General features: G+C 38.6%; 7 protein-coding genes across 7 annotated transcripts; 3 read left to right on the top strand and 4 right to left on the bottom strand.

The window, feature by feature from the left end:
• Positions 1-44,797: 44,797 nt before the first annotated feature.
• Positions 44,798-48,974, bottom strand: LOC139734693 (uncharacterized). The gene has a single exon (XM_071645489.1). It carries the CDS (start codon positions 48,839-48,841, stop codon positions 46,136-46,138), a length of 2,706 nt encoding a protein of 901 aa, XP_071501590.1. The 5' UTR covers positions 48,842-48,974; the 3' UTR covers positions 44,798-46,135.
• A 27,108-nt stretch (positions 48,975-76,082) lies between these two features.
• On the bottom strand, positions 76,083-80,770 carry LOC139734684 (uncharacterized). The gene has a single exon (XM_071645479.1). The coding sequence runs from the start codon at positions 80,477-80,479 to the stop codon at positions 76,226-76,228; it is 4,254 nt and encodes a 1,417-aa protein (XP_071501580.1). The 5' UTR covers positions 80,480-80,770; the 3' UTR covers positions 76,083-76,225.
• An 8,696-nt stretch (positions 80,771-89,466) lies between these two features.
• Positions 89,467-122,095, bottom strand: LOC139734577 (NADH-cytochrome b5 reductase 3-like). The gene is made up of 9 exons (XM_071645357.1): positions 122,075-122,095; positions 101,435-101,584; positions 100,642-100,714; positions 99,875-99,981; positions 98,283-98,412; positions 95,913-95,996; positions 94,528-94,613; positions 92,987-93,086; positions 89,467-91,578 (listed from the first exon to the last, which is right to left on the bottom strand). The coding sequence occupies exons 1-9, from the start codon at positions 122,093-122,095 to the stop codon at positions 91,406-91,408; spliced, it is 924 nt and encodes a 307-aa protein (XP_071501458.1). The 3' UTR covers positions 89,467-91,405.
• A 1,218-nt stretch (positions 122,096-123,313) lies between these two features.
• On the top strand, positions 123,314-148,896 carry LOC139734567 (uncharacterized). The gene is made up of 8 exons (XM_071645345.1): positions 123,314-123,346; positions 138,818-138,995; positions 140,067-140,166; positions 141,449-141,594; positions 143,602-143,712; positions 146,179-146,289; positions 147,028-147,310; positions 148,431-148,896. The coding sequence occupies exons 1-8, from the start codon at positions 123,314-123,316 to the stop codon at positions 148,894-148,896; spliced, it is 1,428 nt and encodes a 475-aa protein (XP_071501446.1).
• Positions 148,897-158,099: 9,203 nt separating this feature from the next.
• On the top strand, positions 158,100-165,913 carry LOC139734556 (uncharacterized). The gene is made up of 6 exons (XM_071645334.1): positions 158,100-158,166; positions 159,745-160,181; positions 162,349-162,501; positions 163,945-164,175; positions 164,916-164,990; positions 165,735-165,913. Exons 1-6 carry the CDS (start codon positions 158,156-158,158, stop codon positions 165,911-165,913), a joined length of 1,086 nt encoding a protein of 361 aa, XP_071501435.1. The 5' UTR covers positions 158,100-158,155.
• A 7,770-nt stretch (positions 165,914-173,683) lies between these two features.
• On the bottom strand, positions 173,684-189,019 carry LOC139734393 (uncharacterized). The gene is made up of 6 exons (XM_071645183.1): positions 188,880-189,019; positions 181,019-181,142; positions 177,198-178,457; positions 176,406-176,577; positions 175,280-175,357; positions 173,684-174,659 (listed from the first exon to the last, which is right to left on the bottom strand). The coding sequence occupies exons 1-6, from the start codon at positions 188,937-188,939 to the stop codon at positions 174,569-174,571; spliced, it is 1,785 nt and encodes a 594-aa protein (XP_071501284.1). The 5' UTR covers positions 188,940-189,019; the 3' UTR covers positions 173,684-174,568.
• Positions 189,020-189,486: 467 nt separating this feature from the next.
• LOC139734381 (protein lin-9 homolog) lies at positions 189,487-221,093 on the top strand. The gene is given in 15 exon segments (XM_071645173.1): positions 189,487-189,508; positions 192,373-192,488; positions 193,386-193,502; positions 195,021-195,250; positions 195,794-195,919; positions 196,927-197,090; positions 199,016-199,149; positions 199,583-199,665; positions 200,564-200,661; positions 200,664-200,698; positions 201,786-201,866; positions 203,109-203,234; positions 216,888-217,067; positions 218,732-218,826; positions 220,154-221,093. Coding segments are annotated over 15 exon segments (1,710 nt in total). The 3' UTR covers positions 220,257-221,093.
• The last annotated feature ends 67,265 nt before the right edge of the window (positions 221,094-288,358 follow it).

Genomic DNA, 288,358 nt, shown 5'->3' with positions numbered 1-288,358 from the left:
GCAATGATGTAATGCAGTTCTCTTTTCTCAAAGTATCATATATTTTTTTAAAGAGATAAGTAAGTTGTTAAACCATGGTCATGCATGTTTAGCAATGATCGACCCTGGTGGAAAGAACAGTGTCCCACAGTGTGTTCACAATGTCTTCACATAGTCGACTATGTGAAAACGCTCGAATTTTACAATGTGAAGATGATTTCACACTGCATGGTGTAGTTTTTCACAAGGAGTTCACATAGTAATGTTTTGTTTCACAGTCTGAATTTATGATTCTCAACGTGTAACACTGTTAAACCGATTTCACACTCTGATCCCAATGTGTTCACACTGTGTCTCACACTCTGTGACACTGCGCTCTTTCAGCAGGGGAATGTTAAGCCGCATTATTTCAAAGGTGAAGAGTCTTATCACTTTAGGAATCAGAGATCAAAATACTATTATTATTATACTATCATTATTAACTGATGATGATCACTAATTGCTTAAAGAGTACACTTACCGACCACATAACCTTTTACATTTAAAATTCTCCTTGAAAATCCCGTAGGGGATTTTCAACAGACTTGGCAGGTATACTAGACCCGTGCAGTATAGGCCAATGCAGAAGCACCAATAACAGTTAATTAAAGTTCTTCTTTTTCTATAAAACGAGAAATGAAAGAGTTATGCTCTATGTTCGTTTGTGGGTGCGGATTCATGTTTTGTTCACGTCAATTTCAGTGGCGGATCCTGGTTGGGGGTGCACCGGGCGCGCACCCCCTTTATTTATTTATTCATTTATTTATTTATTCATTTCTATTTTACTTTATTTTTATTTTTGTTTTTCTTATTTCTTTTAATTTTTTTTATTTCATTTTATTTCATTCTATTTTGTATTATTATATCTATTTATTCATTATTTATTTATTTTTTTTTTTTTTTTGGGGGGGGGGTCAAAACAAAAGAAAGAAAAAAATATGGAGGGGTGTGCCCATCCCCCCTCCTTTAGAGAATTCCTGGATCCGCCCCTGAGTTTCAGGGGTTTCCCATTGTACGTGTAGCCCAACGAGGAGGGATGTGGACCAACTTGGGGCTAATTCTTATCTTTTCTCCTTGAAAACGCGTGACAGGTTTACGACAGGTATATGGCTTGGATGATAGACTGCATATTATAATATATGATAGGTTTTCCCATTCATTTTTCAAACTTTTTTCATTCAATTTCGCAAATTTTTACTTCAATTTCGTCGCGGGATGTCGGGAATAGGCCAATCTTTCTTTCAAATTCGTCTTTCGTCGTTCATTTTCTAATAAAGTCCATTCAGTTTAGTCATTTGGGATACATTTTCGTCATTTACAGTTCAAATTCGTCAGTCTCACTCGCAGCACTCTAAACAGCAGGATCGATTTCGTCTTTTGTCAATCATTTTCGTTAAATTTTCATTCATATTCGTCTCATATCTCTACCCGATGTGATTTCCCAGTCATTCATGTATTTTTTTTTCTGTAACCGTTCACATTTTACATTCAGGAGTTAACATACACACAAGTGCCCCCCCCCCCCCCCACACACACACACACAGAACCACGCATACAGACACACACACAAGCACACACATACGAAAACACTGACACTATAATTTGAATGAAAAATTCATGAAATTGTGTGAACAAAAACGAATTTAATCTTCACATTCCGTCAGCGGGAGGGATGAATTTGAATAATTGACGATTTGAATGCTATGTCTTCGAAAATGTTTGACGAAAAACGAATTACAATGACAATTGACGAAATTGAAGTTAGGATTTGCGTTCCACGTGCTTCTCGGGACGAAAGTGAATAATAAATCTTTGAAATTGAATGACAAAAGTGCGAAAATGGAGGGAAAACCTATATTACATACTAATATCTATGTGGTCAGATATACACTGTACATTGTACCATGTGCTCTCTGAAAAGGAGTACCATGACTGTCTATAGAGTGTACGTGTATCTTCAAGGTCTGCATCATACTAAATCTTAAGGACGATGCGTGCTTTCATTTCTGAGAGAATTGTGACCCGGCTCTCAGGATCCGAGGAAAGGACCTGAAGAATATATTAGTTTGATAATCAATGCTATAAGAGAAAGAAAAACACCACGCATAAAAATCGCTTCAGATTTCGAATTGACGAATTTGCCATTCCAGATTTCTTGCCTCTTTGGTTTTGGTTGGCTCTTTGGCTACTTGGCTGCCTTCGTACGTCTTTCTCAGCTGTGGTACGTCTTCATCTTGCTAAACTCCATGCAGGGAGTTCTCTTCTTTTTCGCCTTCGGCATGAACGAGCGAGCCCGCAACCTGTGGAAGGGGGCATGGGGAAAACGACTGGACTCGATACACGCGCGCTTTCGCAGTAAATCGAATGACGTTCCTGGTAGTGTACCCGCGTTGCCCCATCATCAACCAGCCAAATAGCGGTGACACGAAAACTACTTCTACCTAAACCCTCACATCACTCAAAAAACTCATTCCAAAGTATTAAATACCACCCCTGTACGTTAATATGCACTTGTCTGAATGTTTGAACACTATTCATATATAGAGTAATGTGTTTTGGGTTTGGGAGTAGATAACAATGCTTACGGAAAGAAAAGGAAAGGCTGCACTTGTTACTGAATCGTAAGTTATTGTATATTTATACCCGTACACCTTGGTAAAATATGTACATAGGATAGTGAAAAACTTCTTTTATTGATCAAATAAATATTGGTTAATAATTCGTTGTCACCTTCTAATAGAAAAAAAAAATCTAACTAGCATAGAGTGAGCAGCCACCACGAATGTCTGAAAGGTCGCATGCTCCGAAACTGACTTTAGAATACATGTATATGCTAATACGAAATGAATAGTCCAGATTTTCAGTGTCTCTTCAAACGTTTAGATATTTTGCACTGCAAAATCCGATGACATTTCTACTCATGAATACACTTTTGATGAATTTAGCATAAAAATGTTAGATTGGTAATTTGGTGTCCTACAAGCTTTAGATTTTTAGTGGAACATTGTTTTCCATCCATGATTAGGCCTACTTCTTTTTTTTTCTTCTTTTACTTCTGCTTCTTCTTTGTTTTCTTGTGATGTTTTGTATTAAGTATATCTTTACAATATAATTTGACAGGTCAGATATTCATATAAATAAATAAATATATATATATATATTTATATATATATATATATATATATTATATTAAGTAGAATGATGAAGAATGGTATGTAATATTTATATTTGTGCATTTTCTTCCGTAAAATATGTGGTAATCCTTTGTGCAAGACATTCATATTTCATTATGATGTCTGATGTACATGTAGATGTTATGTATGACAATTTGTCACGAGTGGAGTGACAGACGCTCTCCTCCACTGAGGTCAATTTGCATGGAATTTGTAAATAAGCGCTTGAGCATGTAAATTGAGGCAAACTGTTTAACATGTTAATAGAAGACATTCCAGACTGCTCGCGGTAAAGCCATGGTATTGCTATGTGTGGCAAGGAGCGGCAGTATGACATCAGGCCTTGAAAGGGACATCACGCTGTGGTGCTGTCTCCGTGACACATGAGAATGGCCACTCGGTAACGGTGACAGGGGCCGCCACCCCAGTCAGTATTAATTAGAGATACCCACAGATAGTGGGTTCCCGGGTTTCCCCAAGGGTCAAGGACCCGCTGGTACTGCAAGAGGCAGGTATATAAAGGCGTCGTTGACTGTCGACCAGCTCCGAGGCAGTAAGGGAGCATTGACTGTCGACTGAGCTTCATTCCTGGATGCTGAGGAGACATCGCGAAGACGTCCGTCGGGAGAGCGACCACGCGAACGGCAGTCGCGACGAGTTGCTACGACAGACCACGCGACAGTCCATACCAGCACCAGCGTAACGGGGCCCCGTCATCGACTTTAATACACCGTCATCGTCATATGCGTCACCGACCCATCTTGTCATACATCATCGTCATAAGCTATTCATTGAAATAATTCCACTTTAAGTTAAACATCATAAAATTCTAAGAGCCAGAAAGCCACTGAGCAGGAAGAATTTATGTTCGTTTTCTTTATATATATTCTTTTAAATAAGTTGCTGTAAAACCAGAAGTCACAGTTATAGACAATTAAAATATTTGAGTTAACTGAATGCACATGGTTTCCTCTGTTTCGTCTTGTATGAGTTACAACCTGCCAACAATTCTCAGAGCCAGAGGTTATGAAAATTTCTTTGTTGCGTTTATTTCCATATAAAAGGATGGAAATCGGGCAAATTCTGTGACACAGTTCATTGTGTTTTATCTGATTTTAAGGCATCTGTATGTCATTGCAATTTATTTTAGCCTTCGGGCTACGAGTTTTCAAATTTTTATAAAAATGAACTATTCTAATATAGTACTACTAATAATAACAATGGCGAAATGTGCATGCCCCCCCCCCCCCTTTCCGCTATAATACAATTCGTGCATATATCTTATATTGTTGAGGTTATTCAATGATCTGTCCTTCCCGATTGGATGACAGTCGAATTGTCACATGTACCGCTCTGTATCATCTATTTCTTCTTCCTTTTTTAATGGATTTAATGAACTACTGAATTGAATTGAATTAAATTGAACTGAATAATTTTTGTATGGAAAGCTTCTATAGTGTGGAGAACTTTATTAAAATAGAATACTCCGAAGCGTTTAAAGACAACAAATCTCAGCAAAGACATACGATACATGACTAATTGTATTAGGATAATCTGAAGTCATATCTTTTCTTTTTCGGTTGGACATTTAAAGGTTTGGGAACGAGCCAAAACAACATAATTATTCGAAGGTGATGGTGGTAGGTCTACTGCATTTACTGTTCAGAACAATCCTACATCTGTCTTGCCTGAAGCGTTTTAAAATCAGTAAAACAGACGCACAAATACTATACTTGATTAGATATTCCTCAATATCAAACTTCACATGATGATGTAAGGAAATCTTTGGATTAGATAAAGGGAGGCATGCTTGCGTCATTTTTATATGCAAACATGTTTTGTGTACAACATTTCTGAGTAGGTTGGACTACTGCAAATCTGATCTGATAAGTATTCATATACAATGTACTGGTGATATATAATATAGTCACCCTCGCCTAAGTCGAATCAAAATGCCCAGAGAAATCATTTCGACTTACGTTTAGTTCACCTTACACAATATAATCAATTCATGTCAATATCCACCCAGGGTAGAACTTTATTCGACTTTTTTCGACTTGTGCGGTTCGACTCACTGTATTAGGTTGACTGTACGAGTAGACGCCAACGTATTCAAAATCTAGCAGTTCGTGTCATGCTCAAGCAAGCAGGTGCATATGTGTATATCTCCACTGCTCGGAACAGATACAATAATTGGTTTCTGCTGACAGATTCCTTGTATGATACCAGTGTATTCAGTGTATCCTGATCCAGCAATCATGCACGAACGCGAAACGTGGTTAAAGAGCAAATCCTTTACATGTTGGTGTTGGTTATAACGGAATATTGATTGAAATCGAATAAAAAAAAAGAATTTCACAAGCTTTTACAAAAAAAAGTATGAAAATAAGTCTGTATCAATATGATCTATGCAGATTGTATAGGATGTAATATTTACATAAAATTCACATGTTCCCAATTGTCCGGTGCATCTTCAACAATGTCTAATTTTGGTAAATCACCCTATCTTTATTCTTTCATCAAATCTTCATCTTCTTTCTTAAAAAGTCAGCAGTGCTTAAATTCTGATCAGATCTGACAAGAAGTAATTATTAGCAGTTTGTACAAATTGGAGATGATTCCGCTCCCCCTTCACTGTGATTTTGGACACTTTTATTTCCTTCTTGAAACAGTGTGCTGGACTATGACTAAACTAGGCCATATGTTGACAGGAATTATCAATTTATGGAGGGAGGGAATCGTATCGTTTAAAAATGATGTTGGTGCATCGCGGGGGAGGGGGGGGGGGGGGGCAAATCGATTACCTGTTTTGAATGTTGACATTTTCATCTTCTCCTGTAAAACTGTTGGCTGCTCTTGACCAGATATGCGGATGTATGAACTGTACACATTGTTGGGCCGGATGCATAAACACTAGCAATTGCTTGTGCTAGCCTTTTACTCGAATCCGTATGTATAAAAACAAGCAATTGCTTGCGAGCAGAAGCTTTTGCTAGCAAGCACAAGCAATTGCTTGCTGCCCGCAAGCAATTGCTCCGAGACGAAGCGTTTGCTTAAAAACGTATGCATAAAACATACCTTTTGCTTGTTCTTGCTAGCAATTGCTTACGATTTTCCAAGCTCTGTAAAATGAACTTGAGCTTTTGCTTAACTTGGACGTTCCCTTTTAAGTATCATTTTCACATTCATACAAGAAAGACCACACTTGTTCAGGGTGGTATAAATCTACAAGAAATTACTCCTTAGCAGTGTTAGAAACTTTTTCATTTCAACAACGGGAATGTCAAGTGGTCAGCACGCAAAATGTGATGAAAAACAGGTAGATGTCTGACTTCGGTGGAGAGCAAGGAGACCTCTCTCCACATGAGATCTGGCAGATCCGGGCTATCTCTATAAACAGTGATGGGAATCAGCCAGTACAACTGTGTGTGTGCGTCTGTGTGCGCATTTTTGCTATGTCAGGAAATGTTTCGCGCACACACATCCTTTCAAATGCATGCTGTCACACTCGCCTTTGTTCTTGTGTTCGCACAGGCGTGACGTTCCTTTTGCTGAAAACGAAAGCAATTGCTTGTGCGGGACAAGCAAAAGGTATGGGCACAAGCAGAAGGTTATGCATATGAATTTAAGCAATTGCTTGAGCTAGACCTTTTGCTAGACGAGCTTGTGCTTTTGCTTGAAGCAATTGCTTACAAGCAATTGCTTGTTTTATGCATTCGGTCCATTGTCTTAATCCTTAATTTTTTTTTTAATTCTTTATTCGAATTTCGTTCACAGAAACAAAAACAAAAATATGCAAAGACAAACTGCCTTATACACAAACAGAAGTTGACTGCATCTTACACATTACATGTGTGTATATGCCTTATATTGGTTATTATTGTCTTGCAATATGTATTTACCACACAAATCACTTTGGATTGTTTCGTATTCTATGTATTGGATTTTACAGAATTCTATAGTGTGAAATTTTATTATGTATTGAAGGATATAATCCGGCACTTGACCTTCTTGCATTTTTGCATTGATTGCCTTGCATTATATTCGATCTTATTTTCAAAAGTGAATAATTATGTACGGTTTGATCATTCTAAGTGAATTGTTTAGATGTATAGTTCTTATTCCGTAGTTGCAGCGCTGTCGGTATTACAGGATAGCCGAGTGATAGATGACTTTATGCTGTTAATATTTTATTACTGAATAAGATCGTATTGACTCTCTGGAATATGTATAGAATAATATAACTTCTCTTGACCATATCATTCACTGTAGTAAATCGTAAGGTATATGATGTAATTTGAAATACATAATCAAAACACACCTATACCAAAGTTACGCAGGATCTCGAAAGCATGAATTCATAATGCGTGAATTAACAGTATTTATAAAATGGGTTCAAGAATATAGCCAATTGGAAGCGCTGAAATGAGTCACGTGTGCTTGTATTAATTTCTCACTAACATCCACGGCCGACGTCACAATGTTTGCACTAGCAGTGCGCACTCAATCAGTTGTTACAAGTGCGTTTCGCGCTACTATACGCGCTGTCAATCCTGTAAACAACTTCTAGTTCGGGCTGCCGGCCGGCCTTGTGTGCATAACATGTGTGGCGTGCGTATACTCTTATACGTACAGTACTTATATGTGCGGGATTTCCGAGTGCGACGTGCGTTGTAAAATGTTTGCGACGAACATCTTCGGACATCTTGATCCACAAAGGTACGTGAAAAATGTTGTTAGTTTTCGATCCATTTTATAAAACAAATGATGCACAGGATTATTTCGTGGCGTTAGTGGAGATGTAGCGTACTCGAGGGTATTTACAATTGTGAAACATGCACGAGGCGAAGCCGAGTGCATGTTTCACAATTGTAAATAACCTCGAGTACGCTACATCTCCACTAACGCACTCTATCCTGTGCATCATTTGTATAACAGTATACGATGCACAGGAGCAGAGTTGATCGGTGAGAATTGGATGCGCGAATGTAACTTTACAAATGTTTAAACCCACGAGAGCAGCGAGTGGATTTTAGACTGTTCCAAAGTTAAACGAGAGAACCCAATTCTCACTGATCCACGAAATTGGCCTGTGCATCATTAATTGTGTTATGAAATAGGCCCGTAAATTCATGAAATACATCCATTTACCCCATCATGCGTCCGGTACACATACAACACTAATATACAAGACTTAAGGGGATGGTATAATCGGTGGAGATGAGAATTGGGCTTTTAACTTTTTGCGAGATACCAAGAAAGCACTTATGATAGAGTACAGAGCATACCATTTTAAGAGGAATTCAAAGTTTATTTGATGAAAATCGGGTTTGGAATGACTGAAACATCCAAAAACAAAGTAAAACAAAGCGATCGTAATAAAGTGTGGGTCCCACACTTTATTAGAATCGCTCTTTTTTATTTGACATCTCGGCCATTTCAAAATCAATTTTCATCAAATAAACGTTGAATTCATCAGAATTACATGCTCTTTCATATTTCATGAGAAGTTTCTCATTATCTCACCAAAAAAATATTAGAAACCTGAAATTAGGTCTCAACCAAAACTATACGATCCTTTTAAGCCATGCGTTCGGATTTTACCGGACGCATGGCTCCGTGCAGTGTGGATCAGTAAAAATCAATGCATGACAATCGACCAACTGAATGACACTGCAGAGACTCTAAAGCCTATTTTATAATTGCCAATAGCAGTGTACTCTCCGAAACATTATATCATATACATATATATTAAGAAAGGTCTAATCATTATGATAAGTCGCTTAAAGGGACTACTGTAATGCAAACGTACGTTGACTTGTGTTGATTTATGATATTTTACCTTCAACATCACTTATTATAAAAATGTGGCAAAATAAATATCTACTAGGTGTTTAAAAAAACATTTCCCACTTTTGATCATAAATATTTCAAAAACTATTCATTCGATAAAACTGTCATTAATATGAGTAATAGCTGGATAGTGTACAATTTGGTTGCAGGTAATTTGCACGTGAAAGCATAAATCAGTTTCATTAAATCTAAGATTGATTTTGAAGTAAGGTTTCAGATTTTGGTCAAATTCTAACCCTCTGTACAAAAATTGAACTTCACACAGGAACCAATGATGTGTATGTGAGTGTGTGCTAACAATGGCCCTGAACAATGGACATGCCTGAACCACCTGTTGACTAGGCGTCAGTCTGGCGCTCCCTGGCACATGAATGCTTAATCAATAATTCATGTGGATTGCCCTGGGCACTGCTAGTCTGAATTCATGCACGGTAAAGTGCTTGCAAACACCACATTTCATTCCAGCTGACAATCATTTTCAAATTTTGCTTCTGACATATCACTAAATTTGGGATATAAATAAGCATGAATGATCTAAAGTTCCTCATTTTAATACAACTGTCTATACTAATTAAATAGTCTGACAAATTTTTAGCTTTTTCGATAAAAAGAGATCATTTTTGGTAAAGGGTTCAGCAGCATTTATCATTGGGGCGATTTTTTTCAGAGTAGATTTATTTAAGGCTCCATATACACAAGTGTATTATATTCTAATTGATTTTCTTTACTTCCTGTTACCACGTTTAAGATAGAACAGAAGGTATTCATCGTAATTTTGTTTTTCAGAAGTAGGGAGAGCACTGACGCGACTCAACGACAGTATCGACAGGCGTTTGACTTTACACAGATACTGCCAGAGGCTGAATAAAGACTAGCTAAGATAGTGGGATTTCTCATGAATGAATAATGAAGCATTCAAACCCTGGCCATTGTTCAGGACCATTGTCAGAGTGTTAACCAAACACTCCCATACACACCCATTGACCCCTGTGCAAAGTGAAATTTTGTACAAAGGGTTGAAAATAGAGCAAAGTCTGGAACCTAACTTTGAAATTAATCATGGACTTCATGAAACTTATCTATGCTTTCATATTTAAACTACCTTCAACCAAATTGTACACTATTCAGCTATCACTCATATCAATGACAGTGTTATCTGATATATAGTTTTTGAATTATTAAGAATCAAAAGTGGGAAATGTTTTTTGAAACACCTAGTATATACATGTCATATATTTCATTATAATGTTCTATTATGTCTTACTTGGATACGCCAACAAATATGAAAAAAACCCAACAACAACAAACAAACACACACACCCAAACCAACAATTCCAAACCAAACTGAGCATAACACACATGTTTCAGTGCTACTGTTATTAACAAAATACATTGCAGGGAAACATGCAAATAATGCTCGATCTAATCTAGGGGAAATTCATTCAAATGCATTTTGTTAATACTATTAACACTTTCTAATCGACTGTGGACATCATCAACAAAATCTTTGTTTGGAAGGTATCTTGTTTTGTTTTTGTGTTGGCGTATTCAATCATGAACGTGAAAAGAGAATAGACGAAAATGATCATCAGGCTAATATGTCATAATATATATTTGTTATTCTTTACTTTATTATTTATTTTTTGGCCACGAAAGTGATGATAGGGGTGTCATGACACATCGACACATCAAGTCAACACTTGCTCAATTATGCAGTTAATTCCTTTAAGAAGGGTAATCGTAATTGTATACGATGTGGCAAATGAACGCGGTTTGCTGACTACTGCACGTCATTCGTGGGGATGGGAAAAGCAGCGAACAGCTTTGCATCCCAAGCAACTGCTTCATAGAGATTAGAAGGAGTCCATTTGATTGCTATACGAGGTAGACAAGCTCCATTAAGATGATTACCTGACAATTTCTTACATACATGAATCATCAGGCAGCCTCTCTGTGACATTGATTAATGTCTCTGGGAATGTTCGTTATTCCAAAGGTTCGTTAATCCGAAAATTATGATATAGGCTCATTAATACACGCAAATGTCAGAGAAGATGCGAGCTAATGCGATCCTTTCTGAATTACGAATCTATTTTCGCATTTGAATTGAATAACCTTTAAAATAACGAACCTCTTTTCATTTTCGGATTAACCACGAACCTCCAAAACAACGAACATCTTTTCGCTTTTCAGATTGTACACGGACGTTCAACACGACGAAACTTTTACTCATTCACGACTGAACAAACCTTCGGAATAAACAATTCTTCGGAATAGCGTATACTGTAACACATTTATCACATATATGAAATTGCCTGGTAGCCTTTCTGTTACATCGCTGTGTCGGCGCAATTTCTGTTTTACAAAGAATATCGGCATTTGAAACAGAAAGATCCGTCTGTCCGGAGAAGTCTTTTATCTTTTTGACGTTATCGCTCTCCTCCACGTGAAGCCAGACGCAGTCTCCGCGGAACATATCCCCGACGACCAGCTGATACAGACCGATCTTTCGGTCAAGTGGTATTTATACTCCCACGTAGATTTATATTATGCAACCCACTACTCACGAGGAGAATATAAAGATAGAAATGCAATTTCTAAACGAAGAAATGAAATACAGCTGTCATCACTAGACATTTTCGCAAAAACGATATCTACATGTTATTACAATGAGTTGTAAGAATGAGGTTTTTTTTTCTGCCAATGACTGCTATACGTGTCAGTCCATAATCCGTCTTCAAAACTATATGATTACTAAAATGTGTTTGCCATGTCAAATCTCTCTGACACTTCATAATTCAAAGGATTATTGTGATTCATATATTATACTCGTGATGTCTCTCTTTCCCATACCTTGCATTGAACAAGAGGTGAGAATAATGAGTGTGCTAAGAGATCAGTTGGGATTGGGGAGGGGGTCCGATTTGTGGTTGGGAGCCTCTGTATTTGTGATTACCAAATCGTTCAGTTAGGTGCAATATTTTGGTATAACATGTATGTTTCATAATAGTTGACTTATTGGCGTATCTATATTGTAAAACCATGCTACCATTGAAAATCCATGCAAACTATCACAAGAACAATGACAACAACGGATGTAACATCCCCGTGTCGACGGGTTTTTCACGATTTTGTGAAAAAAGACACTCTTCTTTCACAGTGCGATCAAGGCGACAATAATGTTACTGCTTATAATTTGCAAACGCCCACGCTCACTCTACAATGTATTGGGCTTTCACGCACTATATAAGTCTCTATCGTTAGTTTTGTTGACAGCATCTATAGGGCTTAATAGGGTAGTCTCTCGGGGAAATTTACCTCCTGAACGATGCATATCAATCCATATTACTCAGTACTATAGCAAGCGACCAGTCCGCATCATAGAATGAGGCGTACCGTCCTTGTTAAAATGAATCATTAACTTACTAATAATGCACGATGTGCAAAGTTAACGGACATTTTCCTTACACTCACACCAAACACACTCACATTCGTATACACAGACACACAAGCACGCACACACACTGCTGACACACACACACACACACACACACACACATACACACACACACACACACACACACACCTATATATACAGGAAATCCAATGTGGGAAGCAGTGGATTATAAAAGTGTCATTCGTCATAATCTCGGGCATGTTATTGACTGCTGCCATATGAGATTCATAATGGTTTGAATCCCCGGGTGCTGTTCGTTATTTCGAAGGTTCGTTATTCCGAAGATTCGTTATTCCGAAGGTTCGTTAATCCGAAACACACAAATTCCCTATACCTAGAGGTTCGGTAATCCGAAAATGAGAAAGGGTTCGTTAATCCGAACATTTATGGCGTTATTCCGAAGGTTCGTTAATCCGAAAATGAAGTAGAGTTCGCTATTTCGAAGGCTCGTATATCCGAAAATGAAAAAGGGTCCGTACGAACCTTCGGAATAACGAGCTTTGTGTCACTTTCGTATTAACGAACCTTCGGAATAACGAATCTTCGGAATAATGAACTGCAACCGAATCCCCCTCCAACATTCTGTCAGTGACATTAGGAGTTAAAGGGGAACACGCAGTCCAAATACAAGTCAGTCTGGTAAGAGAGAGTAAAATATTACGAGTTCAACGGTATAAATTTGATTGAAATCGGATGAAGAATAAGGAAGTAATGACATTTTGAAGGTTCACTATTTTTGGGGAAACAGTTATTGAACAGTCAATATGAATATGCAAATGGCAGAGTGGGCATGTCTTATTATACCCTCACATATAATATCTTATAGTTTGTACATAACATTTTGAAATATCAAATTTTTTATTCAAATGCAATTATGCCCGAGGCTCAAATCCTCATATATCCAACTGATCACTTTTCTGAGGTTATTCAAGCAGGAATAACGTCATGTTCCAGACTTCAATGACAGAAGCATTGAATTTTTCTTCATATTTTTTTTTTTACACGATCAATGAAAAATTGTGAGGATATGACATGGTTAGCTCACTCATTTGCATATCCCTACCCATTCAGTGTACAAGAACTATTTTGGAAAAATTATCAAAGCTTTCAACTGTCATAACTTCCTTTTTTTCATCCGATTTCAGTCAAATATCTACCGTTGAACTTGTAAAATTTTACTCTCTTTTTTTTTTTTTTAAATCAGACTAACTTATATTTGGACTGGATTTCCTCTTAACCCTAACTAGGCTTGGCTATTTAGGTAGATTACAGAGCCGGGGGGCTCCCAGCCCCCCCCCCCCCCCCCCCCCCTCAGATCTCGGCCGTCGACCTCGCGATCGCGACAAAAATTGGCACACACATTGCCTATGACGTAATCTACAGTACCACGTTGTTAATTTTTTCAAAAATTATCATTTATGCTAAATTATGCTAATTTATGCATAATGATGCATGCAATCAGACAATTTGGTATAAATCACTAAATAAAGCTCAAAATGGGCACAGTTTTTGTGTAAATACTCTTTTTAGTGTCCTGAGCAAATATAAGAGAAAACAATTGCGGCATCAGAAAAAAATTTCTCAAGTATTTTATTGTTTTTGGAATTTCTTATGTATTTCTTTGTTTTTTTCGACTTCATGTTTTTCATTGTTTTTCGACTTCATGTTTTTCATTGTTTTTTCGATGAAACTTGTCCGTGACATTGTTCCGAACAAGAAAATGTACTACTAATTGATTTTAAGCAATAAAACCCCCAAATAATCATGCTTTTATGAAATTTGGCTGAGAGCACAGTTGCATTGAAATTGTACACAAATTCACGATTTTGAGCAGTTTTTGGTCTGACATGCACGGACATATTTATGCGCAACTTCGAAACCGCGCGCCTGGGCATCGCAAATTTGGTGTCAAAAGATGCGGGAGACTCAAAAGAAAAAAGTCATGAAAAGCGATAGCTTTTCACGTTACGTCGAGGGGGGGGGGGGGGGGCTCGGAGCCCCCCCCCCCCCCCCCCCCCCCCGGCCTAGTTAGGGTTAAAGGGAGTTCTCTTGAATTTATTTTTAGACTTCTGCATTTCAATACGGTAATAGAGGAAGACAGAGTGACAGTGAGATAGAAAAATATAGTGGTTATTGTCAATTCGTAGAGTAGTGTAGGCTTTCATGTATGATATCATTTTGATATGTGTCCCGAGTTCCTGCTGACTATCTATGTACATTAATGATCGAAGTTTGGTTGGGAACATACAACGTCATTCATTCATCCTTCGCAAGCTACTCGTTTGTTTTACGTATATACATGTACTTCTCTGTGAAATAAAAACAGTAACAGCATCATACTTGGCGTTTACTTTGTTGCTTTGGTGGTGTTTAAAGCGTTTTTCGAGCTCCATATGAAAAAACTTTACATCATGATGGATATGCAACATGAGAAAAGTTCATTGCCGGGCAACAGACTAACTGTAACATTTTGTATTTGTACCCCTCTTTCCTTCTTGACAAAAGAACCATCAGATTCAGAAAGTATACCAACTTCTCTGACATTACACCTTATTCCTTTCCGAGTCAGCGACTTGGGAGAGTGTGTACTCAAAGCACACAAACGGTTGAAAAGAAATAATTGACAAGGAAACATTTACGATCAAACCCAGCGAATGTCCTCTGGAAATGAAGAGTTTGTTCGCAAAACTCTTTGACCGCAACTTTTCAAGCGGCAAGTTCATCATGAAATAAAGCAAAATAAAAACCTCTCCACAGATGCTTTACTTCAAGAAATATTCCTGAAGTTCTGATCAATAAAACGACGTGAAATTGGTGTTAAACTTTTGATCTCGATACAAGATATTTACCTCCTGAATGTTCATCTGTTTTCACTAAAGCCTTCATCAGCGGAATGATCTGTCTTCGTCTTGAACACATGACGGCCTATAAGGGGGTCACAGACTTTCGAAGGTTTGCAACTCCCCACCCCCACCCCGGCTTTATTGAGAGAAGATTGGTAGACGCTGTAGCAGTGACAGTTAGTGAAATTACCGCAGGAATAGGCCTCAACATTTTGCATTGAGATTAAAAGTGTAACACCAATTGCAGTTGAGTTCCGATGAAGATGAGCTGCTGTACATGTACTCTAATAATACATGTTTGTGATCATTTCCTTCGTTTTTCCCCCACTGGTTGGAACACGGTCGCCAACAGCGTGTTCACAGAGTCAACTACAGTGTATGTGAAAATGTTCGAATTTGTGTGAAGATGATTTCACTCCATGGTGTGGTTTTTCAGTGTCCACATTTTGATATTCTGTTATACACTCTAAATGATTGAAAATGTGTTCACAATACTAAAAAAAAAAAAAAAAAAAAACCGCTAACAATGTGATGAGGTTTCACAGTGTGTTCAAAATCTGTTCACACTGTGTTTCACATTATGTTTCAGATTGAGGGCCACTGGGTGTTCTCCAGCAGAGTTAGCAGCTAATATTGATTGCAAATACTGCTCAAATTAAAACGAATGGATTTTAAGCGTTTTACGTTAAAACCATATGCATTATGCATTCTTTTCTCTCAAACTTATGAAAGAAACAGTATAAAGTGAAAGAAGAATCGACAGCTTTCTATCTTTTCTCACTTTATACCATCAAGAAAAAAGCCGACGGCGAAAGGAAATTGACGACGTATTGAACAAAACAGCCTCCGTTACTTTGAATTTCGTGATCCATTTATACGGGTAAATGATTGATTTCCTGAGACACAAAATGTTAGCCATTTACTCAAAGAAAAAAAATAATTTCACTAAAACGTTTTGCGAATTACTGATGGATCTAAATTAATGGCTGTGTCATTTTTCAGCGTTTGAGCCATTATCCAAGGTCCAAAATTACCTACACAATACTTGACACGTATACTAGTTAAATATTTTCAGAGTTTAGGATAGAATGAATAGATATTAAACATGCAGCTTGAATAAAAAACAAAAGCAAAAACAAAACCTGGAAAACTTTGTTATGGAGGGTATTTTTCTTTTAAGTTAACGTCCATAAGCTTCAAGCATTACAACAAACTACCTAACAAAACGCCATTGCTGTTCACAGTGTGTCTTTTGAGTACGATACCATTTGCTGATGGAGACGGTTCTTTTAGCTATCGCGTCTGAAAGTTATAAGCTCACTACTCAAATTGACAATACAATGTCGTAAAAACTGTTATAAAATGGGTTCAAGAATGTAGCCAATTGGAAGCACTGAAATGAGTCACGTGTGCGTGTATAAATTTCTCACTAACATGCACGGCCTGACGTCACAATGTTTACACTAGCAGTGCGCACTCAATCAGTTGTTACAAGTGCGTCGCGCGTTACTATACGCGCTGTCAATCCTGTAAACAACTTCTAGTTCGGGCTGCCGGCCGGCCGGCCGGCCTTTCTTGTTTACATAACATGTGTGGCGTACGTATACTCTTATACGTACAGTACTTATATGTGCGGGATTTCCGAGTGCGAAGTGCGTAAATGTTTGGGACGAACATCTTTGGACATCTTAACTCTTGAGCGAGTGCTTCATGTAGCTGACTGGTATTGACCCACAAAGGTACGTGAAAAATGCTGTTAGTTTTCGACCCATTTTATAAAACAAATGATGCACTGGATTATTTCGTGGCGTTAGTGGAGATGCAGCTCACTCTCGGGTATCTACAATGTAGTGCAACGTGCACTCGGCTTCGCCTCGTGCATGTTTAACAATTGTAAATACCCTCGAGTGCGCTACATCTCCACTAACGCACTCATATCCTGTGCATCATTTAAGTATATGAATATAAGAACGACCCAAGTCCAATTTTTGGCCAAATTTAGTTTGACATGGGAAATTGTAGCTTATGCATGGACTCATCTTGTGTGTAAATGATAAATCCTAATTAGCCCCGGAAGTGCCTGAAATGAATGAGTTAAATCTTATATTAATGTAAGAATGAAGGACTTGGGTCATTCTTACATTCATATAATAGCGCCCTCTCTCATCCTTCTCCCATCTCTATAGCAGAATATCATGTATATGAATCAAAGAACGACCCAAGTCCATATGAATCAAAGAACGACCCAAGTCCACCACACAAAATGGCCTCTCCACAATTAATGTAAATGTTAATTGTCATAATAATATATGTTCTAATTTGTATATACAATGTTGCCTTCCCATCACAGTTAAATAGAATATCATTGGACAAATAAAAAAGATATGAAGTTTTTTTTAGTTTACTCGAAATGATCTTCCATGGACTTGGGTCGTTCTTATATTCATATACTCATTTGTATAATGATTTGAGTGTGTGTGTGCGTGTGTGTGTGCGCGCGTGTGTGTGCGCGTGTGCGTGAGATGCGACACACTAGTACTAATCGCCACATCAGGAGATGAATTAGAGGTGCAAAATCTGTGCTCTTTTTTTTCTAGTCTGCTTCTATAAAAGCTTTATAACGTTACCTTTGTCGTTTTCTGTCGAATCTTGATCACACCAGCGAGAGCTTTTGAAAGTGCCTAGATCTTTGTTAATCATGTCATGAGAACTCTTCCACTTCCGATCAGGAATATGGTGAACATTGTAGACAGTTTACATGCATCTATCAAGAGCGCTGCTGTTGTTTTTATTCCTTTTTGTTACCTGAAAGTTTGTGTTTTACTTGGTTAGATCGTATGGTTGCACATGCGTGCACCAGGGAATGTAGTCATGTGATTACGGATGCTTAGGGCCTAATACAAATTATAGTGGGCGCCATTGCAATGACAAGATAATTCCTCGTCTTTTCTGGAGTCACTTTGGAATTGCCTCGTTTTCGTAGTGGCACTTACCGTTACTTATAAGCTTCCGTATGCCATATTATACATCGTTATACAGTGTGTACTTGCTGACAATCATGACTATTGGAGAGATTGACAATCCCCCGCCATGCACCATTTATTATACGACTGGCATTTAATCTGTCGGGGTCGTTAAAACTCAAAATTTATCTTAAATAACAAAGGTTACTTGTTTGTTTGATTATCCGTTTGATTGTTTCTTTTATTTTTTCTAATCAAATGCTCGAAAGTGCTTTCATGGAAGTTGGAGAATACTAATAGTAAACAAATCCAAGTGTTTTCAGGTTTTCAACCGGTATCGAGTTTGACACAACTGAGTGCACGTCCGCATCGGATGCAGGACCACAATCATGGCAACATTTGAACCCTCCGTCTAATTAGTTTTGCAATCCTATTTCCATTACACGTTTTGTTTATTAAAGTGAAAACTAAGTTTCGGTAAGTGCTTGAGAACCCGTCTAGCACCATTTCATTTTTTCTTGCAATATATCCAAAGAGTCCACTAAGAAACTTACCTGGTTGACGCGGTTTGCCGGAATGATGAGTCGGTTTGGAGTATTTTGAGAAAAATAATGATAGTAGGAAAACCGACTTTTATTCCAGAAGGCTCCAGACTAACTCGGTCTCGGGAAAAATTCGACCCTACTTCAGACAATTCACACGCAGTTCGTGATCGCCACATTCTACTGGCCACTGCATAATACCAAATGAGGCCTAACTGAATGGACAGGAAAGTGCGTGCTAACGTAATCCTGTACAAAACCAAAATGACAGCGCGCGGTCCTCAGTTACTGAGACGCGCGGTCTTTGGAGTTTTTGTTGTTGTTTATCAAGCGCCTTTGATTGTTTTAGAGGTGCTTGATAGGCGCACACTAATTTTGCATGCGCGCAAAAGAGGTCTTTGATGGGCGCGTTGTAACAACTCGGACCATTACTGCAAGTAGCCAGAACACGAAGCGCTAGTTTATACAGGCCGCTCCCATAGGACAACACTGTGCAATCAGAGGGACAACCACTACAACTCATCCCGCCGTCAAAGCGAAGCCGAGTTATCCCCGAGTCCGAGTTTAGCCTGACCCCGTTCGGGTAAGTCCTGAGATTGAACCTTTTTGGTTAGTATTTCGCATTTTCGTCGTTACCCATCGAATATCTTGTTATAACATCGTTATCCTGCACATTTCCTAAGGCCAAAAAAAAAAAATTGTTGCATTGGCGTAACCCGCCCGACCCTAAAAATTCCGCCGACCCCATGTTTTTTTATTATTATTTTTTTTTGCTATCGATATCAAATATCTTGTTGATTGCGATCGCGATCGCACAAACCCGGAAGTGGAAACGGCTCTGGGGATATCGGATGTACGAGGGAGAGATCTAGCGCCTCGCATAAGCCTTCCTTGATCAGTACGTCATCTGTTTCCAACACGGACACGTACTCTAACAAGATTTATTCAGTGTATACGTAGCATTCAGACTGCGATGTATTGTGCACAAGTCAAAATAGTAAAATATGAAGTGAAAACATTCAGGATAGGGATTTCAACATCTTTAAATTCTGTGAAGGGGTATAATTCCAGTAATATCGGCCTCATATATGATTTGTAGAATAGATGAACACAGCACATTCGGTGCAGCAGTTGTAACTGTTTACTGAGCTGAGCACGAGTTTTACACGTAAAATGCAGGTAGCAAAAAAATAAAAAATAAAAAAAAATAAAAAAATCCGCCCGACCGACCCTATTTGAAAATCTCATGTTACGCCAATGCAACAATTTTTTTTTTTTTTTGGCCTAAGCATACGTTCACATTTGCGAGCGAAATTTGACAACTTTTGCAGGCGTACCAGAACTTTGTTTGGGCTTTAACCCTGTCTGTGCTAATGAGTCTAATATGCACAAATGTACACACACACACACACACACACACACACCTATATATACAGGAAATCCAATGTGGCTTGCAGTGGATTATAAAAGTGCCATTCGTCATAATCTCGGGCATGTTATTGACTGCTGCCATATGAGATTCATAATGGTTTGAATACCCGGGGGCTGTTCGTTATTCCGAAGGTTCGTTATTCCGATTCTTAATCGAAACACACAAATTCCCAATACCTAGAGGTTCGGTAATCCGAAAATGAAAAAGGGTTCGTTAATCCGAACATTTATGGCGTTATTCCGATATTCCGAAGGTTCGTTGATCCGAAAATGAAGTAGAGTTCGCTATTCCGAAGACTCGTTTATCCGAAGATGAAATAGGGTCCCTAACTAAACTTCGGAATAACGAGCTTTGTGTTACTTTCGGATCAACGAACTTTCGGAATAACAAACCTTATTTCATTTTCGGATTAATGAACCTTCGGAATAACAAATCTTATCACATTTTCGGGTTAACGAACCTTCGGAATAACGAATCTTCGGAGTAATGAACCTTCGGAAAAACGAACCTTCGGAATAACGAATCTTCGGAATAATGAACTGCAACCGAACCCCCCTAAAACATTCTGTCAGTGACATTAGGAGCTAAAGGGGAAATTCAGTCCAATTTATAGTCTGGTAAGAGAGAGTAAAATATTAGGAGTTCAACGGTATAAATTTGATTGAAATCGGATGAAGAATAAGGAAGTAATGACATTTTGAGGGTTCACTATTTTGGGGGAAACAGTTATTGAACAGTCAATATAAATATGCAAATGGCAGAGTGGGCATGTATTATAATACCCTAACAACTTACATTACAGTTTGTACATAAGATTTTGAAATATCAAATTTTTCATTCAAATGCAATTATGCCCGAGGCTCAAATCCTCATATATCTAACTGATCACTTTTCTGAGGTTATTCAATCAGAAATAACGTCATGTTCCAGACTACAATGACAGAAGCATTGAATTTTCTTCATATTTTTTTTTTTTTTTTTTGTACACGATGAATGAAAAATTGTGAGGATATGACATGTTTGGCTCACTCATTTGCATATTCCTACCCATTCAATGTACAAGAACTATTTTGGAAAAATTATCAAAACTCAACTTTCATAACCTCACTTTTTTCATCCGATTTCAGTCAAATTTCTACCGTTGAACTCGTGAATTTTACTCTTTTTTATCAGACTAACTTATATTTGGACTGAATTTATTTAAAGACTTCTGCATTTTAATACGGTAATAGAGGAAGACAGAGTGAGATTGAGGTAGAAAAATATAGTGGTTATTGTCAATTCGTAGTAATGTATATAGGCTTTCATGTATGATATCATTTTGATATGTGTCCCGAGTTCCTGCTGAATATCTATGTACATTAATGATCGAAGTTTGATTGGAAACATACAACGTCATTCATTCATCCTTCGCAAGCTACTCGTTTGTTTTACCTATATACATGCACTTCTCTGTGAACAGCAGCATCATACTTGGCGTTTACTTTGTTGCTTTGGTGGTGTTTAAAGCGTTTTTCGAGCTCCATATGAAAAACTTTACATCATGATGAATATGCAACATGAGAAAAATTCATTGCCGGGCAACAGACTAATGGTAACATTTTGGATTTTTACCCCTCTTTCCTTCTTGACAAAAGAACCATCAGATTCAGAAAGTACAGGTGTATACCAACTTCTCTGACATTACACCTTATTCCTTTCCGAGTCAGCGACTTGGGAGAGTGTGTACTCAAAGCACTCAAACGTTTGAAAAGAAATAATTGACAAAGAAACATTTACAATCAAACCAGCGAATGTCCTTTATTGAGAGAAGATAGACGCTGTAGCAGTGACAGTTAGTGAAATTACCGCAGGAATAGGCCTCGACATTTTGCATTGAGATCAAAAGTGTAACACCAATTTCAGTTGAGTTCCGATGAAGATGAGCTGCTGTACATGTACTCTATTAATACATGTTTGTAAACATTTCCTTCGTTTTTCCTCTATTGGTTCGAACACGGTCGCCAACAGCGTGTTCACAAAGTCAACTACAGTGTATGTGAAAACGTTCGAATTTGTGTGAAGATGATTTCACTCCATGGTGTGGTTTTTCAGTGTCCACATGTTGATATTCTGTTTGACACTCTAAATGATTCAAAATCTGTTCACAATACTAAAAATGCTAAAAGTGTGATGAGATTTCACAGTGTGTTCAAAATCTGTTCACACTGTGTTTCACATTATGTTTCAGACTGGGGGCCACTGTGTGCTCTCCAGCAGAGTTAGCAGCTAATATTGATTGCAAATACTACTCAAATTAAAACGAATGGATTTTAAACGTTTTACGTTAAAACTATATGCATTATGCGTTATTTTCTCTCAAACTTATTAAAGAAACCGTTTAAAGTGAAACAAGAATTGACAGTTCTCTATCTTTACTCACTTACCATCAAGAAAAAAGCCGACGGCGAAAGGAAATTGACGACATGTTGAACAAAACAGCCTCCGTTACTTTGAATTTCTTGATCCATTTATACGGGTAAATGATTGATTTCCTTAGACACAATTAGTAAAATAAAATGTTAGCCATTTACTCAAAGAAAAAAAATTATTTCACTAAAACGTTTTGCGAATTACTGTTGGATCTAAATTAATGGGCTGTGTCATTTCTCAGCGTTTGAGCCATTATCCCAGGTCCAAAATTATACCTACACAATACTCGACACGTATTGACCGATTCGGGTTCGTTGAGGGCAGCAGACATTTCATGGCACTGGGCGCAGCCATAGTGGGTGTCTGAGCCGACCCCCCCCCCCCCCCCCCCTGCTCTCCCCCACCCCGGGCAACATGTTTATCACGCACTTGTAACAAAGGTTCGCGCACTAAGCAAGCATTCGCGCACTCAGTACGAGACGCCCATTGGCTAAAGCAGTTTTTCATTCTGCGCGCGTGCTAATGTAGGGAGAGGGGTGGGGAGTGGGAAGGAGGGGGGGGGGGGGGGGGGGTCGGCTGAGACACCGAGTAATGGCGCTGCCCATGCCAAAAATACACATAGCGCGTCACAGAATCGGTCAATAGTTTAGGATAGAATGAATAGAAATTCAACATGCAGCTTGGATAAAAAACAAAAGCAAAAACAAAGCCTGGAAAACTTTGTTATGGAGGGTGTCTTTCTTTTAAGTTAATGTCCATAAGCTTCAAGCATTACAACAAACTACCAAACAAAACGCCATTGCTGTTCACAGTGTGTCTTTGGAGTACGATACAATTTGCTGGAGGAGACTGTTCTTTTACCTATCCCGTCTGAAAGTTAAAAGCTCACTACTCAAATTGACAATACAATGTAGTAAAAACTGATGATTGTGTGTGTGTGTGTGTGTGTGTGCGTGCGTGTGTGTGTGAGATGCGGCATACTAGTACATGTACTACTCGCCACATCAGGGCCCTGTTGCATAAAACCCTTACCGCTGGACTTACCGCTCCTTTCTAGCGGTAAGTCTTCAAATTAGCGGTAAATTTTATAATCCTTGATGCTGATTGGCTGTAACGCCTAATTTTGACGGTAGTTACCATTGAAATTCAACGGTAAGTTTTATGCAACAGGCCCCAGGAGATGAATTAGAGGTGCAAAATCTGTGTTTTTTTTCTAGTCTGCTTCTACAAGCTTTATAACATTACTTTTGTCGTTTTCTGTCGAATCTTGATCACACCAGCGAGAGCTTTTGAAAGTGCCTAGATCTTTGTTAATGTATGTCATGAGAACTCTTCCACTTCCGATCAGGAATATGGTGAACGTATAGACAGTTTACATGCATCTACCAAAATCGATTGTAATACATATTGTTCATATTTTGTAGATTTATCGATACTTTAATAAAATATACGGATTAACATTTTTACGTTGGTTGTTTCTATCCCTAACTTACATTTTACATGTTTTAGAGCTATTTTGAAGTCCTTGAAATTTTTTTTTCTCATTGGCAATTAGTATATATTGCAATCAAAGTATGCGTTATATAGCTCCAACTTTCTCACTTGAATTCTCCGTCAGGGAGCTGTCCGTACATACAATGTACCAATCAAGCGCATTCCGTTCACTTCTACGAATGCAATTTCCTAAAGAGGATTCCAGGCATGTGCAGGTTCAAGCACAAAAAAAAAGAAAACAAATAATAAATAAAAAGACGAAATTTTGTAAAACAATATCAGCGTCCAGCAACTTAGTGACACAGAGCCACGAGAATCTATACTATCATACGGATAATATTGATTTATCCCGATGTCCGGAATCCTGAAGACTCCTGAAGCGCAGAAAGTTTGTTACAACTATCGAGAGTTATCAGACACCCATGCTGGATTACAATAATAATTCTCTTATTTCAAAGGGATATCAGACGAATGAAAAATAAATCGACAACTTGTATACCGCTTTGAATCATGTTCTCTTTTTCTTTTTTTTGTGATGGAAATAATTAAACTATTGATTTGAATTGAATTGAATAGAAAGGGATGGTTAAGTATATTGGTGGAGATGAGGATTGGGCTTTCAAGTTTTTGCGAGATACCAAGAAACCACATTTGAAATATCATTTCAGACCATACCATTCCATGAGGAATTAAAGTTTATTTGGAGAAAATCGGTTTTGGAATAGCTGAGACATCCAAAAACAAAGTATATAGGGGGCCTAAAACAAAGCGATAGTAATAAAAGGTGGGTCCCACCTTTTATAACAGTTGCACTGTTTCGGATATGTCTGCCATTTCAAAACCAATTTTCATCAAATAAACGTTGAATTCCTCTTGGAGTTACATGCTTTATGTTTTATATATGACAAGAGGAATTTTCATTATCTCAGCCAAAAATGATAGAAACCTGAAGTTAGGTCTCAGCCAAAACTATACGATACAGTGTACCTTTATTTACATAAAATATGGATATTTTGTCTTGGTCGAAGACTAGCCGTCATAAGATAACATTAAAAAAAAATACAATGATAAGCTTCATGAAATGAAGCTACAGCACTTTTTATCTAGAAATGGTCGAATATCCCTTTAATGAAGGAGTTCACATTTCATTTCCGACACACACGAAGCAGAAATGATATGCTCTATAGCACTAATTGGCTTTTAGCATTAATGATGACACAGAGAAGACAATCGTGTTGCAAGCGAAAAGGAAAAGAACAAACTCGAAATTTCCGGAACAATTTGTGTAATAGACCAGAACGAAACTGGAACGTTAGATGACCCGAATCCATGCGGCCTTTATAGTAACATAGGCACGACTGCCCGAAAGATTATCTTTAATACGATTTCCCCGATAGACGGTCATCACAGCTAACAAGACGAGAACCAGAGAAAAGTGTATGTACTAGGTGTTTTAAAAAACATTTCCCACTTTTGATCATTAATAGTTCAAAAACTATTCATCCAATAAAACTGTCATTGATATGAGTAATAGCTGGATAGTGTACAATTTGGTTGAAGGTAATTTGGACGTGAAAGCATAAATCAGTTTCATTAAATCTAAGATTGATTTTGAAGTAAGTCAACTGGAGACTATCAGCGTCATCATTAACCCGGCTTACAACACTCTAATTGATTTTCTCTGCTTCCTGTCACCACGTTTATGATAGAACAGAAGGTATTCATTGTAATTTCGCGACTCAACGACAGTATCGACAGGCGTTTGACTTTACACAGATACGGCCAGAGGCTGAATAAAGACTAGTTGTGATAGTGGAATTTCTCATGAATAACTAATGAAGCATTCAAACCCTGGCCATTGTTCAGGACCATTGTCAGGGTGTAAGCACACACTCCCATACACACCCATTGACCCCTGTGCAAAGTGAAATTTTGTACAGAGGGTCGAAAATAGAGCAAAGTCTGGAACCTAACTGTGAAATTAATCACGGATTTCATGAAATTGATTTACGTTTTCATATTTAAACCACCTTTAACCAAATTGTACACTATTCAGCTATCACTCATATCAATGACCGTGTTATCTGATATATATTTTTTGAATTATCAAGAATCAAAAGTGGGAAATGTTTTTTGAAACACCTTGTACCTGTCAAATTGCTTTGATGAGGCATTTTCCCCAATCATCACAATTGATTCAGAGGGAAATTTGATAAGCCATTAAAATGTTATCAAATACAACAATTTTGACTGTATTATTAATAAATCATTATATCCGTAGTTGGAGAGTTTACTACTGTACATGTACAACCGTGTACGTATAGTAACCCCCAATGTCACGATGGTAAAGAAACTATAACAGTAAATTCCGTTTCCTTTTTTTTTTCTGAGAGAACTACATAGCCTCTCGAGTTGATGCAGACATTTTAATGATGGGCTTGTTGTAATTTCCGCTAGATTCTAAGGGATTGAATAAAAATTAAGCAATGTTTCATTTATCCTGGAAAAATAACTCTCTTTCATCTGTTTTTCACATTTTTCCAGGCATATATACCGTTCAACTGTAAACTGACGAACTACACACTGGACATCAAAAGCAGTCTTCCAGTCCAGCGATGGTGCGCTGAATACACTGTATTGACAAATTACAATTTGTAATAACTTTTGAACACATTGTCCAAGACAAATGTATTCTTCGAACTTTTTCTCACACACAATCTACTGATATTGCTGCAATCTCTCAATCCACATAGCTACAGTATTAGTATGGTAGGTGTTCAACACACCGACCGTGTCGATAAACCGACCGCGCTCTATAAATGGCATTGCGCAACGACCGTACAGAAAGAAAATGTACGCATGGGACAACGCGCAACGGTGTTCGATTCTTCACGGGGCTACGCTACCGAGTAAAATGAGGCGAAAACGAGTAATAGGGATAGGGTCCCCGATAGATTTTTAGTTTCCCCAATCTGTGCCGTCTAAAAAAAACACGCTTCCCGCGAGTATGTAAAGAGAAAGGTAGTCGTGTGAGGGCGCCAGAGTGCTAAGAGCAAGTCCGGACGTTAATTATACTCCGGCAGACTTATTGACGATTCGTCAGCCATGGAAATTTTACATGAGGATACTCAAAGTCGGAGCTTGCTGAAATAGCGATAGTTTCTTGGGAGGAATAGTCATATTTGGTTTTCGAGTGTAAGGCCGTGACGTATCGTCAAATAGTGAATCCGAATATCATGCCAAAGATCGAATTTTTGCTGCAGTAAAAGCTAAGTGAAAAATATTTGAAGAATAGGTTTCTCCCTTCTTTTTTTTTTTAACTTTTACCGTTCAATTTGATGGATTGTAGTTCAATTACGACCCGAGAAATCTGGAAATAGCAATTACAGTTTCCAATTCGTCTTTTGCCGATCATTTTCGAACAAAGTCTAATAAAGTTTCGTCAGTTTGTCTCTCTCTACAAATTAAAGTTTTTAAGATCGCAACTGCTGATCTGTAAATTAACAATCATGTCGGAAAAAGACAGGACCAGTTGGACTTAACACATTTAATTTGTAGAGGGAGACAAACTGAAGAAACTCACACCTGAACCTTCACCCCTCTAAATGATATCTTTCTTTCAAAGTCTATTCAATTTCGTCATTAAATAGTCACAATCATTGCACACATGCCAGCAAAAGTAATTTCGTCTTTTAGCGATCATTTTCGTCAAGTTTTCCTTCGAACATTACCGCTTTCAGTAACTCATGCATTTTTGGCCCCCTCCTGGTCCGAGCTAAATTAGCCCGCGCCAAGCATTACAAATTGCCTTCAGTAACTACAGCAGAGCCGCGCTGCTTTTACGATGACCCATTCAAAAACTCGGTCAAGTAAGGGACAACTGCCATGGTAACTGAAAACCACATGGACAGAGCGGAAGTGCATTTTCGTGCGATATTTGATCTGACTATTCGATCAGCGCCAGGCCCGCGCCTGGTCCGCGCCTGGTGCTAGCTGCAGCAGCGCCAAAATAGTCCGCACCTGGCGCGGGCCACTTTGGCCCCCACCCATTCATAAACTCAAAATTTTCGACTTGGTCCGCTCCTGGTCCGAGCCAAGAGGGTTACTGAAAGGGGTATATGTCTCATAATCTTTTCTGTTGTGATTTCTTGGTTATGATAGAAGTTATTTTTTTTCCTGCAACCATTTACTTAGTGCACATTTAGGTGTAACGCTTGTACCGTACTCCCCCACATATATCAACAGAGTTCAGAGGTCAGAGTTCACACGGAGACAGACATGGTAATTGTACTGTCACACAGACGAAAACAGTGATCCGCGATTTCCAGGCACATAGGCCTACATGTATGATTGAAGAAAAAAAAATAGTGTGAAGAGGGAAGAGTGCAGAAGAGTTCGAGTCCGTTTTAACGTAGTCTTTTTCATGCCATTTTAGACGAAAGACAAAAAGATCAACGAAGAAATTACTTTTGCTGTTGTGTGGCAGTTAGTGTAATGGACGGATTTTAATCGAAAACGACGATAATGTGTGAAAAATGACTATAATTGACTAGATGTTGTTCGAAAGTGATCGACAAAAGACGAATTTGACACTAAAATTTGCCTATTCAAGATTTCTCGAGACGAACTATAGATTAAAAAAAACACTATCAAATCTAAATAAAAAAGTTTCAAAATGAACAGGATCCCTAAAAAGACGTTGGAATCTTTGACTTGTCTTTGACATGTTGATTCAGCGTCTGCCGCTGTACAATCTACGGTCCCGTATTTCGATGATGTTTTACTGATGCCAATTCGAAATCCTGTACCTGGCACGCATCTCGCCCGTAGTTTGCCGGAGGTGCACCTGCAAGTCCGATTACCCGCAGTCAAGTTTTGAGCATGAGCAAAACTTTTTTTTTATCCTGTTGAGTCGCGGGAATTGCCCGCAGAGGTCCACGCAGCACAACCAGTAAAGGCGTGTAGTAACTGACCCTCAGCATGCACGCAAAACTGACCGGCTACACGGATATTGGCAGTTTCGTCATCATTTCTTGGCAGGAAAACACCCGTATTATGCTCGTAGAATGTCCGCAGACGACACGCGCTTCTGGCGCATAGGCATAAATCCACGGGCAACTAACGTACTTCAAACTGGACAACTGCCTGTGACTTGCGGCAGCTACAGGTCTCCTACTGGTGTTCTGCGTGGACCCCTGCGGGCAATTACCGCAACTCACCCTGAAAAAGTTTTGGTCCTACTCAAAACTTGGCTGCGGGTAAATTGGACTTGCGTGCGCACCTTCAAGCAACTACTGGCGAGATACGTGCTAGACATTGTCAGGTTCGGGCCAACAGAAGAGATTGACCGCACTTTGCTCTCGCAAGCACATGCAGGAATCTCTTTCTGTTGACGACAATGCCGTGCTCATCGTCGCCGATCCTCACGCTCGTGTTGCTGCCCTGCAATTCTTCTACGACGTTTCTCTGCATCGTTCGGGACTTTGCTATGACTACAGCGTGGAGTTCTTTGAGAAGTCGTTGCTGTGAGTCCACTTGTTGACGGAGTGCTTTGATTTCAGCAGCCAGGAAAGACACCGTCACTCGATGACCATCTTCTTCATCTTGACTTTGACCTCCGCTTCGATCTTCTGAAAAACTCCCAGCCTCACTTGAAAGGTCTTCTTCTGGACAGAATCCAGAGTCATGCCGTTCTCGACCTTTAAAGAGTCCCGCCTGCTCGTCATCCGAAGATGCTTCAGAATCGCTGAGATGCAGATGAAAACTATCGCTGTCGCTTGAAGTGTTGTTATCCATGATGATATGTTAAACTACAGAGGAGAAGGAGCTTAATTTTTTCGGGTATTTATTGAGCTTATTCTATATAGAGGTTGTGAACTAATTTGCATGTTGCTGGAAATGCAACACGGAGTTGGCCAATCACGCAGTTTCAGCCTCCGTTGCTATCACAACAAGGGTTTGTTTTGGGAAAGACAATGGATAATGATCGATTCACGGTGCCCATCGCGGAAGTGTCCATCTTCTCCGGACATAACAAAGGGATCGGAGATCTCACTATGGACAGGTCGGGGTGTCTGAAATCTATTGTACCTGTACCACCTACTTTGTATATGCCGAATTCTATAGGCATTTGGTTGGCATTACATTCTATTCCCCTTGGCGCTCTTCCCGCGGCCCTTTAGTGGGTTTGGTTGCGGCCTTTTCAGTCATAATCCCGCAGCCATTTTGATAATTTTGCAGCAGCCCTTTGCACTCTTGGATCGAGCTTTCCCAATCGTTTGGCTCTAGCCTTCTCAATTTACTATCTTTTGGCTGCAGTCTCTGACTGCCCAAACTTCATACATGAATTCGATGAAAACAGCTGCTAATATATTCTTTCTTCCTGGATATAAAGAAAATAGTGATTGAAATCATTTCCTCGACAATACACCTGTAGTTTGGAAACTTGCGAGTTTATCACATCGAAGCATGACGGTGAATAAAAAGTTAGTCAGTAGGGAAGATTTCGAGAGATACCGATTATAAAAAGTCGTAGCACGATCATGGAGGGGCAGTATAATCGTGGAATCTTAGATCATACAAAACTAACAGGACTACAGTGCATACCTAATGAAAGACAAACCGCCAGTAAAATACACATACACAGACATATATTGTATCAGGGAGGTGAGAGTTTTATATATATATATATATATATATATATATATATATATATATATATATATATATATACTGGGTGGTTCTGTCCTTCTATGAAGAGTGCTCGATATCCTCAAAGAAAGAGCTTTATAGACAGAAGTGTTGGAAGAAATTCACTTGGTTGACTGCAGGTTCATCCGTGTTTATTGCTACTCTGAGTTTCATGCAACCTCCATGAGGCGCAATCATCAGGCATATTTCACACATAAGAAGATACTGTCCATGTTATCCATATTATCTTTCATTTGTTTTGAACTGAACTGAAAACCAAGCACAATATATTGACACCCAGCTTTTTTTGTAATTTTTATTGTTTGGCGAAGTTGTGTAGTTCAAATACGGGCACGTCAATGATCCCAGAGAAACAGTCTCCTATACAGGCACTTTTTGTTTTCCTTGAAGCCTTTACTCCTATCTTTGCAAAAGGCGTAGCCTCAGTAATCTGCTACTGATTTCTAACTATGCTATTAAACTTTGCAAAGACGCGTGACGCGTACCTGATCATTCATCACTTCCTTTTGTCTCGATACGGAACAATACGGGATGGCAAGCGTGTCGATGTCTTGAAAGCACCAAGATTTAATACCACTCACGCATCTTTTGGTTGAACTCGCCATTACATCATTACAATGACTTGAGAGAGAGAGAGAGAGAGAGAGAGAGAGAGAGAGAGAGTTCAAATTTTGGTAGAACTGAATATATTACATGTTGTCATTTTAGATCCAAAGTGGTGGACAGCGTATCAAACAAGTTGATAAAATGCTACTTTCAATCTGTTTTCAATAGAAACAGAAGAGAAGGTGTACACGCGTTATGGTGTAAACAAGTACTTTAATAAAACAGCCTTAATACAGCATATCACACCGCACGACCTATTACACATACAATCTTTTCCTGCTGTAGCTACATTGTGCAAATCATGACTTCGTGAAAATAGATTAGGGCTATTACAAATGAAAACAGTGTACATTATCAGGAGACAATTCAGGAGAAATAACTATGCTGAAAGATTGTAATCTCTCTACATGCAATACATGATACAGTACCACTCGTAGGCCTTCTGCAATTTGTACCATGATTTACAAGTGCTACCTGTACATGCATGTTTTAGCATTTTTCGTCTTTCAATGTACAGAACAAGGCACATTTTCTCCTTTTTTTCATTGATTAAGGGCAGAATTTTATCGCTTTGTGTGTTCTCGTCAGTGTATATGTCTGTTTGTTTGTTGCTTGGACGAGGTTAGAGTGGATATCATTAGCTTATTCTACCCCTGTTGAGTCTTGCATATTAAAAAACTATAGTTAGCTATTCTTTCTCAATTAAAATTCATACGCATTGGTTGGAACTATAATTGTATGCATGTTCTTTCAAAGAAATGGAAAGGAACAGCGTAAAAGATATACCTCATAGCTGTGATTCACCTTTTTCTGTGTCATCTGCGCTTACAAATTTCAAACCATGTTCTCATCCCTTCTACACGACTACCTTGTAATATGTGTGTGTTTTTTCTTAGTTGCATGTTGCATTATAAAATATAAAACAAGGAAGCAAACCGCATGCACACACACACACACACACACACACATACACACACATACATATGTGACATAGATAACTTTTAGCATACCAACCAGTGGTCTTGATTATACTGCATGTCACACCGCACGTCGACTTTAAACACATACAATCTTTTCCTACTGTACATTGTAGCTACATTGTGCAAATCATGACTTCGTGAAAATGAATTAGGGCTATTACAAATGAAGACGGTATGTAATCATACGGCGCTTCAGCACTTCAGGAGAAATAACAATTAAGCTGAAAGATTGTTATACTTTTACATGCAATACATAATACAGTACAGATGTACCACTCGAAGGCCTACTTCAATTTGTACCATGATTTACAAGTGCTAACTCTACATGCATGTTTTATTATCGTTCGTCTTTCAATGTACAGAACAAGGCAGATTTTTCTTTTTTTTTTCAATTACAGGCAGGATTTTGTCTGTGTGTGTGTTCTCGTCAGTGTATATGGCTGTTTGTTTGTTTGTTTGGACGAGGTTAGAGTGGATATCATTAGCTTATTCGACCCCTGTTGAATCTCGCATAACTATAGTTAGCTTTTCTTTCTCAATTAAAATTCATTTCTTATTACTTGTATAATTGTATGTTCTTACTTTCAAAGAATTGTAAAAGATATTCCTCATAGCTGCAATTCACCTTTCTCTGTGTCATTTACACCTACACACACACACACACACACACACACACACATATATATATATATATATATATATATATATATATATATATATATGTATAGAAGTATTGGAACAAGTTCGCTCGGTTGACAGCAGGTATATCCATATAAGTATGTCTGAAGCTCTTCCTTTGAGGATATCGAGCACTCTTCATAGAAGGATAGAATCACCACGTGTATATATATATATATATATATATATATATATATATATATATTATATACACATGTGACAAAGATAACTTTTAGCATACTCAATTGGGAACGAACCAGTGGTCTTAATTACTGTATTCATTGAGAGATCACAACCATTCATTGCGTCATTCATTGACTTCACTGTATTATTACAGGTAATGTATTATCTCATCAAGCGTTAATTCTTTCAGTCGTTTGCAAAAACATGCTGTCTCAATACATACAGGCAAGTACAAACAAAGACCCGAAAAGAAATAAAGTACTTAAATTTATATGTCTCACTGTGAAGTGCGAAGGAAGTGATGGACAGTGACAAACGGTTCTTAAAGGGGACCTCCGGATGATTTTCAGACTTTTACATTTGAACAACTATAAATTAATCAAACTGAGTACAGAGTTTCAGAATTTATAGTGATTGGGATAAGGAATGAGAATGTTTTCAAAATTTGCAACAAATTGCAACGAACAAGGATGATGACATGACAGCCTCACCATAAGAATGCATGAGTTGGGGCTCAAGGGAGCAGAACAAAAGAAAAAGGCATGCATAGATTTTTTCACAGGTGTATTGTTGAGCAAGCGGTATTGTAATGGAATTACACTGCTACATTTCTGAAATATATGAGGCTCTGATGTCATCAACACTGTTCAGTGTAATTTGTTTAAGACTTTCAATTTATTGGTTTCTCTGCTCAAGGACCACAATAAATTCCACGAATCTATATATGGAGCTGTTGATTTATGTACTTCACAATGTCAAATTATGATAATCGTCCGGAATGCCCCTTTAATGTCTTTAAAATGTAAATATTATTAATATTTACATTTGTAAGACAAATTGAAACTTGCACTTTCAATCGTCTGACAATCAGTCCGTGGATTACATGTGGCTTGTACTGATAATGCGATTATCAATGGGAAACATGAATTAAGGTGCCATTCCTTTTAAACGTTTAATTCTTGCATTAAGCCTGAATGAGCACAGAAAAAGTAATAGAAAGGGTAAAATAGGGTAAGATATTCTAATATAGCACATGCACCTGGTTATCGCATATAAATTTATGCTTGAATATGTGTGCATGTGAATGATCTACATTTATGCATCGGTGCAGAGAGGTGGCCCCTCCCTGATTTGTGCGAGTTCTCTGCAGTGTCTGTGCAATGTGTAGTTTGTTTGTTTGTTTGGGTTTTTTTTTTTTGCATTCCACTGGAGCAGCTTCTTGTATGGCATGGTGTATGCAAGTCTCATCACGCCATGTCATCGCCAATATTAGGGTTACAGGCTGCTCAGCGACCACTTGGCACAGCCTATCTTTTTCGTGGACTTTCAAATCCATGCCGTTGTTAGATACAAAGCTAAAATCTCACGAGACTGGACGACTTGCTTCTAATTATTTCCAAAAGCGTGCGTAGGACCCTCGTCGGCACTGCACCACTCATTCACTCATAGGGAGATATGGATGCGTACAGTTCTTTTTTTTTTTTACGATCCCCGTACAATACAAAACACATAATCATGAGAAGTAAATCGAAGCGGAGAAATGCTCGCAATCACATGAAGACGAACTTATTCCAAGCAAATTCAGCGAATACGCACATTGTGCAACACTTGCATTTTCGCTTATTACAGCAAAACAGACAAAACTGGACCAATGAGACTCATGCATGTACATTGATTATTGATTATAGCCAATATAAAATCTACCATGAACACTTCTCAACTGTTGTTCTCCCCCCCCCCCCCCCCCCCACCCATGTTGTCTGCCGATGAGACCTATCAATTGATAGAGAGCAATTCGGCATTTGCTTATAAATGGACAAGGCTGTAGCTCGATATGGAAGTGGTATTGAATACATTGAATCATGCGGGGAAAAAAATAAACAAAATAGAGCAACCTTCGGCGCTCTGCTGTCAGAGTCTAGGAAGTCTTCATGGTATGATAAGGGTGGTTTTTCCCTGAACTGTTATGGTACTGTCAGACGATGGTCAGTTACCCCCGAGAATAGCCATTAAAATATCATTTTACCTGAGGTAAACAAAGTTCGACCGTATGTCTCCCCCAGAAAAAGAAATATAATCGGACCTTTCGCAATAATTGTGTAAAAGTAGTGAATCAATCCAAAATCAATTTTAAGGAACAAAACTATAACTATTACCCCCATCTTCATACACGATACAGGAAATATAATCCAATTTGACTTTGTGGTAATGAAGAGAAAGGGGATCTTTGTATGAGAGCATGTCAGGAATACCTTCCTTCCAAGTTGTATGCAATGACTGTGTCCATAATTCCAAGATCTGCCATCTTCTCCGGACATAACAATGGGATCGGAGATCTCACTATGGACAGGTCGGGGTGTTTGAAATCTATTCTACCTTTACCACCCACTTTGTATTTAAATATGCCGAATTCTATAGGCGTTTGGTTGGCATTACATTCTATACCCCATGGCGCTCTTCCCGTGGCCTTTTGGTGGGTTTGGTTTCGGCCTTTTCAGTCATAATCTCGCAGCCCTTTTGATCATTTTGCAGCAGCCCTTTCCACTCTTGGATCGAGCTTTCCCAATCGTTTGGCTCTAGCCTTCTCGATCACTATCTATTGGCTGCAGTCTCTGACTGCCCAAACTTCATACAGGACTTCAATGAAAACAGCTGCTAATATTCTTTCTTCCTGGATATAAAGAAAACACTGATTGAAATCATTTCCACGACATTACACCTGTCGTTTGCAAACTTGGGAGTTTATCACATCGAAGCATAACGGGGAATAAAAAAGTTAGACAGTGGGAAAGATTTCGAGGGATACTTATAGTTACATGTATTTTAAAAAGTCATAGAGCGATCATGGAGGAGAAAAAATAATCATGGAATCTTAGATCATACAAAACTATACACAGGGCTACAATGCATACCTAATGAGAGGCAAACCGCCAGTAAATACACACACACACACACACACACACATGGTACATATATATATATATATATATATATATATATATATATATATATATATATATATATTTAACAAAAACAGCTTGATCTCATTGAGATTGCAGTATGCATATCAATATCAATACATATGGACGTTCATCTAATTACTTTTTAATAGTATAAATGACAAACAAGTCAGCTCTTACACAAACAAACACACACAAACACACACACGCAACATATCCACAGACCTGTCCCTCAAGAAGAAAGATGTTTTGGAAAGTTTGTATTCTATTCCCATCATTCTTTCCGCGACCATTTTGGTGTATGTGTTCTTCACATGCAATGCATGCGTGTTTGTTTTTTTTTTTTTTGTTTTTTTTTTGTTTTTTTTTACATTTTAATACATCAGCGACGTAATATATTCCGGCCTTTCGCAGGCATGTGATTATCAAATATACCTGCAACGAATTCGATCTTCGGGACTATCTAGAGTTTACACCTGTCATTCGTCATTCCGAGGAGAAGAAACTTTTTTTCGGGTATTTATTGAGCTTACTTCTATTATAAATAGAGGTTGGGAACTAATATGCATGTTGCTGGAAATGCACCACGGAGCTGACCAATCACGCAGTTTCAGCCTCCGTTGCTATCGCAACAAAGGTTTGTTTCGGGAAAGACAATGGGTGATGATCGATTCACGGTGCCCATCGCGGAAGTGTCCATCTTCTCCGGACATAAACAATGGGATCGGAGATCTCACTATGGACAGGTCGGGGTGTCTGAAATCTATTCCCTGTACCACCAACTTTGTATACGCCGAATTCTATAGGCGTTTGGTTGGCATTACATTCTATTCCCCTTGGCGCTCTTCCCGCGGCCCTTTGGTGGGTTTGGCTGCGGCCTTTTCAGTCATAATCTCGCAGCCCTTTTGATCAATTTGCAGCAGCCCTTTCCACTCTTGGATCTAGCTTTCCCAATCGTTTGGCGGCAGACTTCTCTATCACTATCTTTTGGCTGTAGTCTCTGACTGCCCAAAATATGTTCATATAGGACTTCAATGAAAACAGCTGCTAATATATTCTTTCTTCCTAGATAAACGTTTGAATGACTAACTAAATGAATCTATTAATGAATAATTTAATAAACAAATACATAAATGAATGAATAAATTAATAAATATATAAGTACATTGAATAAGTGAATGAATAAATAAAGAGATTAATAAATTATTCAATACTTGACATGTCCAATTTAACAGTCTTTAATAGTCACACAATATACATCAGTTCGCTAGCTGACCGAAAGAGTCGGATTCAAATTTTAGGAGATACCATGCATGCAGCAGCAGCAAAAACAAACAAACAAACAAACAAAGAAAACAATATATATATATATATATATATATATATATATATATATATATATATATATATATATGTATATATACTATATACCGGTAGTATAACCTGGTTTCCATGTGTAAATGTTTACAAGGTGAAATTAGTGCCTTCATCCATCACGTCCCATGCATGTATGTTGTTGTTGTTGTTCATTTTCTACACCAGTATTATATCTTTATACTTTTGTAATGATTTCGTACATAATTTTACACAAAGTACAGCCGCTTTGCCATATAACAATAAAAGAGCGATAAAAAGAAAACGACAGGTAACCGCGTTCTATGGTGTGTATCAATACATGCGTGCGTGATGTGGCTGTGGATGTTTAAACTGCCGTGTTGATATTCAAAGTCGAATGATAGTTCGACAGCTGGTATGGACTTGAAATTGCTTTTTGACATTGGGTGTCTTAAAACGCGTAGGATTGACTTTGGTGTTGTTCAAAGGAAATACTGATTGAAATAATTTCAGCGTCATGATACTGTAGCTTGGAGTCTTGAGAATTATTGATGTAGAAGCATGACGGTGGGAAAAAATACGATGTGGATCAAGACGACATTTATTTCACTATTCATAGTCTACATAGATTCACTGCAAGGCTGCAGGAGAAGAGGAGAAATTTTTGTTTTTGGAATGACTCACTCCAATAATGTAAGATAAAAGGAGAGAAAAAGGCAAACACACACACTCACACACACACACATAAAACACACACACACACACACACAAACTTGCAACTCCATAGATCAAGATGATGGGGAAGAATGTACAAACCTGTGTATGACACAACACAGTAACTAAAAGTCACGAAAATGTTGGATAGAATGTTTTGTGTATATTTTGCTTTTATAAAGTTGTTGAGTTTCCCGGTTGTCAGAGTCGACTGAGGTCGTAGAATAGGTGGACACCATGAGATTAAACAGGTTTTCTGTTCCGAGGTGTTGTTCATATTCTAACGGAGAGGGCGCTATATTGCTAAAAGGAAACGTACGCACTCTGACGCCCAGATTTTGTGAATGGTCGGCTCTTTGAAAAAAGCGCCGCTCGGGCCAAATGCTAAAAGCGCCGCGCAGCGGGCTTTTGAATGGGAGGATTTAAAAGAACTCGGCGAAACAATAGAAGACCGCTGAGCGGGAGCGCCGCTGTTTTCCTGGAGCTTGTAATCTGCCAAGGCGCCTAAGTATTCCCTCTAAATTATCGAAATTTAGCAAAATCGAATAAGATCTATCGTGTATAACTACCTTTGCTGACTCGTTGTTAGATGTAGAGTATCCTTCCGTAATAAATTTGACGATTTTGACCGCAAAATTGTCATTGTGACGCTCTCTCAAACTCCGCCGCTTCGTGCACACACGTCCGTACACATTACGCTGCGACCGTATGCGTACGAGATGAAGCAGAAACGAGAAATGAATGTGAAAAAAAAACAAAAGACAGTTCAATTACCGACTCATCTAATTTAGCGTGTATTTCAATTACGATGAAAAAAAAAAAGTTTCCTAATGAAAATCAATTCAATTTCATCAAACAGTCCTTCAAAAGTAATAACGAAGAATTCAAAATATATTCAAATATTATTGGGGAAAAATGACGGCTAGAAAAAAACAGCAGCTTGTCGAAAACGCATTTAAGTGCGCTTTATACGAATTGTCAATAGAGGGCAGGGTGGTCGGTTTAAATGTAGGCCTACAGGGCAACTGAGTGCAGAAAAAATGACAACCCACGCGTTCGAAGCCGCCATCTCGAGCGCGTACCTCAGATCGCATTTTCAGTGCGCGCTTGTGAATCCGGAGTATTTTCTCCACACGTGAGTAAAATTTCAGGCAAATTGTGAGATTTTTCACGTTTCTATTGATAGAAAAACGTTAGGTGGTCGGTGTGATGAACACCAAACCATACTAAACTTGTCCTTCAAATTTAAATCTCAGAACTCTCAGGGAAGACACACTCAAGTATTTGTAGCTGAGATTTGCAAAGGAGGGTGTTGATTAATGCCCATCGCATTGTACAAGGTGGCGCTGTTGATACATTGTTAAAGATAATAAAATTATAAACTTTTGGTACCTCAAAAGTTTCCCTGAATTTCCTTGTCTTAGTTTGTGCTTCAGGTTACAGTACATATCATATAACTAACACTGTGAGACTTACTCACCCCAAAGTGCTCTCATGTCTTAGTAATCATGCAATTTAATTAACTGCGACCAGCAGCCCCATATACGCATATATATAACCAATAGCGTGAGCCAGGAGCCCCAATACGCATAGCGTAATGGGGCTGCGCATTGTAGCATTCAGGATCAAATATCGCGGGTAAATATCAACTTAACCCTAAAAACACTGGGCTATTTTGGAGGCTTGAAAGACGGGGGGGGGGGGGGGGGCCTAAAGCCCCCCCCCCCCCCCCCCCTCCTTAAGATCTCGGCCGTGGATCGCGCGATCGCCGCGGAAATTTGCACAATGCATTGATAGAGAAGGGCGTTGAGTGACCCAGTTTGCAGGCTTTGCTGTTATCTCGATCGGCAATTAGCAGGATAATTCTGTACGTGTGGACAAAAAACTCGAGATTCCGAGCGCGATCGCTATATCCCGCTAATATGGTACGTGTGAACGGTTGCCAAAAATCTCGAGATATGGAGCGCGATCGCCATCCCACTATTTTGTACGTGTGAACCCGGCTAATGTCACGGAAAGGAAACACAGTGGCGGATCCAGAGAGTGGGGGTGGGGGGCGGGGGGTGGGCACACTGGGCATGCGCCCCATTTTCATTAAAAAAGAATAATAATAATAAAATGAAAAAAAAAGGGGGAGCGTGCGCACCCCTTCAAATTTGACGGAACTCCTGGATCCGCCCCTGAAACACCAACATCAATCTTGGTTGAGCGCACTTGGGAACTGCCCCCAAGGCCCTGCCCAAGCCCTCTTTTCATCCCGTAGGATCAGGCGAGGAGTTAGTTCCTGAATAACACTCTTATTTCTGTGGGTGAAATTTTGACATGTGGAAGTAATGATATGATCTGGGATTCTAGTAACTTGTTTTCCTCGTTAATTTGACTGATTTGAGTTAAATGTTTTTCCTTTTTTTTCTTGTTTTTCTTTCACTCCACTTCACTTCAAATAAACAAGGTGAAAGCAAACGAAAGATCTGAATGCCAAGTGCAGCTGATGCCATTTCTAGAGAAAATTGTGACTCTGCCAAATTTGGATGGGCTGAAATAAGAGTGACGGAAACAACAATGTGATGCAAATACTGGATACAATTTACATACTAATTTGTAGTTGTTAACAAATATTTTTTTTTCCATTTTTCAATTTTTTTTTTACAATGTAATAATAATGCATAATGTACATCCATTCAATTTAAAGCACTACTACCATTTACAACATGAGTACTGCAGTACTTGGTAGACAATATCACAGGCCTACTGAAGTCATACAAGGTTAAGATTGATCCTGATATGATTGCCATTAGAGGATAAAGGACTTCAAAACCAAAATGTGAAATTGAAGTTGAACTACATTGTGGGTCTATATTCACATGTGTACATAACAATACATAACAAAAGACAAATGCATGAAAACAGAATAAAAGGTATCAGAAACAGGCATGAATATAGTAATCAAGTTCGATACAAAGGTTCTAAAAAAAGGTTAAATGAGTAAAGTATACATTACAGTGAATGGCTAGCTACAAACTATAGTTTGAAAATACAGTGTACATAAAACATGATCATATCATTTTACAACATAAAAGATTATAGTTGAAAATTTGACATGATAATACATCTCCTACTACATACATTGATGTATATGGGTCTAAAATAATATAAAAAATAAGCAAGGAAAATAAAATCCATAAATTTGTATTTTGTACGTGTACATTAACAATGTATGATATTCAGCCGACGTGAAATTGGCAATAGCACACATATTAGCATGAGTCAACAACTTTTGATTTTTGAGATTTACAGAAAAAGTATGTTGAACTGCACTCCCATAATTATCAGCAGATCATTGCATATTAAAGTAAACACACTGGACACCACAAATGACAAAGAAAACTTTCTTAATTAGTCTTAATTTTCAAGGCAAATTCAAATTGTTTTTGGTAACACTTCGTGTCTTATTTATAAATGGGGTCCAAATGAACAATTATCTATATAGAAGATGAATGAGGCACATTTCTGTTCATAAGATTATCACAATAGGGAACAGACACACAGCTTACGTAATTGAAAAATATTGATATTTACGGACTCATAATAAACTTTTGACATATGTGGCAGTGATGATGTGATCTGGGATTCAAATATGCACATCTCTTGTTTTCCTCGTTATTTTGACTGAATACTTTTTTCTTTTTTTATCCCATCTCAATTCAAGTTATCATCGTGTAAACAAATTTTGGATTTGAATCGCCCCAACTTGAAATGCAGTTGACGCCATTTTTACAGAAAAATTATGACTCTGCCAAATTTGGATTGGGTGACATAAGTGTGATGGAAAGAACAAGGTGATCAATGCAAATGTACAATGTACATTTGTAGATGTACAATCGTGTATGCGAACATATTTTTTTCCATTTTTTTTTTCAATATTGAATAATCATGCATACATCCATTCAAATGTTTATGGCTTTTGAAGCAGTATACTGTACTTCAAAAAGATGAGTAATGCAACACTTGTTCACACAATATCACAGGCCTACTGAAGCTATGAGGTTAAGGATAATTGCCATTATATTAAGATTGAAGGATAAAAAACTTATATTGTAATAACATCATGTGAAGTTGTACAATGTTCATTGTTGAAGTTTATTGTTGAAGATTATCTATCATGTACGTACAGTGTACATCCCGTCATGATATAATTCACAACATAATACAAATGCATGAATACAGAATAATACTTTTAGAGGTGAAATGTATCAGGCATGAATGGTACTTAAGTTTATTATATAGTTCACGTGTGTATATGTTAAAACATAACGTAAGACAAAGGTATGAATAGAGAATAAAAGGTGTCAGAAAATAGCATGAATGGTAATGAAGTCGGATACCAGCTGTCTGATACTAAGGTTCTATACAAACAAAAGTAAAATTGTACAGTGAATAGCTCTACAAATTGTCATTCAAAAATAACGAAACATTAACATATTTACACCTATTTACAACATTTGAGTTGAAAACTTGACATGAAAATACATGCACATCTCCTATTTGTATTTATACCGTGTCTGACATAATGCAAAGTAATACGCAAGGACACGCACATTGTATGTACAATGCATTGTATTGATACATTGATATACTGTGTGAATTTAGCTGTGAAATTGGCGATAGCCTATAGGACACATTAAAACGTATTTTGGGGACTGGTATTACACAGCCCCAAAATGCGATTTTAGAGATCCACAGAAAAAGTATGTTTGGGTCCATACACATATAAATAGCTGAGGAACCCCACAAGTACACTGTAATAAGTCATCCAGAAGACATTACTATAGTATCCCATCATGACTATATACTCAAACAATGTCGGAGCCACAACAGAGTGTTGCTTCTGACACCATGGAAGATGAAAGTTAGAGTAAATCTCTCATCAAAATCTCAATGCCTGAAGAGAACTATGAAATCAACATTGATCGGCCTTACATCATGTGCAGAGCTTTCAGCATGGCAAAAATACATGCAGTGTCAGAATGATGACGCAGACAATACAATAGGCATCGGGTACACCGTATCTGAATCATCAACCTACAATGCTTCTTTATAGTTAATCTTTCAATTAACATTTCTTGTGGTTGTCAGAAAAGTTTAGATCGACCATCTCTAAGTTTCATGGAATTTCAATGAAAATTATGGAAGAAAAGTATACGATTAAACTTCATCGACAAAATTAGCTCATCATGGGTTTGTTTTCCCTCCAGAAGCTATATACTAAATTCCCGGACCTCTGACCATGAAAAAAAACTTCTTTACTTTGTTCTTAGTATAGGGGCCCAGTACAGCGTGTCCCAGAAAAAACGAAACCGAGTTTCATTGCAATTCTTTACGATCATAATCACATACAGTATTTGCTTTATGAGTTGTACATGGATTGAAAGATACACTTCTCTTCTTTCATTCTATGCACAACACGTTGTTCATAAAGAAACTCATGCATGACTGAGTTAAAACTACAGACAGTGGTGCTACTAAAATTTCATTTGCATGAGCAAATGGCAACTTTGAAGGAATTTTTCAGACTTTTTCAGCAATCTTTTGCAAAAGATAGAATCATAGCTTTAATATCCATTCTTTTTCCTTTCATATGATATCCCATGCGTAAAAAATGATCAACGCCTACTCGAGAAAACTTAATTTGAAAATATCCTTACATTTTACCCAGATAGGTAGTAAAAAAGGAGCAGTTAGCTTTCCCGACTCCTGCCCGACTTGACAGATAACAATGGCCTTCATGCTTCAATGAATTTCCACAAACATGAAGGGTGTAAAAAAGGGAATGATACCGACGATTCGGTTGTGAATAGGGTCCTACATTGGCACGTGATTATGAGCTTGCCTGACCATGGCTACAGAGCAAAGGGTGTTCATCAGCGGAATGTTTGGGAAGGTAGGGTGGGAGTAACGGACCGAAAAAAACCTTCCGAGCCCCCCCCCCCCCCCCCCCAAAAAAAAGACAACTTTCCGCCATGCAGTTGCACCTTTGAAAGGTTAGAAGCGCAAGTTCAGTGATAAATAAAGTGATGTATACCTCTCTTTCTGCTTCTCCACCCCCTTCAAAAACTTTAAAACCCAGTCGGTGATGAAGGACTAAACACGCATGAGGGAAATGTAAGGAGGAATGAAAACAGTTAATACAAGTTTGAGGTATAAAATCATCAAAATGTGTATCACTGTTGTAATGTTGATTTCCCGTAGCCATTGGACTGCATGCAGCCTGAGAATACTCGCGATATTAGTCTTCAATTATTATAAATTTTATTCATATTTGACGCGTACGGTCTCATATGAAAGAAGAAAATATGAATATTTGGGTTATGATTGTAACTTTGTGTTTCGAAAACGTGACGTTATAAGTCTGAAAACGTGACGTTATAAGTCTGAAAAATTCACTTAAAGTCACCATTTGCGCGAGCATATGAAAATTTGATAGCACCACTTTTCATTGTTCTCAGTCATGCATGAACAATGAACTTAAGTAGTACATGTACATTAAATGAAAGAAGAAGAGTTTATCTTTCCATTGGTGTGGATCTCATAGAGAAAATGTATGATTTCGATAGTAAAAAGTTGCATGGAAACCCGGTTTCGTTTTTTCTGGGACATGGTGTATAGCTCTGTTTACCAAATGCTGCCACTGTTCTGCCTTCAAGTACGATATAGTATGCCCCCCCCCCCCATAAGAAAATACAAAAAAAAAAATCGCATCAAATGGTATCATCCAATATAAAATTTGTCTTACTGTTTTCTTGAGGGATGAAAATTAAACCATCTAACCTACAGTTGTATATTTTACAGAAAACCTCATATTGGTTAAGTATAGTCAAAGAGAAATGTGGATCCTTGTACAGCATGTCATGGGTCTGATTCTTCCAAGTTCAGCACTTGGATGCTCTTGGAACTGTATAATGTGTGAACACAATGGACAGAACTTGGAGGGAAGGGATTCCTGACATGCTCTACAAATATCTGCATTAACTCTTTGACCACTGAAACAAATCGAATGGGGATTTCTCCAAGATGTGGGTAATTTAGTAGTTTTATATCCTGAATGTATTTGGATTGATTTACTATTTTACAATGAGGAGGGTGCCATTGATGTTAAATAAATGTGTATATATATATATATATATATATTTTTTTTTTTTTTTTTTGGGGGGGGGGGGGGGCACATACATGGGACAATTCTGAAGGAGGTGACAGATATTTGTAATTTCTGGTTATACAGTCAATCTTTACTTAATCAAATCTATTTGAACTGAATAAATACCATAGACTTTGAGAAAAATTGACTTTATGCAATTATTATGAGGGATTAAAATCAATATTATAATTATAAAGAGAATTTGAGGACTTGAAAAGATCTTTGAATAGCCGATTATTCAACTTACCCGTTTGTATGCGAGGTCGACTGTATAGAAACATGGGATTGTTTCAGTAAACTCAATAAGAATCAGCTGAGCTATAAGGTGGTACAACGTAGATGCTACAAAACGTGAATACCAAAAAAAAAAAGCAAAAAAAAAAAAAGACGGCTGGAAGAAAAGGCAACACCCCATCTGAAATTGAGAAGACATTGCGCAATGATCATTCATAACACAATTTGAATTTGTCACCTTATTATTTGTTTTATTAAACAAGAATGGCAAAACTGTTACACAACTCTGTGTGCATAGTGCAGAAGGCAGCACCTAAACCAGATACGAGAAATCTTACCACTAAGCTACAGGTTACTCGGGTTGTAAGAATCTGACATCATTGTTTGCATACTCCTCTAACAGAGGCCCCTCCCATGAACTTTCGAGTTCGTTTTCATCATCGTCAACCTCCTCATATGTTACAAGACACTCCTGTCCTTCTGTTGCTGACGAAATGACTCCCTTACACCAAACTACATCATTGTCTACCTCAAATCTATGCATTATGTGCCTACCGAGGATGTCTCCAATCCTAAGCTGAGTTAACTTTAAGTCCCCATTGCGCAGATCCTCTTCAATTTCTCCCCTCGTGTAATCGTACGTAGCCTCTGGTTCCCTGTCGTAGATGAATCTTAGACCTTTCCTACACCTGCTGATTACTGTTGCTCTGTACAATCCCTCATCTCCATTATCTAAAGTAGTTAAATGGTCAACAATTTTCCCAACCAAGTTCTCATACTTGATCTCGTTTGTGACATTACCCTTCGGTTGCTTCTTCTTTCCTGGACTCTGAGTTGTCTTCTGAGGCGTCTTCTTTCTCTTCTCCTCCACCATACTCTTGTACTCTTCAATCTTATCATCCGAGGCACAAGCATGCGCATAGACATCCTCCTGTTCATCCTCAACTCTCTTCCCCCTCTTGTTAGCCTCCTGTATGATTTGAAGTACACTCTCTTTCAGTTCTTTCACACCCTTCTTTCGGCCTTTTTCACTCAAGTTTAACCTGCCATTCACATTCTTCTCTTGGAACAAATGTCTCCTAGCTTCCAGTTGAGCTTGAAGCATTTCCACACACTCCTCCTCACACGCATCACGCATCTTTTCATGTACCTCGTGCTCCGACAACCAGATCCCTCCACACTTCGCCACGGCAACAGCGTACACCTTCTCACTTTTCACGCACTTTGTCACCACATGTTCTTTGGCCTTCTGCATACTTCTTCGCTTCTCGATTCTTTCTTCCCAGAGATTCTTCGCTCGCTTCGCGTACTCCTCTTTCTGCGCCCTCACACTTCTTCGTGCATACTTCATCAACTCTTCCCTGTCAGTCACAGAGAGCCCTTTCCTCCATTCGCTTGTCTTATTTTTCACACCCATGATGATGCTCTCGTACACCAACATACTTGCAGAAGGCTTCAAATGAATCAACCTGTCCAACATGCCGAAATCGCGCTCGACACCAACATTTGTTCTCGGCACACTCTGAGTCGCCCTTACTTGCTCTTCTCCCATCTTGGCGTGCTTACCAGAACCCAGATGATCCTGCAACATGTTTTCGGTGACCTGGCAGAAAGTAAGGAAGACAAGTTCAAGGACCTGCTTCGTCAATTGATCGAGTTCTGCATTTGGGGTCACCAAAGACTTAAAGACTGGATCATCTGGGTTGTGTTTCCCTTCGAAGAGCACATCATCACCGCGCATAAACTGACTGGCATCATCAGCCCACCTAATGAAGCATGTGTGCAGGTCGGCATATTGTTGATTCATTTCGGCAATGTGGCTCGACTCGTTGATGACACGCCAAAGAGGAGCTGTCACAAGCTTGTCAATGAGACCAAGCGCTCGCGCAGCCGCCAGGTATTGGCTCACGCGCAGGTCAGCACCGACAGCTTTGAGATGATCTTCCACCTGCTCTTCACAGAACTCCTTCAATTCCGATCGAAGGAAGAAGACGCCACCACTATTGAGGAACAGGATATTAAACCTGTTCCCCTTGAATGGTGCAAGAGGAACATGTTCGATACCCTTTGACTTCAGGAAAGTCCTGAATTCCACAGGCTTTCCGGACCTCGCACATCCTCGATCCTGCACTGACTTGCAAACGGTCCGCACCAACCGAACAGTCCCACACTCACCTCTCTCAACATGCATCCCACCCAGTGACTCGGCTCCAACTCTGTCATTACCAAAGATCATTTCCTCCCACGCCTTAATGGTCTTGCTTGCATAATCTGCCAATCCAACTAAATAATGCAACCCACAGAAGAAATTGTTCATAGATGTGAACTGTTCCTTTTCAGCATCGTTCATTTCCCCCCATCCATCTACTATTTCAGGTAGAAGGTCTTGTCTGTAGTCTTTGAGGAGTTTGTTGAACTTTTTTTCTGCTACATGACGATCACTCATTGTGTTCTTGATATTTGCAATTATCTTGTTTACGGTTTGAGTTGATCCTGGCATGTCAGTTATTTCATGCAAGAGTCCGAGAAGTGTGTCCAGCGTTGTTTGGGCAGTCCCACCTACACTCTCTCTCATCCCAATCATCATACTTGAGCTGCCCCCATCTGACTCCTTGTAAATATCAAATGCTGCATAATGTTGCCCAAATTTAGTTGTGCCATCGCTTGATAGTGTTGTATTGCCTTCCTCTTGTAAAGCCCTTGCTACTTGTATTTGGGTCATTTTTCGTCCTTCATAGAACATTGAGCTTGCAGTAGTCTTCTTTGGGAGTTGAAGTTTCTTCATGTTTATGTCTGTCAGACCCCCTAACACAGTCCTAACGACTCCCTCGCAGTTTGTCGCACTCACTCCATGATTAGTCAACAAATCTTGGTAGACACCCCTCACATTACTGTTATATATTCCCTTCTGTTTGAATGAAACATGTACCTTTTCAGGATCAGGTCCAATGAAACTTTGTGCCTCTTTTAATTCCTCTCTCAATTTCTTGACTTCCGTCCGCAAAGAGACTACTTTAGCAGAATGTTCCTTCCTCTCTTGAGCCATCTTTTCTTTCATTTTTTCCTTGTTTTGTATCTTATATCTCTCACGCCTTTGACCTAGTTTTATTTTTTTCCGCAGTGTACTGATGATAGACGTAAGCTTTGCTCTTCCTTGCTCAAATTGCTTTGCTTCCTGTAACTTTTGCTCACATTTCTTTGCTTCCACAAACTTTGTTTTGATTTCATTCTTTAGCTCTTTCTTCGTACTTATTAATGTAATCCTAGCATCTTGCAACTCCCCTTTACACTTTTCTAATGCCTCCTTGTACTCGCACACACTCTCGGCATCACTGTCACTGGTATCGCCCGATGTTTCTCCCGTGGTGGTACTTGCCGGAATTGTCTTTTCATTTTTTTCAATTGTATTGTCACATTTTCTTAGCTTTTTCGTAAGTTCCTTAAGGTTTTGCTTGAGTACATCGACTTCCTTTTGTCTTATCGTGCTCCTCTGACGATATTTACGCACGTCCCTGTCAGATTTCTTACAATCAGCGATCAATTTGGCAGATAAATTCATTTGGAACTCCAACTTCCTCTCGACACTCTCTAGCAGTGTTTGCAAATTTCGGCACCTGCTAACTTTTGACTTATACTTTGATCTAACATTATCAAGTTCCCGTCTCAACTTTTGAATTGCCTGAGGAGCGCCCTCTAAGTCGTCTGGCAACCTTGGATTTTCAAACCGCACACCCTCTGGCTCCGATATGCTTGCCCCTCCCTCCTCCCTCCCTTCTAGTTCTTTTTTTCTATCTTCCTCTCTTCTCCCATCTTGCGATTGCCCCTCTCCTGTCCCCCTTTTTCTCTTTCCTCTCATTTTTGTTCTTCCTTCATCTCTGGTGTCCCTCCTCTCCTCCTCTCTCCTTCATTCTCTCCTTCTTCCTCTTCTCTTTCCATCCCTTCCAACTCTTCAGTTTCCCTTCCTTCCTGCTCCCCCTCTCCCTCTTCTCTTTCTTCATCTCTCACTCCCCTTTCACTTCTTCGATGTACTTTCCACTGAAAGGGGGTTTCCAAGAACACCCTCAACATCTCTACACCACTTGCTCTCTTGGTTTTACTCAACCTTCGATCCTCTACAACCAGCCTCGTGACTTTCATCCTAAGTCCTGGCATGTCTGTCTTATCAATCTCCACATCAAACAGCGTTGGAATGAGATCGCACGTCATGGTCACACGATATTTACGCGTTTTCACCCACCTGTACAACTCCAAAACAACACCATTTGTAAGATACACACCACTCAACTTGGTCCATTCCATCGGTGTGTTGTCTAGGATTGCCGTCACTGCACGGTGCAGAACATCTATTCGTATTCCCAGCTTATCACACGTAGCCATAGAACACCCCGCCCGCGTTTTGTACATGTGGTGGCGCCTCGTAACAGGACCTTGCTCTGTACGGACCACAGGCTCAGCTTGCGCCGCGGCCACAGGCGCAGGCAAAGCCTCAGATGGTTCTCTCACCGTCACACTCGAAATCACACCCTCCACCGATATGCTTGCCCCTCCTCCTCCCTCCCTTCTAGTTCTTCTTTTTCTATCTTCCTCTCTTCTCCCATCTTGCGATTGCCCCTCTCTTGTCCCCCTTTTTCTCTTTCCTCTCATTTCTGTTCTTCCTTCATCTCTGGTGTCCCTTCTCTCCTCCTCCTGTCCTTCATTCTCTCCTTCTTCCTCTTCTCTTTCCATCACTTCCAACTCTTCAGTTTCCCTTCCTTCCTGCTCCCCCTCTCCCTCTTCTCTTTCTTCATCTCTAACTTCCCTTTCACTTCTTCTACCTTTCCACTGAAAAGGGGTTTCCAAGAACACCCTCAACATCTCCACACCACTTGCTCTCTTATTTTTCTTCAACCTTCGATCCTCTTCAACCAGTCTCTCAACCTTCCATCGAAGTCCTGGCATATCTGTCTCATGAATCTCCACATCAAACAGTGCTAGAATGAGATCAGACGTCATGGTCGCATGATAATAATACCACCGTTTCACCCACGTGCGCAACTCCAAAACAACACCATTTGTAAGATACACACCACTCAACTTGGTCCATACGATCGGTGTCTTGTCTAGGATTGCCGTCACTGCACGCTGCAGAACCTTTCTTCGTATTCCCAGCTTATCACACGTAGCCATAGAACACCCCGCCCGCGTTTTGTACATGTGGTGGTGCCTCGTAATAGGACCATGCTCACAGGTACGGACCACAGGCTCAGCTTGCGCCGCGGCCACAGGCGCAGGCAAAGCCTCAGATGGTTCTTTCACCGTCACACTCGAAATCACACCCTCCACCATTACCACACTTACCTCAACTTCCGACCTAGATGTGCTGTTCATATCTCCGCTTTTACCTTCTTGCGCCATCCTTCCAGCTTTCTCTATGCATTACCTGGCTTCAAAGTGTCTTTAAAAGGAGAACAGTCAGTGTCCTTGAGTGAGTCATTAATAACGACGAGAAAGAAATAGTGAAAAAACAAAAAACAAATGTCTCCATGCAATCAGTTGGCTGCTAACCCGGGCCGAACGCTGAGCGGAGAGCGGACGCCCGACACACGCCACTTAGAGTGCCTGTGGTTTGAATCATAAAACTTCAATGTGGAGTACAGTACGTTTATCGGTGATTCAAATGATGCGCGGTCCCTCAATCCGGCCGTATGCAAACCACAGCTGCAGCTTGTTGATGTACACACTAAAGAGCGGAAACTCTTTGGTACACACACACACACACACACACACACGCACACACAGCAGAGATTTTTACACCGGTCGGGTGGGTCAAAAGTTAGTTTACAAAACATAACAAAAGCACCTGACCTATACACTGTATAAGCTGCACGAGTGTACGTGCGTGCATAGCAAAGAGTATAGAAGCGCACGCAGGGCAGTCTGATTTCCAGACCATGTGCATAGTCTGATTTCCAGACCATGTGCATAGTCTGATTTCCAGACCATGTGCATAGTCTGATTTCCAGACTATTTGCATAGTCTGGTCCCAAGGCCTGCATGGTTCCAGACCATCACCTAAATACATACAATTAGCCAGTTGTAGTGACTTGTACTCCTTTCCGCCGCTCCGCGACCAATGCGACGAAGAAGTTGAAACCTTCGCAGAAGGCAGTATGCCAGGACCAACGAACTCGACTGAGCAGGTCACTGAACTCTAATTGTATGCAAAAAAGGGTCTAAAAAGTATCATTTGAATATGAGCTAAAATAGTCCATAGATGGTACCGCGCACTATTTTTGCATAATGACTTTAAAAAAAAAGTGTGTGTGAGTGTGTGTTAGATACGGGTATTCAAGTAAACTGCACGAAGGTAACAAATTATTGAAACCCTTCCTTCCTACGGGAACAATTTCTAATTTAGCACATTCAGCTAATTACTGCAACGCAAACTGACCTTCCGAGCGTTTTATGTAGACCAGGGTTCCTGCCGAGTCATCATTTATTGTGGAAATCTTTGAAAGACTTTCCGTCCGTACGAGAGACTTTAAAGGACAAGTTCACCTTCATAAACATAAGGATTGAGCGATTGTAGCAATATTAGTAGAACACATCATTGAAAGTTTGAGGAAAATCGGACGATCCGTTCAAAAGTTATGAATTTTTGAAGTTTTTGCGCAGTAACCGCTGGATAAGAAGACTACTGCAGTGTATGAATAACTCAGATGTCACATGCGTACAACAATATAAGGAAAATATAAAGAGAATTTCACAAAATTTCATCTTTTGAAAAAAAGTACACATTCCCTTGACTCGTTACCGACATATGCTATGGGTAATATTATTCCCCCTGCCTTTAGAAAGAGACAAGTCAAGTGGTCTTTTATTATGCGAAAAAAAGTGAAAATATGTTGAATTTTCTTTACATTTTCTTTATACTGTTGTACGCATATGACTCACAAGCTGCAGTAGTCTCCTCATCCAGCGGTTCCAACACAAAAATTTTAAAAATGCATAACTTTTGCATCGATTGTCCAATTTTCCTCAAACTTTCACTGATGTGTTCTACTTATATTGCTGCATTTTCTCAATCCTTATGTTTATGAAGGTGAACCTGTCCTTTAAGAAATGGAGTTGAAAGAGTGAAAGTAAGTCCTATGTCGATCAGATCCCAAACTAAATAAATTATGAGCGACTCTGTATATCAATTCTGAGATTTATGTAAAGACTCATAGGCGACTAAGTGTATCATAAACTATAATTCAAGAAATGGAGACAACAGCTGAATCAATTTTTACAAATATCGATTACCGGTTCGTAAAACATCCTATAGGCATGATGGTGATTAGCATAATGTAGATCGAGAAAAGTCCAGAAGATGGTAAATACAATTTTGTACTAGCATTCAGTAAGCCTATAGGTTGTGTTGCATGGAGGTTTGAATTTGGCATATACTAGTAGTTTGCATGTACAAACCTTTATCTTCAAAATAATCCCCTTAATCGATAAAAAGCTACGACTATAATTTTTAAATGTTATTAAGGTTATAAAAATACCACGACCTTTGGAAATGAATGTTTCTATAGGTGTACTGAGTTTGTACTTAGCTCTCTAAATTGTATCGTAATGTAGGGTAGCCATTTTGTGTCCATTTTTTTTTTTAGTTTGCGAGAGGAGTACACTGTGTAATTAGAAGTCGCATCAGTGGTCGCATCAGTGGACGCACCCATGCTGTGGAAACCTATATCCAGCCTACTGTAGTCTCCTCATCCAGTAGTTCCAACACGAAAACTTTAAAAATTCAAAACTTTTGCATCGATTGTTCAATTTTCCTGAAACTTTCACTGATATGTTCTAATGATGTTGCTGCTTTCAATCAATCAAAATTGGATTCAGTGACAACATGGTAAGCTGTGGATGTGGGTATTTTGTGTGCCATTCTCATGGTACGATGAAGATGCGATTGAATGATTAGCGTAAAAAGATACCACATGCTTGGTAACTGAATCATCTAGATCATAATATTCTTGATGTTTTGCTGTTAGACTATCTAAAATGGAAAGGGGTGCCTTAAAGGAGACCTCTGGATGATTCTCAGATTTTTACAAATGAACAACTATAAATTACTTAAATACTAAAGACAGAGTTTTAGAATGGAATACGATAATTGGGATGAAGATAAGAATATTTTCAAAATTTAGAACAGACTGGAATGAACCATGATGACATGGCAGCCTCACCATAAGAATGAATGAGTTGGGAGCTCAAGGAAGCAGAACAAAAGGAATGCATAATATCACGGGTATATTCTACACAGGTGAACTCGCAGGCATTGTAATGGAATTACGCTGCTCTATTTCTGAAATATGTGTACCTCCTATACGTCATCAATCTTGTTCAGTGTAATTTAATTTTTAGACCAAATTCGCGGCGCCCGGGTACGCGGTTCTGCGCATTATTTTGTAAGTGCATGTCGGACCCGAAATTGCTCAAAAACGTGATTTCATGTACAAATCCAATGCAAATTCATTAGGAAAGGTTGTGTATAATAATAGGCACAGAACACGCGCGCGCGCACCCTGTGTTATAGCCTATGGAGACACACGAGCAAAACCCTACATACTCTCATTAATGGAGAAATATCATAAAGTAAGTAATGTCCGTGAACTTGGGGCTAGCGGTTTTCTAGTCTTAGGACATTTTTCTATAGAATACTAAAATTAGAAAAGAAATTGAATTCTAATAACGTCGGACTGGCTGCTCAAATACAGCTTTGTGATTTCACTTTACAGAATAACTGCCCCATAGGATTGTACACACTTCCTGAAGTATTCGCCGTGTGATGCAGTGTGCCTTCCTATTTGAAAGGCTGTATCTCCGCAACCGAATGGCATATGAAGCTGGGGCTTCTACCATATTACGCGCCGAAAAATTTTCTATCATATGATGTCAAACTCATTGTTATTGGATGGTATGTCTTGTCGGAATTGGCAAAAAACTGAGAAGGTCCCATCCTCAATCCAATCACAATCACCGACACAGAGGAGATCATTATCATATGAAACATAACGTCACTATTTATTCGTGGCTGCATTTGATGGACGAGTTATGATTTCATATACCGTGAGTTATAACGTAAATTGGATATGTATTTCTCATTTCCAGAAGTAAGCGGTGAACCCTTGTATTAACTGACCACCTACTGTACCAGTTATGACTTTATATGTTGCTGAGAAGATGTAGAAAACAGGAATTTTCTTCTTCGATGATGTTCGATAATCACATCTTTCTCCGCAAGCACATTATACGCAGAGTGCACCATTGTGTAATGGGGGTGAACGTGCCCCGGTAACCGCGAGTGGAGCATGAAGCACAGTGCAGCGCAGTGCCGCTAATGGAACTTGCAGTGGTCATCAACATTCCAACATGGTTGTGAATCTACATGCACTACATCAGCTTTCAGTTTCTATTTGTGCATCTTTTAGAGTATACTTAGGTTTTACTATTGATTTACTGTTCAAGTTGCCCCACAGATGAGAAAGCGACTGTTAGCAATATATTATTATGATACGATTGATACCTCGTGTTTGCTTTAATGTGCGTGTGTGTGTGTGTGTTTGAGTATGTGGCCAGTTAGAAAGCAGATGACGTAAACATTGTTTAACAATTTCATGAAAAAGCATGTAATTCATGCTGTCAATATAGGTTTGACCCATATAGCGCTATGTTTATGACTGCCCCTATGTTTCTGCAGCATTTTACCCATATTCGACAATGGACCAGTCCGTATCATTGCTGTGGGCACTACGTGCGCGGCAGACCTTGTAGGCTCATGAATAATGCAATGCGTGCGCCTTCGCGTTCTGTGTGTGCAGGCAGCGTGCTCTCTCAGCTGAGAATGACTATAGCAAACTTTTGCCCCAAAACCTTTCCTAATGTGTCTCTGACCAAAATTCATAAATGTATCGATCATTGTTTTTACTTTTACTTATCAAAATCAATTAATTTCATGTTCTTTATGATCCAAATAATGTCATCGATGATTTCCATCGGGAAAAAACAATAAAAAGTCAAAAACATCGAAATACATGAGATATTTGAGAAAAACAATAAAATACATAAGAAAAACATTTTGTTACCTCCATTTTTTCATTGTTCATTCAATAAGAATCCTGCATAGAGTACCTAAACCAAACGTTAGCAGTTTTGGACCTTTGATTACAGATTTACAGCCATTTTTTAAATTCATGCATAAATTAGCATAATTAATTGTTCAAGAAATAAATTTTAATATTTGTGAAATAATTACCTATTCAGTTTTGTAGATTACCTTGCGGGTGACGCGCGTGCCAATTTTCCTTGCGATCGCGCGGTCAACGGCCAAGATCTTGGGGCGGGGGGGGGGGGGGGGGGGGCAATGAGGCCCCCCATCCAGTCCTACGAGGCATCAAAATAGCCCAGTCTTTTTAGGGTTTTTCAAAGTATTGTTTTTCTGCTCAAGAACCACGATAAATTCCATAAATCATTTTTATGGAGTTGTTGATTTTTGTACTTCATTATGTGGAATTATGAAAATCGTCTGGAATGCCCCCTAAAATGGTGTCATTTTACTAGCATTTTACTGACAAGCATTTGTAGACTGCTCTTCCAAAATGACAGGTATCAATTATTGTCACTACAGAGATAAGTTAGATTATAATGCACCTTCTCATCCGCCAACAACCTCAAAAACTAAGATTTTGCACTGAAATATCATACAATCACAATTCTGTAAATGGTAGCAGCATGACTCATGAGCAACATAACAATTGGACTGCATGACTTTTGGGCTGTATGACCTGAAGGTGTTGGGCTTGTGGCATGCCAACACCCGAATGTAACTCCTACTTTTGACTTCACTTCAAGCAGGTGAATTTACTGAAAGTGTGTATACATGCTGAAAAATAAATAAATAAATAAATAAATAAATAAATAAAGAAATAAATAAATAAATGATAATAAAAAAAAAAGTCTTTGACGCCACAAGACAAAGCTAGGCAGAAAAAAAACAAAGAAACAACAACAACAACAACAACAAAACAACTTCCCATGTACCCTACTTTTTTTACATGATCCAGTCATCTGAACTGAATATCAACCTTGAAATTTACTACATCTACGTAAACTTACAGCTTACATTAAATTTCATTCAACAAAATCATGGTTTAGAGATGTTTGATGCATCAAAATTTTGAGGCCTGCACATCATAAATATGTGAACATCATCCTGTTATACTGGATTTTTATTCATTGATTGTAAATCATAAAATGTTGCAATGTCACAAAATTTGCGAGCCAATATTCACCAAAAATTAAAATGCAAATGAAAGGTCTTTTCTACACTCTATGCATTGAATGTCAGTAACAATTCGCAAAAATTTCATTCCGTGAATTTATCATGATTTGCATAATCCACATTCACTTTATATACGGTACCTAAAACAATTACAGACATATCTATGTCGAAATTTGATTTCCAGAACAAGTTCGTAATGTGAGGGCGATGTTTGTAACACTCCCTCATGGATCATTTCTGGAAACTTGAAACCATATAAAAACTCAGTATATCAGGTGCCGGTGTCGTGATACATTATTATTCTAATTGGCTGATAAAAGACACAAATACTAAATAATTTGACTCAATATCTTGAAATCAGAGTGGTTTTGTAAAGCCTGATTGTACAAAGTAACTTCTTAGCTGTTTCAAATAAAGTAATAATGATCAGATAACTATTTTATGCAGTTTTTCATCTCTCCAAAGAGTTGAAATTCATTGACGACATACACCACTTTAAACACTATGAATTCTTTCAGAAAGTCACATCATTTGCACATCATAAACATATTTTGCATTTCTTCAGAATGACCGAATATTCATACCTGAATCCAAGACGATAAAGGGCTTTTTACACTTGTAAATTTTTGCTTAGCCCCGGACCAACGCCACTTTCTGTTCACACTCGTTTTTGCCAAAGTGGGCTAGCCCCACCGATAGTACGGTACTATCTGGCCCTGCAAAATAGCAGGGGTTAGCACCGCAATTGCGGTGCCAAGCAAGTGAGTGTAAACAACGAAAAAAAATAATCCTGGGCTAAGCGACGGAGACGAAGTCCGACCCTCACTGACCAATCAGAAACGAGGTAATCAACCGCTGCCGGTGCGTGCGTGTACGTGTACAGTACACAGCATAATTATGAATATTCATATGGTTTGGAAAGTCCGGGGCTAAGAAATACGAGTGTAAAAAGGTCAGTTTTCTCCTTAGCCCCGGACAAGAGATAGTACGGGACTAATTGGCGAGTGTAAAAAGCTGAAAAAATTGGTACGGGACTAACGATAGTCCTGGGTCAGAGAAAGTCCGGGGTTAAGAAACACAAGTGTAAAAAGCCCTTAAGATCTTTTGCACTCTCTATGCACCTTTTACAAAACAATACTCATACAAGGTGTTTCAAAAAACATTTCCCACTTTTGATTCTTAATAATTCAGAAACTATATATCAGATAACACTGTCCTTGATATGAGTGATAGCTGAATAGTGTACAATTTGGTTGAAGGTGGTTTAAATATGAAAGCATAAATAAGTTTCATGAAATCCATGATTGATTTCACAGTTAGGTTCCAGACTTTGCTCTATTTTCAACCCTCTGTACAAAATTTTACTTTGCACAGGGGTCAATGGGCGTGTATGGGAGTGTGTGGTTAACACCCTGACAATGATCCTGAACAATGGCCAGGGTTTGAATGCTTCATTATTCATTCATGAGAAATTCCACAGCTAGTCTGAGCCTCTGGTAGTATCTGTGTAAAGTCAAACGCCTGTCGATACTGTCGTTGAGTCGCATCAGTGCTCTCCCTACTTCTGAAAAACAAAATTACAATGAATACCTTCTGTTCTATCGTAAACGTGGTGACAGGAAGTAAAGAGTATATATACACTTGTGTATATATATGGAGCCTTAAATAAATCTGCTCTGAAACAAATCGCCCGAATGATAAATGCTGCTGAACTCTTTACCAAAAATGATCTCTTTTTATCGAAAAAGCGAAATATTTGTCAGACTATTTAATTAGTAGACAGTTGTATTAAAATGAGGAACTTTAGATCATTTATGCTTATTTATATCCCAAATTTAGTGATATGTGAAGCAAAATTTGTAAATGATTGCCAGCTGGAATGAAATGTGATGTTTGCAAGCACTTTACCGTGCATGAATTCAGACTTGCAGTGCCCAGGGCAATCCACATGAATTATTGATTAAGCATTCATGTGACAGGGAGCGCCAGACTGACGCCTAGTCAACAGGTGGTTCAGGCATGTCCATTGTTCAGGGCCATTGTCAGCACACACTCACATACACATCATTGGTCCCTGTGCGAAGTTCAATTTTTGTACAGAGGGTTAAAGTTTGACCAAAATCTGAAACCTTACTTCAAAATCAATCTTAGATTTAATGAAACTGATTTATGCTTTCACGTGCAAATTACCTTCAACCAAATTGTACATTATCCAGCTATTACTCATATCAATGACAGTTTTATCGAATGAACAGTTTTTGAAATATTTATGATCAAAAGTGGGAAATGTTTTTTGAAACACCTAGTACAAGGTATACACAATATCTGTTGTATCATTCAATGAAAACACAAAACCAAAGTTCAATACAAAACTTTAAATTATTGCTTGACACATGAAATTTCACAACCGAATACAGTATAGGACCTTAATTATTCGGACAATAGATGATTTTGCAGATGCTCGCCGTGGGGGCAGGTCCTACTACAACATCCTGGTATGCCCCATGAAAATGCTGCAACAGTCAACAGGAAATAACATACATGTATTTAAATCAATCTTCTGAAATACAACCAAGAATGGCACACTTTTTGCACATCATGTTCAGTATCGGAGTGGTGGTGGGAGGGGGGGGTAGGGGTAGCTAGGTAGCTAGGTAGACCCATTTCACTTACTTTCAGTCCTCACGCAAAATCAGTGTGTGCGACTTTATGTTCGTTTTGAGGTGCACGGTCACATATACAAAAACAATGACTGCAATGACAGACATTTTTTAACAAAGGCTTTTGTCAAAAATAAGAAAGATAGTATAAGGGGACAAAACGCACCTCTCAATGTGCACTCACCTGAAAGCACTATGTGTACAATTACCCCCAGTTTGAAATCATGCCCCACCATTTCATCATTCAAAAGACAGTTTAAGTTACAGTTGATTAATGCATACCGGTATTGTTCATAGAACTGTACTGTGTCTATACAGTGCACTGGCTGATTCTCGGCATGTGTTGTTCTGTGTTCTCTGTTCGGGCGCCTGCTCGGTGGCCTTCACCCCGGCGCGCTGGCGGGGTGCGCGCGCCGGGGTGGGGGTCGCCGGGCGGCCGCCTCGGGTGGAGGATGTAGGGTGGTACAGGTTGGGAATCGCGCGCGTGCCTGTGGTGATTATGATCGGAGCCTTCTACATTCATTGTACAATGTATTACAATTATTCTTTTACACTGTACTCAGTACATGTATCGTAATGGAGAGCTCTGATCATGTTGGAAGTGGTGCGCCCTCAGTGGCGGGGCGCGGCTCACGATATTGCTTGGCATAAATGTACACACTGAAGAATCACGATTATACAGCTGCACACCATATTCAATGATACTCGGTATTATGATGATATGTATTTTTTTTTTTTTTGTCTTTGTCGATTCTTATAGAATATTATATGCTCAAACCATATATATATTTCTTAAATTGCATTCAATGATAATTCTTGCCCATTTTTGTCCCACCCTTTTTATGGTTGTTTTTGGTATGTCGTGGTTCCTTCCTTTTGGATGTGCTTTTTTTTTTTTCTTCTTCTTCTTCTTCTTCTTCTTGCCCCTATTTATTGCAAATCCAGTTCTTTTTTATGCGACTCATGATTTATGTAACAGTGTATAACGACATACAGTTTTAATATTGTATATTTGCTCAGGGGATCAGCCTCGAAAGGCCAATGGCCTACTGCTGATCTCCTCCACCATTTATTTTAATTGTTATGTCAATCTGGAACACACACTTTTTAACTTTTAACTGTGATTATGTATTTATCCAAAATAATTTTTGGTTTGTATGTATGTGTTAGAACTGATTGATTGTGTATTTATATGTTTTTACCTGAACTGTGGAAATAAACTGAATTGAATTGAATTGAAATCGCTCCGGAATCAGACTGCGCGTGCCTCGCACCAATCGTCTACGTTTTCGCCAGTCATTCGTGCCAAATTCCATACACACGCAGAGCTACCAAGTCTCACGCATTCTGCGTGAGACTCAAGCATTTAGGGTCTGTTTCACGATCTCACGCATGGCACCCATTTTTCTCACGCATCTGGTGAAGTCTGCAATTTGGGCCAAAAATAAGGAGCAAAGCTCAAAGGATTAAACCGATAGTTGCAGAGCTACCAAGTCTCACGCATTCTGCGTGAGACTCAAGCATTTAGGGTCTGTCTCACGATCTCACGCTTGGCACCCATTTTTCTCACGCATCTGGTGAAGTCTGCAATTTGGGCCAAAAATAAGGAGCATAGCTCAAAGGATTAGAGTAATAGTTGCAATTGAAGGTATATTTCCCTTTTGCCTTTCAAAATTAGTAACAAATAGTCACTTAAGTATGCACCAGATCGCATCATTAAGAGCTAATAATTTAAAAAGGCTCCCTACCATGGGAGGGGGACACCCTCCTCGTTCACGTGCGCATGCGCGCGAGCGCCGAGTCATAAAAATCTCACTCATAAAAGTTTTTTGAACTTGACATCTCTGCACGCGCCATGCCATCAGGGAATTCTGTTCATGAATGAATATCCCAGGTTTGTTCGTTCGTTGTTCGTTCGTGGATTTAATAACTTTCATAGTATTTAAGCAATTAATTTCAAAATTGGTAGTTATGATGATCTACAGGTGTAGTTATGTAAGACACTCTTTGTATTCGTATTTGCCAAAGCGTTGCCATGGTAACTGCATGTTTGTTTGTTTGGGTTTTTATGTGAAATCTTGTGGAGTGAACAATTTCCACAGTTTTGAAGCAATTGAAATTAAATTTGGTAGGCATTGTGGCCTTGAGGTATAGATGTGGAACACATTATTTGCCGGGTGTTTGTCGGACAAAGCATTGCCATGGTAATCATAATTTTATTATAATTTTGTGGATTGAATGATTCCCATATGGTATTTAAGTAATCATTGAAATTGGTATCTATGATTTATAGGTGTATATGCAAGACATTTTTGCTTTTTAAATCTAGTGGAGTGAATAACTTCCACAGTTTTGAAGCAACTGAAATTAAAATTGGTAGGTATTATGACCTTGAGGCATAATATATGTGAAAAACAATTGATTAGAAGTAAAAGATTTGTTGAAAGTTGAATTTTTGATAAAAAGTATAATGATTATAAAATTTATTTAAATGAATGAATTGAATGAGATATATATGTAATATGTATTAAGAATATAATGGTTATTATTTTATTTTTCTGCAACAAGTAATGCAAAACATTTGTGTTTCATCTTATTTGTAATCTGTGACGTATATGTTCAATGAACAATTGTTATCTGTTTGTATATCTCATGTGTGTAACGCTGGTGGAAGGCGCATTTCCACTTTCGCATTGTGGACAATAAAGCAATCAATTCAATTCAATTCAATTCAATTCAACAATTAAAAGAAATCAGTAACATCTCCAGTAATATTCATGCGGGTTAGCCTTTAATCAATGTTCCATGCTGATACATTGTGTGGATTAATCCCAAGCCAGACTTCTAGATGAATGTAGAGTTCTTCAGGATAATGAAATGTATGACCACCTTTCCACAGGCTGAATATACACATACAAAAAAAAACAACAACAAACAAACAAAAACCAAAAGGAAACGAAAAATAATTTTTTAAATATTGTTCATAATAATTATCATGTACAATATGAAATATTGTTTCATTGGCTTTGAGTATAACCCTTTTCTCGTGTACGCTCTATATTGACTTATATAATCTTGTGTTTTATGTTCCCTCTTTGTTACCGTGTTTGACATTTTGTGTTTTTTACTCAAAATGTATTTTGTATGTGATGCAGGGCCCCTTGGTAGAGCAGTTCCGAGTGAGCTGAAATGGCCACCCTATACTAAAAGAAAACTGAATAAAAATTTGATAAATAGATAAATAAATAAATAGATAAATAAATGAATGAATAAATAAATACATAAATACATACATTGAGGAACCGGCAGTCCAAAATAGTACACAAAAAGGTGTAACCGCATGATCACATTCGGAGCACTCACTTGGCAGAGGTTTGCGTCTTTTACACTTACATTATTGATTTATTTTTAATGCAAAAAATAGATCGGTGGTACCGAACTGCCGTGCGGGCTATCACAGGAAAGGTGATTCCCGGGGGAATACACAGGCAAAGGGAATGTATGGAAGTGATTGCATCCACTAAGGGTCGCGTGGAAATAAATCATTTTGTTGTTGTTATTATTAGTTTCCAGTCTCTTGTTTAGGGCCTCAAAACTCAACAAGTTCTGAACAGCTTCATGTCAGAGAACAATCTGTATCCCTATCTTTATTGCTGGCTTACCACCGCAATAATCCAATAACAGCTTACATGATCGTCTTATGTATTCTTCCAAACTTGGTGAATAAATGAAGTGATATTTAATGCCCCACGTGGGTTCTTTTCATTCCTCCCCTTTTTCTTAGTTCACCGAGTCCCCCTGCATGTCAAAAAAAGAGACTTTATTGTTGTCCGTTGTTATTTTTGTTGCATTTGAGGCGCGTCATTGAGATATGAATATTTGCGCCTTCACACATTTCGGTAATATAACTATTTTACATAATCAATTTCTCAAAAAAAAAAACACACACACAACTTAATAATTACTTCACAATTATCTTTTTTATGTTTTTATTGAGCAATAGATAACGTTATGTACAAAAATGGGTATGAACACACTTGAAGCAACAGAACAAAGCACTGAAAAATAAGACATACAAAAGTAATACAAGAGAGAAAAAAGATAGAATAAGAAAAAAATGCAGTCACAGTTAATAAAAATATTATGCTGACCCGCGGGTATCCACTATGATGTAAACTACCAGTATTCGGGCCTCCATCTTTATGCGCGCAATGTGTCTGCTGTCAGTATGCATGGTTAGGGCAGACAAGTATATAGTTGTTCATGTTGTTATTCTATTTTAAAGCGTGTAACATTTGAAGGCGTGTTTAAGTTCTGGTTGTTATCTAGTCTCGCTTCCAGACTCTCTGCTCGACTCTGACAGACTCTCTGCTCGGGTGACTATTTTGCTACTCAGAATATTGACGCCCTCACTGCCTCACCTTCAGAAACTGGAACAGGTTTAGGTGTATATAGGGCTCACACGGGTAAATACTTCCCCATAGAGACGTGTGTTAAAATTCAAATTTCAAAAAATTCTGCGAAATAAGCTTGGAGAAATGAGGTGTTTCATCTTCACTAACCTGGATAAGTGAGATATACCCTTTCATCCATTAAATTTTTAAGGCAGGTTCTTTGGCTCAAACGTTCTTTGGCTCAAACTCTGTCCAAGCCAGACTTGAGTTCTTTTCACTCAAAAAATCATCTATTTTCCGTACACGCACCCAATGAATAGTCCCTTCAAATTCCATGAGAAAAGCTTTCATCTTCAAACCTAAATGCAGTTTTTTGAGGAAGTCATACTCCAATATCTGCAGTTATTCAGTTTAATGCCAAATTGCATAAATTATTTTTGATTAATTATTTTCTTCATTTATTTTGGTATGTTTGGTACGAATTTGTGAAGGGGTCTGGGACATTCCATTTTATTTACAGGTGTGTGCCCTTTAGCAAAGACGGCGATTTCGACGCCGCGGAGGGCGCGTTATCTTGTAAAAGGAATCCAGTTGGCAAAGGGTCTATAAGAAACCAGACTATTATGTTATCAAGCCTTCGCACCTTTATCAAAAGCTTCCACAATACATTCCGCAATTGAGCTACCATGACCTCGAGGTCAAGTCTCAGCAGGGCAGCTTGACCTCACCTCCCAGCCTAGCCTTTTGCAAAGGCAGCTCGCTATTTTCATCACACGCACACACATACCACGCGTGACCGGTGAGCTGAGAGGGAGCTTGCGCCTCCCGGCGTCCGATCACTGTGTGCGCGCGAGTCCAGAAATTGTCAGTAAAAATTTGTTTTCAGTTAGCTTAGAAGGACCCTTTTTTTCACTTGTCAGCTGATTGGGCACCATCATTAATATAAATGTCTTTTTCTTTTGCTTGTGAGCTTATCGGGCACCACAAAATTGTAGCAAGAAATGGGAGGACAAGATTATAGTGGGCACCACGATACGAACGGGCACACCGATTCTGAGGGCGAGGGCCTAATTGGCTAAAAGGCTAATCCCAGACTCTATCTGCTATTTTCTGAACAACTCGAAAGACAATTTAAGACCCTGCAACAACGTTCATTCCCATTAAAGTTTAATCCCCACTTTGTACAGAGCTAATTATATTCGGGGTGTGCATGGGTATTCAATTCAGAACACTGCGGAGCCTGTGCACTTAAAATTTTGCACTCAGGTGATAGTCTGAGAGCTGGCTGCTGGTCAATTTACCCCATCAAGCCCAAAAGGTTTGACCCCTCAGAGTTGCTGGGGCCACCCTCCTCATTAAAAAAATGCCCGTCAGCCTGGTCCCTGAGGGCGGGTTCGGTCCCCAGGGACCCCCCGAGAAGGCCCTCCGGCGGGTGTAATTTACCCCATGGAGCCCATGGACCAAACTTGGCCTATATGAATGTCCTATGGGTGTACATAATCAAAATATAAAAACTGACAAAATATCTGGTCGGGAAAGGGGTTGCCAGACCGCTTGTTTGCAGGCATAAAACCTTGATTTTGGTCAAGGAGTCTGCGCTAAGACTACACTGTCCCATAGGTCCTGTACTGTAGCGTCTCCCAACAGGCTGACAGACAGTGCCAGTTAGTGCATGTAGTAGTCTTGGCGCAGACTCCTTTACGCGCAACAAGGGTTATTGCCTGCAAACTATCCGTTATACACTGGGACCCAGGGTAGTTTGCATGCATAAATTGACCACACACACACCCACCCCCCCCCACACACACATACACACACACACACACACACACACACACATGCACACACACACATACACACACATATGTTTACACATGACTCTATGTACAACTGTATATACCATAACACTAAACATGTTACAATTAATAGGTTTCTCATTAATGCAGCCATAATACCTTGCACATAATAAATGTCAAACCTATAAGATGTTCATACCTTTTGAATGTTTTACATGGATACTATCAATACACCTTTAAGGAACACTGAAGAAATTTGGAATTTGTGTGAAGTTGTATTAGGTTTTATTGGCCACACAGCCTACTCTTTCTGTATGATGTATTCACCTTATGAGACTCAAATAGAGCTTTTCAGAAAATGCTGAAAAACCTTTGTTGTGAGTAAACTTCAGTTTAAGACCAACCACAACAGCACTAAAGGCCAGTTGTATAACACATTTAAGTAAACATTTTCATCAACCGTGCATTAAACATAACTTTAATAAAGTTTATGTCAACAAGTGGGATGTAGCTTGGATTACTTCTTTTTCTCCTGCTTGATATCCTCTTTAGATACAAATAACAAGTCTCAATCCTAATATAAGATTCCTTTGAAAACCTCAAACTAATAACTTTTTGTGTTTTTGGCTGATAAAAACCACCCTTTGATGTATAAAATAGGCAAGGATTACAGCATCCATGCCTACATTTCCTTTATTTGACTCTAATAAATTCCAAATCAGAATAAACTGCATAACATAAGGAAGGAGCTTAATGGTTTTGGAAATGATATTGATCAATTTTCATACTCAGTAGTGCATGTCACCTCATAGTTTTGGGCAATTATCTGCATATCTATAATACTAATGAACATGTAATTACGGTGTTCTATATATATGTATTTCTTCCTTGGAACCTCAAATAACAAGCTTCACAATAGAATGCTAACTTTCTGTAATGGAAATAAGCAGGCCAAGAGCATTTACTTTGATCTTGTGTTCTCTTCATCTCCTCAGCGCTTTTTTTTTTTTGGTCATCTTCTTATTTCTGGAGATATATTTTATTTATAATAGCTCCCAGCCCCACACAAATGGTGTCACATACTGCAAACACTGCCAATGACCGTGACCAGTACACACCAAGTTGAAACATAATAGCTCTCTTTTTATATAGCATATAGGCTGAAAGTATTAACTTGGTCTTGTGGTCTCTTTATATTGATAGCAGTTTTGTCAACTCCTTATTTCTGGAGATACACTGTACTTCATCTTCAGTTCCCCAGCCCCTCACAAACAAAACTCAACCTACGGTGTCACACACTGCAAAGAGCGCATCATAGTATATGTTTGCCGTTAACCCGGGACATATACACACAACGTGAAACATAAAATTACCAGCTAAATGAAATGTTAGCTTAATTTCTTTTCTTTAACAATAACATGCACGTTGAGAGCATTTACATGTTGTGTTCTCTTTTATATTAGAATTTTTGTCAACTCCTCATTGAGATACTTTGTCTACCCCCCTCCCCCCCCCCCCCCCAAAAAAAGAAGATAATACTTCCAGGGTGTATACTTCCAGGGTGTCACATACCATATACAGTTACAATGCAGGTCCTAGTTCATATTTATGATTTAGTTGCCATTCAAAACCATGGCAATTACACATCAAACCATGCATCACACTCTATGGAAGACTAAAGCTTACATAAATTACGTATAATGTAGGCCTATGATAAGCATTGCACATGTTTCAGTTGCAGTCTTATGATTCCTGAACTGACCAGTATTTGGCATGAATTTATTTCATATAATATAAAACATAATTTCACATTTTAGTCTATCATACAGTATAATGCATGATTTGAGAAACTGAAGTCTACTCACAACAAAGGGTTTATTTCAGCATTTTCCAAATATATATATATGTATGTATATATATATTTGTCTTATATGGTGGATACATAATAAAGGGTAAGCAGGTTGTGTGGCCAGTAAAACAGAATACAATTTCACACAAATTTCAAAATCTCTTCAGTGTTCCTGCTTGAAGGTTCACTGATAGTATCGATGTAAAACATTCAAAACTTATGAACATAATAATTATAGGTATGTGCAAGGTATCATGGCTGTATGGAGAAACCACTGGTCATGTTTTGTGTTACGGTATTCTTAGTATACATAGAGTCATGTGTGAATGTGTGTGTGTGTGTGTGTGTGTGTGTGTGTGTGTGTGCGTGTGTGTGTGGGTGTGTGTGTGGGTGTGGGTGTGTGTGTGGTCAATTTGTGCATGCAAACTACCCTGGGTCCCAGGGTATAACGGGTAGTTTGCAGGCACAAACCCTTGTTGGGCGTAAAGGAGTCTGCGCCAAGACTACTACACGCACTAACTGGCGATGTCCGTCAGCCTGTTGGGAGACGCTACAGTACAGGGCCTATGGGACAGTGTAGTCTTGGCGCAGACTCCTTGACCAAAAACAAGGTTTTTATGCCTGCAAACAAGCGGTCTGGCAACCCCTTTCCCGACCAGATATTTTGTCAGTTTTTATATTTTGATTATGTACACCCATAGGACATTCATATAGGCCAAGTTTGGTCCATGGGCTCTATGGGGTAAATTACACCCGCCGGAGGGCCTTTTCGGGGGGTCCCTGGGGGCCGAACCCGCCCTCAGGGACCAGGCTGACGGGCATTTTTTTAATGAGGAGGGTGGCCCCAGCAACTCTCAGGGGTCAAACCTTATGGGCTTGATGGGGTAAATTGACCAGCAGCCAGCTCTCAGACTATGAACTTTATCGTTCGCCCCCATTCACTCACCGCCATGCAGCAAGAGGTCTTGGCAAAAGGCTAATCCCAGACTCCCCGTCTGCCAAGAAAGCTATAACTCTTTCCACTCAACAGCTCGAAACAAAAGACCCTTCACAGTCAACGTTCATTCCCATTAAAAGTTAATCCCCACTTTGTCCAGAACTAATTACATTCGAGGTGGCTATTTAGTTCAAAATAACCCCCAACCTGTGTACAGCATACAAACTTTCTTGGCCATATACACAAAAGAGCTGCTGTACTGTGTAAATCCCCCATGTTATTACAGGACCTATAAAAGAACTGTTTAATTCCTCTGGGAACACAACTTTATTGCCTACCCTGACAAATGCAAGAAAGGGTATAAAACTAGTAAACTACACATGCACTAAAGCTACTACACTTGCCATATCTTATTCCTGTATACAAAGTTTACCCACTCAGAAACCCAGATAGACAACTTCAAAAAACCTATACTGAGCACTGCCTTCCACAATTTTGTGTTTTAGCACCACCATATCAAAAAGGAAAAAAAAGTGCATTCATTAGAATGTTGTCCTATATGGAAGGGAAGGCATACAGTAGGCCTATTTAAAGGCACAGCTTTTCCATCTCTCCACTCTCTCTTACACTAAAGGGGATGGCTATACGTACCTGATCAGTGGGAATTCTGGGGGATGATTGTTCCAAATCCAATCCTTCTGTGATTCATTTAAGAGTACATTATATATCTATTGTTGTGTGAAAATCATTTGCTTCAGAATGGTCTCATATATTCATGTAATGTGCAGTTAATTGTTCCCACGTTAGCATGCCCGTACAGTGACGGGGCGATCGTTAACGCAATTATCTAAAAATTAATGCACAGTAACGATCTGCAACATTCATTCACGCACAGTGATCGTTAAAGGGATCGTATAGTTTTGGTTGAGACCTAATTTCAGGTTTCTAACATTTTTGGTGAGATAATGAGAAACCTCTTATGAAATATGAAAGAGCATGTAATTCTATGAGGAATTCAATGTTTATTTGATGAAAATTGGTTTTGAAATAGCTGAGATTTCAAAAAAAAAGAGAGATTTGATAAAGTGTGGGACCCACACTTTATTACGATCGCTTTGTTTTACTTTGTTTTTGGATGTTTCAGTCATTCCAAACGCGATTTTCATCAAATAAACTTTGAATTGCTCTTAAAATTGTATGCTTTGTACTATGTCATAAGTGTTTTCTTGGTATCTCGCAAAAAGTTAAAAGCCCAATTCTCATCTCCGCCGATACTGTACTATCCCTTTAATTTTGTAACGCGGAAAGATTCCGCAGTCCCGTTCGGCGCTTGACTTACACGTAACTTTAAAGGACAAGTTCACCTTCATAAACATAAGGATTGAGAGAATGCAACAATAGTAGTAGAACACATCAGTGAAAGTTTGAGGAAAATTGGACAATCGATGCACAAGTTATGAATTTTTAAAATTTTTGTGTAGGAACCGCTGGATGAGGAGACTACTACAGCTTGTGAGTCGTATGCGTACAACAGTATAAAGAAAATGTAAAGAAAATTCAACATATTTTCACTTTTTTCGCATAATAAAAGGGCACTTGACTTGCCTCTTTTTAAAGGCAGGGGGAATAATATTACCCATAACATTTGTCGGTAACGAGTCGGGGGAATGTGTACTTTTTTCAAAACATGACATTTTGTGAAATTCTCTTTATATTTTCCTTATATTGTTGTACGCATGTGACATCTAAAGTTATTCACAGACTGCAGTAGTCTTCTCATCCAGCGGTTACTGCACAAAAACTTCAAAAATCCATAACTTTTGAACGGATTGTCCGATTTTCCTTAAACTTTCAATGATGTGGTCTACTAATATTGCTACATTCTCTCAATCCTTATGTTTATGAAGGTGAACTTGTCCTTTAAGGCAAAGTTTCTTAAAAAAGGGGAAAACAATGCATTCACCAGAAATGTTATAGGAAGGGAAGGCAAGGTATACTGTAAAGTGAGCTTTTTCATAATTCTCCACACACACTCTCTCTTACACTAATAGAGGCACAAACTGACATCACAGTGACCGGGATGAGCAAGGTCATTGATGAAGTATGGTATAGTTTATAGGCAGAAATATCCGTCTGTCTAGAGGAGCCTGTTATTTCATAATATTATTTTCATTATTTTTGACGTTATCGCTCTCCTCCGTGAAGCCAGACGCAGTCTACCTGGAACATATTATCCCCGACGACCGGATACAGACCAATCTTTCGGTCAAGGTATAGCTAAAATGTGACGAATAAGACACATTGTGCTCCACAAATACTACTCACATAATCACATGATTTTTCCTTTTTTTCGGGGGGGGGGGGGGAAGGAAAATGTTTAAAGACACAGTATGTTTTTGTTGAGTCTTGATTTCAATTGTTTTCAAAACTATAATGTCTGTACAATTATATTATCAAAATGGATGAATAAACATCCAATAGTAGGATCATATAGAATCTTGAAAATATATACATTGTGCAGTATTTGTGGGAAAACTGTCAGAGTTTGTATGTTTGTTTGTTTTTATGAGTGAAAAATATCTCGAGCATTTATAAAAGGATTTCAATGGAACTGGCAGGAGATGTCGATAATGACACGGAAAGGACAGTGGCGGATCCAGAGAGTGGGGAGGGGGGGGGGGGCAGGCGCACTGGGCATGCGCCCCATCTTTATTTGTTTTAACAACAAAAAAAAAATAAGAAGAAGAAAAAAAAAGGGGGCGTGCGCTTCCCTTGAAATTTGACGGAATTCCTGGATCCGCCCCTGAAACACCAACATCAATCTTGGTTGAGCGCACTTGGGAACTGCCCCCAAGGCCCTGCCCAAGCCCTCTTTTCATCCCGTAGGATCAGGCGAGGAGTTAGTTCCTGAATAACACTCTTATTTCTGTGGGTGAAATTTTGACACGTGGAAGTAATGATACGATCTGGGAATCTAGTAACTTGTTTTCCTCGTTAATTTGACTGATTTGCGAAATAAACAAGGTGAAAGCAAACGAAGGATCTGACTTCCAAGTGCAGCTGATCATAGTGATGCAATTTCTAGAGAAAATTACGAATCTGCCATATTTGGATGGGCTGAAATAAGAGTGACGGAAACAACAAGGTGATGCAAATACTGAATGCAATACAATACATATGTAGTTGTTAACAGGTATCTTTTTTTTTTCATTTTTCAATTTTTTACAATGTAATAATCACGCATAATGTACATCCATTCAATTTAAAGCAACTACCATTTACAACATGAGCATACTGCAGTACATGGCATACAATATCACAGGCCTACTGAAGGCATACAAGGTTAAGGTTGATCCTGATAATTATGATTGTCATTATTAAGGGTAGAGGATTAAGGACTTCAAAAACAAAACAAGAAGTTGAAGTTGAACTACATTGTATATTCACATGTGTACATGACAATAACAAAAGACAAATGCATGAAAGCAGAATAAAAGGTATTAGAAAATAGCATAAATGGTAATCAAGTCCGATACAAAGGTTCTAAAACAAAAGCAAAACGAGTATAGCTAGCTACAAATCACACCTGTATACAGTGTGAAAATACATAAAACATGAACATATCTATTTACCACATAAAATATTCTAGTTGAAAATTTGACATGATTGATAATACATCCGGGTTTAAAATAATGTAAATGTGATAAGCAAGGAATATAAAATCCATAAATTTGTATTTTGTATACGTGTATGTACATTAATACTGTATGATATTCAGCGGTGAAATTGGCAATAGCACACATATTATAAGCTTGAGTCAACAAATGTGAATTTTTAGATTCACAGAAAAAGTATGTTGAACTGCACTCCCATACTTATATACATTGCAAAAAGTCCGGTGTTAAATAGTGAACACCGAGCTGGTGTTAAATTTTCGGTGCTCATTTATGGTGTTAAATTAACACCTCCGGGTGTTATTTCCAAATTTTAAACTGTTTTTGAAGAGTTTCTTAGTAACTGCACTTCTTGTTGATTTTTGATTTAAACAAGATGATCAAGAATTTTATATTAAAATACTAGATTTTTGAAAAAATGTGAAAATAAATTTACACCAAAGAAACACCAGCTGCAGTATGGTGTGGTCTCTTATTGAAGCTGGACGGGTGTTAAACCATTGATATTAACACCAACAAATATCAAATCAACACCATGTGGTGTCATTTTTGAATTAACACCAGTACAGTGTCAAACTAACACCAGGTACAGTGTCAAATTAACACCACGAAGTGTCAGGTGAACACTTTTCAACACCATCACAGTGCATTTTTAACACCTGTGGGTGTGGTCCTTTATTGAAGTTTGATCGGTGTTAGATTTAACACCCGTGGTGTTAAATCTAACACCGATGTTTTTACAGTGTACATACCTGTGTTAGCAGCAAATCATTGCATAAAGTATACACTGTATACACCAACAACTGACAAAGAAAACTTTCTTGATTAGTCTTAATTTTTGAAGGCAAATTCAAACTGTTTTGGTAACACTTCTTGTCTTATATATACAGTAAATGGGGTACAAATGAACAATTATATAAAAGATAAATGAGGCAGATTACTGTTCATAAGATTGTACAATGAACAGACAAGAAGCTTATGTAATTGAAAAATATTGATATTTACGGACTCATAATAAACTTTTGACATACACCGTATGTGGCAGTGATGATGTGATCTGGGATTCAAGTACACATCTCTTGTTTTCCTCGTTATTTTGACTGATTACTTTTTTCTTTTTTTATCCCATTTCATTTCAAGTTATCATGGTGTAAGCAAATTTTGGATCTGAATCGCTCCAACTTGGAATGCAGTTGACGCCACTTCTAGAGAAAATTATGACTGCCAAATTTGGATCGGCTGACATAAGTGTGATGGAAAGAACAAGGTGATGTAAATATACAATGTAGATTTGTACACTTGTAGTTGTTTGCTAGTTAACATTTCCCCCTTTTTTATATTGAATAATCGTGCATATCCATTCAAATGTTTATGGCTTTTGAAGCAGTACTGTACTTCAAAAAACATGAGTACTGTGGAATACGTGATCATACAATATTACAGGCCCACTGAGAGCATATGAAGTTAAGGATGTGATTGTCATTATATCACGATTGAAGGATTAAGAACTTATATTGTAATATATAAATAACATGTGAAGTTGTACAATGTTCATTGTTGAAGTCTAGGATTATCTATAATTCACGTGTGTACATGACATAATATATACACAACATATGACAAATGCATGAATACAGAATAAAAGGTATCAGAAAATAGCATGAATGGTACTTAAGTTTATTACAACATGCAGTTCACGTGTGTACATGATATAAAACATAACATAAGACAAAGTTATGAATACAGAATAAAAGGTATCAGAAAATAGCATGACTGGTAATGAAGTCGGATACAGCTGTCTGATACAAAGGTTCTACAAAGAAATGTAAAATCGTACAGTGAGTACCTGTACAAATTGTCATTTGAAAATAATGAAACGAACATATTTACACTTATTTACAACATACAGTAAAAGATTTGAGTTGAAAACTTGACATGAAAATACATGCACATCTCACATTTGTATTTATACTGTGTCTAACATAATGCAAAGTAATACGCAAGGACACGCACATTGTATGTACAATGCATTGTATTGATACATTGATATACTGTGTGAATTTAGCTGTGAAATTGGCGATAGCCTATAGGACACATTAAAACGTATTTTGGGGACTGGTATTACACAGCCCCAAAATGCGATTTTAGAGATCTACAGAAACAGTATGTTTGGGTCCATACACATATCCCTGAGGAACCCCACAAGTATATACACTGTAATAAGTCATCCAGAAGACATTACACTACAGTATCCCATCATGAGTATTGACATAGATATACTCAAACAATGTCGGAGCCATAACAGAGTTTTGCTTCTGACACCATGGAAGATGAAAGTTAGAGTAAATCTCTCATCAAAATCTCAACAATGCCTGAAGAGAACCATGAAATCAACATTGATCGGCCTTAATGTGCAGAGCTTGAGCATGGCAAAAATACATGCAGTGTCAGAATATTGACACAGACAATATACAGTAGGCATCGGGTACATCGTATCAGAATCCTCAACCTACAATGCTTCTTTATAGTTTAAATTTCAATAACAGTTCTTGTGGTTGTCGGAAAAGTATAGATTGACCATTCTCTAAGTTTCATGGAATTTCAATGAAAATTATGGAAGAAAAGTATATGATTAAACTTCATGGACAAAATTAGCTCATCATGGGTTTGTTTTCACTCCAGACGCCATGATGAGCTAACTTTGTCGATGAAGTTTAATCATCTCTCTAAAAAAAAAGAGTGAAAATTTTCACTCTTGAAGGAGTGAATACAAAAAGAGTGAATTTAGAGTGAAATTGGAGTGAATTTCGAGTGAAAATGTTCAATTTCACTCGTTTTAGAGTGACGTCAGGTATCACTCCAAAATCTTCGAGTGATCCCTGAGGTCATTCTAAAATGAGTGAAAATGAACATTTTCACTCATAATTCACTCCAATTTCACTCAAAATTCACTCTTTCTTTGTATTCACTCCTTTAAGAGTGAAAATTTTCACTCCATTTTTTTAGAGAGGAGCATCCTCCTGACACCACACCACACACAAGCAAAGCCCCACGCCTTAAAAGCCCTTGAGAAAGGCTGGTGAAACAGCCGAAAGCTTGGGGAATCAAGGCAAGACTGAACATCACTGCGACGTCTATACTGCAAGTTTTCCTTCCGTCACATAGAATGTATACCAATGATGCAGTACCCACCACGTACGAGGCCAAGCCCGCTTCATATACATATATATTATTATTATTTTTTTTTTTTTTGGGGGGGGGGGGGGGACATACGGGACAATTCTGAAGGAGGTGACAGATATTTGTAATTTCTGGTTATACAGTCAACCTTGACTTAATCAAATCTATTTGAACTGAATAAATACCTTAAAGTAGAGTTTGAGAAAGTTTGACTTTATGCAATAGAGGGGTTAAAATCAAATTATAATTATAAAGAGAATTTGAGGACTTGAAAAGATCTTTGACTAGGCGATTATTCAACTTACGCGTTTGTATGTTGAGGTCGACTGTATAGAAACATGGGATTGTTTCAATAAAATCAATCAGAATCAGCTGAGCTATAAGGTGGTACAGAATGTGAATAATCCAAAAAAAAAGGCAAAAAAAAAAAGCAAAAAAAAAAAAAGAAGACGGCTGGAAGAAACAGGCAACACCCCATCTGAAATTGATAAGACATTGCGCAATGAACATTCATAACACAAATTTGGATTTGTCACCTTATTGTTTTATTAAACAAGAATGGCAAAACTGTTACACATTTCTATGTAAAAGATATAGTGCAGAAGGTAGCACCTAAAACAGATGAGAGCCCACTAAGCTACAGGTTACTCGGGTTGTAAGAATCTGACATCATTGTTTGCATACTCCTCTAACAGAGGCCCCTCCCATGAACTTTCGAGTTCGTCTTCATCATCGTCAACCTCCTCATATGTTACAAGACACTCCTGTCCTTCTGTTGCTGACGAAATGACTCCCTTACACCAAACTACATCATTCTCTACCTCAAATCTATGCATTATGTGCCTACCGATGATGTCTCCAATCACAAGCTGAGTTAACTTTAAGTCCCCATTGCGCAGATCCTCTTCAATTTCTGCCCTCGTGTAGTCGTACGTATCCTCTGGTTCCCTGTCGTAGATGAATCTTAGACCTTTCCTACACCTGCTGATTACTGTTGCTCTGTACAATCCCTCATCTCCATTATCTAAAGTAGTTAAATGGTCAACAATTTTCCCAACCAAGTTCTCATACTTGATCTCGTTTGTGACATTACCCTTCGGTTGCTTCTTCTTTCCTGGACTCTGAGTTGTCTTCTTCCTTCGACTCTGAGTTGTCTTCTGAGGCGTCTTTTTTCTCTTCTCCTCCACCATACTCTTGTACTCTCCAATCTTATCATCCGAGGCACAAGCATACGCATAGTCATCCTCCTGTTCATCCTCAACTCTCTTCCCCCTCTTGTTAGCCTCCTGTATGATCTGAAGTACACTCTCTTTCAGTTCTTTCACACCCTTCTTTCGGCCTTTTTCACTCAAGTTTAACCTGCCATTCACATTCTTCTCTTGGAACAAATGTCTCCTAGCTTCCAGTTGAGCTTGAAGCATTTCCACACACTCCTCCTCACACGCTCCACGCATCTTCTCATGTACCTCGTGCTCCGACAACCAGATCCCTCCACACTTCGCCATGGCATCAGCGTACACCTTCTCACTTTTCACGCATTTTGTCACCACATGTTCTTTGGCCTTCTGCATACTTCTTCGCTTCTCGATTCTTTCTTTCCATAGATGCTTCGCTCGCTTCGCGTACTCCTCTTTCTGCGCCGTCACACTTCTTCGTGCATACTCCATCAACTCTTCCCTGTCAGTCACAGAGAGCCCTTTCCTCCACTCGCTTGTCTTATTTTTCACACCCATGATGATGCTCTCGTACACCAACATACTTGCAGAAGGCTTCAAATGAATCAACCTGTCCAACATGCTGAAATCGCGCTCGACACCAACATTTGTTCTCGGCACACTCTGAGTCGCCCTTACTTGCTCTTCTCCCATCTTGGCGTGCTCACCAGAACCCAGATGATCTTGCAACATGTTTTCGGTGACCTGGCAGAAAGTAAGGAAGACAAGTTCAAGGACCTGCTTCGTCATTTGATCGAGTTCTGCATTTGGGGTCACCAAAGACTTAAAGACTGGATCATCTGGGTTGTGTTTCCCTTCGAAGAGCACATCATCACCGCGCATAAACTGACTGGCATCATCAGCCCACCTAACGAAGCATGTGTGCAGGTTGGCATATTGTTGATTCATTTCGGCAATGTGGCTCGACTCGTTGATGACACGCCAAAGAGGAGCTGTCACAAGCTTGTCAATGAGACCAAGCGCTCGCGCAGCCGCCAGGTATTGGCTCACGCGCAGGTCAGCACCGACAGCTTTGAGATGATCTTCCACCTGCTCTTCACAGAACTCCTTCAATTCCGATCGAAGGAAGAAGACGCCACCACCATTGAGGAACAGGATATTAAACCTGTTCCCCTTGAATGGTGCAAGAGGAACATGTTCGATACCCTTTGACTTCAGGAAAGTCCTGAATTCCACAGGCTTTCCGGACCTCGCACATCCTCGATCCTGCACTGACTTGCAAACGGTCCGCACCAACCGAACAGTCCCACACTCACCTCTCTCAACATGCATCCCACCCAGTGACTCGGCTCCAACTCTGTCATTACCAAAGATCATTTCCTCCCACGCCTTAATGGTCTTGCTTGCATAATCTGCCAATCCAACTAAATAATGCAACCCACAGAAGAAATTGTTCATAGACGTGAACTGTTCCTTTTCAGCATCGTTCATTTCCCCCCATCCATCTACTATTTCAGGTAGAAGGTCTTGTCTGTAGTCTTTGAGGAGTTTGTTGAACTTTTTTTCTGCCACATGACGATCACTCATTGTGTTCTTGATATTTGCAATTATCTTGTTTACGGTTTGAGTTGATCCTGGCATGTCAGTTATTTCATGCAAGAGTCCGAGGAGTGTGTCCAGCGTTGTTTGGGCAGTCCCACTTACACTCTCTCTCATCCCAATCATCATACTTGAGCTGCCCCCATCTGACTCCTTGTAAATATCAAATGCTGCATAATGGTGCCCAAATTTAGTTGTGCCATCGCTTGATAGTGTTGTATTGCCTTCCTCTTGTAAAGCCCTTGCTACTTGTATTTGGGTCATTTTTCGTCCTTCATAGAACATGCTGGCTGCAGTAGTCTTCTTTGGGAGTTGAACTTTCTTCATGTTTATGTCTGTCAGACCCCCTAACACAGTCCTAACGACTCCCTCGCAGTTTCTCGAACTCACTCCATGATTAGTCAACAAATCTTGGTAGACACCCCTCACATTACTGTTATATATACTCTGCTGTTTGAATGAAACATCTACCTTTTCAGGATCAGGTTCAATGAGACTTTGTGCCTCTTTTAATTCCTCTCTCAATTTCTTGACTTCTGTCCGCAAAGAGACAACTTTTGCAGAATGTTTCTTACTCTCTTGAGCCATCTTTTCTTTCATTTTGTCCTTGTTTTGTATCGTGTATCTCTCACGCCTTTGATAATTTTTTATTTTTTTCCGCAGTGTACTGATCTTCGACTCAAGCTTTGCTCTTGCTTGCTCAAATTTCTTTGCCTCCTCTAACTTTTGCTCACATTTCTTTGCTTCCACTAACTTTGTTTTGATTTCATCCTCTAGCTTTTTCTTCGTACTATCTAATGTCATCCTAGCATCTTGCAAATCCCCTTTACACTTTTCTAATGCCTCCTTGTACTCGCACACACTCTCGGCATCACTGTCACTGGTATCGTCCGATGTTTTTCTCGTGGTGGTACTTGCCAGCAATGTTTGCTCACATTTTCTTAGTTTTTTCTTAAGTTCCTTAAGGTTTTGCTTGAGTACATCGACTTCCTTTTGTCTTATCGTGCTCCTCTGACGATATTTACGCACGTCCCTGTCAGATTTCTTACAATCAGCGATCAATTTGGCAGATAAATTCATTTGGAACTGCAACTTCCTCTCGACACTCTCTTGCTGTGTTTGCAAATTTTGGCACCTGCCAACTTCTGACTTATACTTTGATCTAACATCATCAAGTTCCCGTCTCAACCTTTGAATTGCCAGAAGAGCGCCCTCTAAGTCGTCTGGCAACTGATTTTCAAACCGCACACCCTCTGGCTCCGATATGCTTGCCCCTCCTCCTCCTCCCTCCCTTCTAGTTCTTCTTTTTCTATCTTCCTCTCTTCTCCCATCTTGTGATTGCCCCTCTCTTGTCCCCCTTTTTCTCTTTCCTCTCATTTCTGTTCTTCCTTCATCTCTGGTGTCCCTTCTCTCCTCCTCCTGTCCTTCATTCTCTCCTTCTTCCTCTTCTATTTCCATCCCTTCCAACTCTTCAGTTTCCCTTCCTTCCTGCTCCCCCTCTCCCTCTTCTCTTTCTTCACCTCTCACTTCCCTTTCACTTCTTCTACCTTTCCACTGAAAAGGGGTTTCCAAGAACACCCTCAACATCTCCACACCACTTGCTCTCTTATTTTTTTTCAACCGTCGATCCTCTTCAACCAGTCTCTCAACCTTCCTCCGAAGCCCTGGCATATCTGTCTCATCAATCCCCACATCAAACAGTGCTAGAATGAGATCAGACGTCATGGTCGCATGATAATAATACCACCGTTTCACCCACGTGCGCAACTCCAAAACAACACCATTTGTAAGATATACATCACTCAACTTGGTCCATACGATCGGTGTCTTGTCTAGGATTGCCGTCACTGCACGCTGCAGAACATCCATTCGTATTCCCAGCTTATCACACGTAGCCATAGAACACCCCGCCCACGTTTTGTACATGTGGTAGTACCTCGTCATAGGACCTTGCTCTGTACGGACCACAGGCTCAGTTTGCGCCGCGGCCACAGGCGCAGGCAAAGCCTTAGATGGCTCTTTCACCGTCACACTCGAAATCACACCCTCCACCATTACCACACTTACCTCAACTTCCGATCTAGATGTGCTGTTCATATCTCCGCTTTTACCTTCTTGCGCCATCCTTCCACCTTTCACTATGCATTACCTGGCTTCAAAGTGTCTTTAAAAGGAGAACAGTCAGTGTCCTTGAGTGAATCAATGATAACGACGAGAAAGAAATAGTGAAAAAACAAAAGACAAATGTCTCCATGCAAACAGCTGGCTGCTAACCCGAACGCTGAGCGGAAAGCGGACGGCCGACACACGTCGATCCTCACGCCACTAGGCTTTTGAACCTGTACCTACTACCTGTGGTTCGAATCGTAAAATTGCATGCAACGTACAGTAGATTACGTATTATCGGTGATTCAAATGATGCACGGTCCCTAAATCCGGCCGTACACGTGACTGCACGCCACAGCTGGTGGTTGATGTACACACGAAAACCCATTGGTACACACACACAGCAGAGATTTTACACGGGTCGGTTGGGTCAAAAGTTAGTTTACAAAACATAACAAAAGCACCTGACCCATTGTACTGCGCTGCACAAGTGCATGTGCGTGCATAGTCTGATTTCCAGACCATGTGCTTAGTCTGATTTGTTGTTGTTGTTCTTGTATTTGAGGCGCGTCATTCAAATATGAATATTTACGCCTTTTTCTTTATAATATGATTATTCTACATATAATTGATAAAAAATTACTTTTTGCAATGATTTCTATGCGCGCTAGGCCTATGTGTCTGCTGTTACGGTTGGGGCAAATAAGCAGACCATTACCTAAATAGAGTAGCCAGTTGTACTCCTTTCCGCCGCTCGGACTATCCGCGACGACGAAGTTGAAACCTTTGCCGAAGGCAGTATGCCAGGACCAACGAACTCTGAGCAGGACTATGAACTCTTTAGTTGTTAAGAGTTTTCGATTTTTATAATATGCAAAAAAAAAAAAAAAAAAAAATGTCTAAAAAGTATCATTTGAATATGATGTAAAAATAGTCCATAGATGGTACAGCGCACCATGAAGACCTGAATATAAGAACGACCCAGGTCCAATTTTTGGCCAATGTTAACGGGATTTTGTAGCTTATGCATGCATGGACTCATCTTTAAATGATAAATACTAATTACCCCCGGAAATGCCTGAAATGAATGAGTTAAATCTTATATGAATAATTATATGTAAGAATGAAGGACTTGGGTCATTTTTCATACATATTTATTATAGCGCCCTCTCTCATCCTTCTCTTATCTCTATAGCAGAATATCATGTAAGAACGACCCAAATCCATGATTCAAAGAACGACCTAAGTCCATATATATGATTCAAAGAACGACCCAAGTCCTTCACACAAAATGGCCTCTCCACAATTAAAGTAAATGTTAATTGTCATAATGATATATGTTCTAATTTGTACATATATACAATGTTGCCTTGTTAAACAGAATATTATTGGGCAAATGAAAACGATATGAATTTTTTTTTTTTTGAAGTTTACTCGAAATGGTCTTCAATGGACTTGGGTCGTTCTTATATTCAGATTCTCATTTTGCATAATGACCTGAAAAAAAAAAATGTGTGTGAGTGTGTGTTAAATACGGGTACTCAAGTAAATTGTACGCTGGTTACTTGGCAATAATCCTTGCATCATCGTACGGGAACTATTTCTAATTTAGCTCATTCAGCTAATTACTGTGCACAATGCAAACTGGCCTTTTGAGTGTTCTATGTAGACCAGGGTTCTCGCTGAGTCATGGAAGTCTTTGAAAGACTTTTCGTCCGTACGAGCTAGAGACTTCAAGAAATGGATTTGAAAGTATGTCGATGAAATCCCGAAGTACATAGATTATGAGTGACTCTGGATATCAATTCTGAGATTTATGTAAAGACTCATATAGGGGAGACTGGGGTAATTGTGGCCCCGGGGTAATTATGGCCCCTCAACATATTAAAATGTATAATTAAACCATCTTCTATCTGTTGAAATAGCTTATAGCTGTGGTATGTGGAAGGTCACTTCTTACCACTATTATGCTCCAACATCCATTCATTTAACAATTAGCATCTTGATAGGATGACCTGTTTTGTCAGTGCATGTCAAAATCACTAAGTAAAAAGTGAACTCTTCACTTTATTAAATTAAGTGTCACATCTTCTATTCGTTTCCAAATTCTTTTTCATAATGTTATTTCATAGTGACGAACCTTGTCCAAAGTGATTATGAAGCAAATCATAAAATCTTTTATCTATTCTTGGAACAAAGGGCCATTGTTTCAGACATGCCCTTCGGGGTAATTGTGGCCCCCCATAGAAAAGCATTGTTTTGCTATGAACATTTATGGATATATGCAAGAAAATCAAAGATCTAGTTTAAAATCACAATTAACATGGTTCATTACTGGGATTTATCAAATGAGCATACTGTGTAATTATATTATCATTGCAGCTTTGATTTGGATATTTTCAGGTAAAGGACTCCATCTCTCAAGGTCATCTTGCCACAAAACCCAAGGCCAAATCTCAACAAATGATAGACTCTGACTTACACTTTTTATATTCAAATAATTACGATATGACAGATGCCATAATGCTTCAAAAGTGAAGAAAATGGGGCTGAAAAGCCTGTTAAGCCTTTGGAACCTTTAGAGTCATTGGTTTTGATAATCAGCCATATGTTGTGGAATTGACTTTCATATTTATTCATTGTTTATGTATCATGTTTAGATCACAATTTTCTGTTGTCCAGCATATCAGGACCAATTGTGAATTAGTTGAAGTTGGATGAACTTGACTATCTACATCAATTTAAATGGATAAATGAGGCCTGCTATGATTAGGAAATCATTCCTTTACATGCTCTCATGTAGTTCATAGTGTATTACTCTCACTCTATGAATTATTTTATTCATTATATCTTTATATAAAGAGGGGCCACAAATACCCCAACCCACGGGGAAAGTATGGCCCCACAAAGTCATTAACTTAATTGTAATTAATATGCAAACGGAAAGTTTCAGGTTTATACTTTCTTTTGGATATTATAGGTATATTCATTGACTGTATATTTGCTTAATTAGAATATTATTGAACTTTCTATTAAATTGTATTAAAAGAAAACATGAAAAAGGGGGCCAAATTACCCCAGTCTCCCCTAGGCTACTTTAGACTATTCAAGAAATGGAGTCAACAGGAATCTATTTTTACAAACACCGGTTCGTAAAACATCATAGGTATAATTAGGTGATTAGCATAATGTAGAGAAAAGTCCAGAAGATGGTAAATAAGTATAGGTTGTGTTGCTTGAAGTTCAAGTGGTTTGCAGGCACAAACCCTCGTTGGTCGTATGAGTCTGCGGTCCCAACGGGTGAGTACATGTAGTCTTGGCGCAGACTCCTTTAGAACAACAAGGGTTTGTGTCTGCGAACTCGGGGTACAACCATGAGTCTAATGCCATCTCGTCTAAACCCACTTCGTCTACTACCAACTCGTCTACCAACCATTTTGTCTATATGCCAATTAGTCTAATTGTCATTTCGTCTACTAGCCATTTTATCTAATGTCCAATTTGTCTAAGTCACATTTCGTCTAACACCCATTATGTCTATTGACCATTTCGTCTATTAATCATAAGGTCTATGAATAAAATAGTCTACAGCTCATTTTGTCTAATAGCCAATTGGTCTACAACTCATTGTCTAATAGTCAATTAGTCTAATAACCAGTCAGTCTACTCCCAACTGGTCTACTGCCAACTGGTCTACTCCCAATTGGTCTAATCCCAACTAGTCTACACCCAATTGGTCTACTCCCAACTCGTCTACTCCCAATTGGTCTACTCCCAATTGGTCTACACCCAAGTGGTCTACTCCCAACTCGTCTACTCCCAACTAGTCTACACCAACTGGTCTACACCCAACTTGTCTACTGCCAACTCGTCTACTGCCAACTCGTCTACTCCCAACTGGTCTACTACTAGTTATAGTTTTTTTTGTTATTTAAAGGACAAGTTCACCTTCATATACATAAAGATTGAGAAAATGCAGCAATATTAGTAGAACACATCAGTGAAAGTTTGACGAAAATTGGACTATCCGTTCAAAAGTTACGAATATTTTAAGTATCTGCGCAGTCACTGCTGGAAGAGAAGACTACTGCAGTGTATGAATAACTTAGATGTCACATGCGTACAACAATATAAGGAAAATATAAAGAGAATTTCACAAAATTCCATCTGTTGAAAAAAGTATACATTCCCCTGACTCGTTACCGACAAATGTTATGGGTAATATTATTCCCCCTGCCTTTAGAAAGAGGCAAGTCAAGTGCTCTTTTATTATGCGAAAAAAGTGAAAATATGTTGAATTTTCTTTTACATTTTCTTTATACTGTTGTACGCATATGACTCACAAGCTGTAGTAGTCTCCTCATCCAGCGGTTCCAAGACAAAAATTTTAAAAATTCATAACTTTTGCATCGATTGTCCAATTTTCCTCAAACTTTCACTGATGTGTTCTACTAACATTGTTGCATTTTCTCAATCCTTATGTTTATGAAGGTGAACTTGTCCTTTAAGTCTATTGTTCATCCAGTTTCTTTTTTCCCAGTGAAATAGGTTGAACGCTCTTGGTGCCCCATTTGGTTTAAATTTTTATGTTCTAATTATGACATTTTTTAAGGAAAAAAAAGATAATGTCACAGTGTGACAAACTTGCTGTGTTATTTTTGTGGTGGATGTGTAATTTATATCAGAAGCAATCATGCAGCATTTATATGTCCAAACTTCAACACTCCATCCATTCAACTTTGACAGTGATACACAATCATAAGTATGGTAAAAATGAAAAGGAACACATTAGAAGTACATTATCAGTATTCTTTGAGATTCTGTCTGCCACGTACTGATGTATGTAAACGGTTAAATGCAACACAGTACTAGTATACGCGAGCATCCGGTGTCAATCCATCCAACTACACGCCCACATCGCGCGGATCGTTAGTACCTTCACTAGTGTACCAAACGCAATGAAAATCAAATTACACTCGTACTGGATAATTCCTCATTCGGGATCCCGCCAAGATCGCTGCATGCATGCCCACGGAGGTACGGGTGGACTGGGGTGGTCGGTCGAAATGTAATTCTGTTTCGTATGACTGACAATTCGTTTGTGATGGAGTATTGTAACTGAGCTAGTTTATCATTATTTAGTTATTTTACGGCCAAAATGTAGACTGGATAGTCATGTCTCACCATTGATTAGTATGTCTTTATATTCAGCATGTACGGAATAATTAACAACTAGAATAGTCTAATATTGATTTTTGTGCTAATCAAGGGCAGGGTTTAATATGAATAGTTCATGACAGTGAGACGGACTGGACACTATACAAAGTGGTATATTCATTATTAGCATGACCAGATGGAAATGATCAGTTTGGGTAAATTGTTGAGAGTAAAACTATATCAGTTGGGAGTACACCAATTGGGTATCAAGACGAGTATAGACCAATTGGGAGTAGACAAGTTGGGAGTAGACCAATTGGGAGTAGACCAATTGGGAGTAGACCAGTTGGGAGTAGACCAGTTGGGAGTAGACCAATTGGGAGTAGACCAGTTGGTAGTAGACCAGTTGGGAGTAGACCAATTGGGAGTAGACGAGTTGGGAGTAGACCAGATGGGTATAGACCATATTGGGTATGGACAAACTAAGGGTTGGACGATATGATAACTAGACAAAGTGAATGTAGACTAAATGACTTGTAGACGAGGTAGGAGTAGACTAACTAGTAGTAGACAAAATAGATATTAGACGACATGGCAAATATACATTGTGAGTGTAGACGATTTGGCTGTTAGATCAATTGTTTTGTAGACGAAATGCTCCTTAGACGAGTTGGGTATTAGACAGTACGGGTAGTGGGCAAAGTGACTATTAGACAATATGGGTACTGGACAAAACGAGTTGTAGACCAAATGGGTATTAGACGAATCGGTAATAGACGATATGCCAGTAGACCAATTGGAAAATAGACATAGCGGCTGTAGACGAGGTCACTATAAACCCAACCATGTAGGGCCTACATGACGTACGTGGCCCCGATAGCAACTCGTGCTGCAGTTGGAACTTAATATTCTCATAGAACAGCCAATCAGGAGGCTGTTCCAGATTCTTGCCATCACCACGGCAACTGCCATTCCAATTAGCTATCATATCAACTTTTATGAAATTGGGTGCAAGAAAAGTAGACAATTTTTGTTTGCTTGTTGTTATTCATTTGTGTTTTAGATGAGAAATAAACCAGTATCGCAGAAAACTGGCTTTCTAGTTTGCCATCTATCAGAAAAAAAAAAAAGAGAAAATGGAAGTACAAGTATCTTTATAAGAGGTCACTATTATTATTATTATTATTATCTACATCTTCCAGTCGAAGTAGTGATTTTTGTGATTTGCGAGAGTAGGCTATACTGTGTAGGCTAAATTAGAAGTTGCATCAGTGGACGCACCCATGCTGTAGAAACCTATCCTACAGTAGTTTCCTCATCCAGTGGTTCCAACAAGAAAACTTTAAAAATTCAAAACTTTTGCACCGATTGTCCAATTTTCCTACAACTTTCACTGATATGTGCTAATAATGTTGCTGCTTTCACTAAATCCAAACTTGGTTCAGTGATGACAACATGGTAAGCTGTACGAGGCTGTCGTATCATTATTGTGTGAGTATTCGCATGGTATGATGAAGATGCGACTGAAGTAATGATTAGCATAAAAAGATGCCACATGCTTTTGGTAACTGAATCATCTAGATCATAACATTCTTGATGTTTTGCTGTCAGACTATTCATCTCATCTGCCAACAACCTCAAAAATTAAGATTTTGCACTGAAATATCATACAGTCACAATTCTGTAAATGGTAGCAGTATGAGTCATGAGAGGCATACCAAGTGGGCTGCATGATTTGTGGCCTGTGTGATCTGAAGGTGTTGGGCTTGTGTCATGCCAGCACCTGGATGTACAGTAACTCCTACTTTTGACTTCATTTTAAAAAGGTAAATTTATGTGTATCAGTATTAAACGTGAATTTCTCCCCAGCTACTTCACATGCTGAAAAATAAATAATTACAATATAAACAAATAAGAAAATAATAATAATATCGTCTGTTGAGAATGAGAAGGGAGTTAAGTGGTCTTGAACAATATGGGTTTTGAGGCAACTGAACGCCCTTATCATTCTCAACCAACGATATTAATAATAATAATAATAACAATAATAATAATAATAATAATAGTAGCAGTCTCGAAGTCTTTGACGCCACAAGACAAAGCTAGGCAGAAAAACAAAGAAACAACAAAGACAACAACTTCCCATGTACCTTACTTTTATTACATGATCCCTCCATCTGAACTGTGATAATGAGTACAGAAATTCATCAACGATGAAAACAATATCAACCTTGAAATTTACTACGTCTACAGTAAACTTACAGCTTACATTAAATTTCATTCAACAAAACTACGGTTTAATGATGTTTGATGCATCAAAATTGTGAGCCCTGCACACGCACACGAAAGTTCTTTTCTACACTACATGCATTGAATGCCAGTGACAATTCGCAAAAATTTCATGCCGTGAATTTATCATGATTTGCATTATCCACATTCACTTTATATACGGTACCCTAGACAATTACAGACACATTTATGTAGAACATATCTATGTAGAAATTTGATTTCTAGAACAAGTTCTTTTTGTGAAGGCAAAGTTTGTAACACTCCCTCATGGATCATTTCTGGAAACTTGAAACCATATAAAAACTCAGTATCACGTGCAGGTGTCGTGATAAATTATTTTTCTAATTGGCTGATCAAAGACACAAATATTAAATAATCTGACTCAATACCTTGAAATCAATGTGGTTTTGTACAGCCTGATTGTAACTTCTTTGCTGTTTCAAATAAAATGATAATGATCAGATAATTATTTTATGCAGTTTTTCATCTCTCCAAAGAGTTGAAATTCACTGACATCCACTGTTTTAAAACTATTCATTCTCTCAGAAAGTCACATCATTTGCACACCATTAACATATTTTCCATTTCTTCAGAATGACTGAAATCTTCATATGTGCCTGAATCCAAGACTACAGCATCTTTTTGTACTCTCTACGTGCACCTTTTACAAAACCAAGTCATACTCATACTCATCTCTTTTGTATCATATAGTGAAAACACAAAAAGAAGGTTCAATACAAAACTTTAAATTATTGCTTGACACACAAAATTTCACAACCGGATACAGTAGGACCTCAATTATCCGGCCAAATCGATGATTTTGCAGATGCCCGCTGTGGGTGGATAATCAATGTCCTACTGTAATGCATTTTAAAAACAACATTGAGTCGACAAGAAAAAACATATTTAAATCATTTGTCTAAAATACAGCCAAGACTGGTACACTTTTTGCACATCCTGTTCAGTATAAGTGGTGGGGGTTAGTGGAGTATATTATTACATTCCTCTGTTACCGTGTTCCTTTCAATGATAGTACAATGGAGTCACTGAAAGGCCCCAAACTGCCTGTAGTAGGCCAACACTCCCTAAAACGGCTGAAACCACAAATCCTTGTTTAAAATTTATGGTCCCGCAGTCTGAAATACAAACATTTAACATTGGTGTGCTTCCTTCTACATGTTTACTCCTCTACCAGAGAAAGTCTGGAAAGCTATACTAGCTATTCTCCAAATTAATAGCTTTATATGACAGTAAAACAGAGATTTATATAAGTTTTGTGCAATTTTGGTTACTCATGTTAATTGAGATGTGCATGTATTTCACTTGAGATATTTCCTCAACCTCACACTCTACATTTTGTGATATAACTCAGGGAGGATCAAAAGTACTTATACGCCATATATTTAAAGGGACTGTACAGTACTGGCTGAGGTGGGGATTCATGTCTTGAACATTCGTAAGTGAGCTAATGAGAAACCTCTTATGAAATATGAAAGAGCATGTAATTTAAGAAGGATTCAATGTTTATTTGATGAAAATTGGTTTTCAAATGGCTGAGATATCAAAAAAAAGTGATAATAATAAAAGGCGACAAGCCACAACTTCATTAAGGTCTCTTTGTTTCATCTTGTTTTTGGATATCTCAGCCATTTCAAAACCGATTTTCATCAAATAAACTTTTGATACCTCATAGAATTGCATGATCTTTGACATCTCATAGAGTGGATTTTTAATATCTCGCAAAACGTTAAATGCTAAATCCTCACCTCGACCAGACCTGTACACACCCTTTAATGAATTTATTCTTTTAGTGAGTCATGACTTCACAACAATTTGCATTCATGCTGGGATCAGAGTTAATGTTTTCGTACAATCTTAAATTCCAGGAATAATACCCAACTTTTATGAAATTTGCAAAAATACAATACCTTCAAGATAAATGGTGCATACAGTATAGCAGTCTGTCGCTTAGATACACAACATTTTTCAACACTCCTATGAAATGCATAGGGAGGCCAATGTAGGAAAACTTTGATTCTTATCATCTTGATGGTACCCAGGAGCAAAACAAGGTGAATAGAAGAATACATTCCAGTTTAAAGCTACATGTAGAGCTCTTCTTTATAATCACTGCATGAGATATTGAAAAGACAGAAGCTTTCTGTAGCTCTGAGACCATGCTGCCTTATCTCGCAAACAATATACCAACATTTCACACATGTAGTAAGTCAGTAGTTCTACAATAAAAAACAAACAAAATGAAACAAATCACTCTGAAGGTGAAAGGACGAGGCACTCAAAACTTTGAATTCATGAAAGTGTTCTCAATCCTTTTTCTTATGGCATGAAAAGTACAGAAGTCTTGACTTTTTAATCTAAAAACTCAACTGCACTGTCAAATTGTCTGTTGAGAATGAGAAGGGTGCTAAGTGGTCATGAACACTATGGGTTTAGTGGCAACTTAACGCCCTTATCATTCTCAGCCGACGAAATATCCTCTAAACTTTTAAGACTTGGTAGCGAAAGGAAACGTGGGTGGTGTGACTGAATTGATCTTCATACGATTTCCCATCAGGGAACATTGGAAAACCATGAATAGAGCTCATCAGCGAATATGTGCATAAAGGACTACACTCATTTGTAATGGTCAACTCCAGTCAAGATTGTTTTTTGGCTGTGTGTTTGCTAACAGGGACATACCACATGTCCCAAAAAAATTACAACAGGACCCTCCGCAATGATAACTTTAAAAATAGTGAAACAATTCAATTAAAATTTCAGGGTATGAGACTATAACTTATTACCCATATCTTGCTGAAAACCCCATCCAATTTCTTCAGTGGTCAAAGAGAAATTAGGATCTATTTGATCACGTCAGGAATCCCTTCCCTCCAAGCTCTGCCCTTTGTGTTCACACATTAATATGCAGTTCCAAAAGCATCAAAGTGCTAAACTTGGAAGAATCACATCCACAACACGCTTCACAGCGATTCACATTTCTCTGTGACCACTTAACCAAATTGAATGGGGTTTTCTGCAAAATATAGGTAACATGTTATATTTTTAGACCTTGATATAGCATTCAGACAGTTAAATCATATTTGAAGTTATCATGCAAAAAAACCAATAGCAATCTTTTTTTTTTTTTTTTGGACATACTGTAGAAAAATCTGTGATAAAGCTAGATGCAATTCATAAAGGGAGTTCTCTATTATATCCGAGCTGGGCAAGTCTCCCACTCCATGGCATCCCAATGGTACCGGGTCTTTAAAGTTGTAGGGAAGAAGAACTCCTTCAGAACAGGATGTTGCCTGTCCAGTACCTCTCTCAAAATGAATATACCAAGGCAAACTCCACTGTAAAGGGAACTCTCCTATAATGATATAAAACAGACCCCTTGCCCTCCAGGGCATCTTCTACCACCATAGGAACATGGGCGGTGCAGGGCGGGGCAGGGTGGGGCAGGGTGTGGTCAGGCACGCAATGAACAAGGCCTTCTTAGTAGGCAAACCTCATCTCCTTGGTGTAGCCCAGCTTCTCCAGGTTGGGCATGCAGGCGTAGTCGATCATCGGAGGCGGGCCACACATGAGGATGAGCGTGTCGTCGCCGGGCGGCGGCATGTGGGCTTTCAGCATCTCCTCGTTGACAAACCCAGAGCTGTACTCCCAGCCTAAGTGTGATTGGACGAGAGTAAGGGGGGGGGGGGGGGGGGGGGGAGAGATTAGCACCTGCACAGACAGAACTCTAAGAAGAATTTATTATAAAGTGCACTTCTGTTACAACGAACACAGTTATAACGCATTGTCAGATAGAAGGAAGTAAAAATTTATGTCCCAAAATTATATATGTGTACATCTCTTTCGCTATAACAAAATTTTCATAGAACAAAAGAAAGAAAGAAAAAAAGAAACTGCCAATCCGGAGAATGTCGTTGTAACAGGAGTTAAATCATCCATACTCAGGTTGATTTTGTTGATACAGAGTCATATGAAAGAAACAGAAAGAAGAAACTTTCACTAAAATCATACAAATTCTACATTGTATATGTTTTACAATATCAAAGTTTCAAACAAAGAAGAAAACACTTGTCATTTATCCCAAAGAGATGGAGCGATGTTGTCTTTTACCAGACAAGTTTTCTACTGGTTTACACTTTTAACAACCTACAAGAAACTATGCTGGTAATCAACAGCACACATGTCATTTCTTTGACACCTGAACAGTAGTAGGGTTGCATCATCACCGAATGTTTAGGAAGAATCGGAAAGCCAACTCCATTTCTCAAGTCTTATGTATGCAATCTCTTCTATTTACGTAGTTAAGTTCCCAACAACATGAGTTTCCCCGAACAAATTCGGGCATAAATCAATTTACCTCTTACATGGATACTCATGATGCAGGGAATAACTTTTCTACTAGAATTTAATTCACAGTTTTTAGCTAATGAACAACAATTTATATGGGATCCTGTACACTTCTATGGAAGGAAACTGCTACACAAAAGATAGCTTGTGTAGAAGTGGTGTAAAAATGCATAGCAAATTGCAATGCGATACTGTACGAGCTGAAATTGTCATGGTGGTTTTATTTTAGTTTTGCGAATTTCGCGAATCAGCTTTGAACCGTGAAAATAAGAACACGCGATAATAACAACGGGTGAATAACTAAGTTCAGTTAGACCATCGCAACCGCGAAATTAACAAAACGCGAAGATGTCCTCCAAGTAGCAATTCACGAAAATATCTGTACGCGAAAATTTCAGCTCGTACAGCACCAGGAAAATCATTCCCTGTAATGCACTCATATCTTCCAATCGAAGAATTTATGTGATCAGAACCAAGCTCTGCCCTCCTCATCCCCCCCCCCCCCCCCCCCCCCCCCCCCCCCCCTCACCTTCCTGGGGCCGGTCCAGGGTATACCAGAGGTGGAAGCGGTCTGGCTGATCCTCCTTCACCTTATCATTATTATTATTATTATTCCCTGTGATGCACTCATATCTTCCAAACAAAAAATTAATGTGATCAGAACCAAGCTCCGCCCTCCTCATCCCCCCCCCCCCCCCCCCCCCCATTCCTCACCTTCCTGGGGCCGGTCCAGGGTGTACCAGAGGTGGAAGCGGTCTGGCTGATCCTCCTTTACCTCCTCCAGCTCCTTGCGCAGCAGGATGTCTTGCTCCGTCTGAGCATGAAAAGGACAGAAAGAGACAAATTGGACAGACAAAGAATGAGGACAATATTTCATTACGAAATGACTACATTTTGTTTGTAACGAAATGACATTTCACTGACGAAATGACAATATTTAATTGACGAAATCACATTTCATCGATAAAATGACTGATCCCATAATGAAATAGGCCATGCGACACTTGACGCCCTATAGTTTTGTCATCACGTCTGCTGACAACCAAAAGGGCTTTTTTGCAATTTGGGGGTATTGAGTTATTGGTATGATGTTGTAGAATTTGATCTCCTCTGCATAATTGTGTCTGATTAATAAATTATTTTCATTTTTTGTAAAATGATAAAAATCAAAGCCTAAGGGTGCTATTTATCCTGTATTTGGAGCAACACCTTTAAACTTCCCCATTTTTGATAATATAGACTCTTTCTTTAATTTTAAAAAAAAAAAATGTTTTTATTTTCACTCTAATCTTAAGGGCTTTTTACACTTGTGTTTCTTAACCCCGGACTTTCTCTGACCCAGGACTATCGTTAGTCCCGTACCAATTTTTTCAGCTTTTTACACTCGCCAATTAGTCCCGTACTATCTCTTGTCTGGGGCTAAGGAGAAAACTGACCTTTTTACACTCGTATTTCTTAGCCCCGGACTTTCCAAACCACATGAATATTCATAATTACGCTGTGTACTGTACACGTACACGCACGCACCGGCAGCACTTGATTACCTCGTTTCTAATTGGTCAGTGAGGGTCGGACTTCGTCTCCGTCGCTTAGCCCAGGATTATTTTTTCGTTCTGTTTACACTCACTTGCTTGGCACCGCAATTGCGGTGCTAACCCCTGCTATTTTGCAGGGCCAGATAGTACCGTACTATCGGTGGGGCTAGCCCACTTTGGCAAAAACGAGTGTAAACAGAAAGTGGGCTAAGGATAGTCCCGTACCAACGGTGGGGCTAAGGCCCCCCCTTAGCCCCACCGTTGGTCCGGGGCTAAGCAAAAATTTACAAGTGTAAAAAGCCCTTTAGAATGTGATAGTGCCCTTCTGGCTCTCAGGTTACCATCTCACTTCCATGAAAGAATGAAGACCAAGCGAATGCAAAGCATTGTTGTCAGTGAAGTTGGAATCTCGCAAATCTATCTATCTATCTATCTGACTGTCTGTCTATCTATTTATCTATCTTTCCATCTATCTATCTATCTATCTATATCTATCGATCTATCTATCTATCTATCTATCTATCTATCTATCTATCTATCTATCTATCCTATCATCTATCCTATCAATCTATTATATTCATATCTCAAGTAAAGTCTCTTTATTCCATCTATCTATCTATTTATCTATCAATCTATTCATATTCATATCTCAAGTAACATCTCTTTATTCCATCCAGAAGATGGACACACCCAAGGTCACCCATGAGTCTGATAACCCACCTGATTAGCAAAGAGGAGCCATAGGTTACTCTCATCGTCGCTGTCTTTGAAGACGTGGCGGATCAGCTGGAGCATGGGTGTAATACCTGGTCAAAGGTCAGCAGAAAGGTCAAAGGTTAACAGCAAAAAGGTCAAAGGTCTACGGCACAAATTATATCCACACAGGTACTTAGTTTCACTATAAAACGGAAAGGTATTATTTACTGTAGAAAAACTCAGTTTGAATTTTTCCAAAATGTCTTTTTCATTCCAGTAGAATCTTTTACCAGATGTATAAATGATCCCCAAAGTAAGGCCTTTCTGCCTCTGACAAAGATACCGCTAGAAAGCTTAGGCCCCCTTCGACTCTATTTTACTCCACTAGTTCGCTACTAGTGCATTATAGGCAGTTTTTTTTTTCTGACAGCTATTTATTTCTACTTTATTCTTTTGTTTTTGTTTGTGTATCATACATATTTGTGCTTATTATGTCCATTTATGCATGCCTATCTAAATTTACCTTTCTTTTCCCCTTGGATTCTGTGTCTCTCCCCCCCCCCCCTTTCCCATATGTGCTTTAATTATTATCATTTTAATTTCTTTCATCAATATCATTATCATTATTAGTATTATCATTCTGTATTCATATTTTGATATGTTTGATTACTTGCATTTGTTTTTAGACTCTCACTTTCATTTAGTTGCCTCCTCTTGGTACACCTTATTAGGGCTCGCTGTTTGCTCAGGCCCCCCCCCCCCCCCCCCCTTCCCTTTGCTGTTGCCATTTCACTAGTTTCCTTTCTTAATCCCTCTGTTGTTCCTTATCTTGTTTGATGTTGCCTCCCTATTCATCATTTTCCTTCAATGGTCCCCCTCCAGGTCCTCAGGATCATTACTGACCCTCCTCTGCCTTTTGTCTGTCCACCCTCCTGCTCTAATCCCCTCACTCCCTGTTGGGCTCCTTGCCCATGACATCCTACCCTCTCCTTTTGTTTTCTTTGTTCTGTGTTCCTAGCCTGTCCCTGACTGTTTTTGTTGTGTGAAGTATCATGTGATTGCTTTCCCTGCCTGTTTGCCATTTTGCCTCAGACAAGAAGATTCTGCTAGGATCGAAAGCTCAGGCCCCTTTTGACTCCATTCTACTTTATTCTTTCATACATAATTGAGGTGAGTTCCAAAGAAGGCATTTCAAGTTGGTTCATGGCTGCTAAAAAAAGAAAAGAAAAGAAAAGAAATTTGAATAAATAGTGCACAAAACAGTGTGCTGGCATGAAATATAATTCTCACTCATGCATGCATGAATGGCTTTATAGGAAAGATTTTGAATCAGTCGTCACTTGAATGTGATGGCCTCAGTAAATTGAGAAGCGACTCACAGATGATGCGTGTTTCACTGCTTTACATACCTGTTCCTCCGGCAATCATGCCAATATTCTTGGCAGTCTTCTTCACTGGGGGTGACTTCTTATCCGGTCTGATGCTGAATGTGCCTGGATGTGGCGGAAAAGGGAACAAAGAATTAGGAAACTATTCCTTCCTACATGGCCTCAACTCGAAGGCTACTGTATACGCTATAATTTTCGCGTACATAAATTTTCGCGGATTGCCGCTGTCACACATTTTCGCGAGTGGTTAAATTCGCGATTGGGGGACCAGAGAAAATATGAAGTGGCAAAGAAAGTGTGAATTTTCAACTTACTAGCAAAGGAATGATACTAGTTATACACTGCATGAAAAAAACTTACCAAACTCTGCGAACTAGTAAGTTAGAATTCAACATTTTTGAAGTGCTTAAGTCCATCGCGCTATATTTCTGACGAGTGGTCTCCTTGCGATAATGGATTGGCTCTCTACAGTATTCGTAAGTAGACGTGGACGTGCGTATTCAAAACAAGCTTAGCCAGTATGGTCTGTTCGGTAAGCCGTGACATGGTATACTGTACTAGTACTGAAATGTTCGTATCATCAAGGCAAGGGATTCATTTTGGAAGGTAATATTTTCGCGTGTTGTTAATTTCGCGAAAAGCTCCCGACTCGCGAAATTCGCGAAAATAAAACCCCCGCGAAATATATAGCGTATACAGTAATTACATCTTCCTGTGTTTCCTTATTCCAGAAATTTCAACACTAATTCAATCCATTTCCTGGACCAGTTGCGAACCAACCATGTATTCTAACTACAAGTCCACTCCAAAATTGCTTCAATGCATATGGGTATAATCTATTTCATACATTATACAGGAGAAACTAGGTATAACGAACACTGCTGTAACAAGCTATTGCTTATAACAAGGAAACTTTCGAGGTCCCAAAGTTCCTTCCAAACATACTTCTTTAAGTCAAGAGATATCGGCTATAACAAGGAAAATTGCTTGGTCACAACTTCCTCGTTATATATCGGAGCACTGGAAGAAGCCTCGTCAAGAATGGACATTAAGTATAAGATTGTAAAACTGTTAGGTTTTAGGTATTTACCAAACAGCAATATCAACAGTCATGACAAACATACATATGATTTATGAACTGATGTACACACCCAAAGTCCCTAAACTTAATAAAATCTTCATCTAATTTTTGTTTTTGGTCAAGAAATCAAGAAGCGAAAGTTGTACCCTTTTCATTGAATTAAAGTGGTGTATTGGTTAACCAAATAAAGACCAAGGGATCACCAACCAAATCACCCAGTGTGATTTAATGTGAACAGATCTCTAAACAAAGTATAACTAATGGATCTCTAAAGAAAACTGAGCCCATGACGTATATCAAAAAGTTCTGGCTATCTTTGGTAGCTATCTTTGGTAGCTAGGCCTTACATAGCAGTGATCACAGAGGTACCTCCGGGAAGCCACCCTGGCCATGCGACCTATGTAGCTCGCATCACACTGTTATCATCCCACTGTTTTCTTTCTAAACACAATGTTATCCCTATCAACACTTCTCAAAATAAACATTTCCCTCATTACTCCAATATCGATGTCCTTAAGGAAAACACAGTCTCACAGCAGCTTTTGTTGAACTTCGGGAAATTGGAGTCTTTAAATATTTAAACTAAAAAAAAAAAAAGAAATCTGTATCATTACCACTTTTCATTATTAGCATGCATTGGGATCTGCTATACATGGTACAACTATATTGCAGCACTAATAGAAAATACATGTACTCAGATAACATATTGTAACAATTGAGGACAATTTCCATGTTCCAAAATTGTCTTAAAAGTGCATTCTGAATTTGCAGATGTGACTGAAACCGAGTGGCATTATAGTCTAGAGTCGTAGGTGGCTAGGGTGAATGCAATCATTCAAATTTCATACCTGCCAACATTTCAAGATGAAATATCTTACTAGTAGATTGCAAAAATCTTATTTTATATGCAAACTGAAGTTAAAAATCTTACTTTCAGTCAAATCTTCAGAAAATACACATGAAAGGTATATCTAAATATTTTTTTTTTAATCTTTTCTCTGACAGAAAATCTTATTTTGCTATTTTTAATGTAAAAAATCTTACTGAATCTGATAAAATCTTATTAGTTGGCAAGTATGAAATTTGTATGGATCTCTTAATGTTATTCCACTGTTTCAACACCACTGAAAGGTCTTTTTCAAGAAAGATTATTTTGAATTTTGAATCCTTTAAATTTTTTTAGATCACAGAGACCACAAGATTCACCGAAACATCAGACAGCAATCGTTAAGACCCCGCAGATCATTGAGAGATCTGTCAATTTTCGTGGTCTTTCAGAAGTCTAGCCCGGCAGGGAATGGCCCCATTACCTCTGCCATCGTAGACCAGGAGACCGCTAGGACCACGGAAGTCGATGGCGTCCATGATGGGAAGAGCCTCCAAATATTGAGACATCTTGCCTCCCTCCGGAAACTTGGGGTGGACATTCTTGAAGTACACCTTGGATGAAAAAGATGATAATGGTGCTTTATATGTTGTATATTTTGCGAGTAAAGTGTGTGCAAATCTGGACATCCCAAAAGCTTTGCAAGTGTTTAGATTTGCAGTCATGAAGTAAAGCTGCGGACAGAGAAATGTGCATGTGCCAGTCTTATTCATGTTGGCACCTGATTTCCTAAATTTGCGAAAAATAAAGACCTGCAAAATGCATGGTGTATTCAACAGTATCTGAATCAAATCTTCAAATTACATGAACTGTACAACTCTAGTCGATTTTCCTTTTTACTTTGTACTGATTTCTTCATGTAAATATAAAGAGTCACTGAAATCTGCCATTAAACATGCTAAACAAGAGCAAAGATTTTAAAATTCCCTATAAACTTGTCAGACTATCTAGCTTGAGTTCTTCATTTTGAATACTATTGTTTGTTACGCATACAAGTTTCCACTTAGTTTAAAAATTTACTTTTGACTTTATTACTTTAAATAATCAAATCTCATTTAGGGTTCCACAAAGCTGAATGGGAAGGGGGACTGTGGGAAGGGGATACTTGTATGTTACCAAATTTAAATATATGCTATAATAATTTCAAGATCAGGAGAGGATTTTTTTTTTTTTTTTGTATAGCTGTAAAGATTTAATCAATTTTTCTGGGATCTTCTTGCAGAATCTGGGACATGTGGCAGCTCTGGTTTTGGTTTATTACAATCAAAGAAATTATGCTAACTGCATACGTAGGTACTGGTGTGCTTACTTGCAATTCGCCTTGTAAACTGCTCTGTGTGTACACTGAGCAAAGGCTTATTGCCCCTTGGCCTAATATCAGAAGGTCTACCTCCCAGTTCCCACTTCTCCATTTGGTCTACTATCAATTTTGTTGAATGCCCAGAAGGCCTATGGCTAATTATCATTCATCTAATGATCAGATGGTCTAACTGCAGTTTTGTCCCCTATTTCCCCCCCCCCCTATTTTGTGTAATAAAATGTGGGCATTAGACAAAATGGGCATAGCCCATCTGGAAGTAGACCAACAGGTACATGTAATGAGGCTAAGTGGCAATCAGACTATGGTCATTAGGTGAACTGTTGTAGACGAAACAGAATATACCAAGTGGGCTGAGATTACGTAAATTGGTACTAGACGAAGTGGGTACAGACTATTAAGTAATAGATCATTGAAGCCAATGAGGAGCCAATAGGTATTGACTCGCATTAGAGTTCAAAAGTTCAAGTATGCCCTGTACAACTGTTCTGTGAGTGCTCGGAGAACATGAGAGCAGAGCAAAGTATAGTAATTACAAAAGACAGGCAACTTTAAGTTTTCTTGAGATCACAGACATTTACAGAGTCCGCCCTCTATAGGCAGTGAGTATAAAACAGTTTGATTGCAATCATCAATCTGATGCTGCCCCGTCATCTTGATTTGATGACCGATGACCAGTGCCATGACTTTATTCTTACCTTGATGACGAGATCGACGTAGCCCTTGTCGTCATCACTGCTGACCGGAGTGTAGGGCCTGACCACCAGCTTGCCGTCCACGCGGGTCGTCAGGTAGATGTGTTGACCTATAAGGAGTGGAATAGGAAGGATTGATAGAGGGACGAGGCAAACATTACGTACCACTGAATATAGACACCATAAATGTTTGCTCCCAAATAGTAGCGAAATGGCGGTAGTAGTAGCACAAACAGTACTAGATGAAAAAAAACTGTACAGCTCGTACGCTCGTAAGTATCATGATTTGACAGAGATGATGCATTTCCCTCTACCAGTAGTTTCAAAGTCAACATCATTAGCATCAAACCATAAATCCCCTTCATTTCCAATGATGTAGGGGGTCAACATTAAGATGAGTGCATTTATCTAAACCCTTATTAGAGGTCAAGACTGAATATAGCTGATGTCTCATTTCCAGTAGTTTTAAAGTTATTATCATTCCCCCACATAAATTCCTGATGAAGTGGGGCATATTACAGATAGGACTGTCCATCTTATTTAAAACGTAATCAAGCGTCAAGACGATTGACAAGTAATGTCTGTTTTTGACCAGTAATTTCTATATTTCAATACTTTGATCATTATCATTGCCAATCCATGAATTCTCTCTTAGGCAGAGGGAACGCTGGAAGGGGGATGGGGACGATGGGGGGAGGGGGTGGGGACTAGAAGAGGGGCAGGGACAATGGAAGGGGGGCGAGATGGAGTGCAAATTTAAGGTTCCTCACCTGTTGGAAGTCCTAGGATGTGGTCTTTGGTTGGCAGAGCAAACCGGAAGCGCCTTGTGTCAGGACTGATTTCCTGGATACACACAACACACACAGGGAAAGTACAGGACATTACAAAAAGTAAAGATCATGATAAATCTGATGATGATCAATCAATCAAGACTTATTGCCCTGTTTAGTTACTTCAACTTTAGTGGGGTTTTATAGCAGAAGACAAACGCACTGGTTTTAATAATCATCTCTTGGCTGACACCATACACCACTTAATAGAGACTTTTATATTAAATTGACATGTAAAAAGCTCTTCTTGTATACTGACAGTAGTGACAGACATGTACTGTAAAAGCTGTCAGTTATATTCGCATACAGATATTTTTGCGAATGAGATAACAGACATTTTTGTGAGATGTTGCTTTCACCATCTGGCACCGAGGCTATCCTACATTGTAAAGTGCACTAAGGCCTGTCCATTCACTCTGTCATTTCACAGAAACCAAGATCACTATAAAACTCTCCACACTTGAGGTATGTTGATGAGAAGCATATCTTGCAGCTGTGGCCATGGTTTCGTCGCACTCAAAAGCGCCAAATGCCGCAAAATGAGCATGTTGATACTATCACGCCTAGTATACTAGTATAAGGGAAGATGATCAAGATCAGGTGGCAACATTTTTGTGTGTTGTTTATTCGCGGCCCAACAGTTATTTGCAAAATTCACAAATATCAAATCCTCTCAAGTATAAAGGGCTTGTATAATTAATGCAGATGAAGAATGCTAAGAAACATGTCTTACCTCCCGGTCAACAAGCTGAAGAGGAATCTTGGTGTCTGCGTCGATGAGGGTTTTGGGTGGCCCCTTTGGCTTCTTCTGGCCAAAGAAGTATCTTCCCACCACGATGGTTAGGATGATAGCACCGATGCCCACCACGACGGGCACACCAAACTGTACACAGAACACACAATAAACACCAAGGTGGTTACATGTACATGTACATGTACACTACACTGCACACTGGACTTTCCAACACTTCAAAGTCAAGGTGAAAATGTGAGCAAAACATCCTACACTGCACACACACAAAGCTGACACAAAACACTGAAAGTTGATTACACTACAAGAATTCATTTGACTTTCAAACACATCAGAAGGTGCATGCACTTCAGAATCAAAATGATATAAATTCCACAGTAATATGTTGGCACTATTTTCATCGGAGAAATACTACAGAAATAGACACGGCAGTAATTCACTTGGTACACTGTACAATTGTCATCCACGAAATATTGTGATATTTCTGAAAAGCACTGAGTATGCGCATGTATCTGAATTCTAAAAAGACACAAAGTGTGTCTGTCTAGTCGAGAATTGTACTGCTGTACGATCAGTGCTTTAGTTTACAATGTACTTTGTGACATGATTCACATGTATGAAACAAGCATTCAGATGATAACACTCCACATGACAGCTGGCTTTTCCCAAATGTCAAAATCAACAAACAGTAAAAAACAATGAAACAAACAAACAAACAAACAAACAAACAAAAAACAAACAAACAGGTGATTCAAGGACATTTGGGTGTTAAAATCCAAGCAGGCAAATAAAGATTAAATAGCAAAACGCTGTCAGGATGGCCGTTTTGGTACCAATGACCTTTTTCTGCTCATGCGCAAAGCAGAATGTACGAACTGGCTTATTGTAGATCCATGCCTCACACACATAAAAAAAATATGTATGTTCTTGAATGGCAGGATACATATACTGTACACGTAATTCACACAAAACAATCTATTACAGGCAGTTTGAAGAATAAACTTTTTTTTTTCCCGAGTCATTTTAAATTGTACTGTATTTCCTTTTATAAAATTGAAGCACCCTCTGAAAAGTAATTTGTGTACATTATGTATTAAGTAACAAAATTTAGAAAACAAAAGGTTACACAATTGTATAAGAATATGACGTGTACAACTGTAGGGTATCTACCCTGTTTGGTGCATGGCAAACAACCAGCACTTTTTCTTCTGTGTTTTCATGCACCCAAAAACCTTGCACCTATGGACGTACACGTATACTAAAGTCATCTATAATGTCACAGTAATGCATACGTCGCCAGAAACTGTCACTGGATCTTTTCAAGCCCTGTTTGGACACATGACACCAATAATAACACCTCTTCCCACGACGGGGTCTGAACACTGATTGCTTGGAGGAATCAGTTTCCATGTTAACACCTACAATTGTTCACCTTTACATGTAGAAGCCATAAAATCTTAGAATTATCAAACATGCTGTATATCTCAGAGATACATCAAAAGCTGCAGCTTTTGAATCATCTCTACGAGTATTTTTTCTTTTTTGGAACATGTATGGCATATTATGTAATAGAGAAGCAAACAAAGTGATGGTTAGCATGAAAAGATGCCTGATGATCTACATATACAGAGAGTACAATGTAGTAACTAATCTGTAGGTGATCTTTTTAGAGTCTTCATTTATGCTATTTAAGAGCAATATGGTTACAGGGGATGGATGTATTGAATAGTGTGATTAAACTCGCGTTCAACTGGCAAACGTTTAGACTGCTCTGCCCACTATATGTACTGTATACGCTATATATTTCGCGTGGGTTTTATTTTCGCGAATTTCGCGAGTCGGGAGCTATTCGCGAAATTAACAACACGCGAAAATATTACCTTCCAAAATGAATCCCTTGCCTTGATGATACGAACATTTCAGTACTAGTATACCATGTCACGGCTTACCGAACAGACCATACTGGCTAAGCTTGTTTACGCACGTCCACGTCTACTTACGAATACTGTAGAGAGCCAATCCATTATCGCAAGGGGACCACTCGTCAGAAATCTAGCGCGATGGACTTAACCACTTCAAAAATGTTGAATTCTGACTTACTAGTTCGCAGAGTTTGGTAAGTTTTTTTCATGCAGTGTATAACTAGTATCATTCTTATTTGCTAGTAAGTTGAAAATTCACACTTTCTTTGCCACTTCATATTTTCTCTGGTCCCCCAATCGCGAATTTAACCACTCGCGAAAATGTGTGACAGCGGCAATTCGCGAAAATTTATGTACGCAAAAATTATAGCGTATACAGTAAGTACACAAAGACCGGCTTACATTGTATGTCACAATTTCACCTTCCAACACCCTCAAAATCTTAGATTTTGCACTGATAGTATACAGTCCCAATGATGTACATTTTCTTGTAAATGATGGCAAAATATATATCACATCGCGGCTATGATAGTAAAATGCAGTTATATGATGGGGAAAAGATGACAAATTTGCACACTCTGTGTAGGGCCCAGTACAAGTGTATATTCTCCTACTGAGTAACACAGCAACCAATAGATGAGGTTCCGTGACGTAAAAAAAAAAACAACCAAAAAAATGTGTTGCCTGGGGGCAAAAACAAATTGTGTGTGTATAATAATGGTCAATAGCACAATCAGGGTGTGCAATTGTGTAACAGGGCAAAAATGAAAAAACTTGGTGAAAATGCTTTTTTTGTTGTTTGTTGTAGCTGAGTGTTCAAATTTTCATTTCATGTAAAGAACGAGTCAAAATTTTGCATCAAACTGCGCATAAATTAGCATTTAAATTAGGGGTGTCGAATTACATTGAAATGACTAATATATTGGAAAAATTCATTAAAAAAAAGAAGAATGTTTTTTTCATCTGATATTGCTGTTAGATATTCCTGATAAATATCCCTTTCATTCACCACCAGCACAGAGCCATGACATATCACAAAATATGAATGAATTTCATATTTTCACTTCTCGAAATGGATGATCAATTTTGTAGGCATTATTTTGAATTCAAATAAAACCACTTTTACATATTTTATTATATTTCACTTTTGCCATAGAGTGAAGAGGCGAAACTTTCAGGAATAGGTAACAGACATATAGTGGCCATTATTACAAATTTTTATGAAATTAGGGCTGGTACTTTGGAAGATATTATATTTTTCATCAAAAAATTATCTGTACAGTTTGACCTTGAATGTGTGCACAGTGTTTGGATCAATTCTCATATTTGTAAACACAGATAGAAGAATGAATGTGAGATTTATGATGACTTGAGTTGATATCCAAGCTGTGACACTCAAACAATGACATATTAAGCCAAAATACTATGTTTTTGCTTATGATATCTTTAGAAATTGAACTAGCATTGAAATATGAACACTGAACACTTATCATATGACCTTCATGCAGTATAACATGGGCGTGTATCGCACTTTTTTATGCTCAGCAATTTGTAAAAATATCAAAAAATAAGTTCCTATTGCTCAAATTTGCTAAAATTTTCACACAATAGATTTCTACATATGTACAATTCATGGTTAAAAAAACAAGGATATTCAATAAGGGGGAAAGATTCTTGAAAGTAGTCAAATTAGGATATACCTCACTGAAAATACTGAAAAACGGCTGCACTTATTTTACTCAGCATTTGAAAATGGCTCAAAACTCAAAACTGGCTGAACATTTATTGGCAAACAGCGCACCATATTGTAGTGTGTCTTCAGTACTTTCAGGAAAAGCAGAAAAATAAGCTGTTTCTCCATGTATAGCTGTACAGCATGGGTTAAAAGGTCACAATGTCACAAAAATAAGCCAGCATTACACTCCTACCAGGACGGGACTTCAGACCTTATAACTTTCTCCAGCTGAAAGAACCACTGTTTTTTATTGCATGCAAGCAATGCCAGGATAAAATCCATTAATTTGATACCAAACACATAGGGGTAGACTTAAAATATGGACCTCAAATCTTGATTTTACGTAAGTTGTAAAACGCTTTTTTTGACGCATTACGTGGGTTTTGGGGGACTTTTTGGTAATTAACCTTTAATAATTAACAGTAAATGAGAAGAAATTAGCTATTGTCTTACCATATGTGACCGTGCACCTCAAAACGAACATAAAGTCGCACACATTGATTTTGCGTGAGGACTGAAAATAAGTGAAATGGGTCAACCTAGCCGAACTTGACTTTTTCATATTTTCTGAAAGAGCGGGTCTTCTTTTACATTATGCTAAAATTTGGTATCATAAAACGGGTAGGAAAGTGTGTTTTTTTAGCAGTTTATCTCGAGCATTTTTGGTAGAATAGTGTGATTAGGTGTTTCTTTAGAATCCCTTTTTCATTTCTGAAAAACCTTGTCCACACTCTTCACTTTTAACTCTAATAACTTTTGAGAGGATAGTGCTACTGCTTTGAAAGTTGGCATTAATTATGGACAGAATGTGTTTATGAGGCATGCTAAATTTCAGGTTAATCTGATAATCCCTTCATTGTTGTCACTCTGGTGGTTTACTTCCTGTTTTTTGTCCCATTCATCCCACAGCCAGCACGGTTTGGTAAAGATTAAGCGCTTGAATAGACACTGTACTTCAGAGCCTCTTTTCTCAGTTCACACTTTTCCTGAGTTTGTGCTTTCTTTCCAATATTTAGATAGGTTAGGAGAGTCCATCTGATTTGAGTTATACATCATTTTAAAGCTTAAAGTCTGCTCTTTCAGAATATGGTCTTAACTAAAAATTCATGTCTGGCGACTTTTTGTTTGTTTTGAGGTGCAGTGTCACATATGTGATTACTGATGTCTTAGCATGCTGCATGTGAATTTTTAAGTCAGTTGGTGCATTCTTTTAGAAGTTACAATTTTTTAAAGTGAGAAAGTCATGATTGCATACCCTGATTGTGCTTATCACCATATAGCAGAAGTCATAGTTCTACCTGCCTGTCTGACTGGCCTGATTAAATTGCACAGGATGATGGGGCATAGGATTTGACGCTACAATGTAGCGCGCTTGCCGCGCATTGCAGATTTTGCCCTTCGTCAAGTTGAGCCAGGGCTTGATGACGTCATCGGAACCATGTCTATGATAGACCAAGGGTCTCTACTGTCTCAAGATCCTAACTGACATCCATGCAAATGTATTGGTAATGTGCACACACGTGGGCAAGCACTGCAAAACTAGCATTTGATTTGTGCAAGAAATAAATCTGACTGAATGCTGGTTGAATGCTGTCTTGTGAGACATAAAGTGCTACAATGTACACGGCTGCAAAATCTGCTGAAACAAAAGATATCCCTCCCCCCTCCCCCCCCCCCCCCCCCCCCCCCCCCACACCACCCCAGGCATTTTTACGTGCCATCACTTTGATATGAATACAAATGTATGTACTGGTACAACATGTATGGTCAGTTTTACGGTAAAGGGTGTAACTTTCAATTTTTAGCCTTTTGGCCCACCCTGAACACATAGATTTACAGATCTCAAAGATTTTTTCCCATGTGAGTCACCTTATGAGTAGCCACCTTGGGTAGCATAATCAGGTCCAGGTATTGATGCGTTTTGTTTTGACAGTCACATATGTACCCTAAAAATGACTATTTTGTTGCATTGAAATTTATATAACATTTTTGAAATGTTAATAATTTTCTACAGCAACTGCAGAGATCTAATTTTTTATGTTAAAAGCATAGTTGTATGGTCAATTGAAATGACCAAATTAGTTTGGTTTGTTTCTGGCCCTTTATTTTAGAATACTATGACTTCAAATTTGAGGTTTCGGAGGCTTCATTTTCCGTTAACAATTGTTTACAAACTTTGATGGACAGTAATGATCAGTGGATGTGTTTTGGTTACTTTCTTTTATGCTGAAAATAGTAAGGTACAGCTAAACTTTAGACTTACATCAAAGTTTACTTGATTCTAGGGCTATTTGAAATTTTGTGATAATTTTATTCCATCAAGTGAAATTTCCGTTAGCAGTTTTGAAGCCTCCGAAACAAAGTGTTTAGTCAAATAATATGAATATAGATAAGAGAAGTGACCTAATCTATATGTCAAAATGTAGGATATGGGGCCCTAACCTAATAGACCAAAAATAGTTAAGATCCGCCAAACTCTCTGAAAATAGGAGACAATACAAATTTTCCGTTAACACGTGAAGCCTCCGAGACGCATGAAGCCTCCGAAACAGCAAAAACATCTAATTTGACATTTCTGATAAATTCTTTGAGTGTCTGCCCCAAATTATGCCATGAAATCATCAACAGACATGGACAGACAACAAAAATAATAAAAACATTATGATACTGCAATAATTTTTTGAGCTAATACACTTTATAGAGAAAAAGTGGTTTCGGAGGCTTCAAAAGGATGTTAACACTGCATTTTTGTGATTTTCTCTGGACAAAATCAAATTAGATTTATTGTTCACCCACCCAATGATCGCTTATGACATATCTAAAGATATTTAATCACATTCAGTGTTCTGGCTGCTTTGTTTACTCACCAATATAGATTTACTATACGATTTACCTATTTTTCTTAAACAGTGCAGACGTGTCACACATAACTCACCTTTTCATTCAGCAATAAAATATTAGCAGATGAGGATGTTGCCGCACAAATATGTTTAAACAGTGTATATCAACTAAAAAAGACAAATTTACCCATCACTTTCTACATAACATACATGATTTTCATAAAAACATAAGGCATACCAGATTAATTTTCCAGATGTTTCGGAGGCTTCATTTTATGTTAACAGCATGTAAATGGAATGTTTTGATTACCATTTTGTAATTCTAAGTCTATCAAATAACTGTGTGGACTGAATGAGACTTAATGATTCCTCAAGCAAGGTGTAGATAGTTGTTTAAATGTATGAAAAGCATTTATTCTGTAGGTTTCCTTTTGAAACAATGGAACAGGCTAGATATTGTGAGTAATGAAAGTGACTTCCAGCTTGCGTGCATGCCCACATCATGCAACAGTAGTGCAACAAAGCAAGTAGTTGTGGATACATCAATGTTCATAAGTTGGATAACTCATTTTTACTCTTGAGAGAAGTTGAAGTGTTGTGACCATATTTGTATCACTCTTTTGACTGGTTAGACTTTGATAATGAAGAACAAACAATTGATTATTTAGTGTTAAATACACTTTTTTTTTAAAGAACTGAACACTATTCCTGTCCTGAAGATTCAAGGACTTTAATAGATGGTTATTCAAGAGGGAAGCATACACTTAACTAAGAAATATATTACTTTTGAATTTAAGGTTGTATCTTTTATGCATGATCCAGAGCAAATGGTGGAAAATACTTTTTGGATTTTTACACTTTCGACTCACTATCATCTGAGTATGATAGTTTCGAAACACAATCTTTTACATGTCCATTTATAACCCATTGACAAATCCATTCCATTGTTACTCACATGGCATTTGTTTTTGCCATGTACTAAAATCTTGACTTTTTCAGCTTTCCATTTCTTAACAAGTTCTTTGGCTTTCATTTCCAATACTTATTTGGAGGAAAATAATTAATCAATAAATTTGTGATTGGATTTGACAATAGCTAACATCTTGCAGATTATCATTTCTGTGGTGTGACTTGGATAACAGGGTACTGTTTTGGAATTTTGACATTTGATTACTTCATTCAGACAGGTTTTCATATCAATCTGTATGTCAGATCTAAGGCATGCAAGGTGCAACACAATCTTGATACTATACCCTATTTTCCATACTTTATCATGCTGGCAGTGACCACTTGACTATTTTTGATTAAACAAAATGTAACTTGTGTTACGAAACATCTCTTCGCATACATGTGTGAGACTCTATGACATGTTTGCGGATGTAGTTCTCAGTGCAGTAAATGGACAGTAATGGTTGGGATAGGATTGTTTATAAATGACATATAGACCTCTACTTATAAATAGCCTGTTGCCATGGGGTACATGTAGTTTACATGGGTGGGTGACTGGAGAAGTTATGTTCATGAAGAACAATATTGAAATGATTGAAATCTTTATAATCTGTTTAGTCCTGGCTTTTCTGGAAAAAGTTACAAGCCCCTAACTATTTTGAAATTCAAAGGGTTAAAACTGTAGTCTGTGGGTTCATATACTATTTAAAACAAACTTGTGGGTTTCTAAAAAACTTAGATATTTAAACACATTTGCTGCTTTTCAATTTTTTGCTAAAAAGGTTGTCATTTTTAGAAACAGTAAAAGTTCTGTTAGCAATTTCTCAATGCGTACCTTCAAAAACAGGCCTCCTAGCTGTCACAGGAGTCACACAAACTGGAATTTTATAAAATAACTATAAAAAAAAGCCTTTGAAGAATTTAAAAAAAAAGAAAAAGAAAATGATATGAAACAGGGGTGACTTGTATACCACAGAAAAAGAAAGTAAAATTCTAACTATCATATAATATTATAGGGAACTATACATTTGGTCAACATTTTTTTTTAATTCAAATTCGTACACAGTCATGGGTAGGGTATGTACATGTACATTTATCTTTTCAACAGGCGATTCAAAAAGATGACTGGGATCTTGACCATTTCAATTTCTATTGAGCTCCATGATAATATCACCAATATATTGATTATTCCAACTCCATTTTGATTATGACTGTTTGATGATGACCCTTACATGGAATGGCTGATCGGTGTTTAAGAGTGCTGTTCTATAACCATGATCACTGCATTTGATAGCTATAGTAGGGGATATCAGGCATGGTCATATATGCAAAAGAATGTTTATAAACCTTTTTTCCCCTTTCTATATTTTACAATGCTATGTTGTAATCTAACCGTCATGCCATCACATAGTATATTTTCTATCCCTTTCTCATCAACAGTTGAAATTGATTTCACATGTACATATGTATATAAAACAATTATGATGGGTGGTTTATGTCAATATACATCCCACAAACTGCACTTATAAAGCAAGCAAACATAATCTTTGCATTAAGTCTATAGCTACAGTTCTAACTCATTGAAAGTAATTCTTACTGCATTATGATGAAAAGTTTGACAAATGCATACAGCTGTTCATGTGTGTAGCCTAATCATGTTCTGCATTGCCAAAGTCATGGATATGCAAATACAGTGTATGTATACAACTGAGCATAAAGATTTAAAATATTTTTCTTTGTCTCTTAACATATATGTTGGAAAGTCTTTTTTCTGCATACAAATAAATACTATTTTACATGTTACAACATTGTTAGTTATTTGGAAACAATCAGCTGCATTAATGTACTTCATATCACCTTTAAAATGGGCCATTTTTGCATGTTAACAGTCATGATGAAGCCTCCGAAACATGCGTTGCTGCTAACTTTAAACCGCAAAAAAAAAAAAAAAAAAAAAAAAATGTTCCTAATCAGTGTACTTTTATTGCTACTGTTGCAGTTTCCTTTAGAATCATATTGCCTCATGTAATGTCATAAATTCGAACTGAGCATTGCTCAAAGTGTACACGGTTTGTTATTCACTTTTGTGGAAGCCAATTTCCTTATAATAATAAGTACATATTGTATGAAGGGTAAACATTATGCACTGCCATAAAATGTACATCTGTATACTGTTATTCACATTTTATTGATGCCTTGTTCTTATTCTAGCATGTAGTGATAGTTGCTTACTGTAGTTTTATCATTTTAAGTGAATACAGGACTAGAACTTTGTGTTAGCAGTTTTGAAGCCTCCGAAACACACTAGTTTGTTAACTGAAGCCTCCGAAACTCACAAGTCTGAAAATTTCAACTTTGTCAAAAATAATCAAATTTCTTTGGGATTTGGGTTGATAAATGTTTGTTACCAAGAGATTATTTAGGGCTATGTTTAGAGTGGCTCTTGCTTCTAGAACATTCTTTTAACTTAAAAATAGTTTGTCAGGTACCATTTTTACCTTGAAATTTGAAGTTCACATCCAAATAATTGCAAGAGCGAATATCTGTTGGGGGAAAAGTGTTTTGATATTTCAAATATATGTTCACAGCAAATGAAAAGTTGCATTACCTCCACCATTTATCTTCATTTGGTTGCTGTGGGTGACCAAAACATTCTTGTTGTTTTTACCTAAATTTATCTAAAATTCCATAATAGTAACTTCATTTTTCATATTTAGCCTAAGAATTAAGCTCTGGAATGACAAAATATTGAAAATATAGACATTCCTATATAAAATAAAAGCAAAGATAAAAATGGAAACACAACTTTAATTTTTGACCCTTGCCACATCAAAGTTACACCCTTTACTGTAAAACTGACCGTATATCCTTGGCACTGGGTTTGCCCTCCATTGACCAACAGCCAAGGACTTCCCAAAGCTTACCAGTACTAACAGTACAAGTAATTTCTGTGACATTAACTTTTCATACCCTGGGCAAGGATGCTACATAATGTTGTGTACACACACAACTCTAGTATGATGGGGGGATGTGTTTCCGGACACTTAACGTCTTAAGTTCGCGCGTGAAAACTTACCTATGCACCCTTCTTTACCTCAAGACTTACTCCTCATATACTAGACAACATACTGTACTCTGAAAACGGCGTGAGAATTCCTGGGTGCGTCATTTTCATTTCACAGACGCACTTACAATATGCGTCCGGTCCCAAAACCTGTCCGGTCCCACAACGCTTGGTCATACTAGCCTTTCCCTTTCAGTCCCAGAAGGTCGGAATTCTTTTGTATTTTTTTATCTGTACAAATTATGCTGCCTTGATACAAATTGTACAACAACAATTGACACAATAATAACAATAAACCTTGGTGTCTAAATTCTCGTAACAGGGACAGCCCTCTTCAAAAACGCTTTCCAGTTGTTCAAAAAAAGTTATTCAAGTGTTATTTGGCATTTAAGTGATCAAATGTCAGAAACAGTTCAACGCTTGAGATCAAAGATCCTCTATGTTTGGTAAAAAGAAAGAAAAATACTTGTAGAACTGTATTAATCATCACAGCACTTTTCAATCAACTTCAATCAAACAAAATTCTCTTGTCAAAGCTAGGAGACAACATTTCAAGCTATAAGGAGTACAACCACTGGTACTATTTCTTCCCCTTCAGAAAATAACAATATTCAACTTTTAATCGCCAATGAGATTTGACAAATATCAAACCCTTTTCCTGTAAAAAGTCCTCTGCAAGAGTACCAGTGCCCTGAAGACACAACAGGATGAATTTGAAGAATTTCCTTTTCAGGTTCTTCCATTTATACCGACTCCATTTTATTGGAGAGCTCTGTAAATTTCAAAAATGCTGGCTAAATCAGTGTATTAATAGGCATTTTGAGATTAAATGTGGAACCCGAACACTTTTTTAGCAAAGATTTAGCCAAAAAATTGGAAGACTTTCAAAAGAGGGCATGAGTTTCAAAATGTTTTCACAAACATGCTACAGGATGTACATTTTGAGTACCGGTAGTTCTTTTCAGGTTCTTCAACATAATGACTAGTTTATTGGAGCATGTACATGTACACTAAATCTGTGATAGCGCAGGTTAAATCCGCATGATTACAATTTTGAGCTAAAATATGGAAATTGTGCCACATATAATTATGTGACAGATCTTTAGTCATAAATTTGGAAGGCTTTCAATATCAAAGAGGAACATCACTAATGAGTATTAAACAAATCAGAGTTTAGTGTGTTACAGTGTGTTACCTTCTATGTATTTACAGTGCAAGGAGCATGGGATGATCATTGTGCGGAGTGGGGATGAGGCGGGGCGGGAACCAGCGATTTGGACCAATAGGACGGCAGCATCATTAGACAAGGAGCCAAGGGGGCGGGGTTGAAAGGGAGGGGAATACAAAGAAAGAAAATGACAGAAGAAGTGAAGAACTGAAGTGAATTATTTGAATTATTTTTTTTTTTTATGGTTGCCTCAGTTTCTATTAAAAAAAATAACAAAACAAAACAAAACATAACTTTCTACCAGAATGCTAGTGTAATACGTAGACTCTGTACAACATTCACTTCATTATCAAGGGGAAGTTTTCTCAAATACACAATATTAATATGTAGGGACCTACACACTGTACATAATGTACAATGTACACGTACATGTGGATTGAGTGGATGCAACAATATCAGAATACAGTATCTGTAGAACATGACAGTGAAAGTTTGAGGAAAATAAAACAATCTGTTCAAAAGTTATGAATCTGTAAAGCTTTGGTGGTGCCAAAGCTGAATTAGAACAATGGAAGAGTTCTTGACGTCACTGCAGAACAATATAAAGACTAGAGAAGCACTCTGAGAGCTCAGACCTCCTCCAAGCATGCAGCCCATTTCCATCCGCACTGATCTTGTTCTTCAACAGAGATCAGTGATTTCCAAACATAAATTGTACGTACTGTACTGTGTGCTGAAAGCTGCCCGATTTCCCAATACTAGTATAGAAGTAGAGGTGGGCTATAGAGGGTGACATTTTCAGAACATGCTCATCACACCTTAGTTTGATGACTTTTTGCCTACTGACACCATTTTTGAAAAAAAGAACGATAAAAATGCAAAATCCGGGGTGCCCTGGCCGAAATCGTAAAAAATCCAAGATGGCCGCCGTTTTGGCTTTAAAAAGACATTTTTTGCTATAACTCGGCTATTTTTTGGTCTATTGTGATGATTTTGGTGTCTAACCCCATGTTTTAGGGGTCAAAGAAATGGATTATCATGATAGTTTTAGTGTAAAACGTAAGCTTCTACATGAAACTAACCTTTTACCCATATTTAGGGTTAAATTTCCTTCTCCTTTACCCCTACCCCAACCGCCATTTTTTTGCACTTTTTTCCGTATTTTTTTCAAGTCATGTTAACTACCATACTTTTGATAACAAGTTCTAGCAATCTGGTTTTTTTTTTTACTACCGACAATACAGCAAGAAATATACAAATAACTTACGGTATACATGTACGTGTCATGCCAATACTGGTCATGTGGCTGGTGCATTCAGAATGCATGATAACTGTGGAACCAGTACTGTACTGTATCTGCTTTACAGTGTCCATTAACATTTTGGTCCTAAGACCTTTAACAATATAAATAAATAGATATAATAATAAATATTCCTTCTCCTTTACCCCTACCCCAACCGCCATTTTTTGCACTTTTTTCCATATTTTTTTCAAGTCATGTTAACTACTTTCATACTCTTAATAGCAAGTTCTAGCTATCAATATGGTGTTTTCTTGCAACAATACAGCAAGAAATACAAATAACTTACATTATACATGGTTTACATATGTGTCATGCACTACAGGTCTGAATACCAAATGTTTATCAGCACTACAAAGCAGATACAGTATAAGCACTGGCTTCTGTTACAATGTACCATGCATCCTGAATGCACAAGCCACACTATATTATATACCGATATGTGCATGACACATATGTAAACCATATATAATGAGTTATTTGTTATTATTTATTATTATATTTATTTATATATATTGTTAAAGGTCTTAGGACCAAAATGTTAATGGACACTATAAAGCAGATACAGTATCTAATACTGGTTCCACAGTTACCATGCATTCTTAATGCACCAGCCACATATCAGTATTGGCATAACACATACATGTATACCGTAAGTTATTTGTATATTTCTTGCTGTATTGTCGGTAGAAAAAAAAATGGATTGCTAGAACTTGTTATTAAAAGTATGGTAGTTAACATGACTTTAAAAAAAGGGGGGGGGGGAAGGCAAAAAATGGCGGTTGGGGTAGGGGTAAAGGAGAAGGAAATTCAACCCTAAATATGGGAAAAAGGTTAGTTTCATGTAGAAGCTTAGGTTTTTCACTAAAATTATCATGATAATCCATTTCCTTGACCCCTAAAACATGGGGTTAGACACCAAAACCATCACAATAGACCAAAAAATAGCCGAGTTATAGCAAAAAATGTCTTTTTAAAGCCAAAACGGCGGCCATCTTGGATTTTTTACGATTTCGGCCAGGGCACCCCGGATTTTGCATTTTTATCGTTCTTTTTTTCAAAAATGGTGTCAGTAGGCAAAATTATCAGATCACTACCAAAAGTTAATCGTATCTTACTTGTGTCATTCTAAACCTTTCCTGCAAGTTTCATCCCAATCCGTTAACTACTTTTTGAGTTATTTTGCACACGAACAAATGAACTAACGAACAAACCAACGGTAATGAAAACATAACCTCCATCTTGGCGGAGGTAAAAATGTTATAAAGCAGCCTTCCACAAATTTTCAGGTTTTATGGAAAATAGACACTCTTGTGATTTGTTACAGACATAGGGGTAAATGATAAGGGTAAAATTATTCTCCCTGCTTTCTGAAAGAGGTACAATAAAGAGGTACAATTGAAGGTCAGCTGCTCTTTTGCCATGCTAGAAAAATGAAATGCTGCAGTAAAGTCCTTCATATTTTCTTGATAATGTTGTTTTGCAGCAACAACACAAACTGTTGCAGTATTCTCATCCAGTGATGGTACAAAATAGCACAGAAACAAAACAAAAAAAATCAAAAAAATCATAACTTTTGGACAGATGGTCAGAACTTCCTCAAAAATTCACTAACCTGTTAGGACTACTATAATATTGCTGCATTCACTCAATCAAATTGTATTTGGTTTGGGGAAACTTTTCCTTTCAGCATGCACGCACATGTACCTTCTAAAGACCATGGCAACAATAGGCAACAATAACAACTCATATTCAGAATGACATTTGTAATTGTTGATGAAATATTTAACATATGAATTAGCACACAAAACCTTCTGCAAATGTAGTCAAATATTTAAATGAATGAATGCAAACATAACTTTACATTGACAAAAAGCATAATGCACCAATGCATAATGCACTTTTTTTTTCTTGGAGATGGTAGACACAGCCAATTTTCATGTAGACAAGCACATAACATGAACTGAATTGCACAGTTCTACTTTTTTTCTCTCTCTAGTTAATGCAATTTACTATGAAAACAGGGGTGCCAAGTTAAAAAAAAAGTTATGAGTGAGATTTTCATGACTCGGCATCTCGGCGCGCGAATGTGCGCGCGAGCGAGGGTGTGGGAGGGGTTTTCCTCCCTGAAGCCTCCCACGGTAGGGAGCCTTTTTAATTTCTAGCGGTTAGACCTCTTAATGATGCGATCAGGTGCATAATACTTAAGTGATTATTTCTTACTTATTTTGAAAGACAAAAAGGAAATATACCTTCAGTTGCAACTATCACTTTTATTTTTTGAGCTATGCTCATTATTACAGGCCCAAGTTGCAGACTTCGCCCGATGCATGAGAAAAATGGGTGCCATGCGTGAGATCGTGAGATGGCCCCTAATTGTAAATGCTTGAGTCTCACGCAGAATGCGTGAGACTTGGTAGCTCTGTGAAAAGAATCTATCATGCATACTGGTGTCTTACAAAAAAAAAGGAAAAAAAAGAAAAAAGAGATCTAAAGAGAGATCAAAATAGTTCTCTGTTTGACAGACCTGAAAAATCATAGAATCAGTATCTGAAAACCTGCCAGGTGCTATAACAACACGAAGAAAGACAAGTCCAAAACAACATACCACAAGTAAGGCAAGAACAGACTGTCTGAAGGTCACCTTGTTTGGCAGCTGACCCAGTATAATCAATCCATTTCCTGAAAAGGCTTTTAAATATCTAGGACAATCAACTACAATACATGCATGTGTGTTTGTGTGTTCCAACTGGTCATCTCCTAGGAACATCGCCATGCACTATTCACACTACAGACAGGTGGTTTGGGCCAGAACTTAAAGGACAAGTTCACCTTCATAAACATAAGGATTGAGAAAATGCAGCAATATTTAGTAGAACACATTTCAGTGAAAGTTTGAGGAAAATTGGACAATCGATGCAAAAGTTATGAATCTTTTAACTTTTTGTGTTGGAACTGCTGGACGAGGAGACTACCACAGCTTGTGATGTCATATGAGTACAACAGTATGAAGAAAATGTAAGTAAAATTCAACATATTTTAAATTTTTTCGCATAATAAAAGAGCATTTGACTTGCCTCTTGCTAAAGGTAGGGGGAATAATATTACCCATGACATATGTCGGTAACGAGTCAAGGGAATGTGTACTTTTTTCAAAAGATGAAATTTTGTGAAATTTTCTTTATATTTTCCTTATATTGTTGTACGCATGTGACATCGTGCACTGCAGTAGTCTTCTCATCCAGCGGTTACTGCACAAAAACTTCAAACATTCATAACTTTTGAACGGATTGTCCGATTTTCCTCAAACTTTCAATGATGTGTTCTACTAATATTGCTACATTTTCTTAATCCTTATGTTTATGAAGGTGAACTTGTCCTTTAATCTTATTGGCATAGATCTACAACTGTTGTGTACAGGTACAATGCTACTTGTATGCTTGTATGCATGTATGGAATTGAATTTAACTGAATTGAATGGAAGAATAATTGAATATTTCATCAGCTGTTGTATTTTGCAAACTTGTGAAGCCAATCTTGCCAGTCCTGTCTCCTTTCAGTGCACTGCACATTTTACAACCGTTCCAGTGAGAGCACCCAGTGGGCAATCCTAGAGTTTCAGGGCAGACAGAGACTCCAACCCAAAGCACCTTCTGATCTGGAGATTCTCCTGCCTGAACTCCCTAGCAAACGGGAGACTCCAAGTTGATGTGTGTGAAGCGCGAAGTTCCTAGGGTTCTAGATGCTCTCTGGTGCTATCTAAGGATTATTTTTTCAACATACAATAGCAATAAGTAAGAAATCCTTTCCATCGGGAGACACAGAGCCAGGGCGGGAGAAATTAAATCTCAAGCGGGAGAATGGGAGATTTTGCAAAAATTGGTTTTCGGCTGGAGATCTCCCCTCGAAAACGGGAGAGTTGGAGTCTCTGGGCAGATGGAAGTTTTATGAGTGACCCCCAAACTATACACTTTGATCATTCAAATGACGTACCAGGTAGTGGTAACATTGACAATCAGTATTTTTGCATGTTTCAGCTTCTCAGCGCCATCATTACAGCTCATTTTAGCAGTCAAAAAGGAATTCACAGCCATAATGCTGGGTGCACCCGAAAATATTATAGAGACTCGCTCTTCGATCGATCGCTAAAAGGGACTATACAATACTATTTGAGGTGGGGATTAATGTTTCGTACAATGTACATTCCTAAGTGAGATAATGAGAAACCTCTTATGACATATGAAAGAGCATGAATTTTAAGAAGGATTCCATGTTTATTTGATGAAAATTGGTTTTCAAACAGCTGAGATATCCAAAAAAGTGACAATAATACAAGGCCACAGGCCATGCCTTTTATTAGGATCTCTTTGTTTCACCTTGTTTTTGGATATATCTCAGGCATTTCAAACCCGATTTTCATCAAAATAGACTTTAGATACCCCTTGCATGTTCTCTTACATCTCATAGAGCTGTTTCTGAATATCTCCCAAAACTTTAAAAGCTAAATCCTCACCTCAACCAGAACTGTACACACCCTTTGAATAATAGCTAGTACAATCACAAAAAGCATTACAATTTGTACCATATAGCATCATCGTCATGCATGTATTCGCCTGGTAATATCACCCAGTGGTATACATGCACTCCCTACTGAATTTAGCGAGCTATTGCTAGCATCACCAGGGTATGGTGGCTTTGAATGGCCAAGAACCACTAACAGGACAGCATTAATTCAATAATTGTATTGGCGGCTGTTTTGCTCTTGGCTGGTCGACATGGTCATGACTCATGGTGAAACTGGAAATATATTATCTATGCAAATTATGCTAGTACCCTAGACCCTACTATCTAGTCGCCCCTGTAGTAAATTACTAGGAGTAGTAGGGGAAACCTGTGGATACTGTGAATTACCACCGAGACCCAAGGCTGAAGTGAAAATGTGAAAAATTGGGCTCCTTATTGGTCCCCTCCCCTGGCCCTGACACTTGGCCTTGGGGTCACCCTGGGCCCCGAGCAGTAGTCTACTCTGACTGGCGGTTACGGTTAGGCACTTTTCCAATTCAGAACCTGGCCTGGATGTAGACATCAAGGTAATTAACCATGACATCGTAAAAGTAGCTTGCTACTACTAGGCTAGCTACGCTCAGCTCTGACTGTCTCAGTCTGACCACTCTGTGCCGACGTTTTGAACAGTGTGCACTGAAAATCAAAGCAGGCGATAAAAACATGGGTAATCATGTAGAAATGCACACCATGCACACCTACCATTTCCTTCCTAAATTTGTCAATGAAAACTTCTTGTGGCTATCAGAAATGTCAAGATGGACCATATCTGACGGTTTCAAGAAATTTCATAGTCAATTACAGAAGAAAAGTAGCGAATTTTGACTCAAAAGTACGCCGATCGATGGCTCTGTCGTCAGCGTAGCATGATGGATGATCGATTATGTAGAAAAGCGATATAACGATGATAATCGATCGTTGTAGTCTGTGATACAGCCGCTAGTTTGGTGTTTAACCAAAATAATTACGTCGGCTCGACAGTAAAATGTGGAAGATAGAAAGTGATCTTGATGCGTCTGTTTGTTATTGTTTTAGTTCATTTTTTCCTGCGTGTGACTGTAAATCTGTCAACATTTTTTGCTGACTAAATGATGGACGGATAATATGTGTACAAAGTAGTAAAAGATATATGAAAACATGGGAATTAAAATATCCATCATGAATATTGCACAATAAAATGGATTTTTAATACATAACAAAACCAAATACTGGGGTTACAGTTTTTGCGATGTATACATAATTAAAAAAATGAAATGGAAAAGTAAATACTATCATTAAAACATTTACTTTCTACTATAAGTTGAACTATCAATCAAAGGCATACGTATTATTACCATTTCAATTTTAATATTCTGTTTCTTTTTAGGTAAAATGAGCACTTTATGAGAAGTCCACAATATCAATACATGATTGTATAAAATACGCTTTTTGTAATACTATTCTCATTAATTTATTGAATTAGGCCTATAAATTATGTAGATTACTAGAAACAAATCTCCTTTGAATTCAACTTCCTTCTCATTCTTTTCTCTCTCTTTCTCTCTCCCTCCTAATATAGCCTAACCTTTTTCTTTCACTTTTCCTTCAACCTCATTCTATTCCCTTCGTCACTATTGAAATTGAATGATTATTATCAACTTTTGTCATGATAAAATCAATACTTGCCACAATTCTTAAAGAAAGGATCGATGTCTTAATCCTGGTATGAATAATCATATAATTTGAATAGTGATAATCATGATAGCGGCAATGAAAACAAAGAACTATCACAAAAGCTCACTTGAGCCTTCGACTCAGGTGAGCTAACAATAAGGGAAAAAAATACGAAAAAAGAAAGTAGGGGCTACACGTATTGCACGAGTCAAGTTCGATATTGTAAGTGGCTAATTAGAGACTACCAGAATCGATTATTATAATCGTTCTCTGCGAATTGGCGGTGCACTACTTTCTTACTTCCCGACCGACGTGCTTTTCAACTCCGATTTCTCATTTTTCTTACCTTTTCGGCTTTCTAATTCCACAAAACTTTCTGATATGGTTAAATTTAGCATCTCCAATAGCTGTACAAAATTTGATTGACAAACGGCGAAGCGAACGGTAGGTGTGCATTTCTACATGATTACCAAAACATGGACATTGCATAGGCCTATAAACCACCGAGTGAACTTCAACATGGTAGTGGTACGAGTAAGCATACTAGCTTGTTAGAGTCTAACTGCGACAGCCGCCACACGCAGTGTGGCGGCTGCGCCGTGCTCCCATAAAAGATCTTCATGTTGAACAAACGGGTGCCTTTGCGGCGCTATATTTCCTTAATTTTTCAACAGAAACTACTAGGAATACTTACATGGGTCGATGAAACCTAAATGACTATCATCGGCGACTGTTTGATGCATTTCATTGCTTGTGATGCACAAAATGATGTCTTATAAGCAGCTCACCGATGTTCACAGAATTCACAATCACTTGCACAAGCGCACAGAATACTTGAACTATAACATAAGCGAAACTGCGGGGAAGCCGCCAGGACCGCGCCTGGCGGCGCGGTCTCCGGGGCTAGTTAGAGTCTAGTAGTAGTAACGTTAAAAGGCGCCCATGTCCATACAATAAAAAAATTCCTGAGCCCGATTTACGAGCTGCTGTAAAATAAACTTGAAACTACAGTCACCAATATTAATAATGTACTGTATGACACTACTACCACTGCACAGGGGCTCCTATGGATTGTACCTACGCCCTACCCTCTTTTTGAGCAGGACATTACAAATGAAACCATGGGCCATATTATGGCAATATGGGCCATCGCATCAGCATAGCAAGCAGCATGCAGCATGGTTTTGTTACCCCGCGATGCGGGGATAATAATGCAGCCGAGACTGAGACAGTGAGAGGTCAGGTCTCTCACAGCAAGCAGTGAGATCGAACGAGCGACCTTGCACTGCACTGTTGACTGCAAAGTTATATGAGTAATTTATATCCCCTCATCATGAGCTCTTTACCCACGTTGTATCTGTGACAGAAATTAACCAAACTGCAATTAACAATGAGGCGATTAGGTTTACGAATAACGAAAGAAAATTACCATTGCTTCTTCCACGCCCATTTTTGGAGTTCGACACAGAGCACCACACAGCTGACTCGCTCAACAGCTAGCAAATAGCATGCAGCAATTGTACTTTCGCATGCACGTTGTGTACATGTATAACGTGCGTGAGAACACGACGACGACCCTGGCCTGCCTCGCCCCAAGAGTACCCTAGACACTGCCGCTAAACTGTACATGCTGCGCTGGCCGCATTGTGTCATTGCGATCAGTATGCGTACGTTAAGACGGCAACACAGCACCATCACCCTGTTGGTACTGCGCGCGTACAGGGTACAGGTATGCAATGGATATAACACGTAAGTGCACGCCTGAGAAGCACCAAGATAAGTGCTTCGGAATTGTGTACCGCTCACAGAGCTGCCAGTTTGTTCCACATACCACCAGCGATTTACGACCATTGAAGTGACGAATTTATACGCAAATTTTTCATTCCTGTACCACCTACGCGAAAATGAACACACCGATCTGGGAGGAACGTATATTTAGGGTAATTATGACATGTATTTTGTGTATGCTATTCCCCATTTTCATATACTAAGCCGTTTTTTCGGCCTTTTTTTTCTCTGTCTGTACCAAAGAGTTTCCGCAGTGACTGCTAGAGGGCGGAGTCATCATACGCCCTGTACTATTGTTATGTGAGCGCAATGAGCACTGGATGGCAACGGAGCGGTAGGCTCACCCCTCGTGCTAACACGCTAGCAAACAAACAACCGAGGAGCAGCCAAAATCAAGTGCGTACTCGCGTAAAAGTTTAGAAGTTCGCGTAATAAAGCGCTGTAGAAATGTAGTAGGTAGGTACCATTTTGCTTAGTACGCAAAGTCCGCCATTACTAAGTGGAACAATGGCGGCTCCCATGAAATCACTGACTCCATTGTAGAGTTCGCCCTCTAGTGATGGGGAGGAGAAAATCTCTTTGGTCTGTACGAGCTGAAATTTTCGCGGTGGTTGTATTTTCGCGAATTTCGTGAATCGCCTTTTTTTTTGAACCGCGAAAATACAACACGCGAAAATAACAACGCGTGAATAAATAAGACCCTCGCTACCGCGAAATTAACAACACGCGAAAATGTCCGCCAAGTAGCAATTCGAGAAAGTATCTGTACGCGAAAATTTCAGCGATCCGACACAGCTAGATAGCTCAGTGCTTAGTGACGTTTTATTCATTGCTAAGGACATTTAGGTGATCGTTCTCCAACATTCACAATCAAATCACAATGGATGACTTCAAGTTGAATGCCAAGAAAATCGTAAGATGCTTGCTTTAGGCCTACTTTCTGTAAAACATTGAGATTTTATGTTCTGGAGAAGAATTTCTGCATACTAGTACTAGTAGATGCCCGAATGAACCGACGTACGCGATGCCGATGGACTGGACGTGGACCGGGGAAAGAAATTGAGCTCAGTCCCAGGCTTTCAAAATTTTGTCAGCCATTGTTTTGAGTGCCTGTGCCATGCTGTTGCGTGTGTGTGTGTGTGTGTGTGTGTGCGCGCACACGTGTGTGTGGGTGTGTGTGTGGGTGTGTTTATGTAGCCTGTACGTATGTAGGCCTATGTAGAAATCTAGATTAGCCGATAGAGCCTAGGTGAGTAGGATAAACACGATAAGAACGTTAAACATCCAGCGCGTAGGCCCTAACTTGTTAGACTGCTACCACTCAATATGGCACGTCAATCCGGCCTGCCTGTTCAAACTTTCAAACCTTCTTCACTTCAGTAACTTGAGTAAGCTTCACTATGACTCATGTCATGAGTATGACCTCGCCTTCACGCCACATGGTACGTATTTGTCCGTATGGGGTCGCTGCTGCGGTTACTATGACCTATGTAAATTCCAGTGCACTTGTGCTTGCACTAATGCAGCACCTGCTGTGCTTGCAGCACCTGCTGTGCTGTGCAAGCAGAGAGACATTTTTTATTTATTAGGTGATCCGAGTATCCTCTCGGATCACCTATTGACAGTATTGTATCTGTACTGAATCTTTCTTCTTTGTAATATTTCTTTCTCCTCAAATGTTGTGCAGCGGTTAACTCAAAAAGTCATTCACCTATCACTTTTAAACTTACACCATATATCGAGTCATCTATGTATCACGTCATAAGGACGACAGATCTATAGATGTAATGTATCATTGTGATCAGACAACCATGACGTCACTATGACGTCATTATCTGAAATCACGTTCACATTCGTATCTCATTAATGGAATGGAATTTCTCAATGAAATTTACATATCATATAGTTCAAGTCAAGTTCTATCGATATATCTCATAAAATATGATCACGATCCTGGTAAACGAGCGCGTACGCGCGCGTTGAAATTTTAACATGTTCCAATCGAGCTCAAAATTGTTTTGCACACGTTTCAGGTCATTTGGAGTATTTCATAAAAAATCGACGGACGCGTACGCGCGCGCGCGCATATACGCACGCAAAGCTCATATGCGACAAAAATATCCCGTTTTTTCACACGGATCGGATGTCTGAAATGTCAAGGAATATTTCTACCAAGTTTCAAGTCAATCCGACTCAATATGACGTCATACGGGCCCGTCAAAGTTGAAATTCCGCGCGCGCGTCAATGGCGATATACAGTACAACTATGTCAAAAAACCGCCTATTTTAAATCCGATTTTACTCGTCAGGATGGACAGTGACCCCCCATTTTCTTTACATATTTTGAAAGCTGATGAGTTGTACATGTCATTTCATGGGGTGGCAATGCTGGCAAAATGATTAAAAGATATCAAATTTCTTAATAAAGTAAAAAAAGTAAATTTTCAAAATGACGTCATCAAATTTCAAGTTTAGTCAAGCGTATCTTATATAAATCCTTTATCAATTTCACCCAGATTTCAGTATGTTGTAGTTTATTAATGTTCTTTCAAACATAAAATTACAAAACTTTGATTGGATATCAGCATCACCTCGTAAAAATGGATTGAAAGTAATCTTGTCAAATTTGACCAGTTTACGTGTTATCTCTATGGGAGTGCAGTTTTTCTGGAAATGAAAATTGACACGACTATCTTTCTCGAGCACTAGCTCACTTACCCTTCGGTGAATTTCTCCCAGATTTTAATATGTTCTAGCTGAGACTTTACGCTACCGTCAGTGTGCCCTTCATTTTTTCATACGATGTCGGGATCACGTCAAAAATTTGGGTTGAAATTCAAGCTTAATATTTTCGATGTATTGAGATATTTCTTTCTTTCTGCAACTTTCTTTGCAATAACTCAAGAAAAACAGGCCCTATCACCCCCATCTTTGGCACATGTTTAGTTCATGTCACGTACATTATTTCATAAAATAACAACTACTTGAGCAGACACCATCTTCGGTATGTAAATTAGGGTCAAAGGTCATAAATGTTTCATCCTGTATCTTGGTGAATACCTGTTCTATCTTTCCCATATTTTGCACACGCAAAGACCATATTACAAGGATCATTTCACAAAATAACCACTTTTTGCTCAGATGCCATCTTGTCTGTGCAAAGTGGGGCAAAGGTCATGGACATCTTTCTGTATCTTCGCTATGACGTGTTATCTCTATGGGAGAGAATTTTTCTAGATGTGAAAATTGACGTGATTGTCTTTATCGAGCCCTAGCTCACTTAACCTTCGGTGAATTTCTCCCAGATTTTAATATGTTGTAGCTGAGACTTTGGGCTATCGAACGTGTGCCCTCCACTTTTTCATATGACGTCGGCATCACGTCAAAAAACTTGGTGAAATGAAAGCTTATCTTCGATGTATTTTCATATTTCTTTCTTTCTGCAACTTTCTTTGCAATAACTCAAGAAAAAAACAGGCCCTATCACCCCCATCTTTGGCACATGTTTAGTTCATGTCACGTACATTACAGTAAACCTCGCATGAGTCGAAGCTCTCGGGACTGACAAAAATGCGTCGACTTAAGTGAACTTCGACTCTCGCGAGAGTCAATTTTTTTTTCGACTCACAGTTATGTACATGTATTGTAGTACATTTGCATGCATGTGTGTGTGTGTGTGTGTGCGTGCGTGTGTGCGTGCGTGTGTGTGTTAGCATTCAAATTTTCTCTTCTTGAAGATAATGTTCTTATTTTGTTCTAAATTGAACATGGAATTTGTATCAATACTAGTAGTTAAACGTAGTTCTGAGAATGTCTGCGCTAATGTGGCAATTAGTGCATGTGCTATGTCTATGGTGCAACATAGGTAGCCATCTCTGTCAACCTACCCTGAGACAAACACTCTCCCAGGCCCATCCCACCTCCAATGAACAAAACTGTACAGTCAACCGGGCACACACAAACAAGCTCCGCCCAGTTGGCCTGTCACTAAAATATGAAAGCAGCGATTGGTTGACCAAGGAGTTCTGGCTTGACATGGATAAAGTATGGATGTGCTGTGTGTATGGATAAAGTATGGATCGATGTGCTGTGTGTATACATGTATACATGTGTATGTATTCGACATGCGTGCGGAGCGGCATGGTGAGTGTGCATGCTTACCTGCAGCTGGTCAGGGACGGGGTTCTGCGACATGCCGATTTTTTTGTCCTCTAAATGTAATGAGAATGCCAGACAAATCTTCTTCGTCTCAAGTGATGTAAACTACGGGTATTTTGTACAAAAGGGACTGAATGTTTTACTTCGACACAGCCGAAATTCGACTCTCGTGCTTCGGCTTATCCAAATATTTCTTAGAGAAAATACATAGGGAAAAATCAGGACTTTTTATTTTGCTTCGAGTTAAGTGATTTTCGACTCATTCGATGTCGACTTATCCGAGGTTTACTGTATTTCATAAAATAACAACTACTTGATCTGACAACATCTTGGGTATGTAGATTAGGGTCAAAGGTCATAAATTTTTCATCTAGTATCTTGGTGAATACCTGTCCTATCTTTCCCATATTTTGCACACGTATAGACGATGTCGCAAGAATCATTTCACAAAATAACCACTTTTTCCTCAGATGCCATCTTGGGAGTGTAAAGGTGGGTCAAAGGTCATATGTATTTGTTGCTGTATCTTCGTTATCTAGTGTACACAGAATTTGGTACCAAAGATGGCAGACTTCCTTTTCTAAATGAGAATCCAAACATCACACGGCCAATGTCTCTAAACACAGATGAAACCTGTAATGATGGTCATCAGGATTCGAATCATTGATTAAAAAAAAATCGGATCAGCTTAATTTGTCAGTAATGACAAATTACAATCTCTAGTTTATTTCATATTTTTGTCCCCGCCGAACGAGTTCGAGCAGGGGACTATGAAACGGGCTCCGTACGTGTGTGTGTCCGTGTGTCCGTCCGTCCGTCCGTCCGTGTGTCCGTCCGTGTGTGCGTCCGTGTGTGATCAAAATCTTCAATTTGCTACTTCTCTGTCATTTATGAGCCAATTTTGATTCTGTTTGCTTTATATGATAGCACTACATGGGAGCTTTGAAACTTCTACACAGAATTTCAGTCGTGACCTTTGACCTTGACCTTTTACCTGTATTGTACATTTTGCTACAAAATGCTACTCCTTCGCCATTTCTTACCCGATTTTGATTCCGTTTGCTCTATGTGATGGCACTAGGTGAGGGCTTCAAAACTTCTACACAGAATTTTGACCTTTGACTTCTTTGACCTTTGACCTTGATTTTTTGACCTATATTGTACATTTTGCTACAAAATGCTACTCCTTCGCCATTTCTAACCCGATTTTGATTCCGTTTGCTTTATGTGATGGCACTACAATGTAGGTGAGGGCTTCAAAACTTCTACACAGAATTTTGACCTTTGACTTCTTTGACCTTTGACCTTGATTTTTGACCTATATTGTACATTTTGCTACAAAATGCTACTCCTTCGCCATTTTTAACCCGATTTCGATTCCGTTTGCTTTATATGATGGCATTAGTTGAGGGCTTCAAAACTTCTACACAGAATTTTGACCTTTGACTTCTTTGACCTTTGACCTTGATTTTTTGACCTATATTGTGCATTTTGCTACAAAATGCTACTCCTTCGCCATTTCTAACCCGATTTCGATTCCGTTTGCTTTATGTGATAGCACTAGGTGAGGGCTTCAAAACTTCTACACAGAATTTTGACCTTTGTCTTCTTTGACCTTTGACCTTGATTTTTGACCTATATTGTACATTGGCTACAAAATGCTACTCCTTCGCCATTTCTAACCCAATTTCGATTCCATTTGCTTTATGTGATGGCACTAGGTGAGGGCTTCAAAACTTCTACACAGAATTTTGACCTTTGACTTCTTTGACCTTTGACCTTGATTTTTTACCTATATTGCACATTTTGTTACAAAATGCTACTTCCGGCGGGGACATATATTACGCACCGCGTAATTTCTACTTTTCCTTGTTAATTTAGATCTACCCATCCATGATCAGTGATGATGATGTACATTATTTGTACCAAATTGAATGGCCCAAATTGGCCAGGCCATGAGTAAAGCCTTTACTAAAGGTTGAATCATGGTAAAGTTTTTGTTGCAATAAGATTGTGTTGTTGAGTACAGATGTAGTTTGAATTTTTGTTTTTGTTTTTTCTTCATGGGTAGTAGTGTACAGGTGTATTCCTTATGGTGAGGTAAAAACTTCCGCTTCGTACGGTAAAGGGATGGTACAGCTTTGGTTGAGATGTGGTTTCAGGTTTGAAATTTTACTGATGAAATAGAACCTCTAATGAAAAACTTCTAATACAAAATCAATATGAGAGCCTACTAAAGATATCAGATGAATTCAAAGTTTATGTGATGAGAATTGGTTTTGAAATGGCTGAGATATAATTTAGAGCAAGCAATCAAAATAAAAGGTGGGACCTACCTTGTTTTATTAGGATTACTTTGTTAGATTTTCGATATCTCGGCCATTTAAAAACCAACAAGTTAACTTTGAATTTGCCTTGCAGTTTACTTATAATTATGCTCTGTTACCTACATAAACAGTCATTAATTCTCATGAAGTGGTTTTTAAGTATCTTGCAGAAAGTTTAAAGCTGAATTCTCACCTCAGCGAATACTATATACTGTCCCTTTTAGATCTACTTATAAAAGTACTTACGTTACCTAAAGTTGCTTTTCCAGAACGATGGTGCACATGTATGTCGGAGCCTGTCAATCAGCCAAGATTATACTGCTCTTGATCCTTAAAGGACAAGTCCTGAAGGACAAGTCCACCTTCATACATGCGGATTGAGTGAATGCAATGTCAATATTAGTAGAACACATCAGTGAAAGTTTGGGGAAAATTGGACAATCCGTTTAAAAGTTATGAATTTTTAAAGTATCTGCGTAGTCACTGCTGGATGAAAAGACTACTATACATGTAGTGTATGATGTCATGATTATGTGTACAACCATATAAAACAAAATAAGAGATTTCACAAAAATTTACTTTTTGAATTAAGTGGACATTTCTTTGACTTGTTACTGACATTAAGGGTAATATTATTCCCCCTGCCTTCTGAAAGAGAGAAGTCAAGTGTTCTTTTGTTATGCGAGAAAAGTGAGAATATGTTGAATTTTCTTTATTCTCTTATATCATTGTACTCGTGTGACATCACAAGCTATCCTAGTCTTCTCATCCAGCCTTGAGTGAGCAGAAACTTCAAAAATTCATAACTCTTGAACAGATTGTCCGATTTTCCTCAAACTCTCAATGATGTGCTCTACTAAATATTGCACTGCATTCACTCAACCCACATGTCTAACTTGTCCCTTATACACTGACAATAACATAATATTCTCTCAATAAAACTTTTTTTTTATGCCTCCGCCACGAAGTGGTGCCGGAGGCAGTATGTTTTCGGGTTTTCCGTCCGTCCGTCCGTCCGTCCGTCCGTCCATACGTATGTCTGTATGTCCATCCGTCCGTACGTCCGTACGTCCGTCCGTACGTCCGTCCGTCCGTCCGTCCACTTTCGTTTACGCGATAACTTGAGTAATATTTACTGGTATTTTGCCAAACTTGGTCCAAGTATGAAGTATGATGGGCAATTATTTGATTAGATTTTGGGTGAAATCGGCTGAAGTTCAAAGGTCAAAGGTCAAGGTCAAATCATGAAATTGTATCCGTTTGCGCGATAACTCAAGACTGGATAGAGCAAATTTCACCAAACTTTGTTGGAGGATGATGTATAATGGGACAATTACTTGATTAGTTTTTCAGTAAAATCGGACAGAGGTCAAAGGTCAAAGATCAAGGTCAAATCCTAAAATGTATCTGTTTACGTGATAACTCAAAACTGGATGAAGCAGCTTTCACCAAACTTGGTCCAAGGATGATGTATGATGGGACAATTAGTTGAGTCAATTTTAGTGACATTGGCAAGAGGTCAATGGTCAAAAGGTCAAGGTCAAATGCTACAAATGTTGCAATTTTCCCCATATCTATGCAATGCCCAAAGGTATTTTCTTGAAACTTGGTGTGGACATGTACTACTGCGTAAAGATTCTCCAGAGAGAGTTTCATGTCATAAGGTCAAAGGTCAAAAGGTCAAAGGTTAGGTGAAAATGTTGCAATATCGCTTTTCTCGCAAATGGTTCAATGTATCTTCGTGGAACTTGGTACATACGCATGTACTGACTGGCAGGGATTATCTAGGGAATTTAGGGGTCATGGGTCAAAGGTCACGGTCAACTCCTCAAAATTTTACTATTTCCCTCGTATACTAGTCTATGCAATGCTTGCATTATTAATTTCAAAACTTAATACATGCATTACCTAATGGAGATTCTCTGGGAAATTTCCAGCCAGAAGGTCAAAAGTCAAAGGTTAAGGGTCAAAGGCCAGGTTTCAATGCCCCCCCCCCCCCCCCAAAAAAAAAAAAAAAAAAAAATCCATTTTGTACCGTCATTACACTCTTTCTTCATACCTTGGAAATCACTCAGATGCATAAACTTATAAAAATGTCTGTCAGAATTCAAGTAAAAATTCTCAATTCCCCAAATATGTGTACCTGCACTCTTAGAAAATTAAAGCAAACCCAGTTCAAGACATTTCTGACAAACCTGTCATTTCAATATTTTGCCAGTTATGTGAAACTGTCATTGGATCACACATTGTGAAGACATTGTACTATACGCCTATTGGGAGAATCTAATGCATTATGGCGGAGGCATCAGTCGCCATAGCGACATTTCTAGTTTCTTTCTTTTTTGCTTTAAAAACCCATAAAGGCTGATGAAACTCATCAGGCCAATGCACAACCCCTTTTGCCTTCCCTCCTACTTGTAGGCCTGAACTGTATAAAATTCTATCACCAACTCAATACTACTAGACTAGTAAAATTTAGTACTAGTTAGATCATCTACAGTACATTGTGGTTAGGCCTACAATTTTAGTAAATAGTGGCCTACATTTCATCTATATAAGACCAAGGGTGTTTAAAAGACATTTAACAACAAACAAATATTGTGATTTATGAATGACATTCACTGCATTGTGATATGAAATCCATCCACTCCACAAGCACGATATAAATATATTTTTTTCTTTTTTTCTTTTTTTTTTATACCCCCGCCAAACGAAGTTTGAAGGGGGTATATAGGAATCAGCGGACGGTCGGTCGGGCGGTCGGGTGGTCGGGCGGTCGGGCGGTCGGGCGGTCGGGCGGTCGGTCGGGCGGTCGGTCGGGCGGTCGGTCCGTTGCAAATCTTGCGTCGCGAACTACTTCCTCAGTTTTCAACCGATTCCCATAAAACTTGGCACAGATGTGTGCCTTGGGTTGTAGATGTGCAAGACGTATTTTTTGACAGTACCCAAAAGTACGTTGCCATGGTAACGGCATATTATGGGCAAAAATGGGTACAAATCTTGCGTCGCGAACTACTTCCTCAGTTTTCAACCGATTCCCATAAAACTTGGCACAGATGTGTGCCTTGGGTTGTAGATGTGCAAGACATATTTTTTGACAGTACCCAAAATTACGTTGCCATGGTAACGGCATATTATGGGCAAAAATGGGTACAAATCTTGCGTCGCGAACTACTTCCTCAGTTTTCAACCGATTCCCATAAAACTTGGCACAGATGTGTGCCTTGGGTTGTAGATGTGCAAGACATATTTTTTGACAGTACCCAAAAGTACGTTGCCATGGTAACGGCATATTATGGGCAAAAATGGGTACAAATCTTGCGTCGCGAACTCCTCCCACAGTTTTTGATCAATTTTTATGAAATTAGGTACAGATGTTCATCTGAATATGTTAATGTGCAAGACACATATTTCCGCAGTGACAAAAAGTGCGTTGCCATGGTAACGGCATGTTACTGGTAAAATACAGGGCAAAATGCTTCATGGCAAAACTGCTTCATCAGTGTTCTTCCAATTCTCATGGAATTCATATTGAATGTTTGTCTTAGGATATAGGTCAGCATGACACATTTCTTGACAGTGACAAAAAGTATGTTGCCATGGTAACAGCTCACATATTATGAGCCAAAATGATAGAAAATTTTGTGTTGCAAACTACTTCCTCAGTTTTTGCCCAATTTCCATGAAACTTGGTACAGACGTGTGCCTTTGGTTGTAGATGTGCAAAACGCATTTTTCGACAGTACCCGAAAGTACGTTGCCATGGTAACGGCATATTAATGGCAGAAGATCAAGGAAAGATCTTGCGGATTTAACTACTTCCTCAGTTTTTTGACCAAAGCTTATCAAATGTTGTTTTGACCAAAGCTTATGAAATGTTGTTTGGCGGGGGTATAACCAGTGGCTGTAGCGACATTTCTAGTTTAATAGATAGAGCAAGACAGGAATCTTGACTAATTTGTGATTTCAGATATTAGTCATAAAGGTAGTAAATGATTTACAAAATGAAGAAAGTAATATGCCTTGGACTGTTGGACAAATGGTCAATTCCAGCGTAACGGACATGACATTCAGACCACTTTTTTGTGATTCAAACCATCACACAATGAAATTGGGAGTCTCCAAAAGATTCTAATTGAGCTTATCAGACACATTTAAGTATATGTAATGTACACAGAAAATTTCATGGAAATTTATCAAGTGGTTGTTGAGAAATTGCATTTTTAGCGAGCGTAACGGACATGACACTAAATGGACAAGGCATTTTGATCTACTTACCATTATGAAAATTCCTGTGAATTTTTGGATAAGATGCAGCTGGTTTTGGTCTTGATTAAACCTTTAGATCATGCTTTACTCATAAAGTCCTAGTTTAGAGTAGTTTTACTGTTCATTCTTTTTTAATAGTTTAAAATATTGCGTAACGGACGTGACACTTCGAGTGTAACGGACATGACAGTTTTGTCCACTTTTTGTAAGCTAAGAGAATTTTTTTATTACAAGGTATAGCAGATACCAACGGTATTCAATTGTTTGCATAGTAAGGTTAGAACATAGGGACACACATCATAACTGCAATCATGTAATATTTCTTATATTTATATCATTTTAGGGGGGTTAGTCTTTGTATATATTTACAAAACAAAGAAATATAAAACAAATTCGCTCCTGCACCAGCTAGCTACAATTATTAACAAATTTCCAGTTACTACCACCCACCATAGCAAAACAGGACATATTACTATCTTATACTATGGTTATTTTTCTCTTAGTGGCCTACTATTTGATACTTAGTATTATACACTAGCGTAACGGACATGACACCCTTGTAAGGTGAACCATATTTTCACTTCTTTGTTTCAAAATAAAAAGATTAAAATAACTGCACACTGCTAACTACATTATGATCTTGAACAAAACATCAAAAAGTCCTTTTATTGCAGGTTTCAGTGATCTAACAGCTACTCTAAAGCACATGGAGTACAATGCCCAGAGTACCACAATGGCATACATGTTCAACACAGAAGACCATGTCTCCATATCTGCGGATAGGCAAAGAAAACAGAACGAACCAGATCTGTATGAAATAAAAAGTTTGAATACAACATCATTAAAATGCACTCAGGATTGCATCAACTTTTATGCAATGAAACAGGACCACAAAACTGTTTGGTACCATCATCAAATTAGTGTTATCATCTGAAAGAAATAAGGTATGAAAATTTCATTTCTGCAAAGTTCTTTCATTTGGCATTAATGTCATCCTTGGAGTAGAATCATCCTCTGTTATCCAATCTTGGATAGACTATTGTAAAAATTCCACTGCTACTACCAGTACTTTATCATTGTCAACAAATGCTTTCTTTTCTTGGCTAGAAGTGAATGATCAAGCCCCCTTTTTTTCTGAGAATTTTCACAACATATAATCCATTTCCATGTAGAGTGGTCACCTGGGCAACAAAGTATTTCTTGTTTTCTTCTCGGCAATTCAACTCATTCAAATTGTATAATCAACTTATTGCTTGCTTAGGCACTTCTTAAGGCTTGCCAGAGTGGTGTACTGGTTACATTATTCTCACCAGCTTGTGAGGTTCGGACTTCTTGAAATACTGGATGCTTTCCGTACCAACTAAATGATTATACAGTGTACCTTTCAGTGGATAAACATCTTCTCATAGCATCTCAAAATTGTGCTTGTTGTACGATGCTGTGCGCTGTCATTATACCAGTATATCCCTTGGCATAGAGGTACATCTAGTTTAGTTGTATTGATGAAATGGATAGCCAGCATTCAGACCGACTTTCTCTTACAATAGAGCTACATGTATACTGTCAACACGCTTAATAAAGCAAACAATTCCATTCTCAGCCCTCTTGGCAAGTGATATCTCATTAAAGTGCCACTGAAGGTGTGGATTTATATAGTCATAGAGATGAGAGAGGTATGTATGGATGCAGCACAAACTTTTTTTTTAAAATTATGCGGCAACACCATCATTGAAGACATTGATGCTGGTGACATTTGGATTCTTTGTTGTTGTATCATCAGTGATCATGCTCATTGGATGCACGAGGATCCATTTGTGCGGGAGTTCCTGGCTGTTGTGTTGACTCCATGGTGGTTATGTGTTAAATGTGGTCTACAATGTACTTATATGTAGAAAGTGCTCACTTTAAGTATTGAAGGGAAGGCCAACAATGAAAACTCCATTGTCTAAATACTCCTTGGAATGACAGCTGCTGTTTATCAGTCAGGATTACAAGAGGTGGGAATGGATCAAACCGGTGTAACAGGGTAGCAAGATCATCTAAAATCAACAGTCTTCCAGTAGCAGAAAGCAAACTCTGCTTGTTTTTGTTTTATTGAGTTATGTGCAGACTCAATTATTTACTGAAGTATAGAAATGTCCTATTATCCTCAAGCAATTAAAACTAATCACCACCCTGTTTCACTGGGCCACAGTGTTATTTTTGCCACTTGTCTAATATGAGGTGTCATGTCCGTTACGCAAAGTGTCATGTCCGTTACGCCATTTACAGGAAAACTAGAAGTGGTATAGAAAAGTGGTTTTCACACATGGGCAATTCCACGGTAACTAGGACACAGGTGCCAAAAATTCAAAATGATATTTGTTTCAAACACCATACATTTTCAGACAGTACTTGAGTTGAAGTTTTAAGAATCATTATGTTTTTCGATAAAAGTGGCCATTTTGATTTTCAAAATGGCTGCCCAAATATGCCTATAGCTCAATGGTGAAAAGAGTGTATTGTCGCATAACTTACTCTCTGTATATCCACTTTATTAGTACTCTAAACAACAATCTTTCATATGTATGCAGTTACCAGAGAAGTCTTTTACCACACGATAGAAAAAAAAGCTGGTAGCTTTAAAGAATTTGATAAAAACTGTTAATTACTTTGATAATGATGGATGTAACGTCAGTTACCAAAAACAAGGAATTTTTAAGTTTATTCACCAAAGGAAGTGAGCTGTATGATGTAACTTGGGATTTCTAATGTATGCCCATATGCCTTTATTTTAATACCAGAAATAAGGATACTTGGCATACTGGAGAGTCAAAATGAACACTACAAGATGTGTAACGTCAGTTACCGAAACGTCATACACGAGTATGTAACGTCAGTTACCATGACAGTAATTATAACTGAGGCAAATTTTTTTACTTTTGGCCATTTCAATACATCTGGGAAGTCAACTTACAACAGAGAGCAGCAATCCCTTTCATAGGAAATGATGTCATTACCATGGTATGTCCATGGATATTTTTTTTAATTTTATTTTATTTCTAAATTCATTTATTTATTCATTTACCATGATTATCTTTTTTTGGGGGGGAGGGGGGCTTGAGCTTTCGATTTTTGATTCAGCACAAGTTTAAGGTTAAATCATCTGGAAGTTTAGTTTGCCACATGCAGTATATGCACTCAAATTAGTACATTCCGAGTCCTACGGGATGATAAAGCTCCCAAAGTTTGTAGGCCTAATCAGTGACATGATTGCATGTTAACCACATTTTCTATAAAAAAAACAAAAAAACAAACTTCTGCACAGCTGTATACCAACAGTTTAACAATCTTCACCAATGTTTGCTTTTGCTGGCATTTTTTTTTTTTTCAGGAAGCTTAGTCAAGTTTCTACCTCAAGGCAAATGCACAAACAGATATTTCTTCTCTTGCACTTAAATGTGTGGTGTAGTTAACATGGCTGATCTTGTATTATGGTATGTAAGGCATGTACTCATTATTGTTTGAAACTTAACACTGATGTTGCTCAAAGTGAGAGAGGATTCTATAGGGTTTTTAAAAAAAATTGTTCATACAGTGTGTATTTGTTGATAATTTTATTCTATTCATGCAGGGACATTTTGTAATACAACACATGATAACTAGTTGTATGAACAGGAAGAGTTTTTTATATTGATTTTAGTATTCTTTCGTTGCAAAGTCCGATTTCTTGGTATCTCGAATGTATTTGCAAGCCATGATATATCAGTGAAAAGGAAAAGAAAAACAGTTAAATTACTTCAAGCTAGGAATAAAACAATAATGCTCTTTTGACCAAAAAAGCATTTATTTTTCTTCTTCATAGAGAAATATTAAAAGTGCGACACTTTTCATTTAAATCAATTGATGATGGAGATCATCAGGAGTAAAATAAAGAAAAGAAGGAGAAATATATCACAATAGATTTCATACATATCTATGCATATTCATGAGTTGATACATGTTTTTTTCCCCATGACCTGGAAGATATTTTGATATTTTTTTCAAGCACAAAAATATCCATGTTTTGTGTAGTACTACAAGGTGTTATGGGTGGAGCACTCTATGTAGATAAAAACTTTCCTGTTCATTAAAAAACAAACAAACAAACAAACAAACAAACAAAAAAGCCCTTAGTCATGTCAATATATTTATACTTGGAACTGCTTAATCTATTAATGGCTCTGTGTAATCATAAATGTTGAAGAAAAAATTAAATCTTCAGACAAATGTCAAGAAATATCCTCTTGTGCATTTACATTATTTTTGCCCAACTGTGCTATGGCATGGGGGGGGGGGGGGCCCACCCAATATTATTTGTGTCTTTAGATTTTGTTTTAATTTGTTGCTGTAGTTGCCTGGGATTGTCACTGGTACATTGCAGCAGTATAATAACCTGTTAAATAAATTAGTTCTCTGTAAACCCCACGGCAAAGTATGTGTAACGTCAGTTACGTAACGTCAGTTACTGACATGTTTACCTTTAAGTTTTCATAGAACACAAAGAAAATGGACTACTGTTTCATTTCATTGTGTATTTATGACTGATGAACCAAGGTATGGCTCCATATCAACCAAATCATTCTGAATGGTCAGAATTATGATATATCACATAGCTATTCCCAATCATGATTTTGCATGTGTAAACCCTATGGCAAATGTAAGCGTAACGTCAGTTACGTAACGTCAGTTACCGTCATGCCTTCACTAAAATTGGCATGGTGGTAAAAGGAGACAACTAAAGTGCACATTATTTTGCACACCTGTTCCTAAGAACCTAGGTGTATTGCCATATTAAACACATAAAGGCTAAAAGTCAGGGACATGAGATATTTCCATTTACATCTACACCATAATTTTCCATGTCTTTTTTCCGTAACGTCAGTTACCGACACATTTTCACTTGCTATGTGATAAGAAATGCAGTTTGAGATAAAACTTTCCACCTATTTCTTCATTCTCATGAACTTATTCATCAATGCTAATTGCAAGCCCAAGGTGCTTTCATTCACAAAACTACAAGGTAAACAATTTCATGAAAATCCTTACGTGTAACGTCAGTTACCGTGGAATTGCCCACATGCAAGGGGATTCAATCCTAACATAGAAAATTAATTTACAGCAACTTTACACTAATTTCCTCTTGGCTATGAAAACTTATAGTGAAAAACGTAACGGACATGACGCTTCAAATGTTATAGAAATCACACAACTTTGAGGATCAATGGGTCAAAAACTGATGAATGCTAAGGAAGTTGGTTGTGATTTTCCGTTGATATATACACTGGACTATAATTTAAAAGCTGAGCAAGGCCTCTAGGACATATCTGGCCTTCTTTAGAGACAAGAACACTAAACTCTTTAAAAATAGCCAAATTTTTGCATCATTGCAACACATCATACAGAATTTTCATTGACTGAGAAAAATACAAAATTTTGTAATGACAAAGATGCGACTAGTAAAAAATGAAAATATATATGTTACTTTCTTAGAATATTTGAGAACTTAAGTGAAACTCAAAACTTCATTTTTTCACCAAAGTGAACATTTCTCATGGAATTGCCCATATGCTGTTATTGCTGTTTTTATCTTCATTTTTTTCTTGACTCAGATTGCTGCCCAAAAGGCCAAAGACCGACGAGCGCAGTCTCCCGAGACTGAGTCAAACTGGGACAGTTCAGAGCCAGAGGATGACGACACAGTCACCCAGATTAGCTCTGGAGAGGAGTTTAGTGTCAGGTCAACGCACTCGCAGAAATCTGCCAAGTCATCCAAGACAATCAAACAAGGTGGCCCATGCTGAGATGAAAAATAGATTTTTGTTATTGAAGCCGCTGTTTGAATGATTTATCTGTCAAATTAAATGATGAGAGTTATGAATGATGACGAAAATTAAATCTCAACTAGCAGAGTATTATTATGAACGTATGATGAAATCACATGTAAATGAAGATTTCTTGATAACTGCCATGTGAATGTGGAATGTGAATGTCATGTGAATGTTTACCTTCATTCTAAAGGTAAACATGCCTCTTACATTGACTTTGTTATTGGCTCTACAATTTTCAGTATCGTCAATATGATATACACTTGTATGATTGCTCGTAAAAACAGCTTTGAAATCAAATTTTATTTATTCATTTCCATTCATAGGGTGGATAGCCCTTTCAGCTCAAGACTGATTTCCAAAGGGGTCCACATACATGTAAAAATACAACGTATACAAAACAATGAACAAATACAAACGTATGATAACTCTATACATAACAGCAAACTGGGAAAAAAACAAGAAGTATAAGATTTTGTACAGTGGTCAAATGAAAACAAAAAAATTAACAAATAAATTAGACAAAATAAATGTAAAAATAAAGTCTGAAACATTAAATAAAGAAATGAATCATACAATAGTTTACCAATTGGTAATCAAATATGGTTCTAACAATCTAACGGATTTAAGAAATACAAAATTCTCACGTCCCTATTAAGATAAACCTAAGTTTAATCAGGAGGTTCCAAGTTGTGTGTGATGCAGTCTGCTGTGTACATTATTTGTCTAGAATTTGAATAAATTCTTTCAAAATTCTAATCAATTTTCACATTGGGTTAGAAAGAAGAGAATATTATTCTGTGTGTGCTAATCACTGCTATCTTGTCTTTTTGTCAACAGACAATAGTATATTTGAAATCCAAGGGTAATGACATAATGGATGTCTATGAATAATAACTCTCAATTACAGATTGTACCTCATGAGGGCTTGTTGTAGATCTGATATCTGCTTTTTGAAATAATTTTCACTGACAAAGTACAAAACTTACTTGACCTGATTCTTTTTTGTTTGTTCTTACTCTAACAGTCAAAGCTGAAAATCTCAAGAACAAAACGCCATCTAAGCCAGAAACAGGAAGCTCAAATAGAAAGACATCTAAAACCGTCGTTGAAAGTGCATCTGCAGCTAAGAGGTGAGTTTGTATGTATTACATTGCTATGTATTGAATAAAAAACATAAAGCAGAATTTCCAGCCAAAGTAGGTTCATGATTACAATGTGGAAAAATGTGACATATTAAGAATATGAAAATGTGACCAACAATAGTAACTTGTCTCTATCTACTGTCTTTTTAACACCATAAGTTTGCATGGGCCCTACAATTAGCCCCGGACTGCCTAAATCTGTCCTCATCTAAGTTTGTAGATAAGTATAGGGCCTTCTCAAAGTGGAAGTATGTGTTCAAAGAGCTACACTGTATACAGGAAAAACAGCAAGACTGAAGTCAAATGATGATAACAGGAGCCATGGAACGAAACATATCGTCGGCATCATCAAATACAGATGGGATCCATGTAATAGTGCTAATGTTTGTAGAACTTAAAGAGAAGGTCAAAGAAGTTAAAAAAAAAATTGAAGTAAGGAAGAGATGAAAATGCTTCAAAATTGATGATGAGTGGTTGAGATTATGGATTCAAATTTTGACTTTGTGCAAGATCCCAATAAAAGGTGGGTCCCTCATTTTTATTAGAACCTCTTTATTTTTTGATATCTCAGCCATGTCAAAACCAATTTTAAAGATAAACCTTGAATTCCCTTAATATTGCATTTTCTTTTCATATTTCATAAGATGTTTATCATTATCACATAAGGAAACCTGAAGCTCCATCTCAATGAAAACTATACCATCCCTTTGATCCCAGAGTTTTTAATGATATGAAAAATGATACTGCTGTGAAATCACACATATGTGTGGACTAGTGCTTTGAAGTGGAATACTTTCAGATGCAAACATTCCGTCTTCTTCTACAGGGTCTGTCGATGTAATTCTTTGTTTTTGGAATCTACATCTAATTAGAACTCCTATCACTTAAATGCTAAGTGCTAGCAATAGTGATGATGATAACATTCACATATTCCAGTACCAGCCCCATTATTTTCAAGAACTCTTTTCCATAATCTGGCATTTGAAAAACATGCACTTCATTTTCATGCTTCTCTTGTAGGAATAATCACCATTGTCATTGTCATCATCTTTTGTAGCATCATCATCATCATCATCACAATTAACTTTGTGAGCATGAACAATGTCATTCATATTTTTTCACATTATCCTTGTCATCATTATTCATTAGCATCAATCATCATTGTTTGCGTAGACAACCAAGTTAAATTTGTGTTGATAGTGGATGTTGTCTTCTTTTCTTCTCCTTTTATCATCACATGATCACCGCCATCCACCTGTGACTCTCTTAGTGCTGCAAGGTCAGGGGTCAATGTCTTTGTGGACCGTGGCATGTACGACTCTGAAGACGACTCTCAGAGATCGACGACCAGGAAAGCAAAGAAGAGGAAAGATGCTGATGGGAATCCACCGTATGACTTCCGGAATGCAATCAATGGTGAATACACCAAAAATCAGTGATATGCAATTCGAAATTTAGCTGTCACTTGCTTGGAACTTTTTGAAGTTGTTTTGATGACAACACCCCCCTCTTACTGTATTATTACAGCTCATTTCCAATTTCGATTACAGTGTAAGAAGGTGGGAAATGGTCATATTTGCATAAAAAAAAGCATCATTTAAAGAACCAGAATTGCTGGCAAATGAAATGGGAGTCAGCTTTTACCCTTTGAGGATGGGCTTATTTTGCCATAACATGCATTTCCCATCTAGACATCTGCCAGAGTATGCTGGGGACTAGTCTTCAGTGGGCTAATTGGAGAAAAAGATGGCATACATGTGTATTAAACTGAAATTACCAGTTTGTTTCAATTCAAATTTGCATCATAGGCAGCAATGCTGGTATTTACAGATGCCTTTGCGACTAACTGAACAATTATAGAGTGCCTTATTATTGTTAAACTGGAATACATGTTGCAGTCTTCTGAACTGTATTCAAGTTACTCACAACATCCCTCTAATGATAAGATGACATCATATAAATCAAATGTTTTTCTTTATACAGGTTTAACATGTTTAAAATCAAACATATTTAGATTATGATGCACTATTTTAATGATATGTGTCTGATTTGTCAATTCATTACCTATAAAAGATATTGATTGATTGATAAAATCTGAAAAAGAAAAGAAAAGAAAAGGTATTACAGAACAGAAAGAGTTTGCTCCTTGAGAAAATGTCAGTCATTGTGCATTTGTGATGAAAGGAAATGTTTTGAGGTGTCTTAGAAATAGAGCAGCAAGACCTTTTTGTACTTCTGTAAACAGTTAATCTTTGGATATTATGTTTGCAGGTTGTAGGACGATTTGTCCAGGGCCCTGTTTTATCAAGTGAGAATCATGAATTATCCTGAAATCAGTGTTATAACTCTGACCCACAACAGATTATAACTATTGATGAACAATACGTCTCCATTATCATTTATGAAGAAACTCACAGACTTATAGTTGATAGTAAAGTTCTGAATGATTTATGGAGTTATGATTGATGTGGGGAAGTTATACTTGATTTCTGGGACTTATAATCAATCATAATTTTTTAGTAGAATTTGACCATGCTTTTATCCACTCATCAATAATAGTTCTTTGCATCACAGTAACTGGGAAATACCCACATAATGTCATAGAGATGAAACGAATGGATTTATATTCGTGTCGTCTACGACGGTCCAAAGTCAAACAGAGAAATTTCCCACTACAGTTGGTGAATCAAAAGAACATTTAGTCAAATTCAAGCTTCTTTTTCAAGGATGAGTCATGATTTCCAAAGATAGATTGTTCTGGTTATCATATCATTGTCACATTTTGTTGTTGTTCAAAGATTCTGTAGAAAGAGTGCACAATATTTCACCTTGGTGTCACATTTACATTTTATAGAATGGGTAGCGAGAATCCTGCGATCTGATTGGTCGAGAGCTATGCGTTCATTTTTACTGGCCGCACGCTGAGTCACAGTGGTAAACATGTTATCGCGCACTCAGCAAGAGTACGCGTACTTGTAACAAAGGTTCGCGCACTAAAGCAAGCGTTCGCGCACCCAGCTTGGCCATGCATCCAGTAAAACTGATGCATGGCTGGCCATGCATCCAGTAAAAACGGTAAGTACGGGTATGCATGCCCGTTTACGGCAAGCCAAAAGGAAATGCATCCAGTAATTTTGTCATCGGGTAACACGATAGAAAAATGGGTTTTTGACAAGAAAATTACCCATTCTATAAATCAGATGACGCACATGTCTTTTCGTGCGTCAGTCAGAATATAGTGTGCATGCGGTAACTATGGAATTTAGCCTAAACCCACTCGGCTTTGCCTTGTGGGTTAAGCATTCCATAGTTACCTTATGCACACAATTCCGACTGACGCACTCAGACCTGTGCGTCATTTGTATACTATACCTTGCAAAGCCCTAATGTTGTGGTTGTTGTTTTTCATCTTATTTGCAACAGATGATGACCCCCCAAGTGAAAGGTCAAACCATCGGCCAGGACGCAGCCGAAAGGGTCAGTCCTATGACCCAGCTCCGCCAAAACCCAAACCACAAGCTCCTCCGCAGATAGGTAATTGTAAACAATGACTGTGAATTCACTGGTTCTTGCTGTGAAGAAAAACAAATGTGCTGACACAAGTGAAGTTCATCATTCTCAATTATCATCTGTATAGGACGTTTCAGCGGCGCATTGAAAACGCGTATTGTAGTGCGCTCAATTTTACCTTTCAATATCAGAGCATATCGAACGAAACACATAGGCCAACGTATTAATTCTCCACGGGCTACCGTTGTTGCTTGCTGTTCAAGATCACACCATATTCTGTCTTGTCTGTTGCACGAGCGCTTGCTGAGTGCGCAAAAGCTTGCTAATAGTGTGCGTCATTTTGTTACAAAACATGTACATCACAAGCGCGCAAATAATCTTGCTAGTTGCTTCATACACAGTTTTAGGGGCTTCCCCCTCTCGGCGCTGGAATGTGACTGCCGAGTCAACTTCAAAAACGAGCAGAAGCCCGGTATTTTTGTGCAGTTTGTGCTTGATGTACTTCATTGTACATGATAATAATTATATTGGATGGCATTAATTCATGGAATACCAGGGAATATTGCACTCGTTAGGGCCACTGTATTATATTGGATGGCTATGAATGGGATACCAGGGAATATTGGACAAGTTAGGGCCAATGTATTGCACGAATCGAAGATGAGTGCAATATTGACCCTAATGAGTGCAATATTCCCTGGTATTCCATGAATCAAGGCCATCCAATATAATTATTATCATCTATACAATCAAGTAGAGCAAGCATAAACTGCTCAAAAATTATCCCGCGTCTACTCGTCTTTGAAGTTGACTCGGCAGTCGCATCCCAGCGCTGAAGAGGGGAAGCCCCTAAAATTGCGTATGAAACAAGCAACAGCAAGATGTTTGCGCGCTTTTGAATTGTAACGAAATGACGCGCACTAGTAGCAAGCGTTTGTGCATTCAGTATTCAGCGCTCGCGCAATAGACGAGACAGAATTGAATATGGTGTGATCTTGAACGGCAAGTAACAACGATAGCCTATGGAGAATTAATACGTTGGCCTATGCGTTTCGTTCAATATGCTCTGATATTGAACGGTAAAAATTGAGCGGACAACAGTACACGTTTTTAATGCGCCGCTAAAACGTCCTATGCAGATGATAATCCCTGGTATTCCATTCACAGCCATCCAATACAATATAGATATTCTTCAATCCCTGCTTCTGATGTACTATTTTTTTTTTGTTTTTCTGTCTTTCTGTTTCTATTTGATTGTGTTACCCAGGTGGTGTGACCTACAATGTATATTATATAATTTGAGGACAATGAACGTTACATCGTCTGAATTGAGAATTAGATTATGTATGTCTGTGATGACTGTACAGACATTAAACATTTTTATGCCTCCGCAACGAAGTGGCCGGAGGCATTATGTTTTCGGGTCGTCCGTCCGTCCGTCCGTCCGTCCGTCCGTCCGTCCGTCCGTCCGTCCGTCCGTCCGTACGTCCGTACGTCCGTCCGTCCCGTTTTGTTTTTGTCGATATCTCAAGAACCGTGTGGTGGTTTTACATCAAACGTGGTATGAGGGTATATCCTTGGGGGATAAAACTTTGTGTGGATTTTAGGGTCACAGGGTCAAAGGTCAAAGGTCACAGGTTTATTTTGTGAAAAAAAAATTGAAATTTCATGTTTTTCTCCATATCTCGCAAATGCTTCAAGGTATCTTCATGGAACTTAGTATATATGCTTGTACTGATGGGCAGTGATTATCTAGGGAAGTTGGGGGTCATGGGTCAAAGGTCAGGGGGTCAAAGGTCAAGGTCAACTCCTCAAAATATCACTACTTTCCTTAAAATGCAATAGGCTGAAGGTTTTTTTTTTAAAAAACTTGATGTATGGCATGTATTACCCAATATATATTTTTGGGGAAGTTTCTTGCCAAAAGGTCAAAGGTTAAAAGGTAAAAGGTCAAGTGAAAGTGCTAAATTGCACTTTTTCCTCCATATCTCGAAAGTAACTCAAGGTATCATCATGAAACTTACATATTTATGCGTGTTCAACCTAACAGTGATTCTCTTTGGAACTGTGAGGTCAAAGGTCAAAGGCCAGGTTGGCTATGAGGTCAAATGTCTCAGGGTAAAGTAACTGATTTAGATTACTTATAATTCAAGAGAAATTCAAAGAAAAAAAAAGTGTAATCATTTTTTTTTTTCTGCATTGCAACCTTTTAAAATCAAACTTAGCATTGGAGACGATGAAGTATTTGCCAAATTGAATGTTTAGACATCATCGATTGTAATATGCAGAGATATGGGAAAGTCTGATTGGACCGTGAAACAAAATACTGCACTTAATCAAAGGTTTGTTTGTTTGTTTTTTTTTTGCTTTATATGATGTCACATTTTTTGAAATTTTTTATGAAGTGTAATATCCATGTAAACAACATAAGTACAGTATTCTCCAAGAAACTGTTTCCCCTTTCCACACGTACTTGACTTGCATTCATAGACACAGGATCATGGGACGACTCAGACGAGAATGAGAAAGCTCTGGCCGAAATGTTGAGAGAGAGAGATGGGGTATTGCAAAGCAACAACAACAAGGCATCAGAAGATACAGGTGAACACATTTACATATATCACTGGCTAGTATACAATAGAATCATGTACGAGAAGGTTTAATTAGACTTCTTTTGAGTTTGTTTGCTTTTTTTTTTTGGGGGGGGGGGGTTGTTATAGTAATTGGCCTTGATATTTCTCCATATCTCATCAGGGAATGTGAACTTTTCTGAGAAGGGAAAAAAAAAAGTTGTGAAGGTTCATGATGTAAAGAATGGATATCTTCTGTCTCCTGATCTTCAAAAAGTGTAAAACACCCTTCTGGCATTGGTAAGTGTTAAGGTGATGATAATTATTATTAGTAGTAGTATCATTGTTACCATTATCAATTACATCAATGTCCTTAGTATCATTATTACGATAATTAAAGGGGATAACAATTCTGATACATAAGTTGATGTAGATGACCGTCACTATGTGTGGCTATACTGCTGTAGTGTGGCCAGTAAAAGCAAGGGACAAATCACAGACATCTGAGTTACATGTGTATGTGATGTGTATATCTATTCTAATTTTAAGTTGTCATGTTCTTCTTGATATAAAACTTTGAGCAGAAACACTCATCCTACTGAGAGATATCTGTAAGTGAACATTTTTTTACATTGCACTGATGTCAAGATGAGAAATAGATGCATTTTTTTTTTTCATGTGTGACAAAGAATGAATTCTTTTTTCATTTGCTTCCTTTCGCCGGAAATGATCTAAACCTATCTGGTATGATGATGTGTGTTTTCACTAGAAACGAAGCCCAGTGAAGACAGCCATGTCGCAGAAGAAAAGAAGAAGAAGAAAGGTTGGTCCGTCAGTCTGAAGAGCAAAACCAAAGAGACAAAGGAGAAGAAGAAGAAGGAAAAGAAGGAGGAGAAGGAGATTGCAAAAGTGGAAGAAACCAAGCAAGAGATGCCTGTTGCCATGGTAACTCCTCCACACCCTGCACTCAGGCACACAGAGGTTGAGATGGAGGAATTTCCAGTAGAGGAAATTAAAAGCATTGTATCTGTGGAGACCGATAATAAAGCAAGGTATGAGTAACTGCCATGAATATTATTAATACTTTTTGAATTTTGTAAGATATGGATTCTTCTCTACTGCTCTGTTACCTGGAAATGCAATTTTTATTGACATAATATAATGTGGTGTGATGTTATTAAGCACTGTGATTATAACTATGGACCTACTACTCAAATGGACTATGAACAGAGGTCTTTCTTTGATCCAATGATCACCACCGCCACCTGATTATGTGCATCTTAATGAGTACATTCAGACGTTTGGACAATGACGATTGTGTAATCGTGCATCATCACTGACAAAAGAACCGTTTCCAACATTTCGGTCCTATTTGGCTGAGGTGCCTTTTCAGACTCCTCTGCCTTTGAATAAACACCAATGATGGGGAGCAGCAAATGTCGAACAAGGACAAATTTTGGATCACAAAGTTGGTAATTGCTGAAGCACACACTTGCCGCAACGCATGTAATGTCCGGCCCGAATGGCGAGACAAGTATTTTGTCTGCTGTTACTGTTCATGTTTACTCTGAAACAATGTGCAACAAAGGGGGAAAAATAGATTACAAGTCACGATCAAACTGCAAATTGTTTGGTTTTTCTTGTAAAGTACTTGTATTTTGCAAATGAAATTTCTTTAGCGATGATTTTGTAATATACACTACTACTGCACATGCATTTTTCTTGATTTAAGAGAGTTATTATCTTTTGCGCATGTAGTTTTTAGATTTCTCAAAGTGCTCTCTTGTTTTTATCCAGGCTGGCTGTCAGTGGACAACACTGGATCAAAGCAGGAAAGCATGTTCAAAATGTTTTTGTGGCGCTTTTGACAGAAACAGGTGCGCGAATTAAATAACGAGCGATGAATGTCCATGTGTAGTAGGTCCATGTTATAACAAAGCACTCACACTCACAAGTACAATAACAAGTGTTAACTCCAGTGGTATATTTAAAACAAAAGAATGATACTTGTTTAAGAGTTCCATACTTGCACTTTTAACGCAGATCACAAACTGGTGTCACAAAATGCATGAAATTGGAAAATATGTGTTTACAAAAGTTTTGTAGATGTAGTTCTCTGCAATGTGATGCAGACTGTTTACTAAGTTGAGTATTTGCTTGGCATTTTTGCAGATATGTTTATATCTATCACCATGGTAACACATCATACTCCGACACAAGGCAAGTTCAGGAGGAAGTGTACATGACGGCCGTTGCAGACAAATCGGAACGAGCCGTCAGGAGGTGTGCACAGGAGATCTTTGCTACGCTGCGCATCCTCGTCGACTTAATCCTCATATTCCTCCTGGAGGGGCTGCGATTTTTCCTGTATAATGTCATCGGCGCCCTCTTGGTTGGACTGACGCTCGGCTTCGGGAACTATTTCCTCAGGCCATTTGCCGCGGCGCTCTTCAACGGCCTGTGTCAGCCAATCGCAATGTTTTTCTTCAACGTGGGCGTGGCCACAAGGACAGCCACTCAGCCATTCATCGAGGTTCTCCATAAGATGTTGTCAGTGGTTGCTATGGTGATTCGGGCATTTAGGCTGGTGGAGATCAACAGGACCACGGACCACCGGCCTCACATTCAGGAAGTCTGAAAGGAACTCGCATTCCTCATAGTATTACGGGTTATTCTTTTATAGCACCTGGGTAATCTCAAGTACACCTTGTATATTGATATTATATGCCAGTACAAATATAAAAACTATTGCATAGTATGGGCATTGAATAAAAGCACAGGAAGAAACTTGTTATACTGAGCTGCTAGGACAACTGAAATGTTCTGGTTATATTGAGTGTCTTATTACATTTATATGTCAGGGATAAAAACAAAAGAATACAAAAGGAATGGGACCTGTAAAATTACTTTGTTATTTCAGATATCTTGCTACAGTCAAACCTGTGTATAGCGGCCACTGTCTATGTTGGTCACCTACCGTATGCAACCACTAGACACAATTCGCCCACAAGAGAAAAGCCACATTGATGACTCTGTCTATAACAACCACCTGTCTACAATGGCCACATTTTTCGTCTCCCTTGGGGTGGCTGCAATAGACAGGTTTGACTGTATATCCGACCCTGTTATCATGAGGTTCCACTGTACTAGAAAGAGAGAAATCCAAAGGAACACCAGTAGTGCTTACATCCTTGGACAAGATGTTTTTACCCACAATGTCCCTCTCGACCCAGGTGTATAAATGGGTACCTGGCAACGCTAGGGTAATAATAATAGCAGGGCCCTCTGGTAGAACAGTGGCAACACTGAAGAGGCTACCCTGGGTAAATAAGACCATATTATTATATATTATTATTATCTAATCGAACAAATTACTAGTAGTTGCAGAGAAATTTCTACCTTTACTTCAAGTTGTTACAAACGTACTTTCTTTTGGGCAATAAAACAGGCCAATAAAGATTAATCACAATCACTGTTGGACCCAATGGTGCTGTAATTACACTTGCTTGTAGACAAAAACAAAAACAAAAACAAGCGAGTTTAAAGTACAGTCACTCCACTGGGTAATTGTGATTTTTTTTTTATTTATTTATATTTTTGTACAATGCACATTACTCTTCTTGTGGAAGATGAAGAGCTTTACATGTACTTGTATCAACCATGCTGCCAGAGCTTTCAGTGGTGCTCTTTGATTGTATAAATAATAGTTTTATTTGGGCAAGTGACTCAAATTCATGCTCTTGGTGTTAAGAGAAAATGAACAAAGATTTTGTCGCATTGTCTGTGAATGTAAAGTAGGTAAATTTGATCATGAACATTATCAGTAAATCTAGTCAAGTGGACTAGATTTTTCACTCTTCTTTTGGATAGATTTACTGATAATAATTCATGATTTTGTAGCATTCTGAGTTCAGATTCAAATTTCTTTCAGATTTGAAATATTTCAAGCTTGTGTGTGCTATGTTTGTGTGACATTGACTGTATTTGGTAGTGCCATAGGTAACTGTTGGCTCCAGTCAAGATTAATTCTGCTGTGTGTGTGCTGCTTATTAAGGTGCACACAAGTTGTTTCAGGGATTTCTGCATACATATACATGCAGAGACTGTAACTTTCCTGTTTTCGACGGGAGATCTCCCGCCAAAAGCCCATTTTTGCAAAATCTCCCGTTCTCCCGCTTGAGATTTGATTTCTCCCGCCCTGGCTCTGTGTCTCCCGGTGGAAAGGATTTCTTACTTATTGCTATCGTATGTTGAAAAAATAAGCCTTAGATACTGTAGCACCAGAGAGCATCTAGAACTCTATAGGAACTTTGCGCTTCGCACACATCAACTTGGAGTCTCCCGTTTGCTAGGGGTTTCGGGCGGGAGAATCTCCAGATCAGAAGGTGCTCTGGGTTGGAGTCTCTATACATGTATCTGAGTCCAGGACAGCCTTACTACTTCACAGTCTCCCAACGCTATTGGATCTTTATTTCAAAAGCCTGAAAAGATAGCATAATTTGTCGCTGGGGCGACAAGACCTCGTATCTACAAAATTTCAAATGTTCAGGAGAGCCAAAAAACATGGCGTCCAAAGCACTGCAGCGAATGGGAGAGCCCTTCATTTGACATGCTGTGGTTGCTTCATTTTTTGGGTAAGACATCTGGGATTTGGACAGGACAGCACTTAACTTATTATTTGACCATTAATTTTTAAAAAAAGTCATTTTCACCAAATTTACAGATACAAGGTCTTGTCACCCCAGCTGTGAATTGTTTTTGGAAATGCTATTTTGATGAGATCAGATGGTATATCAATTATAATTTATAAGTTCATAATTCTGGTGCCACTTCTGGGTTTCGTTTGCTGACAAGCAGAAAAAAAAAGGACTTTGAGCACAACTTTCTAAGCCCTCTCGTACAACGCAAAAGTTTAATCACAAATGCATATATTTCTTTTTATACCCCCACCGCACATAGTGTGAAGGGAGTATATAGGAATCACCGTGATGTTGGTCGGGCGGTCGGGTGGGCGGGCGGTCGGTCAGTTGGTCTGTTGCAAAATCTTGCGTCGCGAACTCCTCCTACAGTTTTGAAGCAATTTAAATGAAACTTAGGGTAAATGATGATATTGAGGTATAGATGTGCAAGACATGTTTTTTGTGTTTGTTGGACAATGCGTTGCCATGGTAACCATAATTTTACCAAAACCTTGTGGATTGAATAACTTCTATTGTATTTAAGCAATAAATTAAAAAATTGGTATCTATGATGATCTATAGGTGTAGTTATGCAAGACACTCTTTGTGTTTGTACTTGACAAAGTGTTGCCATGGTAACTGCATGTTTTCTTTGAAATCTTGTGGAGTGAACAACGTCCACAGTTTTGAAGCGATTGAAATCAAGTTTGGTGGGCATTATGGCCTTGAGGCATAGATGTGGAACACATAATTTTTGTGTTTGTCGGACAAAGCATTGCCATGGTACCCATAATTTTACAAAAACCTTGTGGATTGAATAACTTCCACATCATTCAAGCAATTAAGGTCAATTTAGTATGTATGATGATCGGGAGGTGTAGTTATGCAAGATACCAATGTGTTGATATAAGAAAAATGTGTTGCCATGGTAGCCACTCTTTTTTGTATCAAATTGAACCATTTGATATATGAAGGTGAAATTTGTTGTGTATGATGCTCTTTAAGTGTAGTTTTACAAAATGGGGGGGGGGGGGGGAGTGGAAACCCCCCCCCCCCCTCGGTTCACGTACCTGCCCTGTCTGTGTTATACTATTGATAGGCTAGCTCTGTCCGTCAATAAAATTCAGCAACAAGGTTTAGGTCCAAAGGAGTCTTTTCTTGAACTGAATTTCAAATACTGTAAAAGTGGAAATTTTCACGGTGTTCAAATTTTCGTGCAACCAGAAACTAGCGCGAAAATAAAAGCACGCAAATATTTTTGTTGCCATACGTTCATGTACCGTACATGATGTCTTGATTCCGCGGAATTAAAAACACGCGAAACTCTTCTGACCTGGCCAAGCGCGAAAAATTAGTCGCGTGAAAATATCCACTTTTACAGTACTCAGTAGCAAGAAACTGAAAAGCATTCAGTGCAGAGTGCTTGTATTACCATGCAAAAATGCATAGCACACAGAAACTGTATGGTTACATGACTTTTTAAATGTAAGCTCCTGCATGCCAGTTTCTCGCACTGTTACAGTGTAATCTTGATACTTTTTTTTTTTTTAGTTTCATCCAATTCTCAGGGTTTGCAACCAATATGAACCGTCACTGGCCTGTTACATAGATGTAGTGCATTAGATGATGTATGTAACTTGGGAGATAATTCTTATCTACTTAACGTGAATCCAATGCTAATAATATCTCTCCTGAAATTATCTGTGCTCTGAGCAATACTATCTCTCACAGATGTGTTCCTTATTATGCAGTTTCTCGTTTTTAGTAGAGATGTGATGTGATAAACTTTTCTATGCACCAAAATTGTAGTTTCCTAGAAAGTTTCTCCCCCCCCCCAAAAAAAAAAAAATTAATAGTACGTTAGCAGAATTAACAGCATTCTTGTATAATTATTACCTTGTATAAATGCAAATGCAGTTTATGTTACCCCAGAAGTTGGGGGGGGGGGGGGGAGTGCAGAGTTTGCTTCCTGATGAGGAAATGTTTCTTGTCATGTTGTTGCTGTGGTACTTTTAAAGATTTCTGACTTTAATCTGTGAAGACGAGTCCCGAGTATACTCGGGCAGGTGTCTATGGGAAATGTGTGTCGTAGCAACATCAGCCTGTGCTCAACGAGTTAAACATTGTCCTACAAGTCTGAATTAATCAAAAATTGTATATTAATGAAGAGTTTTAATGGTAAGATGAATATGTTATCCATATTTATGAACAATATAATAAAATAATTAAGATATAAGTGATAGTATTGATAATATCTTCAAAAGTATTTCTTGTTATATAAAGAGTGCATTATCATAATTATTGTAAAGATTTAATTTTGTCTATTTGGTAATGAACTTTGATAACTGTGTGTCTGTGTTTGCATTCAAATTCTTCATACATTGCGTCACAGGACTAATGCAGTGAAGAAAGTGTATTAAATGCCATTTTTATATCCTTTGGCAGAATAAGCAATTTAGAAATGAATTCTGAATAAGTGGTTATTTTTGAGAGGGTTTAATTTTTGCGAATTTCGCGAATCACTGTTGGATCGTGAATTTAACAACACGCGAAAATGGCGTCATGCACTAGGGTAACAATGCATGTAAGATGCGTTGGTGTCAATTCGCAAAAACGTCTCACGAAAATGTGAGTGACCCTCTAATTCGCGAAAATATCTGTATGCGAAAATAGCAGCTTATAGGCCTACAGTGTTACTGTGGTTTTGAATGACTGCCTTGGTTGGTTTTAAAACCATAAATGTCTCTTACAGTCGGTGAAGTATTCAGAGGAATTCATCAAAACTCCTGTTGAATTTATGCCTCTTGGAAGTAATGAAGAACTTGAACCACAAAATTCTTCAAATTTAGGAGACACTTTTCTTTCATGAACAACACCTTCACTGCATATGTTTATGAATGATACATGCATGTGCTTTATATTATTCATTGAAGTTGTTTGTAGGCTACAAATACTTTTGTTACTGTAAAAGAGTTATTCAATATTTATCAATATCCTATCCCATACTACCAAAATGCTTTTCTAGTGTTTGTTTTGGCTGGAAACCAAATATACCTGCTGCCAAAATGTTAGTGACATATATACAAAAGAATTCCTCCATTCAGTATTTTATGTGCTTATGTATTTTCAATATATTATCTTACATGTATGTACAGTTTTACCATATTTTATGAGTTGAGGCTGTTTTCATTCTGAAATGCCAAACAAACCTCAACAAGATTCTATACATGTACTGTGTTGTATTCACCACCTTGAAATCCACTGTGTATAGCAAATGTTTCAGTCATGTGAATTGTATTTGTATACTTTTTGCAGGAAGAGACTATTATGTACATGTACTAGATAAATTCGTGTACAGGACATAATTTTATCAAAGAATATGTCTGGCCATGGCCTTCTTTGTCTTCTTATTCCAATCCTTTCTTTCTCTCCATGTGTGTCCGTATGTATGTCTGTCAGTCTGTGTGTAACGTATGTTTATGTATCTCTCTCATTTCTCTCTCCCTCAAACTCTCTGTCTGTCTGTCTGTCTGTCTCCCTTCCTCTCATATATATATATATATATATATATATATATATATATATATATACATTATATGTATTTTTTATATATATTCAGTTTTACAGATCCTATGTATAGGAAGTCATAACCTGCATCAAGTTTTTATGGGGGAGAGGGGGGTAAAGAAATGTAGCACCATATAGAAACACCTGGGCCCTGTTATATCAAAAGATATAATCAATTCTAAATTTCCTGAACACAGTGCCTACCATAGACTTATGATAGAAATCAACTTTATAATCAATTTTAAAGGGATCGTATAGTTTTGGTTAAGACCTAATTTCAGGTTTCTAACATTTTTTGGTGAGATAATGAGAAACCTCTTATGAAATATGAAAGAGCATGTAATTCCATGAGGAATTCAACGTTTATTTGATGAAAATTGGTTTTGAAATGGCTGAGATATCCAAAACAGAGTGATTCTAATAAGTGTGGGACCCACACTTTATTATGATTGCTTTGTTTTACTTTGTTTTTGGATGTTTCAGTCATTCCAAACCCGATTTTCATCAAATAAACTTTGAATTCCTCTTAAAATGGTGTGCTCTGTGCTATTTCATAAGTATTTTCTTGGTATCTCGCAAAAAGTTAAAAGCCCAATTCTCATATCCACCAATATTGTACTATCCCTTTAACTCTTCATAAAACAAGGCCCTAGGCAGTTATTTTGTTTTGTTTGTTTGTTTGTTTTGCTTGTTTAGTTTTGTCAGCACTGCGGCCATATATGTTGTCAACGTGAAAAGGGGTGCATTAATTTTACTGGTGTATGTAACCTCACTATTTTGTTGGGGGCGTTGTGGTATAGTAAATACACTTGTATATTATATCCAGGACACATATACCACAACGCCCCCTGAGCAGCCTTATCAATTATTAGTGTTATTAAGAATGTTGCCTTTGAAAAGGAGGCCCTGATTTTGATTCCTACTCAGTTATTGTTTATGTCCTTGGACAAGATGTTTTTACCTATGCAATGTTCCCCCACCCAGGTGTATAAATGGGTACCTGGCAACGCTGGGGTAATAATAATGGCATGGCCCTGAGGTAGGGCAGTGTGGCAACACTGAAGAGGCTGCCCTGGTTACAGTCGGCTCCATGACATTTTGCTCTTGCGTCAATTGTTTTCATGAAATATACAAATGTAATTATGTACGCTATAAAGCCGAACGTAAATTTTAACATAACCCCAACCTAAATCGTATACCTCACATCAAACTAAATCTAAAACCCTACCACATTTCTAAGCTTTACCCTGTACTACAATCGAAATACATACTGCACAGTTCATCATGACAATGTTTCATGAATATGCCCGAGTAGTTTTCTTCAATGCAAACAGTGGTCTATAGGCGCGTGATGAGGTTTCTTTTGCTTGTTTCTACCCGCTTACTGCAGTATCTAGTGTTATATATAGTAATAGACAAGCTAGATTTTAACCCATCCCTTTGTTTGTGGCAAAGTGATACAATCTAGCTTGTTGCTCTGCAAATATCTTACCCAGATCCGCTAAAAGGTCACATATATGATTCTAAACGGTTTTTGACCCCCATTCTTAGAATAATAGATTAAGAAGAAGAAAAAGAAGAAAGAACAAGACACAATCAAGAACAAAACAGGAAACCATTTCCTGTACTTGATTGACCTAAACGATGACCCATGTCAATCCAATCCCTTCCCTATACGTGTATATCCTTCCTTCTCTTTTCCGATCCAACATAGTAAGGATGGAATAACGGTTTCATGACATTTGCTCCTGCCGCAGTTGCTTCTATAAAATATCTGCACGATAAACCCACAAACATAACCCTAACCTTAGCCTTCATCCTCACATCAAAGTAGATTTATACAACCCTATCACAACCCTAGTCCTTGGAGAAAATAAGACCATGAGAGCAATATTGTCACAAGAGCAAAATTTAATGTGTCACCACACAAATCAGTTAATTATATCTCACTTTAACATTTTTTGTTTTGGTAATTTATCTACAAATGTATATGTTTGCATTCTCCAATGAAGAATGGAGAATACAAGTACAATTCCACATTTCGCTGAGCCCCATTCTTTGTTAGCTTTATCTACGCTGTATTGTTCCTATAATCTAAATATATAATCGGTATCGTAATGTTGAAATATGCAGTTCATGTCGGCTACAATTAAAGCATTCTTGTGAAGAAAATAGAGGAGGAGGAGGAGGAGGAGAATGAGGAGAAGAAGAAGAAGAAGAAGAAGAAGAAGAAGAAGAAGAAGAAGAAGGAAGAAGAAACCTACGCAGAACTGGAATACCTACCAGAAAGACATCTTGTCAGCTCATTCGAACGGAAATGAGGGTTATTATTGTGACATAAATCAGGCATAATCTGACCTTTCTGTTCTCCTGCTTCCCTCTTTCCGCCCTTCTTTTCTTTCTTTCTTTCTTTCTTTGTAAATCAATGCCTCTGGAGCTTTGTCATTGAAACTACATGTATTTTAAAGTGTCACCTTTTATATTTTTATATCTCGATGGATGCAAGCTTATTTTCCTATAAGTAAGTACAAATGTAGTTTGTTTCTGCATCTGCTATAATAGTGCGCCGTATTGATGATAAAGAAGAAAAATACATGTTCTATGATTACAATAACTGGTCAATTTTTAACAACGATGTGTGATACATGTATCGGACATTTTTAGGACTGGATGTGACACACGTTTATTTTTGTCCATGTCGCATGGTGCGGAGATGAGATGTCTATTCATGAGTGGGATCGCAATAAAAAAGAAAAGAAAAAAAAAGTTTGAAACATTCCTTGTTCACATTGACTGTTTTTTTCTAATCGTTGATTATTTGACAGGGTCGACCCACGATACCGACACCCACGAGTCATGCAGCCCGCGAGTCATACAGCTCACGAGTTCGACACTATAGGAAGATAAGGTCCATGAGTTCGACACTAGATAAAAACAGACCAAGATCTATACAAAACTGTATTACAACCGCGGCTTAATAATATGTCGGTTTCCTATAGGCATTGTCTGCTTATTAAAGAACTCACGGGCTGTATGACTCGTGGGCTCTAACTCGTGGGCTGTATGACTCGTGGGCTCTATAACTCGTGGGCTGTATGACTCGTGGGCTGTATGACTCGTGGGCAAGAATGTCGGTCTCGTGAAGTAAGTGCAACCAATTTGACTTAGGTCTGTCTCATTGCTCTCAATCCACAATGTTCTTGATTCATGTGCACACTGATTCTTCGTCTACTTTCGAATTGGTCTTTCGCATCTTGGTCTCCAGTACAAATACATTATAGTACATATAACTCCATGGCCTCAGCAATTGAATTGTCACTGCAGACGAAACATTAAAGGTACATTTTTGTTAACAATAGTATGAGCAAGAGCGCCCCAGGGTTTTGTGCTAGCAGAATTTGATGGAAAAAAAAATAGAAGGAATACTAAAACAAACACAAGAACCTTGACTGCAGCCAACTGAAAAGGAAGTGGGTTTGGGATTACCTTCCCCTGATGTGGTCATTTCCTTCTCTTCTGTTCAATAGTCTGGGAGGGTGTCTGACAAAATATTTAAAACTTACCTTCCCTCGGCTTCTCAACACTGCATTGACAAGACTGTGGAGACAGACGTCTCCGTTTGACTTCCCGTCTCTGTGGAAACTGCTGCAGATGTCCAACAGGTAGGGATACTCGCATACAGTCTTTTGTGTATAAATGATACATACTATTTTAAAAGGCTATTATCATTGTTGACAGGGCTCGTCACTGGCGGTGGCCCGGGCCACTAAAATTTGGTGTGACGCAATCGCAATCTGGCAACTGAGATTCAAAATTGGATAGATATTTATTTCTCTTTTACTCCGGGAAACCGAAATTTCAGATTTAAAGATTTTAGTGGCCCGACTGAGCTACCAGACAAACAAGTTGGTGTCGAACCCAGGCCTGCTATATTATAAAGTATAAGGCCTATACATATTTAAGTTTATGCGAAGCTATCGATCCCCAATTGTCCCGGGGAGACTGTGCGTATGGTTCTCTTTTCTATGCGGCTATAAGGAATTGATACTCCTATAATGTCCTAGGATTATGCTGTTCATTATACTTAAGCATCGACTATTTTGATAAATGGGCATCTTTAACCATGATTATTTCTGATAACTTATGGTTCATTTGCTTTCTTTTGCCTTATCATTTTGATTTGTGTTGAATTAATAAAGTCACAAAATCAGTGTAATGCTTTCTTATCACTTCTATCAAAACTATAACTGCCACGAAAACAGAAATCCCTGTAAATTAAAAAAGACCATTGGAGATACTCTGAATGATATGACATGACACATTTATTTATCATGACTCTAAAGATATGGATTTCAAATTGCATCTTTTTCTTTCACAACACATTCAATTAAATGCTTTGAGTTTATAGGCCTACTTTATTCTCTCCAGATTGCTGCGTTAGTGTTTGATTCGTCCTGTTTTTGAAGATGCGCTCTTAACGCGGTTACGGAACTAGGCTATTTGATACCACATCTGAATATTGTTTCCGTTGAACACTCAGTTATCCACATCAAGGACACGTTGGCACTAATTACATGAAAAAAAAACAAGCATTTCTAGCAAATACATGTTCACTGATGAATTCTTCAAGTTCAGTTTGTGCCGTTTGCAATGGAATTAATTCAAATCGATTCGAATTCTAATGTGACAAATATTTCTTAACTGGGCAAAATATGAATGTATAGCTTTCGGGGAAAAAAACTCCTTTGAAGTCGGACAAAGAAAAAAAAATATACGAAATGGTATGAAATTAGTCAACCCCACCCCCCCCCCAAAAAAAAATGCTTGAAAACGGAAATAGCTTTCTCTATCTGTAACAAATTATGGGTATATGCTACCTAACCCTCACCCGAATCAGTGATGATTATTTGGGGGCATCCCACAAGACCGATTCTCACGAGTAATACAGCCCACGAGTCCTATAATATACAGCCCATGAGTTCGACATTGAGTACATAAAAGCCCATGAGACCGACACTTCATGAAAACATCCAACGAGTTCGACAGATACAATACATACGGGGGTTTAATGTGTCGGTCTCGTGGGCCTTGTTTGCTTAGTGTCGAACTAATGGGCTGTATGACTCGTGGGCTGTATAACTCGTAGGCTGTATGACTCGTGAGTGTCAACTGCAGTCTCGTGACGTGCACCTGATTATTCTTTATGGTTGTGATTTACGCGCGAACACCTTTAATCGCAGCTATACCAGCATGTCGAGGATTCTGATCCCGTTCGTGATCGCACTGGTCCTGGCTCCGGTCTTCCACCATGCAGCGTCCGATCAGGACATTCTATCTCTAGTGGGCAAGGAAGTCGGGGGTGACCCGGTGGTCGATCCTCCAGTCAACACCACGTCGGGCCAGAGCGTTACCCCGCCAGAAAGACCCGCCGAGGAAACTCCATCAGACGTGTACGATCACTATTACTATGGCGATACGCAGGGGAGGTGTAAGCCGATCGTCGTTCACGTGGCTGGTTCTCCGGGAAGCCCCGGACATCCAGGGCCCGGCGGACCCACGGGTCCACCGGGAATGCCCGGGAATCACGGCAACAACGGGAATAATGGTTTGCCAGGTCCTCCTGGTGTTCGCGGGGCTACTGGTCAGAAGGGAGAACAAGGATTCCCGGGTGTTCCAGGTACGTGGAAAGGAGACATCGACCCTTTTACCTATAGTTTTGTCAAAACTTTTCTAACAACTTTTATCGATACTGAAAAGCGAGTTTTCAGTGTCCTGTAGTGGTTGTAAGGTTTCATACTATTTGTACGAATACACGAAAACTAAGTACGAACAGAAGAAGCTAGAATTATCAAATTTCATCCACGAAAAACATCATTTTAACTATGAAGTTGAATAATTATATCACAAATCAACCCAAACAACTTGTTTTACAATGGATACATTATACTACATTATGTAGGGGTTTATGTATCTAACAGCATAATGTAAAGCTGAAACCAAGTTAATGCTGCACCAAGTTAATGCTGCTGTTACAATCACCAACATAATATTATTTAGACACCCAAATTTTCGAGCGATTCGCTCAGGAACAAAGAAGTAGCGAATCGCTCGAAAATTTGTGTGCCAAAACTGTTGGTGATTACAGCATGTGAACTTGGATGCAGTTTTTTTAATGTTATTGTTACACCAACACGTTGATAACTTACTCAGCATAACAAAATACATTTTGTGTACCCCCTCCCCCTGCAGCTCCCTGTCTTTCACACAAACGCACACACAGAGACACACAAAAATGTACTCGACATTCAACTGATCGAAGTGTAACATTTCAGGAGACCTGGTGATATCATGATGCATTGTTCTAACACGACTGTGAAAATGATAAAACGACATGCTTACTTTCCTAACCCGAACTATTGTCTCCTTTGAACATTTCCACTTACTGTCAAAACATTCCTTGCTCACTCTGACCACATTTGGAAACAGTCTAACCATAATATTTGGAAATAAGATGATTCATAACGAGAGAGAGAGAAAAAAAAAAGAATGAGTCACTTCCGCCTTTTCTGTACAGTGTCAGACACTACTGTTGATATAGCAAGGTCAACAACTTAAAAAGAAGACGTCGAAATTTCGCTGGAGCGAAAAAAAAAGAAAAAGAAAGAAAGAAAAAAAAAAGAAAACTTCAGCTGTGAGGTTCAAAGTTTGAACACATCAGTTGAACAATGACAATAATTTCCTCGTTCTCTAATGTTGTGATGCCCAGCGACAGGGCACACGAGACACAAAAATGAATTGGTAATTACCGATAAAAAAAAGAATCTGCTTCTTCTTCAGATCCAGGAGTATTACAACCGAGTGGTATGACATTCTAATACTCCAGTATTTAGGGACAATAATGATATCGTCTTCTCTATCTAATAAGGTGGCCTCGTCAGTGTTGTCCCTGCTCGTAATATTGGCCGAGCATTATATACTTGGTGCTGCCAGATTCCGTATTCATACCCCTGATGGATCGAGAGGGACATGGCGGGAAAACAAACAAACAAACAAGCAAGCAAACAAACAAACAAACAAACAAACAAACAAACAAACAAACAAACAAACAAACAAACAAAAACATCCCAAAGGACGTATATACGCACTTAACGGGATTCGAACTCGGGACCTCCGATTGAAAGTCGAGCGTACATTACTACCACTTCGCCGCTGGTTGGCCCCAGGTATCAAACTGACCCTGTCAATCCCACTAGTAACTATTGTTAATCAGGGTCCTATATCATAAACAAATGATAAAGATTGAGCATAAGGTGAAATCAATGATAATTGCAAATTGCGTTTCATATAACAACTTTGAAATTGATTGCAAGCAACCCTCAGTTAACTGAAAGCTACGCTTGATTTTAATTGAAATTAAACGTAAGTGTCTTTCTGAAAGAGAACTTGCGCTCAATATTCAACTTACGCTCAATCCAACGAGCTACGCTCAATAAATCGTGCGTAAGATCAATCGCAACTTTTACAGGCCCCAGATTTTGTATATATCATCCGTATTGGTCGGGACTGTTAATAGTCAATGAAAAGATACACAGGGTACCACCCGGGGTCCAGGCTTGGTGGCATTGGGCAGGGCTGATACGGAGGGCTAAAATACTTTATCTTATAGTTAAATAAAAGACAATAACATCAAACAGTTCTTTCTAATGTGCAAGATCATTGTGAACAAATATGGATGCGCGCATGTACATGATTATTTGAAGAAAAAATAGAGTGCATAATGTTAGCATGTGGATTGTGAACCTCCTCATCTGCCTTTGCTGTAAATTCTTACGTTTTGATTCCAGGAGCCCAGGGTATTCCGGGGATGCAAGGCCCAATTGGTCTGAGGGGCCCGAATGGCTTCGACGGGGCCTCGGGCCCCCCTGGGCCAACAGGGAAACATGGACTGCCGGGCATCGCTGGCCCACCAGGAGACCAAGGATATCCGGGGAGGGATGGTAGGTTGCTGTTGTTGTTGTTTTAGTTTTAGTGGCGTGCCAAAAAAGAAGAAAGTAAACGCTTTTTCAAGTTTAGATTTCTCATAGAATGTTTGGCTGAAAGCTAATGTATTATATACCATACTGAAGGTAATTTGATTGGCTATCAACCTGGTAGGTCAGCATAAAGGGAAAATTTACGCATGAGTGGACACCATTGTTTTTCTCTTCCAAGACACAAAATTTCTAAACTGAAGAAGTTGTCATTAATGCGTATGTGCTCTTCCATAGAACAATATGAACAAACAACAAATTTCACTACACAAAAAGAAATATGAGTTAAGTTGAAAAACTAAACCTTTGATCTCTATGACATCTTTAAAGCCCAAAAAATCAATGAAGGCTATAAAATAATGGAGAAAAATAAAGTATCTTAATAATACGTCAAATCAAAATTTAAATGAAATAAGAGAAGAAGTAATAATCAACAAAAATGGTACAAATTTGAGCTTTTTTTCAAATTAGGAAATTGTAAATAATGTTTGGTTCTTGAAATTGTCACGTGGATTCTTAAATCACTATCGAGAGTATAAAAGAAATAGATAAAGAAAACCTCCTCATTTAATCATCTTCATGCTTATTATATATTCCCTATGTCATTTGAAGTTTGACTTGACAGAAAATTCTTATTTTCCCCCTTTAGTTTCGCACTTTGTTTTTCTTAGAGGTTACAAAGAGATTAAGAGAACAAAAACTTATTTTTCCTAGTTCATTCATATCTCTCATTGTGTTAAACTGGTCTTTTGTTGTCAATGTTATCGTGAAGGGCACTTGCAAATGAAAGAGAACATGTCAGTTTTTGCAATTTTTAATTTTGTGCCTTGGAGGACAAAAACGAACGTGCTCACTCATGCGCAAAGTTTTCTTTTTAATTAATCTATTAGCTTAAATTTCCTTCAATATGGTATATAATACATTGATTTTCATAAACATCTTCTATGAAATATATGACCTCGAAAAAGTGTTTCCTTTCTTTTTTCGCTGAGTGTATTTACGCCAGATTAGTGGTTAGTATGCACCGTAGCCTTTTGTCAAGGCCCTCTCGCTGTATTACGGCTATTCGCTCACTTTACAGCCTTGGCAGAATATAGGGTCGCGCCCCGGGGCTTCCTACCTAGCATTCCAAACGTTAGAGTCGCATGGATGAAGCTTCCGTTTTGTTGAATCAGTTTTGATGAATGGTACTGAAAGAAATTGAAGTGAAATACATGGAAATACTTTTGTTATGTTCATAGAACTGCATGAATTAACAATATATATTGATTCATGTTGAATTACATTCAATGCATTGAACTGAATTGAACTGCACTGAACTTGAATTGAATTGATTTCAGAATTGAATTGAATTGAATAAAATGAATTGAATTGCCCTGAACTCAATGATTGGAAATCATCTTGTCTCAGGGCTTAAAGGTCAGAAGGGTGACGTAGGCATGCCAGGTGATCGAGGAGCCGAAGGTGTCTGTAATTGCGACCAACAGCGATTCAGCACCAGGACTTCGGCCTTTTCCGTCGCCCGAACGTCCGGCCTGACCGCTACGGCTGGTCCGATTACCATCACATTCCAGCACGTGATAACGAACGTCGGCGACGACTTCGACACGAACACGGGGAAATTTAACTGCTCCATTCCTGGTACGTGAAACTCGGGAATTCAATGTCATAATCCATAACTATAATCAGTCTATTTCTTCTATCACTATTCGGGCTTTAAGTCCTGGTATAACAACCCAACTATAATACTTCACACTAGATTGACAAGCCTTGAGCTTCAACAATTCTAGAGTATTACGTCGTGGTTGCGGGGCGTAGTTATCAAATACATAGATATTGACTTAAAAAGCTATTACCGGTTAATAAATAACCTAAGAATAACTTAAAATGTTGATGCGCGCCTTTTCAGACTTCTGATAGCACACATGAAACTTGTTTTCAATTACAATAACTGAAAACAACAGTTTAAAAAAATGACAAATACATTCTGTTATTTTGAGAAAGACGATTACTTTGCACCCTTCATCGCACGAATAAATCAAAGGAAAAACAAAGTAAGCCATCGAAGTGATCAATCAAAGAGGTTATTCCAACGCAATTATTGACTTGAAGCGAAGGATAATCCATTTTCATCATAATATCATCTGCTTTCATAATTGCAACTTTCGCTATATATAATACAGTTTCAGTGAACTTTGCGACTTTTTATCGTCCAATTGATTTCTTCTTTGATGAGTGATATTTATTTACTTTTTCTGCGTGTACTTTATGTCTTGGATAGACACCAAACAGAATATAGAATAACCGTACACAACAGGCAACAATCCGATAATACTCATCGTCTCATTAGTTTCAAAATATTCTTCGTTGTTTCTCCGTAGGTACTTACTTCTTCACCGTCAACATCTACAAGTCATCGACAACAAACTTTCCCCTTGTGCAAATCATGTTGAATAGTAAGTCAAAATTCTTTGTAAAGTTCGATTTCTAAATTCTTCTTTTTTCCTTGAACTCTTTCGTTCAACTTTCCTGTTTGACGTTCTCTTCACCACTGTCGTTTTCTCCATCGTGTATCTCTTTTCCCTTCCTTGTCTTACTTAGTGACCATTAGATTCTGATTAGCGAAAGGCGGCCGACGACACGTTTTCAAAAGTGGGGGGGGGGGGGGGGGACACTTCAGACTTCCAAGTCTGGCGGCGGCGCCACTTCCGGATTTCATCAGGTAACTTCAAGGTTTCAATCTATTTCTTTCTAGTGCCACTTACGCACTTCCGGGGTAAAAAGGAGGGGGACTGCCCCTCCCCCCCCCCCCCCCCGAATCAAATGGAAAACAAGAGATAGGTTGAAATCAAATGAAACGAATTAAGATAGTTTCAATAAATCCCGGAAAATGATAAAGCTTACAACAATCACCATGTTCCATGATTACAACGTATGTTAATTCCTGCAACAATGATGTCACTTCCTGGCAAGTTATATAACATTTTACGAGTCTTCCAAAGGCTTTCACCCAGTCGCCTCTATAAAAATTACTATGGGTTTAATTGTGGTGATAGCAATGGAAGTTAAAGTGCCAACACTTTACCCCTAAACTTGGCCAAAACAGTTGCAATCCTGGCAATGAGAATAATATAAATTCTGATAAAAATATGTAGAGAGACATAACAAGTGGAGAGATTACAATCGTTCGTCATCCACAGATGAGCACGTCGCCACCGTGATCGATTACGGCAGCACGGACGCCGACGATTCGGCGTCGAACAGCGTCGTCCTCAGTCTCAACATCGGTGACATGGTTTGGCTGCAGCTGTACGACGGTCGTGAGCTCTACAGCAGTCATCATCGTTTCACAACCTTCTCTGGGTTCCGAATCGGCTAGGCCGCGGCCGATTGACTCGCTTGCCAACTCATATGTAAAGCAAGATTATAATGTCATATACCACAAACGCGTCTGCTTGTCCCTCGGCAATATAGTCCGTTATTCATTTTGCAAGAGATGTTACAATCATGTCCGATAAATGAAACAGATTCCCCATATTTCTGCAATTTTTAGTGTTGAATTGTAGTAAGTGAAAATGCTGAAATCATCCGCACATAATATTCTAGTCCCATTTTTTTTTTCTTTTCAAGGAATTTCCAATGTAACATGTATAAACATTGCGTCAGTCAAAGGGGATATTAGAGGTGAGGTCTCAACTGAAGGTAGAACTAAACATTGCTATTGGGCACATTGTGGTATTGTGGATGAGGCGTAGGGGTCCGGACAGACAAACTTTAGCTTGAGAATTCAAATCCTGCCCTATGCGCTCATCCATAAATGAGATAGTAACTCCACGAAGTTCTTCTTGATCCCGGTGCATCAATTTATATCTTGCAATGAACCTGATGCCTGTTTTATAAAGACTTACGATTGATCTTACATTCGATTTATTTTGCCTAACTCAGCAAATCGAGTGTAAGATCAACCATGATCGTAAGTCTGTTTCATAAGGATAGACTTACGTTTGATTTGACGCAGAGATTATAGCAGACCGAGCGTAACCTTTTTAAAGTCACATCAATCGTTAGATCAGTTTTACAATCAATCTTTATGAAACAGGCCTAATAATAATAATATTGAGACGCCAAAGGTAAAACGACCTTATCAGATTACTATTCTTCCCGACGCTCCAAGTAACTGCTTACTCGACTCAAAACAGTTCGAAAATTAAAGGACGTTCGTTAAAAATAGGGGAAAAAATTCGAACTCAGAGTAATGTGTTATGTGGTTACGGTTACAACCACAATACCAAGATAGGTTCGTAAAGTACAGGGTTTAAGACTTGCATGATGTAAACTTGCCGGGGCCCTTCTGCTTCTGCTAAACGAGTTAGCATAACGTAGAGGGCAGTGTCGTGACCTTATTTTAGTGAGAATGGGCCAGCTGAGGCAGGTGTGCTGTTCATCCTCTGGGTGCTGTGAGAGCTGATTGGCATCAGGGATTGGCATTGCGCAGAAAACTACATTGCAACATACACATTGTCTAAAATCCCTGGCACAGGGAAGGTTAATCAAAAGGCCTTACCCTTTGCCCTTTAAAGCATTAAATTGAATTATATGTGTGATTGCATTCATGACGTGTGGTCGGATAAGACCCTTTATTCATCACATGTAACATTTCCTCAAATATGTATTAAATTCACATTTACGCTGTCTTCCTGATCCAAAGCAAACATGACAAGTTTATTTTGTATCGATTTGTGTACTTGTCACATTTGTTTGTTGTTTTTTTAATGAGTTCTTGACAACTTTCCATACAATTCCATTTCCTTCCCACCAATGAACGCAGTCATACAGTAAAAATTGATTCACATCATACATAAATTCTATATATATATATACATACATATATACATACATAATGTATATATATATATATATATATATATACATATGTATATATATATATATGAAGAGTTTGTTCGCAAAAACCGATAAGTCTATTTTTGAAGATTTTGAAGTACGGTCTCCGTCATGAAGTAAAAAATAATACCTTTTAAATGATATATTAGTCACTACATATAAAGGTACATTTTTGAAGTTATGGTCAAAAGAAGCAAACATTTTCTTATTATTCCCTTTATTTTTCTTGACCTTTAATCGCAAATATCTCCATTTGGCAAATATGAACTTAACGATTTTTGGGAACAAACTCTTCATTTGATTGCATATTCATGCATATATTCATACAGTATACACGACTAAAATTACCTCATATGATTTGTTTTAAAATCTATTTTCCAGCGGCTTCAATCTCTGATATTTCAAGTCAACAAAAATGGATATAATTGTTTATGTATTCAAACTCTTCGTTATTATACACAGACTTTAAATTTTCACAGAGTACCTAGGACCAAGTAGCAATCATTGTCATTTTGCTCCTCCCCCAAGTACACCACACCAACATAACTGAAACACCAACAAATCTTTGGAGTGTGTAATTTCATGTCTATATATTTATTTTGATATCCAGCATGGTAATTGCACAAAAGGAAAAAAAAAAGTAAAGCTAAGTTCAAGAACTATTTGAATGCCACTTTAAGCTAGAATGAATGCTTCTGCACACTTGAGTCATGAGTTATCATACCAAAGTAAAATTACTGTAAGCCAAAGCATATGATCACACAATGATGTAAATGTAGGACATCCCTCTAGAGTAGTGACATCGTAGCCATCCATTGCCATGGAAACTAGCTGATTCGAAAAAACCGCCACTGCCCGAATACCTGTGAGCACAACGGTTGCTGGCAATGTTCATACCTGGTTCCATTCTCATTTCAACTTTAATGCAATGAGCAAAGATCTTGTTTGGGACCAGCACTGACCTATAACTACAAAAGACTATGACATCATCATTTTGGTATTTAATACTTGCTTCATTACACACATTTGTGCATCTTATATTTCCTTGAAAGTACAACAAAGCTCAGACAGTAACTAAGTGATAAAATCATACACACTTTTTGTCCCTTTTGTCATGATTGTCATTATAAATCACAAATAGAATTTATCCTTTACACATCAGGGCTGCTGTACTACAGCCAATTAAAAGAAAATCACACAAACATGCATTCTCTAATTGATTGCAATTAAATAAATTGGATATTATTAAATATTATGGCAAAGAAACAATTGAAGCTCACAATGAAACAGCTAAAATCCATCTTGGTCCAAATGCAATCATAGTGTTTTCTGAGATTACAGAGGATTCTCTTGCCTTTACCTCTTACCATAATAGGAAGATTATTGTAAGCTAAACTTTGAATAAAACAAAAATATGGCACTTCAAAATATGACAATTGGCCACAGAAGTGATGTTCAATAAAATTGACAAATGCTCCAATTCATCAGCCTATGTCTTGTTTTGTACAACATATACCTTCCATTTAGCATCATCATCGGCTTAAAAATCGTAACAGTTTGAGCGAATTCTTGGACATATTGAATTGTTGAGTGCTCAAATTGGTTATCCATCTCAAAATATCACCTTCAATCTATTTCAGTTTGAACTACAGATGAAGTGTATTTTAGTGCGAAAAAATACAACATTCCCTTCAAAAACCAGCAACACACATACATATTAGACAGTGTACCATAATCAGAATAATACTAATGCTTTGATTAGCAAAATTCAACTTTTGACCCTTGACAATGAGGACATATAGGCATTTGTCAATCCATACCTATCAGTCTTTAACTCAACCAGGAATGGAAAGGGATGAAGAGAGAATCTATACTACCTTTGGCTAGTTGGAACAGGTTCAACTTTACTGCACTGGAATTGTCTTGGGCATTTCCCTGTATGTATAACAAAAAGCTTTTCATACATTGTGGCAGTAAATTGAATGATACCAAAGTCTTGGGAAAAAAACAAAAACAAAACAACAATAGCACTTTAAAACTTGAAACTGAGGAAAGGCAAGACAGACAAAACTAAAGATTAAACAAACACAGACATTTTGTTATCATACTGTTTGCCCCATTCAACAGAGACATGTATCTTTGAACTTCAAAATTGCACTTATCAACATAAAACTGCCAAGTCCTACAAAACGGAAAAAGAAAATTATATTCAATCAAATATCGATCTATCTAATTACATACATCTATCCACAAATAACTTTATACCTATTTTCTGATATAAAACCAATAAACTTCAAACTGACACACAAGCAAACCAGGGACAAAGCTTGACCAAAAGATCGGTCTGTATCTTGTCGTTGGGGATATGTTCCACGGAAACTACGCCTGGCTTAACACAATCTCCTCGAGGGCAGCCATACAAGCCTCCGGACAGACAGATTTTTATGTCTGGGAGAAAGCATGCATCTACACTGTACATGTAGATAGACTACATATCATACTTTTATCACAACTATTGGGCAGTCATATTTATTAGCAGGGGCATTAATGGTTATGTTGAGTTCAAGCACTCAAAAGTGAACTGAATTGGTCCAATCTAATGTGTATGGTACCATACCAGTGGTGGATCCAGAGGGGGACGTACTAGGCACATATCCCCTCTTCATTTTTTGTTAAAACAAAAGGAATTAAAAGAAAAAATGGGGAGGGGGGCAGGTGCGCCCCCCTTTCATTTTGTAAAGGATCCTCCCCTTCACGGAATTCCTGGATCCGCCCCTGCATACCATATTAGATTGGGAGTGTTTGAACGCTCTGTGCAGATAACGTACGTCTTTAGTTATTTTTGGACTCAAGTCAGAGGGGTCACACGTTGTGTAGCAACAGAGTCGTACAGCTGGCATGTTTACCTTACATGCAGGTGTCCCTGGCTATCAAAAGAGAAAATCAAATCTTACTATATACAGTGTATTATGACATAGTGTCTGCTTTGCTCATTTCTCATGACATCCTCTGGTAGGCTTATGGTATTGGTAGTGGTCCTTTTTAGGCTCAGTAAGGTGGGACACTTTAGGAGCACTTGAGCATTCCACTGGCGTGGGTATGGGACGGTACGGTACATTTTAGAAGAGCGCTCGAACGCAGCCTATCTAGTAATGCTTACATGTCTGAACACAAATACCCACAGCTTTGACATAGAATCAAAGTATAGTGGTGACAAGAGGTGGTATCAATAATACGTCTCAAGAATCAAAACCTGCACAAAGTATACAGCAAAATAGTGAAGCATAAGTGACAGGTTTCTGTAGAATTCATAAATATAAACTTTATAATATGTTAAGTTAAATTAAGTATTTCCTACAAGTATACAAATATTCTTTCCATTCAATCCAGGTTAATTTTCCACAATACTTTTTTTTAATAATAAAAAATGAATAATTGACTCTGATTAGCCTTAAAATAAAATGCATTCCAGTTAGCTCTTGTCATCTCTAATATGGGAATAAAGTGTAATATGAATCTATACATTCATGAGAAAATCAAAAATCATTGATCCATTCTTTTCTTCCTTCTATGCAAGACATATGAGAACTTCACACAAGCACATATACATATACACTATGTCTTAATCCAGATTTTGGTGTATTTCTAACACCAAGGCCCCATTTCATAAGAGATGATACGTTAGCAAATCTTGCTTTAATGGCAACTTTCCGAAGCAACAACCAATCAGGGAGCTGGATTCCTGAGGTTACCATGACAACTGCGATTCTATCAAGAATTGCTATCATACACTTTTTTTTTAATGAAATGGGGCCCAGAACAACATGCATCCATATTCAACATAGCTTTTAATTGACCATAACGATCCCTACACATTAAAAATGACACAGGAATCCACAACTTGCCAGAGTGACCACCTATTACAAGTAGCCATCTGGTCTAGAGGGTCACTTCACACCCCAGACCTCTGTTCAAAATCATCAAGAGCCCCACTGTTTGTCCAGCAATGGTCAATCAAGTTTGACCTACAACAGCGGCAGACTCCAGCCAGTGTATTTACTGTAGCAACATGTCTTTCTGCATGACACAATGAATTTCACATGGTGACCCAGACACAGCTAAACCATATATTCACTAAGAAAAGGAAAAATTAAAATGGGTATACATTTCTATATACCTCATAAGTGAGATTTGTATCACTGATTGGTCAAAAGTATATCACGTGACAAGGTGTAGTCCCGTCTATCTTGCCTTAGGGTTTTCATGTAAGTGATAGAAATGCAAAACCCTCGTGATAGAAAGGCAAAACCCTCGTGATAGAAAGGCAAAACCCTCGTGATAGAATTCGTAAACCCTCCGCGACTTTTGTACACATAATTAAGTACACAAGACTTCGCGCGCGGTGTCCGCAAAACCCCTCCACCCAAAGACGTTCACTACGCGCATCGTATAAACACATGCAAAATCATCACACAGCAGGCATGTTTCAACTTGGCATGGTGATCGAGCGCGTACTCTGTGATTTGAAGTGAGCTGGATCAAAGATCGTACACTTTGCAATCAGGATTTCTTAGGATCCCGAAGCAGAGACAAATCTCAGCATGTTGGAAATATCAAATTAAAACACGAGTGACGGGAAACTGGATGTATACTGTAATCTACTGCCACGATTTTATGCAGGAGCTCGCCTAGCCTGACCAGACCGCTGTAGCGCTTCGCGACAGCGGCTGCGTGTAGTTAGAGCTCGCCGAAGGCCGTGTGAGTGAGTACAATGTACCGTACGTACTGGGTAGTCTACGAAATGCACGAAAACCATGCAAGCAAGCGCAGGCTGTGGCCTGATTTTAGGGCTAACGTTTAGGTCTAATTTACAACTACTTCATATTTGTCTAGCCCTAAATCTTGGTTAAGTCTTAAACGATGAGGTATATAAAACAAATATCAACTGCTCTGTATTCGGATGGTTGAGGAAATTATCACTCCCTCGGTGCTTTTCATACCGACCCTTCCATCACCCCTCGACTAACGCCTCGGGGTGATAGAAGGGTCGGTATGAAAAGCACCTCGGGAATGATAATTTCCACCATCATCCTCATGAGCAGTCAATATTTGTATACTATCTACTGAAATGACATTCACGCAAAATATTTGTGAATCTGTTCATTTTCTTTTCTGATGTGTATGATAGAAATGCAATTTAATCTAGTTGATCAGTCAACAACAACAAACAAAAGTTTGCCTTTTCTCGCTGGATATTCTAACGTTCAAACTTTGCACTCTTCAAGAGGCAATCTATTTCATATTTCCTTAAGATATTGCAATTGCTGCAGGCCCCTTTGGGCTACACTCTTCTAAACTGGGTCATTTGGGCCCTGTTCTATGAGCCCCTAAGGGGGCACCACCACCATTTGTACAAATTAGTTCTCGTAACTGATGATCCCTGCCACGTTTCGTTGAAATTCGGCCACCGGTTTTCACGAAGATGATGAGAATCTTAAAAATCAAGAAACTGTGCTAATTTTGCACATTTGGGCCCTCCCAAAAAAGGGCCCCCCTCGGGACAATACCATCATTTGTACAAAGATGAAGATGAAGATGAAAAGTGAACAAGATGACGAATGATGCATAATGGGTACCTGTCAACCCTGAGACTTGATAAATCTGAACAAAGAAATATTATTAAAAAATCTGAACTTTCATAAATTTCATATACTTTACTATACAGTATTACAGTTGATGTAAATTCTTCTCATTCATCCAGTCGAAGTACAAGATCAAAGATTAGTTGAATCAAGAAACTGGAAATAAACTCATCGGGAGCTTCATTCGCCCAAAAAGCCAATTGATAATTGGCGAAACGTCGCAACAGTGAGTTTATTTCCAGTTTCTTGATTCAACTAATCTTTGATCCAGTATTACAGTTATTTCCAAAAAAAAAAAAAAAAAAATCAGAACACACTGAAATTAATATGTTTTCTTTCAGTGAAAAATCTGAATATTCAGATTAAAACTGAACAGTTGGCAGGTATGATATTGGATGCTGGATGGTGAGCAATTATAATAACTGACTCAGGTGAGCTACAAACAAGCCAATGCAGTTTGAAAAAATAGAATTATGCACTAAAAGGGAAATTTCATCTAAATTGGTTTCATCAAAAAGAAAAGTCAAACAGAGCAGAGACAGTTTCATAAGAAACTTAAAAAAAAAAAACCAAACACATATAGTGATTGAACATTTAGGCCTGTTAGTACATTAACATACAAATGTTTATGGCTGCACTTGCCTTTCACATTATTTCAGGTCTCCATCATAAAGGAAAGAGTAAAAACTTCATATCAATAAACTTCAAAAGCTCATATCATCAGCAGTTCATTTACAATGTGTGTACCATCAACATACCCAAAACCTTACACATTTTTATCAACAACTACAGGTGACTCGGGATACCCCTAACTCAGAGAAAACAAATAAGTAAACTCTTTTTTTTGTTGTTGTACAACAACACTTGTGCAGATTTCACCCAATTCGATATGTGCCAACTGACACATGGTAAATGTATTTGATGTCGGCAATGATACAGTATAATAAAAGGTTTACTTCATTCCCTTGAATGTTTTCTCCGTAACACAGTGTGACAACTCTAGGCAATAGTCTATCTTTGACATCAACGAAAAACAAAATAATGGAATGGCAAGCTACTGTATTTCAAAATAACACAGAAATTAATTATCGCACCCTTCCACAGAACAAAATGATGAATACCATTTTGCTTTGATACTTTGCAGAGGTGTGGTATACTTTGAAAGGTGTACATTTGTATAGTGCAGTATTAAAGGCATAACATTCATACATACTTGTACATGGCTAAAAGTAAAGAAAAAAAGAGAGGCATGAAAACAAAACCAGCTGTCCCCCATGGAAAAAAAAAACAAAAAAACAAAACAAAAACAAAGATGATATACCACAGTGTACGATAAATAACCAATGTTATGCAATACCCTATAAATACAATATAGATTTAGGATTGTTGCTGTGTGTACAGAATCTACACCCACAACAATCCTGAGTATGTAGTAGCACCTGTCAATGAGTCCATCAATCAATCAATTAATCAATACTAGGCAGCCGGTATCACCTCTTCTTCTTCTTCATGCTCTTCCGCTTCAGTTCTTCCTTCTCTCTGCGTATGTCTTCCAAGTCCTCCAGCATGCCGAGACGAGTGCTGCATGGAGACAAGGAATCAAGGAGGAAAGTGTGACATTACTCAAGTTTGGTTGAAAAATCAGCATCCTTTGTCGACGAATATTTTTTTTGAAGTTCTAATGAAAAATATCTCATATTCAGGTCTAGGGCAATTATCCCCTGGTCAATAACCCCAGACCCTTCCCCTGAGACTAACCCTTATCCTAATCCTGAACCTAATCCTAACCCTAAACCTAACCCTAATCTTTCCTCTAACCTCATCCCTAACCATAATGTAGCCGGGGGTGGGTGGGTGGGAGGGAGGGGTAGGACACTGTAAAATGAGGAATGTTCGCCCGGCATTTTAATTTCACAAATTTCGGGAGAGAGGCAACATTTGCAAAATTAAAATGCACGTGAAAGTTCTCGCCTACACAATATTGCATTGGATGCCAGTAGCAAGTCGTGAAAATAATTTAAACAAAATTCCTCTATCCAAAAATCCCAAGTGATAATGATAACCTGACTTTACAGGAACATTCAGTGTCTTTCGCTAAGTCAAGTTTTTAATAAAAATACTGGAGCTGATTTTTGGTCATTTCAACTTAAATATTGAACAAGCATCTTCTCTAAGACAGACGTCAGATATTCTCGTCTTACCTTCTTGCCTCTTCCTTCTGTACATCCCTGTAACTTGCATCCATATTGCGAAGAGCGTATTCACTCTCATAGCCGTATCTGTTCAAAACACAAACATAACAAGAAGATGCATAAAAATAGGTATGAAAATCATTCCGATAAAACCAAAATTCTGTAACATTAGGCTCTAACAGAATAGCATGAGTGCTATCTTGTGTCTTGAGACAAATAAAGATAATGACGGTGAAAAAACAAAGAAGACAATCACTTAGATGGCAATAGGAGTACAGTGCAGCTGATGATGATCAAAACCATCATCAACACCATCATCATCACCAACATCATTATCACCATCACCATCATCATCATCATCATCATTATCACCATCATCATCATCACCATAACCATCATCATCACACCTAGAATCATGAGCATGGTGTTCTTGGTAAGTGTTCTGAAAATCTTCGCCAGAAAGTAGTATCCAAGCAACAGTGAGAATTACTATCACCTTCCCACCCCATTATTCACTTATACCCATTTCCAATTGTCACCTCCCTCATAACCCCACTTCATACTTACCCACCCCCTCACTTCCCCATCCCCACTTCCCGCCCGTTTCCTGGGGCAGATCCAGGAATTCCGTAAAGGGGGGGGGGGGGGGGGGGGGGCAAACAGTAATTCTGGTGCTACTTCTGGGTTTCATCTCATTTTTTCTTATTTCTTTTGTTTTAACAACAAATAACGAGGGGGTGCGCACCCCCGTGCGCCCCCCTATGGATCCGCCACTGGTTTCTCACCACCCCATCCCTACGACCCACATCTCCACTCCCACTTTTCACATCCCTGTCCTCATTTCTGACTCCCCATCCTCATCTTTTCTCACATCACTTTCCCTTCTCACTCCCCATACCACTTCCTTACCCCATCCCTCCTTCTACCTTCTCTGTCCCCACATTCCACCCCTTCTTCTACCTTCTCTGTCTCCACTTCCCACCCCTCTTTCTACCTTCCCTGTTCCCACTCCTGCTTCTCTCCTCCCCATCCCCACTCATTTCCCCATCCCAACTTATTACTTCCTCTCCTCCACTTCTCACTCTCCACACCCCCTCCCCATCCCTCCACCCTTCCCCATTTCTCGATGACTTACTTAGACTTGTCGTATCCAAAGATCTCCTTGATGTAGCTGGAGACATTGCTGCACTCCATCTCATCCATTGGGCTGTCGTCGATGAATCCGTCGCCGTCGTCGTAGTCGCTCTCCTCGCTGTCGCTGCTGAGAAGGCGTCCTCGCTTGAGCTTCATGTTCGGAGGTCTGGGTGCTGTGAGAATGAAAGGGTACACCTTCGTCAGAAACATGATCACTAAATTAAGCGTTTGATTGCAGAGTGCAAATTAAGTGTCATTTTTAAACATTTCAAAGTAAATCAAAGATCAATAGAGCAACGAAAAACATTTCTGATGAAAGCTCACTTGTTGCTTAACCCATTGAGGATGAGTCCCGGGTATACTCGGGCAAGTGTCTATGGGAAATTTGTGTTGTAGCAAAATTAAACCATCCTCAACAGGTTCAAATAAGGAATATTCTTTAAGAAGAGATAAAGATGATGTGCCAATCTATCCGGGCAATCCAATGTATTCATGCTTCCGTGTCTTACATCTCCTATAGACCACAAGATCATTGGCGCACAGCAGATTTGTGTAGAGGATTACTACAGAGTGTATCTCAGGCCTGAAAAAAATATAAAAACATACTTCTTATGACAAATAGAATGAGCCACTTTTCAAGTCACCATTTATTATAAGTTATCAAAATGATTCTTATTAATAAAGCTGCAAAATACGTGCCTATTGTTAAATTTTCTATTTGAAATTACCAAAGACTGATGATAATTTTACGTTGTAATCAAAATGGCTGAGTCCACAAGAAGTCTCTTCATACCTGGTCTTTTTCTCACAATATGTGCGCTCTGCGGGGGACCCATTTGTGAAGACCTGGCTCTCTCCCTGTCATGATCCTGTGGTCTTGGTCTAGGCCTCTCACTTGGTCCACTAACTGGTCTAGCAGCTGGTCTATTCATTGGTCTATTCTGGGACTTGTCCATGGGTTTACTCTGGGATCTATCACCTGGTCTTATCACTGGTCTGTCCCCGGATCTAGCTGGCTGTTTGACACTGGGTTTGTCTGGTCTATGTGTTGGCTGGCCCTGTGTTCTACCACTACTGGATGCAACCATTCTCCCATTCTCGGGGAAGAAACCACCACTCTTCAGTTTTCCATCACTCCCATGTGCACTGGTGCGTGGCATACTGCCCTTCTTCATCTCTGCACGCTGATCGGAGACTTTCCCTGCACTGCCATTTGGCATTCTGCTTTTTTCACCCTGCTTCATAGAGGACTTATCTTTGGTTACCTGGGGAGAGGGGCTTTTACCTTTGCTACTTCTTTGCACTGAATGTCCCTCTTGCACTTTCCGTCTGTCATCGGGCCTCACATTCCTGTAATCTTTGGGGTGGGGTGAGGAAACAGGTTTGTTGTGCCCTCTTTCTTGAGTGTGCGACTTGGGAACAGAATGTTTTGCAACTTGAGTTCTATCTTTGATATCGTTTTTGATCTCGGGCCTCCCATGTCTGTTATCTTTTAACCTCGCATGGTTTTTGCCAGCGTGAATTCTGTCATTGTGCATTCTATCTTTCGACTTCCGGTGATCGTCATAATCATCATCCTCATCATAGTCATCCTCATCAGACTCCTCTTCTTCTTCCTCCTTCTCTGCAGCAGACTTCCTGTCATCCATCTTCGGCACGATGCCCTTCTTCTGTTGCTCGGCAAACTTTAGGAGTTCCTCGTAGCTCATGGGTTTCTTGGGGGCAGGCGCCGCTTTCTTACCGGGCTTCGGCTTGGCTGGCTTCCGCTCCTCCTCCCTTCTCTCTTTATTCCTGACCTTCTCTGCCTGCTTCTCCACTTTATGCATGAAGGCTTTGTGGACCTTCTCATGGTCTCTGTCCTTGTATCGTCCCCTTCCGTCTTTTGATTCTGACGTCTCCTTTGGTTCTGTCTTCTCCTTCGGGCGTTGTTCAGCAGCTTTTGATCTCTGGGCGGGAGACTTGGCCGACTTGGAGGTTGATCTAATCTTCTTTTGCCTCTCAGCCTCCTCCAGTCTCTTCAAGGCTTCTTTCCTCTTACGCTCTTCTTCTACCTCTGAAAGACAGAAAAGAAAACAAGAAGAAGAAGAAAAAAAAAGATCAGTTGATATTTACTGTAGAAGTAGACAAATTTGCAGGGCTACAATATAGACTGCACCATCACCAACTGTCACAGCACTTCCCATTCCAGTTAAGCATGGAAAGAACTGCATCGTGGAGTATCTCATCAAGGTTCAGGGTTGAATTTGATTCTGTGTATTTTATGCAACATGAAGGTAGTGCAAAAATTAAAGTGCACAAATTTTCTGTTTGGTATACAGATAGATATATATTTCATGTGTTCATAAATGTATTTGAAGGAAGGTATATTGAAGGGCTATAACTGCTGTGTTGTTTGTACAAGTATTGTAGTTTGCTTTATAGAATGGTATTTATAGGTTTCTCCATTTTCACTAATACTGTCGTAGTATGAGTAGATTTGATCGTGTAATGCCGACTAATTCCCTTCTACCGATGCATGTGAGTTGTTTGAAGTGCCTGTTGATATTTAAGTATAGCCAATTATGCATCACGACCGAGCAGTGACAGGAATTTTGAGAATTTTGTTTCTCCTCAACATCCTTCATGATGTGCATATTATAACGGCATTTGTTTAAAATTCAATATACATGTAACCAGCAAGCCTTCAACTTGTCTTTTTGACAGAAAATATTTGCTCCCTATTTGAATTTTATCCTACTACAAATTTACAGTTGATATGTGACTTATAGATCAATATAGATTTAACTAGAAATGTCGCTACGGCAACTGGTGTATTCATGCCTCCGCCATAATGCATGGTTCTCCTAATAGGTCTATAGTACAATGTGTGATGACAGTTACACACAATTGGCAAAATACTAAAATGACAGGTTTGCCACAAATGTGCTGAATGTTCACTTTCCTAGAACTAGGTTCAATTGGATGAATGATTAAAACGTCAGAGTGCAGGTACAATTTGGGGGAACTGATGATTTTTACTTGACTTTTGACCCTTTTATAAGTTTATGCGTTTAGTAATTTTTAAGGTATGAGAAAAAGTATAATTTCAGTATCAAATGGTAAAATAGTATTATCTAAACCTGGCCTTTGACCTTTGACTGCACAGTTCCAAAGAGAATCACTGTTAGGTAGAACATGCATTTAATATAAGTTTCGTGATAATACCTTGAGTTACTTTTGACATATGGAGGAAGAAGTGCAATTTAGCACTTTCACTTGACCTTTGACATTTTGACCTTTGACCTTTTGGCAAGAAACTTCCCAAAGAATATGTATTGGGTTATACATGCATACATCAAGTTAAAAAAATCCTTCAGGCATTGCATAAATATAAGGAAAGTAGTGATATTTTGAGGAGTTGACCTTGACCTTTGACCCCCTGACCTTTGACCCATGCCCCCCAACTTCCCCAGATAATCACTGCCCATCGGTACATGCATATATACTAAGTTCCATGAAGAAATCTTGAACCATTTGCGAGATATGGAGAAAAACATGAAATTTCAACCTTTCTTTCACAAAATTACCTGTGACCTTTGACCTTTGACCCCGTGACCCTAAAATCCAAACGAAGTATCATCCCCCCAGGATATACCCTCATACCAAGTTTGATGCAAAACCACCTCACGGTTCTTGAGATATTGACAAAAACAAAACGGGATGGACGTACGGACGGACGACCCGAAAACATAATGCCTCCGGCCACTTCGTTGGCGGAGGCATAAAAATGCAAATTACTTCCAGTATGAACATGGTATCACATTTGAATACTTATGAACAAATACAAATTATTCATATTATTTAGTACAGTGCAGCAAAACAGCATAAAGGAGCCCTTGTCATGCAGTAGAAAAACTGTACAATTTATGAATATAAATACAATGTAATTTCGGCCCTTAACAAATGATTTCATGATCTTTATCATTAGAGATCATACATAAAATAAATGCACACTGTACAGAACTGCCAACTTAAACTACTCAGACGCCAGACCTAGCCAAAATCTCTCCCAGGTACCACTCCCCAGCTACCCCTCCCCCACTCACCCCCTATCCCAGCCACTCCCTCCTCTAGCCACTCCTCCCACATCCCCTTCCCCAGCCATTCCCTCTCTCACTCACCCCTCTCCTAGCCAACCTTCCCCCACTCAATCCCTTCCCCACTCACCCCCCCCCCCCCCCCCGCTACAGTATCGCTTGAAAGAAAGTGGACACCCAATTGTTCCCCTCCCCAAATCACCCTCCCTCCCACCCCCTCCCAAAACCCATCCCAGCCACCCCCATTCTTCCCCTACCCCAGCCATCCCCTTCCTGACTCATCCTCCACCCTAGCCAACCCATCCCCCACTCATCACCCCCTACTCTCTCCCCCAATCACTCTCTCTCCCACCCCCCCCCCCCCCAAAAAAAAAAAAAACATCTCAGGTGCTTTGACCCACCCCATATCCCAGCCACCCCCAATCCTCTGTACCCTAGCCAACCCCTCCCCACTCCTCCCCTACTCCCTCCCCCAATCACCCTCTCTCCCCCCCCCTCCCTCCCCCCACCCATCTCAAGTGCCCTGATCCACACCCACCTCGTTGCTGCTTCTCCCTCTCCTTCTGTTCCACTCTAGCACGGATGGCATTGGGGTCCACTTGGGGGCGGGGCTCCTTCTTGGCAGGGGGAACCTTGGTAGTGTATCGCTTCGTCACAGTCAGCTGTCAAGTAGAAATCAGATAATACAGACATACAAGCCTAATGACTGTTAATTATTATTACACAGAACACATGGCAAAACAGCTTGTGGGTTTTATGATTTTTGTGGCAAGAGTGTGTTAGGGCTAGCACACTCTTGGCACAAAGATGATAGGCTCCGACAAACAAGGGACTGATCACTCCTTAGAAGCCTGGCTGCAGGATGAACGTGGCAGGTCTCATTCAACATGTATTCTGCATAAAAAAAAACCCAAACAAACAAACAAACAAACAAACAAACAAACAAAAAACAAAACAAAAAAAATTGAGCAACAGGAAAAAAAAAAAACACACAGCTGCACAGTAATCAATATGAAAGTAGAATGCATACTGTTGCAGTCCTGGATAACTAAAAACAGAACTGTTTGTCAAAAGAATGTTTGTAAAACATGATGAAGAACTGATGCAAAGTGAAATCGTGGACAAGAATAATGAACAACTACATGTACCACTGGTGATAATACTCTGTGACTCAGTCACAGTCACACACTTGGCAGTCCTGTGGTCAATTCCAGCGTAACGGACATGACATTCAGACCACTTTTTTGTGATTCAAACCATCACACAGTGAAATTGGGAGTCTCCAAAAGATTCTAATTGAGTTTATCAGACACATTTAAGTATATGTAATGTACACAGAAAATTTCATGGAAATTTATCAAGTGGTTGTTGAGAAATTGCATTTTTAGCGAGCGTAACGGACATGACACTAAATGGACAAGGCATTTTGATCTACTTACCATTATGAAAATTCCTGTGAATTTTTGGATAAGATGCAGCTGGTTTTGGTCTTGATTAAACCTTTAGGTCATGCTTTACTCATAAAGTCCTAATTTAGAGTAGTTTTACTGTTCATTCTTTTTTAATAGTTTAAAATATTGCGTAACGGACATGACACTTCGAGTGTAACGGACATGACAGTTTTGTCCACTTTTTGTAAGCTAAGAGAATTTTTTTATTACAAGGTATAGCAGATATTCAATTGTTGGCATAGTAAGGTTAGAACATAGGGACACACATCATAACTGCAATCATGTAATATTTCTTATATTTATATCATTTTAGGGGGGTTAGTCTTTGTATATATTTACAAAACAAAGAAATATAAAACAAATTCGCTCCTGCACCAGCTAGCTACAATTAATGACAAATTTCTAGTTACTACCACCCACCATAGCAAAATAGGACATATTACTATCTTATACTATGGTTGTTTTTTTCTTAGTGGCCTAATATTTGATACTTAGTATTATACACTAGCGTAACGGACATGACACCCTTGTAAGGTGAACCATATTTTCACTTCTTTGTTTCAAAATAAAAAGATTAAAATAACTGCACACTGCTAACTACATTATGTTCTTGAACAAAACATCAAAAAGTCCTTTTATTGCAGGTTTCAGTGATATAACAGCTACTCTAAAGCACATGGAGTACAATGCCCAGAGTACCACAATGGCATACATGTACAACACAGAAGACCATGTCTCCATATCTGCGGATAGGCAAAGAAAACAGAACGAACCACATCTGTATGAAATAAAAAGTTTGAATACAACATCATTAAAATGCACTCAGCATTGCATCAACTTTTATGCAATGAAACAGGACCACAAAACTGTTTGGTACCATTATCAAAATAGTGTTAACATCTGAAAGAAATAAGGTATGTAAATTTCATTTCTGCAAAGTTCTTTCATTTGGCATTGATGTCATCCATGGAGTAGAATCATCCTCTGTTATCCAATCTTGGATAGACTATTGTAAAAACTTCCACTGCTAGTACCAGTACTTTATTATTGTCAACAAATGCTTTCTTTTCTTGGCTAGAAGTGAATGATCAAGCCCCCTTTTTTTCTGAGAATTTTCACATCATATAATCCATTTCCATGTAGGGTGGTCACCTGGGCAACAAAGTATTTCTTGTTTTCTTCACGGCAAATTCAGCTCGTTCAAATTGTATAATCAACTTTTTGCTTGCTTAGGCACTTCTTAAGGCTTGCCAGAGTGGTGTACTGGTTACATTATTCTCACCAGCTTGTGAGTAGGACTTTTTGAAATACTGGATGCTTTCTGTACTAACTGGTTGTAAATGATTATACAGTGTACCTTTCAGTGGATAAACATCTTCTCATAGCATTAGAGGTGGGCTATAGAGGGTGACATTTTCAGAACATGCTCATCACACCCTAGTTTGATGACTTTGTGCCTACTGACACCATTTCTGAAAAAAAGAACGAAAAAAATGCGAAATCCAGGGTGCCCCGGCTGAAATTGTTAAAAATCCAAGATGGCCGCCGTTTCGGCTTAAAAAAGACATTTTTGGCTCTAACTCGGCTATTTTTTGGTCAATTGTGATGGTTTTGGTGTCTAACCCCATGTTTTAGGGGTCAAGGAAATGGAATATAATGATGATTTTAGCGTAAAACTAGATCTTCCACATGATACTAACCTTTGTCCCATATTCAAGGTTAAATTTTCTTTGTCCTTTACCCCTACCCCACCCGCCATTTTTTCACTTTTTTTCTGTATTTTTTTCAAGTCATCTTATCTACCATACTCTCAATAATAAGTTCTAGCTATCAATCTGGTTTTTCTACCAACGATACAACAAGAAATACACAAATAACTTTCGTTACACATGTATGTGTCATGCAGATACCGGTATGTGGCTGGTGCATTCAGGATGCATGGTAACTGTGCAACCAGTGCTAATACTGTTTCTGCTTTATAGTGCCCATTGACATTTGGTCATTAGACCTTTAACGAAAGTAAAAGTGTACAATTCTACAGTAGGTAGTACAATTTTGTAAAATGACTTGAATAAGCCTTCACATATGTCAATTGTCCAGCACCATACTTGACTGGTTGATGTACATTGTATCTGGCGTCTTGCCTAGAAAACACATTTTTACCATAACTCAGTCATTTTTTTTCATCTTTTAGCCTAGTTTTGGTGTTTCACCATCACCACTTGGTCCCTTATTTCTCATGCCTGCTTTTCCCTACCATGTACATTGTACGGTATATTGCTGTACTTTTAAAAAGCAAGAGTCCTCATGTTTGATGGGAAATTTGATACCATTTGGGTGATTATCCAACCAGTTCTATGACAAACAAATGTTATATACAATGTATGTTCTTCACATAGCATCATAATGGTAAAGTCATCATCTCACTCTCAGTGACTGAAAGTGCCTAAAGCTGAGGTAATTAATATCTGTTGACTTTATCTGTTATTTCCAGTCCCTAGGTTCTCTTTTCCATTTCCAAAATGTGACCCAAGCACAACAAGCAGTTAGAGTACCGGTATGTGCATAGGCTGTCTGTTACAGAAACTTAAAACATGGGGAGGCCCATTAATTAACAAAGTTGACGAACTCAAGGAATGCCTACATTGTAGATACCAGAGATCTCACCAAACTCAAAGCTATTTTACGTGGAGAGCTGTCATACCGCATACTCATATCCCATCGAGATTATTGTGCATCAACAAGTGTATAAGGTCTTGATACCAAATCTCTGAGATGGAAGTAAAGATGAACTTGACTCTTCTAGCGACTGGAGGACAGTCTGATAATCTCCCTGCCCCTGATCTGCTTACCGAAGATGACATGGTGAATGCATTCAATCTAAAGTCAACCAATGGCATCATACAACCAACTGCCCATTCCAACCTTGAAGAAATTGTTGATAGTTAACTGGGCATCAATGATTCTGCATTGCGATATTGGATTACATACACGTACAAAGGTGCACGAAACTGGCACCTTGGTATGTGTTGAGACCAAGAGCATGGAATCAAGCATATGGAAAGAATGAAAGGGACAGATCAGCATCAGCACTAGTGATGCCCAAAGCAAGCTGATGTACAGACAGTACTGCTGATGCAGATTCTTCCATAATGTACAATATATGGGCTCATGGGATGCATCATCCAGCCGAAACATTACCTTTGTGCTGGACAATATTGGCATATCATAGAAGGCATATTCAAGTCATTTTACAAAATTGTACTACCTACAGTAGAATTGTACACTTTGACTATTGTTAAAGGTCTAAAGACCAAATGTCAATGGGCACTTTAATGCAGAAACAGTATTAGCACTGGTTGCACAGTTACCATGCATCCTGAATGCACCAGCCACATACCGGTATCTGCATGACACATACATGTATAACGAATTTTTGTGTATTTCTTGTTGTATCGTTGGGAGAAAAACCTGATTGATAGCTAGAACTTATTATTAAGAGTATGGTAGATAAGATGACTTGAAAAAAATACAGAAAAAAGGTGAAAAAATGGCGGGTGGGGTAGGGGTAAAGGACAAAGAAAATTTAACCCTAAATATGGGAAACAGGTTAGTATCATGTGGAAGATGAGGTTTTACACTAAGATTAACACTATAATCCATTTCCTTGACCCCTAAAACATGGGGTTAGACACCAAAACCATCTCAATAGAGCAAAAAATAGCCGAGTTAGAGCCAAAAATGTCTTTTTTAAGCCAAAACGGCGGCCATCTTGGATTTTTAACGATTTCGGCCGGGGCACCCTGGATTTCGCATTTTTTTCGTTCTTTTTTTCAAAAATGGTGTCAGTACGCACAAAGTCATCAAACTAAGGTGTGATGAGCATGTTCTGAAAATGTGACCTAAAATTGACCCTCTATAGCCCACCTCTAATAGCATCTCAAAATTGTGCTTTTTGTACGATGCTGTGCGCTGTCATACTGTATATACCGGTATATCCCTTGGCATAGAGGTACATCTACTTTAGTTGTATTGATGAAATGGATAGGCAGCATTCAGACCGACTTTCTCTGATAGAGCTACATGTACTGTCAACACGCTTATTAAAGCAAACAATTCCATTCTCAGCCTTCTTGGCAAGTGATGTCTCATTAACGTGCCACTGAAGGTGTGGATCTATAGAGTCATAGAGATGAGAGAGGTATGTATGGATGCAGCACAAACTTTAAAAAAAAAAAAATCATGAGGCAACACCATCATTGAAGACATTGATGGAGGATTCTTTGTTGTTGTATCATCAGTGATCATGTTCATTGGATGCACGAGGATCCATTCGTGCAGGAGTTCCTGGCTGTTGTGTTGACTCCATGGCGGATATGTGTTAAATGTGGTCTACAATGTAGTTATATGTAGAAAGTGCTCATTTTAAGTATTGAAGGGAAGGCCAACAGTGAAAACTCCATTGTCTAAATACTCCTTGGAATGACAGCTGCTGTTTATCAGTCAGGATTACAAGAGGTGGGAATGGATCAAACCGGTGTAACAGGGTAGCAAGATCATCTGAAATCAACAGTCTTCCAGTGGCAGAAAGCAAAGTCTGCTTGTTTTTGTTTTATTGAGTGATGTGCAGACTTAATTATTTACTCAAGTATAGAAATGTCCTACTATGCTCAAGCAATTAAAACTAATCACCACCCTGTTTCACTGGGCCACAGTGTTATTTCTGCCACTTGTCTAATATGAGGTGTCATGTCCGTTACGCAAAGTGTCATGTCCGTTACGCCATTTACAGGAAACCTAGAAGTGGTATAGAAAAGTGGTTTTCACACATGCAAGGGGATTCAATCCTAACATAGAAAATGAATTTGCAGCAACTTTACACTAATTTCCTCTTGGCTATGAAAACTTACAGTAAAAAACGTAACGGACATGACGCTTCAAATGTTATAGAAATCACACAACTTTGAGGATCAATGGGTCAAAAACTGATGAATGCTAAGGAAGTTGGTTGTGATTTTCCGTTGATATATACACTGGACTATAATTTAAAAGCTGAACAAGGCCTCTAGGACATATCTGGCCTTCTTTAGAGACAGGAACACTAAACTCTTTAAAAATAGCCAAATTTTTGCGTCATTGCAACACATCATACAGTATTTTCATTGACTGAGAAAAATACAAAATTTTGTAATGACAAAGATGCGACTAGTGAAAAATGAAAATATATATGTTACTTTCTTAGAATATTTGAGAACTTAAGTGAAACTCAAAACTTCATTTTTTCACGAAAGTGAACATTTCTCATGGAATTGCCCCTGTATCGTTATTCATTATAACTCATCTACCTGCGTGTGGTCCATGTACTCGTGAGTCCTAGGACTACATTGTAGGACTAGTGTTAGTCTTTATTGTGCCATCAAAGACAAAGTATGAGAATGCCAATGGATCGACTGGACCGCGGTCTACATGGCGTTAAAAAAAAACAAGAACAACAACCCCCCCAAAAAAACAACAACAACAAAACAACAAAACCCACTAGTAACAGTAACAACACATACAGTGTGTACATGTACAGCGTAGGGAGTTACATTTGTAGACTCTAAATCTACAAAAAACTTTGCTGATCCAGGGGTTGTGAGGGCATGCATTGTTAGTGTTATGACCTGAAACGCAGCCCTGTCTGTCTGACTCCCACTGTCCCAGCGTTGTTTTGTATCATTATCTGACATGAATCACACTTTCTTTGTCAATTCCGCCGTCCGCTAAACTTTGGGCGCTTTTTCTGGAATCCCGCGACGAGACGTCACATCACATCACGCATCCCCATTAGCACGTACAGACAGCGCACAAGCTGTGAGATTTTCAGAGCGACCTTGCGCACGCACCGAAGGATACTGCATCCCCCAGTGCGTGCGCAAGTTCGCTCTGAAAATCTCTCAGCTTGCGTGCTGTCTGGATGTGCTGGATGCGCGATATGATGTGACGTCGCACCGCGGGATGATTCCAGGAAAGCGCCAAAACTGGCAAAAATTAGCGGACGGCGCGGAATTGACGAAGGAAGTGAACTCGTCATACCTACAAAGTGATTAGTTTGCTTACAAACTGGAGTACCCACCTACTCTATCAGTGTGGAATAGTAATTTGGAATATATGTACAAGATCAGGTTAGTACTGATTTCATTTTTCTCGTTACGAATTTGTGTGAAAAGATGTCAGACTTCAGCTTCACGAGGCTGATTCGCACGCGGAGATGTGCGAGCCGCAGAAAAAAGCACCGAAAATATTTAGACAGATCAGGCCGCTAGGTGCGGCAGTCTGGCATTGTGCGACAACGTTGGCGCCCATGTTTTGATGGGCGCTCTGCATCGGTTGATTAAAACTCGATTTTTGAAGAAAAATACAGACAGGATTTTTTCTTCTTTTCATCATGGATAGTGGACATGTGTGTGTAACAAAAAATCACTGTGCAACGTTGCGACAATTTATACATCAGGTGTGAGATGAAAAAGAAGTGAATAGGGGTCCTCGTGAGGACATCCCCCCGGGGTCCTCATGAGGCGGGGCAGTCCTCTTACGGGGGAGCAGTCCTCAGTCATGAGCGGGTTTCCCGGACTGACTAGGCTAGCCGCTTGGGGTAGCCCGACCAGCATGACCAGACGCTATTGTTAGTAATCTAATAGTACGCTGTGTGAATCTGTCGCTACTTACACTCAGCGACTGGGCTGTGTAACTGTTATAGATCTAGTTAGGCTTGGGGTGGCGAAAGGTGGTAGGCTACTGCCTGGTGGTGCATGGTGGGTGGTGGTAGTGGTAGACACCCTCAATCATACAATTCAAAATTCACAAACGTGGAAATCAACATATGGGACTGTTATGTTACTCGTGTCAGCATCAAATTTAAATCATCCTGTACACCTTTTCACTTAGTATCGTATTCTTTCAACGAACCTTCTTTTCTGCCACTTTCTGGTTCTTGGCAGCAAGTTGAAGAATATTCTGGAAGTCCATTTTCCGTGCCTCCTTTTGTAGACTTGGTCACTTGAGAACGTAACAGAAGATCATTCTGCCCACTCTCAGAACATTCCGGATCTAAAAATAATTAATTACAAAATGCCATTGAGCGTCACATACACACTACGCACGCACACATTTTTTAACACATACTTCAGTACGCACGATGCTAAAGTGTGTGTACCAATTTTGTGTGTAGTGGAAGAATCGTCCGTCTTCGGGAAATTCCGGATTTGTTGTCTTTCCCACTCACCACAGCATGAAAAACAAATATTATTCCGTAGATTTATTCCAATTCATCGCACTAAAGATACAATCGATGTTTTCCTTAAATTCCATGCAAGTGGTAAAGGTATACCGGTATGCGAGGAAGTTTGTCTTTAGAGGAAATTTAGCTCTGTACTCCAGTTGTGTATGTCGCTTGTTCACGTTTCTTCTCGTGTTATCAAGTACATACATGTACAAGAAATGTCGTCACACACACAGTCGTAAACTTTTCATATCCCACAATGCAGCTCGTTTCTTCAAAAAGAGGCGCGTCAAGATGGCGGACACTGCACTTGAAAGTACGTATGAAACTTCGGCAACTTTGTACAAGCTCGTGATTAAGATATATCTATTCAAAAGCCACTTTTGTTAAGTGTTTAGAATAAATTAATACAACTCTACCTAATAAAAGTATTGTTATCACAATTTTTGCCTTGATTATGCCAAATGTCAGTACAAAGTGACACGCATTTTTCCGACATTCCCCCGGTTGGTTAGTTTTCTGTTAGTCCCGTATGTGAGAAAATAAGTTGTGTGCAGCCAGTTTTCGTGTAGAGCCGAGTCTTTACACACACACGCAGCGTACCGTAGGTCTGAGGAGTAGGACAGGCACGTACGCCGTGCTGTTCTGCAGCTACTCTAGGCATCAACAGCAAGTGCCCTAAACTTGGTTTTATCATGTAGAGACATCTATTTTACTTTGTAAAGATCCTCATTTCTCTGAGGATCTTTACAAAGTAGTGGCATTGTCTTGATCACATTCGATTCGTGACATTGTCATTGTCGATGTTGATGTAGACATCTAATGTCTGATGGTAGGTCAATCGTTCTGTCGAGTGTCACTTGAAATGAAGGTTTTGTTACAAAACAGGACAAGTCAAGTGGATCATGTGATTATGAGCTCTAAGTTAAAACATGAGCAACATGACTGATGGTCTGAGCACTGCTGAGTAGAAACATATGGGACGAGGCTGTTACTTTTGTGTGGCCATGCAATGAAAAAGCAACTTCATCATTCATGCAAAGATGAAAGATTGCCCAGAAATTACAAAAAATTATAACGTTAGACTTCGAATGATTTGCTGGATACCAAACAAAACCATGGCAAAATCGTGAAATAGGCCCCACCGCAGTGCGCGTGCACCCGTGCGTTAGCAAGCAAGGTTAGGTTAGGGTTAGGGTTTAGGGTTAGGTAGGGTTGTATTTATGATTAAATTGGCCATTAAATTAGTCAAGGGACATTAGGGAGTCCTTCCGAGAATAAAAAGGAGAAGACCAAAGAAAAAAACGGGAGAAAGGGAGGACGAAAGATGCTATGCTGTGGAAATCGGCCCCACCGCCGTATGCATCTCGCGTAAACGCCGTTTGGTGGGGCCGCATTCCTATACTGTGGAAGAAAGCCCCACCGCCGTGCTTATCTACCGATGAACGCCACACGGTGGGGCTGAATTCACGAGTATAAACAGGCGAGCCGCCGTAGTATTTGTATGGACACGCAGTGGTGGGGCCTATTTCACGAGTATGCCCAAAACCATCTTTGTTTGGCTTTGCTGAATCATCTGGTGTCTGTCCAGAGTACAGTATGTGTGTGTGTGTGTGTGTGTGTGTGTGTGTTTGTGTATGACTGTGTCAAGTAGTGTGTTTTATTTATTTATTTTTTTGTCAGTCATTCAATTCAGTGATCAAAAAGGGGTGCCTGAAAATACAATTATTGCAAAGTGTTTATTTTATGGTCTTTGTGAACTTCTTCTCTTCTACTTGTAATAGTACTTACATTGTTAGTAGTACCACGTATCCAGAAAAAAAGTAGCGAAATTAGAAGATCATTTTATGACATGTCCTGCCTCGTAAAAAGAGATGTTCAGTTGTCACACACGCGCAGACATTTTTTTTTTATACCTCTGCCACCAAAGGGGTTCTACAATGTTTTGATCAGTATTGGTTTGTTTGTCTGTTTGCAAAATAAATCAAAAAGTTGTAATCGGATTTGAATGAAACTTAAAGGAAACGTTGATAATGACATAAAGAACAGATGATTAAAGTTTGGTAATGATCACAAAATTTGGGGGATATTTGAAGGATTCTTGATCTTTTGGCGTGTATGATGTCAGGTCAGTAAACTTTGGAGTCCAAGCTGCTCGTACTTTAGTGGGGATGTGCATATGTGCACGAAAGCTGCTTGAACGAGGCACTATGGGGCTTGAAGCTGGCGATGTATTTATCAAATGACCTCTAGATTGGGAAATTGCATGCATTTATGGGTGGAAATAAGCTCCTGGCTTGGCAGAGGTCTGCACTCTGTGAGTGCTTTTCTAGTTTTTCGTCTGTCTCTCTGTCCTCAGATTCAGACTCCAACCCAAGGCATCTGTAAATAATGCAAGTTCATTAGAGATTCACTTTTGTGAACCTCACTTGCAACTGAGGACTTTGATCCCACAGACATGCGCACAATTTTGTGAACGTGAAGCGTAACATCCCTTGTGGCTATCTGGTGCTGATCATACAATATACAACCACCGTGTACCTTTATTATTGAACATATGACAAAGCTAAAGTTGGGCGGGATATACAATGTAGTTACCGGTACATTTGGATTGAGAGAAAATACTGCCAGTATACCTTTACACCATTGTAAGTGGGAAGCACACGGCTATAGTGGGAGAAATTCAAAATCAAGTGGGAGAGTGGGAGATTTTGCATAAAAGGCCTCTTTTTGAGAGATTTCTTGCAAAAAAGCTGTCAGAGAGTTTTATGTCTCTGCTTCCTGTCTCTTTCTCTTGGCGTATTGTAAGATGTAAGAAAGGGAAAGTTTGTTTATTGTTTTCAATGCTGCAGTTGTTTTAAAACATCCATATCTTAGTGTTTCACTGACATTTTTCTTTGTTTATCTATTTATCTCTTTATCTCTCTTTGTTTTTATCTGCCTCCATCTCTTTCTATCTCTCTGTCTCTCTCTTTGTTTTTATCTATCTCCCTCTCTTTCTATCTCTCTGTCTCTCTCTTTGTTTTAATCTACATTATGAATCTCCATCTCTTTCTATCTCTGTCTCTCTCTTTGTTTTAATCTACATTATGAATCCCCATCTCTTTCTATCTCTCTGTCTCTCTCACTATTTTCATCTCTCTCTTCTTATCTCTCTCTACTTGGTTTCCATGGTTACAGGTTCTGCAGAGGCGCTGATGAGCCTGAGGAGTGCGGGGAAGAAGATCCAGGGAACCCCGTCCCCCAGCAAGGCGTCTCCGTCCCGCACCACCCCCTCTGTTCCTCGCAGGGGTCATGTGAGTACACACTGGCACACCAGGACCGTGTCTCTAATTGGGACAATTTGATTCAGACAGTGCGCTCCTGTTTTGATGAACACGAGAATAACAAAATTCAGGTCACAGCGATGTAAAAATTCAAGCTCCAACATCATCCTATCTATGTTTTTTGTTGTTTATTGTTTTGCTTAACGAAATTTTGATGTAGCGAAAGAAAACTGCCAATCCCAAAGATTTTGTTGTGACGGGAGTCGACTGTACAGTATGCATCTCATTCCAGTATTCTCAAGTGGTATTTTCTATCGTCTAGGATGAAACAATTCAGCATGTCTGCTTGCTGGCTTACCATTGAGTTCTAAGAATAATATCAGGCAAATCATGACATATGAATGGCTAAAGTATTTTAAATTTATAGGACCTCTCCCAAGTTTTCATATTAGGAAATTAGAAGAAATGTTTATTGTTAAAACCATGCAAGGTCGTACATCTGTCTGTTCCTCAATGTTTAAGCGTGTAACTGTAACAAAGGGGGTAATATGATGATGATGAATATAAACATGAAGTTGATGTATAGATTTAACAAATGTTAGAGTGTTTAGATACCATACATGTACATACATATAGTGCCACGATAATGCTTTGAACTTTCTCTCTTCAAATGAACATACAATTTAAAACATGATTTTTCTTTTTTTCTATTTTTAGGCAGTCCCACTTATTGTTTGCAGAATAGTCAATCCCACATATAACTCAAAGTTGAAGTTATTGTACAGCCAACACAGAATGGAATTGCAGCTGAAGACATTCCAGGGGGTATATTCCAAACCAGTATGATTAAACTCAAAGGTAAATCATAGCTTTCCGTGGAGGAATTGATTTAAAAAAATATTTCTTTTACACATTATCTTGAGACAGCCGACACGTATCAGAAAGAAAAACAGAAGAATATTCAACGATGATGAGGATACATCAATGTCTCCCATTCGATCATCACCCAGTAAAAAGGCCAAGATGTCACCATCATCAAGAACTGTAAGTTCATATTTTTCTGCAAGGGGAAGTTTCCTCCAGTAAGATTGAGCGAACACGTTAAAGGGGATGGCTAGTAACTGATCAGTGGGAATCAGTGGGAATGCTGGAAGATGATTGTTCCAATCCTTATGGGATTCATTTAAGAGTACAATATAAATAAGTATCTATTGTTTTGTGAAAATGATTTGCTTCAGAATGGTCTCATATTCAAGTAATGTGCAGTTTAATGTTTCCAGGTTAGCGTGCCTGGTCAGTGACGGGGCATTAATCTGCACATTACTTGAATATGAGACCGTTCTGAAGCAAATAATTTTCACACAACAGTAGATATAATGTACTCTTGAATGAATCCCACAAGGATTGCAACAATCATCCCTCAGCATTCCCACTGATTCCCACTGATCGGTTACTAGCCATCCCCTTTAACAAAAAGTACACATTCATTTGACTTGTTACTAACTTATGCCAGGAGTATTATAATTCCCCCTGCTTTGTGAAAGGGGTAAGTCAGTTGCTCTTTCCTTATAAATACTACATATATGTAAAGTAAAATGTACAACATGATCAAATTTCAAAATCTTAGCCCTGAAGTTTATTCTCATGCCTGAATGTGTGAAAAATCGTTGTTGAAGAAGTTTTAACATGGAGACATATATGATTTGGTGCCTTCCATTAGCTAAGTTATCTCATATTGAGTATGAGATAGTTCTAAAAAGTATTCTTGTTTGTTTGTTTGTTTGTTTGTTTGGTTGGTTGGCTTGAAGGGGTGGGGGTTGATAAATGACAACTACAAAAAGAAATATGATGTATAATCTCTGTATTTTTCTAAGAAATGAGGCTCACAGCTCTGAGCTACATGTATGCAGTCAGTGAGTGATTTGTCCGTGAAGTCGTCATGGTAATGAGCAACATCATTGTATTGATTATGATTCTTTTCAATATCCCAATAACCTAATAGAGTTATTCCATCAAAACAACTATGCTGGCTTGACATGTCACACAGAGAACTGTTTTGCAAGTTATCATGGCTATTTCCCCCATTTGTCTCATTTCTTTGATTTCCTTTATACTGTACACAGAGATGCCAGCTGTTGCTTCTTTTTGCAGTACTTTATTTGTTTTGCTTTGTTTTTTGCCAAAAATACTGCAGGTTTCATGAAAAATACCATTTTCCCCAAATTTTATTACTGTGCATGTCTATTGCAGGAAAAGTAAAAATTCTTTTCCAACAGAAAAGTGTCATTCCAACCCTCGGAGTACTGGCACATATATATGTATTTTCTTTACAAGGTTGGCATTCCTGAAAATCTGTCCCCATGGTAACTATTTGTCCATTTTCCGCAGCCAACGAACCAAATTTTTTTACTATACATGTCTATTGCATGAAAGGAAAAAATACTTTTCCACCAAATATATGGCTTTCCAGCACTCAGAATACTGCAATGCTCTTTACAAGGTTGACATTCCTGTGTTTACTTTAAATCTGTCCCCATGGTAACCATTTTTGTCCATTCTCAGCCAACCAAGTTGAATATCTCCACATCCACCCTGGTGTCCTCACCCCGGGCTAGTGGCTCCAAATCCACATCCTCCCACGCCTCACCCCACTCTTCCAAGTCGGGCTCCTCGTGGCCGACGCCCGTCAAGAAGTCGTCTCAGAAGCTCGGAGTCCGGCTCAAGAACCTCCTCAAACTACCCAAAGCCTACAAGTGGTGCACGTATGAGTGGTTTTACTCCAACATTGACAAGTACGTTTTCTGTAACTTTCTCTAAGAATTCATATTTCTACAATGTATAAGGAACACTTGACGTATTAGAATTCTGTCAAGAGTAGACATTGGAGAATAATTCAAGATTGCCTTGTAAGAAGTTCGCCTTTAATCAAATATCAGTCTAAAGCATCAGATTTACTTGTTAACCGTATAAGAACTGAGCTGCCATCTAATATGCATTGATAATATTTGGTATGTGTTTTTCTTCAACAAAATTTTGAAAAATATGTGTGTGTGTGTTTTTCTAAAGAAATTTGATTTAGGATGCATTGCTTGGGCAATTTGTCCATTTTCAAACCAGAATATGTTTTTTGCCTTGCAAACATGTTTTTTTTTTTTTTTTTTTTTTACTGTGTGTCAGTATGTATATTGATCTGCAAAGGTTGGGTTCTTTAAATATTACAAGTGGATTTGACTTGTTTACAATGTGGATCTTCTGTCCCTTATATGTGAGTCTATTTACTTGAAGCTTGCATGTATTCTGAAATGTAATCTTATGGCCATACTGTATTTCTGCAGAGCGTTATTTGAAGGCGAGAACGACTTCAACATATGTCTGCGGGAGTCGTTTCCCCAGCTCAAGCAGCGTCGCCTGACGAGGGTGGAATGGTGCATCATCCGGAGGCTGATGGGAAAACCCCGCAGGTTTGTTTTCCATGTGACATACTCTAAGACCAGAAATTTTGTGCTTGAAACTTTTGAGAATTTTGTGAGGAGCCAAGATGCATTAAAGTACAATGCTTGCAAAAGTTTGTGTCTCCACAATGCATTGAATGAAAGTGGCAATTCATGATAGTTTCATGCCATGAAAAAGGCTGTCGTTTCCAATTCATGAAAGTTTCATCCTGCACACGTTTCTGGTTTTACAGCAGATTTTGCCTCATTGTGTCTAGAATTTTGTAGAGTCAACTTTGATGCATGTACTTTTAAATTTCAGAGAGAATTCACACTGTAAGGGACCAGAGTTTTAAATATCTACATCCCAGTCTTTGGTCTAGGCACATGGTGCTCCATGAAAAAAGATTGATATATCTGACTGTCCTGACAAGCAAATATAAAGACTAATTAGAGTTGCAAATTATTTTTGCCAATATGGATTTACGTTGTACACAACAGAGCTGCCAAGTCTCCCTGATTCTGCAGGAGTCTCCATGAAAATGTCAAAATCTCTTCATGTCTGAATAAGAGAATGTCAAAATCTCCCTGATTTTGGAATTATTTTTGCCCATTGAAATGCGTGTAACACACAGATATCTCCCTGACTGCTGTGTGTAATCTCCCTGATTTGGATGCGGGAATGTTGGCAGACCTGACACAAGTATTTTCTAGTTTGGTGTATTGCGCCTTCATTAATCTGTGAAATTAGCGTCCTGTTTAGCTACATTTATGTGGCAGATGAGCATGCTTCTTAGCAGTAGGCTCAAATCATTTTGATTAATGGTTCTTGTGTCAAGTTACTTCAGGTGCAACAGAGTGACACATTGCCTTTATCTGCTTTAAGCTGTTTTTGTTGCAAATGATTGACAAAATGCCCTTCATCTACAACTCGTACACTTTATAAGCAGTGCTTATTCATGCCAATGAACGGCAAATTTGTCAATCAATTTCCAGACTCAAAAAGCTCTTGTTTTGCCTCTTCTCTCCCGGGCCAGGTGTTCACCAGCGTTCTTCGAGGAGGAGCGGGCTGCGCTGGAGGACCGTCGGCAGAAGGTTCGGATGCTGCAGCACCGGAAGGGTCAAGAGCTGGACGAGAGTGAGGTCAAGGACCTGCCGGACGAGATTCCCATCCCGCTCTGTATTGGGACAAAGGTCACAGGTAAAACTTCCTCCCCCACACCTCCTCCTCAGTCACCAAAGAGCTATGATATATGATAACAATATGTGACCCTGCGTCACAAAACCAACAAAAAGTCGCCAGACAGGAATTTTTAGTTAAGGGCAGATTCTGTAAGAGCAGACTTTAAACTTTAAAATGATGTATAACTCCATTCAAATGGACTCTCCTAACCTACAATCTGTATCCTAATATTGGAGAGAAAGCACGCACTGTAAAGTATGAACTGAGAAAAGAGGCTCTGAAGTACGGAGTCTATTCAAGTGCTTTAATCTTTACCAAACTATGCTAGTTGTGTGATGAATGGAACAAAAAACAGGATGTTAACCACTGGAGCAACAACAATGAAGGGATTATCAGATTAACCCTAACTAGGCCTGGGGGGGGGGGGGGGGGGGGGGGGGCTACGAGGCCCCCCCCCCCCCTTGACGTTTCGTGCGATGTATCGCTAACTCGAAAAGCTATCGCCGCGACGTTTCATGACTTTTTTCTTTCTCCCGCATCTTTTGACACCAAATTTGCGATGCCCGGGCGCGCGGTTCCGAAGTTGCGCATAAATATGTACGTGTATGTCAGACCAAAAATTGCTCAAAAACGTGAATTCGTGTACAATTTCAATGCAAACTGTGCTTACAAGCAAATGTCATAAAAGTATGATTATTTGGGGGTTTTATTGATTAAAATCAATTAATAACATATTTTCCTGTTCAGAACAATGTCGCGGACAAGTTTCATCGAAAAAACAATGAAAAACATAAAGTCAAAAAATAAAGAAATACATACGAAATTTAAAAAAAACAATAGAATACTTAAGAAATTTTTTCTGATGGCACAATTTTTTTCACTTATATTTGCTCAGGACACTAAAAAGAATATTTACACAAAAAATGTGCTCATTTTGAGTTTTATTTAGTGATTTATACCAAATTGTTTAATTTCATGCATCATTATGCATAAATTAGCATAACTTAACATAAATGATATTTTTTTTCAATTTAACTTCGTATTACTTTAGATTACATCATAGGCAATGTGTGTGCCAATTTTCGTCGCGATCGCGTGGTCGATGGCCGAGATCTGAAGGGGGGGCCTGGGAGGACCCCCCCCCCCGGCTCTATGATCTACCTAAATAGCCCAGCCTAGTTAGGGTTAAGCTGAAATTGAGCATACTTTATTAACACATTCTGTCGATACCAGTAGCACCATTCTTTCCAAAGTTATTAGAGTAGAAAGTGAAGAATATGGACAGCATGTTTAAGAAATGAAACAGGGACTCTAAAGACACACCTAATCATACTGTTCTACCAAAAAAGTGTTCAAGAAAAACTGCTAAAAGCACAATTTTCTGTTTGTTTCATGGTCCCAAACTTAGTATACTGTAGCAGAAGACTTGCTCTTTCAGCAAATATGAAGAACTCAAGATTGACTGGGTTGACCCATTTCACCTATTTTCAGTCCTCGCACAAAATCAGTGAATGCGACTTTTTGTTGGTTTTGTGATGCACGATCACATATAATAACATACAAGCAACCGAGGAGCGGTCAAATCCAAGAGGGCGTACTCTCGTATAAGCTCAAAAGTTCAAATACCCACTGAAAAAATGTCAGCCCACCATTACTGAGTGGGTAACTAAGCACAGAATGTTAAGGGGGAGGCGGGCCTCCGAGGGCTCCCCTCCCTCCGCCCTAGAATGGAGTTAATCTGTTTTACTTTATCAGCTATATAGCCATAGAACCTATTGACACCTGCTCGAGTATACTCGGGGCTAATCTTCAGCGGGTAAATGGCTTATGTTTAGAAGAATGTTATGAATGAAGAATTTGTTGGAGCTCTGATGTGCTGCATTTTTCATTTAAATTCAGAAAATATGAATGTTGATGGATGTATTTCATGGATTTATCAACAGCCCGAGTTCGAAGCCCCACTGACGGTCTGTTTACTGGTCAGATTGATGCTTTGGACCCTGTGGACGCATCCTATCGAGTGACCTTTGACCGGCAGCAGTTTGGCACAAAATCTGTCCCGGACACGGAAGTACTTGTGAGTATTCAGTTTAATTATGAAATGATTGGTCAAGAGAGCTATGTACTTATTTTTTTTTTCAGTGCTTGATGCAAATTCAACTTCAGTATTTAGAAAGAATGGGAGGTTTTGTATGATGGGATATTTTTCATGCTTTACCAATTTCAGTATTACAGCATCACTTGTTTATAGCTTTGCAGATAAGATATTGTTGTATATATTCTGATATATCCAGCAAACATTTGCCTGTTCTTACTTTCATGCTTGTCCGTTGGAGCACAAAATATGCAAAAATGTCTGTATTTGTAATATGTGATACATACAGAGTCAAAAATATATATTTTATAGAGACTTTGCGTTAACCATAATGAAGAAAAAACAAATATTTAAGATGCTGAGCAGTGTTATTACAATTCTCACTAATTTTTTTATTGTAATGATTTTCATACAGAGCACTGAAGTACAAGAGACAGTGCCACTATCGTCCTTCTTGCAGAAACACAGACCCAGACCCACATTCTTCACCCCTCGCAGGTGAGTTACTGCTTTTTGCCACCAAAATGAAAATGGTATTGTTACATCATTTAATCAGTGTTGCATTCGATGTCAGTATGTAAACATATGTAGCAATGACAGTATTGCTTCCCGTTGTATATTTACACATTCAATGTCTTGATTCGCAAAACAACTTTTCAAGAACATATTGCTCTAACATTTTGTTTCAAATTTTGAGAAATTGAATAGAAAAAAATGCAAGAGAAATCACATAAAAATAAAGTATTTTGTAATGTGTTAATGTACATTCTACACATGGAGTGACCTTTTGATAACAGCAAAAAAAGAAAAAAAAAAGATATAGATCACAACAGAATATGTATGAAGCAGATTTCCAAATGGACAATAGACACATTAGTTCAATAAAGTGGGATTCAGATCAATTCAGTTAATTGTAATTACAGGGACTGTACAGTACTGGTTGAAGTGAGGATTCAGGTTTATAACATTTGTTGGTGAGATAATGAGAAACCTCTTATGAATTATGAAAGAACATGTAATTTCAAGGAAGATTCTATGTTTATTTGGTGAAAATTAGCCTTGAAATGGCTGAGACATCCAAAGAGTGATCTTAATAAAATTGACAGGCCACGACTTTTATTAGGATCTCCTTGCTTTACCTTTTTTTTAGATATCTCAGTCATTTCAAAACCGATTGTCATCAAACTTTTGATTCCCCTTAGAATTGTATGCTCTTTAATATTTCATAGAGTGGTTTCTAAATATCTCGCAAGCCGTTACAAGCTGAATCCTCACCTCACCCAGTACTGTACAGTCCCTTTAAACTCATTTCATATCAATGAAAACAAGTCAGGGCAGACTCATCCACTATTTCAATCCTGAAGTCAGCAACCTGTGCCCCCTTCTCTCCTAACAGAACCGGTCCTGGCGGGATGCTGTCACCTGGCCTGGAGCACGACCCCATGTTGGGACTCTCCCCACTCAGGGGCAAACTCCAGGGTGGGGAGGAACAGACCCTGGGGGATTCCCCGTCTCCTTCCTTATCCATGTGGTAAGTATCAATTATTTGTCATACTTCTTTCCTTTCCCCGGACCAAAAATTCTCCTCTTCCCCTTCCACCCTCCTTCTTCTCCTCCCCATCTCCTCCCTTCTTCCTTCGTCCTCCTCCTCTTCTTCCCCCTCCTCTTTCTTCCTCCTCTTTCTCCTCTCCCCTCCTCCCCTCTGCCCCTTTCTTTCCCTCCCCCTTCTCCTCCTTCTCCTCCCCCACCTCCTCCTCCTCCCCTCCTCTTCCTCCTCCCCTCCTCCCCTTCTCCTTCATCTCCTCTCCCTCCTCCTCCCTTCCCTCCTTCCCCTTCCCTTCTCCTTCTTCTTCCTATCCTATGTATCTCCATCTTTACATTCCCATTCTCCTCTTCCTCCTCCCCTCCACTCCCTTTCTCTCTCATCTCCTCTTCCCTCCTGCCCTTCCCCTTCCCCTTTCCCCTTCTTCTATCCCTTCTCTTCCTCCTCCTTTCAATTCCCCTTCTCCTCCTTCTCCTTCCCCTCCTCTTCCTCCTCTCCCCTCTCCCTTCTCCTTCATCTCCTCTCCCTCCTCCTCCCTTTCCCCTTCCCCTCCTCCCCCTTCCCTTCATCTTCCTTCTCTTCCTATCCCTTCTCTTCCTCCTCCTCCTCCTCCTTTTCCCCTCCTTTAATACCCTTCTCCTTTTGCTCCTATCCCTCCTTTTCCTCGTGCCCTTCCCCTGCCTCACTTTTCTCCTCCCGTTCCTCCTTCGCATCTTCCCCCTCTTCCTCCCCTCCTCCTCCTCTTTCCCTTCGTCCCCCTTCTCCCCCTCCATCTCTTACCCCGATCAGTGATACTACTTGAAGAGTAGAGCTTGTTTTCTCGACACCAGAATATCCTGCAAAGTACAGCGTTGTGTGAGTGGTAGAACAAGTAGTGTCAGTGTCAGTGTCAATATCATTGTCAGTTAAGGATCATGGCAAGGATGAGGGTGACTGTTAGTGTTACAATGAGTGTTTGTGTAAATCTCAGAACAGATGTCACTTTATGTGGAAGCATCAACTATAGATTGCAAGACTTCATAGCAAGTATGTCATTCATAATTTTTTTTTGCTTTTTGCTTTTCCTTTGTTGCAGACAAAGTTGTCTAAAATCCTCGGCTACAAGAAAGACTTGATTCAACAACTGAAGGAGATGAACACAGAAGCAGAAAGAATGGTAAGCAAACCAGCAATCAGTTGACCTTGATGTATTTTATTCTAAATATTGAAGCATCCCTCTTTTCTATACATTCATCAAAAGATTCGCTACATCTAATGTGAGGTTATAATTATACGACATAGATTGTCATTTTATTGGTACTTTCCCCTAAACTTGCACCAATGGGAAGACTTGGCCATGATCAAAGCTGGCAATTCTCCCTGATTTGCCAGGAGGTATCCTGCACTGAATTCTTTACATGTCCTGGAAAGAGAATATGAAATCCTCCCTGATAAGGAATTTATTACCTCCGCCAAGGGGGGAGGTTATGTTTTCGTTATCGTTGGTTTGTTTGTTAATTAGTTGGTTGGTTCGTTCATTCGTTTGTTTGTCCGTGTGCAAAATAACTAAAAAAGTAGTGAACGGATTGTGATGAAACTTGCAGGAAAGGTTTAGAATGACACAAGTAACAAACGATTAACTTTTGGTAGTGATCTGAGAATTTTTAGGGAATTTATGAAGGATTTTTGATATTTTGGCTGGTAGGGTCAATGAAAGAGGGAGTTCAGGCTGCGCGTATTTGAGGTTTGCTTGCACGCACTAAAGTGCATGCTCTAGTTTCTGCTAGGGTGAGGCGCGCTGTGCAGCTGAGGGTTTATGACGTAACAAAGGCTTCTATATTGGGAAATCAGGCGGCTTTCAGCACACAATGCAGTACGTATGGGTGGAAATCACTGATCTCAAACAAGATCAGTGCGGTTGGAAATGAGCTGCATGCTTGGCGGAGGTCTGCGCTCTCAGAGTGCTTTTCTAGTTTCTTCCTGTTGTGATGCATGTAAGTCGCAGGTAATATCGACTTCGCATATCTAAAAGTCAAGTTGCACAAGTTGAAAAATTGGCTAAGTCAGAGAAAAGTACCAACCAAGATGGATATAACTATGTGTGTAATAATTCCATTGTGTAATTTGATATTCTTGGAAGTTGGACGGATTTATTTTCTGTGATCCCTGTGGATGCGATGTAGGTGACGTTTATTTCATCACCCATATTATCTTTTTGAATCTACATGATTTTGATGTCTTTGTGTTGACAACCCTGTAATTGTGTCATCGCGATTCCATGTAAATATGCACTTGTTACTATGTGCAACCTGATCAGAAACATGATGTACAGTTCATTGCTGAATTAAAAGTTGAGTTTTGGTATGCAAATAAGTATGTCTAAATCATGTCTGCGAATGATGCTTACTTTGTGCTGTAGAAATCGATAGGACAGCCGTTCACAGAGGATTTCCAGCAGAGATACGCCGTCATCGTCTTACAGGTCGACCGCCTCAACAAGGATTTGAACAAATATCTACAAGGAGTCCAGAAATACTGTCAAGAGGTACTGTATGGATGGAAACAATTATTTTACTCTTTGTGTGCCGTGGCTTAAACTCTTGATGAGGCACATTGGGTGATTTCACGATCGGTGCTAGTGCTAGTGCTATCTCAGCACTAGCACTGGCGATAAAACTGAATTTGAAATCACGTGGGTGTTGAGAGTTAACCTCAAAATTATGACGTATTTCCGGTAGTTGGTGCTGGGCTAGGTGTTAAATTTCGTCTGCTGAACCGAGCTCAGCCGTCTGTGTTAGCGATTTACGTGTTTTTCCCTATTGACTAACACTAGCCCTAGGGATTATCATTTTCGTCATTTCAAGTTCGGTGCTGGTGTTAGCGTAGCTTTGCGAGACCCATATTTACGTCCGTAAGTAGATGCTCGTTTTACATGCAAAGTCTATGCTAATTCAGTGGTCGCCCACGTAAATGTAAACAAACACTCTAGACATGGCTAATGGAGCAAAATTATGATAGTTGTATTTTGAGGAATGGATGAAATTAGCGACATTTTAATCCGTCTTTCTCATTACGTGTCTTAAACTAAGCAGTTTTGGCTACATCATTTAATATTTGACTGTAATCACGCGCCATCATTTTTTTCGTCACCCTATTCCCGCGGACTTAACGGTGGTGCAATTCCAACACCTTACGTGTTGGTGATCAATAATTTTGATCGGTATCGCCTCGTTAATCTGACCGTCGGTGTTGGAGCTCAATTTAACGCTGTTATTTGAGGGCTAGCACTAGCACGGAACTTGAAATCACCCATTGTGCAAATGATGCACAGATCTGAGTGCTTTAGATGGAATTGTGTGCATAAGATGACCATTGAATCGTTTTACTCACATTGCAAAACTGAAGGATTTAGACGAGATTCCACAGTTGCCACATGCACACTATATCTCATCATTCATGGAAAGACATGTGCATCATCTGGTAGTAGAACAATGGACAAATTTTAGACAGAAATCTATCTATAATCATATGTCCGATAGCACCAACTGATGCATGTCAAATTTAATGGATGCATTTCATTTTTGCTTGCCACAGGTGCATGGCTAGTTGTGCCTTGCATCCAGTAATTCCAGCCATGCATGCGATATGTACTGGAATCCAGTATGCACGCTTTGCTGGCCAATAAGCATCTCTGGCCAATAAGCATCTCTATACTGAATGTGCAAATGCTGTAAGTGCATAGTAACACGTTTGCAAAGGCTATTGTCAATGAGCAGGCTTTTAAGTGGCCCTACTTTTCCTACTTTTTCCTACTTTTTTACTGCTGTCCCTACTTTTCCTACTTTTTTGCTCAAAATCCTACTTTTTCCTACTTTTTGGTGAAAAACCCCGCAAAAAAAAAAAAAAAAGAATGTGCAAGGCTACTTGAATAGCTGATATTCAGAAATGCTGAGTAGACTCTAGTTGCAGATCCTTACTGGTGGGGAGAGCCTCTTCAGCATGAAAGAGGGATAACACACACCAATCAACCACAAGACTGCTGCCAGCCTCAGCTTTTGCTCCTGTGCAGATGTGATTGATCCCACTGATATTGCAGCCTAGGACTTGGAGCAGTGCTCAACCAGCTCTCATCATTGCTCAAAATTACCAGGCTCTCCAAAGGAGCAAAAGTGAGGCTGAGGCAGCAGGGTTGTGAGTACAAATTAAGATTTACATGTAGCATCAAGAGTTCTGGTGAGTATCAACGAAAACTACTCCAAAAAGCCTGCACGTGTCCTGATTTATTCCTACTTTTTTTTTCTTTAATGCCCTAGTTTTTCACTCTCATGTCTTACTTTTTCCTACTTTTTTAGAGATTTTGTTCCTACTTTATTCCTACTTTTTTTGAAAGCCTGTAATGAGGCAATGTGTGGCCAGTACACAATAAAAAAGAACACATGCACACACACACACACACACACAGAGCTTTTAACCAATGAGATTGAAGAACTTTCTCTCTCCTTCCAGTAATATTCTGAGACCACTGCCCTTGAATATTTTTGGAAAACGCTCTATTTTTTAAAGCCATGTAACTGTTTATAGAAGTTTTAATGCTAGAAAGGCCAAAATGCAAAGTTGTAGAGAAAATTGCAAGTAGCTTTTCTGTGATGTAAATGCTATTAGGTGTCAGGGATATAATGGCCCACCACACTTTCAGTGTAATATATATGTGGCCTAAAATGTGACGTATTTGTCGGTCTGTTCATAATTGTGCATTTGAGCATAATGCACGAACATGGCAAACCGTGAGCGGAGGCAGATGTTCAAATATGGCACACAAAGAGGTAGACATGCTAGAAATTAAATTTGTCAAATGACGGGATAACATATTAAATTCATTACCAGACAATACATACACAAAGTAAACGTATACTTTAATACACACACTGCTCCCATTGTGAGAGATTGTGCTTAGGTGTACTAATATATCGCAAACATAGCCATACTTCCACATACAAATGTCTCAAAATACTCACTGCATGGACAAATTCTGCAACTACATATAATACTATATTTTAAAATATATGTTGATGTTATATCAACATTTATTTTACAATTTCAGATTTATTTATACAATTTTGCAATTGGTTGAATTTATGATTGAGAATGACAATGGAAGAATTAGAATAAAAAATCTTTTTTAAGAAGCAAAGTCACTGATTTGCTCAGCCAAGAGACGTTACTCTGCAAGATGGGGAGGAATTGTTAAAGGGGGTTTCTCACTGAGCGGTGAATGTTTGCGAACGTAGCATATTCTAGGGAATTTTAGGTTTCACCAGGGTTTATAAACAATTTTTCTCGTCGCAAAGAAATTTTGAACATGTTCAAAATTGCTTTACGATGAGAAGAACTGTTTGCAACAATGAAAACTGTTTGTGAATGTAATAATTGCTATTGCTTGCAAATTGAATTGCAACTGTTAATGAACCTTAAAATTCCCTAGAATTCGCTACGCTCATAAACATTCGCAGCTCAGTGAGATACCCTCTTATGGACTTCACTAATTTTGAAAACATCACTGGTCTCACTACAGATTGTAGGTGGCAAGCATAAAACCTCTGCAAAATATTTCAGCGTACAGTAGCCAGGGCTCCACACTAACTTTTATTTTCGGTGGCCCAAAGGAAAACATCCGACCTTTTTTGGTGGCCCGATCAGGCCACCAAATACTTCATTTCTGAAATTTTGGTGGCATTTTGGTTGCATTTTTGGTGGCCCTGGGCCACCGGGCCACCGTTAGTGTCGAGCCCTGGTAGCTATAGGAGGTGACATACGACACTGTTTACTTGTGAGACATTTAATGAATATCAATCTTTCTGTGCCAGGGACTTTAATATAAAAGAGAGTTTGTACAATGCTATGTTGTTTCTGTGCTAAATGGCACTCAAAGCATACAAAAGGGTTAACAGCTGCTTAGGGAGGAGAAATATATATCACAGATGTCAATGGAATATCGCGTCATGAACAGCTTTTAGCTTGAAGAGAGTGAATCGATGCATTCATGAAATTAATAAATTATAATAATTATGCAAATAATGCAGAAGAGAAAGTACATTTATAATGAAGATGCAGCACACTCCAGGGTATTTTGGTGCAATGTACACAACATTGTGAATACTCAATACCCGATATTGGAATGTGTCTTATCTAACATCACGACCTTAAACATGTGAATTATTTGTTTTATAAAATGGGTCTGTGCACTATGGCATCAGCTTGTAAAACTTTGCATTTTGATGCAATGGGGCTGCTCTGTGATAGGCCGTGCAGACAACTGTGAATCAAGGTGATTTTGCAGGTTCTTATCGTAAGCACGGCCTTTTGCCTGGAGCAGTCAGTAATCTGCCGTAGGATAATAGGCAAAGCAGTTTTGGATTTTTCCTGCACATTTTTTTGCACTCCCCTGCATTAGTGAAAAAACATAAATTGAGCACACATGATTCACTTTAGCACTTCTAATTGGCTACATGTTTTAAAACCCATATTACAATCAACACATAAACAAAGTATGTTCAGAGGTAAGATATTGATGTGCTTACGAGATGAGTGCGTACAGGTGTGGTCAAAGGAAAAATACCAGTAGGCTAACAAACCTTACACATGATGGGAATGTGCTGCTGTACAGGTAAGATGCAACATACAATGTTCTGTTTATCATCATGTTTGTTTGTTTGCGTGTGAATGTGGGTGTGTGTACATGTATACATATTTGATTTTTTTTTTCTTTGAAATGCTTCAGAAATGATTTTGATACTTGACTGCTGATGAAGCCTTGAATGTTTTTTGATATATGAAAGCAAGCACCCACGGTGACTGATGGCTTTAAGTCTCCTAGGCAATGAGGATAAAGTATGCTCTAGAAGACTTCATAACCTCATAACCTTCATAACCTCATAATTGGCAGTTCAGTCTTATCCACTGAGCCACAAGGACTCCTTGGCCAGAATTCACGAAGGTGGTACAAATGAAACCATGGTTTAAACCATGGACAAAAACAATGGAGCGCCAAGTGTCGCATGGAACATTTCGTTACGAAATCAGTCATTTTGTCGATGAAATGTTTATTTTGTAACGAAATGACAACATTTTGTAACTAAATGAACATTTCGTCCACGAAATGATAATTTTGTTAACGAACGGTCATTTTTTTTTTTCACAGACTGAAATATAAATATTTATATAATCTGTTTACATGACAGATACCAATTTATTTAATTTCTTCTCAAATCATTTATCAATTAAATGTGCTCCAGCTTGCCAACATATTACATAGTTTGATACATTTTGAAATACATGGGGTTTGGAGTTGTGAGCGTAGTTTGTGTATAGAAAACTGGTAGTTCCTCAAGGCTTCGACCACCCTCCTTTGGTGCACACACGTAAACAATGAATAAGAGTTCAGTCATTTTAATAGAAAGGTGCTAGGTAACCTTTTTTTATTATTACCACTTGACTGGTCAGGCAAGCAGACTTTCACGGACAGATGGTTGCAGAACACTCGCCCAAACATGAATTTTACTTGCCCCCCCCCAAAAAAAAAAAGTTCCCTGGGTTAATCCACGTCAAATCATCCAATTTTCAGAATAGTTGTCATCCGAACCCACTTCGATTTTCTTTAAAATCGCAGCAAATCTTCCCCAAAGTGTCTTACGGAAAATCCCAAAATATTTTGCCCCAAGGTCAATTGGTTGCTAAGATACAGCCTCACATAGCAACCAATGCGCATTCCAAAATATTAGTTAAAAGAAAATTATGCATTTTTGATTGATTGTGGTAGCATAGATATTCATGCAAAAGTGTTCATTATCTGGAAATTGAGAGAATGTCCTCTAAACCCAATATGTGAAGGGTTTGTTTGCAAAAACCGATAAGTCCATTTTTGAAGATTTTGAAGTATGATCTCTGTCATAAAGTGCAAAATAATACCTTTTAAATGATATATTGGTCACTACATATAAAGGTACATTTTTAAGAAATGATCAAAAGAAGCAACAATTTTCTTATTATTCTCTTTATTTTTCTTGACCTTTAATTGCAAATATCTCCATTTGGCAGATATGGACTTATCGGTTTTTGCAAACAAACTCTTCATGTGATCTTACATGGAAATTCGGCCGTTTACGACCATTTTCAGTGGGGTGAATTTACCATTTAACATTTCGGTACCAAAATTTCTTTGGTAACCCAAGATAATGTAGGTAAATGTCTATCAATACACAAAAATTGATGCTATTTTAGGTGGGACGAAGGGTGATCCGTGACCTTGAATTTGACACATTTTTCATTTTTGTCAACTTTGAGGGCGCTCTCCGTAAAAACGGTGAGTACGAATCCGCTGATTTTTTTCAAAATTACTGAGTAAGTCAAAGCCTTCAACAGCATAATATCTTAGATTCTGAGGTGATAAAATGTAGAAGATATTAGCCGCTAAATATGCATTGAAATTTTCAAAATTAACATCTAACACCATTTTCAGTGACCTCGTGCACGTTAACGAAAAGTCAATTTCGCGTCACAGTCACTTTTTCTTGCAAAGACTATAAAGTTCTCTCAATTTCCAGATAATGAACACTTTTACATAAATATCTATGCTTCCACAATCAATCAAAAATGCATAATTTTCTTTTAACTAATATTTTGGAACGCGCATTGGTTGCTCTGTGAGGCTGTATCTTAGCAACCAATTGACCTTGGGGCAAAATATTTTGGGATTTTCCGTCAGACACTTTGGGGAACATTTGGTGCGATTTTAAAGAAAATCGGAGGGGGTCGGGTGACAAGCACTGGATGATTTGACATGGATTGACCCCCTAAATACAAGAAAATTATGTAGATAATCACTTATAAGTCAAGGACTGAATAGAATACAATCATATGAATAAACAACACACTTTGATTTGCATGCTTAAATACAATGGAGGAACAGATTTGGTTCAGTCAGCTATTGGTGTTACATTGCATTGGGGCTTTTTCACATTCAAGTGTTGGAAAGTTGGTGATGTGAAATTAGAGTGTGTTGCATCACTATTCAAACAGTCTTTGTCTTTGGGCTTCTATATGGTTGACTTCGGATTTGAAGGGGGGGGATGGAAAAAAAAAAGTGGCTCCAAAACTTTGTACTTGCCCAATTCCAGTAAGCAGTTTTTTCTTGTTCCAAAATGCTTGCCTGACTTTGTTTTTCTCTAGCCTTGGGCAATTTGGCAAGTGTTTTTGTAGCACCTAGCACTTGCGCAGTTTGAGACAGTTTATTCCAGACCTTGGAGCGGATCCTATTCATTAAACGGGTGCTGTTCGTTATTCTGAAACCTTATTTCATTTTTGAATTAACAAACCTTCGGAATAAAGATTCTTTTGGAATAACAGACCTTTAGAATAACAGACCTTCAGAATAATGAACTGTAACCTCATAAAACACTCTGTCTTTATTCAGGCATGAGCAGACCAATGGATGGTCATGTCCACGTGTGATGGTTTTATGCTTTCCCAAGTAATCGTTGCTGCTATGTGATCGCAATTGAAATCTTTTTCTGAGTTCAAGCTCCCTTGTTTAGATGGGAAGTAAAACAAAAAAACAGTAAAAGTTTAATTTAGGTCAGATAAAACATATTGAGAATAATGTGTTTTTTTAGAAACCAGTGAGACAATTTATATAGAGGTTCCATTCTTATTTAATCTATAACATTCTAACTCAATCTAATTTGCATACTGCATGTGCTCAACAATGTGACTGTTCTTCGATAATGCAAAAATGTTTAAAGATGCCATAATTGTGAGCATTTGTGTTTGATGTCGTTTATACTCTCACTGTTTTGCTATGTACAAGAATATGACAGTCAAAGTGAAAATAGAGTGAACTTGCATTTGAGTAAATGATGATAAAGATGAACTTCTTTGCAAAATGATAAAATATGGGCACTTGACAAGCACAAGTACGATACTGTAAAAGTGGAAATTTTCGCGGTGTTCAAATTTTCGCGCATTTCGCGCAACCAGAAACTAGCGCAAAAATAAAAGCAAGCAAATATTTTTGCTTGCCATAGAAGTATGTGCCTGTGCGTGATGTCTTGATTCCGCGGAATTAAAAACACGCGAAACTCTTCCGACCCGGCTAAACGCGAAATATTAGTCACACGAAAATATCCACTTTTACAGTAATACATCAACGGTGGTCTGTACTTTACTGGAAGAAAAAGAATGTATGTTGGTGAGGAGATCAACTGGACTGTTGTGAAAAAAAATATAGCACACAAATATTTTGGGAAATGATTTTTTTTTTTGATGAAAAACACCATCTACAAAACTGATAATGGGGAAAGTAAGACTGAAATATATATCCGAGGCCTATTTTTGTATGTTCTTATGTTTGCGTTTGTGTGTATGTGTATTTTATGTAGGCACTTTAGGTTTTTATTTCCATGTTGTGTTTATTATTGGGGGGGGGGGGGAGGAAGATAGGAAAAGCAACATGAGGGATTGAGTGCATCATAGAGTCCCACGAACCAGACTATGGTATGCGCATTGTGCTGATAATGGAAACTTTTAAATAGTAATTTTCTAAAACACATTCTCCAAATATGATGCCGTTCATATTTAGAGTAGGCTCTAATTTCTTTGTTTCAGCTTTTTATTTTTGATTACCTGCAGGTACCAAGTATAAAGTATTCTATTAGTTGTTTTGACAAAGGAACATAGTCGTTGGTTTTATTTTTTCCTCTTTGAAAGTTGAATGTTTAATACTTCCTCACTCTTTGAATTGGTCTGTGCTGTTTTATGTGCAAGCTCTGTGGGATTATATCGTTCAGGATGCATGCAGTGAATTAGAATACTAGCCATTATTCGCCGTACATGTACATACACAGTACGAGGTAAGTAAGTAATACGGAAAGAATATAATTGAAAGTAAGTAATGATCGAATGTATTTTTTTCCCCAACACGTACATGCTTTGGTCGGTATAAGTGCTTTTTGAATAACGCGCTTACAGTCGACGATAAGACTTCGTTCAAGTCCCGCCCCCTGTTCCGTCAGATCGATGAAAATTGGCTTTGTGTTTTGCTAGCTGGCGTTTGTGTTTGCCGTATGTAGTGGTGGGCCGTCGTGCGAGAGTCCACCGCATCGTCTGCGACTCGTACGTAATATGATGACCGTTTCGTGTTTTGAGCTTCAATTTGGCGGGAGATAATGACCATGTCTGTGGATATATTATGGAAGCTGAGTTCCAGTTTCATTCCGAGGTAGCGAATGTTTCAGCTGAGTGCGAAAACGGAGGCAAATCGTGGCAGTCGACGAGCATATCGCGCGACGATTGTCGTGGATATGCCATGGGCCAAGCAGTGAAGAAGCGTTCGCGGAAATCCTCTCGTAAGGACTACCGGCCCGTGAAAATCTCGCGAGCTGAACTCGAGATCGACGAAAATGGCTTCGAATCCGATCAAAGTGACGACTATTCCATTAATGTGGTAATTATCTGATGAAAACGCTCAATTCCGTACGGAAATTTCATATCAGTTGTTCCGTAATTCTCTTTGTATCACAGATTAGCTTGTGCAAATCAACACAAAGCCCGCATGTCGTTGCTGTTCGAGTCGGTCGAGCGTAGTCCCATGTGTTATATTTCAGGTTTGTGTGTGTGAACAGAACTCTGATAGTTAAAAGATATAATGCTATTTTTGGATAATTTTCTATTTGAAAATATATTTGAAATGTATTTTCACACCAGTTGAATAATTTGACCCCGTCTAATGGGATTTCCTGTTCTTTACTGCACTAACGACATTTTTTTTTTTTTTTTTTTTTCTGCCGCTGTCGGACATTAACTGTGCACAGTGCAGTTTATCTTGTGACGAACAATGCACTGTACTAACGCCTTCGAAATAAACCGGAAACCTGGACGGCGATTTTACGAGCTAAATACCAAATTTCAATATAGGCTTTTCCCTCGATTTACATCGTTCGCTTCCAATGTGTCGAGAAGGATTGTCGTCGACTGCGAAGGATCAGTAGATTCCTTCGAATTTTTTGCGTCGGGTTTTGGATCGAATGTTTTATGCAAATGGCCCTTTAAATTCAAAACGTGGCACCACTGCAAAGGCGCGGTCGACTTCCGCGCGATCCTTTGTGTCGGGAATTATGCCGAGAAATGCTAATTAGGCGCTAGCATCATTCTCGGCCGGCCCTGAAGTAGCCCAATCATAATTTTCCATGTCAAAATTGTAGCTGTTGTTGGTCATGTGATTTTGGATTGGACCAATCAGAATCAAACAAGCTCGCTGCTCGTTCGCGTATTGTCAAATCAGAATCGGATGCATAATTAGTTTCCCTTTGCCACCTGCGCTGCCCTCAACCCCTTCAGCCAATCAGGAAACAGATTCACAATTTGTGCATTTGGGTGATAGCCAATCAAAATTGGTCATGCTCTCCAAATGTGATTGACTCATGAAATAATAATCTCTTCATTCGTGCGTGGACAGCCAACTTTGCATATTTATTTTTTTCCTTTATGTAGTGGAATGTAGTTTCTTTCGTTCGTTTGGAAAATAGCCAGGAAACCTGTTCTTGCGTCATAATGGATTATGATATGAAATGGGATGAATCACTTAGTAACAGGCATGTTGTAGATGATTTTTTTTTTCTTTCAAATTTGCACAATTCAAGGTCTGTTTGGGGAAATGAGCGCATATCTTTCAAATTATTTTTTCTCCTGCTTTTTGGCGTGCCTGTCAGGTTATGTGTAATATCTCTACTGCACAGTGTGTCTGTAAATGCATTGTACTGTTAGCCTAATATTGACAGCTTTGTTGTCATTGTTTTCTTTTTTTTTTTCATAAAGGCTGATACAGTTGCACCTATTGTTGTAACTTGACTTAACGTACATTATCAGTAACTATATATTTTTTTATTTACTATTTTTTCAATAGTCTACACATTTTCAATTTACTCTTACTGCCCTTCTTCCCCCCCCCAAAAAAAAACAAAAAACAAAACACACACACAAAACAACAACAAATAAACAAACCAAAAAAAGACCAGTGGAAAAAAAATGGTAAAACAAATAATAGAAATCATTACACACCATAGTTGACTTTTTTCTTTTAATTTTTTATAAACTTGTTAATGATAATGATGGTACATTTTTTTTTTTGGCATAGTTTCTGTAGAAATATACCCTATAATAAAATAAAGAAGACACAAACTGATTTAACATTCAGCACATTTGAACTAGAAATATGGCATTATGGTGGGAATAATATGAATAAAATCGTAAAAGGAAGTATACTGGAAAACATACTAGACTGTGACTAAGTATAATGCATTTATTTATTATCTGATCGAATATTTTAGGATTGCCTCAACAGCTGTCATGTTCAGGCAATCACTAAATGTAATGGGCTCTGTAGTTTGTAGCTTTGAAATAATGGACTGACTGACTTTTTTTTTTTTGGGGGGGGAGAGACTAGTGGGTAATGTGGCTAAACTCTTTTAAAGCAAGTGGATGAATAAAATCATAGCACCCTCCATACCAGCAAGGTGCTACATTACTTCTTTTACCACTTGCCCAGTTGGGCAAGCAGATTTTCAAATAGCTGTAGAAAACCTGCCTGAATTTTAATCTAACTTGCCGGAAGAAAGATTCCAAAAATATTTTACAAATTTATAAATCCTAGATAGAAAATTTGCTTGAATGTCAAGGGCTTGATTGAATGCATTCATTTGAATAAACAGCACACTTTATGCAAGTGATACACATGCTTAAACACACGGGAGTAACAAACGTGGTGTGATTGAATGTTAGTGTTGTATTGCATTAAGGCATCTTTATGTAAGTGTTGGGAAATTGCTGAGGGAAAATAACTGATTTCAAATGTGTTGCATCACTGCGCAGTCATTATCTTTGGGCCTCTGTATGGTTAACTTCGTGAGTTTGAAGGCGGGACAAGTGAAAAACAGAGTGACTTCAAATCTTTGATTGCTTAGGGCAGGTATTTTTGCTCATTGTTACAAATATTTGCTCGGCTTGGAATTCACTTTCCCCAGGCAATCGGGCAAACACTTTTTGCAGCACAATTCTGGCAGGATTAAAGCTGGATATATATATGCAATGCTGTAAGAAAAACCAAAATTCCAAATTTGCATGAATCCACCCGATTTCTCTCAAAAGGCGTTTTCACATCAGCCCGATGTTTCGAAATAGCGTGCTATTTTTCTGACTTGGGAAATTAAAAAATATCTCAAGCTTGGATTTTTATCGGGCTGATGTGAAAACGCCTAAAGAGACTTTCTTTACTTTGTAGACAAAATCTTGTTCTTCACACTTTAAGTGCGCAGCATTCCTGGTCAATCCACAACACTAAGCAGTGGGAACATTTCTGAGGATTGCATGCACACATGCTCGACAAGTATTTTAAGGATTTGTAAACATTGCTTGATAGCCTGGTAAATATCAAATCAAGCCAAGCGGAAAAAGATTCCTTTGAATCATATTCAGGTGGTTGACGTGGGTTAATGTATTTGAATTCATATCCAGCCATAGATTTGTATGGGTCGAAAGTAGCCATGAACATGTAAGTTTAGGTGACTGTAGTTTTTTATGTAGCATCCTGGCCTAAATCCAAGGTACAGTACAGCCAAAGTGTGACGCCAAACCATAAATCATGTCACAAACGTTGAGAGTACAGATACAAGTGCTGCATAATTGTTTAAATGACAGTAGTGCTACATGCATTTTCGAAGCTTGCTTTTGAAAAGTGTCCTAAAGACAACGTGCCTCGGGAATATTGTCCATTATTTTTGTCTTTGATTGCTCAGCAAGAGCTTCAGCATCGTCTTTAGTTACAAATTTAGTACCACATGGTGCTTGTGTAGAAGTATTCACATGCCGGTCTTAGTATTTGTTTATATATCTTCTTATTTGTCCTATTCTGTTTCAATGTTTTAAATAATTTCTTTCCCCTTTTGTTGTCTTCCTGAGATTTCTCTTTGCCTCTCTTATGATGGTAACTCATTTGAAAAAAGATGAACTGCAAATTTTTTTTTCTCTTTTTTTTAATTTAAAGTTTGAAGAGGTGTGATGTATACTGTCTAATTCAAATACTGGTTGTATCACTTGGCAATAAAAGCAACTGCGATTGTTCAGTTGAGCTCCAACAATGGCAAACAGCTTCAGTGGAATTTCACATGTGATTGGATGAATGCTGTGCTGCCTTATCATTGCCACGCCTGGTGATAAAAGGGTACATTTAATTGTATTTTAATAGAGACTGCTTCAGAAGTGTATGTTATGGATGGTTGAATAGACATTACTTTTTGAAATTGTTGTCAAGACTGACATTTCATTCATTGGCCACCCTGGGCAAACAAATCTGCTATTGTTCCAATCATTTGTACTCCCTAAGATCTTGACATTAACGTTTAAAACTGTGTGGGAGTGGGACAATGTTTACCACCTTTAGTTGCAAAAAAAGGAATAACGTGTCTGGAACGGGGTTGACAATTTTGGTTAGAAGCGTCTTTGAGCTTCACTGTCAAATGTGTTGAGAGATGTACACAAGTGTGAAAAAAACTAAAATATCATAGGAGAAAGGAAGAGTTTCAAAGATTCTGTCCATATTTTCAAAGAAGTACCTGTATCCATTGGGTTGTTGTTTTAGTGTCTGTCATTTTTTGTTCACGAGGCATCTGCAATCCATAGTTGATGCCTGTAAGTTTAAAGTTGTTTCCCTTATAAACATTTAACAATTTCTTCAAATCAGTCACTATCTCGGATGTCTTATCTAGAATATCAGTAGCCTTGTTATTCTTTTTCCATATTGCAGTCATTGCTGTAAAACCAAACATTCTTGGCTTGAAAATTTTGAAAATTTGAGCCAAGGGCAACTTTTTCGAGCAATGAAAATTTTACTGATATGCCACTGGCTTTCAAGACAAAAACTTCCACATGCATTAATATGTTTATCTTGGCTCCTCGCAAAATACAAAAGTTTCATGCAAGCAAGAATTTATAATTTTACAGAACTAGATGTGTTCAAGCCAGTTCTTGTCCCATTTTATGTTGTATTTAAAGTCAACCCAGCTCGGTACATTGAGCAGGCTTTGCATCAAGTTGTTTAGTAAGGACTAGTCTTCATTCCAGGCTGTCTCTGGTCTTGTTCTCCCCTGTCCAGATTGCCCCTGAACAGGGCCTGCCTCCACTTACCCAGCCCTCGGAGGAGAGGATGCGATGCGAGCAGGAGGCCAGTCAGATGGTGCACGATGCCAACCTTGTTCTGGGAGACCGGTCCATCAAGAGCCCAAGACTGAACGACCTCATCGCTAGCCTTACCTCACTCATGCTGCAAATCAAGGTATGGTTTTTTAACCCGATGAAGACTAGTCCCAAGTATACTTGGGCAGGTGTCTATGGGCAACGTGTGTTTGAGCAAAATCAGCTCATCCTCCATGGGTTAAAGGGGAATTGGACACCAGTCTTTGAGGGAAATTCTCAACCAGTGTAAACTTAGTCTGAAAAGAAAGAGTACCATTTTGCAAGCATAATACTGTAAAAGTGGAAATTTTAGGGGTGTTGAAATTTTTTGCGCATTACGAGCAACCCAAAACTAGCGCAAAAATAAAAGCACGAAATTGTTTTTGCTCGCCATATGTTCCAGAAGTTGATGTCTTCATTCCGTGGAATTAAAAACCCAAAACCTTCTTACCCTGCTGAGCGCAGAAAATTAGGCGCGCAAAATATCCACTTATACGGTACTCCAATTCCACTGTCAGAGAGTTTTTTTTATCGGTCACTCGTCGAGAGCAAAGTTTTTGCTTCTGGCCATTCATCAAATGATAGCCAAAACAGTCTTATGAATCGGACTCACTTGTGTTAACTAACCTGTTAGGCAGTGTCAGACTTGACGGGCATGTTTTGATGAAAGTTACTGTAAAACGAGGAATGTTCGCGTGCATTTTAATTTCGCGAGCGCCAAGATTCGTGAAATGAAAATGCACGCAAAAGTTCTTGTCTACACTACATGCATTGAATGCTGGTGGCAGTTCGCGAAAATTTCATGCCGCAAAAAAGGCCATCAGCACCAATTCGTGAAAAATTTATGCCGCGAATATATCATGTTTTACAGTATAAAGTTTTGAAGTTTTTCTAATTAAAAAAAAAATAATGCTTGAAGCATCAATATGAATACTAGTACATGAATACTGAGTAAAAGGATATCTCATCACCCTCACAATATCTCTTTGATTGTGTTGATGAACACCGAGTGCACGATGACCTACACATCCCAGTGATGCAATTTTCTTTTTACTCTTCCAAACCCTGACAGATATTCTTTCTCTTACTAATGTTGAGGTCTCTTAGATAGTACAAAATTTATTATCCTGCAATAGTCATATTTTTCATAACTGCAACCATGCATTCTCTGCATTCTAGCAAATTTATTTCAAGAAAGATATTTTTAAATAATAAAACTGATGACGTTGGTGTTTGTGAAATCTTTAATATTATATCTGGAGGTCCTGTTATCATTTGAGTTCGGTTTTGGCTGAATTATAATAGCTTGATACAGTGCACTCCTGTTATCTCAAACACAGGTTAACAAAATTCTGGTCACAACGAAGTGAAAATTCAGCCCACAACATTATCCACTCTTTGTATTTTTATTGTTTATTTGTTTCGGTTATGAAAAAAAAAAATCGATGTAACGAAAGATAACCGCTGGTTTCGAGGACTTCGTTATAATGGGAGTCCACTGTATTTATGCAACTATCAGACTTTTTTGTTTGTTTTTAAATGCTCCAGCCTGCTTCATGAACGTCTGTAGGCTTTTCAAAAGATTCAAATATAGAGGGGGAGGAAGAGAAAGACAAAAAGACATTTCAAAGCCAGCAAACCAACCAGAAACCATCACACATGTTTGTCTTCTCTCCGCCATGAACTTTGCTTGTTTTGGTCCATTGCTCAAGGAGAACGGCATTTAAAAGTTTTCCCTCTTTGTCGTCTTCTTTTGTCTTGCAGTCTCTGGCCAAAGGTGACATGAATTCCGTCGGCTACAGCTCCCTGAACGAATCCATCGCTGATCTGAAGAGGAAGATTCATCCTTCAAACCTCAAGTGAGTGGTTGCTGTTCAGTCATTCATGCTCAGCATGATATGCAGTTTATTTTGTTCTGATGATAGTAAAGTGTATTCATTTGTTATGTTTATAACAAAAGGACATTTAATTTGTGCAGCAACTGTTAAAATACAAGCATAACAAAATTCCTGTCATAACATTATTCAAACTCAGTAGTGTTCTTGATTAAAAATGTGAGTTTTGTTTTTAAACTGGTCCTAAACTCATTAAATTCAAGTACCGGTAGCTGCTTGGCTTACGAACAGAGGAGGATTATTTTACACTTCAGGAATAAAATCAGGTTGGTACGTATAACCAGCAGTGTTATTAGTAAAAGGGCCTGAGACATTGTCAAACTTTTTTTGGTTGTTCGATTTATTCAAACAAAAACAAACAAAATAGAAATTGAACTTTGCAGATTGACTGGCATTACGATGTGTAAATTTATGCATTATCAGAATGCTATCATATGATCCTTGAGAATTGAGCCGTTTACTCCCAAGGGATATATTAACAAATATCATGCTAATAAAGTGCTTGTGGAGTAGTTTAATTCTGGCACTGTTGTTAATGGGGGGGGGGGGGGGGGGGGGGGGGCGGGGAATGAGTGTGGCAAATATGGTCACTAAAATGCATTTCATTATTCATTTCCAACCCTAGTTTCGTCAAAGGTTCATAGTTATTCAGTATCAGAGACTTTCCCGACATACATACATGTACAGTGCACTCCCGTTACAACGAACACGGTTATAACGAAATTTCGTTATAACGAAGTAAATCTTCTGGTCCCAAAATTATCACCATTAAAGTCTATGGTACAAAATTCGCTTATAACGAACAGGGTTATAGCGAAATTTCCGAGCGCCACAGACAAAGAAAAACAAAAGAAATGTGCTCCGTTATAACGAAATGCGAATTGCTTTCGAAAATACGTAGCGGAACAAGGATAGCGTCTCTGCGTGGGTGAACGCTTCTCACCACTGTGTGTTCGCTCCTTGTGTCACGCACAGTTTCTGAGGGGAACTTGCGTGTATTATTGTAATACAGTTATCCCATCACATTTCACATAGCTTTCCAGTGTATGAGTATTCAGCAAACAGAATATGATATATATTCGTGGTTTCCTTGTTTTCGTTATATATTGTATTTGTTCGGTTATAACGAAATTTCATTATAACGAAAGAAAACTACCGGCCCCGAGTATTTCGTTATAACGGGAGTGCACCGTACAACTTCAATCCCTCGGCTCAAATTTTCCAGACTGGGTAGATTGTGAAAAAGTACCTTTAATAAAATATTATCTGCTGGATCCTCTTCTTACTACAGGTGCTTTCAGAACAACGTGGAGGTACACATCGCCCACATACAGAGTGGTATGAGCCAGATGGGTAACCTACATGCTTTCTCAGAGCGCCACGTACCGTACTGAACGCTGTATTGAAGGTACACAGACTGCCTGGGATTGGAGCAGAGATGGGATCATTCACCAGTCTGGTTATTGGATGCTGCACTCCATCTGTAATGTAAATGATGGCTTAATAAATCACGGCTGTCCGGCAACGTACAAACTGGGAAGGCAAGGGAATTAGGTGGTTTGTCTCCTTTGAGGCACAACTAGCCTCAATTAACCCTTTGCATGCTCTGATTGCAAATTGACAGAGAAAACCCCGTAGCCCAGGAAACACCATTCAAAGCCCGTGGCACAGAAAGGGTTTAAGGTGGTGTGCCCTCGTCAGCAACATGACGGCCAGGAATGGTAGTCTTCAGAGCAGACCCTGAGGAATTCACAGTGATGGACGAGAGTTGCTGTTACATCATAAAGACCAGGGGCGTGTTTCATAAAGCTGTTCTTAAAGTTACGCACGACTTAAGAATGACTGGTAATCAGTTCTTGTGCTGAATTATTGAAATTTCTGATAAGTATAGTACATCAGAACTGATTATTAGTCGTTCGTATGTTGTTCGTAACTTTAAGAACAGCTTTTTGATTTGATCTTCTCCTCTTTTTTCTTTTGTCGAAGTGAGAATACAAAAACTGTTGGTTCAATTACACACACCTTCTTAGTAAGATTATTTGTTGACAGAAAGGAAGGGTGATATGATTATTAAATGTCCTGAACATGAGTTATGTGTAGAGTTACACACCAAATGTTCAAAGGTGATCGGGACAAATATTTTGTACTATAGAGGGCGTCCTTTTCTGCTTAGAGAGGATTGACAACTGCCAAAAACCCAACTGAAACAAAAACAATGAAAACCTATAAAAAAAATATAGATGAAATTTAAAAATAAAAAATATAAAACTAGATAAATTTTTTCTTGACACTTTGAAAATGCAGATATTCATATTCATTCACTTTCATTTGGTTTACTTTGCATTTTGATAGAGGCCATAACAATAGCTTGAACAATTGTTGTTTTTTTTGTTATGTCGGGTCTCTTGTAATATTAGGGATTGGTAAAAAAGAAAAGAATGAATGGGACCTTCAGAATTCCGTGTTATATCAGGGCTGTCTGCTGTATTTGACCTCCTCATAACGAGGTGCAACTGTGTTATACTCAAACTGATGATCTCAGCATAGTAATGTTTAGCACAGTCAACCTTGCTGAAGTCGACCTTGCATAAATCTAATAATTGAAGTCGAAGGTCTGTTTAAGTCCTGTTCTGTTTAATTCTTTTGATTTTAATCCCTCATGAGTCAAATTTTCTTTAAGTTGAAGCTATTTGTACAATCCAGACAGATTTGACTTGCGTAGGGTTGACTATTTATGGGCCCTTCAGGGATGGCCCTGACGGTCAGACAAAAGTGGGCTGTCAAAAATAAATATGTGAAAATTCATTGTTATATGATTTGTCATTCAGCCAGTCAGAATTCTGCTATAGATTTTAATTCACCCTTGCTACCCTTGCATTTGAATGTAAGCTGGTATGCAAGAGGTTTCAGCAATGTGTATTTTGCAAGTTGACTGTAATTTATGCTTTGTCATAGTTTTATGTATGCCCTCAGCATATTATAGTCATTTGGATTTATTTACACAAGAATAATGTTATGTTGTTAGGTTTCAGACTAGATAAGTGTGACTTCTGACCCCCATTTTATAAAATGGCAACTTCTTGTCACAACATCCAATTGAGAGCATAATTTTTTGTCATTACCATGACACTTACCTTTCCTGCGGAGTAAGAGCTAGCTGTTATTAATATGGAAACAACTTTATATGAAATAGGGAACAGGTATCTTACCAACTTCCTTGAGTCCTCCTATGTTATATCTAGACTGGTAGATTGGCCCTGCTCTGGAAGGAACAAAGTTGACGCAACTATCAAGAAAGAGAGAGAGAGAGAGGGAAAAAGCATAAAAGAGAGTCTATATATAGATATACATATACATAATATTTATTATACTTATTCAGGAAGATATGTTACATAGAGTAATGACTGTACAATTTCTATTGTTGGATTTGATTCAGTTATAAATGATGTATTAGATACTTTTTTTTTTTAAAGTTCATCTTCTGCCGTATTATTGAAAGAAGGAAATACATCATATTTACAAGATTGCTAGCAAGATTGTGAATTAGTAAAGGTGCAGAAAAAAATGACAAAAGGAGCAAACTTAATACTCAGTGGAAAGCCTGCCAATGCCTTTGGGAATAAACCACAGTGTGATGCCATTCTGTGCTATTCCATTCCAACCTGCTGCAATTTGCTATGTGTGGGGCTAATGGTAAATCTGTGATGTCCTGAGTCATACACACCTTAACCCACTGAAGACGAGTCCTGAGTATACTCGGACAAACGGTGTCTATGGGAAATGTGTGTTATACCAAAATTAGCTTGTCCCCAATATCAGTTTACTGTAACTTTAGACACAGAAAGAATTTAAAGGGATCATACAGTTTTGGTTGAGACCTCATTTCAGGTTTCTAACATTTTTTGGTGAGATAATGAGAAACCTCTTATGAAATATGAATGAGCATGTAATTCTATGAGGAATTCAACCTTTATTTGATGAAAATTGGTTTTGAAATGGCTGAGATATCCAAAAAAGAGCGATTCTAGTAAAGTGTGGGACACACACTTTATTACGATCGCTTTGTTTTACTTTGTTTTTGGATGTTTCAGTCATTCCAAACCTGATTTTCATCAAATAAACTTTGAATTCCTCTTAAAATGGTATGTTCTGTACTATATCATAAGTGTTTTCTTGGTATCTCGCAAAAAGTTAAAAGCCCAATTCTCATCTCCACCGATACTGTACTATCCCTTTAAGCCTGTCATATTGTTTGGAAAGCTCATTTCACTGATAGTTACCCATAGGTCAGTAGATGCTTTGGCTAGCAAAACTTACAGGTTAATGCCCCCCAAAAAAGAGAACAAAAATGAATTTTATATTCTTTGGTTATATCAAGCACTGATGAAGAATATGAGATTATCTCATGTTATAATACCTTGTGTTAGGAAAAAATAGCTTAGGATGTTGGGAATCATTTTTATTAGTCTAATTGGTGAACTGATTTAGGAAAAAGGATCCACTTGCACAGAATTTATGAATTTGTCAATCTTTATTTGTATTGTAGTTACGGACTTATGTTACAAAGATAAATTTAGAAGTCACCTGCAGGGATTTAAATATGCTACCATCGATGTCTTTAATCTCCTATTGTGTATTATATTCTTAATAACAATTGCTCAGATATACACAAAAGACCCAGGAGTGTTTAGAAAGAGCCAGGAAACAAAGGACCAGGACCAAGTCAGGACAGTTAGTAGAACATGAAGTTTCATTTTCAAGTAGGCTTTTAGTCCTTTCATTCCGACAATTAATTAATTTTGAAAGGGATACACTGTACTTGCATTTGAAGTTCTCAGTCCACTAGTCATTTGCTGGTCAGTTTGTTTGCAGTTTATATAAAATTGCTCTAGAAGGTTGACTCTGTTCCTGGATGATATCTGTCTAATAAAATATTTTTGTATGTTCCTCCCCATTTTTCCCCATTTTTGAGTCACTCTTGTTGATCAATATTATACCTCAGTTTATAGCTTGTGAAAGTTGTCTGAAATTTGTACAGCCTTCTGTGAATGGTTGATACGATTATTTTATCATTAGCTGCCTCTGAGGGATTATTATTCAATCTTTACATTTACACACATACTGCTAATCCAGCAAATTACATATGGCTGTAAAAAAGAAAATGACGCTGCATACATTGTATCACCTTATTTCTGCAGGTGGTCGAAAAATTTGAGAAGTGAAGAAACTTCATTATCTGTAATTTACTAAACTGCTTACAATGTCCTAATTCTTTACTAGCACACAGTTACAATCCGCATGTGGATTTACTGAACAGTGTGCAAGTTGCAGTTGTCACCATGCTGTACCCACAACAAGAATTTCAATGTTTCAGTTTTGTGCAGAAAACCATTGGAGGCAAACTTTGATGCAATAGGGTGAATATTGCATGACAGGTCAATATTAATTTGTGTCTGTTGGGGGATATTTAGTATGTCACACCTTCTGTTAAGTAATATAGATATGTAGTGCAAAATGTCTTGGGGTGCAGATATTGAGGGATCAAACACTGACTGTGGGATTGTGCCATTTTGTGCTATCTGTCAAGCTTATTTTGATTATGAATTGCTAATTGCATACATATCTTTGGTAACTTTTCTTCATCTATTTTGTTGTTGAAATGAATGTCATGCTTTTATTGCTTTGAATTGTCATGAGTGACATATTATGTTGAATGTTTGTATATTTGATGTAAACTTGTACATAGTGTAAGATGATTCATGGAGTTTCTTACAAAAATAAATCCACTATTTCTGAAAAAATCCAGAAACACGCATTCTTCATGGATTGCTTTGGTAAGTCAGATCTGACATGAAAAACCCAAGTGTGATTTGATTGAGATATGGGGTTGTTTTATTAAGAACGCCTGGCGATCAGTTCTGATGTGCCATACTTACCAGAATGTCCATAATTGAGCACAAGAACTGATCACCAGTCGTTCTTAAAGGTAGGGAATCCCATTTGCATGCCTTAAATGAAGAGTTGTATAAATACAGTGGTATGTTGAAGAGAGTATCATTTTAGAAACTCCCATAAAGTATTGAAAGTGGAAGGTAACATTTAGTACATTTTTTTGACCGTTAGATTTTGAATTGAATTTTTTTCGGGACTCACCGTAAATTCCAGTACATTACTAGGCTACCTTTGCAGACCCATGCACTGCATGTGTGTCCATCATGTATATTTTGTGAAGAAAGTTCATCAACACTTACAAACAGTTCTATATACATTCTTGCCACACACTCTATATGTTATTACATCAGCTCTTGTACTGCTACGACTGCATGTGTGTCCATCATGTATATTTTGTGAAGAAAGTTCATCAACACTTACAAACAGTTCTATATACATTCTTGCCACACACTCTATATGTTATTACATCAGCTCTTGTACTTTTAGATTTGTGTTTATAGATAACAAATACAGAAGACTGCAACAAAAAGGCTTAAGTGTGGCTGACACACAGAACTACTGAGTAGTTGAGTTTTGTGCATCATTCAAATTTTAGATAACTGTTGACTTCCAAATTTCTAAGCAGTGGCCTATTAAAGTAAGTCCCCTGAGGTTCATATTTAATGTTTTGCTGCATTTTGGGAGGTCTGTACAAGGTATCCCCTACCTTTAAGTCATTCCTAACTCTTAAGAACAGCTTTATGAAGCACCCCCAAGGTTGGTTGATTGTTTTTCTGCAGTGACATAGTAAGTAGAAGCTACATGATGCAGGTTGAAGTTTTAGCAGTACATGTATTACACTGTAGTTGTAAAAGTGATCATGAAGGTTTGTTCAAACATTGATGTCAACTCTGTTTGCCAAATTTCAGGAGGCAAAAAGACCTTTTCATGTCAGAAACAATGAATTCTTGTGTATAAATGTAGCGGGTATTATGTACTTGGAAATCAGTTGATTGTACGCGGAAGAGAGAGAGAGGGAGAGAGGGGGAGAGGGAGAAAGAATTGATAAACATAATGAAATATATTCTGTTGAAACGATGATAGATGTCATCAAAATCAAACAGGAAGTAGAAAGTTACTGAGCGATGGAAGTCTTTTAATACATATATGTCAATAAAAAAGTTTTACTCCCCCTATTAAGAACAAACAAACCCAACAACTGATATTAGGAGCAACGATATTATGCAGAGGCCCTCCACCCCGCCCTGCCCCCCCCCCCCCCCCCACACGCACACAATCACGTTCGTCTCGTGGGGGGGGGGGGGGAGGTGGGGACCTCTTGGAAGAATGAGAAACGAGAGAAAGGAATCACAACAGATGTAATGACACTTCGGGGGATCCGTTAAAATCTAAAGCAGTGAGCAGCAGCCTGCAGGGATATGGTCGACTATTAACATATATATAAACACTGTAGTCATTAGCGAATGCTTACGTCGACAGCCGCAGCCTACAATCAGGCTAACTCACGTCTGTGCCTACGTTGAGGATTCAATACCCCGACGCTAGAGGGCGCTGCATCGTGGGCATGTTCAGTGCCGATAGGGCTTACACGGGTAAATAATAAGCCCATAGAGACGTGTGCTAAAATTCAAATTTCAAAGAATTCTGTAAAATAGCTGGGAGAAATGGGGTGTTTCATTTTCACTGACCTGGATAAGTGAGCTATGCCCTGTCATCCATCAAATTTCCAAGGCGGGTTCCTTGGCTCAAACTCTTTCCAAGGGTCCGCAAAGCCAGATTACGAGTTCTTTTCACTCAAAAAATCACCTATTCTCCGTGCACATGCAATGAAAATATATAGTCCCTTCAAATTCCATGAGAAAAGCTTTTATCTTCAAACCAAAATGCAGTTTGATAGAGGAATTCATACTCAACATCTGCAGCTATTCAATTTTATGCCAAACTGCATTAATGATTTTTAATTAATATTTTTCTTCATTTATTTTGGTATCTTTGGTACGAATTTGTGAAAGGGTCTATTATGGGACATTCCATTTTATTTACAGGTGTGAGCCCTATGCGGCACTGGGCATGTTCAGTGGGGTGCCGCAAGGGGTCTGGACTCTACTTTTTGGGCCATTTCCTGTCTCATTCATGTTTCGTAATTTTGTGATTGGAAAAAAAAAAATCCCCATACTTTCACCAGAAGTGTGCACCAGGCTGTTGGATTTCACTTGTAAGAATGCAAATGCTCCCTTGTGTGGCAGGGGGGATTCCTTGCAGCTTGCTTGGCCCTCCCGCCACCTCCTCCCCCCTCCCCCCCCCCCCCCAATTGCAATCATAAACTGCCGAACGTTTCCGATGTGGGAAGGCCCCTCCCACGCCCGCCCTTCACTCTGTCCACTTCCAGAGTCTTCTATAAGAACAAGGACGACCAAACGGGTCAAGAAATGACAGGCGATACATGTTTCAGCCACGCACAGTGTCCTATTCATTCTCTTTTAGTCTGGTAGGAATGGGGGGTCCCCATGCACCCTCCGAACACATTTTTTTAACTTACTTTTTTGTAACCCTTAGGGTGTCTAGTTAATGAAATTTTTTGTTCCCAAGAAAAAATCGTGTCCCATGGGGGTCATTGGCGGCCATCTTGGCAGCCATCTTGGATTTTCAGGGAAAATCATGAATTTCCATAACTGTTGAACTACACAGCATACAATTACAAATAAAGCATTTATTCAGGATAAATGTGACATGAGGAATCGATTGAAATTGTTATTTACATGATTCAAGCAAGTTTGAAACAAGAAAAGCCTAAAAATATGACAATTTCAGTGTCATTTACACCGAAAAATACCCAAATAGTTTTACTTTTGAATTACATAACATACAATAACAAAGAAAACATTTCTGCAGAGTAAATACGGCATGACGATCGTTTGAGATAGTTATTTACTTGATTAAAGCAAGTTTCATACTAGAAAAGTCAAAAATAAGCGAGAAAAACTAGTGTCTTTTACTCTAGAAATTGACCAAATAGTCCATATACATAGTACATGACAATCTCATACCTCACAAGAGTGACTGACCACTTTGTCTTAATAGTCTTGTAGTAAAGGGGGATCTTCATACACCCTCCTTTTTGGTATCCCTTAGGGTGTCTATATCATGATTTTTTTTTTTGTTTCCAAGTAAAAATCGTTTCCCATGGGGGTCATTGGCGGCCATCTTGGATTTGCGTGGAAAATCATTAATTTCTATAACTTTTCAACTTTCCAACATACAAGGACTGATAAAACATTTCTTCGGGGCAAATGTGGCATAAGGAATCGATTGAGATGGTTATTTACATGATTAAAGCAAGTTTGATTCAAGAAAAGTCCAAAAATATGAAAAATTCAGTGTCGTTTTTATCGAAAAGTACCAAAATAGTTCAACTTTTGAACCATACACAACATACAGGGACACATAAAACATTTGTTCAGAGGAAAGGTAGCACGAGGAATTAATTGAGGTGGTCATTTACATGATGAAAGCAAGTTTGATACAAGAAATTTCCAAAAATATGAAAAATTTTCATGAAAACACAAAATGTTCAGTCGATTTCAAAAATGTAGCTGGCAAAATGTTTTTATTTAAACTTATTTAAGGCTGGGTTATAGAAGCAGTTCATTCAAATGTATTTGTTTAATTTTCACTTGACAGCCGGAAATCTACCCCGTGTAAAGGGACTGTTATACCAATGTGGATTGTTGCTACTTTTATTTAGGAATATTTGCATATGAATCGCTTTTCTGCTTACAGTCTGTATTCAAAGTCAACAAAATACAGTTCAAATTGATTGGAATTAAGTTTTTTCTTTTCAAATTCTGTTAAAAGTTGTCTGATACAAGACACAATATTTAAGCTGTTATCAGAAGACAAAGTGATTACATCCTGTGACGTGTGTATATGCTTTCCATGAAGCATGGAAGTAACGTATATTGAAAAAATAAAGTAACACAGTATGACTTCACTTTGCCAAAGTATTCTGAATTCTCATCCTGTGTAACTGTACAAACAAAAGAAGCGGTAAGTGTTACGACCAAAATCACTCTGAGAAAGAAGAAAGAAACAATAAACTAATGTTCAGGCGGTTTATTAACAGTGATATTCCTATGGGTACAGACTCGTAATCGTTTTTAACATCAGTACAATAATAATCAATATAAACAATTATGTATCAGTATTGGAATCCCTTTCATGTATTACAGCCAAATCTCAAATCACAAAATCCATGTAATCTCCTGGAAATGTCCAAATACGATGCTCAATGCACAGATGAATGATCCGCGATTCACCGATGAATGATCTGTGACTCACCGATGAATGATTCCTCCGACGTAAATCCAGAGGGGCTGGTTACAATTAATAGTCCACATTAAGTATATCCAGGGTATATGTCCACAGCGAAATATGTACAAAAATCCAACGTTATGACAACCGCGTCTAGTCGATGCGTTGAATGATGATTCACTTTAATAACATCCAGCTAGGAATCCATCCCGTCATAGCTTTGCCGTAGCAATGTCCGTTGACATTAAGATATGGAGTCTATCTCCAATGAAGGCAAAATAATTCTCTACAGGCAAAATGTCTCCCTAGCCTAATCTCCACAAACACAGTTTGTATAGCAGGTCAGCTGGTAACACAGGAATGACTATAACAAGTCGCTTCAGAGCCAGAAGTGACGTAACTCTCAGAGCAGAGGTGTTGGGTACTCTGCCTACCTCAGAATTTCTCTTTCTTACAATACTATCCATTCACCCCTTTCTTGAAGATTCTGTAATTTTCTCCAACCTGGGGCCACACACTTGTATATACTAGCAAGTCCAAGACGGTTCTAGAAATCCGAGCCGACTCACTGCCTAACTATGTGCATAACAGCCTACTAAAAATAACTACCAATCACATTGGGCTACAGGGACAGTGCATCACTCAGCCAAATATGTAAGCACTTCCTGGAACATTCTAGATTGGGTGAGATACCATTCTAGATTGAGCGAGCTATAATGTACATGTATTTTCTGTCATATGCACGTACTGTAGCTACATTGTATACCACCTAGAAAATTCTCCACTAATCTGGTCAGCCTGTATGTACTATATCTATACCAAATAGAATGTTCCTCTGCTCAACCTGTGTACATACACATTAAACCAACCATGCATACAGTACATCATAATAAATTATGTACATAACTACTAGTGTGTACATTTGTGACATAAGCGATATGTCAGCTTTTCATTTCACACTTCTGTAATTTCTAGTCATTAACAAAACCATCATCGTAATCAATGTCTAGCTCATCCTCTTCATCCTCCTTCATCTCCTAAGTAATTTTCTGAAGCAAGTCAATGAGGGAGGTTGGAAAGATAGGGCCACTTGACCACACTGGCTCCGTGATACCGAGAGCTGTCTTCTGCCATCCTTATCCAGAATCAAAGGGGTCATGCAATACAGAGCACCAGAAGATTGGCTGGTCAGCTCTCTTTCAGATGGTAAGGCGATGGATCACACATTAAATGTGTGAGATATGGTTGTCTCTTCAAGGTTGGAGCATGGAGAAATCCACTTTGGAGTTGATCGTCATTTGTTCGCCTTCTCCCACCATCTGTTTCAGGATGATGCTGCTGTTAATAGACTTCTCCCAGGCCTCGTGGCCATATATTCGGCATGCGAATGCTCCAATCTCATCTGTCACCTCTGGCTCTACAAACCACCAATCACCAAGATTTATGAGGGGGGCAAAACATTGGCACATTATAAAGTCATGTTCTAAGATCTTAGCAGTGTTTATCAAATGTTATATTGAACAATTTAATACATTTCAGTAAAATATTGCTGAAATTATAATATCAGACTACTCTCACCTGAATGCTGTGTGGTACATGGGGTGGCTTTGTAGATTCTTTAGGGGTCCGACTTTGTCCCTACCCTTGAAGGCACTTGTTACATCTTCCCCGGTAAACACTTGTATGGTCCAAGTATTGTGGTACAGTAGTTAACTCCCTTTGATTCTGTATGCCAATTCACCGACATTTACAATCTGGCAATGCTCGAAAATCCGTTTATCAAGGAATATAGAGCGAGTGACGGAGTGAGCATGGTGCAAGAGGATCAAGAAAATGTCTGTGTCTGGCGTCCTCACCACAACTGCTTTGTACCCATGCTCAGTGGAATACTCAAGGTAAAGCACTACCCTGGTGTCCATCTCCTGGTTGGACAGCAGCTAATGGATAGAGCTGATTGTCTCCTGGGACGCATCATCGCGTGAATAGAAATAATGTAACAGGAATCACTTGAGCTTCAGAGAATGTGATTTCTGTTACATTCCTTTTGTTTACACAATGATATGTTCCAGGAGACGATAAGCGATATCCATGAGCGGCTGTCTAACGAGTTGGATCAGACGCACACCAGGGTCGTGCTCTACCTCAAGTGCGCCCCTAAGCTTTGGTGAAAGGTAGCTTTTGTGAGGACTCCTGACACAGAAATTTTCGATCCCCTTGCTCCATGCTTAACCCATCGCCCTCACTTCTACAATGTAGTATCTTCCTTAATAAACGGACTGTCAAGTATTGCCATATAGTGAATGTCAGTGAAATTGAATGCAGAATCAAAATGAGCTGACTACTGTACCACAATACTTGGACTGTATGTGTTTACCGGGGAAGATGTAATAATTAAGTACCTTCAAGGGTTGAGCAAGGTACGTTGGACCCCTAAAGAATCTACAAAGCCACTCCATGTACCACATAGCATTCATGTGAGAGTAGTCTGATATCATAATTCCAGAAGTATTTTACTGAAATATAGTAACTTGCTCAGTATTATCATAATAAACACTACTGAAATCTTAAAATATGACTTCATTATGAGCCAATGCAGATGATGGGAGAGGGCTAGCAACTGATGACCAAATCCAAGGTGGTTTTCTCCATGCTCCCACCTAGCAGAGGCAACCTTATCCAACACTGTCAATGTGTGAACCACCACCTTGCCATCTTTAAGCGAGCTGATCAGCCAGTCCTATGGCGCGCTAACCCCTTTGATCCTGGACAAGGGTGGCAGAAGACAGCCTTCGGTATTATGGACCCGGTGTGGTTAACTGGCCCTATCCTTACTACTTCCCTCATTGATTACTTCAGAAAATTACTGCGTAAATGGAGGAGGATGAAGAGGAGCAGCCAGACATTAATTAGAATGATCGTTTTGAGGATGACTAGAAATTACAGAAGTGTGAAACCAAAAGCTATCATATCGCTTACCGCTTCTGTGTTTTGTATAATTGCACAGGATGAGAATTCAGAATACTTTTGACAAAGTGAAGTCATATTGTGTTACTTTTCTCGATATACTTTAAATCCATACTTCATGGAAAATACATACTGCAGTACACAAGTAACAAAATGTGACTAACCACTTTGTCTGTTGATCAAAGGTTAAATATTTTGTCTTGTATCAGACAACTTTTAAAAGAATTTAAAAGAAAAGTTAATTTCAAACAATTTGAAATTTCTTTTTGTTGAAATAGAATACATAATTATGTAAGCACATCAGCGATTCGTATGCAAATATTCCAAAATCAGAAGCCGCAATCCACATTGATATAGCAGTCTCTATTCACAGAGTGGATTTCTGGCTGTCAAGTGAAATTCATGTTTATTTTCAGACAGAAAGGCTTTGAACAAATACGTTTGAATGAATCACTTTTAACTTAATCTTCAATAAGTTTTAATGATAATATTTTGGCACCTTAATTGTTGAAATCGGCAGAGCATCTTGGCAGAGTGATTGTTTTCATGAAAATACCCCAACTAAAACTCTTCATATATGCAAATTAAGTGAAATAGAATGCACACAAGAAGTATTCAATTTCATTTTAGGTTCCATTTTTGTCGATTATCAACGGTCACTTTCACATGCTGTGATCAAAATCTGTATGTTCACCTCTTTTGATCTGCTATTTTAGGGGTATTTGCATATGGATTGCCATAGTGCTTACATTCTTCATTTGATTTCAACAAGTGAGAAGTCAGAATGCTTGGAGTTGATTTTTTAAAGATAAAGTTGAATGTTCTTTTTGATACAAAACACCAGATCTGAGCTATGATCTAAAGACAAAGTGATAAGTCACTTTTGTGAAGTAGTTTGTGTCATGTATATAAACGGATCATATAGTGGGTACTCTACAGTGTAAACGACACTAAACTTTTAATATTTTTGACTTTTCTTGTATCAAACTTGCTTTAATCATGACACTGAAATTGTCATATTTTTTTTTGGCTTTTCTTGTTTCAATTTTTCTTTAATCATTTAAATAACCATCTCAACCGATTCCTCATGCCACATTTACCCTGAAGAAACGTTTTATTTGTCCTTGCATGTTGGAAAGTTCAAAAGTTATAGACATTAATGATTTTCTTCGCAAATCCAAGATGGCGGCCAGTGACCCCCATGTGACACGATTTTTACTTGGAAACGAAACAAAAATCATCATAAAGACACCCTAACGGATACAAAAAGGAGGGTACATGGGACCCCCCCCCAAAAAAAAAAAAATAAAAAATAAAAAAATAAAAAAATTACTACCAGACTGTTAAGACAAAATGGTTAGTCACTCATATGAGGTATGAGATTGTCATGCATGTATATGGACTATTTGGTCAATTTCTAGAATAAACGACACTGGTTTTGCTCGCATATTTGGACTTTTCTAGTATGAAACTTGCTTTAATCATGTAAATAACTATCTCAAACGATTCCTCATGGTATATTAACTCTGAAGAAATGTTTCATTTGTCCCTGTATGTTGGAAATGTGAAAAGTTATAGAAATTAATGATTTTCCTCGCAAATCCAAGATGGCCGCCAATGACCCCCATGGGAAACGATTTTCACGTGAAAACACATACAAAAAAAAAACATTTAATAGACACCCGAAGGGATACCAAAAAGGAGGGTGTATGAAGATCCCCCTTTACTACAAGACTATTAAGACAAAGTGGTCAGTCACTGTTATGAGGTATGAGATTGTCATGTACTATGTATATGGACTATTTGGTCAATTTCTAGAGTAAACGACACTAATTTTTCTTGCATTTTTGGACTTTTCTAGTGTGAAACTTGCTTTAATCATGTAAATAACTATCTCAAACGATTTCTCGTGCCGTATTTACTCTGAAGAAATGTTTTATTTGTCTCTGGATGTTATGTAATTCAAAAGTAAAACTATTTGGGTATTTTTCGGTGTAAATGACACTGAAATTGTCATATTTTTAGGCTTTTCTTGTTTCAAACTTGCTTTAATCATGTAAATAACAACTTCAATCGATTCCTCATGTCACATTTATCCTGAATAAATGCTTTATTTGTAATTGCATGCTGTGTAGTTCAACAGTTATGGAAATTCATGATTTTCCCTGAAAATCCATGATGGCTGCCAAGATGGCCGCCAATGACCCCCATGGGACACGATTTTATCTTGGGAACAAAAAATTTCATTAACTAGACACCCTAAGGGTTACAAAAAAGTAAGTTAAAAAAATGTGTTCGGAGGGTGCATGGGGACCCCCCATTCCTACCAGACTATTTCATTTTGTGATTGAAAAATTTCCAAAAACTTCCATCGAAAATGTGCGCCAGATCGTTTAATCTAACTTGTAAGTATGCAAATGCCATCTCGTGTTATGGCGGAGGAGCGGCTTCTTCGTTTGTGTGTCCCCGCCTCCTCCCCCATTCCCCTTTTGAACGCCATCATTATTTTCTTGCTACCAGAATATTCCTGCGAATACGCGTATGATGCTCATTTATTGTATCTTCGGGCGCTTTCCGCGACGGTTTAATTACTATTTCATTTAATACGCTCTCTGTGTTCACGTTCCTCCACCCCGCCGTGCCACATTAATGCATCATACATTGTAATATGTATTACCATGGAGATTGGGTGTATGCATTGAGGAGCATGTCATTATGTTAATACATGTACTTCAACAGCGATCGAGGAGTCTATATCTACCACAGATGCCGTTCACAAACGCTGTACTGAAAGAAGCGGCGCAGTAGCGCATTTGCCGAATGCATGTTAGTCAGAAGTGGATGATACGCCATTTTAGGATACAGGTGAGTCATTCGTACTTTCAACAGAGCATTTTCTATCATGTTGTGCTATTCAATAATGATATTCATATGTGACATTATAATCTTATAGCAACGGATTGAGGTATTTATCTTGTATAGTATACCAAAGTGATGATGATATATTATTTTGTCAAAGCTCTGTCTGGAACCCAGAGAGGGAAAAGCAAGTTGGCCAGGGAGGCATTTCATCAACGAGTTCGTCGGAGTTTTCACCGACAAATTTGCTATCAGCCAATCAGACGCAAGGATTTCATTAGCTTTTAACAGTTGTCAGTGTAAATCCTTGCGTCTGATTGGCTGATAGCAAATTTGTCGGTGAAAACTCCGACGAACTCGTTGATGAAACGCCCCCTAGCTGTCCATGGCTCAGAATGGATATGACATCACACTTTGATGATCTATAAATAGCACATAATATTGGTAATCTCTGAGACGCAGACGCAGTACACGAGTGTACATGATGGATACGCGCGCAGGGTATTTATGTTACATGCACAAGTAGGCCTGCTTACAACTAATTTCCGGACTAAAGATGATATCAGTAATCTTATTGATATAAAACAGTAGTTTTGTGCAAAGTACTTTTTTTTTAAATATTCAGTGGAGTAAAACGAAGGGGTCTTGTTATTGTTAATAATTTCTAGGAAGTCCCCAACTGTTGGTATTATTGCGCAGAAGATGTACATGTTGTATGGTAGGCCTAGTTTGAATATCATGTGATCGAAGCATCGATCGGTCAAGAGACAGCTCTTGATAATGCACATCCCAGAAAAGAAAAAAAAAATCATGTAGCAGTATATATTATACGAGTTAGTGTAAAGAGAAAATAATTATGCATCGAAGCACAGTGTAATAGAATAATCAGGGAAACAGATAGACGCCTTGAATCAGCTAAAGCTGCTTTTCGTCAGACACGATGCCCTAGAAATTAGTCTAAGTGAGCCATACTAATTACACACACACACACACACACACACACACACACAAACCCAAAACAAAGTTAAACAATCTAACATGGGTGCTAAAATTTGAGGTATTGAGAAAAATTACAGGTCACAAATCTTCTCCAATTCACCAAGTTATCCCTCCATAGCCCTCCAGAGTTGGATTACCTTTCTTTTTATGTATTATAAAGGTGAACTTGTTCTTTAAAGGGGATGGCTAGTAACTGATCAGTGGGAATGCTGGGGGACGATTGTTCCAATCCTCGTGGGATTCATTTAAGAGTATATTATATATCTATTGTTGTGTGAAAATAATTTTCTTCAGGATGGTCCCATATTCAGGTTATGTGCAGTTTAATGTTTCCAGGTTAGCGTGCTTAGCTCTGTACAGTGACGGGGTATCAAACTGCACATTACATGAATATGAGACCGTTCTGAAGCAAATAGAGTAACAATAGAATATTAATGTACTCTTAAATGAATCACACAAGGATTGGAACAATCATCACCCAGCTGCAGCAGCATTCCCACTGATTCCCACTGATCAGTTACTAATCACCCCCTTTAACATAACAGGATCTATCCTCATCTCGATCCCCTCTTACGAAGAAACCATATGACTTCACTTGATACCAAATGGACGGAGTTATAAGGGCCCTCCAACTCTTCGGATACGTGCCTGAAGGAGGATTTAATGCATTTGATAGTGTCCACAGGAAGGTTGTGCACCATATTTGTCGTATTTATAGGTGGCTTCCCAGTCAATTTGTGCCGATTCTAGGCATCGACAGATTTACTGACGCATGCACCCTATAAAGCAATGGAATTATAGCCCAGCGTTGGTCCAATATAATCCTTACACGTTGGCCCAACGTTAGAAACATGTTTTGGCCGAATGTTTTGTAGGCCATCAGGCCAACGTTGATTCAACAATGGCAATGTTTAGCTACTATAGTATACCTTTCCTACCCTTGTTGACGTTGCCTAACGTTATACAAAACTTGTATTAACCACTTTCCAACTTGTTGTGACGTTGACCCAACGTTAGAAAAACGTTTTAACGACCTCTTTTCCAAAATGCATAATGATATTATCCCAACGATAGACCAATGTTGTAAACACAACTTTCACACTCTCTTTTAGATATCAAGGTGAAAACGTATGCGCATGTTTATAATGTTTGTTTGTTTGTTTGTTTGTTTGTTTAAATTCAGTGAGCTGTTAATAGGCCTACTGCTACAGTTGCCAGACACAAGGAAGCAGGTCGACTCACATGATAAACAATGTTTCCCGTCAACAAGTTGGGCCTACTTCTTTTGACGTTGATGGTTTTGAGTTGCCATCCATCAGCTGCAATCCAGGTTTTCCACTTCTGCTTGGAAACAGACAATGAAATCATTTTCCGCTTCGCTTTTCGAAATGATTCAGAGTATGACTATGAAATGTATTCGGGGCATCTTGTCTGCTCATTCTATAGAAATGGAGAAACGGTTGAAGACAATTGCTTGAAACCTGGACAATTGGATCGGCTGACAGTGAAGGTACAGAAAACCGAGGATGAGTTGATGGTGACCCTAACTGTAAGAGATGTGCAGAAAGAAGATGAAGGACCCTACATACTGCTTGTTACAGAAGCCAGAGACGGGAAAAGGACTAATGACGTCATAGATGCTTACATCAACGTCATTGCTCCACCTGGACAGGCCCAGTGTGAGAATGTGACATCATCATATTCCCCAGACTTGATCGAGGTACACTGCTCTGCGCCTCTGGGAATGGACTCAGATCCACAAGGATCTATCGCCTGTTTTCAAAATGGCAAAAAGGCGCCATATCTTAGCCAGCCTGAACACTCGGTCAATCACATCGAAGCTGTCTACTGGATGGACGTTGAGTCTTCTATCAACTGCTGTTCATTTGCCTCGCAGTGTGAGAAACCTCCGGAAACATGTGTCGACTTCACATATACCAGAGAGACTGTATCAATGTCTACTGACAAAAATGACCCTCAGACGGGAAGAGAAACAACTGTAGAGCACTCTGCAACCAGTCCGCCAACAACGGCAATCACTGGAAACCATGGGATCGAAGGAGAACATTCTCATGCAGCTTTTCTAGCACCAATATGCTCTGTCGCCCTTGCGATCTTTGTTGTCACGATATGTGTATGTGTGAAGAAACCGTCCATTGCTTGTAAGGGTCAACTGTACAACATAGTACGGAGAGAACCAAAATAAGAGAAGTATAAACTTAGGGGAGAAATCAACAGGTTTGTCAGTACTCCTATTGATCTGCATAATATAAAAATTTTCAAAGTTCAAGCTCAATTTGATTTATTTCATTTCCAACAAGAGAAAGAAATGGTGGGTCATAACCAGGGCTCTACAGGCACAAGCAGCTGGACTATCTCCCTCAATGGAAGGGATATACGTAGTCATTTCATTTCTATAACAGGTAACTTTGTTATCAAATGAACTGTTGAGGAGACAAACATATGAATGTGAGCAATCTGTTTGATAAATATTTGACAATTTTACTGTGAGACATGGTAATGTATGTTTCTGATTCTGATGCCGACGTCATCTGCGTGCAAATTAGGTTCCTAGTTTCTGCTTTGCTCTAGCATTACAGGCAGATTATGTGAATATATCTATCCGTCTGCAAGAGTTGTGTTCTGAATCTCCTGTGATGACACAAACACATTATGTTAGACTGTCAGCCCGAAGTGTCCTTATATATCTTTCCATTTATGCATTTTAGAAATCGATATCTAAATTACCCGTTTCTTCTCTGTGATTACCATACAGTGTAATGCATGCTATTATGAACGTTTGAAAGAAGTGTGGAACGAACTTATTACTGATTAAGTTTTAGCTTATGAGATTATGGGACCACAGTTACTTGCGTTTCGCGTACCATTATGATTGTGTATAATCATGGAGTATAATGAGTTTGTAACGTATACAGTCAAGCTTCAGCTTCCTTAAACTCTTAAAAAAACTGATTTACAAGTGTAAGGTTGTTAATGGAGAGACAGGTTTTGGTATATGTTTTTACCCCCACACACAATGATAAATGTTTTCATCTGATAAGTATGATACTTTCATGACTATTTCAAATGACTTTCTATGAAGCCTTAATCAGGGGGATGTGAATCAACACGTGTTGCTGGACAACACATGTATATGACATTTTGGTCTGCTACACCGGGCGGCGTTGTTTTTTTAAATCTTTATTATTATCTCTATATATTCATTTAAAAGGATTTAAAGTCCTTTTCATTGAAATTCTATGATCCCACAGTTTCCAAAATGGCAAAAAGGCGCAATTTCTTCGCCAACCCGAACATAGTCGATCACAATGAAACGGTGTACTGGGTTGACGATGGATCTTCTATCAAGTACTATTTATTTGCACCACAGTGTGAGAAACCTTCTGAAACATGTCTCGACTTCACATATTCCAGAGAGACTGCATCAATGTCTACTGACGAGAATGACCCTCAGACGTGAGAAGAAACGATTTTGTAGCAGTCTACAAGCAGTCCGCAAATAATGACATACACAGAGGGACTGGGACAACATTTACATTTATCTGTCTTGGCACCACTATTAAGCTGTTTCTTTTTTTTTTAATATTGGCTGCCATGTTTTGTATCTTTAAGGAAAGATCCAAGTGTGTCTGTAAGGTCATGGAAAAATCTGGATCTTAGGGTGGAGAGAACGGAAATGTGAGCAAAGAAAAAAAAGAGGTCAATACCAGAGCAAAATCAAATGACACCTGTAAATCGACAGATTTACGAATAGTCCCGAAATGATCCGAATAGCATGTAAAGAGTTAAACATTTAGCAGCGTTAATACAAACTCAATGAACACAGAAAAACACGAAATGGCAACCCTATTTAAGAAATATGTTGGGCACGAAGTGTTTAACTATAGTTAGGCCCTTTGATAACGGTAAGATTGAGTTGACTGAATGTCATCAGATAATACATTGCTCTTATAAACTTTGACTTTCTGATTGTATTAACTAATGTTATTTTATTACACTGCAAAAAGTCCGGTGTTAAATAGTGAACACCGAGCTGGTGTTAAATTTTCGGTGCTCATTTATAGTGTTAAATTAACACGTACGGGTGTCATTTCCAAATTTTAAACTGTTTTTTGAAGAGTTTCTTAGTAACTGCACTTCTTGTTGATTTTTAATTTAAACAAGACGATCAAGAATTTTACATTAAAATACTAGATTTTTGAAAAAATGTGAAAATAAATTTACACCAAAGTAACACCAGCTGGTGTGGTCCCTTATTGAAGCTGGACGGGTGTTAAACCATTGATATTAACACCAGCAAATATCAAATCAACACCATGTGGTGTCATTTTTTAATTAACACCAGTACAGTGTCAAAATAACACCAGGTACAGTGTCAAATTAACACCACGAAGTGTCAGGTGAACACTTTTCAACACCATCACAGTGCATTTTTAACACCTGTGGGTGTGGTCCTTTATTGAAGTTTGATCGGTGTTAGATTTAACACCCGTGGTGTTAAATCTAACACCGATGTTTTTACAGTGTAGGTTTATTGCAGACTTGCAAACGTGCAATCATGCATCAGGAAAGTTTAGAAATAATAATATACGAAGAACGACTTGTAAATGCAAGTGGTACTCATTTACGCAAATAGGGTTAAAAATCAAACAAACAAAAACATGCAACCCCCCCCCCAAAAAAAAAAAAAACACACACACAAACAAACAAACAAACAACAACAACAACAACAACAAAACACAAACAAACAAACAAACAGCCGTACAAAACACTCGCCTCGGAACTGTCACAGTGCAAAACTATAGTAACAGGTAACTTAGTAGAAAGTTAGTGTGAGCATTTAAGAGATTTTTGTAATTTCACATCATGTAGGCTATAAATCGATGTATAACTTTGTGGAGTATTAAAGGTCCTTGATCAGATAAGCCAACACTGTGAAAATCCAAAACATACTACACTAACCAAGGATGATGACATAGGAGACTCACATATTCCAAAAATGTAACATTGTCGCTCCATCACAATTCCACTTGCTTAATAAGTTCACCCGGGTATATTTTATGCCTACTTTTTTTTTTTGCTTCCATGAGTACCAAACTTTGAATTCCTATCACTTATGTAAAACTGCTATGTCATATCCATTCTTCATTTTGATTTGTTATGTATTTTAAACATATTCTCATTCCTCATCCTAATTATAATAAGATTTAAACTCTGTACCTACTTTAACCAATTTATAGCTGTTCAAATGAAAAAGCGTGGAAACCAAGCAATGCTGTTATAATACATTGTACATAGATGGGCTTCTGTAATATCTTAGTGCCATCAAAGTATTCCAGACAACTGTGCATCCAATACAATGTGTACAAATACAAAGAAAAAACCAGGATTTTGATCAAAAGAATCAAAATCCTGTTTTTTTTTTCTTTGTATTTGTACACATTGTATTGGATGCACACATAGAATGAGAGGTTAATAAAAAGAGCGCAAAATGACCGAAATGGCTAATATTAAAACGTCAGCCTTTTTTACTCCACGCAGCTTTCCAGGTCTTCCTCCAGTGTAGAACCGCGCAAAAGTTCAGACAAATCAGTTGGTATTGTCGGCATAATTTATCCATTCTGTATAATAGTTATAGGACTACCATGGATTACTTTCAGAAATTTACATCTGAGGACATGAGTCCATATTTTGTAGTATTGTGGGCTAGAAGTGATGATTTAGTGATAATAATATTCCAAATATTGTGCTAAAGTTAAACCTGGTGTAACATGAAAGCATTACGAATTTGTTCGCAATATGCATAGTAAAATATTACCCAAAGGCATTCAGTTGTGTACATAAATCTACGAAAACATGACGATACTTTATACAAATAAGGCAAAGTAAATTATCTAAACGATACAAAAGTACTACACATATCAAATGAACCAGAATGATACCCTTTCAGATGAAGGGATATAAGTCTCCTGTAATGAGGTGATGTTTCGGACTGGGCGAGCCGAGTCTAAAGACCTGCAGCAAAATGCGGCTGATTTTTCTTTCCTGGTTAAATTTTAGTTTGTAGGATTACAAGACCATTACATTACTGCGTTTCGCGTAGCATTTCACTTTGAATTTGACACAAAAAGATTAGTGACTGTTTGCAGGTAAAAAAATCATGCTGCCATGATGTGTCCCACAGGAAAAGGAAACCCAACTGTATGATATGGTTCAAGTGAATGCAGCAATATGAAAACACATCAGTGAACTTCATGAAAATCGAGCAAGCCTTCAATTCAAACTCAATTCAATACAATTTTCATTTCTTTTTTTTTCTCAAAAAGAACAAAGACTTTTCAGTTTCTTTGGTAACCGAGAATTAGGTCTCATTATCAAAGTATACTGAAAATATTATAAAATAATCGTGGAACCTTGTAGTATTAGGTACTTGTTGTTATGAAAACTGTAGTGCAAAAGATGAAATAACAATACGCATTGTTTCGAAAAGTTTGTCTTTTGTCTTTGCCTTTTCATGCTTTTTGTTAATATCATTGTAAGTACAACAGGATATGGCTAACAAACTGGCATGCTATATATGTCAATTGATTGCATTCTTGACTTCTTCTGTGATTTTATTCTGAAGTTCTTTGCTTTTTATTTCCAGTCTTAGTGTCCAAATCATAATTCAGATTTCTTAACGTAACTTCATCTACATAATTATATCAAATAAGTACAAGCAATTGAATTTATGTTGGATGGCTGCATACAATTGATATAGCGTGCCTTATTTTTCTAGTTACCATGTTAAATAGAGTTTATAGTTAATATGCACTGTAGTATATCAATGTATATCACAACGATAAAGAACATGTACCAGCAAAATTGTTTCTAATAGTTTCATCGAAATTTTACTTTAATAGAAAATAACTAGTGGCATGAAAGAGAGAGCCTTTTGTTTACCTCAGTGTTATGTAATGTTTCAACGTTTGCAAGGTTCACCGTGTATGGAGCAAAGGTGTTTTTCAACAATCTGTGCATTTTTATTGCTTTGAATTAACAAACACAATTTTTATTATTTGGAAGTTTTGTGTGGACTCCTAGATATAATTTGTCTGACAGCAGGCATGAAACTTTCCATAACCCAAGTGCCTTGGTATTTTCTGAGATCATGAGACTCGTAAAAGAGTTCATTGTTAAGGCCTAGAGTAACTGCGTCAGTAAGCGGCCGTGCAGCCGTTCGCGGCAGGTACAACATACACGGTAATATACAGCTAAACACAGCATTGCACTGTTACATGCACACTACACATATACTAACACACTAGCAATCAACAAAAACCAATCGATAAAATGGGCACGATCTCTGACGAAAGTGAAATTTTCTCACCTAAATGACAACATATCGCATCCAAAATGAAATTTTCGGTACTTCTTAACATAACAGTTAAGAAACAATGGTCCAAGAAACTGGATTTTTTGCTGTTTTCTCGATGTTCATGGATTTTGAAAACATATCCTCACGTAAAATAGAATTTTCGCGAGCCGATGTGGGCCACCATTTTTTTCGGAAAGTGGATGTTACCATCGAAAAAAAATGAGAAAAACACGAGAAAGACATCAACAACACCGCCAGAATTGCGATCTTGTTTGCGGCCAATGCATGTGCGCACGCTATTTTCACGTGCTTTCGCAATGGGAATTGGCGCTTACGCAATGTTCGCGAGACATGTGAAGGCGTTCAGCTAAAGATCGCGGAGCACGCGCGTATTGCATAGGGATTGTACATCGTGCCGCAAGCAGAAATACTACGTCGCATATCGCCCTTATCGGCGAAAATTGTGCCGGGTTTTGCCCTGGTAAATCATGAAAACTGCATTGGTCAATGGTAAATTTCTTTTATGAAAACAATTGCGTTAATGAATAATCTTGTCTATGATATATGAAATGGTTGAAAATAATTTGCCTGATTTGTTTACAAGTTGGAAAAACCCTTAACAATGCTTAAACTGCCGCAAACGGGATATTTTACTCTATACAGATTATGTTTGATATGTCACTTACGAGGGCCTAAACAGTGAAATGCATATTTTGAAATCAAATGTAACGAGATTTGTATTATCTAAACGAATGTTAGGCCTAAAGTACTTTCTTTTTCATTTTGTATGAGTGGCATGAATAATTACGCATCACCTCCGATATTTTATCAAAAGTGAAGAGGACAGTGAGTAATATTGCAAATAATAGCATAGAAAAATAAGATTTAGATCTGTATCTAATAAAAAAAGCTCTCTCAAACAGGAAGAATGGGTGAATTTTAAAGATGTCATGGTCTTTGATGGTGAGAAAGTGGGAGAGAGGAAAAACTGTTTGACTGTATATTATGATTAATGTTAGATCAGTATTATGACAAGTTGCAAACTTCAGTCATGAATGAAGAAATCAGGTTACTTTGCTGTAGGGCGAACACTCGGTGGTCTAGTGGAGATTGTCACGACATGGTAGGTTACATTGTCCATGTGAAAGTCCTACTGATAATCTCATCAGCCCTTTTACATCAAATTTATGTTTATGTGCAAGGCATTCACTAAAAATGAGTTTACACTGCACAGGAAGCAAGAGGATAGTAACCCCTCAACCCGTCATTACGTCAGGGGCACGAGTGTAATGAACAAGCATAACATAGAGTGAGAGGGTGACTCACACCAAGTGGAGACCGCTACCAGGAACGAGGGTCATAAACCTGCCAAATGTCCACCAGTGGGAGGACAGCCCAGAAGAGGCATAGGTTAAGAAATTGATAGTCACATCCAGCTGCAGTGGTCAGCTAACGTCAGAGGAATATCCTCCTTCTTTGGAAATCATGTTCAAAAACGATTCTTTGAAATCAAGGAAAAGTCACTCATAGGGGTGTGTCCAGTCTGACCAATTAGTAGAAAGTTTTCTGAACCATCTAACCCCCTCCTCCAATAAGATAACTTGTTTAATAAATTAATATACAGTGATTGGTCCTACATAGACAAGTGTAGTTAAGAAGGAAATTTTGGAGAATAAAACCGGGATGCAAAACCAAAATTTCTTCAGACCAGAGCACAAAATTGTTTGTGAAATCACTACGTTTGTATCCAGTTCGTTGGGAGGGTTCGGTGTACATCAGTGTCGCCGACATACTGGTCTACCCTTTGGTATATGGATTTGGAACCAGGAGGAAGAGGTTGTGGTGGCAAAAGGCCACATTCAGTGTACGTTTGACAGTCTGAGCACCAGAGAAATCTCTCATCAACCCGAAGGAGGTTGCGGCAGGGGCCATGGAGAAAGTAACTTGCACAGAAAGGGGAGAAACGCCAACGAAAGTTGGCGGTTAATGTCGGAGCAAGGATCCGAGTTTAAGGTGGGAGCAAGAAGTTTTAGGCTGGAGTAAGCTCCAACGGTATTGGACTGCAGAGTCTACTAGAGAGGGATCGAGGGGACTCCGTCTAGAGGGGAAATCAAGTTTGATGAAACTTAGACCCATGGGCGAGGACAGGTGATCTCATCCCGAGAACAAGAACCAACTGGCTTTAGCGATAATGTTAACTAAATGTGTCTCTTAAATGGGCAACGATTTTGTCAGTGTTTGATTGTTAATCACCATTTTTATTTCTATGCTGTAAATACGTTTCAAAATTCAGTACAATAAACCACGCAATTATTGAACTGAAGAAGCATTTGTTTCGCCTACTTTGTAGACTCTCAGAAGAGAAAGCCTTTGATCCAGTTACGGGGCGGTGCGGCGGCAGCGCCCCGTGACATATTTTGGTGGAGAACCCGGGCATGTGAAATTTCCTGCCCATATTAAAGTACAGAGGAAATTTTAAGGCTTGAATCTGAGAGGAAACAAATGTGGTTTTTGTAACCGTAATAATCATACGTGTTAAACTGGTAAAGCTACCCTACTGACTGCAGCTCGTGTTTATAACACTTTGGTATTTTCGGCCCGATATTTTCAAAATGGATTTGAAACCATATCTTGAAATGGGTGAAGAGGTAGGCCTTTCGGGAGAGGATTTGTTGGCATTCGCTCGGGAGGAGCGGCAAAAGGTAGTTGATGCAAAAGATAGAGAAAGAGATGAGCGACAAAAAGAAAGTGAGCACCAACAGACTCTCAAAGAGATCGAATTGAAGATCGCTACCGAAGGCAAAACACGAGCAGAGAGACCGAGCGCAGTAGGAGTGCAAAGGTTGCCCATGTTTAATGACAAGCATGACAACATGGATTCATTTTTGTGTCGGTTTGAGCGCTTTGCCCAGAGCTCGGGGTGGGATAGAGAAGAGTGGTCACTCCCACTTAGTACTCTCCTAACAGGGAAAGGTCTGGAAGTGTACACACGTTTGCCCAGCGAAGATTCCAATGATTATGATAAACTTAAAAGTGCACTGCTCCATAGATATGAACTCACAGAAGAGGGATTTAGGGAGAAATTTCGTGGTTCTCAGCCTGTAGAGGGCGAGACCTACAGCCAGTTTTCGGAACGACTGAGGAGGTATTTTTTAAGATGGGTGGAGTTGGCTGGAATTGAACAGAGTTTTGAGGGACTGTGTGAATTGTTCATCATTGAGCAGATGTTTAAGGTCTGCCCGAAGGAAATGAAACTCTTCATCAAAGAGAGAAAGCCTAACGGACTGGAGGGTCTTATCACACTGGCCCAACAGTACCAGGAGGCTCATCGCAAAAAACACGACTCAAAGCGAAGCTCACCAATGCCCAACTCCCAGCAAAGACAAAACACTCAGGCCCAAAACAAAAATGGAGGCAGTGTGTCGTAGCATCCCCAAGATGTTACAATTGTGGAAAGCTAGGGCATATTTCAAAAGACTGCCGAGCAAAAGGCAATGCAGGCAAATTCAACCGAGCAGCTGGGCTACAGCTAAAGCAAACCGACACAAAGGCAGAGGTAGATAACACATGGCTGCGTTTATCTACTTTCCCCAGTTTAAACGACTTTCGAAAGCCCTTTCGATAGCCCTTTCGATAGCCCTTTCCATAGCCCTTTCCATAGCCCTTTCGAAAGCCCTGTCCACTCCCTGTACTATTAATGTGCCGCTTGTTTTCGTCGGCTGCGTTTATCAACTTTCGATAGCCCTTTCCATAGCCCTTTCCATAGCCCTTTCGAGAGCCCTTTCCAAAGCCCTGACTGCCTGTACTATGAATGTGCCGCTTGTTTTCTAAGAAGGGACGGCGAAAAGCAATTACCATCATAAAGACATATTTTCCTTTGAGAGTGAGGAGTCATGATACAATGCCACATGAATCAATTGTCTTCCTATCTGTGAGGCAGCTCCAGTTTAGCACATACTTCAAATATTTCTGAGTAGCGGCATGAGACATGGAATCAAAGGGAATGAGACTGTAGTTACTTTATTTCTCAAACCTTGTTGGTGAGAGAAACATCTCCTTGTTCCAAGCATATGCGTGCATTACACCCAGCTGTATGTATACACCTGTGTACACGTACTCGTGTGCACTTTACGCGGCGCGCGTCTTTTCAGAAACTGGAAACGCATGGTTGCGCAACCGCAGTATAGGGCGCCCTAAAGGGCTTTCAAAACAGCTTTGCGTTTATCAACTTCGAAAGGCTTTTACAAACAGGTTTCTGATAACCTGTTTAGGAAACCTGTTTGGATCGTCACAAATTTCGGGCTTTCGAAAAGGCTTTCCTAAAGGGCTTTCAAAACAGCTTTGCGTTTATCAACTCGTGAAAATTCCTTGAAAGCTGTTTGGATAACCTGTTTCTGCCGAGAAAGGAGAGTTGATAAACGCACCCTTTCGTAAAAGGCTTTCCTAAAGGGCTATCAAAACAGCTTTGCGTTTATCAACTCGTAAAAATTCCTTGAAAGCTGTTTGGATAACCTGTTTCTACCGAGAAAAGGAGTTGATAAACGCACCCTAAGAGTGCGGAGTCGGGGGCTGCATGCCTCAATGCATCCCTCGTCAAGTATGATGTACCACGTAACCCTGGCACATATGTTAAGTTAGCATCCGGGGGTGAGCTGCCAGTAGTGAATGCAGCTAACTCAAGTGCCAGTGGGAACATGCCCGTAGTTAAAGGGATAGTACAGTTTTGGTTGAGATGAGAAATAGGCTTTCGAATTTTTGCAAGATACCAAGAAAACACTTATGATATAGCACAGAGCATACCATTTTAAGAGGAATTCAAAGTTTATTTGATGAAAATCAGGTTTGGAATAACTGAAACATCCAAAAACAAAGTAAAACAAAGCGATGGTTACAAAGTGTGGGTCCCACACTTTATCAGAATCGTTCTTTTTTGGATATCTCAGTCATTTTAAAACCAATTTTTATCAAATAAACGTTGAATTCCTCATAAAATTGCATGCTCTTTCATATTTCATATGAGATTTCTCATTATCTCACCTAAAAATGTTAGAAACCTGAAATTAGGTCTCAACCAGAACTGTACGATCCCTTTAAGGGAGTGGTTTCGGAGCGTGAAGCCTCAGTGTTACGTGATAGTGGCTGCAGCACAGTGGTGGTCAAAGAAAGTTTGACATCACCAGGGCAACTGCTGGGCAAGATACAGAGGTGTGTGTTGCTCGACGGGACAGTGCGCGAGGTGCCGGTCGCACGCGTAGCCATAGATACCCCTTATTACAAAGGGGAGGTGGATGCGCTCGTGATGCGTAAGCCGCTATACGACCTCACTCTGGGGAATATAGCGGGGGTCAGAGCACCCGGAGACCCCGATCCAAATTGGGATTTTCCTAAGGAGGGCGGGGACGAGTCCGTTATGGACAGTGAGAGGGGTGGGGCAGTAGAAACCCGAGGGCAGAAAGCCAGGAGGGAAAAACCCCTGAAGCCCCTCACAGTATCTGAAGCGATGCTCCTGGCATCCAACAAGGAGGAGTTTAGCGAGGCCCAAAGGGGGGATGAAACACTTGCTAAATTGTGGGAGGATGCAAGGCAGGGGCGGGGTAAGACAACGAGTAAGGGGAGTGAGACCCACTACACTGTAGTGCAAGGGTTGCTATACAGAGAGTATGAATCTCCCAAAGTTGATCATGGGCAAACTGTTAGGCAGTAAGTGGTACCCAAGAAGTATCGAAATGGGCTGATGGCCCTAGCTCATGATGGGGTAATGGCATGGCACCTAAAAACTCAAAAGACCCTAGACAGATTACAAGCCAAATTTTATTGGCCAGGGATGATGGGTGAGGTCAGGCGTTACTGCATCTCTTGCGATATTTGCCAGCGCACGGTAAAGAAGGGCAGCGTGCCGAGGGTACCGCTGGGGGAGATGCCTCTCATCGACACCCCCTTCAAGCGAGTGGTGATCGACTTGATAGGGCCCATAGATCCAACTACGGAGCGCGGTAACAGGTACATTCTCACCCTGGCAGACTATGCGACGCGCTATCCCGAGGCGGTCGCGCTGCGGAGTATAGAAACAGAGCGCATTGCGAAGGCACTGCTAGAGATATTTAGCAGGCTCGGGTTGCCGGAGGAAATCCTCAGTGATAGGGGAGCACAATTCACCTCGGAATTGATGAAGGAAATCGCGCGGCTGCTTTCCGTAAAACAGCGTATGACGACCCCTTATCACCCCATGTGCAACGGCATGGTGGAGAGATTCAACGGCACGATCAAAACAATGCTGCGAAGAATGTGTAGCGAGCGTCCGAAGGACTGAGATAGATACCTCGCGGCAGTCCTTTTCGCGTATAGAGAGGTGCCGCAAGCTGGCCTCGGATTCAGCCCCTTCGAGCTGCTGTATGGGAGGACGGTGCGCGGGCCCCTCTCTCTCGTACAGACAATGTGGGAAGGGACTGATGTAAACGAGGAGGTAAAGACCACCTATGAGTATGTAGTTGATCTTCGAGAACGGCTCGAACAGACATGCGAACTCGCGCAAAATGAACTGCTGCGAAACCAGAAGCGCTACAAGAAGTACTATGACACGAAGGCGCGCGATAGACATTTCAATGTCGGAGAGAAGGTACTTCTACTTAGGCCAAGCAGCAGCAGCAAGCTACTCGTGCAGTGGCAAGGGCCATACGAGATCAAACAAAAGGTAGGGAAATGCGATTTCCGCATTGATGTTGAAGGGAATTTGAAAACCTACCACGCAAACCTACTAAAAGGTTACGTGGAGCGCGACGCCACTGTGGCTCAAGCAAGCGCCGCGACTGTCTTCGAAGACAGAGATGAGGAGCCCGACATAGCAAAGGCGCGAATAGATATGCCGATGCTCTCTCAGACAGAGAATATCGAGGATGTCTGCCTCGACACAAATTTGAGCGACGCACAGCGCGAGCAAGCACACGTGGTGCTGAAACGCTATGAGCAACAGCTAAGCGACGTCCCTGGGAGGACAAACATGGCGGAATGCAGTCTGAAACTGACGACTACTAGTCCTATTGTCAGCAAACCGTACCCCATGCCACAGGCTGTGCGCGAGACCATTCGAAAAGAAGTGGACGACATGCTAAATATGGGAGTAATAGAGAAATCAGTTTCAGAATATGCATCTCCCATTGTGCTTGTGCGTAAGAAGGACGGCACAAATCGGTTCTGTGTCGATTACAGAAAGACTAATGCCATCACAGTGTTCGATCCGGAGCCCATCCCAAATGCTGATGATCTCTTGTCATCACTCTCCAAGGGGAGATATTTCTCTAAATTCGATCTGAGCAAGGGATATTGGCAGATCCCTATGCGTGAACAAGACAAAGGGAAAACCGCATTTGTGACGGACGATGGACTGTGCCAATTCACAGTGTTGCCTTTTGGGATGGTAAATGCCCCCGCCATCTTCTCAAGGCTCATGCGTACCGTGTTAGAGGGACTGACAAATGTTTTCAATTATATTGATGACATTGTCGTGTACTCCGAGACATGGGAGGAGCTCCTCCATGCTTTGGAAAGCATGATGCAGCGGCTCGCGGAAGCAGGCTTGACCGCCAAATGTCATGTGGGGTTTAGATCGTTGGACTTTTTGGGTCATGTAGTGGGGGACGGTACTCTAAAACCACATCCAGACAAAGTGAGCCAAATTCTGAATGCCGAGGCACCAAAGACAAAGACACAGGTGCGAGCATTCCTAGGCCTTGCCGGGTATTATAGGAAACTCATCCCGAACTTTGCCGCCATCGCCGTGCCACTAACGGATCTCACAAAGAAGGGAAGAAGGTAGAATGGGGGGACCTAGAACAGAGGGCATTCGATACCCTCAAAGCGCGCCTCTCAGCCCCACCCATCCTACACCTTCCGAACCCCGAGCTGCCGTATATCCTAGCAACGGATGCCTCCGATGTAGGAATAGGCGCGGTACTCATGCAGCGCATAGGAGAGGGGAAATTCCCCGTCGCTTACGTCAGCCGCAAGCTATCGGATGCTGAACGTAGGTATGCTGTCATCGAGCGGGAGTGCCTAGCCCTAGCCTGGGCTGTCAAAAAGTTTGACGTGTTTCTCTACGGCACTCACTTCCAGCTCGAAGTCGACCACCGCCCACTCATGTACCTTGCCCAAGCCAAGATTCATAACAGTAGAGTGTTAAGATGGGCACTCGCCCTGCAGCCTTACAGGTACACAGTGATTGCTGTTAAGGGCACAGACAATGTAGCTGCTGATTTTCTAAGACGATGCCCAAAGGACTAAGATCGTATGATGTGTATATCCATGGGTTTTGTTACGTATCAGTGACAGATCACTAATAAGTTACGTACAATATTGACCTGTTTGAAGCAGGATTCTAATACCAGGGAGGATGTCAAATATGATTATGAATATGTGATGATAATTGACGTGTTACCAATGGGTTGGTAACTAGGCCTTATGAACAAATTTGTGTAGGCCAATGTATTACAGTTATCTTCGTGTTGAAATCGTCAGTGCCATATGTATGCTATCAAGCTGCAGGGAGGACAGTGATAATAAGCAAATCATTTTGTGTCAGCTATTGTAATGTAGGCAATTATTTATATTGTATATGCACTCTGTACGGGATCATGACAAGTGATAATCATAGCTGAGATTTAAAGAAGTAACAAGTCCTATAAAGAACATAAAGGACTGATAAAGTGGTATGAGGTGAAGAAGGCACTTCACTGATGTTATGGATGTACTAAGATGATGAGGTAGGGCAGATTCCATGCCCAGTATAACTTTCAGGCATGTAAATGTAATATTTAGACACCATGCACTGTCTTCCAAATGGGGGGCCGTGTAACGACATGGTAGGTTACATTGTCCATGTGAAAGTCCTACTGATAATCTCATCAGCCCTTTTACATCAAATTTATGTTTATGTGCAAGGCATTCACGAAAAATGAGTTTACACTGCACAGGAAGCAAGAGGGTAGTAACCCCTCAGCCCGTCATTACGTCAGGGGCACGAGTGTAATGAACAAGCATAACATAGAGGGAGAGGGTGACTCACACCAAGTGGAGACCGCTACCAGGAACGAGGGTCATAAACCTGCCAAATGTCCACCAGTGGGAGGACAGCCCAGAAGAGGCATAGGTTAAGAAATTGATAGTCACATCCAGCTGCAGTGGTCAGCTAACGTCAGAGGAATATCCTCCTTCTTTGGAAATCATGTTCAAAAACGATTCTTTGAAATCAAGGAAAAGTCACTCATAGGGGTGTGTCCAGTCTGACCAATTAGTAGAAAGTTTTCTGAACCATCTAACCCCCTCCTCCAATAAGATAACTTGTTTAATAAATTAATATACAGTGATTGGTCCTACATAGACAAGTGTAGTTAAGAAGGAAATTTTGGAGAACAAACCGGGATGCAAAACCAAAATTTCTTCAGACCAGAGCACAAAATTGTTTGTGAAATCACTACGTTTGTATCCAGTTCGTTGGGAGGGTTCGGTGTACATCAGTGTCGCCGACATACTGGTCTACCCTTTGGTATATGGATTTGGAACCAGGAGGAAGAGGTTGTGGTGGCAAAAGGCCACATTCAGTGTACGTTTGACAGTCTAAGCACTAGAGAAATCTCTCATCAACCCGAAGGAGGTTGCGGCAGGGGCCAGGGAGAAAGTAACTTGCACAGAAAGGGGAGAAACGCCAACGAAAGTTGGCGGTTAATGTCGGAGCAAGGATCCGAGTTTAAGGTGGGAGCAAGAAGTTTTAGGCTGGAGTAAGCTCCAACGGTATTGGACTGCAGAGTCTACTAGAGAGGGATCGAGGGGACTCCGTCTAGAGGGGAAATCAAGTTTGATGAAACTTAGACCCATGGGCGAGGACAGGTGATCTCATCCCGAGAACAAGAACCAACTGGCTTTAGCGATAATGTTAACTAAATGTGTCTCTTAAATGGGCAACGATTTTGTCAGTGTTTGATTGTTAATCACCATTTTTATTTCTATGCTGTAAATACGTTTCAAATTTCAGTACAATAAACCACGCAATTATTGAACTGAAGAAGCATTTGTTTCGCCTACTTTGTAGACTCTCAGAAGAGAAAGCCTTTGATCCAGTTACGGGGCGGTGCGGCGGCAGCGCCCTGTGACAGAGATGACGCCTGTCCGGAGATCAGGAGGTCGTAAGTTCGAATCCTGACTGAGTATGTATGCCCACGATATTTTATCATGGCTGCTACTAAAACACTGATCAATTCAGTGCTTATTTACGTCGATGAAGGGCAATTTGTCGATCAGTTGCAATAAAAACATCTCGACCGAAGAATTTCATGAATTTGAAAAAGAGAATAAGTGCTGATACGGAGCATTTTGAGCAAGTCAGTGTTAACATTTCGACAACAATCGACAACAATAAAACACATTCCTAACATTATTAGTAATGATTTGTCATTGATGACTAATTCTATGAAACAGGGCACTGTCCGATTTTGTTCATGAATACATTTTTTTTTTGTTTCAATGATGAAACATGACCTAAATGAACATGATTATGGCAGTGTGGGTGCTCCTCGCTTTCTCAATGTACGCTTAGAAAAAAACCCCCGAAAGTACACACTTTTTCGAGTTCATGTTTTTCCGTAGATTTTGATGAAAATCACTGAATTATAAATACCCCTTTAAAGATTATTCAATTGGCTATCAACCTGGCAGGTCAATATAAAGGGAAACTTCACACATGAGTGAACACATTCTTTTTGTCCTCCAGGGAACAAAAGTGAACATTGACACGTTGTCTTTCATTTGATCTCCCTTCAAGATAACAATGGTAACAAAGACTAGTTTAAACAATTAAAAACGCAAATGAAATAACAAAAAAAAATCTCGTTTTCTTTATCTCTTTATAACCTCAAACAAAATCAAAATGGGAAACTAAAGGGGAAATAAGATTTTTTTTTTTTTTTTGGGGGGGGGGGGTCGGCTAAAACTTCAAATGACAGAGAGGGTAAGGGCACAAAGATGATTTAATGAAGAAAATATTTTTATATCATTCTCTTTAGTGTTTCATGAGACAAATTAGAGAAACACATATTACAGTTTTCCTGACTTTGGATTTGACAGAAGATTTTTTATTTTCTTACATTGTAGCATTAATTGATCTTTTGGGTTTTAAAGACATCCTACACTTATTTTTGCAACAAAGGTTATTTGTTGTCCTGAATTTGTATTTTGTTTTTATTGTTACATAAAAGCGCACTTACGCATTAATTGCGATCTTACATCTGTGCCTTTGAGGAGAAAAACAAAGGTATTCACGTATGCATACAAGCTTCCTTTTTTATTGACACACCAGGTTGATAGCAAGTGGATTTACATTTCATATGATACATAATACATTCACTTTTAGCCAGAAATCCTATGAGAAATGTTAACTTGAAAAAGTGTTTTCTTTCTTCTTCTTTTTTTTTTTGTTGCAAAGTGTATACACGAGTTGGACAATGCTTGTGAGATCAGAGTGAAGTTATATCACGCGAGTGCTTAATATGCGTACTTTTTAAATTTATTTAACTCATGTTTATATATATGATTATGTTTGTAGACATCGTTAATACACAGGGATTCTTATTCTCTGTCTAATTATTTGATCTGCCTTAAAATTAAAAAAAAAACTTTTCGAAAATCAAACATTTTTTTTTTCAAGTGGAAAGAGCAAAACAGATGAAAAAAGGATTAAAGCATTTATCGAGTTCTATGCTACTGCTGCCAGCTCTAATGAACTTGGCAAAGACAAGACCTTAAGAAAATTTTGACTGATTAAAATGTACTTTGAGTTTTTTATTGTAACAAAGCAATCATGAAAATAAGATATCGGCATCTCTCCTTTCTTCAAACAAATGACTTTTTGGACACATCCCCTCTATCAGGGCTAGTTCAGTGCTGTTGATAATACAGAAGGAGCCCTGCGCCATTGTTCGGGTAAAAAGTTCTCGGGGACACAGTGCATAATATGTGTGTCTGTTGGAGTATTTGCGTGCACGTGTGTGACTCTGTATGTGTGTATGTTTGTCTGTGTCTGAGTGTGTGCGTTTTTGTATAAAAGAAAGAGACTTTCAACGCGTATGCGAGTGACCTGCTGGCGCGTTTACGTTTTTCAACCTAGCAGGGGTTATTCTTAGAGAAATTGCAATAAACCTGCTTGTATCAGTGTATATCAAATAATGTGACTTCGCACTGAGCGAATGAGGCGCGTGTCGTGCACACTGATTTCTGGAGATCAGTGTTCATGCATGCATCCGTCGACGCCAATGATACATCCAGTGCAGGCGGGCAAAATACTATTGGCAAAATTACCCGTGATGGGTTGCGCACCCCTTCACATGGAATCGCTGCCGCGGCCGCTGTCATGACATGCACCGGGCCACAACATTACATTGTTTGTAGGGCCAATCACCATGGAGTTATACACAGCCACGCGAGGCATACATTATGTTAAGCAGGCAGTTCATCTGTCACGCGACCGCACTTGGCGAAGGGTCTACTAAGTACATGATGTCATCTACTGTAGATGGTGATGTAGAAGATGTCGTAGATAGAGGGCAGCAGAGGATGATCCGCCATTTCTGGAAGATATACGATATCGTGAAAGTCCTAGTAGAAAACCACATTTCATATTTCACTCGTCTTAAGCACCTTTACTAAGGGAGTTAGGATCGGGGTGCTACATATATTGTAGATGCTGTTCACTAACGCTTTATGAAGTGGATGATCCGTCATTTCAGGACGATACAGAGTAATACAGGTAAGTCAAAGTAGAATACATTTCGTATTACCTTAGCACCTTCTATGATATTTCATATTGCGCTGTTCAATAATGATATTCATTCTAATCATAACGTAAACATAAGGATATAATGCAATAACAACGCATTGAGGTATGTCTTAAAGTATCAAAGAGATTATGTAACGGTCTTTTGCAAACGCTTTGCTCGGAACCAGGTTTTCACATTAACACTCGGGCCAGGTGAGGTTGCTTATGTACAACCAATATTCATTGTAGATGAATGGCAATGACATCACATTGTTATATTCTATACATTAAACGCTCGATATTTGTAATATCCATGCTCTTTACATACTTACCTGACTCTATAACAACGGTACATGGGTAGGTCTACACAAAATACTTAAGAATGTTACACTTGTGTACAACTACACTAATATTAAACCAGTACAATAGCTGACATTACTAATCATAAATATAGATATTAACAGTATATTAAACAAATGAGTCGTAAATAGTGTTGTTTCGTGAAGAGTGTTCAGAAGAGTATAGCGGAGAGGTTTTTGTTTGTTTGTTTTTGATCCGTAGCATGGGTACACAGTGCACAGGTCAGTGCCAGAGTGTTCTGGCGCCAGGGTTCTAAAGGCACGTTCTTATATCTTGAATAATGATTAGATTGGGCCAATACTTCGTATCGTATGGATACACTGATTACATGCAGCCAATCAAGATACTGTTCTTACAATGCTGCCAAATAACAGTAAGGAAAATACTAATGTAGTAGCATGTATCGGGATAGAGAACCCTTTCAGAGAGACACTGAAAAATGTTTCAGAGAGGTACAATACAAGACACACCAGAGAGACACGTATCAGAAGCCTTGAATCAGTGAAAGCTGCTGTTGATCAAACATGTTGCCCTAGACATGGCCAGAGACCAAATTGAAGGCTAAGACAGCTGAGTTAAACGAGTTGATACTTACATAAAGAAAACAAGCATGCAGAAGCTTCGAAGTCCTAAAAGAGATTATACAGTCCACAATTTATCGAGTTCACAATATTAAAAAGGAAACCCACATGCGAAAGGATAGGACTACCGGTTTAAATACTTTCGAAATAATTATTCTAGTTCGCCCTGAACTCTTTCTACCAAGACTGGACCATTCTTCCGAAAACATGTCTTATTACACTCCAGCCTTCCAAAAATTTGACTCTGACAACAACCAAACTTCTATTTTAACGGACCCGCTACTTCATCAAAATATCCTCGATTTCTGCAATATCACATAGGACCTTTGTGGGCAAACAAGCCCGAGGTCTTCTCCAAATATGTCACATCCCTTTGCCATCCACATACAATGATTTACTCCTGTAACTTCTAAGAATGATTATCTCCTTTTTACAGCTGCGAAGAATTATTCTAAAGTTATGCAGCTTAAGAATAACACCTCTATCCTACTCTACGACTCAACCAGAATGACTTAATATGAAAAGGAAGAGCTACGCATCACCTCAGATACTTGCTTTTATGAAGAGATTTACTGAAAAGATCTCGTAGCAGAAAGTAAAATAAGCAATCTTGTAGACTGCACAAGACGAATGCATCTGATAGCGTCGACATGCAAAAAAACAAGATCTGCTCCATATTTTTTTTTGTAACTGTTTCTCACTAGAAGAGACATGCAGTGTTGACTATTGCTGTAAAAGATATCAATTCAACTTGTCTCGTTCGAATTAGGGTTTGTCCACCCAAAGAATTTGTCATTGGACAGCTACTTTCCTCCAAGGAGACACCTTTCCCCTTACCTTTTTGTCATAGTAGTAGACTAACATTCTCAGACAATCATTTTAACAGTATAATTAAGGGATAGTCCGTATCCTCATATGGGACGGCCATTTGCTACCTTTTGAAGAGATAAGCGATGTTACAGAAGCAGCCTTTAAATTGCCCGCATTACTTTACACCGTGTGCTTACACATGACCTATTTCAACGCATCGGCATTTCAGCTTTGTCTGATTTAGTTTAGTATATGATACTTATAAAATAATAAGACAGATATATCCATGCATAAGTTCAATCACAATAAACGTTCATCTGCTTTCAATAATCTAATTCTTCAAATGTCACAATGAGTTTCACTCTAATAACACTAGGAATACCAGGCATCTATATTAGATCTTTTCCGTCTTGTTTCCAGGCAGTGTTTGTCTGCAAACACAGTCAGTCCCTAAAGTTTCATAGGTCAAATATTTGCAACAGTGGAATAACTGAATATCTGAAGAAGTTGCCTCTTCGCAGTTTCGAGTAAAATCTTCTTCCGTTTTCATCATCATAATCTGTCAAATTCAAATATAATTATTTTCGTAACACCTATGACCTTCACATGTACTTCAACTGCCAATTGTAGGCTTGACATGAATTTTATGCTTTATTGATGACTTGGATAGTGAAATTAAGTAATTGAGATTATTATTTGAAAGCTGATTAAATGCTTCTAGCGTTTAATGCGTGAAAATGAATGCTCGGAAAATGAACTTGAATGACGAAATCATGATTCTGACCGGAGAAACCTCCTTTAGGACAGAATACATATAGTGCCAATCAGACAGGGATGTCAAATTTATTTCTCTAGTAATTCATAACAACGCTTCAGATGAATGATCAGTTTGAAGTTTCCAAATCCAGCAAATCAAGATCATCATGCTTATGGCGATTAAGACACCTAGAAATTTATTAATGCAATTTCGAAGTTATAGTAATACTATACGTTGGCTATCGTTGTCTCCGTATAATGTGTGTACGTTGTGACAACGTCAGAAATATGACGTTGGCACAACATCCTTTAGGCTATCGGAATAATATGTTGTCTCAACGGTGAAAGACTGATATAGGAAAAGCGTTTAAACAGTGTTTATTATAACTATAGCTTTCTTACTCGTTTTGACGTTGCCCCAAAGTTAGGGAAACGTTCTATAGTAATCACTTTTCAACCATGTTATGATGTTATGCCAACGTTAGACAAACGTTATAACAACCACTTTTCAACCTTGTTAAATGATATTATCCCAGCGTTAGACCAATGCTTTAACAAAATATTGTCCTCCCTGTTATCAAGTTTAAAAAAGTAATTATATATATATATATATCCTTTTGTTGTGTTTGTTTGTTTGTTTAAATTCAGTGAGCTGTCATAGACTGCTACATTTGCCAAACACAACGAAGCAGTCTGACGCAAGGATACACAATGTCTTTCATCAACAAGGTCGGCCTGCTTCTTTTGACGTTGGTGGTTTTGAGTGGCCATTCATCAACTGCAATCCAGGTTTACAACTTCTGCATGGAAACAGACAATGAAATAATTTTTCGCTTGTCACTTCAGAACGATTCAGAGTATGGTTATGAAATGTACTCGGGGTATCTTGAATGTTTATTTTATAAAAAAGGAGAAGCCATCAGGGAGCATTGTCTTAAAGCTGGACAGGCGAATCGTTTTACAGTGCGAGCAAAAAACAAGGAGAATGAGTTGATTGTGACTCTGACTGTAAGAGATGTGCGGAAAGAAGATGAAGGCCCTTATATACTTTTTGTTAATGAAGATAGAGATGGTGAAAAACATAATGACGTAATAGACGCGTATATCAATGTAATCACTCCACCTGGACCGGTTGAGTGTGTAAGGTCGACGTCAACATATTCCCTGGACTGGATCGAGGTACACTGCTCTGCTCCATTAGGAATGAATTCAGATCCACAAGGATCTATTGCCTGTTTCCAAAATGGCAAAAAGGCGCCATATCTTAGTCAACCTGAACACTTGGTGGATCACGTTGAAGGTGTGTTCTGGATGGACGCTCGGTCTTCTATCGCCTGCTGTTCATTTACACCACAGTGTGAGAAATCTCCAGAAACATGTTTCGACTTCGCATATTCCCGAGAGACTGAATCAATGTCTACCGAAAGTAATGACCCTCAGACGGAAGGAGAAATGACTTTACAGCAGTCTACAACCAGTCCGCTAACAATGGTACACACAGAATGCCCTTGTGGCAATGGGCGATGTTTTAATACAGCTGCCATTTCAATATTAGCCATTTTACTAGCAATCTTAGTAATTCTTGTTGTCATAAAATGTAACGTTATGAAGAGATTCACCCGTGCCTGTACGGGTGAAAAAAAGAACCTTACATCAAAGAATGAAATCAACCGAAATATGAGTAAAGAAGAGAATTCACCACCACAGTACGTCAAAGCTCCCATGAATGATCCCAATGGCAGCGATGACAGTCATGCTAATTACACCCGGCATAGGGGTCCTATTAATATTCAAGATGAAATAAATGAAATGAAAAAGAGTGAAATTGAAATGAAAGATGAATTGTGAATATTGAAATACAATAATTTTTTTTTCTACTCTTGGGTGCGTATCTGGCCCTGAAAAAGACCTATCAATTCTCGAACTTTCTGCAGGCAAGTTCTCACTGTTTTCAAGAGAATGAGTAATTTAAAGAAAATCCGGATTATGATGGTCCTTAGGAAGGATTCAAGGGTTTGGGGCTTCCTATTAGGAAAATTTCTCATTGGCTGAAAGGAGCACAGTAGGTAGGCATGCCATGGTAGAGTGCACACAGTCACCTCCTGCGGGGGAGGGGATCCGGGTGTCACTGTATGCTGCACACATTGTACAGTTGTATAGGATATCTGATTGTAACCAGCTAATGGATCAAAATTGTCTGAGGGCTAATTGGTGTTACTTAGCCTCTCTATCGAGTAGAGTTAGCGAGATATTGCTCAGATGGAGGCTCAGGGGGAAGCTCGTAGAGATTCTCTTAAAACGCTTCATGTCACTTTCTCCAAGACGCATGCAAAGACGTGCTCGCCTGATGGAGAGACAGAGTATTTTGAAATACTGTCTAGGGTACTTCAAGGAGGCACATTGGCACCCCTTCTGTTTATCGTACGCAGCCCTTGACTATGCTCTGAGGCTTGCCATCAATGGCAAGGAAGAGGAGCTTGGATTTACATTGGTGTCCCGTCAAAGCCGTCGTGTTCCGCCTGTAATGGTCAGTGATTGGTCACTGAAATTGATCTTGCTGCCGATATTGCCTTAATATCAGATACGACTAAAAAGACAAGGGAGCTGCTGTTTGTAGTGGAAAAGGAGTTCAGAAAGATTGGTCTAAGGGTCAGTGCAAAGAAGACAAAGGTGATGGCATTTAATATCGACGACACCACTATCACAACCTCAGACGGTGCAGTTCTCGATGTGAAGAACGACTTCAAGTATCTGGGCTCCTGGATTGCCTCGACAGAACAAGACATCAGGATCAGACGTGGCCACGCATGGAATGCTTTGCACAGTATGAGGAAAGTGTGGAAATCCCAACTTAGTGACGACATATAACGGCGACTTTTTGGTCACAACAGTTGAGTCTGTATTACTGTATGGAGCAGAGACGTGGACACTTACAGCCAAACGAGAGAAAGCATTGGACGGAGTGTACAAACGCATGCTCAGGATAGCCCTTAATGTGTCATGGAGTGACTACTTTAGAAATGATGACTTGTATGATACAATGCGCAAGGTGTCTGACAAGGTGCGTGAGAGAAGGATGAGATTAGCGGGACACTGTGCGCGACACCCTAAGCTATCTGCCAATCACTCGTACTCTGGGAGCCCTAACAGGGGCTTATTGCAAAAAGAGGAAGAAGTAGGGCCACTTTCATCAGTGTACTGAAGAAGGACGCAGGCCTTGAAAGTATTAATGACCTATAAGGACAGTCATATTAGATAGACAAGTTTGGAGGCGCAACTTTATTTATGGAACCCGAGCCCTCGAATTAGTGGAAGTAGTAGTAGTTGGAGGCCACTATCTTGGGGGACAGTATCATGCAACTCAATCGCCAGAGCTTCTCTGACTCGTCGTTGGTACCAGCTGGGGACTTGAGTGATGAGTTTGCTTTCATCCCATAGGGTTCTGTGTTGACAGGTGTGATCATGGTGGATAATTGCAGATTTATCCCTTTAATCTCGTCGGCCATTGGCCTGATGCTCTTTTATCCCCATTCCATATGGGAATGGGAAGTCGATGGAGATTTCAGAATTCAGTATGGAATGGGTTAACCGCGTGGTCAAGGATCGGCCTTTCCCCAATGTATACATTTAATACCGCATGCACAGGGAATGCGGTAGACTCTAAGAAAGTTCTTGGAGTGTCGTTTGTCATTTGGTGTGGTGAGGAATGATTGAGATTTTGCTGTGACGAACTTCAATTTCGGCTTCTCTCAAAATCCTCCTGATCTTTTGGGAGGCTGCTCTTATGTGTGGAAGGACAACTCTCGACCTCGGCTGGGTTCCACTTTATTTCCGCAATGACGGAAGTGCAGGGGAAATCTTACGTGGGGGATAGCTGTTGCGTTTCAACACTTGCTTGATATGATTTAGTTACCCTGGTAGGTGGGTTTGGTCGCTGATTTCGTAGGCCCGCTTGACCAAGGTCTTGTTGATCAGGGGCGTAGATCCGTTTTTACGATGGGGGGGGGGGACGAAACTGAAAAATGATAATGTGCAAGGGAGCGGAAGATGTTGGTCGGGGGATCAGAGAGAGATTTGGACTTTCAGACTTGAAACTCAGCGATCTGGTGCACATTTGGTAAATTTGTTTGATTTTTTTTTCCTTTTCCAGATTGTAAATATGGCAACTGAATGACTAAATCGCGGTACTTTAGCTCTCTTTTTTTTTTTTTTGCGTGTGTGTCATCACCGTGCACTAAGTGTACATAGTTATGGAAGACGCCGGGGCGGGGTGTCAGAGGCGTATTCCCTACCACGATGGAAATAATACGATCTGATTCACACTTTTTGGTGAAGTATTCGAAAGATTTTTAATTCCCAAAGTGTGCGCGTTACCTGGTAGTGAAAATCTCTTCTTTTTTTTTTCTTGTTACGAGGCCTTGTTCAAAGCCTTAACCCTCCCCCCACCCCTCCGTCTGGATCGACGTCCCTTTTGCTGATCTCAAAACGGATAGTTGGCGGTATGAACTGTAGCAAGGATACCGGTCAAATCCATTTCCACTTGAATTTGAGTTATGACAGACTTTCCTCCGTCGAGGAAGCCCATAGCCCACTGATCCTTCCGGATTTTTCTTTTTCCACCGGAGTGTTCTTGAATTATACCCATTCTCTTGAAAACGTGAAATACATCAGTACCGATTGTGTGGAGAGTGTGGAGGCCCGCTTCATGGTCACGAAATACCCAAGAAAGAATACGTAGTGTACTGTGAAAACTTTTTCTGCATGCTAAACATTGTTCTGTGAATTTGTATTTTTTAACATGTTATTGTGCACATCAGCTCGAAAATTCCCCGCGGGTACAAGCATGTATATAGGTCACAGTAAACATAATAGGCTAAATAATCCTACAAGACTATGTAAGTTAAATCATTGACAGTGCAGTCATGGCCTGAGAAAGTACACATATTTAGTGTGTGACACACACACACACAAACAAAAAACAGAATAAATTCAGAAATCCGCACAATGTGTATTTACACTATAATAGTGCATTTGCGAACATGATAAGGGTAACTCGCAGCTGGGGAAAAGAAAAAACAAGTCGCAGGAGGGTCATATACAGTGTACATTACATGAAAGAGGTTTTTGATCAGATTCGGAAATCAGATCTTGGCTGAAATTGGCCATGGTTATTATATCTGTATTATTATCTGAAGTGCAATCATGAACTAAGAAAGTATCAAAATATACTGTGTGACAAAAAAAAAATACTCAGAAATGCATAGATTATGTATACATGTAGCACATTATTGACCATATACCATTACAAAAAGCTGGAAATAATTCAAACAGGAAGGTAACAGTGTGCCCTACAAGTTAACAGGTAAACTTGTTCGTAATGAAAAGCTCTGGACAAGATAATGTAATAAATTTTGCTTGAAGTGATCCACTATCAAAAATGATTAACAACAAGTTATATTATAAAATCATGTCATTATATTCTAAGATATAGCAATGCAATTTTCCGATCCTGATATAGTTGTCACCTGCGTGCCAGTTACATTTCTAGATTTTACAGTCATACAATGCTCTAAAAGCAGTGCCAGTATATCACATGCATATTATCTCTCTGGCTGCAAAAGTCGTGTTCTGAATGCATGTAATTACGCAGTCATAATATGTTTGACTATCAGACAGAAGTGAGCTTGCAGTGATAATGTCTTTCCACTAATTACGCATGTTTGATATTCATAAGAGATACATGTATACCCTTTCTGCTCTAAAGAGATTCATTATACAGTGCAATATATTTTTTCATGAATATTTGTAGAACGTGTGAGCACGATTTTCCCCTTTTTTTAGCGTGTGGGATATCTTGAAAATATAATTCGGCTGGTTATTTATGTAAATATATATATATATATATATATATATATATATAGAATATGTAATTATATGTATATATGTTACGAAGAATGATGAAAGATGGCGTGTATCATACTTCTGTATTTTGGCATAAATGCGTGGTAATATTTTTGTGCAATATAATTTTTCATATGTAATTGTGATCTGAATGTTATGTGTCATAGCTCATTGTGTTCTCTTTGAATTTGGAGGTATCTATATTTCATTACAATGTATTTTCGCCTTCGTTCTATGAGTTTGCAAGTTTTCTTTTCACTAAATACTTAGTAAACCTTTTTGATTGTAAATCCTGAGACCATGCGTTTCACGTATCACATGAATATGTAATACACGTGTAATACACGTGTAATACTAAAAGGTATAATGAGTTTGTAGTGCATGCACAAATGCTCCACAAAGGGTCTTAAAAACTGATCTACAAGCGTTCTTAAGGCCGTCTCATTTCAGTTGCTGTCGAAGCTTTCCAAGCAACATGGCTGGCTGGCCTGCGGGTCCACTCTGGCCATTTAATTTTCTTCTTTAATGAACTCATACTAAACACGAAACTTGATAGCGAACAATCAATAGACAGTCCGTATTGTATGTAAGCAAACAGAGCATGTATCGTCTTGGATGTTATGGAATATACTGCTGATATATGTTATGCACAGTTGTACAAAATTAATCATGAATATTGGCAGGTGGAATCTTTGTAACTATGACACCGATGGAAATTATTCCTCCCTTTTATTATCTTTTTCTCTCGAGAATTATTATATTGTAAGGGTTGCAAGCAAATCAAGCTAACCTTTTGTATAATTTAATGCGTCACTAATACATGCTGTTATACTCTTTAAAGCAAGGTTACGAACGTCACGATTGCCCAATCTTAACTGATCGTGGAAATTTCGTTCAACTCATATGAAATTTCACGTTTGGAGACGAGGTGATGCGAGTCGATACAAGTTGGTATAGTCACGATTGGTCTATTTCAAGCAATACGATCTGCCACGATCTGGTTTCCCGCTTAGATACGATACAATACAATTATCCCTGTTGACTCGCCAATTGGGTCCCGATCTCACATGATCATAAGAATCAGAGTTTCCGATCTGTTATGTGCAGACACGTCTGTATACGTTCCAGTACGAGCTTCTTGAACCAGTGCGCTCTGTTGCGATATGATACGATATCTTTGGTAATCGGGATCGGGGGTAAAGACGATTTGAGCCACGATTGGATCCTGACGGGTATAAATACAGCCCCACTGACCACGGACTTCATTGTTTCTCGAACTTCTACGGAGTTAACATCCTAACAAACAGACGCTGGAAATCGGACAGAACTTGAGGAAGACGACGTAACACTTCCAGAGTTACTTTTTGCTCACATCACCGCCTGGGAGGAAGAAGATGAGCAGCTACACCAGCCACAACCCAAACCACGAAAGGTCAAGACAGCTGCAGCCAGACAGTTCTGGGTATGACCATAGCTCACAGAGGGAATTAGACAACAGTTTGGTCAGTTCTCCAGCCTTCCAGACACCCAGTTGAGACTGGATGATTCAGTAACTTTCCAAAACTACACAAGGCTTACACCGCGGGTCTTCAATTAAGTCTTGCACAGGGTAACTCCAGCAATAGAGAGGGAGAGGGAACACACCACCTTCAGGCAACCTCGTTTACCTGCATCAGAAGCTCGCAGTGACACTGAGGCACCTTGCAACAGGTGACAGCTATCGGTCTCTTGCGTATGCCTTCAGGTGTAGAGTTTCCAGCATCTCGAAGATGATTCCAGAAGCGTACAAAGGTGAGGTGTTCAGCCCACCCGTGACTCCTGAAGCCTGGAATGCCGCAGCTAGCCAGTTTTAGCCGAGATGGAATATCCCCCACGTAGTTTAGGCTCTGGATGGCAAACACATTGCTATGAAGCCACTCCACACTGGCAGCCTCTTCTACAATTGCAAGGTTGCTTTTCGATACCATTGCTCGCTCTTGTAGACGCAGATTACAAGTTTGTGTGGATCGAACTCGGTGGAAAAGGACACAATAACACATGTCGTGTCCGATGCTCAGATATTTGGCTACTCTGGGCTGTTCAACTCCTTGGAACGAGAAGGCCTAGGACTCCCCCCTCCCCCAGCCTGCCCACTGACTACAAGCCCTGATGATCTCCAACACATGCTCTTCTTCATTCTGAGTGATGGCGCCTTTGCACTCGGGAAGTACCTCATGAAGCCTTAGAGCAGAAGAAGGATGACCAGAGAAGAGAGGATCTTCAATTACAGACTCTCACGGGGGAGGAGTGTGGTGGAAAATGCCTTTGGGATCCTTGACAGCGAATTCAGATGTCTCCTCAAAACTCTAGAGCCGAAGCCCGACACTGTGAGGGGTGTGGTGGAGGCAGCAGTGGTTCTACACAACTTCCTGAGGCAGAGGCATCCAAATTAATTTCCTCTTCCTCAAGTTGAAATGAAACGTGTGTTCTCTACAAGTGCAAAGTGCCTATTATGAGAACTCGTAACAGATCTTGAGCATCAATGAACAAAAAAGTAACTACTCGTATCTACTCGTATTTACTCGCATCTACTAGTATCAAGTCGTATCTTCTCGTTGGACGTTGGTCATTCGTATATGATCGTGGACAATGGGATACGACAGAGAATCATAGATCGTGGCAGATCGCATTTCATCTCAACATGTCGCGATGTTTCGGTTCCAAGTTTGATTGCGATAACCACGATTAAAAGTCACGATTAGATGCGATCTCTTGCGCTTTGTTAAGATAAGATACGATCTGATGCGATGACCGCGATTAGGGACCAATCGCGCTTATCGTAGAAAAATTTTGGACCGTCCAAATTTTTCTATGATTTCCGCGATTACTGTGATCGACTTCAAGATCTGATATGATCTGATAAGATCACCACGAGTATACTCCACTATTAAGACCACGATTTGAATCGTGACGCCAATCATGATAGTGGGAACCCTGCTCAAACCCGGAAAGCAGTAGATGACAGGTTTGCGTCCCACTGGTTTCCTTTTTTCTCGACATATTTTTTTAATTTACAGTTTAATAGTTGCTATCTTAACAAATTTAATTTGCAGATGGAGACAAATTGATGAAACTCACAACTAAACTGTCATATACAATGTATACATGTTTATACATATAAACAACGTGTGTACACATGCACATGCATTTGTACGTACTACGATAATGCAGGAATTAATTAATCAAATCAAATAGGATCATTTCAAATATTTCTTTGCATTAGAGGTACGTTGTACTACAGTACTAAAATCAAATATGAGGATGATTTTTCCAGAATGATTTTATGTTGTGGTAATTTCTGTCATTTAGGCCTATTTGAAACCGAAAATATTGTATGTACCCATGACGTATAAGCTTGTGTTGACATTGCATAAAATATGTGTGATGGCTTTCAGTGCAATATGGTGATTTGGTGTACAGCTATAGTTTATAGTTAGTTGGTGTATAGATAGTTGATCCTTTACATTGTATCTGAATTAGAGATACCAGCCACTCAATTCGGTTGAAGTTTATTAAGAACGATTTCTTGACACATGGTTATTCTTATTACTTATAGGCGTACGGTTACTTGCAACTTAAATATTTTACTAGTATTAAACGTATGGTATCATAACTTGAATTGCTCATTGCACCTTTACACTGTCTGTACACATAAGATGTACCCAAATTAAATTATTGGGCTATTTATCAAGAATGATCTAATGTGTGGCTATTCACATGCAGAATATGTTTTTAAGGTTCATCTATAATTCCATCCCATAAGTGTGCTATTTTTGGTATATCTCTGCCAACCATTTTTGTTTAAGTTTTATGGAAGCATTTCAGATTTTAGTTTGAATTTAATATTGTATTGTAAGTTCTGAGTCCTCTAATATAAACGTTGTAATTTGTTTTTCCAATTTTACTCGCTTTATGATCCAGAACTTGAGAATTATGTAAAAGAAGAATCGCTCTTTCAAGAAATGTAAAAAGTTAAAGAATGACTCGGTTGACCATTCACGCCCATTTTGAATCCTAACATAAGATCAGGGGTTGCGATATTTTATGCCTCCGCCACGAAATGACGCCGGAGGCCTCATGTTTTCGGGTTGTACGTCCGTCCATTCGCCGTAATCAATTTTGTGCTCAGCGTAACTAAAAATCCGTTTGAGGTATCCTAACGAAACTTTGCATTTGTATGAGTGGGCGTAGTTGTGCCTATCAAGTTTTGGGTGCACATATTCAAGACCGAAGGTGAAATGTTCACAATTTCCACCATTTTAGATTATTTTTCGCTGAACAGCACTATCCATAACTGCGAAGCATGAACTTCTGTAAACTATCATCTATATCACATGCGCACCTCATTTTTTTTAAAATTCTGTTTTATATCAGGGTCCTCAGACATGGTATTCTATCCCTAGAGAAATTGAAGCATCAAAATCTTTAAATAATATCAAATCTAAATATAAACAAATATTATTGGAAGATTATACACAAAGCTAATTCAAGGCGTATTTTGTTGTTGGCTGTCTTCTGTGTTGTTATCGTCCATACCTCCGTAGCTTTGTTTTGTAATGATTGCATTGCTTTGGCTTGTTTTGTTTTGTGAACTTAAATGACATCTAAAAAAAAAAATCTGTCATGTATGTATGTTACATTACATGGGTCAGCTACTCACAAGGGCTTTTTCCGTTCTTGCTGCTTCCCCCACCAATGGCATTGTCTTTGTATGTAGTCATACCGCCACTTTATTTCTAATTGTATGTTATACGTCCTTTATGAATTTTTCTCTATTTGTATCTCATTTTGTACTTTCTTGTTTTATTGTATGCTCTGTATATTTCCAATGCTTGGTGAAAATACAGTACACTGAAACTAAACTGAATATATGTGCAATGCATGAAGGTATTTTCTTAATACTAAAGATTTTCTTGAGAAAGTTTCAGGCTATGACGTCAAAGGTCAAGAGAATATGTTAATATTTCACTTTTTCTCGGAAATTGGTCAAGCTATCTTCATGGAACTTAGTATATGTCTTATGCACGTACCGACTGGCAATGATTATCTTGGGAATTTGGGGGTCTTGGGTCTAAGGTCAATGTTAGAAGGTCAAGGTCAACTCCTTAAAAAATCACTATTCTTCTCATATCTACCCAATGCCTGTGTCAATTTCTTGACACTTAAGTGTTTACATGCATTGCCCAATAGAGATTTCCTGGAAAGGTTTTTTGTCAAAAGGTCAGAGGTTAAAGCATCAAAGGCCAAGTGAAAATGTTAAATTCTGTTCTACCTCCATATCTCTGAAGTGACCAAGGTATCATGAAGAGTAATGTATGTTAATGCATGTACTGCCCGACAGTGATTCTCTCGGGAATTTTAGGGTCAACACTTTAATACTTAATACTGAAATTACACTTTTTTCTCTATACCTTGGAAATTACTCAGTGTATAAACTTATACAGGAGTGAGAAGTCAAGCAAAAATCCTCAATTCCCAATTTTCCTGCTGTCTTAGACAATAAAGGCATTTATCCAAATAAACCTAGTTCAAGGAGAGTGAATAATTAACACTTTTTTTGACAAACGTGTCATTCTAATATTTTTCAAATTGCATGTGTGTGAAACTGTCGTCACACATTGTCAAGATGTACTGTAGACCTACATTGGGAGAAGCATGCATTATGGTGGAGGCACACCATTCGCCTTAGCGACATTTCTAATTGGTAATGTTGTGATGCCCTGTCACAAATGATAGTTTTGCTATGAAATTGGTAAAATATGGTAAACGATAAAGCAAATGTGAACATTGTTTTCGGGAATAAGATGTTGAAAGTGGAAAAGTGGAAGAAGAAGAATGAGGCTAAGGATGGAAAGAGAGAGAGAGAAAAAAAAAAGATGAGAAAAGGTTGAACCAAATGGAATTTTTAAGTATATGCAGAAGTAATGGTAATTTCATATGTATCCATGTAACTATAGAATAGCGATGTTCGAGAAACAATACAATGCATAATCAAATTGATTTTATTTAATTGATGAACGACATTTATATCATAAACAATTGCCTTTTTATCTATCCCGCATGTGTATAAACCGGAAACTCTATATTCTATTCATTTTTGTACATAATATCAATGTCAATGTGCAATATTCAAGATAGATATTTTCTATACTTTTGAATCCGTGTATCTGTTTTGTACAAATGTCAAATCATTCAACCTGAATCCATGTACAAAGATGTCCTTACGTACGCCTACAGACTGCTAAGGACGTTCTTCAATGAAATGCCTTTGCAATGCCATTCAATTGAATTCTTATTTTTTTAGTACTGAAACATCAAATGCTTTGCACTCTACACAAGTGAGTATTGACATTGTACCATGTATGTATGGTGGCTTTTAGTGCAATATGATGTATATAATATGCTGGTTGAACTTATATTATAGGTTCTATCTAAATTTAATGTATATCATAATTAAATTGTTCGGCGGTCAAGAGTTATTGTATAATGTGCGTTTATTTGGTCATTCCTTAATTAGGTGATCCGAGTATCCTCTCGGATCACCTATTGTATCTGTACGGATTCTTTCTTTCTTTCTTTCTTTAGGTGATCCGAGTATCCTCTCGGATCACCTATTGTATCTGTACTGAATCTTTCTTCTTTATTTCTTTCTCCTCAAATGTTGTGCAGCGATTAACTCAAAAAGTCATTCACCTATCACTTTTAAACTTATACCATATATGTATCACGTCATAAGAACGACAGATCTAATGTATCATTGTGATCAGTCAACCATGACGTCACTATGACGTCATTATCTGAAATCACGTTCACATTCGTATCTCATTGATGAAATGGAATTTCTCAATGAAATTTACATATCATATAGTTCAAGTCAAGTTCTATCGATATATTTAATAAAATTTCATTGCGACCCTGGTAAACGAGCGCGTACGCGCGCGTTGAAATTTTAACGTGCTCCAATCGAGCTCAAAATTGTTTTGCATACGTTTCAGGTCATTTGGAGTATTTCAGAAAAAATCGACGGACGCGTACGCGCGCGCGCATATACGCGCGCAAAGCTCATATGCGACGAAAATATCACGTTTTTTCACACGGATCGGATGTCTGAAGTTTCAAGGAATATTTCTACCAAGTTTCAAGTCAATCCGTCTCAATATGACATCATACGGGCTCGTCAAAGTTGAAATTCCGCGCGCGCGTTAATGGTGATATACAGTGCAACTATGCCCAAAAACCGCCATTTTTAAATCCGATTTTACTCGTCAGGATGGACGGTGACCCCCCATTTTCTTTACATATTTTGAAAGCTGATGAGTTGTACATGTCATTTAATGGGGTGGCAATGCTGGCAAAATGATTAAAAGATATCAAATTTCTTAATAAAGTAAAAAAAGTAAATTTTCAAAATGACGTCATCAAATTTCAAGTTTATTCAAGCGTATCTCATTAATACTTTGTCAATTTTCACCCAAATTTCAGTATGTTGTAGCTTATTTAATGTTCTTTCAAACATAGATACAAAAATTTAATTGGATGAAAGCATCACCTCGTAAAAATGGATTGAATGTAATCTTGTCAAATTTGACCAGTTTACGTGTTATCTCTATGGGAGTGCAGTTTTTCTGGAAATGAAATTTGACACGACTATCTTTCTCGAGCACTAGCTCACTTACCCTTCAGTGAATTTCTCCCAGATTTTAATATCTTGTAGCTGAGACTTTACGCTATCGTAAGTGTGCCCTTCATTTCTTCATACGATGTCGGGATCACGTCAAAACGTTTGGTTGAAATTCAAGCTTACTTTCGATGTATTGAGATATTTCTTTCTTTCTGCAACTTTCTTTGCAATAACTCAAGAAAAACAGGCCCTATCACCCCCATCTTTGGCACACGTTTAGTTCATGTCACGTTAATTATTTCATAAAATAACAACTACTTCAGCAGACACCATCTTTGGTATGTAAATTAGGGTCAAAGGTCATAAATGTTTCATCCTGTATCTTGGTGAATACATGTCCTATCTTTCCCATATTTTGCACACGCAAAAACCATGTTACAAGGATCATTTCACAAAATAACCACTTTTTGCTCAGATGCCATCTTGTCTGTGCAAAGTGGGGGCAAAGGTCATATGTACATCTTTCTGTATCTTCGCTATGACGTGTTATCTCTATGGGAGAGAATTTTTCTAGATGTGAAAATTGACGTGATTGTCTTTATCGAGCCCTAGCTCACTTAACCTTCGGTGAATTTCTCCCAGATTTTAATATGTTGTAGCTGAGACTTTAGGTTATCGTTATGTGCCCTGCAGATTTTCATACAATGTCGGCATCATGTAAAAAACTTGGTGGAAATAAAAGCTTATCTTCGATGTATTTTCATATTTCTTTCTTTCTGCAACTTTCTTTGCAATAACTCACGAAAAACAGGCCCTATCACCCCCATCTTTGGCACACGTTTAATTCATGTCACGTACATTATTTCATAAAATAACAACTACTTGATCGGACACCATCTTGGGTATGTAAATTAGGGTCAAGGGTCATAAATATTTCATCCTGTATCTTGGTGAATACCTGTCCTATCTTTCCCATATTTTGCACACGCAAAGACCATATTACAAGGATCATTTCACAAAATAACCACTTTTTGCTCAGATGCCATCTTGTCTGTGCAAAGTGGGGGCAAAGGTCATATGTACATCTTTCTGTATCTTCGCTATGACGTGCTATCTCTATGGGAGAGAATTTTTCTAGATGTGAAAATTGACGTGATTGTCTTTATCGAGCCCTAGCTCACTTAACCTTCGGTGAATTTCTCCCAGATTTTGATATGTTGTAGCTGAGACTTTGGGCTATCGTCATGTGCCCTCCACTTTTTCATATGACGTCGGCATCACGTCAAAAAACTTGGTGGAAATGAAAGCTTATCTTCGATGTATTTTCATATTTCTTTCTTTCTGCAACTGTCTTTGCAATAACTCAAGAAAAAACAGGCCCTATCACCCCTATCTTTGGCACATGTTTAGTTCATGTCACGTACATTATTTCATAAAATAACGATTTGATCTGACAACATCTTGGGTATGCAAATTAGGGTCAAAGGTCATACATTTTTTATCTAGTATCTTGGTGAATACCTGTCCTATCTTTCCCATATTTTGCACACGTATAGACGATGTAGCAAGAATCATTTCACAAAATAACCACTTTTTCCTCAGATGCCATCTTGGGAGTGTAAAGGTGGGTCAAAGGTCATGTGTATTTGTTGCTGTATCTTCGTTATCTAGTGTATACAGAATTTGGTACCAAAGATGGCAGATATGACTTCCTTTTCTAAATGAGAATCCAAACATCACACGGCCAATGTCTCTAAACACAGATGAAACCTGTATGGTCATCAGGATTCGAATCATTGATTAAAAAAAAATCGGATCACCTTAATTTGTCAGTAATGACAAATTACAATCTCTAGTTAGGTGATCCGAGTATCCTCTCGGATCACCTTCTGTATCTGTACGGAATCTTTCTTTGTTTCTGGACAAAATTTGTGCAGAGGTTAGCTCAGAAAGTGCATTGCCTTTCAATGTCAAACTTATACCATATATGTATCGTCTCCCAAAGACGGCAATCGAACTAAAATCATGGTGATCAGTCGACCGTGACGTCACTATGACGTCATTATATGAAAACACATTCTCAATCATATCTCATTAATGGAATGGATTTTTTCAATGAAATTTACGTCACATATATTTCAGGTCAGGTGCATTCTACTCATATTCTCAAAATTCATCTATACCTTAAAACGTGCGCGTACGCGCGCGTTGAAATATTTGTATGCTCAAATCGAGCTCAAATTTTTTTTGCACACGTTTCAGACCATTTGGAGCATTTTTTGAAAAATTGAAAAATTTGGACGGACGCGTACGCGCGCGCTCATATACGCACGCACAGCTCATATGCAATAGAAATTTCCCGTTTTTTCACACTTATCGGCTGCCTGAAATGTCAAGGAATATGTCTACCAAGTTTCAAGTCAATCCGACTCAATATGACGTCATACGGGGCCGTCAAAGTTGAAATTCCGCGCGCGCGTCAATGGCGATATACAGTGCAACTATGCCAAAAAAATGACAATCTTAAATCCGATTTTACTCGTCAGGATGGACGGTGACCCCCCATTTTCTGTACATATTTTGAAAGCTGATGAGTTGTACATGTCATTTCATGGGGTGGCAATGCTGACAAAATGATTAAAAGATATCAAATTTCTTAATAAAGTAAAAAAAGTAAATTTTCAAAATGACGTCATCAAATTTCAAGTTCATTCGAGCGTATCTCACTAGTCCTTTGTCAATTTTCACCCAGATTTCAGTATGAGGTAGCTTATTTAATGTTCTTTGAAACATGAAATTACAATAATTTGATTGGATAACGGTATCACCTCGTAAAAATGGATTGAAAGTAATCTTGTCAAATTTGACCAGTTTACGTGTTATCTCTATGGGAGTGCAGTTTTTCTGGAAATGAAAATTGACATGACTATCTTTATCGAGCACTAGCTCACTTAAGCTTCGGTAAATTTCTCCCAGATTTTAATATGTTGTAGCTGAGACTTTACGCTACCGTAAGTGTGCCCTTTGTTTTTTCATACGATGTCAGAATCACGTCAAAAAATTGGGTTGAAATTCAGGCTTATCTTCGATGTATTGAGATATTTCTTTCTTTCTGCAACTTTCTTTGCAATAACTCAAGAAAAACAGCCTCTATCACTTCTATATTTTGCACATGTTTAGTTCATGTCACGTGAATTATTTCATAAAATAACAACTACTTGATCAGACACCATCTTGGGTATGTAAATTAGGGTCAAAGGTCATAAGTGTTTCATCCTGTATCTTAGTAAATACATGTCCTATCTGTCCCATATTTTGCGCATGCAAAGACCATGTTACAAGGATCATTTCACAAAATAACTACTTTTTACTCAGATGCCATCTTGTCTGTGCAAATTGAGGTCAAAGGTTATATGTACTTCTTTTTGTATCTTCGTGATGACGTGTTATCTCTATGGGAGGGAATTTTCTTTAATATGAAAATTGACATGATTGTCTTTATCGAGCACTAGCTCACTTACCCTTCCGTGAATTTCTCCCAGATTTTAATATGTTGTAGCTGAGACTTTGCGCTATCGTTTTGTTGCCTTCGTTTTTTCATACGATGTCGGGATTACGATAAAAAATTGGTTGAATTTAAAGCTTATCTTCTATGTATTGAGATATTTCTTTCTTTCTGCAACTTTCTTTGCAATAACTCAAGAAAAACACGCCCTATCACCCCCATATTTTGCACATGTTTAGTTCATGTCTCGTACATTATTTCATAAAATAACAACTACTAGATCGGACAACATCTTGGGTATGTAAATTAGGGTCAAAGGTCATAAATGTTTCATCTTGTATCTGAGTGAATACCTGTCCTATCTTTCCCTTATTTTTCACACGTATAGACGATGTCGCGAGAATCATTTCACAAAATAACCACTATTTCATCAGATGCAATCTGGGAGTGCAAAGGTGGGTCAAAGGTCATATGTATTCATTGCTGTATCTTCGTTATTCAGTGTATACAGAATTTGGTACCAAAGATGGCAGATATGACTCCCTTTTCTAAATGAGAATGCAAACATCACACGACCAATGTCTCTAAACACAGATGAAACTTGTATGGTCATGCCTATTGCGATCAGGACTCGAATCATTGATAAAAAAAAATCGGATCACCTTAATTTGTCAGTGATGACAAATTACAATCTCTAGTTAGGTGATCCGAGTATCCTCTCGGATCACCTTCTGTATCTGTACTGAATCTTTCTTCTTTCTTTGTTTCTTTCTTTATTTCTCCTCAAAAGTTGTGCAGAGGTTAGCTCAGAAAGTGCATTGCCTCTCAATGTCAAACTTATACCATATATGTATTATGTCGCAAAGACGACAGCGCAAGTAAAATCATAGTGATCAGTCGACCGTGACGTCACTATGACGTCATTATATGAAAACACATTTTCATGCATATCTCATTAATGGAATGGAATATTTCAATGAAATTTACGTCACATATATTTCAAGTCAAGGGAATTCTACCCATATTCTCAAAATTCATTTTTATCTCAAAACGCGCGCGTACGCGCGCGTTGAAATATTTGTATGCTCAAATCGAGCTCAAAATTTTTTTGCACACGTTTCAGACCATTTGGAGCATTTTTTAAAAAATTGAAAAAATTGGACGGACGCGTACGCGCGCGCACATATTCGCACGCACAGCTAATATGAAATAGAAATTTTCAATTTTTTCACACGGATCGGATGTCCAAAATGTCAAGGAATATTTCTACCAAGTTTCAAGTCGATCCGATTCAATATGACGTCATACGGGCCCGTCAAATTCAAAATTCCGCGCGTGCGTCAATGGGGATACACAGTGCAACTATGCCAAAAAACCGCCAATTTTAAATCGGATTTTACTCGTCAGGATGGACGGTGACCCCCCATTTTCTTGACATATTCTAAAAGCTAATGAGTTGTACATGTCATTTCATGGGCTGGCTATGCTGACAAAATGATTAAAAGATATCAAATTTCTTAATAAAGTAAAAAGAATAAATTTTCAAAATGACGTCATCAAATTTCAAGTTTACTCGAGCGTATCTCACTTATCCTTAGCCAATTTTCACCCAAATTTCAATATGTTGTAGCTTATGAAATGTTCTTTCATAAATGTTATCACATAATTTTGATTAGATGACGACATCACCTCGAAAAAATGGATTGAAGGTAACCTTGTCAAATTTGACCAGTTTACGTGTAATCTCTATGGGAGTGCAATTTTTATGGAAATGAAAATTGACATGACTATCTTTATCGAGCACTAGCTCACTTATGCTTCGGTGAATTTCTCTAAGATTTTAATATGTTGTAGCTGAGACCTAGGGCTATCGTAAGTGTGCCCTTCGTTTTTTCATACGTTGTCAGGATCACGTGAAAAAACTTGGTTGAAATTAAAGCTTATCTTCGATGTATTGTAATATTTCTTTCTTTTTACAACTTTATGTGCAATAACTCAAGAAAAACATACCCTATCACCACCATATTTTGCACATGTTTAGTTCATGTCACGTACATTATTTCATAAGATAACAACTACTTGATCAGACGCCATCTTGGGTATGTAAATTAGGGTCAAAGGTCATAGATGTTTCATCCTGTATCTTGGTGAATACATGTCTTATCTTTCCCATATTTTGCACACGTAAAGACCATGTTACAGGGATCATTTCATAAAATAATCACTTTTTGCTCAGATGCCATCTTGTCTGTGCAAAGTGGGGTCAAAGGTCATATGTACTTCTTTTTCTATCTTCGCTATGACGTATTATCTCTATGGGAGGGAATTTTTTAGATGTGAAAATTGACATGACTCTCTTTATCGAGCACTATCTTACTTATGCTTCGGTGAATTTCTCTCAGATTTTATGTTGTAGCTGAGACTTTGCACTATCAAGACTCGAATCATTGATTAAAACAAAATCGGATCACCTTAATTTGTCAGTGATGACAAATTACAATCTCTAGTTCTTTCTTTCTTTCTTTATTTCTGGACAAAAGTTGTGCAGAGGTTAGCTCAGAAAGTGCATTGCCTATCAATGTCAAACTTATACCATATATGTATCATATCGCAAAGACGGCAGCGCAAGTAAAATCATAGTGATCAGTCAACCGTGACGTCACTATGACGTCATTATATGAAAACACATTTTCAATCATATCTCATTAATGGAATGGAGTTTTTCAATGAAATTTACGTCACATATATTTCAAGTCAAGCGCATTCTACTCATATTCTCAAAATTCATCTATGCCTTAAAACGTGCGCGTACGCGCGCGTTGAAATATTTGTATGCTCAAATCGAGCTCAAATTTTTTTTGCACACGTTTCAGACCATTTGGAGCATTTTTTGAAAAATTGAAAAAATCGGACGGACGCGTACGCGCGCGCATATATACGCACGCACAGCTCAAATGCAACAGAAATTTCCCGTTTTTTCACACGCATCGCATGTCTGAAATGCCAAGGTATATTTCTATCAAATTTCAAGTCAATCCGACTCAATATGACGTCATACGGGCCCGTCAAAGTTGAAATTCCGCGCGCGCGTCAATGGCGATATACAGTGCAACTATGCCAAAAAACCGCCAAATTTAAATCTGATTTTACTCGTCAGGATGAACGGTGACCCCCCATTTTCTTTACATATTTTAAAAGCTGGTGAGTTGTACATGTCATTTCATGGGTTGGCGATACTGAAAAAATGATGAAAAGATATCAAATTTCTTAATAAAGTAAAAAAAGTAAATTTTCAAAATGACGTCATCAAATTTCAAATTCACTCGAGCGTATCTCACTTAAATTTCGCCAATTTTCACCCAGATTTCAGTATGTTGTAGCTTACGAAATGTTCTTTCATTAATGTAATAAAAACATTTTGATTGGATAACGTCATCACCTCGTAAAAATGGATTGAAAGTATCCTTGTAAAATTTGACCAGTTTACGTGTTATCTCTATGGGAGAGCAGTTTTTCTGGCAGTGAAAATTGACATTACTATCTTTTTCGAGCACTAGCTCACTTATGCTTCGGTGAATTTTCCCCAGATTTTAGTATGTTATAGCTGAGACTTTGGGCTATTGTTAATGTGCCCTTCATTTTTTCATATGACGTCGGCATCACGTCGAAAAACTTGGTTGAAAATGGCACGTAGTTTCGATGCAGCGTCATTTTGCTTAATACACAGGGCCTATGGAGCATGAAATAGGTCATTGCATAGCGCATCCGACTCGTAATCCTAAGGTCCCTGGTTCGAAGCTCACTCCTGCCAATATTTTTTTAGGTGATCCGAGTATCCTCTCGGATCACCTTCTGTATCTGTACGGAATCTTTCTTTCTTTGTTTCTGGACAAAATTTGTGCAGAGGTTAGCTCAGAAAGTGCATTGCCTTTCAATGTCAAACTTATACCATATATGTATCGTCTCCCAAAGACGGCAATCGAACTAAAATCATGGTGATCAGTCGACCGTGACGTCACTATGACGTCATTATATGAAAACACATTCTCAATCATATCTCATTAATGGAATGGATTTTTTCAATGAAATTTACGTCACATATATTTCAGGTCAGGTGCATTCTACTCATATTCTCAAAATTCATCTATACCTTAAAACGTGCGCGTACGCGCGCGTTGAAATATTTGTATGCTCAAATCGAGCTCAAATTTTTTTTGCACACGTTTCAGACCATTTGGAGCATTTTTTGAAAAATTGAAAAATTTGGACGGACGCGTACGCGCGCGCTCATATACGCACGCACAGCTCATATGCAATAGAAATTTCCCGTTTTTTCACACTTATCGGCTGCCTGAAATGTCAAGGAATATGTCTACCAAGTTTCAAGTCAATCCGACTCAATATGACGTCATACGGGGCCGTCAAAGTTGAAATTCCGCGCGCGCGTCAATGGCGATATACAGTGCAACTATGCCAAAAAAATGACAATCTTAAATCCGATTTTACTCGTCAGGATGGACGGTGACCCCCCATTTTCTGTACATATTTTGAAAGCTGATGAGTTGTACATGTCATTTCATGGGGTGGCAATGCTGACAAAATGATTAAAAGATATCAAATTTCTTAATAAAGTAAAAAAAGTAAATTCTCAAAATGACGTCATCAAATTTCAAGTTCATTCGAGCGTATCTCACTAGTCCTTTGTCAATTTTCACCCAGATTTCAGTATGAGGTAGCTTATTTAATGTTCTTTGAAACATGAAATTACAATAATTTGATTGGATAACGGTATCACCTCGTAAAAATGGATTGAAAGTAATCTTGTCAAATTTGACCAGTTTACGTGTTATCTCTATGGGAGTGCAGTTTTTCTGGAAATGAAAATTGACATGACTATCTTTATCGAGCACTAGCTCACTTAAGCTTCGGTAAATTTCTCCCAGATTTTAATATGTTGTAGCTGAGACTTTACGCTACCGTAAGTGTGCCCTTTGTTTTTTCATACGATGTCAGAATCACGTCAAAAAATTGGGTTGAAATTCAGGCTTATCTTCGATGTATTGAGATATTTCTTTCTTTCTGCAACTTTCTTTGCAATAACTCAAGAAAAACAGCCTCTATCACTTCTATATTTTGCACATGTTTAGTTCATGTCACGTGAATTATTTCATAAAATAACAACTACTTGATCAGACACCATCTTGGGTATGTAAATTAGGGTCAAAGGTCATAAGTGTTTCATCCTGTATCTTAGTAAATACATGTCCTATCTGTCCCATATTTTGCACATGCAAAGACCATGTTACAAGGATCATTTCACAAAATAACTACTTTTTACTCAGATGCCATCTTGTCTGTGCAAATTGAGGTCAAAGGTTATATGTACTTCTTTTTGTATCTTCGTGATGACGTGTTATCTCTATGGGAGGGAATTTTCTTTAATATGAAAATTGACATGATTATCTTTATCGAGCACTAGCTCACTTACCCTTCCGTGAATTTCTCCCAGATTTTAATATGTTGTAGCTGAGACTTTGCGCTATCGTTTTGTTGCCTTCGTTTTTTCATACGATGTCGGGATTACGATAAAAAATTGGTTGAATTTAAAGCTTATCTTCTATGTATTGAGATATTTCTTTCTTTCTGCAACTTTCTTTGCAATAACTCAAGAAAAACACGCCCTATCACCCCCATATTTTGCACATGTTTAGTTCATGTCTCGTACATTATTTCATAAAATAACAACTACTAGATCGGACAACATCTTGGGTATGTAAATTAGGGTCAAAGGTCATAAATGTTTCATCTTGTATCTGAGTGAATACCTGTCCTATCTTTCCCTTATTTTTCACACGTATAGACGATGTCGCGAGAATCATTTCACAAAATAACCACTATTTCATCAGATGCAATCTGGGAGTGCAAAGGTGGGTCAAAGGTCATATGTATTCATTGCTGTATCTTCGTTATTCAGTGTATACAGAATTTGGTACCAAAGATGGCAGATATGACTCCCTTTTCTAAATGAGAATGCAAACATCACACGACCAATGTCTCTAAACACAGATGAAACTTGTATGGTCATGCCTATTGCGATCAGGACTCGAATCATTGATAAAAAAAAATCGGATCACCTTAATTTGTCAGTGATGACAAATTACAATCTCTAGTTAGGTGATCCGAGTATCCTTCGGATCACCTATTGTATCTGTACGGATTCTTTATTTATTTCTGGACAAAAGTTGTGCAGCGATTAGCTCAGAAAGTGCTACTCCTATTAATTTCAAAATTATACCATATATGTATCATGTCACAAAGACGACAGATCTAATGAAATCATAGTGATCAGTCGACCGTGACGTCACTATGACGTCATTATATGAAAACACATTCTCATTCATATCTCATTAATGGAATGGAATTTTTCAATGAAATTTACGTCACATATATTTCAAGTCAAGCGGATTGTACCCATATTTTCAAAAATCATCTCTACCTTAAGACGTGCGCGTACGCGCGCGTTGAAATATTTGTATGCTCCAATCGAGCTCAAAATATTTTTGCATCCGTTTCAGACCATTTGCAGCATTTTTTGAAAAATTGAAAAAATTGGACGGACGCGTACGCGCGCACGCATATACGCACGCACAGCTCATATGCAATATAAATTTAACGGTTTTTCACACGGATCGGATGTTTGAGATGTCAAGGAATAATTCTACCAAGTTTCAAGTCAATCCGACTCAATATGACGTCATACGGGCCCGTCAAAGTTGAAATTCCGCGCGCGCGTCAATGGCGATATACAGTTCAACTATGCCAAAAAATCGCCAATTTTAAATCCGATTTTACTCGTCAGGATGGACGGTGACCCCCCATTTTCTTTACATATTCTGAAAGCTGATGAGTTTTACATGTCATTTCATGCGGTGGCAATGCTGGCAAAATGATTAAAAGATATCAAATTTCTTAATAAAGTAAAAAAAGCAAATTTTCAAAATGACGTCATCAAATTTCAAGTTCATTCGAGCGTATCTCACTAGTCCTTTGTCAATTTTCACCCAGATTTCAGTACGTTGTAGCTTATTCAATGTTCTTTCAAACATAAAATTACAAAATTTTGATTGGATAACGGTATCACCTCGTAAAAATGGATTGAAAGTAACCTTGTCAAATTTGACCAGTTTACGTGTTATCTCTATGGGAGTGCAGTTTTTCTGGAAATGAAAATTGACATGACTATCTTTATCGAGCACTAGCTCACTTACCCTTCGGTAAATTTCTCCCAGATTTTGATATGTTGTAGCTGAGACTTTACGCTACCGTAAGTGTGCCCTTCGTTTTTTCATACGATGTCGGGATCACGTCAAAAATTTTGGTTGAAATTCAGGCTTATCTTCGATGTATTGAGATATTTCTTTCTTTCTGCAACTTTCTTTGCAATAACTCAAGAAAAACACGCCCTATCACTTCTATATTTTGCACATGTTTAGTTCATGTCACGTACATTATTTAATAAAATAACAACTACTTGATCGGACACCATCTTGGGTATGTAAATTAGGGTCAAAGGTCGTAAGTGTTTCATCCTGTATCTTAGTGAATACATGTCCTATCTTTCCCATATTTTGCACAGGCAAAGACCATGATACAAGGATCATTTCACAAAATAACTACTTTTTGCTCAGATGCCATCTTGTCTGTGCAAATTGGGGTCAAAGGTCATATGTTCTTCTTTCTGTATCTTCGTTATGACGTGTTATCTCTATGGGAGGGAATTTTTTTTAATGTGAAAATTGACATGATTGTCTTTATCGAGCACTAGCTCACTTACCCTTTCGGTGAATTTCTCCCAGATTTTAATATGTTGTAGCCGAGACTTTGCGCTATCGAAAAAATTCTCTTTGTTTTTCATACGATGTTGGGATCACGTTAAAAAACTTGGTTGAAATTAAAGCTTATCTTCGATGTATTGAGATATTTCTTTCTTTCTGCAACTTTCTTTGCAACAACTTAAGAAAAACAGCCCCTATCACCCCCATGTTTTGCACATGTTTAGTTCATGTCACGTACATTATTTCATAAAATAACAACTACTTGATCGGACAACATCTTGGGTATGGAAATCAGGGTCAAAGGTCATAAATTTTTCATCCTGTATCTTGGTGAATACCTGTCCTATCTTTCCCATATTTTGCACACTCAAAGACCATGTTACAAGAATCATTTCACAAAATAACTACTTTTTGCTCAGATGCCATCTTGGGAGTGCAAAGTGGGGTCAAAGGTCATATGTACCTCTTTTTCTATCTTCGTGATGACGTTTTATCTCTATGAGAGGGAACATTTCTAGATGTGAAAATTGACATGGTTGTCTTTATCGAGCACTAGCTCACTTACCCTTCGTTGAATTTGTCTCAGATTTTAATATGTTGTAGCGAAGACTTTGCGCTATCGTATGTATGCCTTCGTTTTTTCATACAATGTCGGGATCATGTTAAAAAACTTGGTTGAAATTAAAGCTTATCTTCGATGTATTGAGATATTTCTTTCTTTCTACAACTTTGTTTGCAATAACTCAAGAAAAACAGCCTCTATCACCCCCATATTTTGCACATGTTTAGTTCATGTCATGTTCATTATTTCATAAAATTGTAACTACTTGATCGGACAACATCTTGGGTATGTAAATTAGGGTCAAAGGTCATAAATGTTTCATCTTGTATCTTGGTGAATACCTGTCCTATCTTTCCCATATTTTGCTCACGTATAAACGATGTCGCAAGAATCATTTCACAAAATAAACTCTTTTTCGTCAGATGCCATCTTGGGAGTGTAAAGGTGGGTCAAAGGTCATATGTATTTGTTGCTGTATCTTTGTTATCTAGTGTATACAGAATTTAGTACCAAAGATGGCAGATATGACTCCCTTTGCTAAATGAGAATCCAAACATCACACGGCCAATGTCTCTAAACACAGATGAAACCTGTATGGTCATGCCTATTGCGATCAGGACTGGAATCATTGATTACAAAAAATCGGATCACCTTAATTTGTCAGTAATGACAAATTACAATCTCTAGTTCTTCTTTCTTTATTTCTTTATTTCTCCGCAAAAGTTGTGCAAGAGTTAGCTCAGAAAGTGCATTGGCTATCAATGTCAAACTTATACCATATATGTATCATGTCGTAAAGACGACAGCTCAAGTAAAATCATAGTGATCAGTCGACCGTGACGTCACTATGACGTCATTATATGAAAACACATTTTCATGCATATCTCATAAATGGAATGGAATTTTTTAATGTAAATTACGTCACATATATTTCAAGTCAAGCGGGTTCTACTCATTTTCTCAAAAATTCATATTTATCTTAGAACGCGCGCGTACGCGCGCGTTGAAATATTTGTATGCTCAAATCGAGCTCAAAATTTTTTTGCACACGTTTCAGATCATTTGGAGCATTTTTTGAAAAATTGAAAAAATTGGACGGACGCGTACGCGCGCGCACATATTCGCACGCACAGCTAGTATGCAATAGAAATTTTCAGTTTTTTTACACGGATGGGATGTCCAAAATGTCACGGAATATTTCTACCAAGTTTCAAGTCGATCCGACTCAATATGACGTCATACGGGCCCGTCAAACTCAAAATTCCGCGCGTGCGTCAATGGGGATACACAGTGCAACTATGCCAAACAACCGCCAATTTTAAATCGGATTTTACCCGTCAGGATGGACGGTGACCCCCCATTTTCTTGACATATTCTGAAAGCTGATGAGTTGTACATGTTATTTCATGGGTTGGCTATGCTGACAAAATGATTAAAAGATATCAAATTTCTTAATAAAGTCAAAAAAGTAAATTTTCAAAATGACGTCATCAAATTCCAAGTTTACTCGAGCGTATCTCACTTATCCTTTGCCATTTTTCACCCAAATTTCAATATGTTGAAGCTTATGAAATGTTCTTTCATAAATGTAAAAACACAATTTTGATTTAATGACGGCATCACCTCGTAAAAATGGATTGAAAGTAACCTTGTCAAATTTGACCAGTTTACGTGTAATCTCTATGGCAGTGCAGTTTTTCTGGAAATGAAAATTGACATTACTATCTTTATCGAGCACTAGCTCACTTATGCTTCGGTGAATTTCTACAAGATTTTGATATGTTGTAGCGGAGACTTTGGGCTATCGTAGGTGTGCCCTTCATTTTTTCATACGATGTCGGGATCACGTCAAAAAACTTGGTTGAAATTAAAGTTTATCTTCGATGTATTGAAATATTTCTTTCTTTTTGCAACTTTATATGCAATAACTCAAGAAATACATACCCTATCACCACCATATTTTGCACATGTTTAGTTCATGTCACGAACATTATTTCATAAAATAACAACTACTTGATCAGACGCCATCTTGGGTATGTAAATTAGGGTCAAAGGTCATAAATGTTTCATCCTGTATCTTGGTGAATACATATCCTATCTTTCCCATATTTTGCACACGTAAAGACCATGTTACAAGGATCATTTCACAAATTAACTACTTCTTGCTCAGATGTCATCTTGTCTATGCAAAGTTGTGTCAAAGGTCATATGTACTTCTTTCTTTATCTTCGTTATGACGTGGTATCTCTATGGGAGGGAATTTTTTTAAATGTGAAAATTGACATGATTGTCTTTATCGAGCACTAGCTCACTTACCCTTCGGTGAATTTCTCCTCGATTTTAATATGTTGTAGCTGAGACTGTGCACTATCGAATGTGTGCCTTCCTTTCTTCATACAATTTCGGAATCATGTTAAAAAACTTGGTGGAAATGAAAGCTTAACTTCGATGTATTTTCATATTTCTTTCTTTCTGCAACTGTCTTTGCAATAACTCAAGAAAAAACAGGCCCTATCACCCCCATCTTTGGCACATGTTTAGTTCATGTCACGTACATTATTTCATAAAATAACTATTTGATCTGACAACATCTTGGGTATGCAAATTAGGGTCAAAGGTCATACATTTTTTATCTGGTATCTTGGTGAATACCTGTCCTATCTTTCCCATATTTTGCACACGTATAGACGATGTCGCAAGAATCATTTCACAAAATAACCACTTTTTCCTCAGATGCCATCTTGGGAGTGTAAAGGTGGGTCAAAGGTCATGTGTATTTGTTGCTGTATCTTCGTTATCTAGTGTATACAGAATTTGGTACCAAAGATGGCAGATATGACTTCCTTTTCTAAATGAGAATCCAAACATCACACGGCCAATGTCTCTAAACACAGATGAAATCTGTATGGTCATCAGGATTCGAATCATTGATTAAAAAAAAAATCGGATCACCTTAATTTGTCAGTAATGACAAATTACAATCTCTAGTTTTTTTTTTATATTTTTTAAACACTTTTTTCTTCTTTTTCTTTAGTTCGTCTGAATCTCCTTTCCTAGCTTCATCTTTCTCTGATTTTTTTATGCTTCTCCTTTAAATTTCTATAAAATAATATAATTTTTTCTTTATTTTTCTTTCTTTCTACTACTTTCTGTGCAATAGATGAACAACAACAATGACTATCAGCCCCATACTTAGCACATGTTTAGTTCATGTCACGTACATTATTTCATAAAATAACAACTACTTGATCGGACACCATCTTGGGTATGTAAATTAGGGTCAAAGGTCATAAATGTTTCATCCAGTATCTTGGCGAATACATATCCTATCTTTCCAATATTTTGCACGCGCAAAGACCATGTTACAAGGATCAGTTCACAAAATAACCACTTTTTGTTCAGATGTCATCTTGTCTGTGTAAATTGGGGTCAAAGGTCATATGTACCTTTTTCTCTATATGACGTGTTATCTCTATGGAAGGGAATTTTTCTAGATGCGAAAATTGACATGATTGTCTTTATCGAGCACTAGCTCACTTACCCTTCTGTGAATTCCTCCCAGATTTTAATATGTTGTAGCTGAGACTTTGCGCTATTGCTAGTGTGCCTTTTGTTCTTCATACGAAGACGAAATCATGTCAAAAAACGTGGTTGAAATAAGCTTATCTTTGATGTATTGAATTTTACAAAATAACCACTTATTGCTCAGATGCCATCTTGTCTGTGCAAAGTGGGGTCAAAGGTCATATGTACTTCTTTCTGTATCTTCGTAATGACGTGTTATCTCTATGGGAGGGAATTTTTCTAGATGTGAAAATTGACATGATTGTCTTTATTGAGCACTAGCTCACTGACCCTTCGGTGAGTTTCTCCTAGATTTTAATATGTTGTAGCTGAGACTTTGCGCTATCGTTATGTGCCCTTCGTTTACTCATACGACATCGAAATCACGTCATAACACTTTGCTAAAATTAAAGCTTAGCTTCGATGTATTTTTTTCATATTTCTTTCTTTTTGCAACTTTCTTTGCAATAACTCAAGAAAGACATTCCCTATTACCCCCATATTTTGCACATGTTTAGTTCATGTCACATACATTATTTCAAAAAAATAACAGCTACTTTATCGGACACCATCTTGGTTATGTAAATTAGGGTCAAAGATAAAAAATGTTTCATCCTGTATCTTGGTGAATACATGTCCTATCTTTTTCCACATTTTGCACACGCAAAGACCATGTTACAAGAATCATTTCACAAAATAA

Source organism: Diadema antillarum, unplaced genomic scaffold (genome assembly GCF_040938485.1).
Source record: "Diadema antillarum isolate AM-2024a unplaced genomic scaffold, OU_Dant_1.0 scf00000026, whole genome shotgun sequence".
Taxonomy (NCBI): Eukaryota; Metazoa; Echinodermata; class Echinoidea; order Diadematoida; family Diadematidae; genus Diadema; species Diadema antillarum.
This window is presented reverse-complemented; position numbering and strand designations above follow the sequence as displayed.

Coding starts and splice junctions, on each gene's coding strand:
- LOC139734693 (XM_071645489.1), bottom strand. CDS start 48,841: ATGAAAGAAAAGATGGCTCAAGAGAGGAAGGAACATTCTGCTAAAGTA.
- LOC139734577 (XM_071645357.1), bottom strand. CDS start 122,095: ATGGGCGTGGAAGAAGCAATG. Junction 101,585..122,074: donor TGGGCGTGGAAGAAGCAATG/GTAATTTTCTTT, acceptor TTCTGTGTACAG/TTTGGTGTGCCCGTCGTGGT. Junction 91,579..92,986: donor CCTGGACCGGCCCCAGGAAG/GTGAGGAATGGG, acceptor AATCACACTTAG/GCTGGGAGTACAGCTCTGGG.
- LOC139734556 (XM_071645334.1), top strand. Junction 160,182..162,348: donor AGGATTCCCGGGTGTTCCAG/GTACGTGGAAAG, acceptor TTTTGATTCCAG/GAGCCCAGGGTATTCCGGGG. Junction 164,176..164,915: donor ATTTAACTGCTCCATTCCTG/GTACGTGAAACT, acceptor GTTTCTCCGTAG/GTACTTACTTCTTCACCGTC.
- LOC139734393 (XM_071645183.1), bottom strand. CDS start 188,939: ATGGACTTCCAGAATATTCTTCAACTTGCTGCCAAGAACCAGAAAGTG. Junction 178,458..181,018: donor GAGGGAGAAGCAGCAACGAG/GTGGGTGTGGAT, acceptor TCTGTCTTTCAG/AGGTAGAAGAAGAGCGTAAG. Junction 174,660..175,279: donor CAGAAGGAAGAGGCAAGAAG/GTAAGACGAGAA, acceptor GTCTCCATGCAG/CACTCGTCTCGGCATGCTGG.
- LOC139734684 (XM_071645479.1), bottom strand. CDS start 80,479: ATGGCGCAAGAAGGTAAAAGCGGAGATATGAACAGCACATCTAGATCG.
- LOC139734567 (XM_071645345.1), top strand. CDS start 123,314: ATGGATGACTTCAAGTTGAATGCCAAGAAAATC. Junction 141,595..143,601: donor CTTCCGGAATGCAATCAATG/GTGAATACACCA, acceptor TATTTGCAACAG/ATGATGACCCCCCAAGTGAA. Junction 143,713..146,178: donor ACAAGCTCCTCCGCAGATAG/GTAATTGTAAAC, acceptor TTGCATTCATAG/ACACAGGATCATGGGACGAC.